The 288,358-nt window shown below is 43.8% G+C and overlaps 1 protein-coding gene across 6 annotated transcripts; it reads right to left on the bottom strand.

Moving 5' to 3' along the window:
• Positions 1-9,063: 9,063 nt before the first annotated feature.
• NCAM1 (neural cell adhesion molecule 1) lies at positions 9,064-228,845 on the bottom strand. 6 transcript variants are annotated; one of them, XM_060268501.2, is made up of 20 exons: positions 228,439-228,785; positions 86,357-86,431; positions 85,087-85,299; positions 83,670-83,813; positions 83,091-83,228; positions 81,134-81,251; positions 80,695-80,864; positions 78,242-78,384; positions 71,218-71,247; positions 66,756-66,906; positions 65,774-65,958; positions 64,609-64,705; positions 63,947-64,117; positions 61,976-62,107; positions 36,419-36,543; positions 33,341-33,521; positions 16,133-16,340; positions 15,768-15,884; positions 13,889-14,659; positions 9,064-12,126 (listed from the first exon to the last, which is right to left on the bottom strand). In XM_060268501.2, exons 1-20 carry the CDS (start codon positions 228,524-228,526, stop codon positions 12,003-12,005), a joined length of 3,381 nt encoding a protein of 1,126 aa, XP_060124484.1. In that variant the 5' UTR covers positions 228,527-228,785; the 3' UTR covers positions 9,064-12,002. The 6 variants fall into 6 exon arrangements, with proteins under 6 accessions (XP_060124484.1, XP_088513979.1, XP_060124480.1 ...); XM_088657853.1 differs by lacking the exon at positions 71,218-71,247 and having other exon boundaries at positions 228,439-228,845; XM_060268497.2 differs by lacking the exon at positions 13,889-14,659 and having other exon boundaries at positions 9,067-12,126.
• Positions 228,846-288,358: the final 59,513 nt, after the last annotated feature.

Below are 288,358 nucleotides of genomic sequence, written 5' to 3' on the forward strand. Positions count from 1 at the left end.
ACATGGGTGGTGCTGTGGTCCAAGCCACCGAGCCTCTTGAGCTTGCTGATCATAAGGTTGGCAGTTCAAATCTGTGTGAAGGGGTGAGCTCCCATTGCTCTGTCCCAGCTCCTGCCAACCTAGGAGTTCAAAAGCATGCCAATGCAAGTAGATAAATAGGCACCACTGCGACCGGAAGGTAAACAGCATTTCCCTGTGCTCTGACTTCTGCCACATCTTTAACTTAGTAACAACAGCAAAGTTGATCATTGCAAAGAACTGAGGGTGGTGGTGGGGACGCCAAAAATATATGTAGAAAATGAATAAACAAGGTTTGGCAATTAGAATGATTGTTAAAAATCAGTGAGACATTAAAATTAAAAGACAGTCGCAGAATCCTAAATTTGTAAGAGCGGGGTGCTTTTATTGATTATTGAAGGACAAATTATAATGTGGAAATTAATGCATATCTCTGCTTCATTATCTCATAATTAATAGTCCAATCAGGTTGGACAATGATTTTGTATAATTTTCTAAGTGTGTAGTAGATGAAGTAACATTACAGGTTTTTGCACTTTGTGGACATTTTATTTTAGATAGTGTATTCCTATATATCAGTGATGTAAACTGCTTTGTCATGTGGCTCAGCCCCTTTTGAGGAAAATGCACATTCTAGTCACCCAGAAAGAAGGCATCAGTAGGGGATCAGGTCCTAGTCCTTGGCTTAGTCTCAGGATTTCACGAATGTCTCCTAGCACCTGGACTCCAGAAAGCTCCATATTGCTTGGGAAAGTGTTGGCTATGCATTCCAATGTGAGATCTCCAGCCCATGCAAATGCCTCTGTCTCTCTCTTCCTGACATCTTCCTTAATTATGTCATCTGCAGCACATCCTGATTTGATGCAGTTAGAGCCCCGGCAGAGGAAAGCAAAATGCATGAGGCTGTGGCACCACAGCTAGACAGACTCATAGTCGTAGCTGCCAGGTTCTCCCTTTTTCTAAGGGTAATTCCCTTATGCTGAAGAGGCTTCCTTGCGAGAAAAGGGAAAACTTGACAGCTATGCTCATAGTCATTAGCACTCATTAGCATTACTTGAGGTTAGATCCCTCTAGCAGGTATATGTGCATGTGGAACTGTTTGCAGATTCTTTTGTATTTACCACCCGGGGTTGGAGATTTAGATCCAAGGCTCAGCAGCTTAGAACTCCCACCAGTACTCTAGTGCTTTCTCTCGCTGTGCTCAAGGCAACTGCCTCCCCTCGGGTGTCCATATGGCCTCTAAGCTCCAGGATTCAGCCCTTGTGCTTCCTTTCCATTTGTCTCCGGGTGCCTCCAATTGTAGTCAGCTTGGTTCGCCTTCCTAACCCACATTGCTCCTTGTCGTTGTTTACCCACTGGAGAGCTAAGGGAACACATAGCCTCGTGTTTCTCCTCCAGAGCCTCTGTCTTAGGAAGCCTCCAATCAACAGAGGTTTCAAGGTCCTCTCCTTGGTCCTCTCCACTTCCCATCACAAACTGCCAAAGCACAATTCACAAACATTTCCCTGTGAAAAAGTGTCTCTCTCCCACTACTTTACAGTAGGAGAGGCAATACCTCAACCCAGGTTTTTATTTTTACTCTTTCTATCCTTCTGTCTCCCTAGACCTCCCTCAAGCAACTTAGCTACACTGCTCCTTGCTTGTATTGCTTTCCCCCCCCCCCAACATTCTTCTCTCATCTGACGTAGCCTCATGCATGTCAGTCTAGCACCTACCGCTTCCCCCTGCCGTATTTGGAATGAGGACCTTCCTACTTCTACACCTCTTATATTTAACTCCAAGGTTATGTTTTGTTGTTATTGTTGTTGTTATCCATAATGTCTCAAGAGACAATGGAGTGCACCTCCAGGAGTAAAGTCAAACCACTGTTTTGCCAGCACCGAAGTGACCTCCCTGGGGCACAGTCCCAGGCAGTGTGTATGGAGGTCCTGGGATGCCCAGACATCAATTACCCCCTCTTGGCCTTGCTGATGTGGCCCAAAGGAAAGCAGAACAATATTTTTGGCACCAGCTTTGCTGCAGGAGTTGGCAGAAGAGGCACAAAGGGCCAATGCCTATATTATAAACCTTTTTATTTTGTAACAACCTGCTTATTAAATAAAATTGTCTCTATTTTTGTCAAAAATCTTCGGATTCCAAGCTCTGGGCTATTGCCTGATTGCCAAGTGTCTTATATGTGTTTAATTCTCCCGGAGGTGTGCTGCAACTCTGAGCTGAAAATTCATGTCTCAGCTGGATAGGGACATGGGCACCCATAGGCAAGGGCACAGGAAGAGATGCCTGGGTACTTTATGGAGAGCAGCTGCAAGGCAGAGGGGGCCTTCTGTAGGTGTGGGCAAGCATGAGTTCTCCCCAAGTCAAAAGCTGCACTTTGGTGCTACCCAATGATGCTCAAATGCACATCTCTTAGCCAGGGCAGCACTTTAAACTTTCTTTCAATTCTCTGTTGAGTGACAGGCTTTGGACATTCAGAGGGTGAGTGCTGCCACTTAAGAATTCAAACTGGTCTCTGATCCTTGCTGAAGCAGCCACCTTGGGGTCTCTCCCTGATCCTGCAAATTCTGATGCTGTCACCTGTACCCACTTCTTTGTTGGCCAGCTCCTGCTGGAAGTCAGCTCCCTCCGAAGTTTTGATCACCATTGCAGACTTGCAACTGGAACAGGGCAGCCTTAGGCTTGCTGGGCTGCCTGCAACCCTCTCTATCAAAGATGGTTTAAGCGGGGGTCCCAGGGGGCCGGATGTGGCCCAATCGCCTTCTCAATCTGGCCCGCGGACGGTCCGGGAATCAGCATGTTTTTACATGAGTAGAATGTGTCCTTTTATTTAAAATGCATCTCTGGGTTATTTGTGGGGCGTAGGAATTCGTTCATATTTTCCCCCAAAATATAGTCCGGCCCCCCAAAAGGTCTGAGGGACAGTGGACCGGCCCCCTCCTGAAAACGTTTGCTGACCCCTGGTTTAAGGAAATGGCAGAATCTCAAAACTTATCATTCTCCTCTGCAGTCCTTAAAAACAGAGAGCGCCTCTTTCTCATCCGTCCAGCCCATCACCTGCCATTTCAACAGGCCTCGCAATTTCTGGCTACAATCACAACTTTTTGTTTTTAATTAGGGCTGCCAATCACCTCTGAAACTTATTAAGAGCTCATCCAGCTGTGGAAGATAAGAGCCTGACAGGTTGCTGGATGAGTTGTGGAGCCCAGGGTAGCGCTGAGCAACTGATCTCATCTCAATTTCTAATCGCAGAGCAGGCTCCCATCCACAACCACCAGGGAAAGAGCAGATTAAACATGGGAGAAGCAGTCAGGGAAACTAATCCAGAGCTTTTGCTTGTGTACAGAAGTCTTAGCACACATTTTAAAAGAGCAAATTTTCAAGGGCCACAGCAGTAGGGTTCTCACTATCAGCAGACACTGAATTTCTAGGGCCCTCACATCCCACCACTTTCAGGAGCTTGCCACCATGCCATACCCTGCTGCCATCACCTACAGAAGTTTGTTTGCTTGTTTGCCGAATGTGTCTTTGGTGGAAAACATTGAGCAGAGCACGCAAGTCGATTCCAGCAGCGTACCAGTTATCTACCTACATACTCTCCTAGCAATTCTGCAACCATAAAGAGAATTTCTTGGCACTGAGTGATGACTTTAGAAGCCTGAACATCCGAAAAGGGAACTGCAGATTGATGAGTATCTAAAGAAAAACACTCAAATCCAATATGGTGTTTTTCAGCCTGTTTTGTCACAGAGATCAGCCCAGCTCTAGAGATGCCAAACCTATGTCGGTACACTGGAGTTTGATCTACAACGCCATAAATTTAGGTCAACATCTTCCAGGCGCTTGCATTAATCTTTAGGAGGAGGCGGGAGTCACTCTCACAGTTCATTTTGATGCTCACTGAAGAGCAGCAGGTTGGGTGCAGTTGCCTAGAACAACACGGGATGTTAGAGGAGTGCATAGGAAAGATTATTTATGGTGCTTGTGTGGCTTTGTTAAAATTATTTCTGTGCTGCCTTCTGTAAAGAAATTGACAGTTCTCTGGAGAGCTTCTGCAGCCTTCCTACTGGAGGACAGCAAAAACCACACAACTCTCTAGAAGTGCCAAGGAGCCACCCTTGAGATAAGGGCCAACCCAGAACAAAAGCCTCTCTTTTTGAGACTGCATTTTAAAAAAAGTCTGAGGATGTACTAACTGGGGATTGGGGGGAGGGAAATATGGAGCACTGTTGCATACTTGTTTGAAAACATGCCCACCAGAGGGTGCAGGCAATACAGATAGCTGCTGCTTTAGATGTTCTTGCACAAAGATGTGTACAACTGCAAACCACTATGTACAAAAGGACATTGGAAAGACCTGCTAGGCATTTCAGAGGCTACACGTGTACACAGCCAAGGGGACTGTGTGAAATCTAGCAAATATAAACACCCAATAATCATATCTTGCCACATCTGGGTGGAGCTGGGAAGTCCTGAGAGGCAGCAACTTCTACGTATCAATTGGTTTGCCTCAAATGTAGTTAATAGTCAACTTGAGAGATCCTGAAGTTTTGCCCACTCTTGACATCTTTTGCTTTGCCTGGACTGAAGAGGGAGAGCATGTTATGTATGGAGTAGAACATAACAGAAAAACTACAGCTATAGTTAAAAAGTTATCTAGGCTGGAGGAGGAGGCAGTGGTCCATGGGCCAGCTTTTTAGAATTCATCAGTCATGATGGCTTATTGCTTAATTAGACTAGCAGTTTATAGGAAGCCTTCTAGACGTATGCATGTATAATCTGGGACAGCCCAAAAGTTAGTTCTTCAGTGAAAAGTTGGCGAGACCACCCTCCTCTCCTTATAATTCGGTTGCCAGTGCTTACCAATGACCTCTGCAATTTAGACTGGCTCCACTTCATGGGTCTATTTGTTCCAAAACGGAACTGCCAGATTCATAGATCTGAATCCAAGGGACAAATAAATAGGCCATGTTTACAAGATTCATCTCCAAAGCAGGAGCCATGTCAGAATGTCTGACTCACCATGGCTATTATTGCAGTTCTGAAGAGTTGGTAGCATAGGACACATGCCATTTCTGCAGGCCTATACAATACATACTGCTGTAAACGTTTTTTTCAGAGCTGCTAGGTTACACCTCAGTAATGGACTATCAAGAGCTGGTGTAAGTACAGCTGTCGGTGGTGACACCTGATGAACCAAAGGTACCCTTTGTCAATTTTGAAGCATTCAATTTGCTTTCTGGTAGGTTGTCTTCACCTCCCCTCTGAAGAGTTGAAAAGGAACAGCAGCTGGGAGAGTCTCTCACCTCCAGGATTTGCTTATGGAAAGTGCGCCATAATTGAGCTTGTCAAAAAGGGCTTTGATTAATGTGCTCGATGAAGCCAACTTAGATTAGAAACTTAATATCCCCAGAGAGTGTGTGTCTTTCCATGTGATGATGCTAAGTTCTGATTAAAAACAAACAAGCCTTGCAATGCTACAGACCCAAGATCTGATTCCACTCAGCTTAGGCTTAAACGCAAGGAATTCACATTGATGTGAATGTTTTGCTTCAGGAAAGTTCGACGCTGCCCCTCCCCAATGATTCCTGTCCAGCCAAACAGACTGTGAACGGCCTATCCCATGAGTGCTGAGATGTAGCTGGAAGTGATCCTGCAAACACAAGATAAACCATTGTTCGGTTTTGCCTTAAAACTAATGGGCAACATAACTTTTGTTGGAGAAAAGGAGGGCTCTCACTGTCTTTGCATGCAGAAAGCCCCTCTGGCATCTCCCATTAAAAGGATTCAGATAGCAGGCCTCTCAATGGGCTGAGTCTATAAGGCAACTTCATGAGGATTCTTCTTCCTATAGCTTTCACAATCTAAGTGATGGTTTCCCTCACAGACTTTCTGTGTTAGCAAACAATCACCAGCAACAGGACTTCCTTACCCCTGTCCAAACATAATTCCCCCCCCCAAAAAAACATTGTTGGTTTCCAACGTTCAGCTGTAATTATTAAGTGATATGAGGAAGATGGCTGTGTGAATCACCGGCGCTTTTCCTTCCCATCTCAGCCTATATGCCTAGACCATCAAAAACCACTGTCAAGAAAGTAAAAAATTACTCTCTTAATAAGGAAAATGAGCCTGTCAGAAAAGAAAACCTGCTTCCACGCCACCTGGGCCATCAGTTGGAAAACATACTTTGGAAAACATCAAAGGGCCAAGGAACCTATACTAGCAATCTGGAAGGATTGGAGGTGTAATCCAGCAAAATCTGAACTCTATTCTGGCTTTGGGAGGCGGGTGGAGAGATTGCTAGGGATTGAACTTGAGACTTTCTGCATACCTACAATATATCCAGCCATCATTTGCGGGTAAAATGCAAAAATCCTGCTTATGAGCTTCACAAAGCTGTCGCCGATATAAACACAAGAGGGCTAGACAATGTAAAAACTTTTTTTTTTGGTAATTTTTATTTGAACACAAGTATTCTGACAGAATGCAAAGTCAAAATTCTCCGTTAGTATCAGTATTTACATTGGTGAGAATGGAAATAAAGGTGGTATTCCATGTTTCACTCGGTAAAAAGTTTTTTGTCTTTTGTTTTGTTTTTTATAACAAGAGAGAAGGCCCCTAAAACAGGGAATGCTGGGTAGGGATGTGAATGGAGGACTGAGAACCACTATCACCATTGCCTAAGTGAACCCCCAGGGGTCTGAAGACATCCACAGAAAAAAGGGGGAGAAATAAAATAAAATCCACAGTTGTTGTTGTTTTTTAAAAGAAGACTCCATGGTAAAACTCAAGCAAGAAAATGTGCTATTTTTTCCTAATACATTGCATGAAATACATGTTTACTGTACTACGAGAAGCTAGGTGGTTATACAGATATATATGTATGACGCATACATATATAAATATGCACATCGTAAACAGTGTATTGTTGGTCCCTATTCAAAGGTCTGTGTCTGCTTGAAAAATAAAATAAACAGGTATAAAAATAAAATTAATGTGAAGACACCTTTAAAAATTCATAAGAGAGAATGTTGCTTCTAAATTCAAAACAAAACTCTTTCGCTGCCAAAGGAGGAACGAACAACATATTGGCAAGAGTGAATAGGCAGAGAGATACTGAACGCCATTCCCCTCACCAAGAAATAAAAGTCTGCTTCACAGAGAGCTCTGGGACAGGAAGGAGGGCTGCCGATGCAAAGTGGAAATGCTCCCCTGCCAAAGAGCTCTTAATGAAGCAGCCGCGGCCTCCTGCCGCCATGGCAACCATGCTGAGAAATGCCTGCCTGGTGAGGGGAAAGAGGGCAAAAATGGCGGCCATCTTGGTTGGCTCGTGAGGGAATTTGTGAGGCTCTGCTCTTGTTCAGAAAGGCTCAGCTGACATCAAAGCCCTTTGAAAGCCACAGGAATCTTTCCAGGGATGTCGGCCGGGCTTCAGTTCAGGCCTCAAGATGACAGCCAGGCTTGAAAAATGCTCGCCCACAGCAAGGCTACCCCAGCCAAGCTTTGAAAGGTTAATGTTCCCACAGGAGACTCACGGCACACTTTGCCTGTGTGGGCCCCACTGGGAGAGGCTATTGGCAGATTATGGCAGCATAAGCCTCCCGTTAGCTACTCATCTCTTAGTGGGAAATATAACATATGAGGTATGAGGCAAGAGTTGACATAATGGTTGGTGACAGTATTTTGCAAGCCCTCACAATGGCCGACCTTCTGGGGACCAAGGAACGCCATTCTTGCTATCTTCCAAACAAAAAAGCCCTGCCCATTCATTTCCCTCTGGGGAGGAAAAAAAGTCTATGTGAGAAGATTAGGGGGGGGGGTTATATTTACACCCTTTAACAAAATAAATTCCTTGAAGGGCTAGAGCAGGGGTCCCCAGACTACGGCCCGGGGGCCGGATGCGGCCCAATTGGCCTGCCAATCCGGCCCGCGACGACCACCGCCGCCCACCGCTCTTACGGCGCGCAGTGCGGCAGCGCTCTTCCGGGTCGGGAAAAAAGCGCCGAAAATCCTTTGTGCGCATGCGTATGGGCCTCTCCCGACCTGGAAGAGGTCATTTCTGGTGCACTTGCGGGTTGGGGGAGGCCCATACGCATGTGCACAACGGATTTTCGGCGCTTTTTCCACCCTGGAAGCGCGCCGGCGCGCCAGTAAGTGCCCGTGCGCATGCGCACGGGCACGCACTCCCCCGCCCGCCGGCCCGCACAGGCGCGCGCTCCCCTGTCCTCCGGCCCGCCGCACGATCGGCGCGGTGGGAACCGGCCCAAACGCCGGTAAGTCTGGGGACCCCTGGGCTAGAGTTCCCCTCCTCACTTTACACCTTCATAAACAAGTCCCCCACCCAGGCACATAATAGAGGGTCGGACACCACCTGCTCCTCACAGGTGCTGGGTGCGAGCGCATCAATACAAAGGCAGCCTCCATTTCCACCCCCATGAGCTGAAGAGAAAAAAACAAAAAAAAACAACAAGAAAGCAGCCCCCACCCTGCCCCCCACATTTAGCAAAATGACAAAGACTCTTGGTTTTTCACAGTTGGGAATGATAACTGAGAGATGCCACATTGACGGACTGCGCACATGAGATTATTATATCGAAAGGCGTGGCTTCATTTTGCTTAGGCCGGACTGCAGTCTCCCCCCACTGCCACCTCCTCCCTCCCTTCCTTTGCCCCCCCCCCAATTGACATTAGCGCAAAGGGATGCTATAGATCACATTCAATTTTGCAGGTTTTTATATATAGATATATATATATGTATGTATTTAAAGCAACCTTTCCAAGCCTGGTGGCCTCCGGAAGTTTAGAGCTCATTATTCCCATCAGCCCCCGACAAGGATGATGGGAGTTGTAGCCCAAAAATATCTGGAGCGAAGCAAGTCGTAGAAATCTTGATTTCAAGGCTACTTTTTTTCAGTCCAGAACAGTTGTATTCTCTTCGTTTTATGTATCCTGAAATTGGGGTTTCATCATTTGGAATTTTTCTCGATCACCCCGAACTATTCCCGCTACACCTTCCAGACCCAAACGATGTGGAAGGTTTTTTCTTTCTTTCCAATTTTAAATTTTTTTGATACTATGACAAAAAACACATTTCACACTAAGATATTCACGCACCCACAGTGCACAAGCTTGCAGATCTAATGAAATTCTTTTTTTAAAAAAATGGGGGGGGAAAAGATAGTTCTATACAAAGGGCTGGTCTCCTTCACCTCTACATCCTTTTACCCACATCCCTGTTTGTACATTTATTTATTTTAAAAAGCAGCGAAGTCACAACTTTAAGCACAAGACCACTGCATGAACTCTGTAGATTCTGGGTGTGATCCTGAATAGAACAGGGGGAACCCAAGTTTCATACCGTGGTATGTAAGCTATGGGGCAATAATGTTTAACATGAATACTCGGGTAAGAAAAGTTAAGAAGATCATTAAGTGCTTGAGAAATCAACTTAAATATCAGATCAAACCTCCCAGATCAGATTATTTGATGCATTTTATCTCTCTCTCTTAAAAACAACAACAAACCCCCCTGGATATTTCCTAACAACTGTGTAGAATCAGCAACTGGAGGATTTGGGGGGGGGGGGTTTCCTACTTTTCCAGCAGACCATTTTTGACTTTTGTGTAAAATGGATAAAAGTCTGCCCCCAACCATATATTTTGTTGCATGTGCAGAGACCAGGATCCATAGTGGCTATCCTGCTCATTTCATTATCTTTGAAAGCTCTTGAGAGCACACCCTCTACTGCATTGAGCTGAACTGAAAGGGATACCCGCCTCTTTTATGGCGTTTTTTGAGTGCATCAGAGCCATATGAAGTTTTGGATCAGGGTGTGATTATGGAAACTGAATTCCTTTCAATGGGCTTTCTGAATCAGGATTGCACAGCAATGGTTCTTAGTAGATTACCTCCACCTTGCCTCCTCTCCGAAATTATGCCGAACTCCCATAAGTGGTGAGCTTCACTACATTTTAAACATTGTGTAGGCTGGAAGGAAGCCATATCTGCAGCAATATATCTTAAATAAGGAGGGAGAGTGGGTAATTTTTAAAACTTACCTTCTTAGACCCGCCCTTAACTATACAACCTCCCCTTTGGCTTAACTAACCTTGGGGGGGGGGATTCCTGGAGAGGAAAGGGGAGATAATGCCTTAGAATAAGAAAAATAACTTACTTCCTGTATTCAGTTTTGACCCTGACTCCGCACCACCACTGAGCAACTGCTTAAGTTCAAGCCAGTGACTTTTCTCTCAAAGGGGTAACATGTTCAAAAGCGAACAGCTTTGCGCATAATAGATCCTCCAATCTTGCACTACACATTTAAGCCTTTGGATCACAGGTGTAATGCTTTGAAGCTTTGGACATTAAAAGGCCTCATATTCCATGGTCAGGAATTGGGGTGGGACCTGTCAAATCCTCAGCCAATCAAAGCAAAGGGGGAACCATTCTGACCTTGAGATTTGATCCTAGTGAGAGGTTTGGAACTGCCTGGAGCTGAACCATCGTGGCCCAGCATCCTGGTCCTAAAAAACACCCTGGAAATATGATTTCCATCAAAAGCAAATCCTCACCTATTCGTTTGAGAGGAAGCATTTTTCGAGACTCAGGTTTGCAGCACAAGATATTCATTCTTTAAGATGGACTGACTTACACTTCTTACGCCCCAACCAGCTATACAAAGCCACCTTTCCCAGTGTCCTAAATTGCAGATACTGCGCTGGTGCTTTTCAGAACTTCACTCCTTTGTTCACATGCTTAAAGTTAAACTCATGCTCATCAGTAGGGCCCTGAAGCAGGACACTGATTGGACTTTACGTGGCCCGTCTGAGAAAAGGGTAAGGGTTTGCTTATTTTTATTACTCCAGTAAGAAATAAAAAATGATAATAATTAAAAAAAGAAAGAAAAGACAAAAGGGGAAACACCTACTGTAAACATCCATTATTTCAAAATGTCTCCCTTTGCAAAGCAAGCATGCTGATCAACCTACTATCTATATAGCCTGTTTTTACTTTCTCTCTCTCTCAGTCTCTCTCTCTCTCTCTCGCAATCTCTCTTTAAAAAAAGGCAGCTATTTTACATAGACATTTAAACACAACAAAAGTTTTAAAAAACGTTTTGTCGACTGTAAACACTGGAAGAAAATAAAGTTGGCAAAACCAAATTAAAAAAACAAAACAAGGAATACTGCACTTTGAAATATAAACTCCAAAACTGCCCAAAGGCATTCTTCCTAAAACGAAACATGTTGGAATTATCACCTGTACCAAAAAGGGCCGCAATCGGCCCAAAACGTCTTCCACGCAAGCCCCATTTAAATGAACATCCACAGGTACCCTGCACACTTCCCGTTCATTCCAGGGGGCTCTGCGCAACAGACGCTGATGGGGGATTGCCCCTTTAGAAAGGAGAACAGAATTCAGTCTGGAAGGGCAAACACACTTTGCGTACAGGACGAATTCAAAGTGAACAAAATAAAAAAATAAAACGGGGAGGAGATAACTTACTTCAAAGAGTTTACAGGTTTTTCTCAACTCGGCTGAAAAGTATAAAAATAAACGATCTGCGACTGGCCATCCCAGTCTGCTCAGCCTGGCAGAGCCAAGCCTGGCTTCCTAATTTTGTTCTGAATCTCCTAAACATGCTGCAGTTGGGTTTTTTGTTTCGTTAACTCTGCATGGATATTTCGCAAGGGCCCTGGTATCCTAGTGGGGTTATGGGCTTATCCTTGTTGAAGACGAAGAAGTAAAACATTTTGTTTCTTAAAAGCAAGTGCACATAAAATAAAATTCTTCCTACAAACCTAAAAAAAAAAAACCCCACCACATTTCCCCCATTGTATGCATTTTTTTTGTCTGTTTTCTTTTTAAAAAAGGCAAAGACATTAGAGGGATGAGATGTGTGTTGTGTGTTTTAAATGCTCAGGTGAAGTTGTTTGTTCTGTCAATTTTTTTAAAATTTTTGTTTTGTTTTGTTTCGGCTCAGTTGCCCATCATGCTTTGCTCTCATTTTCATTTGTTTGTGTGGCTTCATTGGGTACCGTCTTGACTTCTGCTGCGGGGGCTGTCTTGGCTTCTGTGGCTTGAATTGCAGCCTTTTCATCTACGGGGGTTTTCCTGTTGGGAAAGTCACCAAATATTGTGGATTAAACGAAGGCTGGTAGCTGCCCTTTCAACAAAACTTGGTGCCTGAGAAAGGAGAATCCCTCCACGCTAGAGTTTATGCTTCTCAAGACTGGGACAAAAAAGCAGGAAGCAAGCCTTCTCACCTCCCCCACAATTTCTTTTCCTCAGCCAGTTGACTGCAAAGCACAACCACCTAGTGAGTCTTGGGATGCAGGAGAAACATCCTTTGGTTTGCATTTTTAAGCTAACTATATATACTAATATATGTGTTGACAAAAAGAATATTCTCAACCATTTAGGAAATGTATAAATGTCCAACAATACTAAAACATAGCTGTCAAGTTTTCCCTTTTCTCGCAAGGAAGCCTATTCAGCATAAGGGAATTTCCCCTTAAAAAAAGGGAGAACTTGACAGCTATGTACTAAAATATTATTAACAATAGAATTAGAATGTTCTCAACACAATCCCCAACAGCAGAGATACCTTCAGAGACACATGGCAAGTCCTTGAAAGACTCCTACTAATGGCCTGGGTTTTGTCCTAAAAATGGTTTCTTGATAGAAATAAGGCTGCCATTTCAGTTTCTGAAATTTTGGGAACTGTGCTTCTCATGGTTAATTGAATATGTGATTTAAGGTTTCCTAAGGCCTCGAAATGAAACGGGAAGGGTTCTGAAGCCCAGTTCATCCTTACCCACCACTGGTCCTTTTTCACTCCTCCATGTGAACCATGTTTTACCCCTCTGCTGCAACTAGAACCAAGTGATGAATTCAGCCATGTTGGCATGTTGTACAGGAAAACCACTTCCGCATCCCCGATGGAGGTGGTGTTGTGGGCGGGACCCTTCTGCACTCTCGCGATGGGGCAGGGAGCCCAGCCCCTCGCGTGTAGCGAGTTCCCGCCGACGTCACGCCTGGGCCGACCAATAGGGTCGGCTGCAGGGCAGGGCCTCCCCCCCCTTTTAAAACGGAGCTGAGGTGGGAACTCGGCCTCTTTCCGCGCTTCCCCCTCAGCTATTTAGTTGTACAGGAACTTCACCTTAAAACCAGGGCCCAAGCAATCCTCTCCATTATCGGTATTATCCTCTAGCATTGCCTGGTTCAATCATGCTGGCTACTTTGCTCCAGGGAAAAGGCGGAAGAAAGCTTAACACATACCTGGTTGACAGAGATGTAGGAACCCATGGCTCTCCAGATTTTGTTAGGGTACAGCTCCATTAGGTGCAGCTGATGGGAGTTAAAGAGTCCAACAACATCTGGAGGGCCACAGGTTACACAGCCCTGTGAAAGAATCTCACACTTAGAGGAAAGTCATCTCTTCTAAATATCCAAATGTTAAGGCCTTCCAGCTGTAACCTTGCAAAAAAAGACTACCCTCATGTCCATCCCTTATTTGTAGATGCCATTTGGCAACAGAATTATTATCCCGTGACAAGTTGTAGCAAACAACTTGCTTCTTAGAAGCTAAAGGTGACTCCATCCTAGGAGATGAGGAAGGGAGCTTATAACAACAGAATCTGGAGACTACTGCTTGATCCCAGGCACAAAGACATCTGGATTCTAAACTTTCTGTAATGGTTGGTTGGTTGGTTAAATAAATAAATAAATAAATAAATAAATAAAGGTTAGCTTGCTTAGAGAAAAAGCCAGGTTAATTCATAACACACAGAGAGAAGTGGAGCAACAAGCACGGCACAGCACGGACAAGAGACACAGCACACGAACAAGCAGGGTTTAAAGCGGGGAGGCATACTCTGTCTTTGCAGGTGCTGCCGATGCAGAACTCTCCGGGCCGGAGGAAGCTGCTTGGCCTGCAGGTGCAGTGGCAGGAGCCGCCGTGCCCAAGGCGGCAAAAACATCCTTGGCAAGATCAATGTCTGGGGTCTTGAAGTTCCCTTCGTCCATTTTGAAGTCCTCATTCTGAGTAGCATTTGTGGTGCCCCCCGTGGCAGCCTCGCCTTTCTGATTCACTGCATTCTTGGCCACCTCTGTTGGAGTCTTCGCCGCGCTGGGCTGCGTGGCTTCCTTTTCTGGACTTTTGGCGCCGGAGGCCTCCTGCTTTGGCTCTGAAGAGGCTGGAGAGCTAGCGGGGTTTGGGGGCTGTGGGGCAGGGGATTTGCTGGCAGCAGCAGGGCCTTTGGGAGCCTCGGGTGCCTTTGTGGTAGAGCTAGGGCTCAGCACTGCCCCTTGGTTGGTTAGGACGCCGGACGACAAGTTGCCAGTGGCCGGGGTGGAAGTAGGCGTGTCACTGAGGTCAACCAGGGGAGCCACTTTAGGTGTGGAGGTGGGTGGGGGCGAAGATGCCGAGGCCGCTTTCGAAGGCGTCCCCTGACTGGGAGCCACGGAATTGGAGTCGGGCATGGGCGTGGCCGGCAGAGTGATGCTGGAGGTGAGGGTGGTAGTCTCACTGGTGGGGCTATTCTGAGCGGTGGCAAAGGTTTCAGTGATAGTGTCAGAGTTAGTGGTGCCTGTGGTGACAGACGGCATCATATCCTCGGTGGCTGCCGTGGTGTCGGCAGGGTGCCTGTGGGGATGAAAGGAAGTAAAAGGCGGGGGGGGAGGGGAAAGAAAAGAGAGAAACAGACAATGAAAGCCATGAAAGCAGCAGGCGGCTGGGTGAGTCAGTGCAACTGCAGAAACAACATGCGGTTATTTAACACACAAAGAGAAGGAAGAAGGAAGACATGGAGGCAAGGAAAGCATCAAGCCTTTGGACGTTAGGGAGACCCTGAAAAATAAGGGGGCACATCCATGGTATCAGAGGAGGCTGTTTGAAGAGTACATGCCTTGACCCCGGGGCTTAGAAAAAGAGGTGGTGGAACTTGCTGAGCAAGTTAGGGGAGCACCCACCTTCTCTTCTTCACCCCAGCTGCCACTTTTGGCGACACTGCTGCTGACCTCCACCTCCGGCACGCGGCCACAATCGCTGCGCCCACACCATCGCTAAAGCAACCCGATGGTCACGACACACAGCCCCAGGTGCCATGCCACCTGCACAGTCCCAACCTAAAGAGGTGCCAGAATGTACCTAAGAGGTGCCAGAACTCAGTTCTGGTGAGTTCCAGCTGAAAAAAAAGGCCTTGCTTGACCCTTTCTGGGTCACAATGAGATTTGCAGCACACCCTCCAAAGATGCAAATCTGCCCAAGCAAACTTTTGGACTCCTCCTTTGGGAATGGTCAGCAGCTGTACTTCATGCATTTCATTGCCATTTAATCCCAGCTTCCACATTCCATTGCATTCCTCCTCCACCACCACAGCCCAATATAACACTGCCAACTGAGAATAGTGCTTCAGAAATTCGATGGAGTGGACTCTAGTCCACAAAAGCTTTGCCACAATAAAGTTTTTTTATGGTGCCATGAGAGCTTTTCTTCTTTTTGGAAACATATTATTATTACTCCTAAAATACCCGTCACTTCCTCAGGATTGCTCAGCCTTCCTTCCCCCTAGTTCACACTCCATGTGAATGATATCTCTCTCTCTCTCTCTCTCTCTCTCTCTCTCTCTCTCTCTCTCTCTCTCAGCACAGAGTTGTCTTTCACACAATGGAGCCTAAAGAGGGGCTCTGCTCCCCTCCCCTCTTCAAGGACACACCCGGGGGGAGGGGGGGCTTCTACATTCACAACATACTCTGGCTCTGTTAGTGGCGTGGTTTCATTAGGTTCTGTGTGTTTCCCTCCATCGTGGTTCGGGGTCCGTTCCTCCTCTGTTCGCACTTCCACAATGGGCTCTTTTGATTCATCTTTACTGTAAGGGAGGAAAGGAAGCAGGGTTAGTTCAATTCCCAGCACCTCCCAGTTAAAGAAAATATCAGCTAGCAGGACTGCGAAAGATCCCCTGCAGCTTTTACCATTTTACTTTGGGAGGGGTAGATGGGAGAAAGGATGGGCTTTTTCATCGTGCAGACAATTTTTCCTTCCATTTCTTTCTTGCAGCAATGTGCAATGTAAATACAACTATATATATGTATGTATAGTGAAAACAAAATTACTCACGAGAAGGCTGCCTTGCCCTCTTCCATGTCCTTGCCTTTTGCCCCAGGACCGGACTTGCCACAGAGGTTGACTGCGATGCACATCAGGAGGCCACACTTGTTCAAGAAGTAGCAGGTGATGTCCACAGCCACCAGCAGGAGGACAAAGACCACAATGAGGATGCCCACAATGGCAGCAGTGCCCAGTCCTGCAGTAGGGCTTGTGCTCGCTTTAGAGGCCAAGAGAGAAAAGGGAGAAAACATAGAAGTTTGCAAGTCGGGATGGACATTTTTCTTTTAGCACAGACACTCTTCTACAGTGGTGCCTCACTTAACGAATGCCCTGCTTAACGAAATTTTCGCTTAACGAAAGGTTTTTTCTAGCGGAGGTTGCCTCGCTAGACGAATGCGTTTTCGTCTAGCGAATCACGGTTTCCCATAGGAATGCATTGAAATTCAATTAATGCGTTCCTATGGGCAAATTTTTTTTTAAAAAAAATTCAATGCATTCCTATGGGATTCACTAGACGAATTTATTCGTTATAAGAAAAGACCCATGGAACGAATTAAATTCGTCTAGCGGGGCACCACTGTATCTAGTTTCCTGTTTGAGCAGGTGAAGCATCGCTGGTTTAAGGAATACTTCATCTCCTTCCAGAGCACCCCTTTTCACCAACAGAGAAATGTCGTCACTAGAAAGCAAAACAGTTGCCCTCCTCACCTCCATTAATAAATCCAATGTGTGTTTGTGTGTGAGAAAGATGCTGTTTGTAGATATCCCCCCCCCCCGCGCAAACAGATTCTACTTATCTAAAAGAAATGGCACTTCACTCAATTTCACACTTTGGACATAGCCTAAAACATGGACCAGCAACACAGAAGCTAAGAATCCCGTAATACTCTTATCAAGTTGCATTCAGAACAATTAAGAGGCCAACAGTGGCTATTAGCCAATGCAGTCCGAAACCTATCCTCCATTTTCAAATGCAACGTTGGAAGCTGGCAACTTACTCCTATCATGCATCTCACAGGGGGAGTGAATTATAGGAGTTTAGCTGGACTCTGGTTCTCAATATAAGGTTTTCTCTTGACCAGGTGTGGGGAACCTTTGGCCTTCCAAATGTTGCTGAGCTACAACTCCCATCAGCACCACTGAGCATGACCAATGGACAAGGAACATGGGAGTTGTATTTCAACATCATCTGGAAGACAACAGGTTCCTCACTGCTCTTCTTGACATAGAATGCAACCAAACACATTCTAGAAATAGCCTATCCTGGGCATACAGTTGTCAATCTGCAAAGTGGTGTCCTTAGTTAGTCCAGGCATCCTTTACCTTGTGCAAGGAGGACGCAAGAAACGCCCTATAACAAAGAACAGGGTCGCAGAGCCTGTGGGGACCCTTCCAAAATTGTTGGATAACAACTCCCATCAGCCCCAGTTAGTATGCTCAAATTCAGTGTCTAGCAGGCCCTAAGTTTATCATCCCTTGCTAAGAACAATTTTATATGTTTCAAGATTGTAGATAACCCTGCTCAAGAGAACTTAGGTGGCTGTTGGAAACATTTTTATTTCAACTAGCTGCCTTTTGACCAGTGGCGTAGGTAGTCGCTTGGGTGCCCGGTGCAGCATGCATCTCACAGCTGGGGGTGGGAAACGAGCCGTCCAAAGGGGTGGGGTACGCTGCGTGGAGCCTCTCCGCAGCCTCCCCCTCAGCTGTAGGGCGGTTGAGGGAGAGGCAGTGGGCAGATGCAAGCTCCACGCTGCCTTTTCAGGCAGCGCTGAGCCTGCAGATGCGCAAGCCACCACATCACTCCCAGGAGAGATGCGTGGCTCAGGCATGCTGCAGGCCCCATGGTAAGTGCTGGCCCCCGTGGTATGGCACCCAGTGCCAGCCACGTTTTGTTGCGTTTGTTGACTGAACGAAAAAGTTTCGTGAGCCCATTTTCTTTTTTTAAAAACCAACTCATATTTTCTGTCATTTTCTCTCCCCCCCCCCCCCGTGATAAAACCTGGGGCGGCCTGCACCTACCACACACCCCTTCCTCCGCCACTGCTTTTGACATGTGGTGACATTAGGGTCTGCTGCTTTAAATTATTGTTACATTATTCTTTTCAAAATTGGTATTTTAGTGGTGCCTTTTAATTTCTTGCTGCTTTGCATTTACTAATGCTTTCTCCTTGATTGCTGTTCCATTATGTATGCAGCTTGGTAGTTTTCAAACAAGTGGGGGGGGGAATACTAAATAACAACAGGACATTGCAACACAGCAACCCACCTTTTAAGTTTCTGAACATTGGACAGGGAAAGTGCGGAGACCACCTACGTATTGGTGAAAGTTTTAATGCCAGACGGCCTTTCTCTTCACTTTGCTATGTTGCAACAGGGCAGGAATTGACCAGAAGAAAAAATAATTAAAAAGGGCTAAACTAAAGGTTGACCTGGTCAAATTTCTCAGCAGGTAAATCCAATTAACCCCTCAGGAAGTGGGATTTCCTCTTGCCAAAGATGGAATTGCCTACAATGCAATCAAACCCCTCCTTGGGAAAATAAGAATACCTTCGTTTTCCAGAAACATCCTAATCCTGGGAAACCAGACCTAAGCATCAAAAAGCACCATGCATGAGGCATAATTTTAGTAATCTTAACCCCAAAACTTGTAACTGACCAGGGAGGGGTAAGCTTTTAAGAGTCATGTGTGTAGTACATAAACACCACGAGCCCCCAAACATGTAACAGAATTGTTGAACAAACTGGCACAGGACTAGCCCTCTGAATTATTAAATTAAATATGCATCTGAATAGTAACTAATGCTAACACATGCAATCCATACTAACATAATGATCCAAGTGAAGAATTGTAGTCAACTAAGTTCTGCTCAGGGTAGACACTGAAATTAATGAACCTAAGTTAGTCATGTCCATTAACTTCAATGGGTCTGAATATGTTCATGCAGATTGGCTCCTAATCTGCAAAGGAAACTATACAGTTGTACCTTGGAAGTCGAACGGAATCCGTTCTGGAAGTCCATTCGACTTCCAAAATGTTCAGAAACCGAATCGCAGCTTCTGATTGGCTGCAGGAAGCTCCTGCAGCCAATCGGAAACTGCAGAAGCCCCGCCGGATGTTCGGCTTCCAAAAATAGTTCGCAAAACTGAACAGTCACTTCTGGGTTTGTGGCGTTCGGGAGCCAAAACGTTCAAGAACTAAGCTGTTCGAAAACCAAGGTACAATTTTATTTGGAATCTCTCTTTTTGGTTCTTTGCTCCATGCTGTCTCCAGAATGGATAGTTGACAAGCAAGTGACCATTTTGCTATGTGTGCAGCAAGTCACCTTAGCAGTCTACCCCTTGGTCAGGCAGATCACATGTCTCTCCAAAATCGTACACTGCCAAATGCTGGGATCTACCAATTTGGAGAGCGGGTGCCAGGAGCCATCATTCCTTGCTTGTGATGTTATCTGTGGCACTCAGGGGACCACTGCTGGGGAACACGGTATCAACCTAAGATAGACTGCTGGTCTAACCCACCATAGCAATACATACATTTTTATGACCCAAGGCTGGAATGAAGGCCTAGGGAATTGTGAAGTACAAACTCTCTCCCTTGGCCCAGGGCTAAAAGGCCTCAGCATGTCACCTTGGAAAGCTCTGATGTAGGCAAAGTTTCCACAGGTGATAACATCTTTCACTGCACACCAGCCAAACAGGACAAAGTCTCTTTGCGGTAAGATTGCTGTTGCTTTTATTGGCCTTTGTCAGCCCTTATTAATGTAAGGTCACCAGACGTCCCCGTTTCCCAGGGACAGTCCCCAGATTTACAAATCAGTCCACATACAAAATCCATTATTGAAGTTGAAAAATGTTCCTGGATTCATTGAAAAAATAATAATCTGGTAACCTTATATTGTGTCTTGTAATTATTATCATGTTTTACAGATGAGGTTCAAGAGGAGACAACCAAAGCCCTACAAATCTACCCACTTTCCTAACCCCGTGGTTCTGTTCTTTTTTCCTGTTTTTATTCTGAAATACATCTCACTGCTTGGAGATTCTAAAATTAATTTTGGGCCTGAAACATGTGCAGTTTGCCGCAATATCCCACTCATCCATCCATCCATCCATCTCTCTCTCTCTCTCTCTCTCTCTCTCTCTCTCTCTCTCTCTCTCTCTCTCTCTCTCTCTCTCTCTCTCTCTCTCTCTCTCTCTGGCCTTCTATGTTATCAAGGTATACACATGCACTGATGAAGCAGTGCAAAAAAGCCAAATTGGATGTGATTGTCTGACGGCATCTCAGTTCTTTCTCACAGTAAGAATTATGCTAGAATCATATGCACAAGCATACTGTCTGCTTTATATATATATATAAAAACCATTGTACAGAGCTCTGATCACCCCACCTTAGCCCGAGCCTCTGCTCCCCTGTCAATATGAAGTTCCATTAAGAAGTCCCATATTAACCACAATCTCTCGTTTCTCTCCCCAGCAAAGCCAAAGCACTGTGCTTCTCTTTTTTTGCTTTGGCTGGTGAAGTCTGACGTTTGCATCAGAAGTCCATTAAGCGCTTTGCAGAATGCCTGCGCCAGCCAGATCAGCTCTCTGCCAAGATACATAATTAAACAAATTCATCACCCTTGGTTCTTGCAAGGAGAGGGAGGGGGCGCCATACGCATTCCCTCTTGTAATGTATTCTAAATTCACGCATGGATTATTCAGCCTTCTCTCTCTTGCCAGCTATTGGAGGAGAAACTTTAGCAGAGACGTCAAATCTTCCCTTCTCCTCATCTCAAATTCCCATCTGGGAAATCCAAAAGAAGCAATTCTGAATGCCTGTGGTACACATTCACTCTTATACGGCACTTTTAATTCTGGCCTAGGGACGGGGACAGAAGAGGCATTTAGTGAATGCCAGAGGGGTCCCTGCCTTGGGGGAAGATCTCTGAAACAAGTAACATCCTGCTAGTTGGAACTGTGAAGGATACATTTAGGAAAGGCTATTAACCATGAATGCTAAACTAAACCTCAATGTTCAGTAGTATATATATCTTTTGCATACCCAATTCTTCTTGTATTCTTCCGTCAGCCAACGAAGCTGAACATTGGGAGATTGAAAGCAGACAAAAGGAAGTGCTTTTTCACACCGCACATAGTTAAACTATGGGATTTGCACCCACAAGCTGTAGTGATGGCCCCCAACTTGGGTGAATTTAAAAGAGATTTAGACAGATTCGTGGAGGATAACGCTGTCAATAGCTACTAGCCACAGTGGCCATGTTCTGCCTCCGTTGTTGGGGATGTTATGCCGCTGAATAATGCTAGGGCCTGGGAAACAGGAGCAGGATAGGGTTATTGTAGACTTCCCATAATGGGGCATGTGGGTGGCCACTGGGAGAAAGGATGCTGGACTAGATGGCGCTTTGGCTTGATCCAGCACCCAGGCTGTACTTATGGTGGTGGGAGTGAAGCAACAGGGATTGACTAAGCATTATTATACTCTGCTGGTCAGATTCTTGGAGATATCTGGCTCTATCCTGGCAACACAATCCCAGACTATACAGACTGCGAGCCAGATCCAGCAAACACAGTTATTCTGTGCTGTGACTAAATGGTGTGGGGCATTAATTCAGAGCTTCAGAGAATGCTTGACCTATTATCATTTTGTATTTTGGTAGGGTCTCTCTCCCTGTCCCACTTTGTGCCTCATGTTCCTTTCCGGCTCCCTTGGGTTGAGGAACCACAGAAGCACATCTGGAGTTGGACATGAAGGTGAAAGCTGGACAGGGGCATCATTGGTTCAGCATCCACCTTTGAGATGAGACAATTGTGCAGCTCTCTCCACCTCAAATATGTAGGACGTTCTAACCAGCAACTGGAGCAAATGAAGAAATCTGCAACAGGGTGGAAGGGACAAGCATGGGGAAAGAGGACAGGAGGCAGGATCAGCAGGCTGCTAGCAAGTGTCTTGGATTAGAGTGGACCCCACCATGCTAGAAGATTTAGATAGGCTTCTGACTAGTTGGAAGGCTGGGAGCCAAGACCTGGAAACCCCCCAAAGAAATAGGGGAATATGTACAATTTCTCAAATCTTCTTAGTTGGCTGAGATTTCTGAACATAGGCCCTGTTCCTACAAGGGTGTAGTAATTATGGGCCACACGAAACCATGTTCAAGGCAAAATGTTGAATGTACTCTCCTCTGTGCAAGATTATAGAGACATTCAATGTTAAGTGTCTTTCTCCTCTGTAGTGCAAAAGACTGAAGTACTGATCTGACAACAGCAGAAGCTCTGCCAGGAGACCACCAAGAGTTCCAGCAGGAAGTGTCTGAGAGGGCTGGGAAAGACCCGTTTTCTGAAACCATAGAGAGCCACACTCAGTCAATGTAGACAATACAGAGCTAGATGGGCCAATCTTCTTACTCGGCATAAGGCAGCTATCTAAATGTTTCCAGAATGACTTGCACCTCAACCTGAAGTGGTTTCTTTCAAATCGCAACCATTGCAAGCAGTTCTGCAAGCACCCAGTCCTTTAACAGGTTACTAGGATGTCCTTTCCAAGGACAGCCACTTCCTTATGATTCCTTTGCAAGTAACTCTGAGTGCTGTAACACAATGCCACACAACTTCCAAATGTCCAAACGGTTACTTTTTAAGATCAGCAAAACAACCACAATGAAATACAGAAGGTTGAAATTTGAGATTGGATTATGTATGCAAAGTTTGAAACGAACACATTTCACCATCGAATGGCCAATATCAGGAGTGAATAGATGCACATAATGAGCAGTGGACCCACCACAGAAGCACACTGGTTGCATTTTGCACATATATACTATCTTCACTTCAGCTCAAGGGAAATTGTGTTTGTCCCTTTGGAAGGAGGAGCCGGCTCTAGACAGCACTAATTTGCCTGCTGAAACCTCCAGGTTTGGTCTCTGACATCTCCAGAGATGGACTGGAAAGTCCTGAACCCCAGAGATCTGCTGCCAAGGACAACACTGAGCTGGGCAGGCCAATGATGTGACTTGACATAAGGCAGAATCCAGATAAATGACTACTGCATTAAAAAATAGTCAGAAAGCTTGCCTGAATCATGGTGATAGAGGGACAAATTACATACATAATCCGCCTTTGAATCATCATTAAGTATGTCTGTCATTGCAAAGTCAGGAGAAGCTGGGCTTGCTCAATGATCAGTGGGTGGGGGCAAAAATAGATGGCCCATCTCCTTTTTAAATATGCCTGTATATGCCATGCAGTAATTCTATAGGAGTGGGGAACCTGTGCCCAGGTGCCAAATGCAGCCCTCCAAACACCTCTATATACAGCCTTCAAGACACTGTCTAGGCTGTGCCTCCTCCACAGGCCCTGCCCTACACCCTCTTTGACTGCTTATGCCTGGAAGAACTGTGCTCTTGAAATGTTAAAATACCTGATGTTTGCCTGGATGGCAGATGGAAAGGTGTAGGGTGTTTGTGGGTATGTAGAAACCATTGGCTTCTGCATGGCTGGAATGTATTCTACTGGACAAAGAGCCACATCCACTGCTCTACCACACTTCGGCTCTGGCCCATTCCCCACTGACATGTGGGTCTAATAGATCACAGGGCACAGTCCACCACAAATCTTTCTGGCAGAGCCCAACTGCCATTCATTTTCCTGTTCAGTGTAGCTGTGGCCAATCATGTGGCCTCCCATCATGTTGGGAGGTGAGAAGATTTACTTATCATTGAATTGTAGAATTGAAAGGGACTCTGAGGGTCATCTAGTTCAGGGGTGGCCAACTCCCAAGAGACTGCGATCTACTCACAAAGTTAAAAACTGGCAGTGATCTACCCCTTTTTTGGGTAAGTTGTTAAGCTTTTTTTAGGGAGGAGGAAAGCCCTGTTTTTTTAGGAGGGCAGGGCAAAGTTGTTGAGCTTTTTTAGGGAAGCCAAAGTTGTTGAGCTTCTTTGGGGCGAGCAGTGATCTACCACAGATGTCCAGTGATCTACCGGTAGATCTACCTGTTGGACATGCCTGAATTCTAGTTCAACTCCCTGCAATGCAGGAATCTCAACTAAAGCATTGACAGATGGCCATCCAACCTCTGCTTAAAAATCTCCAGTTAAGGAGAGTTCACCCCATATCAAGGGAGTCCATTCCATTCCATTGTTCAAGAGCTCTTGAAAAGGTCTATGTGATACTTTTTTAAAGGCCCATTCTGCCCATGCTTGAATCTGCAAAAGGAAGGCTGAAGTATTTATCCAACACTTCTCTCTGACTTTATATCCATCAATATGAAATGAGACACAGAATCTCACTACTTCCCTTATGTGGCAAGTGTTCTATGGTCCGCCCTCAAAAGATTGATGTATGCCAAATCTGTGGGTACAGGAGGGTTCCCCACCTCCACAAGCCTTTTTGGACCCATCAGTCATAGTGAGCTGATAGTACTAAGCTACCTTTGAACCATGAAGGCAAGTCAACCACAGCGTGTAATATGGAGCTGAGGCTGTAAGAATGGGGAAATATTCCAATTTAGCTTTCTCCCAGTTTCTCATTTTCCCAGCATTCTCAGTTTACCAAATGCCCACATCCGTTTGGAATTTTCCCCCACAGGAGCGACACATGAAAATTCAGATGCATTTCTTGTGAGCATTTCTTCTAACATACGCATTTTTGTACACAATTTCCCCTAATATACAGATTTTTGCAAGCAATTTTCCCCAACAGGATGTAGCTTTGTATGTTATTTTCATTAACATTTGCATGTTTGTGCACACCTTTTGGTTAGAAAACTGCATCGCAACATTTGGAGAAGTGTCTCTGTGTTTCAGTTCATTCACTGGACTGAGAAGTATGGACTAGGTATTTGCCTTAAAATGCAAAATGAATGGACAAGGTATCCCACATCCCTAATAGTGTGTCAAAACCGGGTGAGGCAGGTAATGGCTGTGAGTTCACGATCCCTGGAGTGCCATGGTGGTGATGCAGAGGGAGGTAATGTTGTTGTGACAACACTATGGCTTCCGCAGCACCCAAGATGGAATAATATGCTGCCGTACCACACCTGTCCTCAAATAGATTGTGTGCGGGGGGCGGGGAGGTGTAGTGGGTGTAAAACACCAATGACACTGCAGGTCACATGCACTTTGTAGCTGCACATCTGTGCATGCAGAAATTCAGAAAGTGATAAGGAACCTTTCCTCTTCGGCGTCCCATCCCCCCACCCTCTCCAAGAAATATAGGTATGAGAAGAGAAGTCACGCAAATTGTTGCAGTGAAGACAACAACATAGTTTGTTTTCTTGGGGGTGGAAGTGGAGTGCAGAAAAAGAAATCCCTTTGCAAAAAAACCACCTTCCTGAATAAATCCAGCAGCTCTTTTTCGTCCATTTGGCTTGAGGGGCTTGAAATGTCCACTAAAATGCTAACAGACACACATGTATGCAGAGAACAAAATAAAATGTGTAAACATTTAAAACGATTTCCTTTGCTTAAGCACCATTGCTGTGTTACGAGTGGATACATATGTTGACAGCTATGAGTATATGGAATGGAGCAGCCTGCCTAGCCCCACTATGGAAAAGTGGCTTCTTGTTCACACACACAACCTTTGCTCAGGAATGCAGGCCAGGGTACTGTGCTGTCAGGAAAGCTCATCAGCTCAATGCAGTGCCAGGGATATCCTGGCATCCTTTGCCAGGGGTCATTCAGAAGGGATCACGGCCTGGAACCTGTATTGAGCAACATTGACTGAGATGATTTCACAACATTCTACTGTGCTGGCAGCTTGAAAGTTCTCTCCTCTCCTCTCCATTAGCAAGTAGAGACTGTATTGCCTGTGAATCCAGAATCAACACTCCACTACCTGTAACTGCGAATTATTCTGACTTGTGAGGGAGTGCTTTTCACAAAATGTTTAAGGAAAAGCTAATTCCCAATGCTGATTTCCATTGCACAAATTCAACCGCAAACTCCATCTCTACTGACTCGCTATGGATTCTGAATCTCTGAATTTCGCACTCTATAATTTTGCTCAAAATATGACACAGACCTCACACTATCAGTACCTCAACTCTTAGCTGGGCACTGAACATTCATAGTTCATCTTTTCGCTTGAAGATTTCAAGCAGCATTTTGCAATCACCAAGCACAGCAGGTGCAAATAAAAGGTGTGTTTCATGTATGGCTTTGCAAGGTCATGGGTATCAGAATAATCTTGTGTATCATCTAAATTAAACCCTTGCTCTCAGACAGAATTATCTTATACCAAAAGCATTCCTGAACAGGAATGGTAAGAAGCTCCACCTTTATTAGAATTTATTTATTTTATCAGAATTTGAGCTGGATTCTTGGGTCCTCATTGGAATGGACCAATTTCTAGATCAAATCTGGAGGGAAGAGATGTCCCCAGGCTGAAGTAGGCCTCTCTCCACAACTTGAACAATCTCCAAGGCTGTGCTAAGACTTGGATATTATTTCCAATTCCAATCCAGACCTCTTGGCAAACTTCTAAAACAAACCAGAGTGGAACGACAGGGTTTCTCTCTCTCTCTCTCTTTCCCCAAAAGGTGAGCCTTCCTAACCTTCTGTTAATTAATTCCACTGACTAGGAGTGATGGAATTTCCACATAATGCTGTGTGGAAAAATCTGGTGGGCATGCATCCATTTTGTTTTGTACTGACATATGAGAGAAGCTTTTGAAAGGTTATAATAAAGCACAACTAGCAATGAGCTGAAGTCTAAGTGGGAGGTGTGCTATATGTGCCATATTATCTCCTATTAGTTAGCACTCATATGGTGAAGAATGTGGTGACAAAGGAAAAAAATAATATCAGTTTGACAGGTTATGTATTTCCAGCTAACGTTTAACTGTTGAAAGGGCAGAGAGCAGCTTCTTATGAACTTCTCAGCACAGCAGTGGAAACCTAGACCAAAATGGCCATACAAACTTGCTGAACCAGCTGGTACTCAAATAACTTTGCCTGCCTGCCATTTGATGCTAAGGGACCCAACTCATGGCAAGCATGTTGGTAAGCACTGGGGGTGGGCATGAGCTTAAGCTTGCTGTTATCAAAAGATAAGTATCAATTCCTTTGGAGTAAGGCCATAGTAAATAAGATGCTAAGTATAGGCCTTCATCCAGCCAGCCTGATGTCACGTGACCTTGACTCAGCAAAGATCATTGTTAAACAGATATAGAAAGGCAGAAGGATCTGAGTAAAGTACCTCACTTTCTTATTCAGGAGGAAAGGAGATACTTATCTCGCCCAGTTACGTACCTATCCCATCTGGAAATACCCTCTCATCAAAGAGCTTTCACTTTAGCCCCAAATCGCATAATGCCCTCAGCAGTTCTTCAAGGGAAGTACAAACGGATCCCATTGTGCGAGAGATATTGCCCGTGTGGATTCTGGGGAAGTGGAAACTATTGGCCACATCCTCCTGCGATGCAGCTACTACGAGGAGGTGCGAGGCGAGCTCATCCACACGGCGCTGGCTGAGCTTCCTGGACGCTCGGACAGTTTCTATATAGAGTGGCTTCTTTCAGATGCTAACTCTATTGTGACAGCAAAAGTAGCCAAGTTCTGTGCTAGAGTCATAAAAATCCGAGCCGACCTAGTTAGTAGTGCCCAAAAATTTCAGGACAGAGCCAAAGATGATCCATTACTACCATTTGCTGTACCCTCTTTTATCTACCTTCTTTTTGATACCTTTATGATCTTCTTTATGATACCTTATTTTATCTAATAATTTTTATAATGGTTAAAGTGGTTTATATTTATTGCTTATTTTTTAGATTGTATTTTGGATTGTTTTATGTATATATATATGTATGCTGGTCGAGAACCGTAACAATAACTAACTAACTAACTAACTAACTAACTAACTAACTAACTAACTTCATTTTAAAAAAGAATGGAGACTAATGACACCCCATACTTCCAGACATGTAAAACTCCTAACAGTTCTGAACAAATGGCTGTGGCATCACAGTGAACGTCCTAAGGTCCTAATACAGAGATATATTCCTTCTGTACTGAATGGCACTCAGGGCAAACTGGTTGTCTGAATACCTTACCTGAGGCTGTCATTCTGTACGGCACCATGATCTTTCTGAAATCGTGTGTGTGTGAATAAGTGTGGTAGAGCCTTGATAGTAGCAGAGTGGCCTGTGCCACTTCAGATTGCAAGATAGAGAAGCCATGTTTTGAATGCCCCCTCCTCATTTTTTAAAAACTGTTCTGCAAGTTAAAAACCAGCTCAGACCTCTTATCAACTCACATGGCTGCATAGGTAGATTTGTTATTACCACTGCAATATACTCGGAATGCTATGGACAAGAGTTTGCAGGGCTCAGCTGAAATGCTCCACGAACCCACAGGCAACAGCTTACTGAACCAACTAGATTTCCGCAGGTTTTCCAATGAATGTAAGCTGCAGTGTACCATCCTGAGTTAGACATGTTTGGGCAAACTAGTCCCTAGGAACCCTTTTAACACATGACAAAAGTCTCATGGACAATCTACCCCAAGTAACTCCAGTCACATCAAGATGGGAAATGTTCAACGATAAATTTTGGGTGTTGCTTCTCGTTATTTTATTCTTATTCTTCTTAGTTTGTTAAAAAAGATTCTGTTGAACTATTGGCAAGGATGAACAAACAGTGATGTGTGAAAATGGCAACAAAGACCAGTATCAGAAACACCCTTCATTCTTTCCCCCCTTGTCATTTGAAAAGTTGTTTTTACATCCAGTGGTTGAAAACGGGAGAGGGAGGGAATCATGGTATAGGATGCACACACAAAACAGTAAAAATGCCTGATTTGAAACTTGTATCTCCCTCCCTCATTACAAAATAGCACATCTCTCCCCAAAAATAATGGATCTCTTGTGTTCTGCATTTTATTTCCCAACCCTCAGAAGCAATCCTTGCAAATAAGGAATTTTATCTTGCTTTCAGGCCTCAGCGAGAAAACCAGGGTCTTCAAAAGCAAATATCTGTTTGATGCTGTTGTTGTTTGCAAAAGTTTCTAACAGAGCAGAAGCAGAGCTGCTGCAGAGATGAGCCACAAGACAAAGGGGGACGAGGCCGCTGGACATCCCAGGGTTGCTGCTGATTCCCAAGATGGGGTCAGAAAATGGTTGGGTGTTGTTGTTTTTTAAAATCATCATCACCATCATAAAAACAAAAGATTGGGTGTATGTGAAGTGGATGTTTTCCATTGGGGTCCAAAGTGACATGTATGATGACAGACACAGGAAAGGAACAAGGGCGGGGAAGGGATACAGGGGGGAAAGAAAGAGAGAAAGAGAGAAAAATAGATAAAAGAAAAAAAACATCATAAATATAGAAAAAACAATAAGAATTTAAAAGGCTTATTTAACTTAGTATAATTTTTAAAAAAATGTCCAAAAGGTTAGAAAAACAGAGCAGCAGCGGCAGCAGCAATGGTAGTGGTAAAGGTTTATATGGAAGCTGGCAGCGAGAAGAGGAATTTGGAGAGGATGGAGGGTTAGCGAGCAAATGAGACGGAAATCAACACTGTGACAGAGGATGCTTGGAGGACAAGGGAATGAGTTTGCAGTTATTTGGCAAAGGAACACTTTCCAATGGGGATTTTCAAAGCAAGAATAAACAAACCCACTTCTACCTAATGCCCAGCCTGCCCAAGAAAGTCGCCTCAACTTTGGTAATTGCCTCTGCCTTCCTAATAGTCCTTGGGTAGAACTCCATGAGCTGCTGCCCCAGGGAATCTTCGCTGACAATAAAAACACCCACAACATCCAGAAATACTGGGGAAGAGATTGCAGCTTGTCTCCTAATAACCACTTGGGTCTCCCAAGAGAGGAACGTCTCAGACCTTACCTGGACTACAAACTTCTAACAAGTCAGCTGCTCTCATTTAAGAATACAGAATGTGGCCGACAGTACGTGCTGTAGGCATAGAGATTGGGACCTAGGGGTTACCAAGCTGGAGCAAGGGCACCACTGAACAAGGAGGGAGTTGAATCAAAGCAGCCTTTGCCAATTTGGTGCCCTCCAGGAGGTTTAGAGTACAACTCCCATTAGTCCCAGCCAGAATTGCCATGCTGTTCCCCACCCCTCACCTCACTGCCAGTCCTGGACTTCCTCCCCCATGTGCCAATTGTGTTGGCATAATGTTGACTACAAATCCTCTGCAGAGAGAATGGTCTTGCCACATTCTGTATAGCACCTTCTACACCACACCAGAGCTAAATAAACCATGCAACGGCAGCAGTGCCTCAAACTCCATTAAATGGAAGAAGAGTCCAGTCTTCTCTGGTCCCTCCCAGCTGATAATTTCTTGTGCACCTCTGCTAACCCTAAGCATACCTCCCAAGTTGCTGTCAGAGAAATAAGGGACCGGGCGGAAATAGCAGACCGGAAGTAGCGCTGCCACCATTTTGGAACTGGGCAGAGCATGCTCAGAAGTGACTTTTGATGCTGCTTTGCCCAGTTCCAAAATGGCCGCCGCGCCAGAATAAACCAGGAAAAAACAAAAAAAATCCGTTTTTTTCAGCTAGGAAGAGCTGGAAAAACGGGGATTTCCCAGGGAAAACGGGAGACTTGGCAGCTCTGAACCCTAAGGGCTACCAACTGCTTTTCACCCCTATTTTGTAAACTGTCACACTTTCCATTTGAACTTAAAACAGGTTATAAAATGGAGCTGAAATGGATTCTTATTTATTCATTTATTTTGCAAATTTTTGAAAGAATTTTCCAGCCAGAAAGCCAAATGCTTAAATTTCAGACTTGAACTTTTGAAATTTGGCTGCCAGTTCTGTGACTCAATTTTATGGCGTGAATGCCAAATCTCAACCAGCCAATTCAATTCCCTTTTAAATACCTTTTTTCTTTTTTAGTGATCTGGATCCAACAATAATTTGGAACGTTTTGGGGGCTGGGGTGGGAAAGGGGAAGTCAAACCAGGAAGATATAAATTCAAATTCTTGCAAACAAATTTGAATTGGAAAACGCGCTTGAGAACCAAACACCACCACTGCCCTACCCCAGAATTTGTTACAGCTCTGGCCATGAAATTTGTCCTTCAAAGAGTTGATGGTGTGGAACATTAGAGATGCTGGCGTGGCAAATGAGAAGATCAGTCAGTTTAGTATGTTACTGAGTGTCCCTGCTTAGTTAGGCGTAATCTTTAGCTGGCAAATGACATTAGGTGTCCACCTCAACCCTTCCGAAAGTAAGAGGAGAAAAGGCAAAATGCAGAGATTACCGCAAATCCCAAGTAAAGCCTTCTTCTCCAAGGTGTCTCCATTACCCTTACCCAAAACTGGAGCTATATGCATGGAGGCAGGAATATTGCCCAGGGCTTGCCATGAACAGGGGGGTCTTTAGCCTTCTCTCTAGATTGTTGCTCATCAACTTGATGAGTAAAATACACCACAAAAATGCGGGAAACACCACTGATAGGCAAAAAAGAGTAAATATAGATGTATTCCAGGCACAATGGGATTTTTTTGTGGGTGGGGAATCCTCCTTGGGGACATGCTTCTAGCAACAGTATTTTAATTCAAGGGATACTGCAGTGATTCTAGCATCCCTTGCACTTGCCTGCTGCAGACATGAGCCCCTCCAGAAGGATTTTGCCCCCCCCCCCAAAAAAAATATGTCAGGCCCAGTATAAATCTATTTCTAGCTCCTAAAATGTTTTCCTCTTTTGCCCGTTACCTTCATGAGCCAACACAAAATGGATTAAGCAAACAAAGCCAAATATAAACATGGTCTTAATTTGCGTCATGAGGTTCAGTTCTTCTTGGCACAATGTGTGACTAAGCTGCCTTGGCAAGAAATTTTGAATTTTAATTTCCCCCCCCTTATTACCAAGTATAGAAAGCTTAGGCTAAGAGGTGTGTGGCAAGTGAATGAGTGATTTTCCTCCTTCCGCTCTGAGTCCACGGCTCACTACATCACTTTCCAAATAACAGCAGCATGTTGCAACATGATTTCATAGCCCAACATTCAGGCAGCTGCTCTGCCCGTGGACTCGGCGTTCTGCATTTCCTGTGCAATCAATATCTCAATGTGCCAAAACAGTTATTTTTGGGACACTATTTGTTCAAGGTCTAAAATAGCAAGAGTTCTGTAGAGGTGAGCAATTTCAGGGTCACAATGGTACTTAATATCAAGTGTCGCCAGAGTTTTTGCTAATCCCTAAGGTTGGTTTTGCCTGTGGTTGACATTTTAAGCCGGGGTTGTTAACCCGTGACTCTAGAAATGTTAAGATTCCATCAGCCTCAACTAGCATGGCCAATAGGAAAGGATAGGAGTTATAATCCAGTAACATCTGGGGGAGGGGGCACAGGTTAACCACCCCTCCAAAGCTCCAAACTTTTCCTCCAGGCATTACTGGCTTGATATATGGTTATGCTTTTGATTTTTAATAATACCATGAAGTGCCTTATTTGCTACAGATCTTCTGTGGTTTCTCATTTGTGATACCTCTGTGCGGTAAAAATCAAGCTAGAACACTTTCTTTGAATTTTAAGCTTGATATATCTTGGGATATAGCCAATAGGAAATAAAGCAAAAAAATCGCATGTGAGAACTAAGGAGAAAAGCTCACACTTCTTGAGCATCTCATCTGCTTAAGCTTCAATGCCACAGAGATGCTCCTGTGGTTATGAAGGGGTGAAAAATCCACAGGTACATTTGAACGACAGTCAATGCTCCCTGCTGCTGATGTTGGTCCTCCCCATTTAGCTGCAACTCCAGCTTCCATCAGACTTAGCCAGCATGGCTAGTGGGCATGGATCATGGGTGTTGTAGCCCAGAAACATCTGAAGGTTTACAAGTCCCCCAGCCCTGCTTCACAGCACTGGCCATTGGAGGAAAGGAGAAGTACATCGCCAGAAACAATGGCACAGGACCTGGATTTTGCCCTTTGCCTTGATTATGGGTTTGAAGATTCCCACCTGAGTGCCATGAGTTAAAAAGAACAACCACTTCATGGACTGGGCAGGCAGGGTAAAGGGTTAATCCAGTTGGACTGTACTATGGATCGACCTATTGTGTTTGGTATGTCCAGGGCTGAGTAATAAAGCTTTAGATGGGTAACCGGTTATGAGAATGGCTGTAAGCAAGCAAGTTGCTGAGGATTTTTGGTGTGTTTTGGTTTTTTAAAAACTCAAGCACATTAAAGGATGTGGCGCTGTTGCATTAATTCCAAGCAGAAAACAATGGCGGGAAGCTGGTTGCTGCCATACCTGGGATGATGGTCGGCTGCGCTGAAGTCCTGAAGGCATAATGCGCAGGCTTGGATTTCCCTTGCTGGTTCTCCGCAATCACGAAGACCTCGTATTCAGCGTTCCAGTCCAGAGCCTTGAGTATGACATGGTCGCTGCTTGAAGGAAGACGCATCTCAGGTTTCCATTCAGCGGAATGCTTCTGCAGAAATGCAGCGTGGGTTGGGGGAATGGATAGAAAAGGCAGGGAGAGCAGTTTAGCAGTGAGTTGCTGTTTAGACAAGGCTATGATTTCTGAACATGCAAGGACATCTAGACAGTGGTGGAATTTCATGCTCCGGCATCGGGGGGCGGAGAGAAGGCGGAGGTGGGGCTAGTGCGCGTCCCAGGGGCGTGGTGCGCATCCTGGGGGCGGGGCACGCCACCTGCAGGGGTGTGGTGCCCAGTGTGGGCGAGGGAGCAGCCATGATGGGATCACGCTGCCGGGGGCGGTGTGCTCCCCCCGCACTCCTCTTCCTCCACCAGTGCATCTAGATCCAGACAAATGGTTTCTCTCCTCATCTCCTCTCTGCCCTTAAGTAATGCCTTTGGCACACAAGTGGTAGGAATTAAAGGAGCCTAGGAGCCTCTCTGCCTTATAGCTTCTGACTGGCTGAAAAACGATTCTGTCTTTTTTAGCAGGGAGAGGGTCTTTTTACTACTTTCCATCAAATAACGAGAAAAGAAATTATGTCTAAAGGTCACAAAAGGGGAAATAAAATTGTGCTGAAATTTTCGCAGAGGAGTTTTGTGGGTCCCCATTCCTTCAGTGTATAAGTCACTGCTCTGGGGGGGGGGGGTCCTGCATTCTACAGCCCCCTCGGGTAGCTATAATTTCTGAAAACCCACAATGTTCTTGGCAGGGTTCTCCTGTAAGCACAGGAAAATGGGGAGACATCTCCCCATCCCACGTATCATGAACCACTGGCAGTCAAGGAGGCTACAGAGGGGTGTGGCATGCATTCTGGGGGCTGGGTGCACATTTTGGGGCGGGCGCCCACGACGGCCCGCCTTGCAGCCCGCAGCTCGGGACGCCCCCCCTCCGCCCCTATCTTCCTACGCCCCTGTCGCTGCACTCACTGAAGTGCAACGGTGGCATGCTTGCCAGCAGAAAGATCCAAAATGATCCCAAGCTGGGGAGGAGGTGGGGTTGAGCCTGGCTGAGGTTCTGCTGGATCCAAAGCCAGTCTCACTGCTGGCAGGCGACTGTATCAGGCTTGACCTGGACCCGATTGCTTTGTTATACTGCAGCTGGTGCAGGGATCAGGCCTGGTCATCCTGCCTCTTCCCCACCACATAGAAAAATACATTTGACTGTAAACAGAGTTGTACAACACATACCAACAACCTGTTTATGTCGTGGGCTGGTTGGACATAGAGGTATAATGGGAGGAACCAGCTGGGGAACCACCAAGGGAAGAAGGCTCAGAGCCTGGGGTGAGACAACAATGAGTGGTCAGAGGGAGAAGACTGGGAACAGGTAACAGGGCATAGTGAGCTGAGAGCTGGTGGCAGAGAGAAGTCCAGAATCAGAGGCAGAAACTGAAGCAGGAGGGTGGTAGGAGAGAGCCTAAGACAGGCATAGGCAAACTTGGCCCTCCAGATGTTTTGAGACTACAATTTCCATCACCCCTGACCACTGGTCCTGTTAGCTAGGGATGATGGGAGTTGTAGTCCCAAAACATCTGGAGGGCCAAGTTTGCCTGTGCCTGGGCTAAGAGATAGAGACGAGTAAGGGCTGGTGCAGAGCTCCCTTCCCTGTTTATCTCCCAGAACTAGAAGAGGCATGAAAAGGGTGGAGGAGAGGTTGGCTGCACGCAGGTTCAGTGTCTGAGTGCTTGGTGAAAGCCCTGCAGAGGAAGTGACAGACAGCTGTGAGGAGGTGCAGACGTTCAGTTTTGGCAACTGAGTTTCACAGAGTAAGACCACCGGGAATAAGCTGCTGTGTTCATTAGATATTAACACTCAACCAAGTCTTCAGAGATCGTGTTTCTGCTAATAAAGAGTTAACCCCAGCTTCGAGCTGTGTGATTACTGTCACTCCTGTGATGCCATGACAGCAACAGAAAGCTTTGGCTACTTCCTCTTATAAAACACCTAATAAACAACCCTCTAAAATATAAAATAACATAAAATTATGAATAACATACAGAGATAATTAGCAAAATGTTAAAAACAAGCGTGTGTAACTGAATTATATGCCTGGGTAGGCATGTTGAAATGAAACAGTTTTTAGCAGGCATATGCAATAGTATAGTGAGGGTGCCTGCTTAAAGTTAATAAGCAGGGAATTCCAAAGCATAGGTGCTGCTACACTGAAAGGTCAACTCCCCAAAGAATCCAAATGGACATTATATGGTCCTTGTAGAAGTGCAAGTAGTTCCCCAGATCAAAGCAGTCGATTAGGCACATTTGGGGTAACGCAGGCATCCAAAAACTTCAGCCCTCCAGATGTTTTAGACTACAATTCCCATCATCCCTGACTACTGGTCTTGTTAACTAGGGATCATGGGAGTTCTATGCCAAAACATCTGGAGGGCCACAGTTTGGGGATGCCTGGGGTAAAGCAACCCTTCAAATAACATGGCCCCAAGCTGTTAGAGGTAGCCAAATTGGTGCCCGGGCCCCCAAAATGGAGAGAGCTATAGCTCCAATCATCCCAGAAGACTGGCCACATTTGCTGAGGCTGATGGGATTTGTAGTCCACAACATCTGGAAGACACCATGTTGGCTAGGCCTTGGGTCTGAAGAACCAAGGAACCAAGGAAATAACTTTTAATTGAATAAAGATGGATTAGCTTAGAAGCAAGATTTTTGTTCTAAAACAATGCTGTTTTTAACACAAGTATTTCTAAAGACTGCAGGTAGCAAGTGCCTGCTAAGACATATGTGTGTGTCATCTAAAAGCAAAAGGCTGCTTCAGAATGATATGCAAACTTATACAAATTTAGATTGACTGAAGTCATAGTGAATGAAAAATGTTTTTAATCACTTGACAGCCCAGGAAACAATTCATAAAACACTACGCAGGGCTTGCCCAGATGCCAGTGTCTTACTTACAACTCTGTATTTGATGAGATAGTGCCGAATGGGGGAGCCTCCATCATCTTGCTTGATGAGATTCACTTTAAAGGAGTTTCCATCTTCTCCCATCTGGCCTTCCAGCTTGGGTGCGCTGGGCTCACCTGCAAAAAATGGTACATTTCACATTTAACATCCTGTCAAGGATAAATGATTGGCTCAACTAACTACTGAAAGCATAAATGAAATCCCACAAGCATGAGATTCAAAATGGTTGCAGCTTTACAGCACACATTTATTGTGTTCCTTCTGGGAGGAATTGCAGATTCAGAATGCATAATGCCAAACTACTAAGTACTAACATGCTTAAATTCTTTCAAGGAGGATTCTATATAGATTTAGAACCTATGGGGAACTTATCCCAGATTCTTTGACTCCTTTGGAAGGCAGTCGCAAGCAGTTAGGTAGCTGCAGAACAGTCCTTTTTATCTAGCCGCCATGGTGGGCAGATCATTTAGCACTCCAATTGGCCTACTCAACCATCAACAACAACAAAGGCCTCATGAAAGTTCAACAGCATTTTAGTGCAAATTTCTAATATACACATTTTATGCAATTTTGCTGAATATACATTTTACAACAGTTCCCCCTAATATAATGCATTATAAATGCTATGTTCACTAATATATGCATTATTACGCACCCTTTACCCTAGTATATACATTTTGTACACATTACTTGGCTGGAGAAGTGCATTGCAAAATTTGAAGATGTGAAAATTTTGAAGGATGCCTGTGCATTGCTTTTCATGTTGTTTTGGGAAGGTCATATTAGGTAGGTTGGCTTTTAAATGCGAATGAACCAAAGTCTCCCCATTCCTACTGCAAATTCTCTCTCCTCGACTGACTCTCCTGGATTGCTTCTTGCCCACAGCTGCTTACTCATTAGAACTAACAAGAAGGAACAGAGCTATCTGATCCAACCAAGACTTGTTATCTGCCATGTTCTTAACAGTCATGCTCTCCCTCCCTCTCATCTGAGGAAGTGTTGTATCTGAAGAAGTGTGCATGCACACCAAAGCTTATACCATAGCTGCCAAGTTTTCCCTTTTCTCGCGAGGAAGCCTATTCAGCATAAGGGAAAATCCCTGTAAAAAAGGGATAACTTGGCAGCTATGGCTTATACCCAGAACAAACTTAGTTGGTCTCTAAGGTGCTACTGGACAATTTTTTAATTTGTTTCTACTGAGTCAGACCAACACGGCTACCTACCTGAATCCCTTTCACCCCACAATTTATTCTGTTTGGTCTGTGACTTCTAGGCACAGGTTCGAGAGGGGTGGTTTTTTTTTTGACCTGGCACTTTCCCCGGGAAAACTTACTATTTACCGCTAAATCAGAGCAAACACCAATCCACAGAAAAGCTGATTGATGTTTGCTCCAATTCAGCTGTGAACAGCCTGCTTTCCCAGGGAAAGTGATGGGACAAAAGAAAAAAACCTCTTGGATCCATGCCTAGAAGCCATGGGACTCTGGATGAGCCTTTACAAACACACACACACACACACACACACACACACACACACACACACACACAGCCTTCAGCCTGTTGTCTTCTTTTGGCATTACAATATGGGCTCCTCTACACAACCAACAAGTAATAAAACTAGACTTGATTATAACATGTGGGGAAAATGATACATCCCATAAGTTTGATTATATGAAGGCTACAAAAGTGAGCACACAGGCAATGAAATTCTGACAACTCCAAATATTTGTTGGGCTACATGGATCTTCGGCCTGATTCAGCAGAGTTGTTCTCAGATTAATATAAGAAGGCAAAACACAGTAAATTATCAAAAGGTAGCTTCAATCTGGTTATAGTTTTGGAGGGGCATTTCAATTAAGCATTAAGAGAAAGGTCTCCATGATACAAAAACATTTCCCTTACATCATGGGTGTGGCCAAGTCAAAGAATGAAGGAGACTATGGAGCTCTCTATTCTAGAGTTGCTGCTAAATGCCTTCCTCAACTTAAGGTGTATTAGGGGATGTCAGAAGATTGTCAAGGCAACAGGGTTTTGATTAAAGCCTGGGAATTTCCTGAGTGCTCAGCGCATCCCTAACGTACCTAAGTCAAGGTTTGGGATGAATCATGGAACCCCACTGCCTCTGAAAACAAACAAGCAGATGGCTGGGGGCCTCAAAGTACCATGTACAAGGTTCAAAGTGGAAGGTGGTCATTTCTCTCCTGGTACCAAACAAACGTGATGCCAGTATTTGCAGCTTTTGCAAAGAAGGAAGCCAATAACAAGGCATGCATTGCCTTATATCATCTTTTTGCCTTTAAAATGTCCTTGCTCTTCCTTCCTTCCTAACTCAAATATCCATGTTCTGGGGAGCACGGGCACTACAGCAGCAACAAATCAATCATGCTTCCATTAAGAGGCAAACGGCCTGAGAAAATGACAGGCACCCCCCCCCCTGGTTACTTCCAGTGCCCTTTCTCCCTCATTTCCCCTTAGTGCCATTCTTGCCACCTGTCATGCTGACTGTGCCACGGGGGGGGGGGGGGGGGAGGAAGGTGAAATCCATAAATGACTAAGAGGCTCCCGCAATCCATCTTTTCCGTGGGAACTGATTTGTGCTCCCCCCTTCTTTGGAAGGCAACTTGCTCTGACATGGATTTTGTGACAGCCACTGAGTGAGCAAATGACAGTAACAGAAGGGTGAGTGAATAGGCTGCTTTCTTTTGGGTAGTGGTTATTGATCTGCTTCCCAGGAGGCGGTGAACAATTAATCCTTTACCTGCTTAACAGGACCAAAGGCTTTGCCCTCAATAACCTTTGTTGGGATCTCAGAATTCACCGAGAGACTCTTTATAGATTAGGGTCCAGAGACTAGTTAACAAACTGGTACAGTACTAGGGTGTAAATCCAGGCCGGTTTGAAGTTACTTTTGACATGGCTCACACATAAAAACCTTTAAGGTGGATCATGTCTTTTGTCAACTGCAGGACGCCTTGCCAAGCATCTGGCCCCAATGGCCAATATCCTACTGTTAGTTCCAAGATTCTCATATTTAAGTCAATGCCACAATAAGGTCCAACCGCTGAGAACAGATACATCCTCCACTAATTTGAATAGTCCTTCTTTGAAAGCTTAGGACAAATTCATGAAGGATAATCCCGTAGAGACCAGTTTGGCATGGTAGTTGAATACAGCCTCCATATTCAAAGGGAGAAGACCAAGACTTCCCAGAACTTCCTTTTCTACTCTCAGTGGTAGGGAGTGGTAGGGAAAAGAAGCGTTTTGATTCTATTCAGAATGTGGGAACAGAACTTCCCTCGCCCTCAATCTGAAGAAAATTCTACTGGCTGGGTAAGAAGGGGCCTGACTGGTGTAATTATAACAAAGCTGTTGCTCAGTTTTTGCTCAAGTGCAATGCAGAAAGCATAAGGCTCCTTGGATAGAGAGACTGCTTCATTTTCAGATGCAGGTTTGCTGATGGCAGAAAAAGTAAACAAGGGCACTCGGGAAATTCTGGGGAACCGTCAACAATGAGAAGTACTTCATTTCTACTACACTGCAGAACCAAGAGAAATATAGAAAGGAGAAGTAGCCCAATAAATGTTTCTCTCTAACCGCCCCCCCCCCCCACCAGCATACTAGCACTCAGCCAACGAAGCTGTCAGTACGTGGAAGAACTTAATCTACAAGACTATAATCTACCTATGAAACTCATTGAGACAGAATGCTGTGGTGGCCAATAGTGCAGGCTCTTAAAAAAGGATTAAGAGAAATTCACAAGGTGAGGGCCCAGCAACGTATTTAGGGGTAGATACTAGGGACCAAGATGAGACTGGTGAGTACTGGAGAAGACTGAAGTTTGGTCTGATCCAGCAGGTCCATTAATGGGCTTTCACCTGACAAAGAAATTTGACAAATCAGTTTCACAGCAGCCCTGATGCTGCTTGTTTAGGGCAAGTGTGGAGCCGAGGTGTCTTTTTCTTCTTCTTTTTTAATAAACACAAAATGCCTTAGGACTATCTATAGCAGAGAGGTGGGACACTTTTGCTGGTTATAACTGCACAATTATTATTATTATTATTATTATTATTATTATTATTATTATTATTATTATTATATGTCATGTTTAATTTCTCACTAGCCAAACACCAAATCAGTCCTAACTCTGTAGTGACAGCTTAAGTCTTCAGAGAGAGAGAGAGAGAGAGAGAGAGAGAGAGAGAGAGAGAGAAAGAAAGATAAATTTCCTCCAGCATTAATGCATTCTGGAGCATAACCTAACAAAAATGGTTTGATTAGGAAGTGTCCTAATTCATCCCTCAGGGTGCATGTGTGCATTCTTCAAAAAAAGAAAGGTGAAAAAAACAACACCCTGCTCTCCCCACCCCTCATTCCGATAATGATTGACGAGCAGGAGCAGCAGTGAGGTCTTGTATGATTAAAGCTCTGGTGCTTTTAGTGAAGTGTGCCTTGTATATATTTCCAATTCCATTAGGATGCCTTATCAGGAATAATGGGAAATAAATTACCGCTGTCAAAATAAATGAACAAAAAAAAATATTACTATGTGATGCATTTTCCCTAGTTCCTCTTATTATTCATGGCCCCAAGTGTAATTTGTACTGGGTCACTTCAAAACTCATAGGTTGGGCTTTCTCGGCACAGATGTTGCCATGCCAGTCTTTGGGGACAATCTGACTGGAGAGCCCTTCACTTCAAAGGAGGCTGCGCAGGAAGGCTTCGAGGTCCCCATTGGCATTTTTTACACAGGCCATGCCTACAGACAGCTTGCCAAAATATCTAGCCCACTTCTTGAACTCACTGCCACAAGATAAGACTGGTAGCCACTAGCTTAAGGACTTTACATGTGGGCGGAACCATATCTGCCAGCTTGTGTTTCTGCCCTGCAGGATCTATTGACACAAAGAGGCTCTTTCAGAAATTACATTACATGTGTGGAAGAAGGCCGAATCCATGGCCATGAGGCATTGATATTTAATGTGGGTGGGTGGTACATAAATACTTCCATAAAATTAAAATAGAGCTCACGATACATTAGTGCACCATCTAGAAACCTCTTGTTGCATTGGAACATTAAGAAGAGCTATGGTAGACTTCATAGAAAGATTTCACCTAGATTTCATCCTGTTTCAAGCAGTGGCCTGATGACATGCCTACCTTGCTCAAGTTGTGAGTGCTAATCGTACTTCACGGAGGTTTCCTAATACACAGTGTATGTCTAGTATTCTAACTATCATCAGGTGGAGCAGTTGTTTTCTGAAATCTGTCGATCAAGAACTGGGGTTTTCTGGCCCTTGAAGTGTCCTTAGATTTCTGCCTCAAAAAATAATTTTCTAACTGAAAGGAACAAAGTGTGTTGACTGCCTTGCTGGCCACCAACCCCATAGTCAATTAGGCCAGACACTATTCTGACTACTACTGCTGCTGCTGCTGCTAATGAAGGCTGTAGGTTTTGCAAATCCCATTACAGCACAAAGCAATTCAGCAGTTACAGTGCTTGAAGACGAAGTTAAACTGCAGCGCAAATTAAATGGGGACAAATGAGTTCTGACAGGCCTGGGGGGAGGCAGTGTACCAGGTTACCTCTCCTGGGTGTCGTCAAAGCATTGAGATGATAGTGAAATAATTACCTTTCCCCCACAGCCCTTGCCGATTATGACTCTCCTGTCCCCTAAAGGCCATAAACAAGGAGGGATTTCCTGTTGCGGAGCTGGGTAAATACGGCACTTGCCCGTATTATGAATATGGCACAGGCTAGTGCCAAACTGGTTTTGTGCACAGCTGACCTGTGGCAGCTGCTGTGAAACCATCTGGGCACTGATGCAAGCTCAGTACGTAGTAGCATTGCTTGCCCACCACTTGGAAGTGAGGCCAAACTTGCATCACTCGTCATGTGCTCCTGTCGTCTCCAAACGATGCTCATGAGTTCTGGGATTCAGAGCTCTTTGCTCTATAGCACCACTGCTAGCAGCAGCAGCAACACATCTTTGTGAGGTTTGTACTACAAAATAAGAGCTCAAGCATATCTGCTCAACCCAGTTTCTCCTTTATGCCATCACACAGCACATTTGCCAGAATGTAACTTGCCTTGTGGTGACATTTCCCTGTAGCCTATTTATTGCAAAAAGGTTTTATGAGAAAGTCTACGAGAGAGATCTCAAAAGCCTGGATACACTCTCAGTGGTTTTGGCTATGAAATTATCTTCTAAAAGATCGTGTGTTCTTTGCAGCTGTTTTAATTCCAGAAGGGCTCTGTACAACATATCACAAGCCCCTTCTTTCTGGAAAACTGCTCAAAGCTTATTAGCAGATGAAGCTGCCTTAGAATGAGTTGGAACATTAGTCCATCCATTCCAGGGACAGAACCTGGACCCTTCTCTGCATGCAAAACATATGGGCCCTTCTCCCAGGCAGACCTTGTGCCGCCAAAGGAGTTTTAAATGAACTGAAATTAGCATCACTCGAACTCAGAATCATCATAATGCAAAAGAAACACAATGCAGGCCTCTCCCATTCTCTATAGAATTGTGTTTCGCAAACCACAGTGGGCTGCTCAAAGCCTAAAATTGTGCATTTGGGGTTAGAAACACGAAGCTTAACCTGGACCTGGCTATGCTTGGAGCAGACCCATTGAAATCTGGAACTGATGTGTGTATTAACCATCTTCTTCAAACAATAGCACTCAAGCATTCAGTAAACATGTGAGCGAGGTTGCGCCAGCTAGTTGCACGCCCAATACCCATGCTCTGAACAAGGGATGCAGACACAGCTACAATCTACAGCAGAGATGGGGAACCTGTGGGTCGTTCTGGCTTATTCTTTATTTACTGCCTTTCTGCCACGGAACCCAAAGTGGTTCACAATTTTAAAATACTAAAATGAATAAATGGCATCAATATAGAGCAGCAGAGATCCTCTCTCAGGCTGACTGAGGGCACCCTAGGCTTGATGGGCTCCCTTGCCTCTGCCTTAAGACACAGGGGTCTCAAGTGGCCCCTGACTCAACAGCTCTCTCACGCTATAGCTGGTTCTGCTGGGGGTAGTGGGTAGTGCTTGCTGGCTTGGACACCTCACATTCTTCAGACACACCTGTTGCACTAGCACATCCCTCTGGTTGCAGCCTCCCAGAAGTTATAGTTCAGATGTTGTAGAACTGCAACTCCCATCATACCTTACTACTGGGCATGTTGGGTAGGGCTGATGAGAATGGAAGTCCAAGAACATGGTGTGTGGGTGGATAGGTTCCCCATCCATGTCCTAGAGCTCAGTGGAACTTACTTCTGCATAAATGCATGAAATGAGTTTGGATAATTCCATTTTACATTGTGAGTGAGAACATGTTTTTTGTTAGTCATATATGCATGCCCATTTGTTACCCTGAAGGGACCTTACGGTCCCCAGCTGGAACATGCTCTCAATATAGCTAGCACTTATAAGTGAATAGTGTGAAAAAACTGAGCTGCACTCATTTCAGAGTAGGAATAAATGTGAGTGAGGGTGGATTCATGGCAGGAAATGTTTAGGCATCAATATATCCATGCCATGCTTGTTTTTAACCCAAAGCACACAATTTGGCCAGAATTTTTGGCTTAATCACATCACCAAGCTGTAAAAAGGGGGGAAAAGGTAATTATCCAGGCATAAACACTCATGTAGATTAGTACTATGATGCTCAGCAAAAACAAATAACAGTTCACATGTTTAGTACATTAGTAAAGGGGCTTGGCCAAAAAGGCTGCCCCCACCCCCACACAATTTAGGCCAAGCTTTAATTAGTTCAAAAGTTTGGCTGAGCTTTAGTAAGAATATTCTGTCCGAACCAACCGACAATCTTAGCATAACTCTCAAGTGCCACTAGCTGAAGAGAAAAAGAAGTCTGGTTATTAAAAAGATCATACAAAAGGTCATGCTCAGAACATGCGCATGAAACTGAAAAGAGAAAGGAGGTGGGAAGCCAAGATGACAGCTGGGAGAGTAAAGGGAAGCCCATTTACACAGTGCCTTCAGAGTTTATTCTGTTGGCTGTTAACTTCTAGGAACACAAATGGGTCCTGCAGTAGACTTTTAAGGTGTGAGGTACTTCTGTTCATAGTTTCAGACAGGCTGGGGAACTCTAACCCAAAGAGATTTGGTTGGCCTCTTCCTCCAACTTTAGGTGAGCTGTCAAGATTTTGAAAGTTATTTTTCCCACCTAGCTTTTAGGTTTGAAGCTTTTATTTCCACCCCCCCCCCCAAACGAATCAAACTGTGGTTGTTCTATACTGCTCTTGGATTTAATATTTTAAAAACTGGTAGTATTATATTTCAGTTTTTTTGCTGTAAATTGCTTTGGGGACCCTCTTCTGGGAACCAAAAAGTGGTATATAGACAATCTTATAAATAAACAAATTGCTGTGGGTCTCCTATGCTTTAGGATAATAAAATTAAGTGAATATTCAGGGTTGAAGTGAAAAGGCTTCTTCTTGTGCAATGGCATGCAGTCAGCTAGGTACATTAGGACAGGTGATTAATCATTTGCTTTTATCTGAAACTGGATAGGAGACCATTTGTAGCTGTGACCTCAACAAATACATTTGTAGCTGTGACCTCAATGAATACAGCAGCTGCTGCATAAAATGTGGCACAGCTGATCCAGATTTCCTCCGCCTACATGGCTGCCTTGTCAAAACTGCCAGAGGTGGATACTGGCTTTAAACTTCAAAGGAAATCCTAAAAGACTGCAGGAAAAGACAAACCATTTTTTAGAGCAAGGACTTGGGGAAACTAAGTGGTGTAGTGATTAGAGTGTTGGACTTAAATCAGGGGGATCTCTGGGTTCCAGTGCCCTCTTTGGGCCAGTCACTACTTCTAAGTCCAATCTAATTCACATGGTTGTTATGAGAATAAAAAGGGGGGAAGAATGGACTCTGCACTCCAACCTAAGATCTTTGGAGGGAGAGTGGTAAAAACAGATGATCAGAATCATTAAATTTGGGACTTTGAACCTTGGCGAGTCCAACCTCAAAGCTCAAGGCAGGATCAGCAAGACTGGACGCAACTTAAAAGTGCTCATGAGAAGTGGTCATCCAGCCTGTGCTTAATTGAGTATCTCCAGCAAACCTCCAGAGGCAGTTTGTCATTGTCAAGTAGGAACTTCCTTATAACACATAGCTGAAATCTGTCTCCTTGCAATCTCCACACACTCATTCTAGTCATGTCTTCTGGAGCAACAGAAAATAAGTCTGCTTCAACTTCCATGCCTTCTTTAACCTTCTCTTCTTCAGACAAAAACATACCCCCAAAAGGGTGGTGGTGGTGGGATTTTGGCAGTAAAATCAATTGCCTCCTTACTTCAGTTAAGTAAAAGTGGAAGGACTCCTCCATAAAATCAGCCTTCTCCAACCTGGTAGATAGTTCATGCAGCCTTGGCCATCTCCACTGAACAGGAACATCCTTCCCCCTCCTCATCTCTTGCCACCCAACTTCACCAATTCTTTCCCTTGGCCACTGTGTAAAATGGGTGAAAAATTGTGACAAAAATGTTTGCCACAGTTTCTAACCATTACTGGTGCCCATCACAAGTGGAGAGATACATGAGGTGGGAAAAGAAAAAGAAAGGGGGAGTGGGTTAAAGTTAAGTCACAAATAAATGACACAGGTGTGTGGGGGGGTGAAAGGTTGTGCAAAATCAAGATGGCTAGATGTTAGTTCCATGTGGATGTCGCCCAAACATCTGTGGAAGGAGAGGGAGAAAGGGCCAGTGACTTGTCTCCATGCATGCAACATCTGATAGGTTACTGGGGTTAGTTTTCCTGGCTTACCCCTGCCTAAATGCTTCCCACAGTAAAGGGGAGGGAAAATCCAAAACATGAGAGTCAAACAAGGTGGAATGCTCAACTCTTTGGTGGGTTTTCCAAATGATCTATCTCTTGGGAAGCAAAAATGCAGGGGTTGTTCCTCTCTCCTTGAATGGTGCACATGGAGTGTTAAAAGTGAGGTTGCAAGAATCGCTCTAGGAAATCCATTCCTTTGTTGCTGCCATCGGCTCTTACAGTGGACGGAAAGTAAACATATTTCCTTATGTCGCAAGGGCCAAATCATCTGCTTCCAGATTATGAAGGAAACCTCTAGGTGTATCTTCAATATGGCTTTAGTACTGGTGTGAAAGTGCCTCCCTGACTTGCAAAATATGCTCAATTAGTAGAGAAGCAAGTGGAGCCCATAAGATGCGTAGCGTTATTCCTACTGCATGGATTATTACATGCCAGGCAAAAAGCTTGCTGCTTGGTTTTGCCTATATGCATGTGTGTGTATGTGCACACAGATAAACAATACACACACATACACGATCATCCTCTGAATTATTTCCACAATGGGAATGAATTTCTAAGTAGTTTCCCCCCCCTCTGTCTTCTTATTTATGCTAATTGAGTAAGGTGCTCTTAGGAGGAAAATTATGAACAACTGAATCCTATGGTCACATCCAAGACCCTTGGATGTGTGGCCAGCACTAGAGATGATGCTTACTCAACACAGGGAAGCTGACCGCCCTGTCAGACATGTCGGTCTGCAGCAGGGGTCCCCAAACTACGGCCCCCGGGCCGGATGCGGCCCAATCGGCCTTCCAATCCGGCCCGCGACGACTCCCGCCGCCCGCTGCCGCCGCCCGCTCTCACAGCGCGCGGCGCAGCGACGATCTAAAAAATCGGCAAAAAATCGCCGAAAATCCTTTGTGCGCATGCGTATGGGCCTCTCCCGACCCGGAAGAGGTCATTTCTGGTGCACTTCCGGGTCGGGGGAGGCCCATACGCATGCGCACAAGCGATTTTTGGCGATTTTTTCCCGCCCGTGTGCGTGTGCGCATGCGCACGGGCGCGCACTCCCCCGCCCTCCGGCCTGCTGCGCGCGCACTCCCCTGCCCTCCGGCCCACCGCGCGGTCGGCGCGGCGGGCACCGGCCCGCCGCGCAGAAAGTCTGGGGACCCCTGGTCTGCAGTCTCCCTTCTCTCCATATTATGTCATGCTCTGCTTAAGCATAATGAGGGAAGAAGGTAAAAATGACCCGGGTTGCAGTTTTGAAGCACAATGCCTAGATCTACTCTGTGGAACTGACTGGAGGCTTTGAATCAATGCAGCAACTCAGGGGAGTGTAACTGCGTGCCCAAGGTCTCCCACACGAGAGGGAGATTTATGTGGTAGCGGCAATTATGCAAAGTGGCAGCCTTAAGTACAATCCTATCTACATCAAAGCTATGTTCCTTGGTATCCCAGTAGAGGCACCAGGCAAAAACATTCCTCTTTACTCAGGCCTTTGGCCATTATGACCTGTTAAATGCGGGTTGGGTGGTGGGTAGACTGTTATTATGATTATTCTATTCTTATGCTGTATTTTGTGTATTCTGCTTTTTTAAAATTTTGTGTGTAAATTATGTTCGTAATGTTGTGCACTACTCTGGGATCTTAGAATAAAGGGCAGTATATAAATTGAATTAATAAAATAAAGCTTAGCAGTGCACTAAAAAGGTCACATGCAAAATAGGCTCTTTGCATCAATGGAAGCAAATGATTCAGCCCAGCTTTCTGACTGCTGTGCTATCTTGCCAGCTCAGTAAAAGGACGGCATGATGGACTTTAGTTGCATGCAGATAGAAGGTGTTGAACAAAGCTGTAAAAATAATAAAAGGTTATAGAAGAAAATTTCTGAGTAATGGAAATTTAGAAGTTCCTGAGCGGGTAGTGTATTTTTGGATATACATAAATATATATATATGTATATATATTGTCCTGTGCAGAACTTGTCAACCAATCAGAACAAAGCTGTGTTTTGTTGTTGTTTTAATTTTTACCTTCTGTTCACCAGCGTGGACGACATCAGCAGCACCATGCAAGCCACATGACAAAGTCACATGATACGCACGCACATGATTTGGTTGAAAGGAAAGTGGAGGAGGTCACATGAAAAATACAAAAAAATTTTAAAAAATGATGTAAACAATGGGCAAAAAGAATCAACAACATTCATAGATTAAATTAAAGTCTAAACAAAATTAAATTAGCCACTCCACTGAAACACTGGGGAAGACAGTAAAACAAAAAACAAAACAAAAAACCCCACCAACCTGCAAACACAAGATTATTATTAAACAGGAGAAAACACTGAGTTACTACAGCAAGAGATTTGGTTTGTTAGGCAACACTGGGGGTTGCATATTAATTAATACTCAAGCCAAGAAGGGAAACAAAATACAGTGGTGCCTCGCTACACGAAATTAATTCGTTCCACGGGTCTTTTCTTATAGCGAAAAATTCGTCTAGCGAATCCCATAGGAATGCATTGAATTTTTTTTGATTTTTTTTTTGCCATAGGAACGCATTAATTGAATTTCAATGCATTCTTATGGGAAACCGCAATTCGCTAGACGAATTTTTCATAAAACGCATTCGCCTAGCGAGGCAAGCTCCACTCAAAAAATCCTTTCGTTAAGCGGAAATTTCGTTAAGCAGGGCATTCGTTAAGCGAGGCACCACTGTATATATATTTTGAGACAAGAGAAACCTTTCTCATAGAAATCAAACTGGCATCCTTAACACCACTAAGGAGGAATGCAAAACAGAAAGGAGGGAAAAGTAAGTGTTATTTAGAAACAGCTCGCCCACATGAAGGAAGACTGTGGAAAGAAAAGTTAGCTTCTTGGATTTATTGCAAATGGAACTTGCTGTCTCCTTTCGATGAAATCTCCTCCCTGTAGGGACAGAAAAGCAAAACAAGCAAACAAACAAACCCAGCTACACATCTTTTGGTGAGGAGAGAGAGAAAACACAATTAAATTAGTCTTTGTCTGAGGAGTGCTGCCGTGGATACAGCCAGGTAGGAAGAGTAAGATGAATACAGGTTGCTTAGAAACACCACATGCTCAGATGAGGTCCATGTCTGCAGCACAAGCTGGCCGAGGACCAGCTGAAACACCCAAATTAACACAGGAAGTGTCTGAGGGGGTTGAACAAAACCCTGAAGGGTGTGTGTGTGTGTGTGTGTGTGTGTGTGTGTGTGTGTGTCACATTACCATTTCACCCCATGAGCAAGCTCACTAGTCAGTTCAGATCACATGGCAACCAAAAGATCTGGAGTGCATTTGTTGTGCAAGCTGAATATCCTGGCTGATTTGCAAGCCAGCTGTGTAGTGAAACAGCTGCCTGAGTTCTTGGGCACTGTGATGAATTTGGCTTATATTTCCTCTCTCCATGGGCATAGCCGGGGTTGGGGGGTCAGGGAGAGGCAGCTGCTGCCTCCCCCATCAAGTAAAATAATAGAAATACTCAACTAACTGACCTATCATGTTGGTTCTTATCCCCCTAACAAAAGTCCTACACCCCCCAAACAAAAATCCTGGCTACGCCCATGCCCCCCTCTCTATCATGTTAATGCTTATTGTTTCAGATGTATAGCATGACTCTGAATTGGGGCAAGCAACAGAAAGTTATACACTGAATTGCTTTCTCCCATAGCCACACACTGGAACATGAGAGGAACAGAGGAAGCTGTGAGATCATAGGTCCACCTAGGTCAGTATTGTCACTCGACACTGACTAGCAGAAGCTCTCCAAGGTGCTCACTAATGGTTCCTTGTGACGTGTGGGGAGCCATGGGGTTCTGTCCTGGGCCCGTTGTAGTTCAACATCTTGATAAACAACTTGGATGAAGAAATTGAGGGATTCTCATTCAAATTGCAGATGACACCAAACTGGGAGGGGTAGCTGATTCCACAGAAGACAGAATTGGGATTCAATATGACCTTAACTGATTGGAGAACTGGGGACAAGCTAACAAAAAGGATTTCAACAGGGACAAATATAAGATTCGACACTTAGGCAGCAATAACCAGCTGCATAAATATAAGGTGTGGGACACCTGGCTTACCAGCAGAACATGTGAAAAGGATCTAGGGGTCTTAGTAGACCACAGGCATAACGTGAGTCAACAGTGTGGTGCAGCAGCAAAAAAGTTAATGCTATTCTAAGCTGCATCAACAGAAGTGTAGTGTGCAGGTCAAAGGAAATAATAGTACTGCTCTATTCTGCCTTGATCAGACCACACCTGGAGTACTGTGTCCAGTTCCGGACACAATTTAAGAAGGATATTGAGAAGCTGGAACATGTGCAAAAGAAGGACAGCCAAGATGATCAGGGATCTGGAAACCAAGCATTATGAAGAATGGATGCAGGAACTAGTTTGTTTAGCCTGGATAAGGGGAGAATGAGAGGAGACATGATAGCCATCTTCAAATATCTAAAGGGCTGTCAAAAAGGTGATGTTAATAGGGCAGATGTTTAAAAACAAACACCAATCCTACTTGTGCTCCATTTTAATGGAGCTTTTGTAACACAAGCACTGTGTTTAAACAGGTTTGATGGAAATGGAAATGTAGAAAACAGAGAAGCTGTTTGATGTCTTCTCACTCAACAGGGCATTACACAATGCTACTCAAGATGAGAAGCCGTGTGCCTTCATAGAGATTTGGTATTATCTATAATCCATCACTTCTTTGCTTTTTGTTCTCTGTGAAATAGTAAAGGTAAAAAGGCAAAGGCAAAGGACCCCTGGATGGTTAAGTCCAGTCAAAGGTGACTATGGGGTTGTGGTGCTCATCTCGCTCTCAGGCCAAGAGAGCCGATGTTTGTCCACAGACAGCTCTCCAGGTCATGTGGCCAGCATGACTAAACCGCTTCTGGCACATGGAGGACCGTGACGAGTGCCAGAGCGCAGGGAAACGCTGTTTACCTTCCCGCTGCAGCAGTACCTATTTATCTACTTGCACTGGTATTCTTTCGAACTGCTAGGTTGGCAGAAGCTGGGACAGAGCAATGAACTGCTAAAGGGAAAAAAAAGTCACACAAGTTCAAGCAAATTGTAGAAGGCCCACAAGGATTACCTTGAAAAAGGCCCTCACCCTTTCCTTTCTTTCTCTCTCTCTTTCATCTAGCAATACTTTTTGAACTGGTCAAGGCTGCTTCTACTGCAAGGGGTGGCCCCTTCAGCTAGCAGCTCATGGGATCCTTATATTTCAAGGGGCTTCAACTCCTCAGGCTTTAGACACCAGAGTTTTAAATCTGAGGTGCCAAAATATCTTGGGCTAGTATTGAAAATTGCACTCAGCAGAATGGCGAGTATCCAATGTGCTTTGATTACATCTCAGACGGAGGTCAAATGGGAATTTCTATATGGGTTCAGGCCACTCTGCTGGATGACCTTTACCAGGACAGAGACTTCTCTGTGGTTTTCAATATCATTGACCATGGTATCTGGCTGGACTGGCTCTGTGGGATGGGCACCGGGGACACTGTGCTACAGTAATTCCATTCTTACTTGCAGGATCACAACCAGGGATCATTACGAGATCACAACCAGGGATCTTCAGGCTCATGGCAAGTATGTTATGGGATCCTGCAGGGCGCTATTAGTGCTACTCAACATCTATAACAAGCCATCTTGAATGGTCATTGGGAGTTCTGGGGCAAGCTACCTTCAGTGATCCAATGTCTGGATGTGGACCAATGAACCTCACCAGAATCCTAGGAGGACAGAGGCTTTGTGGGTTGATCATTCCTTGATCTGGAAGATGAACAAGCTGCTTGCCCTGAATAGCACTCAACTTTCTTTGAAGGAGCAGGTACGTAGTTTGGATTGACTCCTGAAACCCTCTTCAACTTGAGGCACAGGTGGTTTGGATAAGGACAAGCTGACCACAGTAGTCCATGCACTGGTAATGTCAGGACTGGATTACTGCAATGCCCTCTATTTGGGGCTGCCCCTTGGTCTAGACAGGAAGGCTCAGCTGGTGCAGAATGCTGTGGCTAGACTGGTGATGGGAATGGACTACCATCAACACATGACACCAGCATGGAAAGACCGTTCCACAATCCCAGCCTGATAATGTCAAGAATGTTGAGATTTTAACCCAGGCAGATCAGGCGATCTGGGGAGCCAGTAGGGAGCTTGCTGATATAATTCTCAAGTTTCAACCGGCCAGCATATAGGGTGACAGTTGAGATGAGACACCCTTTAACAAAAGAAGTTTACTAAATTATTGTTTTATTTTTAAATTCTTTATACCTCAGCCACTCAAGCACAGAACCTCTGCAGTGGCTTTATAAGGTAAAAAGGTGCTTTATACTGGTAAACACAAGCACTTCATTCATCCATTACAATGCCCCAGCAATAAATGAATCAATTTCCTCCCCCCCCTTCCTTTTAGGGATCTGCATTCTTTCCTTCCTGCCCAAACTTTGTTAAATCTGCAATTTATTATCACAATAATGACATAAATTGCAGATACCTACATATAATAAATATATATGACACTTAATATTTCACCACATAAAAAACTATTGTATTACTCCATAATTAAGTTAAATTTATACTACAAAAATTCAATAAGCAGGTATTTTTCTTTCTTCTCTGGCTTCTTTTACTCTAATCAATTCCAGAAGTCTATACATGGTGGTTACCCTTCCACGTTTTTGTTAACCATTCTTTAACTGTTGGTGGTAACTTTCCCCCCCAAAATTTGTTCAACAAGCATGCAAGCAGTTACTAATAGATTCCATTAACTTTTTTTAAAGTTTATTTGTGGATCTAAATACCCTTTTTCATACCTTTGGGCTCACACAGTGGTAAACGTGAAGAGATAAGATCACTGACTGAACAAAGATTAAGGGCTCTTCCGCACTTCCTCCTGTCCCTAGAAAGCCTGGGTCTGGGGGTCTGCTTGCTCTGTGCTTTCCAGGCATGAGTCCAAGCAGTTTTTTGTTTGTCCCACCACTTTCACCAGGAAAACCTGCTGTTTATCACTGAATTGGAACAAGCGTCATTGGGCAGAAAAACTTATTTACATTTTACTAGTTATAGGTAGGTAGCCGTGTTGGTCTGATGCAGTCAAAATAAAAATAAAAAATCCTTCCGGTAGCACCTTAGAGACCAACCAAGTTTGTCATAGGTATGAGCTTTCGTGTGCATGCACGAACCATGTGTGCTTAAAACCATGGAGACACCTGGTATGAACAGAGACATAGGATTCTTATCTCATTATACATGATCAATCTTTCTTTAGCACCTCAGCCTTTGCTTTTTCCTGCAGGACCAATTGCAGTCGTTAACAGTCATCAACAGTCATCAACAGGTCTACCACTGGTATCTGAAGAAGTGTGCATGCACACGAAAGCTCATACCTATGACAAACTTGGTTGGTCTCTAAGGTGCTACTGGAAGGATTTTTTAATTTTTATTTACATTTGTTCTGATTCAGCAGTAAACATTAGCAGGTCAAGCAGAGGTGTGGAAAGCCTTGAGTTTGAGGACTTATTTCCCCTCTCCACTCCACTCCAAATAAAGAAATCATTCCTGGAAGAATATCGTCTTTGTCTTTAGTCCAACACCATTTTGTTGGGACAGGAATGGCAAAAAGTGCCTAAAAAAAATTCTGAAGTTGAAAATTGTCCTAAGTCCCTTTTGAAATGAGGGCAGTAAGAAAATGAAGTCTTGTGAATACATGTTTGTCCAGTGGTGCCTAATGAAATATATCAGAGTAGTAATGAGGGAGTAACTCAGTTTCATGTACATTTAATGGATACCTGTACCCAATTCACACACACACACCCCAAACTATATGCAAACAGAAATGTAGCTATCCTGCAAAATTTACCCTTCTCTGATTTTTGGGGTGCAGTTATCAATCCCAAAATGTGTCAAGGGGAAAGTGCACATAAAAATGTGTATGCTGGTGAAAATAATGCGCAGAAATGCATATGAGAAGAAATTGCTTGCAAAAATATGTATATTGGTAGGAATATGCACTAAAATGCTGGTGAATTTTCATTGGGATTTATAACTAATTAACCAACCAACCAACCAACCAACCAACCAACCAAAGTGGTACTTAAGACTAGAAAAATCAGAACCTGAGGGGAAATGAAATCAACAGATCTTAAACCAGGGTTGGGGGACATATGGCCCTCCAGATATTGATGGACTCCTGCTCACATCAGTCCAGCCAGCATGGCTGCTGGTCAAGAATGTTGGAACCTGGAGTTCAATGATGTCTGAGCAACAGGTTCTGTATCCCTGTGACTACATACTGAAATAGTTTTTAAAAAGGTATGTCAATTTTAGTTCAGAAAAGCTTTAAGATGGTGCTCATTTGTGAATAGGCAGACTTGTCCTGATCCAAACCCCAAATCAGTGCATTTTAAAGATTGGTGTGACATGCCAAGCGGCCTCCCTCCCACCTCTTCTTTCCTAATATGTAAAGACCACCTCCTTACAGATGCAGAACTGGAACTTCCCCTGCTTCCCACTGGGGAGGACAAACCTATATTCACAAGACTCAAGTATTTAAGCTGTGCTGGGAAAAATACAAAGCAAAAAAACTCTATAGAAGGCCAAGGCTTCTTTACAATATGAAGCCCCACCTGCTTTGAAGGCAGTGGGGCAAGTGGGGTTCTATGCATGGTTCACTGGAAGAGTAGACTATTACTACCTCTGTTCTGTGGGAGATGGCAAGATATTCCACACAGTAATATGACACCATGACGTAAAACTCTGGTGACATCAAATATGCCCCACCCCCTCTTCAAGCCATGAAAAAAACAAACTGTGCCGTTTTTAGACATTCTAATTTTGGAACACGTAGATAAACTGTAAGCAAACTGCAAAGACACCGAGCGGCAAATTCTGTGTTAACTGGAACCCAAATCAAGCTCAGAATTATTATGCAGTTAGTCATGCTCACCTCAAAGATGTCACAAGGCAGAGGTTTTTAACAGGTGTACATTTTATCTTATCAAATGCAACCACTTCATCCCTTTGAGTCCATAGGATGTATTTGACGTAGATGTTTAAATAATTTAGAGGAACCACATTTCATGCCACGTCCTCAAGTTTCCCCGCAACTCCCTCTGAGGAATGCTAATTTACAAACCATGGAATGCAACTTCCAGCAAGAAACTGGAATTTAATTTGAATCTCCTTCAGTGGCCATTTTCATATATTGCTCATGATGCGTATTGAGGCTTAATAGGATCTGAGAAGGGCAAATTCCAAGAAAAGAACTTGCTATTTCCAAGCAACTATTAAGAAGTTATCCTATATTAATAAAGAATAGATAATAGCCAGGCTAGATCCAATGTCAATACTCGATGCTCTTTCACTGGGACCTGCCAGTAGACTGGGATAGTTTTTAATCGAGGGTTCCATGTCATCAAATAGAGAGAGAATTTTTGGATAATCACACACAAGATCACAGCTGTAGGCTTCAGGGGCTCGGGAAGCATCAGATCTTGTTGGGCATTTTATTTCCTTTTTGAAGGCTTCTCAAATTGAACCTGCTCCGTTTTAATTAAGCCTAATCTAGTTTTTCACCTCTAAAACGAGGGAGCAAGATCAACAGGATGTTTATAAAGAGGGAGTTAAAGGGGAAGCCAGGCTAAATATTCAGATGAAATAGGCGTTAATTCCAGACAATGTTAAAAACATAGATGGCAAAACACCAGAAGAGTATCTCCACTCTGCAACTGTGCAGGAATGAGGGCGCCACGTCTTTTCTTACTCACATCCATTCATGCTGTAGTGTGCCCATCACATAGTGGGGCGTGGCATGTTAATAGCTCCTGGCCGTGCACTCTATCACACACCATACTGTTTTGTAAACGTGTCTGATGGGGTGTGGGCGAGAGAAGGGAAAGAGGGGAGGAAAGCCTTTCTGCTACTCACGGGCTGGCTCTGTGTTTTCAGATTCAGTAGGATGCTGGGTTGCTATGGAAACACGAAGGATAGATCGGACATGTAAAGGTGAAGCCTGGTGTGAAGATAAATTATGAAGGGAAATAAAAAGGCGGGGAAGGGGGGGAGAGCACCTGATGACAAAAAGGCAAGGGCTGAAGAACATTTACACCAAGGATTTATAAAATAAAGAGAACCATAGTGGTTAAAGGATTGGGCTGAGGAGATCCCAGAAGTTCCCTGGGTGATCTTGGGGCAGTTCCTCTCCTTTAGACAAACCTATCTCAGGGTCAAACTAGACATTACTTTAATTGCATAGTTCAGAAGTATGTCTAGAGTTCCCTCAGCTGATAGCTGTGAGGATAAAATGGGAAAGGAAAGTTGGGGCAGACTTGAACAAGGTCCTGAACTCCATGAAAAGAAAAGAAAATGTAATAAATAAACAGAATATTGGAAAAATGTTGATTGAATATTCCAATAGTTTTGCACTCTTCAGAGGTGGGATTTCCTTGTCTTCCCCTTCGGAAAAGCAGGAGTTACATCAGCTCCATTCCAGAGGTTGGAGGGAACTCCTTAGGCCAACCCAAATTTGGCTGTAGTATGAAGCCTTCAGAAAACAAACATGCAAAGACTGCTGCAAGTCTACAGAAATTTAGGGTGTGTATGTCTGCAACAAAATGCTGTGGTGTAGAGAGGAAAGCTCCATTTTGGATTTCCAGTAACTCCATTTCATCTCCCTGCTGCCCCACCCTAACAGTCAGGTCAGTATTTTGTGCCCATAAAGTATACTCAGTTGCCTCTGTGTTTTGTATGGAGTGGGTGGTTTCCTGAGGGTTTTGCCCTCAATATTCTTTTTTACGTGTGTGTGTGTGTGTGTGTGTGTGTGTGTGTGTGTGTGTTGTCCATTTTGGCCATTCCCCAATACTCTCTTCCAAACACAACACCTGCTCATTTCACTGCATAACATCACTGCAGGTCAAGAAACCCATAAAGTACTTTTTAATGCCTCACTTATTGAGAACATTTATAGAACTGAAGAGAGCTGTGGGGTGGTCAAAAAAAGAGGCTCTCATTCCATGGAAATCAGTCACCTCTATAATATCAGAACTACCTGATTGTGTAGATTTTCCCATTGCAGAGCTTTGTCTCATTCCAGGGTTGCTCTTTCCTCTGACAAACAGAGGAGCACCAGGCAAGCTGAAGAGCAAGAACTGTGAGAAACTCTTGTGTGGGTTTTTGTTACAGCTGGACTTCCCGACAGGGGAGAAATGGGTGAGCAGAGTGGTTATGAGACTGAATTGGAAGGCTCCTGATACAAGGCTCATCTGACTCAGCAAAGTTGTCATTGGCAAATGCACATTGCCTGCCAGTAGTATGCAGTGGCAATGCCAGTCTCACAGGACGGGTGTAAGGTGTGCTAATATATGCAAAAGGGGTGCATCTCAAGGTGCTCCTAAACCTACCACAAGTCCCACCCCCCTCCCCATTTAATTTTTGAAAGAGTGGGCATGGGTAACATCTGGCTCACAGGCCAATATTATCCCACCAAGGGATCCAATTTGGCCCACAAGGCTATTTCCTACAAACCCCACCCACCTGCCCATCAACTGAAGTTACTGATTACGTCAGCTGATGCGTAGGGCAGGGTTTAATTGGTTGGGTGATCCAGTTCCCAGGCAGAATGATTTAACCGCCATTCATCAGCTAAACAGAGATTAAAGCCCAGTGCAGAAGCACCCTTTGAAGCAGCTTGTGCATGTGTGCTACTTCAAAAAGGTTAAGATAGCTCCTGCACCCCTGTTTGAGCCTCTGGATGCTCAAATGGGAATAAAGGTCGGTCCAAGATAGGGGACTTAAAGAGGGAAGAAGGAAACGCACAAAGCCTTTTGCAAACTCCTCCCTCTCCCTTTAAGTCCCCAATCTCAAAGGCTTAAAAGTGTGCGCAAGTGATTTTGGCAGGTGGGGCAGCCCCTCCTCCTGTCAAATCTGGCCCGTGAGGCACAACTTCTGTGGGTATGGCCCAAGCAGACAAAAGGGTTCTCCAGTCCTGGAGTGGAACAGTTCATCATTCACACTGATGTAGCGTGTTGCTATCTGGGGACCTTGCAGTGATGGAACGTATTTTCTTTCTCACTCTATCTTAATAAAATCCTCAGCAACATTTAAGAAATAACATTCCTGCAATTAAATCCAAAAGGTTATCAGCTCAATCACAATTTAGTAAAAAAAAAATGTCCATGCCATCATCTCTCCACCATTCCTTATGCTCTTTCTCAAATGCAATCAGCAGCTCTGTAATGAAGCAGACTGCTTCACAGTTTCCACCTGGAATTGTTTTGACAGCAAGCTTCCCCCCTCCCCTTTTAAGCCCAGGTAGGTGTGTGTGTGTGTGTGTGTGTAATTAATATTGAAGCCAAAATGGTTGCAATTGCAGCCTTGTGATTCTGTGAGCCAGCCACAAAACACTCTCATTTTCTCACAACCGCACCCCTTGACATCACAACTTGCACAAATGCCCCGGAGCCTCCATGAAATACTGCCCTCCAGTCCCAGCTCTTGTGCTAATCCTGACTTCCAATTATTGGTTGTAACTTCTTCGCAATGCTCAGTCAGCTGCAAGGGAGTTGCTATCGATCCATTATTTTCGGACATGGCTGCACTGGACAGCAACTTTATTGCTCACCACCAGCCTGAGAGCAAAGTGCCTTTAACACTCCCCCCCCCCCTTTAACCCTCAGTTATTTATCTGATCACCCTTGGGAGGGATACAGCTTGAACCCCACATGAATTGGATGTCCATAAACCAGCCACATAAGATTGGCCGCCACCAGAGGTACAATATGTGGCTATTATCCATGAAAGCTAAATGGAACTTCCATATATATAAGGGCAATGTACTGAACACACAATGGAAAAAGGATGTTGCCCAATTCTGGCTGGTCCGTTTGGGAAAGTGAACTGGCCCCAATGTATGGGAGTTTCTGTTTCTTCGGATTTTGATGGGGGAGAGGGTGAATTATTTTGGCACTAAACCTAACAGAGGAGTGACAGCAACAGTACAGTTTCATTTTAGGGCAGCTTGGCGCGATTTGGTGCCCTCTAGATATTTTGGACTGATCAGAATCCAAGCCAGGGCTGTTTGGTCTTTTCCAATTTTCGCTTCCACAAATCTAAACTAACATGAAAGGAAAAATTAAGGAGAGTCTGCCTCTGCCCACCTTCCCTGTTTGCTCATGAACTACTTCTGCTCTTCTTTCTCCTTCTTCTGGACTCTAAAGCCCCTTTAATGATAAAACAGAGGCTGGTAAAGTGCAAGATCCGTCACCCCCTAACTGTACTGTGTAGGCTAAGGATTTTTTAAAAAGCTTTTCCTTTGGAATATTGACCTCCTACAAGTGAGTTTGTCACCTGGTATCAGAGCAAGCAAACCATTGGAGACAGCCTGGAAACGTCAACATTGCCTACCCCAGGTGTGTGTGTGTGAAACAACAACATCGCAAGTGAACTAGGCATACATGCAGATACGAACAACACTGCATGCTTTGGAGACGGGAAAGAAGGAGGCATCAACCTCTTGACCAACTTCTACAAACGGCAGTGGTTAACTGGAAAAATACAACAGCTACTCTAGCATCAGTGTTATTAGGAGATGCAAGAGTTTTATATGCTACTTTATTTCTAAGCACAAGAAGGAAGGTTAAAAAAAAACTAGAAAAGAAAAGAAGAGAAGAGAGAAATGCTAAGTTAAAAAGGGCTAGATCTACATCCAATGTTAGGGTAAGAGCACTCCAGGAGAAGGAATTCAGAAGCACTTACGTGGCGGTGGAGTGCCTGCGGTTTCCCCATGGTTGGAACACAGATGAAAAGAAAAGACAGACACAGACCCCAAAAAAAGAAAAGATGTAACAGAGATGAAAATAAAGGAGGCGATAGAACAAGGCACTGGAAATTTAAAACAAGCGAGTGTTCCTTGCATTAGGGTCACATTTTCCAGGGAGGCAGGTTAAGATTACCAGAGAAGAGTAAAAACTGGGCAGCTACAGAAGCACAAGAGGGTAATTGTGCTCATTTATCTGTGCACTAGATAGTTTGTGGGGACAAGGAGCACAACTAGCTTCCAAGGTAGAGAGGGAGCAACTGGCGGAGTGGGAGAGTCGCTGTAACCTCTGGTCTTTGCTGCAAGGCCCTGGACGTAGCAGGAGGAGCACTGAGCTGAACAGGCATAGGAAAGGAGGTGTGGGTTTGTTGCTGATCATTTCCAGGCACACGCGAAGAACATTGGTTGGAGAAAATTGGGAAAGGGATATGAGGAAGCCCATCCAAACATGAGCAAGCTGGCTACGTAGAGGCTTGAGTGAAACTGGGAGCAGAAAAGGGCTTAGATCTGGGGCAACCATGTATGTGTATGTATGTATGTATATGTGTGTGTGTGTATGTATGTATGTATGTGTATATATATATATATATATATATATATATATATATATATATCCCATTTTGCTCCATGTCATGTTACATTTAATCATGGTTTAATTTTTATTACAAGTCTGAAAACAGCTCAGCTTCCTCCACTTGCCCCTCCAAAGAAGGAAGGAACTGGAAAACGTGACAACTCAGTATGACAGACGTACAGGTCCATCCTCACATAGAGGAGTGCCAAAATCCACAGCAATAACTTGCAGTTAGCTCTCGCTTGTTCACTCTGAATCCTGCCCACATCCTACAAAGCATATGGTGCACAAATGATGTGGAATTGTAAAGTAGGAGCCACAGCAGAACATGCATGCTCCCAAGCACGTACACAGCTCTGTGGCATCCTGATTCTTGCGCTTAACTCTTCTTCCAGTTAGATGGAAGTTTTAAGGTGTTCCAGCAAAATTTCTCCGTCTCTGACAATTCAATGAGGCAGAGTATATAATAAGAGTCAAGACAGGCCAAAAGATACAGTTGTTCATAGAGCACAGGGTTAATTTACAGATCATGCTGCCACAAGCAGCAGTGATGCCTGCTCTATTGGTTGGCTTCAAAATGGAATTAAGACAAATCCAAGAAAGTTGATAAGTCTTTTAACGGTTACTAGCCATGATGCTAACACCAGGGTTGGAGACAGTGTGCCTCTCGGTAGCAGCTGCCAATGGACAACAGAAGCAGGCTACTGCTATCCTTCTAGCCCTGTTTGCTGGCTTCTCATTGGGGCATTTGTTTGTCCACTGAAATGGATTGAGGCATGTGTGGGTGGGTGATGACGGCAACTTGTTGGCCCAGGCAAAGTAAAAGGATTGTCAGTTTGGCTCAAAACTCAACCAACGCTTCATAACAGAGGAAGTTCGGATATTAAAAAATCACCTTTCTACCCTTTCCCCACCTTTCTACCAGCTGTGCCAGAAAAAAGCTGGATCATTTCTCTGTCGCTTACCCACAAGATTGTTATGACATGTGCCAAGTTACAATAAAGGAGTGAGGGCTAGTTAAAAAAGAAAAGAAAAGCCATACCACCACCCCCAAACAATCAAACCCCTTATTTCCATAACCAGTCGCTGGGCTCGCAGCTTGGTGGGAGGAAAAACAAAAACAGAAAAGACCATTGGAAGACAGAAAATAACAGAAGTGGGTCGATGTTACAACCTGGTGAAATCAGAGAAATCTGGACAAATGTTTTGGGAAAGATCAGAATGAGACCTGCAAGAGGAACAGGAGCCATCCATGCATGGAAGGGAGGCTGCAAAGAGGCAGGGAGAGAAAATGAAGGACGTTTGCAAAAAGCAAGGAAGAACAGAAAAGCAGGGGGTTACTTACGAACTGGCTGTGTCTTGAACTCGGAGGGAGAACTGATTTCGCCTGCGCCTTTGCCATTGATGGCAGTCAGACGGATGGCATACCTTGTTTCTGGCTTCAAGCCCATCACAGTGAACACACCCTCCGTGTTGGCTATTCCAGAAAAGAGATGAAACAAGCAGAGGAACGTTTTAATCTATAACAGAAAACGGTTCATTGCACAATCAACAACACTATTTCCTTGGGTGTGCAGGACCTGGAGAGAAAGGAGCATGGGAGGAATGGTGGACAGAGAGGAGACCTGCCATCCTCACCTCAACAAAAGCTTTTTTTCATGATACAATTAATATGCAAGCTTTATACTAACAAAGATCTCTCTGATCACCCATGGAAAGGTTGCTAATTTTTCACCCCTGAACAGGGCTTCTTAATAAAGTCACAATTCAGAAGTTGGAAAACTCAAGTTGTTACCTGATGTTAAGCTCCTCTATACAAAAACACACAGAGATGAAATTCTACTCTATCAAAGATAGATCCTCTTGTGGTCCCGCTATTTCTCCGTGTCATGCTCCCACAGAGTCCAAAACTAACAGTTTCTTCATGGTTAGTCAATAGATAAAGGGCTGATCCACGCTTGATGGCAAAATCCCAACTTTCATGTTCAGTGGGTCCACTGTGCACTTCCTATTTTTGCCCTGGAACCCTTTCCCAAAACCTCATGTTTATTTGTCCACTTTTGGGTTGCACCTAGTCTGATTTTTTTCTGAGTTTATCCGCCTTGCTCTGCCCACTGTGCTTATCAGGACTCAGAGCAGCAGGACACACTAGGTTTTTGGGACTCAATGCTCCCTCCTCCTTCCCTGTTGTTAAGAGGGGTTGCTAAGGGTGCTTCGTGCTTCCGGACGCATTGCTCCTTCTTTGTCCCTCTTTATTTGTCCCTTTTATATTTAGCGGACAGGTTTTCGCAGTTATGACATGATAGAATCAGAACAGAAGTATGAGTGTGGTGTTTTTTGGTTGGTTTTTTGTTTTTTCATAACAGGGTCATTCGGAAAATGAGGTGGAAATCCTGGGTCCCAGTCAGGCAATAACCAGAAGCATGCAGTTCAACAGGGAAAAACTCCTAATGAAAAACTGAACAGTTTTTGGGGGAGGGGGCATAGAAAGGAAGGGAGGAGGTGAAAGAAGGCTTTCTCTGCCTGCAAATCTGTGGAAATTTTGAAGACAGTTATTCATGAGCCCTTGCAAAATCAGTTTTTCAAGTGGGCCAAATCTCCCTTCAGAATTTTCGCGCAACAGTTAAGATAAGATTTTTGCGAGAAACCTATGGCACAGCTGCAGAACAGCATTAAAAGTTCTTGGGCATGGGGAAATTAATCTGTGCACAAGTCGATTAAAACATGGGTCAAGCAAATGTATTGCTATGAGGTAGTGGGGTGCAAGACACTCTACATTCCTGGGTCAAATAAAAGTTGGACTTAATCAATGTTTGCGAGTTAGATTGCGACAAACACTGAACACCTGGATTGTTTTAACATGTCAGGCCAGCCTGGTGACTGCTAGCTGAACGTGGGTTGTTAAGGGGACAAAGACCAGTGATGACCCATCAAGAAAGCCACCAGGAGGGTGAAGACTGTGCCCATCCTCCAGCTGTCTGTCAGTGGGCAGAGACAAAAAAAAATGGGTTTAGGATTTCTGTTTGGATGCTGTAGGCTGGAAGGGACTAGTTTCACCAGGTTAGCGGTGATAAGGAAGAAGGAAGGCGAAGAATACTATGTGGGCTCACTGGAACAGGCTGTAACAAAGAGAAAGAGAACATGGCTGATGTTTTCTGTTCTTAAACCCAAGCCTGCTGCATCCGTGGGAGAAGCAAGAGACCCTCTTGGAATGTGAATGCTCTCCATCTAAACTCAGGTTGTACATATGTGTAAATAAACCATATATCACAAAGACATCACAGTCTCTGCTGGTTGGCAGTACTCAACACCCTACCTTCCTTAGCATCGTACATCCTGGAGTGCCAGTCTTCCTCTCCCCGCGCTCTCCACTCTGCCTTGTACCGGAGGATGGGAACTCCGCCGGTAGCCTCAGGTTCATCAAATTCCACTTGGGCTGTGCTTGAGTAGGGTTCCACTCTCTCAATGGAAGGTGCAGATGGTGTATCTGAGACAGGGAGGGAGGTGGAACAGACTAATGAGGCCAGACAGGGCAGGCTCAGGGCAAACTTGCACACATAAAAAACTTTACAGTATATGCACAGTATATTTTTGTGTGGTGGTGACCCCACCCCCTCCACTCAAAATGCCTCTTTGAACTGAGCATTATTGGGAAAAGAAAATAGTAGCAAGTTTCACCCCTTGAACACTGTTTTGCGCCTTACTCATCTCTGACACCTCTTACCCCCAAGTTTGGGCTGAACCTCCAAATGTTTTGTGCAGTCCTAGAAGAAACTCTACATGGGAATCACTGTAGTAGCCATAGTTTAGGGGCTAAGGTCTTTCAAACTGGGTGCTCTACCAAGAAATTTGTGAGTGGTCAATAGGAAACCACTGAGCAAGCTTATAAGGCAGCACAGTTTCATTCAGAAAAAAAATGGGGGAGAGCAAAGTTTATAGATCTCATGTGTACCTCTGAGGGGCACTTGGATGACTCACCTGCTTGTACAAGGATGAACTCTGAGGACTCCTGACCAATCCGGTTGACTGCTGTGCAGTTGTAGTTCCCAAAATCATTTTCTGAGTCTGGTGTCACCTGCAAAGGGGAAATTGATCAGGAGGGTTAGAGCACCTTCCCTACTCAAAAAGAATAAAGAATTTGGAGTTTTTTATTTCTTTAAAAAAAAGACTGTTACAAATTACAATTACAAATTAATGAGGGAGGATTTGGTATTCAGAATCCAGAGCTATATCATCCTGCTTACTTATTGTCAAGCATTAAATACTGGAAGCCAACAACTGATGTTAATTTTCTGATAATTTTCTGATACTAGAACAATTGGTTAAATCTTTTAAAATAAAAAATCGTGATGACTTTTTATAGATATTTGTTATCAATAAATCAGTTTGATATGCAGATGTTAAGAAATGAAGAGAATATAGAATTGGAGGATCCTGTATTGCCGAGACAATAGGAGAGTGTTTTAACCTCTATAACAAACCTGTCAGTGGACCTTAAATTATGACATACAACAGAAAATAATATTTAGAATTTGTTGGACTCCACTATGTTTGCACAGAAAAGGACTGTCTAAGACAGCATTTTGTTGGAGATGTAATAAGGGTAATACTTCTTTAAAGCACATGATTTTATAACGGCCTAAACTTACTAAGTTTTGGGAGAAAGTAGTGGATTATATAAATATGTGCGGGGGGGGGGGGGGAGCTAATTTTTTCAGAGGATAATAGTCTTTTGAACTACATGCCTACTATATGGAATTTGACAACAGGGCAACATAAATCAATTCACTGTGCCCTTACTATGTGTTGCCAAAAGACTGATATTGCTGCATTTGAAATATAAATGTATGGCTTGAAGACCAGGACTAAAGACCTGCATGGACAAGTATGATGAAATTTGGAAAATATAGTAGATTAAAAAGTGTCTTAGAAATAACCTGACCACTGGGCCATGCTGGGTGGGAGAGGAGCTGCAGCCACAGACCCCGACCCACTGGCTGTATGCTGAACTCCTTTCACCCTTAAGGAGAAACAGGTGTGGTCAAACCAAACACCCACCCTCTGTGATGAAGAAGAGATTCTACATCCCCACGAATATGTATGTGCCCCAGGTTCCTTCTTACCAGGGAACTGTATGTCTCACCTCCAGGTAACTGGCAGTTGGAGTGTTGTAGATCCTAATGTTGCTATAGTTGGAGCTTGGCAGCAGCTGCCCATCCCGGAACCAGGAGATGACAGCGCTTGGGTAGGCAAACACCTCACACGTGATGTTCACCTGGTTGCCTTCCCAAGTGTAAACGGCAACAGGGCCCTGTAGCTTCGGGGCATCTGAAACAAGGAGAAAGCAGTATTTGGAAAAGTCATGAGCAAGAGAGAGTAAAGAGCCCCTCTCTAGATGTGCTGCAACATTTCCTTCTCATACCTTCCCAAGTGCTAACAGCTACCCTTCTGCTCAACACCATGGAAAGATAACCAGTTTACAATTCTAGCTTCAATAGTCTGCTCCTTGTGATGCCTTGGGACAGATTTGGTGCAGCCACCTCGCCTTGGAAAGGGGCTGCAGGCATGGCAGATAATATAAACTTTGTGGCCCTAACTATGGGTGGCTGCAGGCAACTGAGTCTTTGTCCAGCAAGTGTTGCTTTCTGGCTGCTGGCTGTCGAGGGGAATCAGATGGGTTTAGAAATCCTAAAGAGATCTAAGTAGCCAGAAGTCCTTTGCTGCTAAAGACTGATAACATAAGAGCAGAGGCCCTTCTGGCCTAGAATTCTGTGTCCAATGTTAGCCAGCTAGAAGCTTCTTAAAACTCAGAGGAGTTAATGAAGGCAACAGCCCCACTTTACTGTTTGTGACCTATCGTGTTATTCAGAGCTATACTGAATGTGAAGTTCTCATGCAGCTACAGCAACTTCTCACTCCACCACTGTGCCCCTTCCATCATCACGACCCCCTGCTTGTTACACCCAGAAAGCCATGCCCACCACTACCTCCCTAAAATTCTTCCCTCCTTCCCTCCACACATAAACATTCTGTGGGTTTGGCCCCCTGGGGAGAAGAGAGGGCAGTGGAAAAAGGCAGAACCTGTACAACGGGAGTGGGAGTGGTGGTGAAATGTGCCCACTTACATTGGACTTCCAGGTGCATGGCTTGGGAATCTTGCCCTATGGTGTTGCTGGCTATGCAGATGTACTCCCCAGCATCCGTGTACTGAATGTCTTTCAGCGTCAGAGAAGATACCCGCGCATGGCTGCGCACCACAATGCGCCCATCCAGGGTCTGGCAGGAAAAGAGAGAAGAGTTCAGAAGATATGGAAGATATGAGCAGATGAAGGTGCATTCAGAGAGCAGGGAATGCTTGGAAATCAGGCTGGGATTTGCTGGGCATCATTTACCCTATGTCCATCATTCAGACCTGGAATGGAGGAAGCAGTGGCCCTCAAAAGGTTGATGGACTCCAACTCACACTATCCTTGACCACTGGTCATGTTGGCTTGGGCTGATGGGAGATATAGCCCCCAAACATCTTGAGAACCACATGTTCTTCACTCCTGGCTGAGACACTAAGAGGCTGCCAAATGCATTCTGCTTTCCGGAGGTCATGATGCTTTCCTTGCTGTCTGACCTAAGAAGTTGAACTGAGCCAACAAAAACCTGCTTAACAACACTGCTTTGTTTTCAGGGTGCAAAGTTGCACTCCTGCCATACGAAGGTAGGAGCAAAATAGACCCACTGTGCTGACATCCTGGTCCAATTTAATTTCTAATTAATTTCTCCAACAGCTGTTCACAGGCAGGATGGATACCACTATCTTGTCTTTCTAGCACTGAGCTGAAGGAGAGTGCGGGAAGACATGGAAATGCTCCTGTGTTGCACAGGCAAATGTCTGGAAAATGGCAGCACTCATCATACAGTAGCTGCAACCAACAGACTCACGCTCCAACAAGAAAAAATAGCTGTAAACTTGGCTTTCAGACAACCCTAGAAATGTCATGATGCTTTGGGTTCAGTCTTAGCAATGACAAAAATATTAGCAATGCAGGGGAATGAGGTCATTTTGGAGAGCAACTGGACTGGACTCTGTGCTATGCAGCCAGCAACATAGTATGTATCTGGCTTCCAGACTTTCACACTGTCCTGGTTGCTGCAGCTGAGCCTGGCTTAACTGCAGCTCCAGACAGGTCTTGAAATTCCAGTGGTGACACGTCAGATTCCTCTCCCAATGAGGCTGATGCCATTTTGAAGGAGCTCCTTCCTGGATCCAATTCTCTAGGCTAGAATCTTGTTTCTGGCATCAGCCTGCTAGAGGTCCCTGGGGAGGACATGAAAGAAACAGGCGAAGACTGTGGCTTGACGTTGCAATCGGTTCACAGAGGTGGACTGCCCCGAACGTGGAGGCTAAATACAAATATCATAGATAATGGAACTGATAATATTTGTCCTCAAAACTGTTTTGATGCAGTTGCTCTCCCCCCCCCCCCTACATGTGGGAAAGGCGGCTATTGCATCGTGGCTGGTGAAGCTTGGATAAAGAGAGGGATTTCCCCCCATCCCTCCCCACCCATTCCCCTTAATGCACAAAAAGAAATAAAACAAGCACACAACCCACACCCCAACCCCCCCCCAAATTTTACTCCCAAGAGAAAAATTCCTGTAGATTAACAAAGAAATAGCAAGATGTTTATACAAAAGAAAAACAAAGGTGGCGTCTACTAGAAAGCTGCCTATCAATGAAAAAGTGATTCTTCCAAATTGGGGCAGTGAGATTATTAATATACTCCATTCAGGTTGAAAATGCATCAAGAGGCTGTCAGCTGGTCCCTGTTCTTTCATCTGCAGCCGAATCAACATTCCATAATATGCACATCAAAAGTGGCACTTGTGGCCTGATTAGGCTCCAGCCAGCTACAAAGGGAACACACACTCAACTGAATGCCCAGTTTTATCATCAGTTGTCATGGCAACAGATGCACAAGGAAGATGATCCAGGAATTTGGGTATATATATATACAAATTTGGGTATATGTTCCTATGCCCTTGCAGCAGTGAACAATTTTACATCCCATGAAAATCAGCCATCATTGTTAAAGGGTGTCACATCAAAGAACCACTTTGGTTAACAAAACATATTAGTGTCCAGGAGGGGCAGATCTAACAGGGTTACTTCACACGTGACTATTTATCACATATATAGAAAATCTGCACATTTCTGTCCAATGCACATGTACTGGAATTTTTCATTTGACAATAGTTTTCCATATGCATACATGGCGAAGAAGAAATTATTGCATTTTGCAGACACTTCCCCCCTCATTTCAGTGTTTTACCCACTCCCAACTGCCACCCTCTTTGCTTCTGACATACTGCCTCCCTTCCCTTGAAAACAAAATTCTGGATTGGATCCAACCCCCCCAAAACACAAAACAGGTCTTGGGTTGGGGAAAGGAATGCATTTTCAAGGTATTTCATCTCTCTCCCTAAAAAGAGATTTTTCTATGCCTTCAATTCTTTTGACAAACAAATAAAGATTGTATCCTAACAGATAGAATTATGCTAGGAAGTATGGGGCTAAATGACTTTTAAAGGTTACAAGCAATAGCACCCCCCATACAAATACACAATGGCAGTTTTACCAGCTCAATTTCCCCCCACAAAATACTCTGAGGAAAAACAAGCTGGATTCACCTTGTGGAATAAGCAAGTGAATACATTCTTGGAGAACTGGAGTTTACGAGCACCACCTCTCAGTAGTAAAACAGCACATGCAGCATGGAGGGTATTAAATTATATACAAATGGATGTAGAAAGATGGCGGGCTGACTTGAGTTCTTACTATCTTTTTTCTGTTTACTAGGAACCCTGCAATCCACCAACATGTTTCACATTTTATAAAAGCAAATCTGTCTAGACTCCGTTTCTCATAAGGTTTAAGGCTTGTGGCCAAATTGGGCATGAATACATCTTATTTTCCAAAAGGAAGTCACTGCATGGGGCTATGGTGCTTTGCCGTCATGCAAATTTCTTCTTCCTATGGCTAACCATGCACTGGGGAAATGGTTAAAGCCTCTCCGTTCAGCTCAAATTCATATCAGGCTCCCCCAAGAATTCTTCTGGCAAAACAGAAAGACATTGAATATGCCCTCATGCATTTCCAGGATCACACCTAGCTCAAGCCCTCGACAATCTGTGATCATCCTAATGCATTCTTACTTAAAAGAGGTTCTTATCAGGCTGAGATTCCACCTAATTCAGTATTCTTTCCAACAGACCCAGCACCTGGCAAGTGGTTCATCTAGAAATTGGTCTAGCAGCAAAGGAAGATCTATCTTCTGCCTGGGTTCAGAAGCAGATCACAGAAATGACCAAGAAATGACAGAAGCTCATCCTACAGAGTTCCCATCAGAGTAAGAATAACCCTTCTCATCTCCTGCCATAGATGCATACATAATGAAGAAATGGAAGAGAGGATGATTCAGCTAGGATCTCCGGCATGATGTTGTGTTTTGGCTCTTAAGAGTTTGGAACTCTAAGCAGCTCTAAAGAAATTATGAGAACCACAGTAGAACCCACAGTTTCTTGCACCAGACTTCTCAGACTGATTTTGCTATAAGCCGGGTCATGTTTACTAGTACACGGTTCTGACGCATTTCAAGAAGTCTACCCTATCCAATTTATGCAATACACGTTTCATTTACTTGGTACACAATCCCTGTTGATCAAAATCATCTCTGCTAAAGTAGGGTTACTATTTAAATTATCCCCTTCCCTTCCTGCTCCCAATTTCCCAATCACAAAATTGAGCATGAAGTCCAAACTTGATGAATGTGGGATGAATGCACACGATCAATCCCTCTCTGTTGCATTGTGGCTGAAGTTGGTGATCCATACAATACAGATAGGAGCTCCAGTTCAACATCTAGGTCAGCCAATTACCCATCTCTAAATGTAGTCTATAAGACCGTCTTCTGGAGAACACATAGACTTTGAGGTAGGTAACTGCATTGCTTCAGAGATGGAATGTGATGCAAACATTTTAAAGTAAAGCAGAATGTGCCTAACTGAAGGAGAATGAGCAAACAAGTGAATTTGAGCTGGGCTAAGTGGGCTGTGAGCACAAATCCTGAGATGAGGGGAATTACCAACTCACCCTCACCTAACTCTATGAGCCCATGGATGTCATGGATGAACAATGCTTTGAAGAACTTTGCTTTGGGAATTTGGGACCTTCTAGGTCCAAAATGGAGAATATTGTTCATTGTTACTGAACATCACAGGTCCACTTTAATCCCACCAAAGTCCCAAGGTGGAGGTCCTTGGTGACATTTGTCCCATTCCAAAGACACTGTGCTTGCTCATCCAAAGATGCAGTAGGACAGAAAGAGGTTTCTAGAGCTACCGGCAGATAGCTTGAACTTATTATAGTAGATATATAGATAATCAACACCAATGCAGTTACATTATTAATACTAGATTTAGTTGGCTTGCTTACTGCTACAAGAAATTTGTTAATCCACAACATTTAAATGCATATTTATACACATATATACACAAAGCTAGAGAAGATTGGCTATTTGTCTGGTAATCTTATACCTCTTGTTTCTCGGGCCGGGTCCATGAAGCCTGGAGAGAACAGATAGATAAAACACAACACACACAAAAAAAGAGCAATAAATGTTTACAAATGTTGTTGCTTCCCCCGCTTCAGTTAATACGTTGTATGCATCACACTGCATTCCGTGCACATGCGAAACCAAATTTAAGAAGGGAGGTGAGGTGGGTGGGACAATGAAGGGCGAGGGGGATTAAGGTGGGACCTCCATTCCCTGGTATTCGTTCCAAATCAGTAATTAAAGCAACAACAACAACAACCCCAAGTTTGATTGATCAAGGGCTAAATTATCATTTGCAGACTCTGCTTCTGCTCAGCAGCAAGGCAACTTAATCTGCACATTTGGCTCTGTCACACCATTTTGCCACAAGCAGCCCCCAATGGCAGCAATCCCAGCGACATCCCCACCCCTCCCTGCCCCACTGCAGCAGCTTTGCAATGCAAATATATGGACAGAAATGCTTTCCTGGCACTGCATAAACATATTACTCTGTGTCCACAAGCAGAGAACAGCTATTAAAGCGACACATTTTAAATGCTTTCTCATGCATGCATACAAGCATATTTTTTCTTTATGTTATATCATATCATATTATTATGATGCATGCTTTAAAGAGGCAAGAATGCTCATATCAGGAAAAAGAAGCACAATTTGAAATCTATTGAAAACAAGAAAAGTTAGAATCCAATTTAAACCTCCAGGTCAATTTCTCTTCTACCTGAGACCCAAGGACATTTTCCACCTATGCCCATTTTCCTGCTTTAATCTGCTGCAGTAAAAGGAGTCCATAATCACCTGGTAATAGAATCACATGGCCAGGAAGATGCAAGGCTTCGGGTGCAGTGAACACTGCGGATGTCTGGATGGCAGCAACAGACACAAAGGCCAATGGACACCAAACACAAATGGCATGTTCAGGGAGTGAGGATGGGCAATGAGGCACCTGTTTCCCAAATCATTCCCAGCAAGGTCAGTGCCACCAGCTCTAACAATGACCACAGTCTCTGACATACTGCATGCACACAAACCCTGCCTCAACAATTTATGTCTCTGCTCTGACTCAGGAAGTGCTTAGAGCCTTCACCAACCTGGTGCCCTCCAGATGTTCTGGACAACAACTCACATCAGCTCCAGCCACCACAATTGGCACAGAGATGTAGGAGATCCCACAGCTGCCCTGAGGATTCTTCCCTCTGTAGAAACGTCCCCATTCAATACAGTGGGGGGACGTAATCTGCAACTTCAGGTGACAGCTACTCACATAAGAGACTTGCATGCAAATACGAGTGCTTGTACACGTGTGGGACTACATTACAAACAAGCCTAGTTACCCATCATACACAGGAGCAAATCTTTAGCAATATTGCCTTGACTCCTCCTAAGCAGCAACCTGAAATCATTGACACTGGTGACATTAATCTAAAGGAACTTTGGCTTGTCTGAGCCCCACTGGATGTTCTTCCCAAACACAATCGGGAGAACCAAAACAGAAGGGGTAAGGACATTTCCTTCTTGCAACAAACATATGCACTACAAATCCATAAGCCCCAAGTTCAATAAACTCCCTATAAGGATTTAGTTAAGTCAACTCTCAGACTCAGTTTACCCCATCTGCAACATGGGCAGAAATAATACTGACCCCAACTTACAAGGCATTTTTAAGGAATGCTAAAATAATAGGTAAGAAGTACTTTTAGTTATTTTAAACACAATATAAATGCTAATTATTATTGGTCATTATCATCATTAAAGCTGCTTTGAAGTGGGCAAAACTCCAGGCATTTCTAACAAAATTAATCCTTTTGAAGATCATGTTCAAAAGTATGTACAGTACAGTACATTTATTTTGGTGGAGGCACTACTGAAGCTAGGGAATTTGGCACAAAAAGAGACGAATGACTGATTGTCTTGACAATGATTTATATAGTATTACAACTAACCTTGACAAACTTGAATTAGGAATCATGAGCTAAGAGGCAGTCAGGTGGGGAAAACTGACTGGAGGTTTTCTGGAGAAGAAAAAAGATTCTTCCCTGTACACCAATTCCCGTCCTTACTTTATGGCACGGATGACCAACCTGATTGGGCTCTAACTCAATTTCTCTAGCTATTGGCCATGCTGGCTGGGGCTGAAGGGTCTTAAGAGTCTAAGAGCAGCACTCCTAAGTGTATGGGTTCTCCTTTTACTATGACACCAGCCTCACAAAGCTGAAACCTATCACAATGATAGGGAGGAGCCAGAGGCATAGAATTTAGTTGTGGCTAATTCTCCCATAAGCAGGACCCTTATAAACCCTTCGCCAAGTGTGTTGGCAAGGCAGCTAATAGTAAAAATGGGATCAATGTGTCTTTTCCATCTATTTAGTTTTTACTGTAATTTTATTTATTAAATTTGTATACCGCCCTATACCTGTAGATCTCAGGGTGGTTCACAACATATAACAACAGAAAATACATAATAAAAACAAGGACAAAGACAACCCAATAACCGCCCACCCTTCCACAATACATTTAAAAAGGGCATTGGGTGTCTATCAGTCAAAGGCCTAGCTAAAGAGGAATGCTTTTGCCTGGTGTTAATCACACATATATAGTATAGGAGTTAGGTCTGACAACTTAGGGCAAGAGGCTGGGGCAACTCTGCTTAGAGCTGACTGTGACTAGTTGGTATACAACTTGTTAAAATACTCATTTTATTTTTTAAAGGCTGCTGGGCCAACCCTCCTTGAGGAGTTCCAGGTCCTCGGCCTAAGTTGCCAAAACAGAGGCAAATAAGCTTATGTGCATGGGGTGAAGGTAGATAGGAGTGGAACCACTGGGTGGCAGTCTACTTTGTGGGAGTCAGGGGGAGAGGGTTATTTGGCTACCTCCACTGCCTTAAACCAGGTGTAACTCTAACATTGCATCTGTGCACCGAGCTGGAGGCTTTGCACAATGCATACTAAGCTCTATCAGTTTTGACTGCTGTTTGTGTATTTCTTCTGTTCCACTGAGAGAAGCTGCATAACTGATAGCAGACATGGTGTTGCACATGAAGATCCCTACCACCACAAAAGGCACCATTCCTGGCAGCAAAATTGATCCATAGACAGCACTGTTCCCGTATCTAGATAACACCCTGGCTTGACTGCAACTAGATTCTACTGTTTGCACAGTCAATGGGCACCTCTATGCTTTTGCACAAATCCCATTCATTCACAATGGGGCTTGTTCAAGAAACTTTCATGGAGGAGGATGCTTCTTGAAAACACAGCAAGTTCTACATTAAAAAAAGAACACAAAGTCATCTCATCAGTTAGCCTATTCTCAGGAGGCGCATCCTAATGCATAATCAACAGTTTTGAATAACAAACATCTGATCATCCCTCTGACAACCTGGTAAACCTCACAAGGATCTAGTCCAGTTTAATTCTCATGCAAGAGAAACTGGACTAACTCCAGGCTTCACTGGTTTGGACAACTGGCACTATGTCCTGCCATCTGCTGATTAATACAAATGCATACCATGCATTGGTATTTAGCTGGGACAGTTGAGTTACTGTGATAAGAACTAAGCTGCCATGTGGGATCAGTTCAAAAGACCCATTTAACTCAGCTTCCTGTGGCCAACAGGAACCTGAGAGGTGCTTCATGGAAATTCTTGAGCCAGGAAAGGAAGTGATAATTCATCCTTACTGTTCAGTCCCTGTCATCTGTTAGTCAGAAATGTACCACTGCTGAAGATGGGGATTACAATTTTGGCTGCTGAACTAAACTACTAGGCTTCCCCAACTGGTGCCCTTCAGATGTTGTTGGACTCCAACTCTCATCAACTCCAGCCAGCATTCTGAATGCTCAGAAATGAAGATAAAATCTGTAATTGCAAACATCTGGAGGGTACCCAGTTGGGGAAGGATCTGCTAAAATCAACTCCACTCCTCCTTTTATTATGTTGTGCTAACCATATTGAGCACTGGGAGGCCCATTTGTTGCCATTTTGCTTCACCCCACACTTGCTTAGTCTGCTCCCATAACACAGATCTCTTGTTTGAACTAATGACAAAACCAAAGCATAAATACCTGAAACTTAACTGGAATGTAATGGCGATATACAAAGAACAAGGAAACTCGTCAGCAAGGCATCCAGCCCACGCACCAGACAAAGCAGCAGCAGCAGCAACAACAACAGCAGCAGCAACAAAAACAACAACAACAGCAGCTCTAAATTCTTCACGTTTTTCCTCCCCCTGCCCATTCCGGTCTACATTAGAAACTATCCAAAGGAAGATGAACCTTTATACTTCCTTAGTATAGAGTGTTCGACGGCAGAAGTGAACGTTTCAAAAATATTTAGCAGTTTTACTCTGAGCTTCTTGAAGGGCAAAAATAACTCAGCCACCTCTCCCAGCTTTGTGCATTGTTTGGCTGATTTACAATGAATTCTCATGCTATATTTGAACACAGAAAATGCTGCCATTAGTAGCTGAACATAGGGAACTATAGATGGGCGGATCAGTCTATTTCTGGTTTGTGTCTGTTTTCCATGTGTTCGTTCATAAGCTTATTCTGTCTCATTTCCACATGAATCTACTTTCCCATTTTTTTTAACTAATCCAGATGATAATTCACATTAATAAACATGCCTTCCCAAGTGGCTCAAACAATCTATAGTATGGCTTCTTGTGTCATTTGAACCTGGACTGTGATTTGTTTGCCTTAACCAAACCTGAAACAGCAAGCCAAAAATGAACCGAGAAGTCAGATAGGAACTTGCATGGCAGGAGAGAAGCATGTTCACAATGAAAACATGGCTCAACAAACTGTAGCTTACCATGACATACAAAGCAGTCCAATGCCTCCAAACCATTCTGCTCTCTATGTACAGTATGTGTTTGGTTCTGAATTCCCTATTTTTCTACACTGTCATAACTAATGAAAAAGGTTCAACATTTTTCTTTGTCCTTAAATGCAATTAACTAATAAGCACTGCTTGGATTTGTAGCTGCATGAGAACTGAGCAATGCTCTCCCTTTATTCACTTGCCGTTCACATGGGACTATTATGACGAGCGGCCAGCCCTGTGCAGCTTCTGGCCGCATCTAATCCGAAGACATCATCTTTATTTCAAAACTGCTAATTATTTTTGCCATCAGGAACAAAAAAATGGTTTCGATATGTGGTCGACGACAGTTAACAAGCGAGCACAAAGGCAGCCAGGGCTTTTGTGCCTGGAGTTACGTGCAGCGTGAAAGTAAAAGTGCAGGATATCAAGAGAAAAAAGAATGAACAGGCTCATTTGGGTCCACAGAATGTTTTTAGGCTACATATGCATCTCTCCCTTCCCTCACCCCCCAATTTCTCCCAAGCAACTTCTGCTTTTGGTAGTTGCTGTAATGGCTGTTGCACACTGGAATCGCAGCACCAATACCCGGCCCATCATCCAAGAGCAAAAGGATGGGTACAACTTTCCTTGCATGTTTGGCAATCAGAAAGAAACAAAAACATGCACCTCCCAAGAGGCTACAGATCCAGCAAGCTCCTGGGAAGCAATGGAATTGATTATTTAGGTCTGCAAATAAATAATCATTTTATTGGGTGTGCTTAAGAAATCGCCTCTGGGCAACCATGCAAGGAGAAGTAGATAAGATAATTGGTTCTGTTGCCTGGGGCTAGAATCAATAACACACAGGTCCTCCATGTTACCATTGACAGTGGAAGGTCACCAGATACTAGAATGACTCTACCCACCCAGGCTGGTTTTTGGTTGTAGTCGACACAAAGGGCTATAAAACCTCCCTATTAGTGCTAGGACCTTGCCTTAGAAATCAAAGCCTTTCCTGGCTCTAGACCTGGTCCCTAGCATGTACCCTTTAACTCAAGGCTCTCTCTTGATGGCTTAGCTCAGGCAAGTTCCATTCTTATGTGAAGCCATTGCAGGGTTGCAAATTACTAAGGCAGGTTTTTGTTTTTGCTAAGCTGACATAAATATGAATCCTACCTTAACATACAACAAGGCCAATGAAATTGTATGAGGCTAGTGTCACCCTGTTTTGCTACCTCTCAACAGGCCAATATATGTATTGCACACAGGAGACTGCTGAACCCAGTCCCAATCTATCAATCATGTGTTTGTTTGTTTTTTTGTAATGTATCATATCATTTGGATTCTTACAATCACACCAAAAGTCTCCAGGTCAATGGCAGATATTCTGATCTATGCTAATTGGACATGGGGGACCCAGAGGTAGGGGCTACAGCGAGATCCATTGGCTTACTACAGTGGAATCAGGTTAGTTGTCACCAGCTGTTTATCCTACAAGGGATTTGTATGACACTTTGGGAACATGCCTTGGATCCTCCATTAGCAGTGTGGGAAAGGGAAGGGGGAAATCTGTCAATTTTGGATTTCATTAGTTTCCCATTTCTCCAGTTTTAAGTTCAGCTCGCGACATATCAGCATCAGTGTGCAATTCTGTTTGAAAAAGTCTCATGACTTCAATTTTTATTGCCAATTTTTCCTACTATATACATGTTAGGATACAATTTTACCTAATGTACACATTTTTGCAAGCAATTGTCTCTAGCATAATGCATTTAAAGGCATATTTTCTCCTTATATACACATTTTTTTGGCAGGGGAACTGCATTGCAAAATATATGAATTTCAAAAGATAGGTGTGTTTTGGTTCACATATTGCCTCAAAAATGCAAAGTTGGGTAAGTCCTTATTAAAATGAAAACCAAACCACATCCCCACTCCCGTCCCTAGTGTGGGGAATCTAATCTTGGTGAACCCTAGAGGGCTGTTGCATGGGTTACTGAGATAATGTATGCAAGGTACTTTGGACATTGTATAAATATTAAATATTACTATCTGCACGTGAACCAAGCTTAGAGGAACAGCGGTTCCAGTGTGCAACATTATATTGCGCGTTGAGAGGGAGTAGAGGAAGCTCCTGGGCCATCTACTTCCCTTGATTTTATTGGCCTGGTGCAGGAGGAGTGGACCTAAGGTGAAGCAATACCTTCTCTTCATTACTGATGTTCCGTGTAGAGGTCCTCCACGTGATGGAAGGGATGGGGTCCCCAGAAGCTTCACAGGTCAGAGTGATCTGGTCTTCCAGTTCCATAGCAGTTTTGTTCTCCACGTAGGTGATTTTGGGTTTTGCTAAAGAAAGGGTACAAAAGCACACAAAAGAAGGTTTATTGGGTTGTTGGTTTATGTTGTCTGAAAACACAGGGCACCGTCCTCTGAGGAGTCACAACTGTGCAAGGCTCATCAAAATAAATTCCATTCCCATTTATTTCATTGGGAATTGCCAAGAGTCTGACCATTACTAGTTGTAGGCGTAAGGGAACCAAAACCTATCAGGGCTTTGCAACTGTATACATGAATCTTAATAATCAATTTATTATTCTTAAGAACAATAATGCTAGATAGTAATATAAGGCCACAATCCAACCAAATATTGGCTGCACTCCAATAACAACCTAGGAATAAGACCAATATAAGTGTCCTTCTGAGGAGGCATACATAGGATTGTGCTCAAATTCTCTCACTGAAATCCATACGATTGAAATGTAATTAACGTCTTTGTTTCTTTATTTTTAAGGCATTTGTGTTATTCATAAACATTTATTCCAGGGTACTTAACTAAACAATACAAATCAAACACAGTCAGGGAAAAAAATACAATATAACATTAGCTTTTGATGGATCATATTAAAGTACACTATAATCCCATAATGAAAGTTAATTTGCATAATAAGCTTGTTCATTTTGCATATTTTTGCTCTTGCACACTGCAGAAAGAGATTTTAAGGAGCAGCTGAATATTCACTAGGCATTGTTTTTTACCCAGGGCATCTCAGGGGCCATAGAGTCGATTGGTTCTCACTATCTAATGGCAGAGGGAAAGGTCCAACCTCGTGAGACGTTTAACATAGGATGCTTCCTTCAGGAGGCTGGGGAAAGGTCTGCAGCTACCGTAGTTCCTCTCAGATATCCCCAACATCACACACAAGAGGAAGCACCCCAAGTGTGTGCATGTGGGTCAGGATCCTGATGGGAAGGGCACCCTGATAAGCTCCTGGGACATGAGAAAAACCATGTGAGTGCAGGAGCTTTATTTCCCACAACCAAAGTCAATGGGCGGGGAAATTTCTCTCAAAATGTGTATTTTAGTGGTTGCGTTTGTTATGATTGGTTTTAATGTTTACCATACTTTCGTTAGTCACTTTGGGTCACTTTTGTGAGGAAAGCAACTAGTAGGTAGCAGCAATAGCAGCAATAATAATAATAATAATAATAATAATAATAATAATAATAATAATAATAATAATAATGGTAGACAAACCCAGAACATAAGAAGAGAAAGTGTATCCCACACAGACCCATAGCTAGGTGATTTTGCGCCCCGGCAGAACCGACTAGATTGCGACCCCTAGCCACAGACAAATTAGCTCTTCTTTCTGCCTCTTCTCCAACCCCACCCCCACGCCCTTCAATTCACCCTCTATTTAAAACCATTTCCTCTGAGGCAATAATATTTATATTTATGGACATTTTTAAAGCCGGTTTTGCGCCCCCTTCATCGCCTGCGCCCCTGGCGGGGGCCCACCTCACCACCTCCTAGCTACAGCCCTGATCCCACACACCTACCTTCCACTCTGTTGTTGAGTCCAGCAGAGAAGGGCGGTTTGATTATCTCTCCATACCCTTTTGGATTGCTCTCTCCAGAATTAGAAACTTGTCAAATACTACATGAAATCTGGGAAGCTAAACTGGGGACTAGCAAACTCATTTTTATCCATGTACCAGGTATAGACATATTTATTCGTGTGCTGTTGTTGTTGTTATATATATGCACACGCACACACATGGAACTACTTAAACTTTTTGTTTAAAAATTACTTCAAGATGCCTAAGGGAAAGCAATTCAAATGAAAAACTAAAGTAAACAAATGAAACAAAATAAATAATTTACTTCCGAGCATTTGATAGGATGGTTACTTTTACAACTTTTTTAGTTCATTATTCCTGAGGCTCTGTCTACTGCGGTGGTGTGGTTATGAGGGTGGAATTTGACATAGCGCTAAGGAGATTGTTCAATTTCCATTTCCGCCTGTCTGAAGGAACAATCTCCCATTTCCTCTCCATGCACCAGGGGGAAGAGGAGGTGAAGCTCTGTTGAGGTAGCGGGAGTCCTTGCACTGGATTGGACTGGATGGCCCTTGTGGTCTCTTCCAACTCTATGATTCTATGACTTCCACTAGTGGAACAGGTTAGTTAAAGGTTAGGCCCTATATATGTATATATTGTTTTAGTTTTCATATGTTTTAACTTCTTTAAGATCCCATGAGTCTTTTTTAGAAACAGGTGTTTAAGAAATTTAACTAAACCTTCCAACAGATACCTAAGACCAACTTTTGTCTGCTTATTTTTGGATCAGAGAAAAGTAATAAAAGCCCAACTTACCGAAGACTTTGAGGTGTATGGTGGCATCATGCTCACCAGCTTTATTCTCAGCGATGCAGAGATACTCTGCCTCGTCGTTCTTCTCCACCTTGCGAATAGTCAGCTCTGAGCCATCGTAACTGAAGCCGTACTTTTCATCATCCTCACCTCTTTCTATTGATTCCCCATCCCTGAAGGATGCAAAGCACATGGACAGATGTGGTTATTTCAACTGTGGGGTTTATCAGTTGGGGCTGGCTTTCAAAAGCAAAGTGACTGGAACTGAAGGAGATTAAAAGGAAAGCAACCCATGCTCTTGGAGAGAGTTAATTTGGGTCAAAGCAAGACAACAACACTAAGCATTTTGGGGCACCCCGGTGTTCCATAGCAACAGTGCCTCTCAACTAAAACCTGCTAGCACACTGCTAATGAACATGACCCGAGATGCTGCACATCTTACTTGGTCCAACTGATGGTTGGCTCTGGAAAGCCGTCTGCATCACACACTAGTTTGACTGACTGGCTGAGATTTGCCGTGGCATTCACAGTGCTCTGCTTGGATCGAACAGTAGGAGGCACTGAAAGAAAGAGAAACAAAGAGCAATAGATACACTTTTGATGAGCAGCAGATAGAGAGGCAGAGCAGTTAAAGAGGCCAAGACCATTGCCAAATGGACTCTAGGCAAGAGTCCTGTTCTTGTGCGTCCTCCCCACTCTTTGCCTCTCCACTATTTGGTGTTTGATTTAGTTGCACAATTACTAAAAAGAAGTCTTCTTGCAATATGCTAACAGAGTTTATGGGCAAGGACTCTTAATGGTCTCCAAAGCCCCAAATTCTCAACTGATCAAAACTCTGCAACATGGCAAATAAAAACAAACATAGATGCAGAAACATGTCCAGAAAGTGACATATTGGTACTGTTTATTTAGCACCTACAAGCCATTTCACTGCTCAAATGCAGCCAACCTGTGACTCTGGGGAACTTCAAATACTGTTCCATTCAGTTAATGCAATGTGCAATGTTAGAAACAAAACTTTTACCCTTCAACTTATACTCCCTGAAAAGGTTGGCTGTTTAGTTTGAATTGTTCATGTTAGCAGTCCCAGTCCAAAGGAAAACCTCCATGTGCCACCACTTGTGATTTCTGCATGAGAAGTTTGGCTATGAAATGCCTCTGAATTCCTTGGTTGTGAGAAGTGTCAGCTTGGGAGAAGGTTATTGCACTTCTTCCTTCCCCCACCCATGCCAGCAAAGCCTCTCTTCTAAGGCTCTTTAGGAGCAAGGGAGATGGCTAAATAGCAGAGCACATGTTTAAAATGGACAAGGTCCCAGGTTCACTCTGTAGTTAAAAGGATCAAGCAACAGGAAAGAAGCTTCTCTACATGAGACCCTGTAGAGTCCTTACCTTACAGAACAAACAATATTGGACCAAATGTCTGACTCAGTGGAAGACAGCTTCCAATATAGATAGTATCTTTGGGGAGGGCTATAGCTCAATGGTCAGGTGGCGCTGTGGTTAAACCACTGAGCCTAGGGCTTGCTGATCAGAAGGTCAGCGGTTCGAATCCCTGTGACGGGGTGAGCTCCTGTTGCTTGGTCCCAGCTCCTGCCAACCTAGCAGTTCGAAAGCACGTCAAAATGCAAGTAGATAAATAGGATCCGCTACAGCGGGAAGGTAAACGGCGTTTCCATGTGCTGCTCTGGTTTGCCAGAAGCGGCTTTGTCATGCTGGCCACATGACCTGGAAGCTATACGCCGGCTCCCTCGGCCAATAATGCGAGATGAGCGCGCAACCCCAGATACCCCAGAGTCGGTCACGACTGGACCTAATGGTCAGGGGTCCCTTTACCTTTTATAGCTCAATGGTAAATGCTTTGTATGCAAAAGGTCCCACATCCAATCCCCCATCTTTCCAGATAGGGCACCTTATTTTGTCTCAACCCCCCCCCCCCCCACACACACATTAATACGGCCCCCCAAAAGCCACTGCCAAGTCAATGAGAGCATCTTGAGTGAAAACCTTGGGTCAGTCCAAGAACCTATTCCTTCATGGGTGACCTTCTGGAGGTCGTGTACCAATGTTGGAAGGGGCCAGAGGCAAAGTAGACAGAACAACTGATATAACTCTTGCCTTTGGGCTACATTCCAGCAGCCACACAGAAGTCAGAGATTTCTACATACCCAAAGCTGGGAAGGAAGAGGCACGATCATAGTTCAATGAGACATTGTAGCCAGGTGAAAGTGATCAACCCTTAGAGTGTGGCCTGGGAAGAGCCCTGGGGGTCAGAAGGAGAGGCTTGGAGACTCCCATTGGGGCCCCGAGGCTCCCCTCTCCTGTTGTAGAGAATACTGGGAAAGGTGGGCAGGTAGCTTGGCGCAGTATAAGGCAGGCAGCTTCCTACGTTCCGAACTCACCATTGACAATGACATGAATGTCTCTGAAATCAACCTCTCCACGAGCCAGGATCCTTCCTTCACACCGGTACATCCCCTCATCTGTTTTCTTTATCCCTCTGATCTGTAGGTAGTTGTTGGGCAGCACAACAAACCGCACTGCAAGAAAAAAATGGAACAGAAAGCTTGATGGTGGCCACCTAAGAGTCTTTTGTACAGCTATCCCTGATAGGTTCATCTTGGACAATAACAGCATTTCTCTCTCTCTCCCTCTCTCCTAGTTTCCATAATCAAGCTCACCAGGGCCTGGAAGAAGTTGAGTCCAATCAAACCAGGAATAAGAGCTGATGAACACAGGAAGCCCAATTGCAGCAGCAAGGAGGTTTAGTAGGTGACATACAAATGTATTCTAAATCTAGTCCTGGGCTCTCAAGTTTCCCACCTCTTATGCACCTGCACTAAGCCCCACAGGGTCTGTTTGACAGCCTCAGTGCTTCATTCTGCTTGCTGATGCCAGGTGCTCCCCTTCACATTTCACAACAACTAGGTTCTGGCACTGCGATAAAGATGTTCAGAGTTCTTTCCTCACCACCACCTTACCATCTTTTTTAAGAACAACATCTCTGCCCGTGTGCTTCCATGTGACTGCGGGAGGCAGCGAGGAGACAACATCACACACAATGACCGCATCCTCTCCTTCTTTGAACTCTTGTGGACTGGGAGCATTCCTGAAAGTCAGCTTCTCTGGAAAGCAAGCAGGGAGAGTTAACCACGTCTGGCCTTATACACCCAAGTGACACATACTAAGTACAGAAGCACAGAGTTGGAGGGGTCCTTGTAAGGCCATCCAGCCCAGCCCCTGCTCCGTGCAGGAAAGCCAAAGCTGGAGTATCCACCCAACAGTCTGCCTGAAGTCCCAACAGAGGCACAGTGTCCCACTGCATTTATCGGCCTAGGCAATCCAAAAAAACAAGGTCAGCAGCAAAAGTTAAAATGTAAAGAACAGCAAAGCGAAGGCAAAGGCTGCTGCTCAGGTCACCATCTTGGCTCTTTTGAGTTTGCTAAAGCCACTAGCGTTGCAAGCAGAGGCATGCCTAGGGTCCCTTGCGCCCTTGGCAAGGAGCTGTTTCAGCACCCACAGCAAGGAGCAGTACTGGCACCCCCCCTCCTGAAAAAAAAAATCACTTTACTGCAGTAGCCACATTAGAAATTACTACATTTTATGCAACCCAAGTACTCAGTGTCTGGAGCGAGAGTGAGTCGAGGAGGAAGGACGAAAAAGTTCACATGCCTTTGTGTCACGGTGTGAGGACAGGAAGTTTCTCCTTCGCTCTCACCACGACAGCAGCAGTGTGTCTCCTCACACATATACCTCATACACTCAATAGATTCTTGCAGGGGGCTGCACCCCGGAGGGGGCTGGTTTCGCCAACCCCTATGTATACCTCTGACTACAAGAGGATCTTACAGTGCAAATGCCTCTAGGAAACTCAAGCGAGACAAGGGAAAACAAAACCACACAGGGATCATTTGCTTGTTTTGCAGGGTTCAATAGGCTCTGATCACCAGATTGCAGTGAGTTCATCGGTTGGCTGGAAATATTTATATCCTCCCTTTACCCACAAAGTGACTAGTCACGAGGAAAATACAAAGTGCTTAACAGAACTACCATAAAACATGAGCCAAAAATATTTAGAACGCAAAGAAACCTAAGAAAAGAACAGCATTTGGGGTCCCTATGGCATAGAACCCAGTGAGGCCCACTTCTTAACCTATAGGAGCTGGGACAATAAAGGTTTTGGGGTGGGGCACCATTACTGGGGTGTCCTCAGTAGAAAGCCCTGTTAGCTGGAATGACACCTAGTCTGAAGGGCTGAAACTCATCAACATTCTTCCAAAAACTGGAAGACATTGGGATGTACAAATGTAAGCATACAATGTTCTTGACAGACATTGTAAAATTGCCCTCCCACCTAGCTCTCCCACCCTTTGAAAGGAAATAGGTCAGGTATCTTACGGAAAATCTTCACGTTGAGAGTGGCCTCTACATCGCCTTCCTCACTGGAGACAACGCATTTGTAAATGCCAGCATCGTCTATGTTGACATTGTAGATGGTGAGAGTAGATGAATCCTCTGTCCGCACCACTGAGATGTGCTGTTGGTTTGTTGTCAGCTTCTCACCGTTGGGGGCAAACCAGGAGATTTCTTTGGATTTGGCATCTCCAGTCACTAAATCAAAAAGGATAAAAGTCATTGGAGGTTCCCTCTTCCTTAGGAATCATTCAGACAACCCCTTAGAATCTGGGCAGGTGTGGGGCAGCCTCTTAGAATCACTGCTCTTGGGGCCCACCATACAGGTGATAAAGCTTTACTGAACACCAAGGAATAAAGTCATGGGTGGGTGAAGGTTCAAATTTGTGATGTATTAACGCCCTGGTGTTCATGGGAGCCCTTGCACTGCAGATGATAGGTACTGTGATTCTAAGGATTTGCTGTGCATTCATTTGATTTTACACACTGACCACTTGCAGCTCAGGTCCCAGGGAAAATTAGAAAAGCATTCACAAGGCTTAAAGTGGCGGTGGGGCGAGTTAGCTTTCTCACAGCAGTTCTAGAATTCCCCAAGAAAGGGCTTGAAATATATTAAAAAGAGGACACCGAAGATGTTTTCTAAAACCTTTGGGTCTCTGTCACTCGCAATATAGAAGGTGCCAGGTTCTTTACAGTTAGTTTCAATTTATAACCAAAGGTCTAGACACAGATTACAATATATTGGAATCCAAGCACACACACAAAATAAACTCTAGAATCTAGACAAGCAACAGAAGCTTTCTGAACATGCCCCACCAAAACAGAAGTCTCTGCGTACTCTCAGTACGCTTTTACACCCAGTGGCCAAAATCATGTCTCAAGACAACTTCCTGAAGAATCTCCTTCTTCTATCCCGATTCTATGCATGCTTAAAGGAAACAGCCCCCACTGTATTCAGTGGGACTTGGATATGCATGGAATTGCTGGCTTATGCTAGAGGAAAGGGTGGTTTCACCATGCTGTGGTAAATGCTTACAACATCTTTGGATAAGTAATCTTTGTGTAAAGCTGGGAGAATGAGAGCACATGCAAGGTGGTCTCCAAAGCTTGTTGGTGGAACAGTGTAAAGGAACCTTGTCATGTAATGGGATCTTAAGACAAGGGATTCTGCCTTCCCACAAGCGATATGTTGACTAACCAATAATGTTTCACCCCAAGCAGCTATGAACAGCCAAAGAGGGAAGTCATTACTCACCTTGACACAAGAAGAATTTGGACTCTCCAACAGGCACCTCCACTTTATTTGGAGCAATGTTCACCTGGAGAGAGACTACAAAAAAACAAAAAGAAGCAGATCAGAGAGAAACGCTATGATGTGACAGCATTTGTACTTAACAAAATACAAATCTGTTGTAGATTGGAAGAGCCTTCTCAAACTAGTTGTACCACTTTTGTCATGTAAAACTGTAGGATGTTTGCTTATGCTAAGAACGCACCACAGTGAAGCCTAGCTGTTCATGCCTATAACTGTGCTTTAATGGGCCATTAATATGGATTTACTGAGAAACTATTTTTGTCACCAGTAGACCTATAGTTGAGAGGAAGGTTAGAACACATCCTGCCACATAAATTAAGGAGCAACTGTCCTTCTGCAGGGATGCCACTACTTTGTAAAATTAGTTACTGCAGTTACTGAAATCTAATGCTCACCATTTTTGGCCAAATTACAGTGCAACAATTAAGATGCACATTAGATTAGATGGCACATTTACATTCGCCAGCAAGTACTTTTTTTGGTTTCAAGGTTCTGAAAATTGAGGTGCACATTAGATTCAATAGTGCATTAGACTCAAGTTAATATAGTATGGGACGCGGGTGGCGCTGTGGGTTAAACCACAGAGCCTAGGGCTTGCCGATCAGAAGGTCAGTGGTTCGAATCCCCGTGACGGGGTGAGCTCCCGTTGTTCGGTCCCAGCTCCTGCCAACCTAGCAGTTTGAAAGCACATCAAAGTGCCAGTAGATAAACAGGTACCACTACAGTGGGAAGGTAAACGGCATTTCCGTGTGCTGCTCTGGTTTGCCAGAAGTGGCTTTGTCATGCTGGCCACATGACCTGGAAGCTGTATGCCGGCTCCCTCGGCCAATAACGCGAGATGAGCGCCGCAACCCCAGAGTCGCTCACGACTGGACCTAATGGTCAGGGGTCCCTTTACCTTTACCTACATTATAACCAGCTTATAACTTGGTTTGGAGCAACAGGAACAGTCTGATAGCATCTGGGGCTTGTTAGCAGCCCCATGTGTAGGGGTCGGTCTCTGTCTCTGTCTCTCTGTGTGTGTCTGTCTGTCTGTCTGTCTGTCTGTCTGTCTCTCTCTCTCTCTCTCTCTGTGTGTGTCTGTCTGTCTGTCTGTCTGTCTATGAGAAAATAATCGAGAGTCATGCCAACTACTGTATTCTGAATTGGGCTCTACATAGGCAAGGAGAATTACATTGGATGCTCAGTTAGTCCCTTAACATTAGTCCATGAGCACGCTGCCTTTTGAACTGCCCTCTCTCCAGTACACTTCCCCCTTGAAAGTCTTTGTACGCTCTTGTGACGGCACTGGAGGTGACTATCTCTCTTTTCCAATATGCTGGTTGCCCTTTTCCTCTACTTTATTTCTAGGTAATCTAATTTTGCTCATCCATATTACTTTAACATAATTCACTCCCAGACAGAATGGAAGAGCCAAACGCAGTAATAGAATGTGAAACGTTTATTAGATTCAGTGTGGTGAGACCTAAATAGCCCAGGACCAAAGAGATGTGGTGCCTTCCTTCAATTTATTGCCCTGGCACCCACTCTTGTACACTGGGCAGTGCCCATCACCAAGGCTGGGGTTTCAGCTATGGGGCTCAAGAGCCCAGGCACACACGAGCAATTTGAATGCACAAAGCTGTAGTCTCAGAAGTGGTCATCCCAAAAGAAAACATGTATCTAGAAGGAAAATCCACTTCAAGAGGTTTTGCTCACAGGTCTCTGTTACACTGTAGGGCTTTTGATTCCTCTGTATCCAACTACGTTATAATCACAATGGACCACTGAAATGGACCCACAATGGACCTACTGAGTTAGAGCTCATTCCCACTTCTGTTTGCCCATTGCTTCCCCCCGAGAAAACCCAGAGTTTAGTGCTGAATCGGAACAAACAGCCATCTGGATTTCAGCAGATCAGTTTGGTCTGATTTAGCGCTAAAGGGCAGGCTTTTTCTGGGGAGGGAGGGAAGCAGTGGGCCAAAGGCAAAACCACTCAGACCTGTGCCTACGTGCAGGATAAGCAGAAGTGTGGGCAAGCCCAAGTCATGTCTATTAACTTTGAAGGGTCTACTCAGGCTTACATTGATTGAGCTTCTAGGCCAGCCTTCTCAAACATGCTTCCTTCTAGATGCTGTGTGGCTCCAACTCTCATCAGCCACAACAGCTGTCAAGGCCAATGGTCAGGGATGATGTGATTTGGAGTGCAACCAGGATGGGGAGGGCTGTTTCAGGGGTCTATCTTCCGACCCAATTCTTGCCTTCCATTGTATGGGAGTTCCCTGGCCCTCAAACCACTTGTGAGTGAAATTTAAAGCTGAAGGATCCCAGCAGAACAACTGGAGAAGACATCAGTTGGTTCTTTGCCAAACTCAAGTTGGCCCTCAGATTTGTCTCAGACGTCTGCCCTGCAATGCTGGGATACATCAGAGCACACCTTCTTCCTCTGTGCCTTGCTAGCTGGGGATCTTTTTGTTCCATACAGTACCATAAATGCCTCTCCATCACAACTACACATTCTCTCTTGGACTCCAGAATCTGTGAGCATTGTGGTCTTTCGTGATAAGTAATGAGCCATTAGGGAAGGCATAATTGGATCCTGGCTCACTTCCACGGACAAACTTGTCGGAGCTTCCTAGCCTAACAAGTCCAGGTCAGAGAAGGATTTCAAGAGGTTTGACCTAATGTGTGCGATTTCCAAATTGCAGCCATTAGTTGGAGAGAAAACAATCACCATAATAGAACAACTGCTCAGCCCAGCATAGCCAAAACTTTCCTCCATCCCTCTACTTCCTGCAAATGCTTAATTTGTTAAAACTCTTTAGTGGTCCAGCACTACAAAACTGGCTTCGTTTCAGGGGTGGCTGGACCACAAAGCTGTTTGATACATGTGCCTATCTGCCCCCCACATAGAGAATTTTAAAACCACAATGATCCTGTGGAAAGGAATCAGTCTCCTTAAGACAGCAGCAGCAGTATTCTTCCTTAGCAGCACACAAGGACAGTGGAGAAACTCAGGACTTGTTCACACTTCCTGTTGTCCCACTGTTGTCTCCCCACCCAAACCCAAGAAAACTGTCAGAGCCCAATCAGAGCAAAAAGCCATTTAGATTTTCCCAAGATTGACATTTGCTCTGATTTAGCATTCAAGAGTGGGAAAGGAGCAGGGCAAGAGAAAGAACATGCCAACCTGTGCTTTCCAGGCACTGGACAATCAGAAGTGTGGATGAACCCTCAGTTACTTCTTATTTTAATGTGAGCCCACCTAATTTGCATTTCCCAAGCCCAGGTCAGAGAACGTGTGAGCTGAAATGCAGCTGCCATGTGAAACTCACTCTTCCCTGCACGTCTCCAGTCAAAAAGTGCACATGTCAAAGAAAAGTGGGGACCGAAATGTGGATATTTGAAGTGGGGGGGGGGAAGAATGCACAAAAATGCTTTATATTAGGCAAAATTGCATACAAAAATATGTCAATTAGAACAAATGTGTGCAAAAATGCATACATGGGCATTTAAAAAACTGGACACCTGCTTGAATTTTGCCTGTTGTCTATGTGATGGTTCTTTCAGCACTAAGTGAAGACTTCTACTTCCTTTCCTCAGGCTTTTCAGGCTTTTCTTTTCAATGATCTTTTGTACTGTCACTGGTTCTCATTTTATTCCACTATTGCTTTTATTTTGTTCTACATTTTATATTTTACAACTTCATGGCATTAAATTTTTACTTCAGTCTCGTACTGAAGTCCTAGGCCTTGTAGCCACAGGCAAGAAGGAACTGAGTGCAGGCAAGGGAGTGGGCTGGTGGATAAAGGCCAGAGTGCCTTCCACACACACACCCCATCCATTGTACCCAGTGTAGGAATGTAGCAGGCTGCTATAGGAAAAAACAGGACTTTTCTGCCTCCTGCTTCTTCTAGCCCCAGCAGGTTACTGCGGGGCGAGGCAGATTAGTAACTTTTGTTAGCTTAAAGGCACTTTTATTTGTGTCCAGAGAACTTGCAATTGTGAGATATATAAATATTCCAAACCAGCAAACAACCAGAGCCCCACTGACAGAGGTCACATAGAGGTTAAGGTGTGCAAACCGCATCCGGAACATTAACCTTGCAAAAAGGGCCATACCTTGCCTGCTTTTTTTATAATGCATAAAATTTAAGACTTTGCCTTCCTGCTTTCTTTTTAGGCTGATGAATTTTTGATGTGTCTTATTGATTGTCAGCTTATGTTTTCTAAGCTTTTAGGCTGCAAGCCACCATGGCATCCCTTCCAAAAATAACTGAAAAGTCCCAGGTTCAATTCCTGGCATCTCTACTTAAAGAAGGTCTCCAGTAGCTTGGTTCTCTCCAAAACCAACATTGCACCAGGGCTGAAGCCTGTCTCGTTCAGAGATGTAATTGCTGCTTCAACATCCAGTGTTGTTGCAGGGCCTGGTATTCACTGCACATTATGCCACTTGATTTTGAAAGGTACGTATCAGCTCAATGGTCCCTCTAGATCACGGGTGTCAAACACAAGGCCCGGGGGCCAAATCCAGCCCGCCAGACCTCGTCATGTGGCCCGCCAAGCGCCCCAGCCAGCGGGACCTAGCAGCGGGACCTTGCTGCTGAAGCGTCGTGCCGACAAAGTGCCGACAAACAGCTGGGGCCGGGGGGGTAGAAAGGCAGCCGGAGCAGCGCCGCACGGAGAGTCCCGAGCCTCTGCGACGCAGCAGTGCTCTGTAGCACTTTGAATCCTCCTCCTGCCACGGCTCGGCACCTGGAAACGGCTGCTGCTGCTGAAGGACAGACAAAGCACCCAGCAGCGCCGCGTGGAGGAGGAGGAGGAGGATTCAAAGTGCTACAGAGCGCTGCTGTGTCCCAGAAGCTCGGGACTCTCCGCACGGCGCTGCCGGGCACCGACCTGGCAAGCTGCCACCTCCTCCTCTTGCCTCACCTCCTCCTCCTCCTGCCGCGGCTCAGCCTCAAGAACGTGCAACTCTGAGGCTTTACGCACTTCTCCTAAAACGGACACCCGCTGCCTCACGCTGCACGGGAAATGCTTTTTGCCCCTGGGACCCTTCGCACTCTTTTCTGGCACTGAATCAAGGCGGCGACCCCCCCCTTCCCTTTCTTTCTTCCTCTCTCTCGTTCTTATTCTTTCTTTCCCTCTCCTTCCTTCCTTCTTTATCTCTGTCTTCTCTCCCTCTTTCTTTTTCGTTCCTTCTTTATTCCTTCTTTCCTACTCTTCTTTCACCTCTTTCCTTCCTCTCTCCCTCCTGCTCCCTCCCTCCTTCCTTCCTTCCTTCCTTCCTTCCTTCCTTCCTTCCTTCCTTCCTTCCTTCCTTCCTTCCTTCTGTCCTTCCCATCTTTCTTCCTCTCCCTCATTCTTATTCTTTCTTTCCCTCTACTTCCTTCCTTATTTCTCCCTTTCCATCTTCTCTCCCTCTTTCTTTTTCTTTCCTTCTTTATTCCCTTCCTTATTTCCTACTCTTCTTTCTCTCCCCTCTTTCCTTCCTTCCTCTCTCCCTCCCACTCCCTCTTTTCTTCCTCCCTCCCTCCCCTCCCCTCCCCTCCCTCTCCTCAGAAACATAGGATGCTGCTTTATACTTCTGGCCCTTAAACCCTGGAACCAGGAGAGCAGCTCCAGTGAGTCAACCTCAGCCAGTCCCTTTGGTGAAGGGTGGTGGCTCACTGGCAGAACATCTGTCCTGCATGCAGAAGGACCCCAGCATCTCCAGGTACTAGTAGCTCTACAAAGGTCCTGCATGAAACCCTAGCGAGCCTTCACCACCCAGTGCAGTTTCCAAAAATCATTTTTCAATAAATTGTACAATAATTGTACATTTGAATATCTACTTGCCATTATTCTGACTATGTTTCTGCTTTCAGAGCTAGTTATTACTTACATTATTACAAAAAACAGTAATAATTGAATGCAGTGACAATAATTTATGATAATAAAGAGTGGACACATAGTCCTACAGATACAACCGGCCCTTTGAGGGTGACCAAACTGCTGATGCGGCCCCCGATGAATTTGAGTTTGACACCCCTGCTCTAGATCAACCTTCTCCAAACTGTTACCTGCAAGTTGTTGTTGGACTACTACTCCAAATATGCCCGACAACTGGCCATAGATTGTAGCCTACCTTCCCAGAGGCCACCCAGATGCTTCCAAGCAAGATATGAGAACAGCACCTGTTCCTTACCCCAAGTCTCTGAATCTGGAGGTTCTATTCACCTGTTGATAGCCCAGCTATCCTCCACAAATTTGTCTAATATTTTCTCAAAACCATGTAAGTTATTGTGGCAAGGAGTTCCATAGGGTAACTATAGCCTATGTAAAGAGCTACTTTCTTCTGCCTTTCCTAGTCCTTTTTGGGTTCCTTCTGCTGAAGAAAAAAGGGAGGTGTGGGGATGCGCCACCTAAAATTCAAATGGTTTTTCTTCAAAGTGCTGACAAGAAGAAACCTGTTTCCTTTACGCTCGATTTACTTTCTCCCACATCAAGACGGACATTGTTTGCTCCTATAAATAAGCCTCTGCTGACAGTCACTGATCCAGCCTTTACAAATTTCAACGTCTTGTTTGAAAGATGCTGCTAAAGGACAACAGGTTGACAATGGGACTGATTGCACAGCTGGATCAACTGGGGGGAGGAAGAGAACAAGGGGGAATGATTTGGTGGGGCTTTGGCCCATGTTTCCGGAGAGAAAAGTAGTGAGACTTGGATACCAGCAGGATGGGAAAATGCTGTATATCAGCTGTTCAGATGGGCAAATTCTGAGCTTTCAAATTTTGAGGCCTCCAAAATACTGGAATTTAGTTGTTACAAGAACTGTCAACTGATTTAATATAGGTTAATAATAATAATAATAATAATAATAATAATAATAATAATAATAATAATAATAATCTACTAACAAAAGGAGATAGTCTTTTTTGAAGTGTGGCATCCTAGACGGCTTCATAATCAAAAGCTACCACCAACAGGGATAAATATTGAAGTAAATGTAATTTGCCACAAACAGCTGCCACACATACAGTTTTTCCCTTGTGTGTTAATACTGGCTAGAACATTCTCGTGTTCTGTTTTGTTCTGGTGGCAGCAGCGAGTGGAATGAATACTGAATATTATGGGAAGTCAAGTACTATGGAAGGAGGAGGTAGACACGCCTTAGCTGTTTTTGACAGAAGCCATGAGCTTATCATAATCTCCAGTTAGAAGGAAAGGGCATATTAAATATCTTCAATGATGAAGCCATTTAGGGGGTGAAGGAAGGCAAGTCTAAACAAACTGGGCCTAAGGAGTGAGAATATAAAGGTAGCTTATCCATACTTCCCCTTGTCCTGCTGCTTGCCTCCACCCTGAAGGGGAAACCAGTCTTTAGTGCTCAATCAGAGCAAGCAGCAAGGGGTTTTCCGTGGGTTGCTGTTTGTTCCAGTTTAAAGCTAAAGAGTGGGTGTTCCCTGGGAAAGGAGCGGGGAGACCACACAGACCCTCTGTTTTCTAGGCAAGGACAAGCGGAAGTGTGGATGAGGTCCAAGTCAGTCCACTGGTCTATGTAGTCCATTTCTGTATATTCTGACTGGTCCCAACTCTTCAGGGTTCTAAACAGGGGTCTTTCCCAAGGATAGCTGTATAATCCTTTTAACAGGAGATACTGCAGACTGAAATTGAGAACATGTGTGTATAGTCTACTTATTTTATTTCCTTAATTAGAACCTTTGCATGCTAACCCTCACACCATTTAGGGTTATAGGGCAGCGAACAACCAAATTCTATGGCAGTCACCCCAACAGGTATTTCTTGCTCATACACTTGCCAAGACCCATTTTGAAGGTGTCAGTGGCAAGATGATGCCAGGATAGTTCAAAACCTAGGGAGTCGGGAATTTAAATCCTGACAAAAAGAGCCAGCACTCTCAGGAAATGTTATTTATTTTTCTCCCCAACCCCAACAAAATTGTACTATCCTCCTTACTGCTCCTAATAAAATAATAATAATAATAAATTTATTTATACCTGGAATGGTGCTGATTGCTTCCTCACAAGTAAAGCGCTCCAAACGCTGTAGCTGGTTTTTACAGAGTTTTATTATGTACATATGTACAATGCAGAGGATCAAAATGCACGACTGCTCTATTCCGAATCAGAATCCGGAAGTGCCGCCCGTCGCGACTTCCGCCAACAGAACACCCTTGGCGTCCTGAATCTCCTCCTCTCTTCGCGCCTCTTCCCCCCCCCCCTGCTGGTGGAGAATCCTCCCCACCAGAACTACCCAGCTGGGGAGCCGGTGCTGTCCCTTCTGGCACCTCCCCCTCTTGAGCACTCTGGTCCGACCCTCCAAACCTTCCCTCTGGGAACCTTGCCCGCTCAGCATCCTCAAGGCTCTGCACCGCTTCCTGAGCGTCAGCACCACCTTACGTGGACAGCTCCAAAGCGCTGACATCCCGGGCTCCGTCTGCATCGGAGAACCCGTCCCGACTCCCTGGACTCTCTGCTGACCCCTGGTGGTCCCCTGACAATACCCCACCCTCCCCAGCCAAGACCGGATATAAAACAATTGATTAAAATAGCAGTTATGCAGGAGACACTGTAGATGCTAAGCTTACAGCAGTCTTTCCTAACCTAATGCCCCCTATGGGGGCTGGTGGTAGGCTGACGCGAGTTGTAGTCCAAAGCAGCTGGCGGGCACTATGTCAGGCATGGCTGGCTTACAGAATACAAAAGCTGGTCTTTCAGCCTCAGTTCCAGGTCTGGGGGGAATGGGCAATATACGTGGATAGGAAGGATTCTCCAACTGGGAGCAGCATGCACAGCACATAAGAAACAACAGCCTGGAAGCAAGCCCCGTCTGATCTGTCCACTGAACCCATCCATTTGCGATAAACTCCCTGTCATTTAAGGCATTAAGCTCCCATAAGGCCACTTGGCAGGCCTTCCCCATTCTTCTTCCAATCACATTTGTCCAAGCTTTGCTACCCATATTAATTCATTAGAGATTCAATTTCCCAATTCATAAAATCAGCCTTACATTTGGAAAGCGTCTCCTGGGGAAATGGATGGCTTTTGCTATCTGAAGTGACTCAGCTGTGGCGTGCCACGGAAAGGCCCTGCGCCGTCTCCTGACAGCGTAGCAGCAGTCAGAGGCAATCCATTGCTCAAATTCATTGCCTGGCCCAATCTCACAGCCTACACTGCGAGGCAATAAATAAATAAATAAATAAATAAATAAATAAATAAATAAATAAATAAATAACATGGATGGGAACCGGAGGCAAGGACTCTTGCAGCAGCCAAATACCACAGAGGGCAATTCAGAGGGCAAGAAAATTCATCAGCACTGGTACAAGGCTACTGGTGTGGCAAGTAACATCACCTGGTCACAGGCTGCTGGCTTCAAACCAGGAATCTCCCCCCCTCCCCCATTTACCGTATTGGCCTGAATATAAGCCGCACTTGAATATAAGCCGCACCTTTAAAATTGGGGGGGGGAACGCCCAAATATAAGTCACTCCATTCCTCGCTGCTCCTGGTTGCATACTTTGGGGGGGGCATTCTGCGTTGCTGGCAGGTGTTCCCCTTCCTCACTCTCTCCCTTTCCAGCCTTGGGGGAGAGGATGGGGGACTATGCATGGGGCGGGTGCCGCTTTGCCATGCTCCTGGCACTGTTTGCCCCGCGCTCCTGGCTGCATACCGTAAGATCGTTAATATAAGCCACACTTTAACTTTTCACGGTTGGAATTTTGGGAGAAAGTGAGGGTTATATTCAGGCCAATACGGTACTTTTAAAATCTGCAGGTGAATTAGTAGAAGCGGCACCCAGGACTTCTCTTGTTTGAGTTCCCCATAGCCCTTCAAATCAGCTGCTTTTACCATCTGCAGAGTGGCACACTAGGAGTCCTACTTGGAGAGGCAGAGGGGGGCAGGCAGAGGAGACAAATGGAGCCATTCTTTCCCACAAGGCTTGCACGTGAGAATTTACCCACTGAATTGCACCCTGCATTAATCAGCCTGTGTCAACTGGACTTTCTGCCTCAAGCACCAAAATACTTTTGAGTCAGCAAGTATGTTTGCAGTCCCCAAGCATTCACTGTCACAAACTAAGCAGAATTTCCCAGCACCGTTTGAGTAGCTGTGAAACCATTATTCATTTCCAAATGACCTGCCTTCTTTCCTTCTTTTAATGTTTTCTCCTGCTGTTTGACTGAACTGTGCTGCATCCAGTAACATCTCCCATTGCGACAACCTGGTGGGTACATTTCACTCTCATGATGGTCACTACATCACATGGATGGATAGAAAGGAAGTTTCCTCCCCAGTCCCTTTTCAGGTGAGATTGGCTAATGAGAATCAGGACCCTCTTGTGTGCACTTGGATCAATTCCCTGGAGCTCCTCCTCTGCAGATGCTCAAGTTCAGCGACAAAACACATGCTTTGCATGCAGAAGGTTCAAGTTTCAGTCCTTGCCATCTTTAATTAAAACGATCTCAAAAGAGAGGTGGTTGGGAAAGACTACTGACAGAAAAGCAAGTAGATGAAACTGTGGGCTGTCTCATCTCTCAGCAGCAAATTTAAAGCTAAAGAGGAGCCTCTGGGCTGCAATCTAGGAATCCAACTGTCATGTAGGTAGTTGCCTGCACAGAAGAGGTGGCAGTGCAGGAGCTGCACGCCATCCAACTTTTTCAAGCCCTAAACCAGGATGCGTGTCTTCTGGGACACACTCCTGGTTGAGTCATGTGACTTGCGCCTCACTCTTGCTCCCTCCAATGTGCTTTGGGTGCTGTGCAAGATCATGGTCCCTCCCCCAAAGCACCTTTTCAGGGTGACAGCACGCAAAAGTGCAGCACCCAAAATGGCTGCCGAGATCTCGCCAAAACCACAAGGTGTCCCATTTTTTCCAGGGCACTTGGAAGGTTATGGAGTGGTTCTTAATATCCATGGGACACAGACTGAGTGCTTCTTCTATAAGGAAATGGAAGAAGCAGTCACATTGCAACAAACAACAACATGCATCCCGACCATGGTCGTCTACTGCACCTGCTGGCCTGCGACAAAATTAACTATTGTCAAGACAAAAACATTTCAGGAAATGGGAAAGGTAACTAAATATTTGCAAAAACTGCCTGGTGTCCACCATAAGTTCCAGCATGCAGAATGAAGACTCCTCTCGATGCAGAATCCTGAACCAGAAATTCCAGAAACCCTGCTCTCTGCAGAATGCCACCCGCTCCCATCCCTGCTTGTTTAAATAGCAACCATTAATCTCTTGCTCAAAGCTAATTCGGTGTCTCATCCTCTTCCCAGGGGAGAACGGCTAAGTGCAGTTCTTCTGTTTCCTTTTAAATATTTGCTAATGCAGCCTCTTAGCACACCCGTACATGGGGAAGAAAAGATCGCCCACAGAAGTCAAAGCATAAGGAAACAAAGTATTGCCTTTGAAACAAAAGTGCAGAAGCTTGTGACAGATTCTGTGAATCTTGAAGATGACATTGGTTCATCGGTATGGAAAGAAGCACACCCACTGGTTCATTCCAGTTGAATAACTGCATTTGCAGGGACCATTGGTTGGAATTCAAAATGGCTGCTTCCTGCATCAGAAATCACATTTACTATATTTGCCAGTTAAACTGTAACAACTTTTTTAAAAAAAACCCCACCATGCTTTACACAGGAAAATGTTACTGGATGCTTTTAGCTGAAACTTTGTTGTTACTTTCCTCAGCTTCTCTGCAGATAACCTCCAAATTTTGTTATGTTTCTGATCTTTAATTTGCAGGGGGAGAATCTATTTTCAATCCGATTTTGATACAGACTTGCAAGTTCCAGGAAGAAAGATATTCTGGAAATGATCCACCAGGATTCCCACCCCCACCCCCCATCGTCACATATTTCCAACACCTCAGACTGGCAATCACATACATGTAAATCAACAAGGACTGGTCTATAGCAAGTAACAAAACTATTTTTAGGACAAGCCAGATTTATGCACCTTGCTGGAGCTGCTAAACCATTTTTGATACAACCTTGACCATCAGGAGTTATTGGCATATATTTGTTCCTATTAAAACAAGTGCTATAGCAGTCCTATAAAAGTCGCAGAGAAGGGAAGCTAGGTGAGGTAGAGGGTAAAGCATTGCTCATGGATGGCTATATCTGCAATACTTGCATACTTGCCCCACTGGAAGTGAATGATTTCCGTTTTCAAACGCGCCTTGGAAGTCGAACAGCTTTGGTGCCTCGGTTGTCAAACATTTCGGAAGTTGAACAGTCTTCCGGAACGGATTACGTTCGACAACCGAGGTTCCACTGTATAAGAAGACACAAAGGCCATCAAATTTCCCATAGTGGCCAACCAGATTCCTATACAGTGGTACCTTGGTTCTTGAATGACTTGGCTCCCAAACAAATTGGCTCCCGAATGCCGCAAACCCGGAAGTAAGTGTTCCAGTTTGTGAACATTTTCCGGAAGCCGAACATCTGGTGTGGCTTCCGCTTGAGTGCAGGAAGCTCCTGCAGCCAATCGGAAGCCGTGCCTTGGTTTTCAAACGGTTTTGGGAGTCAAACGGACTTCTGGAATGGATTAAGTTCAAGAACCAAGGTACCACTGTAGGAAGCTTACAAGGAGTGTTTGCTCTCTTCCAATGACTCGTATTCAGAGTCATTAATAAATAGATTGTAAACAGCCCTGGAAATATTTGACACTAGGACATGGGGAAAGCCTTTTCTGTAACTGTGCCTATCTTGCAGAATTCCTTACATCTCAGGAGATTGTTAGGCCCACTTTTAAATGGTCTTTATCTGCTTCAATTAGCTCTGCTTTAACTGTTGTCATTGTTTCTGTCCTATTATTTTAATTGCATGGGGGGAATGTAAAAACATCTTAAAATAATTGTAAAAACCATTGTTTCTAATACAATGAAACTATGAAATTTAAACTGCTGTGGGCCACTCTCAGTGTGGTGGTTAAGGACAGGAGAAAGTGTGGATAAGCCCTTAGACTAAGCCAAACATGGGGAATGTGGCTGATATGTGCCATATAGATGAGGATCAGGGTATTCCCGTTTGCTTTTCCAAACTCTTGAATATACAGTGGTACCTCGGGTTACAAACGCTTCAGGTTACAAACTCCGCTAACCCAGAAATAGTACCTCAGGTTAAGAACTTTGCTTCAGAATGAGAACAGAAATCGTGCTCTGGCGGCGCATTGGCAGCAGGAGGCCCCATTAGCTAAAGTGGTGCTTCAGGTTAAGAACAGTTTCAGGTTAAGAATGGACCTCTGGAACAAATGAAGAACATAACCAGCGGTACCACTGTAGATGGAAAGATTAGATTAAGTGGCCTAGATTAAGTGGCTATAGAGTAGGGGTCAGCAAACTTTTTCAGCAGGGGGCCAGTCCACTGTCCCTCAGACCTTGTGGGGGGGCCGAACTATATTTTGGGAAAAAATATTCCTATGCCACACAAATAACCCAGATTTGAATTTTAAATAAAAGCACAAATTCTACTTACATAAAAACACCAGGCAGGCCCCACAAATAACCCAGAGATGCATTTTAATTAAAAGGACACATTCTACTCATGTAAAAACATGCTGGTTCCCAGACCGTCCATGGGCCAGATTTAGAAGGCGACTGGGCCACATCCGGCCCCCAGGCCTTAGTTTGCTATAGAGGCACTCATCTTCACTTTAGAGAGGTAAAAGTCACAGGTATTTCCTGGAACCCTCTCCAGAATTTGTCAGTGGGAAATGGTCAACTGAAGAAAAAGAAGCAGGCATAAGCCAGCTTACATTTCTAGGGTAAACATATCCTCCAAATTACAAGCCATGAAAGTGGACTGCCAACTGAAGAACAGCATAATTTGCAATCAAACAAAACCAGGAGAAAAATCGCCCACAACCAGCATTGTGCCATCAGCTCAGCGTTTACTGTGGCCCCTTCCACACAACACAAAAACAAGATCCCAAAAAAGTCAAAGTCATTATGTTGAGGGGGCAGTTTTGACATGGCTAAAACTCTTGATCATCTCTAGGCAATTATTAGACCGGAACACTGGGCTGGGCACTCGCCATCTGCTTGACTGTTTTCTGCACAAAGCCAGAGACAGTAATCAGTGGGCAAAATGTTATCCCCCGCTGGTGGACACAATCGCAGCAAGAGCAGCCCTTTCCTCGTCTAGGAAAACAGCAAGCCAAACGAAGCAGAGGCAATTTTCAAGGAGCTCTCCTTGTCCAGGGACACACAATTGCCTTTGTCACAAAGAGACGCAATTCGGCTCTCGGTATGACAGCTACCTTAGCTGACCCTGTATGCTGCGGCAGTCTAGTGTCTAGACAAATGCAAGGGTGTGTGTCCTTATTTAACAACTGGAGATTGTTAAGTGATGCAGATCTTCCTGCATCCCTTATCTTGGGTCCCAGAGAGCGATTTAATCATGCAGTGTCCCAGATATGTAAAGAAGGATAAAAGAATACTTCTATCTCCCCTGCGTAAGAATCGGAAGAAAGCATTTTGCATATTAAATAACCTCCTCTGCCCAAGCTTCCTAATCCATCTAATCCCCACCCCCATCCCGGACGTGAAAGGGCAAGGAGGACGAATTAATGGGTTTGTATCAAAACAAAATCGGAGCCCAACCAGGGAACCACGGAGCCTTGTTCATTTCCATTTCCTCATTAACAGCATCAGGTCTTTGGGCTTAGCTGGGCCAGGCTGCCTCCATACAAGAGGCTTAAACTCTCAAGCCATTTAAAAAATGATCACTCCAAAAGGTAATCCTTTGACTAAATGCAACAGGGCACTGGAGATGCTGCCAAGTGACCCAGTGACCCAGCTAAAGACAGGAGCCACCCCAATAGCCTTCAACCTACTGTAGTTCTTGTCAAGGTGAGTCAACCTGTTTCTGGGCTGTACCATGTCAGGCTGCAGGGGGAAAACATCTGATGAACACAAAGACAACTAGATATCAAAGAAAAGGATTTTGCCTTAGCCCTTTCATTGACATACCAGCTTTCTCGGAGCAGGGAAACTTAGCTATGTATGTAGTGGTGCAAACCAGATCTCAGTGAGAACCAAGCCTCATTTACTGGGGTCCACATTCAGACCCATTTCAAAAGCTCAAGTGACTTTTTCAGCATGAAGTTGAATTCTACAAGCAGATCTCGAATAATATCCTATTCCAGGACTCAGTGATTCTGAAGGGTTGTGTGCAGGGTTTGTTTTTTTTTGGGGGGGGGGGGTTAAAGCTATGGAGTAGTGAAACAGGTGGTTGACACAATCGTTCTTGGTAGTCCTCTCTATCGTTTTGGAACCCAATTTGGTATTCTGAGGAGCTCCGGGGTATGAAACAGGCCAGGCAAAGTGTGGCACTGCGGGCTGCAAAAGGACTCATTTTGCAGCTCACATTGTGTCCTCTAATAGCCGGCCAGCAGAGTTATTCCGGATAGTCCAGAGGTTAAAGTAAAGGTAAAGGGACCCCTGACCATTAGGTCCAGTCGCGGACGATTCTGGGGTTGCAGCGCTCATCTCGCTTTATTGGCCGAGGGAGCCAGCGTACAGCTTCCAGGTCATGTGGCCAGCATGACTAAGCCGCTTCTGGCGAAGCAGAGCAGCGCACAGAAAAGCCGTTTACCTTCCTGCCAGACCGGTACCTATTTATCTACTGGCACTTTAACGTGCTTTCAAACAGCTAGGTTGACAGGAGCTGGGACCGAACAACGGGAGCTCACCCCATCACAGGGATTCGAACCACCGACCTTCTGATCAGCAAGCCCTAGGCTCTGTGCTAGGCTCTGTCCTAGGTTACGGACTCCTAATGTGAGAGAAGGAACTTCTGGAGCACTCGAATATCTGCTGCGACCAACTGGCTACATACACTGTGGGAATGAAGTTGCATGACTTTGGTGTAATCTGGATTCTGCTTTTTTTTTTTTTTTTTTGCAGCTCTAGCTGAAGGACTCGGTGTCATTATTTAAGATGTTTTGTGGGATTTTGATTTACCTTATATAATCAGCACCCCCAATCTGTCCCTCCTGGTTATTAAATCTAACAGAGGAGGGCTGAATGTTTGGGTCCAGAGTGTAGCTAACCCTTCACTGCTGCATTGAAAGAGGCAGTGGTGAGACCACTCCCAGATAAACCATCTCTGGACCCTTTGGATTGAAACAACTACCCTGTTTCTCATATTTTAAGACATACCCATAAAATAAGCCATAGCAGGATTTTTAAGCATTCAAGGAATATAAGCCATACCCCAAAAATAAGACATAGTGATAGGCGCACCAGCAATGCCGGCCGCGGCAGGAGGAGGAGGAAAAAATAAGACATCCCTTGAAAATAAGCCATAGTGTGTTTTTTTGAGGAAAAAATAAATATAAGACATGTCTTATAATATGAGAAACACGGTATCAGCCATTTGCCCATACACCCTTTGGGGGAAAGGTGGTAGAGAGGGCCATAGTGGGGCAGCAGCAACATTATTCCCCATCCCTTGTTTACCATACCCTACCAAAGCCCAAGAACTTCCAACTCAAATAGAGGCATATTATTTTACTGACTGCACCTGCCTCCATCTCCCTCCTCTTCTTGTGTTGTCTTTATCCATTACAAGCTCCTTGGGGTAGCAACTGATCCTCTTATACTTAGTGAAACACAGTGTACATTTAAGGTGTTATATAACAGACGAAAAGATCTAAAGTAAAATCTATACTTCCATTTTACTCACGGCAGATCCCAGGTTCAATTCCCAGCATCTCCAGGTAAAAGCATCTCAGAAAGCTAGGCTAGGAAACAGAGATGACTGAGGAATTTGAACTTTGTGAATTCTTACGCAAACTGACCCATCCTGGACCTAGTAAATTATAGATCAAAACTTAGTCATCTACTGGTTTTCTCCTTTTCTCAAATGTTTCAATACGTTTTAAAGTAGAAAAATAAATTTAGAAATGCTTACTTTGATAGAAAACATGCTTAGAGAAGCTACTTTAATTGTGAATTTTCTTCCAATTGCAGATTTATGCAGAAATGAAGAACAACCTTTTGGGTGAACACAGGCAAAAATGATATTGACTGGAAGTAGACTGATTCTGTTATCAGTTCTATGAACTATGACCCACCGGAGGAGGAGGAGGAGGAGGAGGAGGAGGAGGAGGAGGAGGAGTTTGGAATTGATATCCCACTTAATCACTACCCTAAGAAGTCTCAAAGCGGCTAACAATCTCCTTTCCCTTCTTCCCCCACAACAAACACCCTGTGAGCTGGGTGAGGTTGAGAGACTTCAGAGAAGTGTGACCAGCCCAAGGTCACCCAGCAGCTGCATGTGGAGGAGTGGAAACGCGAACCCGGTTCCCCAGATTACAAGTCTACCGCTCTTAACCACTACACCACACTGGCTCTAGAAACCAAGACAGATAACACCTGCACTGCATACGTGAATGGGGGGCTCTCTAGCCTCTTTCAAGTTTGAAGTTCTGCCAAGCTATGCGACTGAACAACAAATCCCTAAGCAAACCTTTGTTCACAATGGTCCAAGCTCAACAAATCAAAAGGGTTAACTCAGTAAGCCCATTTCTTACTAAGAAAGAGCTTCATGTTATCTTTTTTTCCCCTCCAGAAATAATACCTGCTCAGCTTTGCTAAATCTACCTTCATTGTGCTGGAAGTCAAATATGAAACACCAAATGACACCAGCTGGTCAATATCCTGTACCTGATGACCAGCAAAGAAAATAACTGTTGGAAAGTAAGGGGAAAGTGGAAATGTCCTTTGAAGACCCTACTGTCCGTTTCAAAAAGTCACATTAATTCTTACTCAGAAAAATCAGCCTGCTACCATTTCAACACAATAACCTTTCCCAAACAGCAAATGTCATAATTTATTTCTCCTTTTGATTCATACTTCCACTGTCAAGGGACTCACTTTTATATTGCATAGTGCAGTGGTCCATGAATTCTAACATTAAAGCACTCTGAACATTTTCTCTCCCATACGTGTGTCTCCCTCTCCATTATTACGGTACTTTTTTGGAGAGGAATATATATTTCCATGACATAGTCTTCTCTGTTTTGCTGAGAAAACTTTTGATTTTTCCATAAAAGGTTAGTAACAGGAATGGATTAGTACTATAGTATTATGTCACGGCCGTGATCCTTTGAGCAAGCTGTATTTCATTATGCTTTTATAATGGGGAAGGGTCAGTAGTCAGTGTAGGAGAGAAAGATGTGAGGATGGCTCACGCTACATTTGGCATAAAAAGAATACAAACTGGTTTATTTTGAACGAGTGAAATATTTGACAAGACATGGGATACGCACTGTGTGCTTTTCTTCCATAGGGTTGCAACTCATGAGCTGGGGTGGCTTTTCCACATTCCAAGTACCCAACCCAACTGGTAACCAATACCACCCACACAGAAAAATGATAGAGTTGGAAGGGGCTTTCACTTGTGTCCCAGGTTCAATCCCCAGCATCTTCAGGCAGGGCTGGGAATGCCCCATGCCTGAAACCATGGCAAGGAGGTGCTGCTTTCACCACCAGTATGTTGGGGGGGGGGGGGAGATGCATGTTTGTTTGTGTTTTGGGGGCCCATTGTTGGCACAGTGCCAATTCCCACCCCACAAGTCTTATGTTGGTCCTGCAGAGACCCAGGAGTGGTCAGTGTCGTAATGCATAAAGTCAACAACATCTAACAGTTTCACAAAATCCCACAGTTCTGGAGCACAAACGTATACTCCCATCTTGTGACATCACAGACTCAAGCAATAATTCAGTGTGGATTCATTCTCTCTCTTACAACGTGAAAACATTTCTGCAACTATACAGTGGTGCCTCGCTAGACGAATTTAATTCGTTCCACAGGTCTTTTCTTATAACGAAAAATTCATCTAGCGAATCCCATAGGAATGCATTGAATTTTTTTTTGAATTTTTTTTTGCCCATAGGAACGCATTAATTGAATTTCAATGCATTCCTATGGGAAACTGTGATTCGCTAGACGAATTTTTCGTAAAACGCATTCGTCTAGCGAGGCAACCTCCGCTAGAAAAAACCTTTCGTTAAGCGGAAATTTCGTTAAGCAGGGCATTCGTTAACCGAGGCACCACTGTACATTTTTGCTGTACATACAAGGGTGGGAAGACATTCAGCCCACAGCCACTCCTGGCCCATTCAACCCTCAATCCACTAGAAATGACCATCCCATTGAAAAAGCATGTGTTGTTAGATGTTCACATCACACACACACACACACAATGCTCTCATTTTTCATTTGTAGTAAGCTTCCACCTGAAAGGAACCCCCTTGCAACCTCCCCCACTCTAAAAGCTGAGCCCCTCTACAGCATGTGCCATGGAAATAGCAACTAACAAGCCAAACCTGGGTGGGGAAAGTCAGCCATTCATTGCAAGGCAGCCGCTTTACCTTGAATTATTAATGCTAACCTACGCCAGCAATTTTCCACCAGAGAGAGCTCAGCCTTAATTGTTATACCAATACAGTAAAGCCAGGTTGAAACGGTCTACCGGTACGGTGTCCTGGGTAAACAGGTTTGCCTGGGAGGCACTTGGCGGTCTATAAACAATCTTCCCCCACTGCTGAAATGCTCATTAAACACCCCTACCGTGGATTTCAATCACCAGCTAATTATTATCAATTTCCCCCTCCCTATCTGTATGTTTTTCAAGAGAGGCCCTATCTCTTGCTTCAGCGAGGAAAGCTTCCATGTCCACATGATGCAAAAGCACCTTTTAGCAACAAATGACAACAGTTTAGAAAGGCTATTTCTTCACTGCACACAAATGCTCCTTTCCTATGCAAGCCCAACAGGATTTGCACAAGAGTATCCTGGGAGAGCTCCCATTAATTTCAATGTGGGGTTGTGGTTTCTTTTTTTAAGGGGGGAGAATGCAACAGATTGGACACAGCATTATGCTTGTTCCAACTTCAGTATCCCCTTACCTAAGGAAGGACACAATAAAGGTTTCTAAAATTATCCGTGGTGTGGAGAAAATGGAGAGTTTTCTTTCTTTCTCATAATACTAGAAACCTACTGGGGTTCCCTGGTTGGCTGGATATTGAGAAAAGGCCAAAGGAAGGAAGGGCTCTTCACAAAGCAAACAATAAACTGGTGGAACTCTCTGCCACGAGTTCTGGAGATGGATCTTAGAGGACTTTAAAGGGGGATTAGGCCTCCGTCTCCATGGACTTGTTTATTAATTGCTCCTGGTTGTGATGGCTATATGCACCCTCCAAGGTTAGGTTCAAAGTCATTGGGAAGCAACAACAGGAAAAGGCTATTGAATTTACGAGCTGTTCTAGGCTTCTGTTGGAAGCAGATTTTTGGATCTGAGCCAGCAGGGTTATTCCAAAGTGATGTTCTTCTTTTGAACTAAAGCACCTCCCTGGACAATTCCCACCAATTCAGAAGACAAAAAATGAAGAGTGCTTCCAATCTAGCCTTTCCTGACCGGTGGTTAAAACATATTTAGGTTAGCATCGCAACCACTCCACCCACAAATGGTACTCTGTGATTTGGGGAATGTTTATTCTCCCTCCCCTGCTAAGACAGGCTCTACAATGCTTGGTTAGTAACAGCCAACAGCAAACCAGAAGAAAAGTATGTTAAAAACAGGCTGAATAGCAGATGTGGCACACAGGAATACTGAATGCAAACACAGTGTGATGGAGAAAGAGGGAAACCTTGGCTGTGAGCACTAATACCCAAAATGGGGTGACACGAAAAAATTGCAGGGGTGGCGCTGTGGGTTAAACCACAGAGCCTAGGGCTTGCCAATCAGAAGGTTGGCGGTTCGAATCCCTGCGACGGGGTGAGCTCCCGTTGTTCGGTCCCTGCTCCTGCCCACCTAGCAGTTCAAAAGCACGCAGAGCAAGTAGATAAATAGGTAAGGTAAGGTAGTACAGGAAGGTAAACGGTGTTTCCGTGTGCTGCTCTGGTTCGCCAGAAGTGGCTTAGTCATGCTGGCCACATGACCTGGAAGCTGTATGCCGGCTTCCTCAGCCAGTAAAATGAGATGAGCGCCGCAACCCCAGAGTCATCCGCGACTGGACCTAATAGTCAGGGGTCCCTTTACCCTTTACCTTTACACCATTATTTGGAATGAAAGCTGAGTCATGTCAATCCCGGGTAAGACACTAGGGGGCGCATAAAGACCAGGGCATGGCATCATTTGCCCATGCGGCTTGAAAGGGCTGTGGGTGCATGGGTGGGCCCCTTTGGACAAACCAACCAAAGCAACAGCTCAACAAATGATTCAGTCATGATTTCTAAGCATGCAAACGGAAATTCAAGGGCAGGAGGCTCAGATGTTATCCCCTCTAGGCTTGTAAAGGCTGATATACTTCCTTGAGATCTGTGGTGCACTCACCTACTTTCCTATTCAGCATCAACCAATTACTTCTTGTCCTAATTAGGCTGGACAAATGTTCTCTCTCTTCCATATTATATTACATGGAACGAGGCTGTTACCATGTTACCACTTCATCACCACCCTTCGCAAATAGAAGATGCACCTCTCGACTGCTTGCTTTTATTTATTTAAAATGAGAAGGCCAAAAGCAGACATGTGATGCGTTATTATCTATCAGAGCTGACCTTGTCACCACTAGAACAGGCTGTTCAGATAGCAGCAGGCTTCTCCCCTCCTTGTGCTGGCACAGTAGACCAGAGCTGCTTGCTGTGCGGTATGTGCTAGTTCCAAGGTTGTGGCAGCCTGTGAAAAGTTTAAGCTGCCTTCACAAAGATCAGTGATGAGGAAGGGCTATACAAGGAAGCTGAGGGTAAAGATTGGGGGCTGGCAGGGGACGGGGATATAACTATTGCAGCCTTAATAAAGGTATCTGAAGAAGTGTGCATGCACACAAAAGCTCATACCAATGACAAACTTAGCTGGTCTCTAAGGTGCTACTGGAAGGAATTTTTTGTTTTGTTTCGAGCCTTAATAAAAAGAGAGTGCATGTTTTTAGTTTTTTGCTAACCTCCCAACAGGCTTACAGCCTCCTCAGGGCATCATATACAATACAAGCAAGATCCCAGGTCCCCCATCTTTTTGTCACACTGCAGCATGACCAAGAAAGGCACCCAGGATACGGCTTTATATAAAGGTTCTCTGCAACTCCTGCTCAGATCTCACTGAAGTCTTTGGATCAATAGGAAACAAAACTTTGAATTCCCAAACCAGTCTAAGCTGCTTATGTTCCCCACCTTTGCATCATTTCATGCTGCCTGGCATCACGATAGAAGGCAATGCAAGTCCGTCAGCTAGGAATTAAAAGTTCAAATTGGCAAATGTCTCACGTATTGTCATAGGAAGGAACATTTTCTCCTACATTCCAGATGCCTTGAAAATTGAGGATTTACGACTATAACACAGGTTTGCTTTATGGCTGAGTTGGGGACCAGATGGCCCTCCAAATGATGCTAGACTACAACTCCCATCATCTCTGGCCATGAGCCCTGCTGGCTGGAGATAATGGAATCTAAAGTCTAAAAAAAACCTGGAATATCAGGTTCCTCAACCCTGTGCTTTACGGCATTTTAAATATGGAGCAAAGGTGGGGAGGAGCCTTTATTTCTGGCCCCATAAAAAGCAACTAAAGCATAATGGAGAAAACACTAAAAGCCAACTTCTACTATTACCCATTTATATTAGACTTGATATCCCTGACACCTCTACCTGCCTGCCCAGAAAGAATGGTTTTGGAGAGGTCTGCCAGATGGTCTCCAGTGAATACCAAAAGTAGTGCCGCATGGCTGAGGAAGGGAGAAGCCATACTACAGTCCTCCGGGCTTAATGCACATTGGGTATACATACAGCTCAGTGGCAGTTTGCATGCTTCATGTACTAAGGTTAGTGTATCTGTGGAGTCCCTCTTCAGATCCCCACTAAACCATGAACCTCCCTGTTGACCATGGGGCCAAGCACTACCTCTCAGCCTTTCCTCATCACAGGGTTGTCACGAGGAGAAAAGTCGATGGGATGAGGCCCTTGTACACTGTGTTGAACTTGGTGGAGAAAAGACAGGACGTGCATAAAACTGAGTTAAATAAAAAACACAGCCTCCAATTTGACCCCTAGCAGCATCTCCAATCAAAGGGATGCTTTGGAACCTTGGAGAGCTGCTGCCAGTTGAAGCCATTCTGACCAAACCAGCCATCTTTCATCCTTCCAGGTGTTGTTGAGCTCTATCTCCTATCAACCCAATTGCCAGGGGTGGCAGGAGCTGTGGTCAAACAATATTGGTTAGGCAGGATGGGACAAGGTAAAGAGTATGAGCTGGTCTAATGATGACAACTCAGTACAGGGGGAAGCAGTGCCAGCCACTCATAAACCTCAATCTGTTTTCTCTCCAAAATAAAAAAAATCCTTCAGTAGCACCTTAAAGACCAACTAAGTTTTTATTTTGGTATGAGCTTTCGTGTACATGCACACTTCTTCAGATACACTTGAAACAGAAGCGTCAGACCCTTATGTATATACAGAGGGTGGGTGGGGGGGTGGGAATGGGTGATGGGCTGATGGGAGTAGTAAACCTGTAGATGGCTGTTAACGACTGCTGATGACTGCAATTGGTCCTGTGGGGGAAAAGCAAGGGCTGAGGCGCTAAAGAAAGCTTGATCATGCATAATGAGATAAGAATCCAATGTCTTTGTTCATCCCAGGTGGCTCCATGGTTTTAAGCTTGGTAATGAGTTCCAATTCAGAAACTTCTCTTTCCAGTCTGTTCCTGAAATTTTTCTGTAATAAAACAGCTGCTTTGAGATCTTGTATAGAATGTCCTGGGAGATTGAAGTGTTCTCCTACTGGTTTCTCTGTCTTGTGGTTCCTGATGTCAGATTTATGTCCATTTATCCTTTGGCGTAGGGTATGTATGGCCTGTTTTCTCTCCAGTTAGCCTCCCCTCTCAGAGAAGAAAATCCCAGGATACGAAAGATACAGAAGTCTCTGTTTCTTGGGTTTGACTCCAGTTCTCATAAGCTACTCTGAGGTCTAATGAGGGAGATGCCTTTCCTACGCATTAAACACAGACATTGGTTATTCTCTTTTTTCAAGCTGTGCAAGTATCACTGTACTTGGTGCAAGATGACATCAGCATCACGACTCCACCCAAAGTGCTGGGTATGCTGGCACAATCCATTTATTTATATGAATGACATGGAAGAAATGCTCCAGTGCATTCCTGATGCACAAGAGCAACTGGCCTCGGAGAAAAATAGCAAATTTCTGCTATGGAAGCATCATTTATCCCACAGCGACATCCTGCTGATGACAACGGCCCAATTACCCCTGGGCACGCTGCCCTCTTAAGAACAGATTCTTTAATAAGAAAGCTAATTTAGTCCCATCTCAAGAGAATGTGGCATCCACTTTTCTTCTCGAGGTTTGCTGACTCCAGAAATACATTTTTAGCCAGGCACGGAATGAAAGACAGCAAAGCACCCTATCGGGTCATTTCCAACCCATTAAAATTCCAGTGGTCTACCACTGACAGTGCCAGCTAATCCTACGTACAGAAGTTTGGGATTAGTTTTCAGAAGCCTCACAGCACACTGACACAATGCTAGGCCTGATCCACCGGGAATTTGCACTGAATTTGCTCGTATGCAATTAACACAAGCTGCACGTTTCCATGTGCAGCACACAACTATTTCAAACGGGATTTCAATAAGGGAAAGTGCTCAGTGAATCCTGCCCACTGTTTCTCCTTCTTCTAGCCTGGGGCTAGTAGGGAAGAGAGAAAGCTATCATTTCCCTCGTCTGTCATTTAATGTGTTCGCCACAGCTCTCCAAACAAGGCAGACGCAGCACATTTTATAGAAAGAACAATACATCACAGCAAGGCGCCACCGCCGCCACCATAACAAGGCAGTCAACCAAAGTAGCTTTAGGCTGGGAATCAGCCCTAAAGAGTTTTTATTTGGGGTAGGTATCCTACTATGAGTAGTGGATTTCGTAGAGTAGCACGTTGCTCTTCAATCAACAGAGAGTATCTAAGGCTTGTAAAAAGAAGAAGAGGAACACCAGCCTCCATCTCTTTGGCAAACCATCATTCCTCCACCCCAGAAGGAAATGAGTTAGCAAGGGAACTGGATCCAGCACCAAAGAACTCTCCACACATTCCCTACAGCACCTAAGCAGGTTAAGTAGCCTGCATAACTGCCTGAGGAGCTGCTCAGAGCCCTGGAATTTTTACAGTTTCCTTCAGAGAGACAAGGAGGACAGATTGCAGCTCACTCGCTCTCTGCATTGTTCTTGGCTTTCTCTTTTCTTGAAAGACAAAGAGCAGCTCTAAGGGAAAGCTTGTGAATATTCATGAGATGCCTCTTTCTTAGCCACATTCTCCCCGAAAGAGAGAACCGCCTGCCAGGTGACGACTTTCATGTTACACCTCTGCAGCCCCAGCAATCAAAATTCACTCCACGCCGTAATTCTCCTCCTAGTCTCACAGAATCCCCACGCTGCAAAATTAGCTCTGAGCTAGGAGAAGCCACGGTTTCTTATGATTACTAAGGTTGCCATCGTAACCTAAATATAGAGATGTGACACCCACGAAAAAGCAGGCAGATTTAGGCACTATCCTTGCCTTTCAGTGGGTAGAGCCCATGCAAGGTGGCTGCTCATTCATGTACAAGTGTCTAATTACATCTACAAAGTTTTGCTCTTGTCACAGTGAAGCCTCTGACACTGGTTGATTGAGCTGGCGCCATGGCATGGAATGTCCACAAACATTCCACCTGCTCAGGAAATAGAGCTGTCAGCCAAGAGCTTAACAACTTACAAATGCTCTGTGGAAGGAGAAGCTTAATGAGAGAGGAGCAAAAGAAGAAGACTCAAAAGCTCGAGTTTGATTTTCCTTTAGAAAAAGAAAAAGAAAAGAAAATGAGATGTGTGGCTGGTTCATAACTCCAGGCTCAGATTAAGACACCCAGGGGTTTTTTTAGGGGGAGCGGACAAAGTTGTTGAGCTCCATTGTACAGCAACAATCGCCACGCCAACGCAATTGCCGCCCAACGTAAAGGGACCCCTGACCGTTAGGTCCAGTCACGGATGACTCTGGGGTTGCGGTGCTCATCTCGCTTTACTGGCTGAGGAAGCCGGCGTATAGCTTCCGGGTCATGTGGCCAGCATGACTAAGCCGCTTTTGGCGTACCAGAGCAGCGCACGGATACACCGTTTACCTTCCCGCCAGAGCAGTACCTATTTATCTACTTGCACTTTGACGTGCTTTTGAACTGCTAGGTTGGCAGGAGCTGGGACCGAACAACGGGAGCTCACCCTGTTGCGGGGATTCAAACTGCCAACCTTCTGATCGGCAAGCCCTAGGTCTGTGGTTTAACCCACGACACCACCCGTGTCCCTTTACCTTTATGTAAATACGTACATCCTTTTGTCTGCCATGAATCTCCTACCAGCCAGTTCGCTGGATGACTCTGGGCTCTAGTTTCATGAGAGGGGTCTAAGCACTTTCTCCACAGCTTGTATAATTGCAAACAGCTCTATCTTTTCTCCATTACTGACCTTTCCTCTGAACTGAAAAGCTCCAAATATTACAGCTTTTCCGCATAGGAAGTAACCACAACACCACACAGTTTTCCAAGAGTGGTTGTATCACAGATGTGTATAAAAGCATTATGATATAAGCTGCATTATTTTCAATGCCCTTCCTAATGACTCCAACATGGCTTCAAAGGATCCTGCCTGGTCCTTCTAGTAGGAACCCTATCAGGAATGTCCTCTAGCAGCATCTGGCAAACTGGGCATGCTGAACTGGTCTTGTCATATATCATATATACTCAGTCATAGATCAAGAACTCTAATCACCATAATGTTTATTATGATGGCAATGCTTGTGAAAGCATTTGCAAGACAGTGACCCATAATGGCTCTTCTCCCAGGTGATTTCCTAAGCATGGAAAAACTGGCTTGGACCATATTTTGGCACTGCTGACTTCATGTCTGCCAGCTTCAAGCAAATGTGCAGGAAAATGTCACCACAAAGTGAGATATCAGTGTTAATTCTGCACTGATACTTGCTCCCATAAAAACACCCCTTTCTATCATAGCTGCCAAGTTTTCCCTTTTCTCGCGAGAAAGCCTATTCAGCATAATGGAAAATCCATTTAAAAAAGGGATAACTTGGCAGCTATGCTTTCTATAACCTACATGGTAAAGCAAAGATGCAACCACCAGAAAAAATTACAATGGTCGTGATCCCATTCCAAAGCTGCTATGTCTCTCATCGTGTGTGGACATGTTGATAAGGAAATGGTGGAGAATTACACAGAATTTACAGTATTTGTTCTCAGAAAAACAACTTGCCCCCATAGTAAGTGTGAGATCTAAAAAGCTTTAAAATATAACAAGTGGCTAATTATGGGTTTGGGTTATATTGAAAAGCATTTGCAAATGAGATGAATCATACAGGAAGAAGCTTGATCACACCCTTGCCCCTTTTCCTTTTCCTTTTCTTTTAAAAAAAGGGATGACTGTTTCTGGGGGAAAGGAAAAAGGAATTGATCTCAGCTAGTCTGCAGAGCCAGTTGCCATGGCAACCTATCTGGGAATTCCCCGGGGTGGATTGGAAAGAAGGAGGAGTGTGCTTTGATGGCTCTGGAGATAACAGAGGAAGAAGATGCAAGGAAGGTAAATGTGGTGTCCATTCTGAAAGAAGGAAGAGGCTGGGGAAACTAAGAAGAGGCACACTCACCAGGTCCTAAAATTGGGTCTTTCAGTATTTGGAAACAGAAGCTGCTGTGTGACCCGGACAGCATTTTTAATAGGTTGGAGATTGAACAGGTGCCCCAAGCAAGTGGCTGTTGCAAGAGTGGTGGAGAGTTCTGGGTTCAAGTCTCCACTGTGCTCAGTAACAAACACAGGACCAAATATCGCAATAGAAAAGGGGTGAAAATGAGAAATTGTGTCCTCCCTCAAAGAGGGCACGTGTTGTGGTGAGACCTGGAGACTGACCTCCCGGTTGTGGGTGGGTCTATTGGATAGCCACAACACCCGATTGGTAGGTCCCTCGTTGCTGGGTGTAATCTGGCCAATGGGTGCAGTCTAAATGGATCGAGGGACCTATATATATATCTATACACATGACCCAGAGCTTCCTCTTTCGGCTTGTGCATTGGAACACCCGCCCACCTCTCCCTACTTTTAGGGCATTTTGCAATTGACCTTGCTATGCTGTCGTGTGTTGTCTGTCATTGGGACAGGGGCACGGCAGGAATTTCCCCACTTGGCTGATTGGCTGTCACCATTTGGGTTTCGCCTGCCGCGTAGCAAATCGTCAGAACTTGTAAGGTTGTGGTTAGGCACTGGTTCAGGTGACAGGGATGGGGGAACGCTCTCGTCATCCCTATGTGAAGGGTATTCCGCTAAAGGAATCCAGGGACTCAACTTGGTTTGGTTAACCCTCGAGAGGGAGTTGTGCCCGTGCCTGAGTCCAGGGGAGCATCTGGGGAGTGAACAGAGTCTGTTCCCGGGCTTTTCACCTACCTCAGGTGTTCATCCTTGGCTGACCTATGATGGAGCTCTGGGTCAGAGCTACCTGCAAGGGTGCAGGGAACCAGTCGAACCAGAGCCTATGTAACCACTCACTTTTCTGTAATCAATAAAATTGTGGCCTAAATTGTGCCAAAAACCAAAACTAAAATTTGAGTCAAATGTGTGTATGTTTTTTTTTTGGGGGGGGGGTCCTCTGGGTCTGAACACGCAAATAGAGAGAATAGCATATGAAAAACAGAAAGAGCTAAAAAGAAAAAGCAGAGGCCTGGTAGCCTGGCTTAAGAAACAAGAGAACATTCTTGTTAATGCTGCCAATGTGGTGGCCAAAATAGAACTCAGCAAGAAGGCATGAAGTCCACTCTTCTAAACAATAACATTGGCAATGGTTGGCAAGGGCTGGCACTTTCCCCTATGTCTCCTAAACATTTTTGTAAATTCACTTTTATACTTAGTTCAGCTGAAATAACAACACCACTGATTTTTTAAAAAAGATGCAATTCCATAATCTGTAAGTAACCAGTGACCAGGTCCCACTGAATTCAATGGGGCTACACTGGAGTATAAACATAAGCATGGCCTGCACTACTAATAAGAATGAAGGTTGTCTCCTTGTGGCTAGAAAGCCAACAGAATCATTGCAACAACCGTAGTTAAAATGTTGTGGAAAGGTATCAATAAATTTGCAAGAGACACAGTTTTATGGCTGTCCTGATTATGTTCTTGATAGAAGCTCTTTAAAGCTTGGAGGTGGAGTGTGGGGGATCATAAAACTAATAGCCTTGCTATTTTTCATAGCAAATATTTTTTCATTCACCCACAGTGGACTAAGCCAAGACACTTTATGAAGCCATTAAAATCAGAGCGTAGGCAAAATTAATTAAAAACTTTTTTAAAAAAGAAAGAAAGAAAGCTACATTTCCCGACGAAGAGGAGAGATGTATGGGTGGGGAGGTCCATGTGGCTGGTGGAAGCTGGTGAAAAGGCAAATGTTGTTAAAGAAATATGAAACGCCTACTCTGAAACACTCACCTAAAGATCACTCTTCATTTTCTGCAACTGACCACAAGCATCCACAATGTCAGAATCTTCCAAGACAGTTAGGAACTGCCAACATGCACCCACAGGCACATGGATTTTAGTTCATTTTCTTCAATCCATATGCCATTCTGTCAAACCTGTGACAGCTTATAATGAGGGACGAGCCCTAGTTCAGCTCCATGATTCGTTCACCATTGAAATACCCCTTGGATTCCACTTCATTTGCCTTCAAGACATAATCAAAGATTTTGCATGTACTCCTCTTACATATAAGACAACAATACTCAAAAAAGTAAAAATCTCTAGTTTCCCGGGGGGGGGGGGGAGATAATAAAATTGTGAAAATATTGAAGTCTGTTATATAAGGGCACAAGTGCACTTCCTTGCAGGGAGATGTTTTTAACACACTCTCTTAGTTTTTGCCATTTTAAAAAAGGAAGAAATATTTAATATTGATGGTGATGATAAATATCCCAGATGCCTTTAATGAAGGGTTGTTGTTTTTAAAGGCATGGTATTTAATTTTTTAAAAAAAGAAAACCAAAAGTTCACAACTGCATAACTACATAATCAAGAGTTGAAAGGGAACTCGTGTCGTTAGGTACAGTCTCCTGCCGATAAACGAAACTCCAGATTTCTGGGAAGATTTTATGTTGATACAGATATCCTATTCAAGTTCCCCCAGTTTTCATTTTTCATTCTTTGTTCACCTATATTAAGATTGTAAGAAGAGCCAGGTGTAGCAAATCAAATCAGGCCAGTGACCCATTTAGTCCAGCTCTTGTTTACATGGTGGCCAAGCAGATGTCTATATATAAACAGGACAAAAGCAGCTTCTCACTTGTGTTTCTCAGCAACTGGCATTCTTGGCATATACCTTCTGATAATGGAAGAACAGTAGTACACAGCCATTGTGAATAGTAGCCATTGATAACCTGATCCTCATCCATGAATTTGTCTAATCACCATCCAGAATGGCTGGGACGACCCAGTCAGATGGGAGGAATACTGTTGTTGTTGTTGTTGTTGTTGTTGTTGTTGTTGTTGTTCCTCATTTATAGCCATGTACGTCAGCAGCCATCACTATAGTTATCCTGTGTGACTGAGACTGCTCCTCTCCTGAAGTACACTGCTGAAGGTATCTGGATAGCCATGAATGGACAGAGAATGCTGAACTTGATATACTTTTCATCTGATCCAGTGAGACAATTCTTATCTTGTTCACTAACTCCATCTACAAAAAATAACCCAACAGCTGCCTTTCCCCATATGCTCTGACATTTGATCAGCTTCTGGGAGAATGAGGTTCTCTGCATGACAAAAACATGTGTGACTTGTTTGCCCTCAATTTAGAGGCAAGGGCCAAGGCATCTTGCAGAGCTGACCAGACATGATTGCGTTCAGTTCATTTTGATCAGCAGTCATCTGTTTGTTAAGGTGTTGTTGTTGTTTTAATGTTATTTGCTACTAATATTCCCTCCTCTCAACAACCCACACAGCTGCTTTACAAGACCAAAAGGTACCTCTGGAAGCGACACTTCCTCAAGTAGCACTTCAGCCTTGACACCCACCCCTCTTCTGCTCCCATTTTTTTGCCCATTTAGTTCCTATTTTCCTGGTCCCTGCTCCTGTTAAATCACTCACGCTTGAAGGATGCCTGTTGAAATTTTGTCAGTGTGAGGAGCAGCCCCTTTAAGGGTATCAAAATGGCAATGCAGATCCATAATCAGCCTGTTGTTATCCTTCATGGCTATTGAGAGCTCAACAATGATTATAGGGGAGAGTGGTTTTTCCTAGAACAAATGCTGTAAATTCTGTGTAATTCTTCACCATTCAGTTAACAGCCTGTCCACACATGACAAAAGAGATATATATCTTTTGAATGGGAGTTATTGTTCTTCATAGTTCAGCTCCTTCCTCTCGAAGTTAAACCTCTGAGCAGGGGGCAGGTGTGTTGGATGTTGGGTCATCCAATGAAGCTGAATTATCTTTGGAGGAAGGGTGATGAAATCTTATGAGCCCACAAAGAGGAGATACCCCAGGGTCAAGCACAAATCTCTCAGCACTGCCTTCTGGAAACACCCTACAGGTAAGAGTAGAACCACTACAAGACAGGCCTACCCATACCCAACTCAGACATGCTCTCCAGAAGTATACCCTGGCTATTAGGCCTGAGCAATATACCCATATATCGCCCAGGACATGTATTAGAGGCGGACCGTGAAGACAGCTTTATTCAGCGGTATACCGCTGGTGAAAGCACCACCTTCTGACCAGCGCCCAGCACGCTGATGGAGAAACAAGCTGCAGTCGGGCACTGGAGGCAGAGGGACTTGGGAGCCACTGGGCAGTTTCACCAGCGATCTACCGCTGAGTGAAGTCGCCATTGCGGTTTGTCCTCATACCGCTGCAGAGGGAGAAACAGCCTGTCTACACCTCTCACCTACCAAGGTGCAATACAGCTTGTTCCTCCCTCTGTTTCAACAAGCCCTGTGTCCCTCCGGCTTGAGCACGCTGGAGGGACATGGAGCTTGCACAGCTGAAGGGGGGCTGAAAAGAAACACTCTCTGATGGAGAGGCAGTCCACCCACGCCTCTTGCCTGTCCCAAGGAGGTGGAGGAAGCTGCTGTTGCTGCCTCAGCTGTCTCCGACGCTTTGGGACAGGTGGGCGGGAGGAGCCAATGGCCTGCTTCTTCATCTACGGAGGGAGAGGTAGCCTGCTCACTCCTCCACCCTGCCCATGCCAAGGCAGTGGGTGAAGCAGCATACAAACAGTGTTAGCACACCTGCCTCATCCGCCACTGCTTTGACAGGGACTCCTTTCCGACATTGTGATATACCGCAGTATTGAGGTGGCAGTACCGGTATATTATGGTGTTGGAAAATAGTTATCGCCTAGTCCTACTGGCTATTGATATTGAAAACCATTGAGACGTGAAAGAGAGTTGATAGAATTGCGCTCTGTCGTTCTTCTGACAGAGCTTATTTCACAGGGCAACCGATGCTGTTTCAGTGCCAGAACTGGACCTACATCCCAAATGAAATGGACTCAGAAAAATCAGCCTCATCCAAGGAAGTCTACTGGGTGCAAATACATTTCTCCAGACCAAATAATCAATCCTCTGAAACTGAGAGCCAAAACAGTCCTATCTCAAACTGACATTCCAAGTCCCTGGCAACTGGCTTTGTTATCCTTCTTGTGAAAGGGCTGTTCCATTAAACAGCCACCATTAACATTTTTTTTTAAAAAAAATGCCCACCAATAACATTTCCTCCTTCACTTGTTTCTTTCTTTATGGATGATATGCAACTCCTTTTTATAGGCATCCTTAATTAACAGGATGTGTGGTGGGGCATGCAAAACAAAAAACAACAACAACCCATGCAGCATATTAGAAGCCTGACTCTGACAGAACAACCCAGCCTGCTGCATTTAACTATGCATAGGAATCAATTACTTACTTAGCAGCAACCGCCCTCCCAGATCATTGATCATATTTCATATCACTTCAATTTCTGCACTCTTCCAAAACACTTTATTGTTGGTCTTTAGAAGCATTTTCTGCACCTCCGGTGTCAAGAGGAGTTAGGTATTTTGTGGCTATTCCAACACCTCCCACATGCTGAGATTCGCAGTGCACTCATTTGCACTGAGTTTTATAGCTTTTAATAGACTCACTTCGTAACCAGGGCTGCTTCCTGCCAACAGCAAAAGGGCCCAATAATCAATATTTTATTTAAGTTTCAAATTAATCTTTCATGTTTAGTGGCATATAAGCCTACATATGACAGCAGCAGCAGCAACAGGAGTGATTAAAACTCAATGTGCATTAAGAAGAAAAAACTTCAGCAAGAATTTCAAAATATCTCATTCAAATGGGATGCCTTTAGAATCATAGAATCATAGAGTTGGAAGAGACCACAAGGGCCATCTAGTCCAACCCCCTGCCAAGCAGGAAACACCATCAAAGCATTCCTGACATATGCCTGTCAAGCCTCCGCTTAAAGACCTCCAAAGAAGGAGACTCCACCATACTCCTTGGTAGCAAATTCCACTGCCGAGTTAGGACCTACAATGAAATGTTGCAATGTACCACCTCTAGCAGAACTGTCACTGTTCAGGGTTCCTGTAATCCAGTCATGACCTCCCCCAGGATTCTATAAACTTTTACAGGCTCAAGAAGTATTTTGTGATATGTGTCTGCATGCGCGCACACACATAGGTTTTCCATTGCCTATTATTCAGCTGGCGCATGCTCACACATACATTGGCTGTTTGGAGAGCATTTCCCCTTAGAGATTCTCACCCATCCCATACTGGTTGGGGCTGAGTTGTAGGCCAAACTATCTGGAAAGCACCAGGTTGGAAAAGGTTACCTTAATATCTACCGTGTTTCTCATATTTTAAGTCATCCCTACAAAATAAGCCATGGCAGGATTTTCCTGAGTTGAGGAAATATAAGACATACCCCAAAAATAAGCCGTAGTGGTGGGAGCAGGTCTGGATGGCGCCATGGAAGAGGAAGATGCCTGTCAGCGCCCGGAACCGGCTGCTGCTGCCCCTCCAAAATGTCCAGCAGCATGCACCGCGCCAAGCGCTGACCCGGCGGCGGGACTGGCAAGAGCAGCAGTGCGTGCTGCTCCCAGCCCCGACCCAGCGGCGGGACGCAGCAAGAGCCGCAGCGTGCGCTGCTCCGAGCCCCGACCCGGCGGCGAGACCCGGCAAGAGCCTCAGCGCACGCCGCGTGGAGCCCCGACCCGGCAGGACCCAGCAGCGTGCCCTGCTGAAGCGCCGACAACGCGCGCAGCAGCAGCCAGTTCCGGGCGCCGAGCCGCGACAGGAAGAGGAGGGACGCAGCGGGACGCAGCTACAACGACAAAAAACACCCGGCCGAGCCTTCATTGGCCGCCGCGGCTGCCACTCGCTGGTCCCTCCTCTTCCTGTCGCGCGCGCTGCAGGTCCCGCCGGTACCGCCGCTGCGTTGGTGCTTGGCGCTGGCGCTGCTCCAAGCCGCAACCCAGCGGCGGGACGCAGCAAGAGCCGCAGCGCGCGCTGCTCCGAGCCGGGATCCGGCAAGAGCCTCAGCGCGCGCCACGTGAAGCCCCGACCCGGCGGGACCCAGCAGCGTGCCCTGCTGAAGTGCCGACAACGCGCCCAGCAGCGCAGCAGCAGCCAGTTCCGGGCGCCGGACAGGGGAGGTACCATACTGTAATTTTTTAAATAAATAATAAGACACACCCCGAAAATAAGCCATAGGCTTATTTTCTTGAGAAAAAAAGATTATAAGACATGACTTATAATATGAGAAACACGGTATATGAAACAAACAGGGAAATGATTAGCATGATGTGGGCAGCCATTTCTGCTATTCACAAGTCTGCTCCATTCGTATACAAAGCAGGGGAATTTGCAAGGTCCAGTTTTCACTACAAATGGTGCTTAGTGGTCCCTTCTCCCTATTGTTCCAGACACTTATACAAGCTCAGCTCATTTTTCCAGCCAATTCCAGGATGGAGGGGAACATGAGTTAGAGTGTGATAGGAGGATAAGGTGGGTAACGGAGGGCTTAACACCTCCTATTCACACACCCAGAACTCAATAACAGAGAACATGCTTTGCATGCAGAGGGTCCCAGATTTAATCCCTGGCATCTCCATCTGAGCTGAGATTTGGAAGACCCTTGCCTGAAACCCTGAAAGCTCAGTAGACAATTAAGTGGTCTGACTTAATACATGTAGATGGGGCTGCCTCCATCACTTCTAGTTTGAATCGTGATGCAAATCCATAAATCACAAACCATCCGCAAAAAGGGTGATTTGCTTGCTTATGCCATCAGTAATCATGAATGAATTATTTGGCTTCCTTCAACTCTGGGCCTCAACCAGAGAGATAGCTTGCTTGCTTCTCTGCTTTGTTCATGCTAACAGCAAGGAACAGAGCCCCTGCATAACAGGGGGCTGTTTAAACTCTGGGCTTACTATTCTATTCTGCCCCCCCCCAATAAATGGTTCTGTAAATATACTCTTTCAGCTAATGAGTACAATAGGTGTGGGGAACCCTCTACTGCTGTTTCACCTCACTTTCTCTTATAACATCTGCAAAATGCACGAATGACACAATTCACAAACAGCTTGGCTCTAGTCCATTAATTTGATTATATTTATTTTTCAAGTGTAAAACCAACTTTCATCTGAAGAGCTTTTCAGATGAAGGAATCATTTTGTTCTAGTTTGTTTAAAAATAGTTATTTAATCTCCCTACTGTGATTAGTTTTGAAGTTCTCATTACAGAGAATAAAATGTGTCTACTGGAGTGGTTCATGGAGAGCAAAGACGATGTCCTGTCGCATGAACAAGGACCCTCTCAACTGATCATTTAATCATTGGTTCTAGATTGTGGCACTTGTCTCTCTCCTCAAGGCATCAAGTTGTAATTCTGGTATTTGGCACTTGTCGCAAGCAAAATGTCAGGGCCAGCCACTGTCACAGTACACAAGCCATGCAACTTTGCTTTTATGAAGAAACAAGAATTTGATAAAGTAAGTTTTTTAAAATAAAAATAAAAATCCAGCTTTTAATTGTTAATTTAAAGAAAAAAGGCAAGCCAGCATTAGCTTTGTGCTTCATTTAGGGCTTGGAAATGGGGGTGAGGTGGGGTGGGGTTGAAGGAAGAAGCATGCATATTATCAGTAGTGGCTCTAAATGTTTTGGGAAGGCTCCTTGGGTAGCACAGTGGCACCCATTAGCTAGTGGGTTAATGAAGTGTAAGTACATTTTGCCATAATCAGCTCAACAGGGTGTGGTTCCTACTCATCATAGGTGAGCAGGTCAAATATCGAATTATTACTCATATTAGACTACATGTACCCAGGGATCACTCATAATGTTTTATTACATGGAAAGAAGACCATAGAGTTATAAGGGAGGGACCCAGGTGGTGCTGTGGTTAAACCACTGAGCCTAGGGCTTGCTGATCAGAAGGTCAGCGGTTCGAATCCCTGTGACGGGGTGAGTTCCCGTTGCTTGGTCCCAGCTCCTGCCAACCTAGCAGTTCGAAAGCACGTCAAAATGCAAGTAGATAAATAGGGACCGCTACAGCGGGAAGGTAAACAGCGTTTCCATGTGCTGCTCTGGTTTGCCAGAGGCGGCTTTGTCATGCTGGCCACATGACGTGGAAGCTGTGCACCGGCTCCCTCGGCCAATAATGTGAGATGAGCGTGCAACCCCAGAGTCGGTCACGACTGGACCTAATGGTCAGGGGTCCCTTTACCTTTATCCTTTGCATAATTAAGGGGGGTGGTTCTGGGATATCAGTTAGGCCTGACTTCAGTCTATGGCTTTGCAAAGGCATACTACGAAAGAAAGAAAGAAAGAAAGAAAGAAAGAAAGAAAGAAAGAAAGAAAGAAAGAAAGAAAGAAAGAAAGAAAGAAAGAGGTGTACGGCAGTGCAACCATTTCCAAACCAAAACTGACACCCATCCCTGCAGTTCAGAAGAGCAATACATGTTACTGTTACAAAAAATCTATATTGTCCAAACCTTTTGCAGGTCTGTTTGGATAACAGAGTAGCCTGTCAAGGGCGATGGCATTGCTACCCAAGTATTAAAATGAATCTTGCTCAAGCATCAGTGTCAAGTCTGTACTAGGAGAGTGGTGCCCCTTCACAGCACAATACAGTGGTACCTCTACTTACGAATAACTCTACTTATGAATGTTTCTACTTACGAACGAAGCTCCGTCCGCCATCTTGGATGCGGTTTAGATAGGATTTTTTCTACTTACGAATTTTTAGATAGGGTTGCTTCGACTTACGAATTTTTTCTCCCAATGCATTCCTATGGGATTCGACTTACAAATTTTTTCGACTTACAAATGTGCGTTTGGAACGCATTAAATTCATAAGTAGAGATACCACTGTACAGACGTGAACTGGGCCTATAGAGTGGGAGAGGTCTTCCCATTTTAAGTAACATCTGTAACATCCTTATTGAGGTGTACTATCTCTGGATGAGCTGTATCAAACAGAGATGGGATTAGATGGCCTACAAAGACCCCTCCAGCTCTAAGATTCTGATTCAACCATTTATTATCTAGAGGAACATTATTTATTGCCACAGCTTTAATTCACCAAGATTCAGCACTATAATAACAACAAACCACAAGTCTTAGCTTGAAGAAAAGGCAAGGCAATGATATAATGGGAAGAGAGGGAGGTTAGCCTGAATAAAATAATATGCTAATGTGGTGGCCTCTTTACTTAACAACACTGGGACTGCAGAGAGAACCAAGGCAGAAATAAAATGTTTGTTTACCGCTTCCTTCACCCTTGTGCATCCTCCCTGCACTATCCTTGCCTGTTGCAGCAGGATGTCATGGGGGGGGGGGGATATTGCTAAATCTACGCCAATAAGTGGCTGCTTTCTCCTAGCTCAGACTATGGAGGCTACAGAGATTTCAAAAGAAGGGTCAGTGCAAGATGAATCATTTTGAGAAGCTGCTTTCTGTCTCAACAGCTCCAAAATGGGTCCCCAGGAGAGAGTGAGAGAGAACGAAAAGACAAATTCCATTTAAACCATCTAAACGAGACTTCGGCACAGCTGCAGTTGACAAGATATTTCTGAGAGCAAAACCACCAATGCAGTTGAAGCTGCAATAAATCTATTTCTGTCTACAGAAACACCATGGAACGCCACCATTCTTTATCAAAAAATATTATAAGGTTGGGGGGATGTGGTATAGATTGGCTGAAGAGCTGCTGCATTGGAGGTCAAATTATGCAGGTGCAAATGCATAGAGGGAAGGGGCAGGAGTCTGTTCTCGCCATGTTCAATCCTCTACACTTTTAGAATACAGTGGAACCTCGGTTTACGAACACCTCGGTTTACGAATTTTCGGTTTACGAACGCCGCGGACCCATCTGGAACGGATTAATTCACTTTCCATTACTTTCAATGGGAAAGTTCACTTCAGTTTATGAACGCTTCAGTTTATGAACAGACTTCCGGAACCAATTTTGTTCATAAACCAAGGTACCACTGTAATGAACTAATAATACTGATGCCTCTGAATCTGTGAGCAAGACCAGGCCTTCAAAGCAACTGCTTCAAACAAAACTAATTTATAGAAGTCTGATGTAGAAAGAAGGCAATCAGTTAATTTCTTCTTGGTTGAGAACACTTTGGAATTTTCCCCATGGGAAACAATGGAAATCATTGTCTTGCAATGCAAATACTCACTTTACAAACCATTTCTCAGAAACGGATTAAGTTCACATAGCGGGACCTACATGTACTTCGCTGAAATCAAATCCAGGCGACTCTCTGCCCAGCAAAGAAATGAATGGCAAACCTCTTCTGTCAGTTGAATGTGGAAATGACAAACATAGTGGAGTCCAAATAGATTATAAATATTATTTGCTGTTGTATAAGTCTTAGTTTAAGATCCATCAATACCTTTGATACGGTGTAAGTCTGTAAAAATTAATTGATACTGCAGCCTTGTTCGTCTGCACTGGCAAGCCCAGGGGAAATAGGAGGTCTGAAAAATCTCTGCCTCTGCCAGAACTCTTGGAAGAATGAAAGGACTGAGCTGAGTGATAGGGGGTAGAAAGGTCTCCTAAAAGTGCATGCCTTCTCTTTGTTTTTCAGCATAGCTTTCTTCTTTCTTCAACATAGCTTTCTTCTTGTCATTAGACTCTACAAGGACATCCTTCAAGGTGGCATCTCCAAAAAGCTTACTGCCAACTAATGGTTCCATAGCCAAACTGAACCTGTAGAGCACAATGCTTCAACCATAGAGACCATCATACAAATACACTAGTCACCAAGGAATGAGTCTAGAACGGAACCATATCGAGGGAAGCATCCACTAAAGAGGAAGCCGCATGGGAGACCTTCAGTAGTGGCTGCCAAAGAAGAGTTGGATTCTGGGAAGTATTACCCAAGAGTTCTTGCAGGGCCACCACTTTGTGGACCCATTCCTAGTTAAGCGAGGGGGGGAGGCAAAGGGAAGGGGCGGAATTAGGTAGGAAAACTGGAGTTAACACAAAATGGCAGGCATCTGAAATACTGATTCACAAGACAAAACAAGACAACATACTATAATAAAGAAGAAAGGAACTAAGAAGCGTGAACCATGAGTCTCTAACCTCAACCAATTAAGCACACCATTTGGGTGAAGGAAAATCACTGAAAACTGAGTTCTATCAGGTAACCCGCTAATGTTTTATTTGGAGCAGCAGTTTTGCTTTTCACCACTAGACGGAGCTCTACCCATCTGAGGACAAGTCTACAGTCATCAATGACACAACAAATGCTAGCTTACCCCCACAAGCAGTGCCAATGGGGCATTAAATGGAGCCTGAAAGGTCACCCATTTAATTAACGTATTTGATTACAGCATGATTTGCTTCATGTTTTTACTCTGTTTTAGAGTCAAGACTATTTACTTTTTACCGTTAACCCGAATAAAGAAGGTGTATCATTTCAAATGTGCTGGATGGGTTTTCAAGCATTGTCAAATTCAGATTTTCTTCTATATTTTTATGTATTTACTGTAATTTGTATCCCGCCCTTCCTCCTAAAGGAGGCTGGGACATTCTAATCTTTTATTACATGTACAATCGTATTCCAGCTTTTAAAGCTTTGTGTCTTCCTTTGGCAAAATAAACTAAGATTGGTTCCCCTTCTGCCCCAACTTAGTGGACTTCCAGGACAACAACTAATGATCTTTTCCAATGCTATCAACAATCCACAATACACAAGCATGAAGAAAAAAACCTCTTTATTGAAAATCAAGCACAAAATGGCATGCATGGGAAGACGGCATGTTTAATTAATGCCACATCTATGCATGGCTCATAGGCAAAGATAATCCTCTGCTTGAAATGCTGCAAAAGAGGATGCTGGAAATCAAAACAGGAATGAGATGGTACAAGGCTATAAGCTACATCAACCCCCAAAATGTAACCAAACTGAAAGAATGAGAGACTTTCAAAATAGCCTTTTTTTAGCTGGTAAAGCCATAACAGCCATTCAGAAGACTCAAACACCCTTGAACCAGGAGCCTCACGGAAAAGCTGAGACTTTGCTCAGTGATACGATATGATGGGATCCTCCTTGGTCACAAGTCTGGGGTTGTGTGTGAGGGTGTGTGTATTACATTGGGCCCTGTAATAAGTGGGTAGTGGGAGGCTACAAGACTGGCTAACCTTAGGATGAATGTGGGGGTGGGGAGGGTGCCTCAAAGTCCACCCCTTTGTTTCCTGAATGTATAGAGCATTTGTGAGCTTGCAGAATCAAAAAGTGATCAGTGATACCCACCATATCCCCATTTACTAGCTAACCAATACAGTCATACCTCGGTTTAAGTATGCTTCAGTTTGAGTACTTTTAGTTTAAGTACTCCGCGGACCTGTCTGGAATGGATTAATCCACTTTCCATTACTTTCAATGGGAAAGTTCGCTTCAGATTAAGTACGCTTTAGGTTAAGTACAGACTTCCAGAACCAATTGTGTACTTAAACCGAGGTACCACTGTATGTTGAAATTAAATTTTCAAGGCAGTGGCTGCTGGGGGGGGGAGGGGGGGCTAATACCGTCCTTCTTCCTTTGCCAATTTTATGAAGCAACGAAAACCATCTCCCTGCTTCTTTCCTTCTGCCTCATCGCTAAACATTTTATCACCAAAATTGTGAAAGTATATTAAATATTACACAACTGCTCCAAAAGACATTTCACAGGCTGAAACTAGGAGATGTGGTCTGGGGAGCCATAAATCTTAGAATATATATATATATATATATATATATATATATCTCCCCCGTCTAATGTATTAGGATAGTATTTTACAGGAAACTTGCCATGTGGCACGGAGTGAGGAAGATGTTATGTTGAACCCATTGACATTTTAGGGAGGAGAGCTTTTTAATAGAATGGAAACTTGGCTCGGTAAGGAGAATGTGAAGAAAATGCCAAGTTTGATGAGTCTCCAGCAATGGATCTATTCTAATTTATATGATATTAAATATTTCACCTCCAACCCAGGTTCCCTGGTATTTGTCCTAATATGGCTTCATACTCATTTTCAGAATACAGCTCAGGCAGAAAAACCATCCATATGCATTGATGGCACAGAAGCAATTCACATGCCACAGTAAGCCACAGCTGAAGCTTTCCCATGAATATGCCTATCTAGGTCATTGGTTTCCTCTCCACCAGTGTTACATGCGAACCAAGGTCATGACTTGTTTCACTTGACTGCAGCACAATCAGTTAGCCAAAAACAAACCTTAGCTACAGACTGTGGTATGTTGGTAGGGAAACAAACAACTGGGTTGAGCAGATGAATGGAAAGGGCTGAACTGGTTTCTGCACAGTAGGCCATGGTTAATGAGTTACCAAGACATGTGACCATGACCACTATCTGAATTGCTGAGGTGGGCCAAGAGAAATAGAACTACAAATAATAAGTGTATACACAGTCTATGTGAAAGGCTTCCATATCCATAGCCTTGGCATGTGTGCACAATAATGACCGCTCCACACATCAATGGGGGGGGCGACTTTTGCATGGTCGCGCGCAGCCCCCCTGGTCCCAGAGGAGACTCCTTGGTAGTTCGGGGCTGGCATCGCCTTCCCAGGTAGGATGCCAGGGGTCTCCACCTACCCAAGCCCAGCGTCCAATCCTGCCTGGGGAGGTGTTGCCAGGGGATGGCCAGGTAAGGGGAGGGACTGTCCGGCTCACACAAAGAGAATTTGAATCTTACCTACCTCCAAGCACCAGTTGGTTCCAGAGCTTCTCCTACCCTCCACACCCTCATTCAAGTTCTTTTGCAGGTTAACCTTTTCTCTACAGGTTCACGGGCGCTGCTACGTCAAGGCCGCTGTTGAAGGGTCGGAAATGAATTTTCCTGCATTGGCAGGTTTCGCCTTTCCCGTAGCAATACGTCACAAATTTGGCGGTGTCAGGCCTTGGGCGGAATTCTTTAGCGATTTTTCTAGAGGGAGGGGCGTGAGGTGGAGACCTCACCCCCTTTGCGGCAAGAAGATCGGGGTATTGGGGGAAGCCTTGACCAGGCCAATAGGCGTCATCACTTCCCCCTTCCAGTGGCGGCGAACAGGGGGCGGGCTCTCTCTGCTTGAACATATGTTCTCCAGAGCCAGCCCCAACCCCCATACATGTGGATAACCCCGAAGCCTCCCAGAACCCCAGCTGGGGACTGGGAAGGATAATACCCAATGCCTGAGCCAAGGGCTCCCTACATCTGAATCTTAATAAAGTTGTGGCCAATTTGAATCCCATAGCATGTTGTTATGCATCTTTATTCCGCTCAGCGGGTCACTGGGGGATTTGGGGGACTCCATCTGTCCATGCAAAGGGAGCTCAGGTTGGTTGGGTTATGCCATGTTATGCATCCCAACCTATGTTTGGAAGAAACTTCCATCCATTATCCCTTACAGCCCTACGTTATGCCCTGTTAATAGGAAGAAAGACTGGGTTACTCATAAGAACTATGGTGTGGTTCAACTATAGAATCCTCCAGGTCATAAGACAGAACAATTTGTAAAAAAGAAAACATTGGATTTTACTTCAATGATAAAAGAAAAGAAAGAATGATAAAAGTTTGAACAGAAACATCCTCTGAGAATGGAAGAACAGTGAAGCAGTATTCAAGTTGAAAAATGCACATATATATGACATGATAATCAATGCCTAATATGATAGTCACTGTATTATTTTACCACCACAATTGAAAAACACAGCACATAATGTACCACTAAAAAGCCTTTTAGATTCCCTGTTATTGTTATTAATCACTCTTTACTCTAAACACTCCCTGAGGGATGCTGCGATGAGTACATGCAACAAGCTCAGATTCCTCTTCCACAATTTCTTGCTTTTCAGCTCCAGCTCACCAATGAACCAATATTTGCTTCTTCTTTTGGTTAGAGGAAGGGTTCCTTCTCTAGCACACCATCTCCCCTTGCTGCCTGGATCCACAGCTATGCAAATAATTCATCCAGAGATTAATCACGGGTTGACACTAGTCAATCTTACTAAATCCAATATTTGCATTCTCTTCAGATGAAGGAAGGCTGAGAGGCAGAGGCAGAGACAGGCAGACAAAGAGAGAGCACTCGGTGGGCATGGGGAATGAGAGACACAAAACTATTGGCTGCAATGCATTCGTTATACTGTGAGAAAACTACATGATGGATAACCAATTTGTCCAGGTGGGTCAATATTGTCCCTGTTCCAGCAACAAGAAAGAGGGTAGCAGCTGCTTCTAGAGGGTCCTACCTTTATACATTACAGAAGTGCCACAGAAGCCATTTTTCTGTAAATTTTGCACATGGCACTCGTTAAAGTTCCATAACTACGTAAGTAGGCCAATTGCACACGGCTTTGTCAGAAATAAGGTGGTGGCCCAAAGCAAAGCTGTCAAGTTTTCCCTTTTTAAAAGGGAAATTCCCTTATGCTGAATAGGCTTCCTCGCAAGAAAAGGGAAAACTTGACAGCTATGGTCCAAAGCAGGCAGAGGCCGAGTTCCATGGGAGTAAACATGAATACAAGCAGACTCACAACCAAAGGAAACTTTCCAGAGGCAAATAATCAAGTATTGGTGGAGGTGATACATCCATCAGTTTAGCTGACTGCCCCTGCTTAACCCAACATTTCCATGAGTAATTCCTAAGCTTGTCCGTTAACATGGAAACACATTTCAGACTAAACAGTAGCTGCTGAGTACTGAAAATGTACATCTTCGGAAATAAGAAATAAAGGAAAATGCAAGGTGCAACGCTGAAATAAAGAGGATACATGAGATGGCAACGAAGCATTTCCCAGGAGGGTTAGTAGATACAACAAGACCAAATCCACTGACTAGTCTCTGTTCTGCAGGGATTTTAAACTATTCATCAATCAGATCCTGTAAAATGGAAAGGTACCGGCACAATTCCTTTGTGAAATTCAGAAGCTTTTTTTCAACCAGACAATAACTCAGAGAACACAAGCTGATTCCAATAACTCATTCCCAAAAGAACAGTTATTCTGGAACTGGACCTCATCACACATCCTCAAAGATCTGCTTCTGCCTTTACTGTATTTTACAAAGAAAATCAATGCGAGAGTTGCTGAGGAGCTGATCTTCTTTTGTGGCAAGCAGCGAGACAACAGGAAAAAATGTCAATCCTCACCCACTCTTCCCCCAATTTACTGCCACAAACATTTAACCAATGCTTACGGAACTGGTGTCAGATTTAGAGTTGGCCAACGTTTTGGAAAATGAGACAGAAAATCTAAAAGGTTCCTCCCCTTAACTGGCATGGGGCACAATCCGCCAGGAAGTCCCCCTGGGCAAGTTTCATTTCAACAGGCATTTAGGAGGCGTAGCATGTAGCTCAGTGCCAACGCACACATTTTGCAAGTGGAAAGGCACAAATTTAATCTCCAACATCTCCAGGTAGGGCTGGAAAACCCCCTCCCCATCTGAAACATTGGAGAACCCACTGCTAGTTCTTGTAGACAACACTGAGCTAGTTGGGGCTATGGTTTTACATAGATTGTGCATATTGGAATAAGGCAGTTCCCTACGGTTCTCTATTCTAGCACAGCTCCTATTCATTTAAATGAGGCATGTGCAGGAGAACTAATGGCTCATCCACATCTGCATTTTGCCCCATGCTTTCTAGGCACAGGCCCCAATGCTTTCCCTGAGAAAACCCGCTCTTTACCGCTGAATCAGAACAAATGGCAATTCAGGTTTTCTGCAGTCTGCCATTTGCTCTGATTTAGTGGTAAAGAGCCGGTCATCGCAAGGAAAGGAACTGGACAAAAGGGGGGGGGGCTCGGACATGGCACTTTAAAGTAAGGACCTGTTTCTAGAAACGTGGCAGGAAATGAAGTCTGGGTGAGCTCTCTCAGTGTGGATGCATTGCATGAAACAGATCTGTCCATCTCCTGCTCTAATGCCCTTAATGGCACCTGCAAACCCACCAACCAAGGCAGCAGCATAGCCTTGCTCCATGTGCAGGCTGTCTCCCAGCACCAAGACATAGCAGCTGATACTTGTGCCTTGTGGACGTATCATCATTACTGTTAAATTTATCATCCACCTTTCCGGATCAAACTCTGGCTCCAGGAAAACATAGCGAGGGAGAAAACACAAATAGCAACCCACAAAACCCTAAGGGGCTCAGTTTCCATTCACACAGCAAAGGAAAGAGATGACATAAACAGCAAATGTTTCTCTTGCCTCCTAAATACCTGTGAGGATAACCTTGGACAGATATTCCTCAAGGGCAGGTGAGTGAATGTGACTTAGTGCCACGGAGTACCACTGCTTGCTTATTTTCAGATTCCGCGTGGCCATTTTCCTACAGAGGATCCATCTGTTGCACGCAATCATTTGCTGTGTTCTCCCAGCTAATAGGAGTTGGACAAGACTTCCCTGGATTGTGTTCTGGTAAAAGATGCCATGCACATACGCTGTGTACGGGAGTGTACAGAACAAGCCTGTGATGGAGCATTTTAAAGTGTTACAGAAGCGACAGCACAAGTCCCATCAGATGGAATTGCAATCTGTTTGGCAGGGCACTTTGAGAATATAATACGCTAACTGCAACAATTAGCTATCTTGGGGGTTTTTTTGCGGGGGGAATGAAAATGGGCAGCAAAACACTCATAACATATAATCATATATGCTAACGCTCATATTTGTGAGTGATGTGGGCTTATTAACTGCCTGCTGTGCTTTGATCTCCATTCTGCAATCTTGGGCATCTAATCTGTTCATCACCGCTGCTCAGCTTAGCTACAAGAAACAAGTATCAGCATTCTACTGTTCAATGGCGCAGAGATGGAAATAATCCACAGAGCAAGGACTTACAATTCTGACTTCTCAAGGATAGAACTGTCACTACAAAGGGGGGCAGAGGGAGAGAAAGGGGCTTAGGTTCACTTCGGTGCTAACTTTCAGCAAAAAAAAAAAAGGCCCCATATGTAATTTTTGAAAAAAGACAATTTATAAAAGTTGTATGAATAGTACTAAGTCATCTTTTGCAAAGGGTTCAAATACTTATTTCACTCATTATAATGCACATCAATCTCAGATTTTTGTCTTCTGGGTTTTTGGGGTTTTCCTGTTGTTATTCTGTCTCTCACAGCTACAATAAACCTACCATTAAAATTATGGACTGGTCATTTCTTTGCCAGAGGGCAAACGGGCAAATTTAGCAGGGGATCAAATACGGTACTTCCCCCCGCCCCTCACTGTAGGGCTGCCTGAGATTCAAGCTTCTTCACCATGTTTAATTTAGCTAATGATGAAAAAAAATTCCTTCCAGTAGCACCTTAGAGACCAACTAAGTTTGTCATTGGTATGAGCTTTCGTGTGCATGCACACTTCTTCAGATACCACACCAATGACAAACTTAGTTGGTCTCTAAGGTGCTACTGGAAGGAATTTTTGTTTGTTTGTTTCGACTACGTCAGACCAACACGGCTACCTACCTGTAACTTAGCTAATGATGGTTCAGTCCTCAGCTTCCTTGGCCAAGGAAATAAGCTGAAAGTCCATTTCATTTCCTAAATGGGTAGAATTCTGCATGCAGATGTAACATGACCATCTTACAAGAATCAACTAGACAGGGATGACTCCTGGCAGCCTGCTAGGAGATGCACTGGGCAGAATATCATTTCCAGATGATTGATTAGGAAATTTCAAAGAGAACTCTCTGGACCCTTTGTTGGCTTCGAGGGTTCACTGTGATTACTGCTAGTGGATTGTTTTTCTCCCAGAGTGTACCAGTGCTCTCTGCCCCTTATATCTCAAGAAGCATATAAACAGACAGAGAGAGAGGAGTCTCGGGCCCCAATTTTATGCTTTCCCTTCCGAGGTAGAAAGGAGAAAATGGTTAAGTGCAAAGCCCTCAAGTCAGGCAAACAAGTTGTGACGCTGATTTAGGAGCTCTGAAAAGTGCTGAAGAAAGTCGCACTGAAGTCAGAACTGTGCAAGGCTTTGCACCACTCAAATGCAGATAGAAGTTGGGGGGAGGGCATAGTAGGGGCAAAGTGGAGGCATGTCAGCCCCAAGTGCCATACTCTTCACCTCAGCAAGGGTGTACAGCTATAATGTTGCAAGCACAAAACCAAAAAACATGAAGTACTGTACAGTGGAACCTCCTGTTACAAACCTAATTCATTCGTTCTTAAGGTCCGTTCTTAAGCCGAAACTGTTCTTAACACGAGGCATGCTTTCACTAATGGGGCCTCCCGCAACTTCCGCTCGCATCCCGGGGTAAAGTTCAAAACAAGGAGCATCTACTTCCGGGTTAACAGAGCTCGTTACCCGAAGCATTCGTAAGGAGGACGGTACGTAACACAAGGTTCCGCTGTACCAATTATCAGCTCGTCACATGAGCCAAACAGATGACAGGTTGCTGGCCTAGCAATAGGATGTTGTACTGTAATAGATCTATGAATGCAACAATAGGATTAGGCAGTGGGCAACTATCCTAAATGACCAGCCAGATGTCACATGCCCCATTAAAGATATAAGGGGAAAATGTGTGCCTCCTTCTACCATTTCTACCTGCAAAGAAATGTTTCTCACCAGCAAACTCAGCAATGCATTTTGCTAATTCCATCTTCCACTGTGACTATATGAAGCGGGAGAGCAGGGTGGGACCCTGCACCTTGACCTCTGCACATAAACTGGCTCCACCAACCAAAGGTCTGAAAGGAGCTTCTATGTACAGAGCAGTCTCTTTCAGGTGCCGTGCACTGAGGCTGGGGGACTGGAGGCAGTGTGTGCAATCCCATGCTTTCACTGAATGTGTGAAGGGCACTGGTAGAGGAAGGGGGTGCGGTAGGTGCGGCTCGCCCCAGGGATCATCCATGGGGGGGTGACATTGCCGCCTCGCCCCCCTGGGATGCTCGCCGCTCCCAAGTGCACAGCATGTGCGCCGCTCCGTGTGCTGGAGCAGCTAGCTCCGCCTCTGGTGAAGTGAAAGTGTGAAAAAGACTAACATTATCAGTTTTACTTGGAGACAATCGAATGTGACAGGAATTCAGCAAAAAAATATTGGGGTTAAAAAAAGGAAACTCCAGCAGCACCAAAAATTTCCAACTATCCATTAAGTCTCTGCCACTGGAAGCAGTCAAAAATGAAGAAATGTGAACATTACACCACAAAAGTGTAGACAACATGAGCTGGGCAGGCATGATGGGATCTCAACATGCTACTCCCCTACATCCTGAGATGGGGATGTGCTTAGGGTGAGAGTGATAAAGTGGAGAAGAGCTATGTGTGAGAGAGAATGGGGGGAGAAGGCTCTGTGTGTCAGAGGAGAGAGGGCAGGAAGAGAATGCGCATAGGTTCTCTGCCACTGCCAGCATTTGGTCCACAGGGGCAAAAATGTTGCCCACCACAGCTAGCTTAAGGAGAGCAGAGAGGCATAAAGCAAACTAGAAGAGAGAATTTCCCCATAGCAAAGTATTTGTCTGCTTCTTTTGTGCCTCTGCATTAATGAAGCACCACTTCCTTTTCACATACAATTCCTCATTGCCTAGGAGAATAGGAAAATGTTTCTGGACAATCTCAGACAATCTTGTCTATGGCTCGGAGACCTCAGTTCCTTATTGTACCCTCTGGTTAAATGAGACCTTTAAATGTGAATAGTTGCGCTGTCTTTGAAGATAGATTGTATTACACATTAGCTGTGTACAAGAGCTGCTATGCAGGCTGCATTTGCAAGTTGCTGTCAACCTAGATGGCAACACTGATGTCAAGGAGTCTCATCTCATCTCCCTTGGTGGAACACACAGGAAAATTAGAGATCCCAATAGACCCACTTCCCAACAGCTTTTTCCCTGCATACCCTACTTTATTTGAATTTACAAGGCTACCACCACTGCCGACGAATTACAGAGAAGAGCCTCATGACCCAACACATCCTCTTCATTAACACAACTTGACAAACCACAATGCACCAGAGCACTGTCTGCCATGCATAGTCAGCTCCCAGCTTATCATAAAGGGAACAATAGTGGGGATAGAAACCCAGGCTTAAAGCTCATGCACATTTCTACTTGTCCTTTGCCTAGAAAGCACAGGTCTAGGCAGTTTTTCACTTGTACAGCTCCTTTCCCAATGAAATCTTGCTCTTTAGCTCTAAATCGGAGCAAACATCAACCCAGAGAAAACCCAAATTGCCGTCTGATCTGATTGAGCACTAAAGAGAGGTTTTCCCCAGAGGGAAGTTGGACAAGGCCTTTTTGAGATAGATGCTTCTCATATTAATGGGGTGGGGGGTCATTATACTTAAGGCCATCTTTACTATACACTTTAAAAAAGTTCCTTGTTATGGCACTAAGTGAGAAAAAGAAAGGCCTCAAATTTTGTTCTTGCAGATTAAAATGGTCTCCTGGTCAATTCATCAAGTGAAGCTATATAGTTGACTAATCAGCTGATTAAATCAGCAAGTCAAGTGCAACTCTCATTATTGTGTCGAAAAACCAAATTATTTAAAACATTTCTGGGAAAGGGTCTTACCTTTAAGATGCAAAGCAAAGGCAGTATAACCATCAAGAGATAAGGGGAGAGCCAATTATGGAAGGCAGCCACATTTTGGAAATTGGTAACCAGATGAGTCGTAGCAGGAGGAAAGGCAAGGGGAAGAAAAAAATACAGGTTCCATTAGTCCCTAATGATTTGAGGATGCTGATTGATATAGCACCATTAACACTAAATTGCCAGCTGTGAATTACCGTGTTTCTCATATTATAAGACATGTCTTATATTTATTTTTTCCTCAAAAAAACACACTATGGCTTATTTTCAAGGGATGTCTTATTTTTTTCCTCCTCCTCCTGCCGCGTCTGGCATTGCTGCTGCGCCTATCACTATGTCTTATTTTCGGGGTATGGCTTATATTCCTTGAATGCTTAAAAATCCTGCTATGGCTTATTTTATGGGCATGTCTTAAAATATGAGAAACAGGGTAAGCAGAGACTATCAGCATAGTTGAACCAAGCCAGAGATGCTTAACATAATGATTCGAGACAAGGAGGTCAGCAGCGTCTTCCATTTCCCAGCCACCACACTGCAGATTTTTGCAGGTGTTACTGCACAAAAAAAACACCATTTTTCGGTACATTTCACTTCCCTATATTCCTTTTCCAATTTATATCCTGCTGGCTTTCCAGTTTCTAAAGAGAGGGCAAAGCATGAAGGGGGGGGGGGTACTGGACGTCAAGGCGTGGAAGGCTTCAGTCTGGTCCCAGAAGTTGTCAGAGCGTGTTGCTGACTAGGAGCTCTCTGAGCCCCACGGGTTCCATCTCAGGAGCAGATCTGGGCAATACGCTGTCAATCACCCACCATGCCACTATGACAGTTGGGGATAAGCTACCATCTGGAAGCATAGCTACCCAAGGCAGATGAGCTAAGAAATCCGAGTGGAAGCAAAGAAAGGGACGAATGGAACAAAAGGCTATGTTAAAGCATAACTTATAACTCTTGCAAGTTTCCACTTCTCCTCCCACTTTGTAAAGGCAAAACCAAAGGCAAGAGCCCACCCAAAGTATCTAGTGCAGGCACCCCCAAACTGCCGCCCTCCAGATGTTTTGGCCTACAACTCCCATGATCCCTAGCTAACAGGACCAGTGGTCAGGGATGATGGGAATTGTAGTCCAAAACATCTGGAGAGCTGAAGTTTGGGGATGCCTGATCTAGTGCAGTGCTCTTCCACCGCCTCCCAGTTAACTGACAGGACTCAAAACAGAAATGCTGGCAAACATCACATCACTTCAAATATGCACAGGTGTATCTACGCAACTCCTGTGAAAACACATTGATCATAAGAGTCATCTAAGTTCGGCAGATGGGTCCTAACATACCACAAACACCTGTGGTGTTGTGCTGCCACAATTGTGATCCAAAGGTCACAGTGTTCATGCCAAATAAAGTTTTAACTCCATAGCAGCAGCAACACCATGGCAATCAGTGCACACAATGGCAAGATAACTCATTACCACTGATTACTTTTTTTAAAAAAAAAGTCAAGAAACAGGCATTCAAACAGCCCCTTCTGCCTTGCAGTGGTGCATTTTGATTCATAGCCATGCCCTGCAGAACAATAACAAAAAAACAAATCAATCCTCTATTTCATATGTGTGCAATTAACATAAAGCACTTTTATGACTGAAGGAGTTGCCTTTCTGAGTGGCAGAAATGAGAACAATTCCCAAAATATATAAGAGAAAGAGAAAAAACTTTCACAAGTTGCTTTTAGTTTTAAAGCAAATTATTTGTTTTTCTTTTGGCATACAGTGAAGGCTGTGTCAACTCCAGTCCCAATCTGGGAAGCTTCCTAATGGGGCTTAATTTGCAAGCAGGTCATTGAGGTATCACAAACAGGGCAGTGGTTTTTATATGTAGCAGATTTTACGGAGAAAGAGAAAACCCAGATTGAAAGGAGCAAAGGACATTTTTATGTGAACAGCTTTGTGCTAATGCTGAAAAAAAAAAGTTGCATATGTGAGGAATCCCAATCCCAAAATAACCATCTCTCTGGAAGCATCCTGAGATTATTTATTATTTAGAAACGGTAAAATTATTATTATTATTATTATTATTATTATTATGTTTGAATTTTTATTCTGTTTTAGTGTTCTGTTGGGAGCCGCCCAGAGTGGCTGGGGAAACCCAGTCAGATAGGTGGGGTATAAATTATAAAATTATTATTATTATTCTATTATTGTTATTATTAGATCAGAATGCATGTTACACTACTTGCAAGACTGTAAAAAAATAAGGCTGATCTGAAATCCACCACATGCACACAAATACCGTGTTTCTCATATTATAAGACATGTCTTATATTTATTTTTTCCTCAAAAAAACACACTATGGCTTATTTTCAAGGGATGTCTTATTTTTTTCCTTCTCCTCCTGCCGCGGCTGGCATTGCTGCTGCGCCTATCACTATGTCTTATTTTCGGGGTATGTCTTATATTCCTTGAATGCTTAGAAATCCTGCTATGGCTTATTTTATGGGTATGTCTTAAAATATGAGAAACAGGGTATTTGCAAGTATTGAAACTGGGAAGGGCCATTGCAGGGGGGAATACAGTGGTAGTAAAAAGAATACCGATCTTTCTAGCAGCCATCAACTGGCATCTTCCCCCCATACACATATAGAAACCCACTTGGAACACCATCACACAGTGTTGTTCCATGGTGAATTCAAGGGAGGAGCACTTAAGCAACAAAACAGATGGCAGTAGTGAAAAAAAGAAGTGTGGGGGAAGGGATCGTCTCTCCATCCCACATGTAAAATGCTATGGCGGAAATCTTATGGTGTTACCTTCCCTGGAGAGATTTGCAAAATCTGCCTCTCTTCTGAATTTCTGCAGTACTTTCTCATTTGAAAGACATTTTAATGGCCTTTTCTTGTTTTAGCAACTTTCCATTTTACAAATAAGTTTTAAAAACTTTCCTCTGCTAGACTGTCAGCTAGAATCAGAACTACAGTGGTACCTCGGTTTACAAACACAATTGATTCCAGAAGTCTGTACTTAACCTGAAGCGAACTTTCCCATTGAAAGTAATGGAAAGTGGATTAATCCGTTCCAGATGGTCCGTGGAGTACTTAAACTGAAGCGTACTTAACCTGAAGCGAACTTTCCCATTGAAAGTAATGGAAAGTGGATTAATCTGTTCCAGATGGCTCCGCGGAGTACTGGAGCTGAAGCGTACTTAACCCGAGGTATGAGTGTAATTGGTTCTGGAAGTCCGTACTTAACCTGAAGCGTACTTAACCTGAAGCGAACTTTCCCACTGAAATTATGGAAAGTGGATTAATCCATTCCAGACAGGTCCGCGGAGTACTTAAACTGAAAACACTCAAACCGAGGCGTACTTAAACCGAGGTATGACTGTACTCTGATTTTTAAACAGCGAACGTCAAGAGAAGCCAAGTTACTAATTCAGAGGTTTTCAACCCTTTTGAGTCCACGGCTCCCTTGACCAACTGAATTCTTTCTGCAGCACCCCTCTGGGGCTCAGGAGCCCAGTTATGTCACCTCTTGCTTGCAGAGCTGGCAGCCTCTCACCCTTTTTCGAACACCCTCCTCTCTCCTTGTGAGTCCTCCGGGCAGCTGCTGTTGCCACCCCTGGTCTCTGAGCTGCCCAACCCCCACCCCAAAGAGAGGTGCCTCCTCACACTGAAAACTGAAACACTTCAATTACTGACAAAGAAATCCCCTTCCTGACTCCCTCTTCTCATGCACTCCATCGGCCACCTTGCTGACCCAACTGAACTTCTTCCCCCATCCGTCATGTAGACACAGTGGCATGTTAGCAGAAAGGAGAGCACGCCCTGATAAGGGGCGAGGGGAAGGCAGCGCCAACCAGGGCCATGGTAGTAAATCAGTCTTCGGTTTCTTCTGAAAGGAGAGCCCGCCAAAGCAGGGCAGGCCTCAAAGGGTTTTTTGTTATTGTTGCCGGGGTGGGGAGAGAGGCCAGCACATAAATAAGTTGGAAAGGAACCGTGAAAAGACACTGGAGACTGTAAAAAAATCCCTGGCGCATTGACGCCACTTGGGTAAGCAGGGAAGCTGCTGATCATTGCAAGGAGCTATTCTCAAAACAAGAACGACATTGAGTGAAATTAACGGATGGAATTCCCTGCCGCAAATGTGCTGATGGGTACAGGCTTATGTGACTTTAAAAGAGGATTAGACAAATTCACAGTTCATGGGTCCGTTAATACTGTTTGGCCAGGACAAGCAGGGCTGGAAACAAGATGCTGGCCATGTTTGGAGGGTGGGTGGGGGGTGCTCCCTGCTCAGAAGATCAGCCACTCTACTTCAGTCCCCCTCCTCCCTCCAATCTTCAGCTTTTCTTCCCGCCCAGAGAAGGTCACCTTTCAATGTTCACTGTATACACTCAGTCCTTGGTGGGCTGTTTTGTGTGGTTCCCCCTTTGAAGACTCCCCGCTCCCGCAAAAAAAAACAACCAACCCTTGTTGTACTTCTGCACAGCAGCCTGCCGAAGCCACCCTCTTGTCTCTGGGCAATGGCATTTTGACTACACAAGCAACAGCACTCACAGCTTGAATGTCAGAAACAGAGGAACTAACAGCTGGATGGGAACTCCATTTTCGGAGGTATTTTGACCAGATGCTGAGGATAAACAACCTGAGAGGAACATTCCCAGAATTTCCTGCCTGGCAGCTTTGAGAAACAGGATTCTGGTCTTGTTAGTCTAATCCAGCATGTTCTTCTAATGTTCTTGATCTGCATGAGACTGGTTGAGGAACATTGTTTAGGATGCTACAGCACAGCACAATAACGGAGAATTCTACATGACTAATATCCCTTTTTAAAGTTTAAAGTTTATTGAAACAGTTGTTGTATTTGTTGTTGTTAATGATGATGTTACAATACCAAGTAAATAAGCTTACAGAAGTCTATATCTTCCTTCCTCTGTATTCCTCCGCTCTGAAAATGCACACACACACACACACACACACACACACACACACACACACACAAACACGGAAGCTAAGGCAGTCTCACTGCCCTCTGAACCCCATAAAAGAGGCAGATTCTGTACCATACAAAGTAGCCCCAGCAACAGAGTCACACACCCCCTTAAAGAAAAGAAGGGGAACCTGGCCTCCCAATGGTGGGGGGATACAACTCTCAGGACCTATGACTGTGGGCTGTGAGATAAGAGCCCAAGTACATCTAGGGTCACAGGCCACAGCTGCATTAGAAGAAGCCCACCATGAAAAGGCCCCCAAGTTAGTCTTTGTCACCAACTTCATAAACAACAGACAACACTGCTTTTTCACAGCTGGGATCTCTATTACTGTTAAGAATCAGTTCTCAATAACTCTCCTTTAACTATTATTACTTATGTTGCAGTTTTATAAACACTGTCGCAGATAGAATCTACCCAAGGGACGTTGAATAAGATGGGCAGCCCTCTGTGGTCTGCACCAAAAATAATTTTTGGTTGTCGACAGCGTTTTTGTATAACCCTTAGATGTTCAGCAGCAACGTAATCCAGATCCCAAACTGGGTTCAGTACAGATTGGGGGCCCTCTTCCCTCAGGAGTCCTCCACACCCTTTGCACACCCTTTACACTTTCCCAAGCTTACCTAGATATGGCAGCAGGGGACATTCATGGCAGTGCTTCCATTGGCTCCTAGCCACTACTATGAGAACACACCATAATGTTGAAGTGGGGCACTGGGAGACAAGGGTACTACATTTCCCATTGTTCTGGGTGTCCTAGATGTTGGTACACACACTCACAACAGCATCAGGGGCCTAACTGCGGCCCCGATACACCTGCTATGAACCCTTCCTTCCTCCAGCACACCCAATTAGATTTGGGGAAGATTACACAGTGGCAGAGAGCCAGGCAAAAATAAAACCCAGAATCTGATTCTAAAGTCCAACAGGCAGAACCCTCTCTCATTTCTGGGCTTCATTCCTTGATCCAGCTGTGAAAACTCTATAGTATACCAATGAGACAGTAGAGGTTCCTTGCACCAGACAAGAGTAAACCAATAAAATGTTTCTCCTGCCAGACCACATTGCCTTACATTATTGGCCCAGAATGCATAGCTGCTCCTCTGGAGAAGATGTATTGCTCCCCATTCCATTATTATGGGTCAGTAATAGCATAAGTAATAATCTATGCACTGCAAAGTCACTGGGAATGTTAACTCTAACTTACTGCCAATAACCAACATCATATATCTTCAATTCCCGGGCACTCAGTTTCATAAAGTAATAGTCCGTATGCAATCTATAATGTTAATGGGTCAGAGAAAGAGGTTCAACATTATTTTGATAGAATAATTATGGGTTGGATTTTTTAAAAAAAATATTAAAGAAATTGATGATTAAGTGACCTACGAGGACTGATAAAACACCAGATTCCAATTCAGTCAATGAAAAATGTCTCTAGTCTTGTGGGACTCTTAAGAACTCTAACATCTTCTTAGTTTTATATTTTCTCACATCAAGTGCAGGAGTGTTATCAGGCAAATGTCCATGATTTGGTAATTGAATTGTTATACTTATTATTCACTTAATTGAGTTAGAAGTTTTCTTATGCACCCTTCACCATAAACAGATTACGACAATAAGATATACAATTATAAAAACAAATAAAACCTATTAGAAAAAAATCAGAAAGTGTTTTTTTTTTAATTCCCCACACCTCTGAGGGTGGTGAAATTACCAAGAGGGTCTCCTCTGCTGATCTTAACACTCATGAACGTCTATAGGAAAGGAAGCAGTCTCTCACATATTTGGGACCTAAGTTGCTTAGGGCTTAAAACACTGATGTAGAAATAAAACATGGCAATCAGTACAGCTATTATAGAACAGGGTTTGTTTCAGTTGCAAATGGCACTTCAGCTAGGAATCAGGCTGCATTATCTTGAACCAGTTGAAGTTTCTGAGTCGTCTTCAAGGGCAGCCCCACCTTTTATACGTTGTGTGCAACTTTGGACACAATTTTTTTTGGAAAAGTGGCAGGTGCTGATGATTTCAGTGTGTTTAACGACTACAAGGCTGCATCAAAGAAGAAAAATGCATGCAACAAATGTGATGCATTGACTTATTAGAATCATAGAATTGTAGAGTTGGAGGGGACCATGAGGGTCATTTAGTCCAACCCCCTGCAATGCAGGATTCTTCTTGCCCAACACGGGGCTCGAACCCACGACCCTGAGATTAAGAGTCTCACGCTCTACTGGCTAAGTTATTACGTATAGACGTGCATACATTCACATACCATAGCCCAAATGCACAGTGCTTTCACACTTCCGAGGATCCTCAAGAATAGTACAATACAACATGCCCATCAGTGCTGAGCTCTCTTGAGTCACTCTGAAATAAAGAGCCTCACTCACAGGTTACAAGTCCTAAGGTTAGCTGTTAGACCTGCTTAATTTACAGGTAATGCCACACATTCCCATCAGTCCCGCATCAATACATTTCCTTCATCCATTTCACCAAAATATCTTAGATATGGATGCAAAATGTTGATGTACCGGTACTTCTGAGATCTTAATGCCATTACTGGACCACTGGGTAGTATCAAAGCAGAATTAGCTTAATTCTTCAACTAGGCAAGAAGGGCATTTAAATACTTTTCTTTAAAAAAACAAGCTATTAATTACAATAGCAAATTGGTATTATTATTGCAAGGGAAATGGCATAATAGCACAAGGGGGTGCAGTGGAGACGGGTGGAAGAAATTCTTCTCGCTATCACTACATGAGCTGTTTATCCAAAATTCAAAGCTTAAGAATCAAGTACCAAAGGAAAGGAAAAGAGAGAGGGGGAAGAAAATGTTTAAGCTTTTCTGTATCTCAAAAACTACCAAGGAAGAGCCCACTTATGGATTATTAAAATCAAGAGGGAACTGCTCTTTCAGCAGAGAGGCTACAAAATGGAGAGTGGTTTGAGGAAATTGCTTGGCACAGAATTTTAAACAGACATTAAAAAGGTCCCAGCATCTCAAGACTACACCATTTTTATGGTAAAAGAATGGGAAGATGAGAATTGGAAAAACTTTTTTTTCTTTCTAAGAGGCAACAACCGGCTCTGTTTAGAAGCAGTCTGCTGCTGCTTCTATCCCCCTGAGTCACAAAGCAAAGACTTCAGTGAGGGCCAACAGCTCACTGGATAAAGCACATGTTCTGAATGTAGAAACTGAATCCTCAGCCTCTCCTTCCAGCTGAAGAGACCTCAAGTACTAACATGACTAGGGATGGAAGAAAATTTCATTAGACTACGTTTTAAGGCACAGCATTTTAATTTGCAGTTTCCAGATTTATACACAGATGTAAACGTATTTAGCAAACTGAACTTCCCACTTCTGTGGATTTTGTGATGCACTTTTGATTCAAAAATGCATACAAAAATGAGAATTTTACACAAAAATGCAAATTTTGTGGGGACGATGTCTATAAATGAGTACCGTTTAAATGTGATTTTCACTCCTCCAAACTTAAAAATAAATCTGCAGAGAATGGGACAGAAGGGACTTATGATTGAGCATATGTAAAATTACCAAGGAATGGAAATAATCTGATCTGTCCTTTCCTACTCATGACCCATACTCTGAGATATCGGAAATAAGCCCTTCTGGGGAGATATAGAATAGAGATATGCTGGAGTAGGGGGTTATGTTTCAGATAATCTGATCAGAAAAAAAATTAGAGGGAAACACCTGCTTAATGGGCGAGTGTGGCATATGCATGAATGAAGAAAAATGGTTCTGACAAAGCTACTTAGACTCCCTCTTGGAATTTCACTTAAATGTGCTGGAGCAGGTTGGACCAAAAGGAAGGTTCTGTAACCCTTATCAACTGCAATACCCACAATCCTACTGGGGCCTGGCAACATCTATGCAAAAATTCAAACTCGTACTGCATCTTCTTCATCATCATCATCAATCTACCTGGCTCGCATCAGCCGTATGGCCCTGTGGCAGGAGAGAAGGTGGAATGCCAGGGATCCAGGAGGGATTAATCTCAAACAGAGACAACATGTCTTCTCTTCTCTAAGCTGCACTTGTATGATGATGACCTTGCAAACATCTCTTTAGCTCTCTGTGGTTTCACCAAACATGTTGATGAAGCTTGCAACTTTAATAACTTCAGCCTCAGCGCAGGTAAGAGTCAGGCCTTTTTAGTCTGTCAGCAGCTGGCAATGACTTCACTCTGACACAGAAAGTGAAAGCGCATAGAGGTATTGAGTACTTTAAGTAGGAACTGTCCAGTAAAGGATCCCCTGCAAGCTAGCCCCCAAGTCTGATGCCTCAATGGACTGAAGACCATCTAGAAACAGGAAGGACAATGGCGTTTCAAGCCTCTCCCCATTTTGAGTCTTGCAAGCTGCGTATAGGAGACAGGGGTGCTTTCTACAGGACCGCTGAGCAGAACAGCAGCTCCCCCAACAGCAGAATACATTGAAACTATTTTTACTTGACCTTGGCAATGTACATTCCAGAGAACATGATCTCACTTTGTTCAATGTTTATTTCAACAATGTGCTATTTTCCACCCATGACACCCTCACGTAATATCACTACTTCACTCCCCCAAAATGGTTTATTTAAATGCTTTTATATAAAAATGTTCTCTTTCAAAGCATTCTCTGGCTCGGAACCAGATCAATTGGCAACCTTGCCTCCCGCTGATGAAAAATACCAAGCTGATAGCAGGTTACAAGTAGCCAATCCATAAAAGATGACAGATGAATTCCACTTCAACTGATTATTATTCTTAGGTGGAGGTGATGTGGGGGGTGGAGAACAGCCAACAAGTTTGAGACTCCAACCCTCCCTCCCTCCAAACCGGGAAAAGGGGTACCAGCCCCCTTAAGGCTCCACCATTTTCAGCCTAATGCCCCTCCCACGTGTAGATTTCCTGACCTGGCATCCAGCAGCACAAGTTGCAATGAAGGCCACATCCTACCCTTCCAACTGAAAAAAAAACATGACTTGGGATAGTTTCACTGTCTTTAGTTGGAGTAAAATCAAGAAATACTTAAGCTGGCATTACACCAATGAACCAAGAATGTTAACAATATGATAGGAAATCTTATTGGTCTGCCTAAATTAACTGGATCTCATAATCATCAATATTCTTTCATTATGCATTTTGTAGGTTTTGGCTTATCATCCACATAAGCCCTATCCCTTTGGACTGAAAATCTGTTACATAAAGGGTTTTTCATTTTTCGAAGTATTTTCTTCTGAGCCTTAATTGCTCAAAACGTCACAATCGAAATACGGTAGTAACTGTTGATCAAATAGTTTATTGTCCAAAATATAATTGTCCAAAAATAATTGTCCAAAAACTTTCAGACATCAAGCAAGTTGTTTGTATGATAGGTGGGGGGGGGGTTCAGCCTGGTGGCTGCATTATCTCATAAAAAGCTTTCTGGGGGCTGCTGGTGTGTAGGACCAAAGGAAAAAGAGAGTATAGCAACAGATGTGGCTCTTATCTTTGTACAGAAGACTGAATTCCAGCCACGGAAAAGTGAGTGGTTTTTACATTGACATACCTCCATCCAGGCATGCAGGAGACATTTTCCCAGTTTGAGGCTGCACTGTATCCAGACAGAAGAACTTGAGGATAGTGCCAAAGTGGGGGTACAGGCTATAGTTTGGGAAGTGCATGTGAATAGAGGCCTGGAATTTGGCCCCCAGGCCTAAAATTGCTCCCCTCCCTGGCTTATATGGTGGTCCATTATATATTCCATATGCAGAATGTGATCCACCTCCTCAGGTTACTTGCCAGGAACACCCTTGCAGGTGTACAAGGCACAAAGTGATCACTGTGTTGTGTGCCTGACACTGAAGATGACCCCTCCTGCCTGTTTTTCGTCTTTCACTACCTTGCAGCACAGGGTTAGGGTTCATCTCAATATGGCACAATCACAGCTGTAGAGAAAATAGCAGAGGCTAGTTAGGATTCCTGCTAGGGCCAAGCTGGAGCTATGGGCATGTGTTGAAAGGGACGCGGGTGGCGCTGTGGCCTAAACCACTAAGCCTTTTGGGCTTTGTGATCAGAAGGTTGGAGGTTTGAATCCCCGTGACAGGGTGAGCTCCTGTTGCTCTGTCCCAACTCCTGCCAACCTAGCAATTCGAAACCACACCAGTGCGAGTAGATAAATAGGTACTGCTGTGGTGGGAAGGTAAACAGCGTTTCTGTGCATTCCGGTTTCCGTCACAGTGTTCCATTGCACCAGAAGTGGTTTAGTCATGCTGGCCACATGATCCGGAAAGCTGTCTGTGGACAAACACCGGCTCCCTCGGCCTGAAAGCGAGAGGAGTGCTGCAACCCCATAGTCGCCTTTGACTGGACTTAACTGTCCAGGGGTCCTTTACCTTTAACTTTTATGGGCACGTGTGTCTTAGTTCAGAAGGACCTGTGCTTATCCTGCCTCAGAAATGTAGGAGGGATCGTGCTGGATCAGATCAAAGGTTCATCTAATCCAGTATCCCAGTTCCCAGTGTCCAGACACATGCTTCCAGGAAGCCCCAAAGAAAGACATATAGGCAACAGCCAATTCTAACCTCCACCCAACACAACATCTGTAATTTTGCCATGCTGTCTCTGAAGTATAACCATCAGAGATTTATTCTCCATGAAGGTGTAAATGTCCAGAACCACGCACAGCAATAAGGGGTACTCTGAAAAGCCAACATTTAGAGGAAGCAGGACTGCAACTTTCCAATTGCATGCAGCTCCTTTTCATAAATTTGGCTCAATACATTGAGATTGGGGCAGAGCCAGCATGAACACTGCCTGTCCCAGCTTCTCCATGCATTCAGTGTAAACATGGAGAAAGTCTGAATGGGGCTATAGATCAGTTCTCCTGAATGACGTGGACATTTTACACACTAGCACCTGCCAACTTCCAGCTGGAAGATGTCAAGCACTTAAGAATATGATTATTCTATTGTTTAGACTTCAGAATGGTCTGGCTACGAAGATCTAGCTCAGAGGTGGCCGTCCAGATGCTGCTAGACTGCAGTTCGCACCAGCATCTGCCATAGTGGCCAATGGTCAGAGTTGATGGGTGGGAATTGTAGTCCAACAACATCTGGAGGGCCACATCCTTAAGTGGTTGGAAAGTATGTGCTACTTCCTCAAGTGGGGAACAGCAACAAAAAACTATTCCTATTCATTACAAATATCCACTGTACACCTTAAGGGTTTCAGCAAGATGGATTGCAAATCTCTAACTCCCTAACTGCCCGGTGCTGAAATTGAAACAGGAAAACCAGGCTTGCGGCAGAGGTTGGAATCCAGGATAATAATAATTATTATTTGTATCTTTTATTTTTATTTATACTCTGCCCATCTGCCAATCCAGGAGACTCTGCTGTGTTAACCAAGGAAGGCCAGAAGACCGGACATCCTTAGCATCTCTCTATCAAGCCTAGGGTCTCATACACTCTGACAATCATGGGGGCCAATATCACACACACCATCCTTTTCCCTTCTCCATCTGAAGAGGGTTCCAAGGTCTCAGCCACACACATTCCCATGCCAACCACCAGAGTGATTGGTGATTCCTACAGGTAGATTTCAGAAACGCAATGAATTTCAACAACTATCTAGTCGGGAATGGCCGGGAAAGAATACTTTTCTGGTGCTACTCTCAATATATACAAAAGCAAGTTAATGGCCTCATTTTTCAAAGAGGAAGGAGGAAAAGTTGATGATGAGAATAGTTCCTCTCTCTGATTGCTCTGCAAAGCATTTATTAGGGTTAATAACTGTGATTAAATTGCTTTCTGATCCTGCTGAGGAAGGCACAAAGTGTCAGAAGCTAAAAATAAACGGTGCTTAGTTTAGAAGATTTTTAAAAAACACAAGAAAACTTGTTTTACAATCCATATCTTGATGTCTTCCTATTCATCTTCTACAACTTGTGGCACACTTCGTCAATAGTTTCTTATGGCTAAAATCAAAAGGACACAACTGACACCCCCTAAAAAGAAGAAGTGAGCACCAATTTTCCCCAGTGACGCAATCATCCTAAAACCACGGTGTTACATTAACCCCAATGTAATTTTGTTCTAGGATAAAAACAAGAAAGGTCTTGCAGACCCTAAAAAATTGTGCAGAAATTAAAGAAATCATAGCTGCCAAGTTCTCCCTTTTTTTAAGGGAAATTCCCTTATGCTGAATAGGCTTCCTCGCGAGAAAAGGGAAAATTTGACAGCTATGAAAGAAATTGCCTGGCCAAATGGCAAAAAAGCCACAATGGAATAATTTCTCATGTTAGATTTACTCAAATAAGCATAGCTGCCAAGTTCTCCCTTTTTTTAAGGGAAATTCCCTTATGCTGAATAGGCTTCCTCGCGAGAAAAGGGAAAACTTGGCAGCTATGCAAATAAGGAATCCCCGCACTGCTGAATCTAATCTACTGCATGATTTGATGGGCTGTGTGGTAGCTCTCTCTCCCTACTCCTCACCACACCCCAATAAGCAAACTGTAGGGGTGATTCTGAGCACCTCTTCCCAGGGCACTGCATTAGCATTAAATGAATTCTTTTGGTCAGACAGCTGACCAGCAAATCAGTTGCCAGGATGAGAATCTGGAAGGCTGGAAAGTTTTTCTAAGCTCCTGCCCATAGCTGCCAAGTTTTCCCTTTTCTCGCGAGGAAGCCTATTCAGCATAAGGGAAAATCCCTTTAAAAAAGGGATAACTTGGCAGCTATGCTCCTGCCATGTTCTGTGCTATTGTCAGAGGTTCTTTCAGAGCCCCAAGCATTCTTCCTGGAGCCTGAAGATTCAAAATTATAACCAATCTTCTGCAGGCAAACATCTGGCTGTGTAATTTGAATTACAAGATGAGGCCTTTTCTAAGATGGCTCTCTGTTTGTGAAATGTTCTCCCCAGGTGGGCCTTCATTATATCTTTAGGCACCAGGCAAAAACATTTCTTTATAACCAGGCATTTGGCTGATTAACATTCTACAGTCATACCTCCATTTATGACCACAATTGGTTCCGGGGAGCTGGTCGCTCCCCGAGTTCGTCGCTCCCCGAGGCATGCTTCTCCGCGTGCGCGAAGCGCCGATAGAACACTTCTGCGCGTGCACACACTGCACAGATCGCTTCTGCGCATGCGCAAGCTGCACGAATCGCTTCTGCGCATCCGAGCGCCACAGAACCCGGATGTAAACACTTCCGTGTCCGCGGTGGTCGGAAACCAAAGCGGTCGCAAACAGAGGCAGTTGCAAACCGAGGTTTGACTGTACAGCCTTTTAAATGTGTGTGGGGTGTGTGTGATTGGTTTGTTCTGGTTTTTGTTTTATTATGTGTTTTGCCTTCTTATTTTGCACTTTTATGCTGTGAACCGCTTGAAGGGCAGCTTACAAATCTAATAAATAATAATAATAAACATTGGACATTCAGGGCATCCACTGCTACCCAGACCTTGTATATCTTGCTATCTCATTGACTCCTTAGCCAACAACTCCCTAACTCCTAAAATAGTTCTGCCCTGTTTCCCTGACAGCAGCACAATCATCCTCCTGTCCTAGTATGAGGCTTTGATCAAAGTGATCACTCATTTCCCTAACAGAAGCAGCACTGTTGACTGCAGCTGCCCACTAAACAGCTAGAATACTGAGAGACATTTCACAACGTAAGAGTATCAGCCCATGGGTATACGAAGGCTCATATACAAGTAGGCAACTGCCAGTTTTCAGCCTGTATTGAAAAAAACACTAGTCCATGTGAAAAAAAAAACCCTAGGTGAGTTGGAGAATCCCTCTTTGCCCCAAGAACAAATGAACAGCTCTCGTTTCAGGTCAAAGGTCCATCTACCTTGGCATCCTATTTCCAGGAAGCCCACAAGCTGAGCATGAAGACACCAATCCTCTTCAACTGTTTTGTCCAAAAATGGCATTGTAACTGACTCTGAATACAGTGGTACCCCGCAAGACAAACGCCTCGTGCAACGAAAAAATTGCAACACGAAAGCGTTTTGTCATTTTTTGGACGACTCACAAAATGAAGCAGCCTCGCAAGGGGAAGGGAAGCCGCCACCGCTTACCTTTAGGACTCCGCCGGTGACGTCCACGGCCGTCATTTCTGCCTCCTGCAGCAGCGTGGCGCTCATGGCGGCCTCCACAGCTCCGGCCTTGCCCTCCTCGGCGGCCTCCGCAGCTCCAGCAAGAGCAGCAGCGGGGCTCGCCAGGCGGCCCTTGGTGGGAATAACGGCAACACCTGAAGGAGCGGAGGCTGCGGTGGGAGGAGACCCCGCGGCTCCAGCCTTGCTTTCTCCCATCTCTGTAAATGGCTTCCGGACTCCTTCCAGACCCCTGGCCCTCCTCCTGCTTCCCCCTCCCCAGAGCCTTGAAGACTTCTGGCCATGGCGGATGAGTTGGCACCTTTTCTTTTTTGCACTTCTTTTTTCCCATAGGAACGCATTAATTAAATTTCAAAGCATTCCTAAGGGAAACCGTGCTTCGCAAGACGAAATTATCGCAACACGAAACGACTCGTGGAACGAATTAATTTTGTCTTGCGAGGTACCACTGTATATAGGTCCCATTAGCCATCACATCTCATGAATCTGTCCAATTGCCTGGCAGGCAATGCTAGTGGGCCTAATTACATATTGTGGCAGTGACTCTGCAGAGGATTGGGAGCCCTCCCCATCCCCGGCAGAGCCACGTCAAAGATTCCCCCGGCCTCCCCGCTCGTCCGTACTAACAAGCTGCCTTGTCCCAGCCTGCTAGGCGCTGGGGGGAAACCTGCGCTGAAAACTGCAGCAATTTCAACTGGTGCCTCGCAGGCTGAGGCCAATGCAGCTTGTTTTTTCAACATCACAGTATATCACCAGACTGTGATATTTGGCTGGTGATAGTGTTGAAAAGCTGGTATTGCCCAGCCCTACTGCAGATGAAGGGGGAGGTGGGTGGCACTGTGGGTTAAACCACAGAGCCTAGGGCTTGCCGATTGGAAGGTTGGCAGTTTGAATCCCCACGACGGGGTGAGCTCCCGTTGTTTGGTTCCAGCTCCTGCCAACCTGCAAGTAAATAGGTACCACTACGACGGGAAGGTAAACAACGTTTCCGTGTGCTGCTCTGGTTCGCCACAAGCGGCTTGGTCATGTTGGCCACATGTCTGTGGACAAATGCCGGCTCCCTCGGCCTATAGAGCGAGATGAGCTTGCAACCCAAGAGTTGTCCACAACTGGACCTAACGGTCAGGGGTACCTTTACCTTTACCGCAGATGAAAGTGATGCACATTGTTTTGTTTATTTACAAAAGGACTTGTGTAGAGCAGTGAATCAAAATCATTATGCTAATTCTGTTAGGAAGATAAAACGCCTCTGACAGAGAGAAATAAATTAATTACGGGTGTCTTCCAATCTGTCTTGAGTCTCCCTTTTCATCAGATAAGTCGAGAGAGCTAAAGTGAGATGCCCCCATTGCAGAATCCATCAGCAGCATGCACGTTCAGCGCTCTTATCTGCATAATTAGGTGGCTGTCCTCCGGATGTGAAAAAGGACACCATGCACCATCTCGTTCTTTCCGGGCTCTTTAATTTATACATGTTGTTAACAAACATACCAGCTCAGTAATTTCATATCTTTCATTGTCCCAATTTTTGATGTGTTAGGAGAGCGTATTTCACTGATGAAAGTCTAAAGCATACTGAGATGTCCTTTTCATCCCTGAGTAACGACCGGCATTTCATTCTTTAGCTTTCTTATGATAAGCTTAAGTACCAAATTAATCAAAGCAAGGGAGCATGAAGTGCAATAAATAGTATGAATCATGAGATAGGTGTGGAATTAAGAACAGGTGAATTTTGCAGTAGAACCGCAAATAAGAGCTTCATTATTGGATTAGCCATGCAGAGCAGAATCAAAGAGTCATCCTGTTGGTAAAGGGGGGGATTAATTTGGGGACATCAACAGAATGTCACATCAGCAGCATGATGTATTCCAGTATTGGGGCAGTAAATTGTCCATCCAAGATATCCCGTCACCTTCCACAAGAAGAGCACAACACAATTTCCCAAACGGACATGAATTACAAACTCCAGGAAAACCTGTCAGAAGTCCGCTGGCCTAAAATAAACAGATATGAGAAGTAAGAATGCACACACACCCGGGGGGGGGGCATGACCATCAACTTCTCTAATTCTTGGCATTTATATGACATATATAATTTAGGTTAATTTTCACATACATTTTCTCACGAGCCAAAACAGAACTTGCATGGCAGATGCATCACTGGCATGCATATATTTACCCTTATGTACATTGAATTTCATTTTCCATTTGCCCACATATTCCCTAAGTTTGGAGATATCCTTTTGGAGATCTCCACAATCCTTTTTTCATTTTAAACACCCCAAAGAAGTCAGAACCATCAATCAACTTGGCGACCTCACTGCTCACCCCTCGTTCATGACCTTCTTGGTAGTGGCTCCCAGCTATGACCTAGAAGATTTGCCTGACTTCCTCTTCTCTTTGTAATAATATTAGGTGTCAGGTAACAACATACTGTTAAGTCATGCACTGTAGCTCTTTTCTAGCTTGATGTTTGGTTGATTTCTTAATGCTGTTGCTGCTCTGTTTCAGTCTTGCTTTTTTCCACTGTTCATAGATTTCTAATTAGAGTTTCAATATGCTGGCCTGATGTGGGATATCAATTTTATATATATATATATATATATATATATATATGTGTGTGTGTGTGTGTGTGTGTGTGTGTGTGTGTGTAAACTGGGCATGTGGGCGTGTTTCCACTTTTCACCAAAACCGCTTGACCGACTGAGGTAAAATTTTGACACAACATCACATGTGAATGTCCGAAGGCTATAGGGAAGTTTGCTAAGACAGATGTGTCACCTACACCAGGTAAAATCCCAAAAACCCAGTGTTTCAGAACTCACAAATCATACGAAAGTGCATGCTGGGAGCACAGGAGAGGTTGGAAACCAGCGCCCCATTGCGACGACTACACGGTACTGCACCTAGGAAAGCTTTCCTCTCCAAAACATCTCGGCTTGGCTTTGCAGACTAGGCCGCTTTCCAGACTAGGCCGAGTGGAGGTGGGGGCTTGCCTGGGTGGAGGAGGGGGCGGGATAGGTTATGGGTCGGGACAGGGTGGGCCCAATCACAGGGATGAGCCGGGGGGGAGGAGGGGGCGGGATAGGTAATGGGTCGGAACAGGGTGGGGGGAATCACAGGGATGTGCCTGTGTAAACATAACATGCGTAAAACAGGGGGACTCTGAAGGTGAGGGGAGTCTGAGGGGGGACTCTGAGGCTCCATTTAACAGACTGAGCCAGAGCAATGCGTGGCAGGGCCAGCTAGTATATAATAAAGAAACAAACCAGAAAGTGAGGAGGGGAGGGCTGCCATGTGTCCTGATTTTCCAGCTCAATAGTTTCAGTAGTTCCTCCCTCCCCCCCCCCAAAAAAACCCACCAGGGTATCCTTTTTTTTACTTATTGAAATATTGCAACTCACAATTTACACATTATCAGTCCTACCCAAACCGCACTCATTCAGCTCTCTTTATTACTCATTCGTTTTCCCGGGTAACTGGCAACAGTTGACAATGTAATACTATTAGTGCCTTGGGCAAGGAAAGTTGTTGCAGCTAAGTGACTTTAAGTGCATAAATAGTGAGGCAAGCACAGGCACTCTTGAGAGAGATACTTCCACTGAAAGCTTGCCTTTGTAACAATGGAATACATTAACGAAAGAGAACCAGCAAATAAAGATGAACAGATCCATCTATTTTGGGCCCATATCACTATCACATATGTGTATTTATAAATCATTTCTGTCCTTCTTCCACTTTAATCTGCAGGTTATTGTTTAAAAAATAATGTACTAAAATTCTTATTTAAATACAAAGTTAATTATTTATTTTATCCCAACGTGCACATTTCTGAATGTACTTCATTCTAAAATAGACTTTTCTGCACATTTTGGTATGTTTCTTGAGCCAAAAACATGTGGAGCATTGCCAGATATGAAGGTTAATTATGTTCCAATCCGTATAATTAACCCAGGAGCTGCAAATTAGGGCAGTCCGTGTAAAAATACAGAACAAATCAAATTCTCCTCCATCCCTGCTAGTAACACACACCAATGCCCACCCGCCCGCCCTTTACACACACATTTTCTATTCACCAACAGAGAAAAGGAGTCAGGAGGATATGTCAATGGAATCAGTACAGATGGAGAGAGGACGATGCGGAGGGAGAGTGGCGGTGAACACAGCGACAGAGCAATATATTCCATGAACAAAGGCAGAGATTATTCTGATGGGCAAGCATGCACTTCATTGCACACTTTAATGGGTAGGATGCCAAAGCGCAGAACATATGCTTGGCACACACAGCTGGATAGCAAGTCAGACTATTTGTTGACTAATTCAACTGGAGGAGGAGAGGACAGAGGGTGAAGAAAGAGCCGCGAGTGGAGGGGGGGAGCTTTCCCCACCTCTTGACCCCCTGGGAAACTCGACAAACCTGCTGCACCTGGAACTGAGTATGAAGAGTGTGGCTGAATGGGACACAGCTGTGGGCAGCCTAAGGACGTCCCATCCACCTTGGGGCTGCCCATGAAAAGCAAGTCTAGAGTGAGAGGCTAGGGTGATTGATGTCCACTGTTCCCAGGATCTCTTCTTGCTGTGAGACTTTTGTACGGGAGCTGAGAGTTTGCTTGGGCGCTAAGTGAGATCCCAGAGGCTGAGAGGGAGGGTGTGTCAGAAGGAAAATGAAATGATATTGATTTCTATATATATTAGTAACTTTGTATTAATGTAACGTTTTTATATGTAATTGTGTATTTTTGCAATATTTTGTTAAAGTTGTATGTTGTTGCTTCAGTTTTGTGTACACTGCTTGGATATATTTTTAATATATGAACTGGTATAGAAATTAAAAAGTCGTCATCTTAACACTGTCTGCACTGACTAGCAGGGGCTTTCCAGGATCTCAGTAAAGGGGTTTTCCTTATCCTACCTGGAGATAATGAGGATTGAATTTACAACCTTCTACATACAGCTACATGGAAGAAGCTGGGTTTTATTTTTAGGGGGTGGGACAAATGGACCAGCAGAAATGGCCAAGCAAACAGACCCATATCAGAGGTGGAACAAAGCATTCTCTAAACCAGGCATCCCCAAACTTCGGCCCTCCAGATGTTTTGGACTACAATTCCCATCATCCCTGACCACTGGGCCTGTTAGCTAGGGATCATGGGAGTTGTAGGCCAAAACATCTGGAGGGCCGCAGTTTGGGGATGCCTGCTCTAAACTTTAAAGTAAAGGACAGAACTTAATGCCAGATATCTAGCACAGAGACTTCAACAGGGAAGACTCCACAGCAATGGCAAAGAAACACAATATTTCGCATTATAATTCCACAATGACTGGAAGAAGAGAGCCAGCAGAAGGAAAGGTTACAAGAAGGATGCAACTGTTTTAATCCTTAGCTTTAGAAAGTCTTTGCTATGTCATTTGATACTGGTTTAGGAAGACAGCAAAATTCTTTGGGGCAATGGCAGAGAGGAGAAAGAGAACAGCCGGCCTCTGAAGGAACGCAGCCTGCCTGGAGATTTCTGCACTCGCCATGCTAATAGGGCCCCTCTCCGGCTGGCTGCTGCTTGCCTCGTGTCAGCAAAGAGCCTCCACTGACGCGAGCCTGACGGGCTGTCAATAAAAATCAAATGTGCCTGTATTAAAGTCACACGGCGTTTATGAACATGTGGAACCAGCTGCTCAGTGAGCTGCATTCTGGCAGGGAAGAGAAATCCACCCAGATGCAAAAATAGATTTTGCCACACAGTGCTTGCAGATGGCTACCAATTAAAAGGCATGGAAATGCACGTTACATAATAAAGAAATTGAGAGCGCCGCAACTTAGAAAGCAGAGAGAGGACTTTTTTTGGGGGGGGGGGGATGCAGCAAGTTCTACATGACAACTATTAGAATGAGAGAAAAAATGGAACCTCCCAGTTCAGAGGCAGTATACCTCCAGGGAATGACAAAAGGAACAGCTATATTTTAAACCTGCAACATAGAAAAAACTAACAATATGATTAAAACAAAAATACAATATAAAACCAGTAAAACAATATTATAAAAGCAGATAAAAATTGAAATTCAGTAAACTAAAACAAACAGAAAACAAGGTTTGATTTATATGAGTCAGGTAGGCCTGGGCAGAAAGATGTGTCTTTAAAAGACATACGAAGCAACTGATAGTTGCTGCTTCACATATCTTCAGATCTACTGAGAACTGCTAGAAAAAGTATAAGAAGCTTTATGAAACTATCTTATACAGAGTCAGACCATTATGGCATTCATGGCAGTGCTGCCAACAAACACGGGCACCAGCTCCAAGCTCTCTCCCTTTCTACCTGAACTGTATGTTTGTTTTTAAACTGAGAATGGAAGGGATTGAACCTGAGACCTTCTGTGCTGTCAAAATGTTATGCATGTGTATGAATAATGAAGTGAATGTAGTCACCCTGGATACGTTAAGAGGGACCAGAACACATTGATGTCCTCATCTGTTGCGCTACAGATTTCTGCACTACAGCAGGAAAAAAAAAGAGATTGTAGCATCTGTCAGGCAAAGCAGCTGTAGGAGAGCAGGCTTAAAACTTACAGCTATCTGCATGAAGGCTTGCGTGCACTCTGGGACCCCCCCATATGTATGCACACCATGGGACGGGGCTAGCTGTGGCATGTGGCACCAGGATGGGGTTGGTCAGCATAGCCCTGCCCTCCCTCCTTCACACAATCCTCCAATGCGTAAGAGAAACATGTGGCTTATCCTAGGACAGTGGTTCCCAATTGGTGGTCCATGAAACCCAGGTGGTCCACAGCACATACCCGTCAACAGTCAGGACATCCCGTTTTTTGGTACCGTGTGTAGGGGCACAGCCCAGAAAACATGCATCCTGCTTTTGCGCTGAAACATGTTGGAGGGTATGGTGGCACCGTTCCCAAAACAGAAAGTACCACAGAGATAGCAACATTTTCAAAAGTAGGGGGCCCATGGCTTGACTTTGAAAAATGGGGGTGTTATGTACTGAGCGGAATCCTAGAACAATAGGATTCAGAATCAGCGGGAGCTACCCAATCCAACTCCAGGTGGAAGTGAATCCGCAACCTGATTGGCCTGCTGGAGCAGCCAATCAGGCGGCTGGCAGAAGTGAATCTGCTACCTGATTGGCCTGTAGGAGCAGCCAATCAGGCTGCAGGCAGAAGTCAATCCACAATATAATTGGCCCACAGGTGTAGCCCTGAAGTAGCCAATCACGCAAGGCCCATTGTGTAAATAATGTATATAAGCAGATGGTTTTGGGAAAAGAGCCATTCGTCTTCTCTTCTTCTCCTTGATGAATATGAGCTGAATAAAGAGCATGAAATTCACTCTCGACTCCGAGTATATTTCACTGGCGACGAGGATGGGATCCTGCTGAGCTGACCGCCACCACGCACTGCACCGCAGCACCGCCACCTGCTGCACCGCTGCATCGCACCGTGCATCCAGGCTTCAGCTCCAGGACCCAAGGAACCCAGAATGGCAACCGACAGCAGCTTCTTGCCATTCAAACCAGCATCAGGAGACTGGGAAGGGTACGCCGCCCGTTTCAACTTCCTCCTGCAAGCGAAAGAAGTCACCAACGATGCCATGAAGAGGGCGACATTCTTCAGCGTCTGTGGAGAGGAGACGTTTGAAATCGCCCGGGCTCTCCTTGCACCTAGAGATGTCGCTACCGTCTCTTACAAAACAATAATGGAACGGCTGAAGGAGCACTTTTCACCACAGCCCTCGGAGGTAGCTTGCCGAAATGCCTTCTACGCAAAGCGGCAAGCCCCGGGGGAAACCATAACAGGGGGGGGGGAGTCCGCGGTACTCAGCTAATTGGGAACCACTGCCCTGGGATATATTTGTCTGCCGTGGGGTTTAAGAATACAGGAATAGTCTTGCTGGTCAGACCAAGGTCCATCCTTTCTTCTTCAGCTTTCCATTTCGGTTAGCTGAAATCTTGCGCAGGATTTATTTTGAGATTCGCTTTGGGTTTAGTTTGCGTCTGAACTACTGAAAATCAAAAATCATTGCACACTTTAAATTCCAAGTACTTTAAAGGTTTACAAATTGAGATAAGGGGAAGAAGATTATGGATGCCACACTATTTGATGTTTTAAAAATGCACTGTAATGTTGAAGCACCAGAAGGGATTAAGGCTACTATCGCCTGTGCTGGCAGAGATAGGAAACATGAGGTAATACAATCCAGATGTCTGCTAGGACACATTTGCACAATTCACCTTACAAATGCTGGCAGAGTGTGGCATATCAGTTTAAAAAGTACCACACTACACACTAAGAGGAAGAAGCAATGAAGAAACCTTCACCAACCTGGTGCCCTCCAGATGTTTTGGACTATTAGTTGTGGTCCAAATGATCCAGAGGGCACCATACTGGTGAATTTTGGGCTTGACAAATCTTCATTCTTTCTAGCAGTATTCTTTGAAAATGTATTTCTTCTATCATCTGATACTAAGCTAGATGCTCCAGTGGTATGACTCAGTGAAAGGCGGCTTTCTGTGCTAATAAGGTTGCATTTCATGGCTTCTTGGTTTAGGAGTTGAATTTTTAAAACCACAAAATAACAAGGAGAAGGCAGCATCACAAGAACCAAATAGCCAGCACCTTAACCATGTTAATGATAATAAATGTCAAACAAGAGAATAACCTTTTGACTGGAGATTCATTCTGTGAAAAGAGATTAAGGAATTCAGTGTCCTGATTTACAGCCTGCCTAACAAGGGGAAATCAATATTGCATCATATTCTGACCAAAATAAGACTTGATTTTCTATTATTCCGACAAGGACACACAATACACTGCAGGGGAGCAGGGGAAACAAGAGTCTAGCTGCCAGATGACAAAACCTCATTTCATCTTGCAAGCTGAGACACCACCATACCACACACACACACACACACACACACACACCAAAACCACCTCCAGGGAAAGACAGTAAGGTAAAGAAAAGCAGCTAGGATCTAGGGGGCTATCCAGTCCCAAAGGCTTCCCATCTGCCCCAAATAGCCCCTAAAGAAAGCCACACACACATGTATACGTTACTACCACAACCTTAGCTGAGACACAGACAAAGGCCTTCTCTCTCACAGTGTTAAGTAAAATGCATAAGTACAGCAATAGTCTCTGCCCTACTATCCAACTCAGCCACCTTTTCCTAGGCTGTGACATGGGTGCTCTGCTGCCCCATCATTGTGCACTCTTTGCTATAAAAGGCCTTCTCAGGGAAAAGGTAACAAGGGCTTCAGTGTGGTTCACTTTGGGGCAGAAAGAGTTAAGAGCTGGACCAGATATAATGACATTGGCCATTTGCTCAGCTGAAAATATATCCTTTGTTAAAAAATCTTTTGCTAAAATTTAGAGGCAACCAGAAAAATAGGCCCCAATTATGCAATATTTGGGCCAGGTCTCTAAATGTAGCAGAATGAGGTTATAGAGCGGAATGCACCATCTGGTCATTATAAGAACTGTAACTTTACAAAACTTTACAAACTAGTGCCTGGATTTCCCTTTTTTCTCCACCCTTCTCATCCCTTTATATTGAGCACATCTTCCCTGTTTAGGGAAGTTTTTAATGACTGATGCTTTAATGTATTTTTAATGTTTTGTTGGAAGCTGCCCAGAGTGGCTGGGGAAACCCAGCCAGATGGGTGGGGTATAAATACATTATTATTATTATTATTATTATTATTATTATTATTATTATTATTATATTGGTCCCTTGATCGGTTTGGCTAGCGTCCCATTGGCCTGATTCAACCCAGCAACAAGGAACCTACCAATAGGGTGCTGTGGCTATCCAATCGAACCCACCCACAACAGAGTTCAGTTGCCAGGTCGCACTGCAGTATGTGCCCTCTTTGAGGGAGGACAGGATTTTCTCCACTTTCCAGACACAGGTCCATGCTTTAAAGCTCTGAGCCTGAGCGCTCTTCTTTCACCCCAGAGCTTCCCCCATGAAAACTTGCTCTTTAAAGCCAAAATGCAACAAACAGCAATCCAGGTTTCCTATGGATTGCCATTAGCTCCAAATCACCAGTAAAGAGCAGGCTGTTGCAGGGAGGGAAAGCTCAAAAGGGGGTGGGGGAGTGATCGGACTGTGCCTGGAAAGCATGGAGGAAAGTTAAGTGTGGATAAGCCCCAAGCTACACCAGAAAGAAAACTGTTTCACAAAACTTAAATGCAAGTATCAAAAAGAAAGCCCAGAGGGGAGGAACAAGCCAGCAACTAGCTTCTGCCACCGGGGGGGGGGGTATTTTTTTCTGACATTTCCATTCTTCAGAAATAGATGGATTTAAAAGAAAGAAAATTAATTGAGTGCTATAAATAATGCAAGGCAGAGTTTTCAAAACTGCTAATGAATGTATTAAAGACTTCTAGCAATGATGCTTTATACTGAAATGTGTGTTACATTATCCCAATGAGTTCCTTACCTGCAGAAAATATTATCTGAAATTTGTGCAAACTGGAAAATCCAAATGTTGTTTCTCTCCCACCAGGTGGAGACAAATAATACAGCATACAAAGTCTTCCATGTAGCAAAAAGTTCATTCCCAAGAGTCAGAACGACAAGCAATGCAGCTTGCAGGCAGCGCCTTTCCTCATTAAAGCCAACAGCAAACTCCCATATGCAGACAAGAAACGTATCTTGCTCAGAGCAGCACCTCAAAACTAACATTGCCAGCCAAAAGCAAAGAATTAAACTGATTGTCCCTGGGCAGACCCATATTTAAAGAACGGCTGTTTCAGAGTGGAAGATGAGGCAGAGCTGGTGAGAACAATGCTAGTTGGCCAACTCCTTCTGCCTTCTGCTATCATATCTCTTCATCTGAAGCTTTTAGAGAACCAGAGTTCTGGCAAAAACAATTATTCCCTCCTCACAACCCCCACAAAATTCAAGATTTGCCTGATTGCAGGGGCAGGGGGAAATGCACCCATAATGGGAGCCCCACACTGAAAAAAATAGTAACAACAGCCTCTGTAAAGTCAAACAATATTGACTCTCTCTGAGAGCAGCCTCTGATTTGTGTTCATTCCTGCTCTACAAGACAAGAAGATATTTAACGTCACTTGACATGCTGGGTATTGATCCAGGGACATTAGGCATGGCGAGCTTGTACTCCTCGTATGACTGACCTCTGGTCACTCTTCCCAAATATGAGAGAACATTTGCATGAGATAAACCCACTTGCCAGAGGGGCTAGTGGTCAGCTTGAGATTCAAAATGGAGTTAGCCTATTTGAGCAAGCTCCTTCCTTCTAACGTTCACTCCATGTCTACTTTGAAATTGGAGCTTTTATAATCCAGACCCTACGTGACGCAGAGCTGTCGCTCTGGCAGAGTGGGGGGTGGGAGTGGGAATATTTATGTTATACCACCTATCCAACTTTGCCTTTCACAGCATGTTAACCCCACCCGCACACACACACAAAATCACAGAATACCACCCAAAAAGCCCAAAGTGAATCAATAAAATCCCAATAATACATAGCACTTAAACTAGCTACGAGGGACCCAGGTGGCGCTGTGGTTAAACCACTGAGCCTAGGGCTTGCTGATCAGAAGGTCGGCGGTTCGAATCCCTGTGGCGGGGTGAACTCCCGTTGCTTGGTCCCAGCTCCTGCCAACCTAGCAGTTCGAAAGCATGTCAAAATGCAAGTAGATAAATAGGAACCGCTACAGCGGGAAGGTAAACAGCGTTTCCATGTGCTGCTCTGGTTTGCCAGAAGCGGCTTTGTCATGCTGGCCACATGACCTAGAAGCTATACGCCGGCTCCCTCGGCCAATAATGCGAGATGAGTGCTGCAACCCCAGAGTCGGTCGCGACTGGGCCTAATGGTCAGGGGTCCCTTTACCTTTAAACTAGCTATGGAACAACAGCTAAGCTTTTTTCAGCAGCACAAAGGCCACAGAAGCAACTTTAACACAAGATCCAAAATGAAATCCAGAAATAGCTGGGAGGAGAAGGGAAGTGAGTATTGACTTGGCACCTAAAAGGTATCCATGTAGGTGCCAGGAAAACCTCTCTGGGGAAGAGTGATCCCAGTCATGAAGAGGAGACTGGATTTAATCTGAAGAGTAGTAGCAGGGGCAGCTAACTGGGATGGGGAAGAAGTACAGTGGAACCTTGATTGTCGAATGTAATCCGTTCCGGAAGACCGATCGACTTCTGAAACGTTCGACAACCGAGGCGCAATTTCCATTGAAAAAAAATGGAGAAATGCACCTCAGAAGCCATTCGACTTCCAAGGCACATTCGAAAACGAAAGCATTCACTTCCGGGTTGTCGGCGTTCAAAAGCCGAAACATTCGACAACTGAGGTTCCACTGTATGGCAGGGGTTAGTGAAAAAAGGTACCTATAGCAGAGAAAGTGATACATTTCAAGACATTTAAACCTTGACACAGCAAGAAGAACAAATAATAAATTTATGGATTTTTAGATGTCAGTTCACATTCATCTAGTCTCTTTGATTAGGAGGTCTAGGAAGGCAATTAAGCCAGTTTACGTAGATTTATATTGATTCCAAAGACACACAATTATTTTCATTTCAAGCAGTGCACAATAGCCATGGATTCCCTGCTTACAGAATGCACTGTAGGGCTGCATCTCATTTGCAGCGGTTTCTGGAAAGAGATTGAAGAGTGGCTTTTGGAATGCTGGCTCTTCATCCCAGAAAGCCATCCTACAAACATATTCACTTAAACACAGATGTTTGGGTGCACATGAACACACACACACACACACACACACACACACACACACACACACACACAAAATAAAATAAAATACCCCATAACATCTCAAGAATAGCTTTACTAAATCAAGCTTTACCTCAAGTAAGCCAGCATTTATGCCAGCCACTGAGCACTCTAAGTCCTCATTGGGCTATCCCCCCCCCCAAAAAAAATTTGTACTTCTGCAAACCTCTGACATTGTTAATAAACCCCCATTTTGCTACGTAAAGTTCTACACAAGCAAAATGGTGATTCCATGTTTTCCTAAAGCAAATGTAGCCTGCCTTGAATGCATTCTCTGGCCACAATCCAAGAGTTTTAAAACACGCTTAAGCCTACTAAAATCAGTGGGTTTAGACCCACTGTTTGTTATTTTACACACACACAATGTGCATAAAGAATTAACGACTCTATGCAACAGAATGATAGATTACTGTTCTGTTTTCCCTCTTACAATTTATTTTTTTCATTACTCTTATGCCCAATGTATATTGCCTTTCTTATCAGCAGCCAAAATATAATACATATTTTAACACTAGCTTGTATGGTACTTTAAATGAATATATGCATTTGCACACTCACATACATACAAACAAACATGATGTAGCTTGTAGCAAAGCTTCTATCGTTTTAAGGTAACAGCCAGCCTGGCCAGATGTTTTATGTTCACAAGTACACCAGCAATATTCAAAAAATTGAATTTACAAGGAAGAAGAAGAAATAAGACACTTCTTACCTGATGAAACAGAAAAATCATGCAATGAAATGTCATTGTGGAAACCATCCCAAGATACATTGTTTTGTCCACCAAAGATTGCAGCAGGAAAAGTAAGGGCAGGGAGGGGAGAGAAAACAGAAATCTGATTAGTCTTTTGTTAACTTTGCTATATTGTTCATTTTACTGTCAAAGGTATGGAGCAACATAACAACCGTCAAACCAGCGAATTCAGTGGTATTTAGTTACCATTTTACAGAAATGCCCACAGGCACTTCATAAATAATTTTGGAAAAATATTGCTGCATTGGGTTTTCTTTTTTTTAAGGAAATGTAGCAGCGTGCCATATGCTTCTTAATTTTGTATTCATTTACATCAGCGAACAACAACAAGCTACCATAATAAGCACCTGCATGGCACAGAAACAGGAAAATAAGATGCAATAATCTTGAAAGGAAGGCGAGATTGAGAGCTCTGCAGCACCTTTAAAAAGAAAGTATTTGCACATTGAAATCCATCCCAATTTTGATGCTTCAAATGCTTCAAATTTCCTACAATGTTCAGGAACATATCCAAGATGGGACATAAGAAGCTGTCTTATACTGAGCTAAATGATCCATCTAGCTCAGTATTGACTACACGGAGTGGCCACAGCTCTCCAGGGTTTCAGGCAGGAGTCATTTGCGGCCCAATCTAGAGATGCCAGGAGATGGAACCAGAGGTGCATCACAGATGCTCCACCACAGAGCCAAAACCCTTCCTCAGGTGAAGGTCAAGGCTCCCCGGAATTCTTTATTCTGAAACTAACAGAATAACATTACATAAGGCATCTCTCCTCTCCAAAACACAAGGAACACAGACAGTTAATGGGTTTATCAGCTTCACTTGCTGTCATGTCCCTTACACCAGGGTTCCCATGCCATTCCAAGGACTCAGATTAAGTAGACTCACGTATCACCTCACTCACTGAGGTGGGAGTCTTTAGTACCCTGTTCTATACCATTACAGCTGAGGACATCGCTCTCCGATCAAACAGACTTGGGGGATTATTCCCCTGTATGTTTTCCTTCTCAACCTGCAAACTGTGGGATCATCTAAGGAACCCTTTCAGGACTATGGACAGCAACTGGGAGGGAGAGGAGAACCTGAGGAGGACTCTGGTCTTTGAATGAGACAAGATATTCCATAGCTCAACTTGCAGGGCCAAGTTTGATCTATAAGAGGGTCTGGTAATCACTACGGTACCACTTTTCCTGTAAGTACCAGCAGAACAGGAGACCTGCATGAATTTAGGGATGAATAAACCAGTCAAATCCCTGTCCATGTCACACAAATCCATTCCATCCCATTTCCACATTCATCTGTGATTCTAAATATTTTTAATCTGTTCAAAAATTCACACTAACCTAAGTATTTAAATTTCTAAACATCTTTTGATAAGTTTTTCTGAGCTGAGAACTTGTGCTGGAATATTCAGGAACTATGTTACTGAATCCACACATAAGCATGGGAGATATAGGGTCAAGTCAGTTCATAACAGAATTTGTCATGATCAAATTCCTCAAGCATTCCATCATGAGCTAGGTATTATTTTGATTTATTTAATACTTTCATAACCTGGTTTTCCGCCCACTTCTACACTTGCAAGGCAGCTAACAGCCATGAAATATAATAAACAATCACATTGAAATAACAAGACAGTTAAAGTAATACGACACTCTAAAACAAAGCAGGCTCTTTAGGATTGTGTGTGTGTGTGTGTGTGTGTGTGTGTGTGTGTGTTTTTAAACAAAAAAAAACACCCTCACAACTATGTGTTGAAGGCTTAAAAGAACTTTTCCACGTGTTTTCTGGATCTTAAAAGGATGCCAACGGTGCAATTCTCAAAAGAAAAAAAGCATTTACTAGTGAGGTGCCAATGCTGAAAAGGCTTTGCCCATGTGCTGAGGCAAGAGGAGCATCTACGGAGCCCCGTGATGCCCCATTCAATGCCCAAGGAGATTTGTTTCATTTGGAATGGAGAAATGGAGGCAGTGAGAGATTTTACTTTCTTGGGCTCCTTGATCACTGCAGATGGTGACAGCAGTCACGAAATTAAAAGACGCCTGCTTCTTGGGAGAAAAGCAATGACAAACCTAGACAGCATCTTAAAAAGCAGAGACATCACCTTGCCGACAAAGGTCCGTATAGTTAAAGCTATGGTTTTCCCAGTAGTGATGTATGGAAGTGAGAGCTGGACCATAAAGAAGGCTGATCGCCGAAGAATTGATGCTTTTGAATTCTGGTGCTGGAGGAGACTCTTGAGAGTCCCATGGACTGCTAGAAGATCAAACCTATCCATTCTTAAGGAAATCAGCCCTGAGTGCTCCCTGGAAGGACAGATCGTGAAGCTGAGGCTCCAATACTTTGGCCACCTCATGAGAAGAGAAGAATCCTTGGAAAAGACCCTGATGTTGGGAAAGATTGAGGGCACTAGGAGAAGGGGACGACAGAGGACAAGATGGTTGGACACTGTTCTCGAAGCTACGAACATGAGTTTGACCAAACTACGGGAGGCAGTGCAAGACAGGAGTGCCTGGCGTGCTATGGTCCATGGGGTCACGAAGAGTCGGACACGACTAAACGACTAAACAACAACAACATGTAGTTTGCAAGATCAGTGACCACTGCCTCCTGTAATGAAACAGGGGAACTCTCCTCTCACAATGAGGCTCTCTTCCTCCTTATTCATAAGCAGTTTCTGATGGCAGAGACTGGCTGCAGCCTTCCTTCAAGCACATTATCAGCTTCCTTGTGGGCCTAACCATACAACAACAAGCTCGGAATTATGCTGTTTTATTTCTCTGAGCAGTAGGAAGTCCAAGGCAAACTTCTTTGCTTGGATCCTCAACAGAAAGGCATATGCAGCACATCAGACCCACCTAGTATGGGAACTGAATAATGCCTACAATGAATTTTCAACAGAAATCCAGGGCTTTGGGCTTGGGGGAAACATAAAGAAAAAAAGAATAAAATATACAATGATGCATCAGCGGAATACAAAGAGAAGCTTGGGTGAAAGTAGTTACACTACTCAAGGGAGGGTTCAAAAAGTAATTCATTCAGTCCACTTTTTGCCCCAAACCAAACCAAACCACTGCTCCCAATTTTGTTTGTGGACCAGAATGCAGCTCCTCGTCAGCTCACACACTTCTCTAGATTTTGTAATGCATGTTTTAGTGGATGAAACTTTCACACACAAATACGTATTTCATGTAAAAAGCTGCATTAAAAAATTGTGCAACTTATATAAAAACTGTACAAAATCTGCAAAATTTAAATGCAGAATTTTCACATGTTCTTTCAAAAACTCTGCACAAAATACAGTAGGACAGGACAGATATATGTCTGAGCATTGGCAACAACTGAAACAGCCATTTTTATTTAACCTATGAAGGTCAAACAAACTGTGCATTAGAATTTGAACAAATGGAAATTCTTAATGTTAAAAATTCACTCTGGGAATAGGAACTTGGAATCACACCAGGTAATGTTTTTTTTCCATCTGGCCAAGTATTTACCGGGGGGGGGGGGGGCATGAAGGAGACAAGATATAAGCTGGTGTTGATGCAAAGATACTGTAAATGGAATAAACGGTCACAATAATTCAACCATATCAGCACATCCAGCATGATACACATTTCCACAGGATGAAAGCGTTGAACAAAGTTTGCCATTCATCGTCAGTTAAATTTTGCCACTTCAAAATAAACATCCTCTGTAACTTGCAGTAACAATGCAAAAGAAAATGGGTTATCTTAAGCAGCATTCCATTTTTAGCTCTTTAAATTGTTTCAAACTAATCTACCAGAGGCACTTGTTGGAAGCAGAAGAAAAATTTCCCATGAGAGTCCTCAAAACGCAGCAACCTCTTTCTAGAAAATCACCAGAAGGAGAACCTAACGTTACTTTGAGTAAGAACATGTTATGTTCACAGGTGAAATACGCAGCCCAATACTTTTTGAGGCAATTATTCCAATTTCTTACCATTAGCAGACACGTTATTATTAAATAGCAGGCTGGGGAAACCCAGTCAGATGGGTGGGATCTAAATATTGTCATTGTCATTGTTATGGTTATGGTTACAATGGAAGAAGCACAAGTCACTTGTTTTTAATCATACCATTCACTACTCTCAATGTGAGCCCTCTCAACACCACTTTACTGTTAAAAAAGCGGGGAGGGGGGACCTTCAAAATCCACAACTAGGCAATACCCTGATTGGGACCAACCAAAATGTCACAAAAGGGCAACACACTTCTGTGTTCTCCAGAACTCATCATTATTTATTTGCTTTGTTAGTCCCTTAACACAAGACAGTCTCTAGGAACTGATTGTGGGACACACATAAATGCTGCACAATGACTGATGAGGACTTGGCTCCCTTCCACATTTATAATCCATTCGACACCCTTTCCATACTTTCTACTACCCCAGCTAACCCTTCCTTTCATGCACATAATGCTACCATAACAAATGAGACCATTGCTCCACCTAGGCCAGGCATCCCCAAACTGCGGCCCTCCAGATGTTTTGGCCTACAACTCCCATGATCCCTACCTAACAGGACCAGTGGTCAGGGATGATGGGAATTGTAGTCCAAAACATCTGGAGGGCCGAAGTTTGGGGATGCCTGATCTAGGCCAATGTTGCCTACTCTACCTACTAGCAGCTCTCCAAATCTGAGAGCATGAAGAAGTCTACTTAGAATCATAGAATTGTAGAGTTGGAAGAGACCACAAGGGCCATCCAGTCCAACCCCCTGCCGAGCAGGAAACACCATCAAAGCATTCTTGACATACTTGCTGCTACTGTACATTTGACCAGGGATGCTGGAATGGAAGCAAAGGGAATAAAGACTTACTAAAGTGCATTTGCTTTGCACTGGACAATAGTAACTCTTATTTCATGTTGTAATCACTCTAGGATCTGACTAATTTTATTTGCCCCTTAGCACACTGCTGTTTTACATAACCTGTAGTAGCAGAAGCAAACATCTATGAAATCAAACACAGGCTGCTATCATTCCTGTAATTTTCAATCACAGAGAAAAGAGGATTCTGTTATGACAATATATGGAACGAGATGCACATATTTATTTTTAAAAAGCAGAAAGTTGCTATCTTATTCCCCAAAGTTCAAGAAACACCAGGCGAATCTTTGATGTAGATTATTGCTATTTTTAAAAACTATAGAGTGCGGGTTTTTTTTTAACTGAATACATTAGATTCAATTTCTATGAAAAACAAAACAAAAGCAAATAAACTACTCAGGTACCAGGAGAAACAACAAAGAAAAGTGATAGAGCATCAGCTGTTCTTTTTTTTAAAAAAAAGCGAGGAGAGCCATAGCAAGACAGAGAGCTTAAAAGCTCTCTACAAGCTGGGCAACCCAAGCACATAAAGAGATTTGAAGCTTGCTGTACGTATTTTAAATGCACATTTTCTTTGTTGAAATACACCTTTCAAATATTCCTCATTTCTGGATCCCAACTCTACTCCCCCCCTGTGCAAGTTAATGAGCAATGGTGGTTTCAATTCACTTTCATTAACTGCAGAATTGTATGAAAAAAGAGAAACAATTACTTAAGATTTTTATTCTATTCCAGTGGCATGTAGCATGGATTGGCGTTATAAGCAAGGGATGTGTACGTACAGTGAGTGGAAATTGTTGTGTGCTATACCAGTACATCAATGTCTCGCAAACTAAAGAGGCCCCCAAAGAAGGAAAAACAGCTCTCTAGCCACAGCTGAGTGGGAAAGCCAGAGTTGATGCTTTGCATACTGAAGCTCCCAGATTTAACCTTCACCATCCCCAGGAAAAGCTGAAAAAGACTCTGGTCTGAAATCCTGGAGAGACAAATCCAGTCTGATGATGAAAATGCTGAGATAGATGAATCAATGGTTTGACTCTGTATAAGACAGCTTCCTAGGTACATTTCAGGATCATTCTTGTAACACCAAAACAGGATTTGCTGTTCAATCTGGGTGCACCCTGGAAGCCAAACCACGGAAAGCAGATTTTCAGTTTAGCATGATGAACTTTTTAAAACTTAAAAAGGGCAAAGAAGAAGATGCTCTGATTTTCATTCCTTCTTCTATTAAAGAAGTGAAATAATTAGCAAACAATGGCTGATTTCCTAAAGTCGGGTAAGACATATTCCTTAATGGAGGTCTCTTACTGCTTTATGCCTCTAACCTATGACCCTTCCCCAAACCCTTCATGGTCAAAAGAGCCTATATCTGTCAGACAATTTTCACAGCGGTGCTCCAGCTGATGTCAAACAATTTGATATTCAACAGACAGCCCTAGACACCCTGCAACTGTCACAAGCTCCCTGCCACTTATGCTGAATATAAAACACACAAATCAAGCCACAGAGGCCTGAATGATCTCAACAATGCCAGACAAAGGGCTTGTTTCCCCTGCAGTACAAGGCTGCTATTCACCAACCCATGGCACCCACAAGCCACACTGTGGGGGGTTTTTTTTGGGGGGGGAGTGGTTGTGGCAGGAGTTAAAGCCCCAGTAGGTGCTGCAGGGCATGGATGCTGTGAGATGCAGGGCTTGGCACTGTGAGAAGATTCCCAGTAGATAAAACAAGGAAGGTGCTCACTTGAGACTCCTGGTGTTTTATGGTTGAGGACAGAGGCCTTAGATGGCAACTTCCACACCATGTAAGAAGGCATAAACATATTTTTCTCTGAACACAAATATTAACCTACCGGTGTCCCCAAGTCATTGTCAGAGGCTCTTCCCCAAGCTTCCCACCTCTGAAGAGGCAGATCATGACCCATGAAGGCGTTTTCAGCTGTGGTGCCTCATCCCTAGATGAGGCAGGAAGGCTTGAGTGGCTTCCACAGAGAACAGAATATAGATGCAGCCATGTAAATAAGGCCACCAAAGTTACTACTGTCCCTCTTCTGCCAGCGCACTCATACACCTACATGTACATCCCTCTCACCAATGACTACTAGGTTGGGAGCCTAAATACAAGGATGTAGTGAACAGTGGCGTGTATTTTTTTTTAAAAAAAAGTAAATAAGTAAATATAACGTTGTTGTTGTTTAGTCGTTTAGTCGTGTCCGACTCTTCGTGACCCCATGGACCAGAGCACGCCAGGCACTCCTGTCTTGCACTGCCTCCCGCAGTTTGGTCAAACTCATGTTCGTAGCTTCGAGAACACTGTCCAACCATCTCGTCCTCTGTCGTCCCCTTCTCCTAGTGCCCTCAATCTTTCCCAACATCAGGGTCTTTTCCAAGGATTCTTCTCTTCTCATGAGGTGGCCAAAGTATTGGAGCCTCAGCTTCACGATCTGTCCTTCCAGTGAGCACTCAGGGCTGATTTCCTTAAGAATGGATAGGTTTGATCTTCTTGCAGTCAAGAGTCTCCTCCAGCACCATAATTCAAAAGCATCATTTCTTCGGCAATCAGCCTTCTTTATGGTCCAGCTCTCACTTCCATACATCACTACTGGGAAAACCATAGCTTTAACTATACGGACCTTTGTAGGCAAGGTGATGTCTCTGCCTTATGTCAATTCAGACCACTGGTACACATGGTCTCATGTGGTCTTTTCTGGCTGCTGGTGGCATCCTAGAGCCTTTCTCTGCCCTATTGCCTGAAATCCTGGGGATTGAACTTGGAACGTTTTGCTGCTGGATTCTACCAGCTATGGCTCCCTCTCCATGGATGCAACTTCTTCAGAAGGTCTTACCATCACATGGGCCTAAATCTATCGACCACTGCACTGCTCTTTCACCTTCCCCCACCACTGCCACATACATATACGTTATCTGCTGTTTTAAGTAGTCAATGACACCCTAACCTCCATGTTTCCTTCTTCCGCTGGTTTGCTGGTATGGCAGAATACTTGCAAGGAGAGTGGGCTAACCAGGGAATCCCCAGTTCAAATTTTACCATGGTCACAAAGACTTCTGAGCTCCTGGAGAGCTGTTGCCAGTCAAAACAAGCTATATTGGGCTAGATAGACAACAGAACTATATACTTTTTTAGGTTTGAGTAGCCAACATAGCTGCCAAGTTATCCCTTTTTTAAGGGATTTTCCCTTATGCCGAATAGGCTTCCTCGCGAGAAAAGGGAAAACTTGGCAGCTATGGTAGCCAATAGGGTTCTCTCTAGACTCGAACTTCCATCATCTCTGTTCATTGGCCATGCTGACTGGGGCTGATGGGAGATTTAGTCCAAAACATCTGGCATTATGTTGTCGTAAGTAGTCATAAGTGAGTTTTCTCAGCCTTTCTCCATACCAGTTCTCTTTCAGTCTACAATGTGGTAGTGATAATAACACTGTCAAGCCTTCTGTTATAAAGATCACTGAGATAATGTAAATATGCTACTTATCATTACTAAATTGCACATGTGCAGAAATGCAACAGCTGGGAATGAGCTGCTTGCATCACTAGACTGTACGTCTGGAATGCTCAAAAGCAGGCTTCCCCCAACTAAGGCCCGTGGGCCGAATGCGGCCCATGAGGCTCATTTATGCGGCCCCCAGCAACCCCTGCCGCCCACTGCCGCCACCAGCTCTCACCAGCACAGCGAGGCTGCCCACTTCCGGGTCGCTGGAGCGTCGGAAATAGCTTGCGCGCATGTGCAAGCACCATTTCCGGTGCACTTCCTGGCCAGAGGAGGCCCATGCACATGCGCACAAGCTATTTCCAGTGTTCCAGTGACCCAGAAGTGCGCAGGAAATCGCGTGTGCGCACGCGTTTGGGCGCACGCTCCCAGGCGCTCCAGCCCACAGCATGATCAGCGCTGGCGGCACTGGCCCTCGGCGAGGTAAGTTTGGGGACCCCTGCTCAAAAGAATACAGCTCTGAGGTAGTAGGAGAGGAGGTGGAGCTAGAGCAATCAGCAATTCATATATATTTAAGTCCTGCACATTATATTTTAGCATGTATGATGCAGCTATGAATGATACCAAAATATAACATGCTGCTTTCTTTTTCCAGTAATTCCTTTTCCAGTAATTCCTTTTCCAGTAATTCCTTTTCCAGTAATTCCTAACACTGAGCTATGGAGCCCCCTATGCCTCATAATCAGTGCAACCCCCCCCCCCAAGTGTCTATGTTGCTTGATTCTATATCTATATTGAGCGTCTCATTATCAGTTCCATAGCAAATTCCTCTACAGGAAGAACAACTTCCCACTGAAACCTGGTTAGGTCAAACAAGGGCCTCACCTATGTTAGGGATGTAGACCTCTGCTTGTTACCAATGTGAATATCATGATTTTACATCTCACTGAATCTATATGCATCCCAGAACATGACCCAGAAAATGTGGACCTTTGCTTTCTGTGTCACCAGAAGAAAAAAGGGGGGTGGAACAAAATTGAGCCTGCAATGTTCCAAGGCCGTGATATCAGTATGTCTCTCTCCTCCATATTTTGCCTCCGTAATTAATGTTTGGGTGAAAAGAATGGGCCTCTTGTGTGTCCGGTACATCACGAAGCACAAGCTGTAAGCCAAGTCCTCCACAAAGCTAAGGAAACTGACATTGAGGACAGAAACAATGGCCCAAACAAGGCCTGCCTTTGTGCTCCACAGCCCCCTCTGCCACAATCAGCATTTAACAGCACTGTCCTTAATTGCAAGTTTATGAACTCCATCAAAAGAAAAATCAAGGATTCCTTCTGTTCAGGGTCGATATGCAAAGGAGAGTTCAGGCAAAAAATGTTGACGGGAGGAGGGTGGAGAAACAAGTCCCTCTATACACCAGCCTCGCACTGCTGTTTGTCACAAAGTTTCATATGATGTTCTTGGAGCTCTCCAAGTGGTGGCTGTTGTCTAAAGCGTATACTGTACTGTACTGCAATCTCCACTCCTACACAGAACAACCCAGCATGCTGAGACACGCCAGACTGTGTAAGGGTACATTTTTAAAACAAAGAAAACAAGCAGTCATTTTGCTGGCCCAAAACGGACATGCAAAAACCCGGCAGGATTTCAGATTGCACAACATATGACAGGAATATCTAAATGTCTTTTCTCAGAAAGGGATGGGGGAGCTGGTCCCTTATTTCAGACCTGGTTTTATCTGTGTCCATTTATTGTTTTGTATTTGTTCCGAGAAAATCCAGGGTGGTTGATGTGGGACTCCCAGTGATCTTCCCTCTAGTCACAAAGTCCGTATCTGGTTAGCTGTAAAAAAATTCAACGGTCTCAAGTGTTTCCAGATGATTCAGCGGGCCAAATTTTATTGTAGCAATACACAAGATAGTGAGTTGCACTGGCTTTGTTAGACAAGGGACCAACATGGGATGTAGCTGTAGGCACATGAGGACTAAGAAGTCAAATGTGTGAGAATGTAAAGGCCCACAGGTAGGACATGAAGACCCACAGGTAGGACATGAAGACAACTGTCTTCACTAGCTGTTGTTCCCTAGTGCATAGTATCCAGAAAGCCCACTTACTTGAATTTGGGGGAGCAGGCAGATAGGTCTCCCTCCTGCGGCATGTGCCAGTAGCAGGGCAGGGAGGAGATTCCCTTCCTCCGCCACTGGTTATGCTGATTGCTGGGGACTCTCCCACATGTGGGGCAGCCAACTGTGGTGGAATCCAGAGGTATGGCTTGGGGAGTGGGCTAGAGAGGAAACTTTGACTCGTGGTCTTCTCTCTCATCTGCTCCCTATAGATAAAAGCCAGCTGTGCGCGAGCCATAGCCTCAGTTCTCCCCTGGATTCCTACCCCTCCCTCCCTTTTATTTCATGTCTGGCAGCTGCCCATGTGCAAGAGGGTTAGCTTCTGTGTGTGCCTTGCTATCAAGGTGCTTCAGTCACAGTTTTGGGGGGGGGGGTCAGTGAGGAATTTTCCTTTCAGGCCATTTGGTCGGCCTGGAGGCTTTTGCCTGCCCCATAACAAAAGTCACAACTTAATGGTGGATAAGGCATTGTGGTGGCTCCTTAGTTCTAAGTGGGGTGGGTGCAGTAGCAAGGTATCCCCTTAAAGGGAGCCTGGTGGGGGAGGAGCTTGGGGTTGAAGGACCATAGCCTTCCTGAATGGTGATCATGGGGGTTGCCCAGAACTGATGCACATCATAGGGCGACCCTTAACCGTGGTCAATCCTGCCAATCATCAACCAGCAGGTGGGCTGCTTGGTTTCATGACACATGCCCAGTGCCTACACCATAACCGCTGACATCTGTAATCAATACAATTGTGGCCTGTAATCCCATACTACTACATCTTTGGGCTCATCCATACTTACCTTTTCTCCCGCCCTCTCTAGACACAGGTCCACACTTTTGCATCTGCGCTTTTTGTTTTACCATGCCACTTTCCCAGGAATACCCAATCTTTACCACTGAACTGGAACAAAGGGCAATTCAGGTTTTCCATGGATTGCTGTTTGCTTTGATTCAGAGTTAAAATGTGAGTTTTTGTGCAGGAAGTGCCGGGGTCGGGTGGAACCCTCTCAGACACAGACCTGGAAATCCCAGACCTGTATCTAGAAATGTGAAGGTAAGTGTGGATAAGCCCTTATCATTACCATATGTATTCTGCCCTCTTCCACCCTGGGTTTCACTGCATCTCTAGACCCAGTCTAGCATACAGGTTTTGAACATGGGCACTCCACTTAGGGCTCTTCCACACTTCCATTTGCCCCTCTGCTTTCCCCCAGGAAAACACTAGTGCTGAATTGAAACACATGGCAATCAAGTGGATTGTTGTTTGTTCCGATTTAGTGCTAAAGACCAGGTTTTCTGGGGAAAGCAGTGGGGCAAAGGCAAAACCGCTCAGACGTGCCTAGGAAACACAGGACAAGTCCAAAACACCTCAGACCCATGTTTTCTAGGCATGGGAGAAGTGGAAATGTGGAAGAGCCCTTAGTATCAACAATTGCTAATAGATATTGATATTCCTCTTCCATGGATTTCTCCAGTCCACTTTTAAAATCTTCTGACCCGGTGGCCTTCACTGCTCTGTGTGGCAACAAACTCTATTAATTTATTACTAATAAGTACCAGTTGTAGATCTTTTCCCCTTTGGAAACAATCAGGTGGGTGGGTGGTAAGAGGTTGGTTTTAACAAAACCACCGCTGCTAAAAGTAAGGCATTTTCCTTTCCATTTTGGTTTAGAGTTACAGTTATTGGAGACAGTGTAATATGCTGCCTAATGTTGGGCTTTATCAGTAGAACTTGGCTTCAATTTCCACTCAAGACAAGAAACTCAATAGGTAGACTTGGGCAAGTCCTCTCTCTCACCCTAACTACATTTGGGTAATATGAGCAAATGGCACATCACACAAAATAACAGATGATGTGGTTCTAGCTTTATGTAGTTAGTTCGTGGTTCTTGCCTTCATGGTAAGGATTAACAAATCAGACCATTTCTAGTAAACATGAGGGTAGAAATTCACAAATTAGTGTGTTGATTTGATTTCATGTGATTTCATATTTCTGCATTCTTTTCTGTCTCATTTCCACATTACTCCGCCAATCATTTTTTAATCCACACAAAATGTGCATTTGAATACACACATATATATAAGTAAATACACATACACACATTTTAATACATTTTTGGGCTGAGACTTACATCAAAATATTTGGGAAGTATAAAACCCAGTGGATCACTAAGTTCCAGGCTGCACAATGGGGGTGGGGGGGTGTTAGATAAATTGGGGAAAATGTTCCCGGGGGACTCAGGATTTGCAAAGATCCAATTTCCCTAAGTTTCCCTATCTTATGGCATCTTTAAAAGAAAGGAAGTCCTAGTCACAGAATTGAAAAAAGCACCAGTCCAGCAGGAACATATTTTAGAACATTTCCAAGCCTGTTAAAAGCAGTCAACTTCACCTTCACCATATGCCAACCTAAATACAAAAAGCAGTTTTCCTTCTTTCACAAAAACATGGAATTGACAGAATAGAAATATCACGTGGTTCAAAAAGCCTCACAGTGTGTGTGGGGGGGGAATTGTATATAGCAGTAAAGAGTTCCTTTAAAATAAATCATCAACAACAACAACTGAGGCTCCTAGCTCATAGAGACTTGCTTGTCATTCAGCATAGCTGCCAAGTTCTCCCTTTTTTTAAGGGAAATTCCCTTATGCTGAATAGACTTCCTCGTGAGAAAAGGGAAAACTTGGCAGTCATTCAGATGTACACATCTCAGAATCACTCAGAATTGCCCCCATTCCCAAACCCCACCTTTTGTCCCAAAATGGATACTAGAGACAGGGATGGAACTAACTACAGTGGCATAAAGTGGAAGCATAAGAATGTGCATTGAGCCTCCATTAATGCTACCAATGACGGGCAACTCAGTAAGAAACTGTGTTAACAAACAGGTAAATTGCTTCTCCAGCTATTTAACTCCCAAACTCATAGACAATACGTAGTGCAGCCACTGTGCCAGCAAGCAGTGTGGTCTACACTCACACCCAAAGGCCAAAAACTCTTCCTTTCTTCCAGGAGGAGCTGTGCACTCAAGACACTGGCCCATCTCCACATCCCAAGTACAAAAAAATGTGCTGCTTATTTCACAGCTCTTCTTTTTAATGTGACTTAACAATGTAGGTTATTATCGCAAGTGATCGTTCTATGATTGACAGGGCCTTAAATGGGCTTCCTTGTCCGAAGAGGATATTTTCAGCTGGAGATGGTCACTGAAAATGATTTTAAAGAAAAATGTAAAAAAGGCAAACAATGTTTGCCAAGTAAGGAACTGGCTCCAAATTTCTCTGGAAGCACTTTGTGGGCAGACAGCTGAATAGAGCACTATGCAACCAGCAGCCCTGGCATTTAATTATTTCCGGATTTTTTTTCTCCTTCCCTTCTATTCTTTGGCTGTGTATTACAGTTCTCCTGGCACACACCAAAAAAAAAAAAGTTCAATAAAAGGAACAGTTTGGCTTTTATTCTTTTATCTCATCCACTTAAATGTGTATCTATGACTCTCCATTTCATAAAACATCCAAACTTGTTACCGGGGGTGGGGTGGGGATGTAAAAAATGGAAGGTGGCAAGAAAGGTTCCCAAGGTCATCTTGCAAGAGCTTGGGGAAATAAGGGCTGAAAATAGCTTTGAGCCACGCCAAACCAGGATGTGTTTCCAAGTCTGTCCCAAGTAGTAAATGCAAAAAATATCTGAAGAAAACAGAATTACAAGCAGACTAAAGAAACGCTTACGTTTTTGTATGCTATTTTTCACTAATATATGCATTTCTATACATATTTCACCCTAGTATATACATTTTTGTACATATTACTTAGCTGGGAAACCGCACTACAAAATTTGGAGAATGCAAATTTTGAAAGACGCCTGTGTTTCAGTTTGCATATTATTTGGGAAAGTGCAAATTTGGCAGATTTGCCTTTCAATGTATACTTAAGTCTACAAACCAGAAATTTAAGGAAGGAATAAGAAACTGGAGGAAGAGGTGTGCTAGAATCTGAAGTTCCAACTTAACAGCCGTACTTTGGTTTGGGCATTCAGTCCAAAGTGGCTCACCCATTTCCCAAAGTGCTTCCATGGAGCTTTTGGCTACATACAAAAGGCTTTTCAAACCCTGCTGATCAAATTCCAGTTCACCGTAAAGATGACAGAAACTATACACCATTACAGAGGTTATAAACATTGTCTTGCCAACATGGATCAGTCTTATCTGTTTGGCTGACAAGACCAGGAAAACTTGGAAATGGTGCAAAGATGACTCGGGAAAAGGATGAGACCCTCATTTGTCATGAATGTCTAACAACAGCAGGAATGGTCTAGTAGAATAACAGGCTTTACATCGAAACTGGTTACAGAACACAACAAAGAACCTGCACAACCGATGCTGACAAACCCCCCCCCCAACACACTTTAAGTAAACTAGAAACATTGTCACACTACCCCCACCCCCTCCCCTTATCTACCGCTCTCCCCCTTTTCCTCCCCAATGTCTCAACAATTGAAACTGATCTGTAAAAATGCTATGAGAGACACTGCCCATGTCTTTGTAACCTGAGAAAACCTTTAATAAAAATAAATTTAAAAAAAAGAAAGAAACTGGTTACAGAACACAACAGCCCAGTCCTAGTAGACATGATTCCAATGTCACTGGTGGTTTTAAGCTTGTACCACAACAACTCCAGTTTGTATAAAAAGAAACTGCCATCTTCTGTCAAAAAACTGAAGAACTGACTCTGGGATGTTCTTTTGCTTACACTGAGTGATCTAGTGGGTGAAGTGTAATCTGAAAGGAAAAGAATAAAGGTGACAATAATTCATCTCCCCAACCTTGGTCAGACACACGACTTGAGGCTCAGACAAGTGCTTAGCGATTTAGAGGGTTTCTTGGTTTTTAAGGTCACAGGCACAAATAATTTATCATCTGAAGAAGGTGAGATTTGTGGGATAGAGAGGCAATCGCTTTTATCTGAGCAAAAGCATTAACTGGAGCTTCTTTCATAGATGCAACTTCGGCCACCACATTTTTAAATCAAATCAGGAGGCTAAGATAGCCAACTCAAGGGAATAACTGAGATCAAAGCAATAGTGGGCTCTGAGCTCAACCACCCTCTTCATCAACATTCTTTCCAATTTCAGTGGGTCACATCTACTTGACGTGAAATGGGCAATAGTATAATATGTGAAACAAGCAATAATATATTTGTATTTTGTTCTTTTTAATTTCTGTAGTGAGTTGTCTTGAATATATTAGTGAAAGGGCGGGCTAGGTATTGATTTTTTTTTAATTACAGTACTATTCTAGTCCATACATCACACCTCAGTGTTCCAAGATTATGAGTACCCGTTGTACCCCTCTTGCTGGTGAAGGACCCATCATCTGCTATGTCCTCTTTCCCTCCGTTCATCACTGTCAGCCCCAGTTGTAGGGAACACATAACATCTCTGTGGCAGATTGCTGTCAAATACAGCTAGCAAACATTGTGCTAGTTAGTTCATGAAGTGGTTAAGAAAGTAGATGTGTGCTTCCGAGACTCAGCTAGGTCACGTCCCCTCTTCTCCAATGAGGGAGGCAGTGAAGCCCGATTTATCTTTTGCAGGCTGAGCTAGCTCCAGTAGGAGCAAGATGATTTATTTCTGTATATTCTCTCAGCTCAAAGTGATGCTTCCTTGTCTTTCAAAACTGTGTCAGCTAAGGCACACACACAAATATTCTGAGGAATAAATGTACTCTGAAAGGTTTCGAGTAATGACACCAAAGGCAAGGAGCTTCAGGCATAGAAACACAACGGTGTCCTGGATTCACCCTTGTCTGTGTTCTTCTAGCTCATGCTATTCTCTTTGCAGCTCACAATTCATCAACTAAGCTCTTTTTGCCCCCCAATGTAGGGTAGACATCCTCTCAGCCAGGGAAGACAATCACCAGAAGATTGGCAGCAGACCAGAACTGCAAGTTCCTGGGAGCAGGATGCACAGCCTTGAATCCCTCAGCACATTGCACCAGCATTTTATAAAGCAAGCCACATTTGTTTTGCTATAGCTTCAGAAAAGAGAGATGCGAAGTGAGTTGGCTCATGCATTTTAGGAACAAATGTAGGGCTCCATTCATGCAAGTGGGGCTGAGATTAAGAAATTTACCTGTGATGGGATTTCTACTCAAACGGACAATCTTATATCCAGCTGGGAATTCAAAAACTCTTATCTCTTTTTCCGGAGGGGTAGCCATGCTAGTGTGTGGTAGCAAAAATGATGAGTCCCATGGCACCTTAAAGACTAATATGTTTATTGTGGCAGAGGCTTTCATGGACAACAGTCCATCTGATGCAATAAGTGTTATCCTGAGAGACACACAACCGAGGAAGGAAGGCATTGTAAAGAGTGAGATCAGAAGGAAAGAAAATACAGAAAAGTTGTGCTGATAACACAGACATACTGACACTGGTAAGACAATTAATACACGTAGCATGATAAAAATTCATTGTGTGGATTCAATACGTAAGTGATAGCATTGATGAATTTTCATTCAGCGGTTTCACATTGCAGTCTCCCTTTGAACTTCCTTTATCTGAAGATGGCCACCTTATATTCGGCTACAGAGTGTCCTGCGAGGTTGAATGTTTCTTTCTCTCTCCCTCTCTCTATATATACAGTGGTACCTTGGGTTACAAACGCTTCAGGTTACAGACTCCCCTAACCCAGAAATAGTACCTCGGGTTAAGAACTTTGCTTCAGGATGAGAACAGAAACTGTGCTCCGGCGGTGCGGCGGCAGCAGGAGGCCCCATTAGCTAAAGTGGTGCTTCAGGTTAAGAACAGACTTAGGTTAAGAACGGACCCCCGGAACAAATTAAGTTCTTAACCAGAGGTACCACTGTATATATCCATTATCAGCATCAGATTTATGTCCACTTATTCTTTTGCACAAGAGACTATCTGTTTGTCCTACGCAGAATGACAGAATATTATGATTCTGCTTTGCAAGGACAAACCAAGAATAGTCTACCGGGGTGTCGAATGAAAACTGAACACCAATTGGTTGGATTCTCTATTCAGTTTAACTTCCTGATATATTCACAATGCAACCAGAACTCAGATTTGTTCATCAAACTTTCAGTTTGCTATGAAACCACATCTATCATTGTAGACTTTCTTAAGACAGAATAATTTAAGAAAGATACATCTCATTTTACAACAGCTCAGTCAATAAAAAGCACTGAAACTTTGGGAATTGGTGTTAGGAGCTCCCTCCCCCCCCCCTTTTCCCATTGAGTAGTAAATCAGGTACAATCTCCAAGTGCCTTTAAAATCGTTTGGAGATATTTTGCCTTAAAAACAATGGGTGGTTGGAGTTGTTTATCATCTATGATATGAAACCTTTGAGAGCTTTATAGACAAAAGCAGATGTGCGTTTTATGGCAACTTTAAAAACAGCAGAACAATATAAAAACAGCAGAACAACTCTGCATAAACAGGAGAGGGGAAAGCGAGTCACCAATGAATACAAAAACAAAAACCTTCAGTTCAAATGGAGTCTTCATTTACACCCCATGGTAAATATCAGCTCTTGTCATATTGGCTTGGTCAAAAGAAATGCTTCCCATGCAAACACATTGTGAAATAATAATAATAATAATAATAATAATAATAATAATAATAATAATAATTTATTATTTATACCCCGCCCATCTGGCTGGGTTTCCCCAGCCACTCTGGGCGGCTTACAACAGAAAAATGAAATAAAACAATTAAACATTAAAAGCCTCCCTAAACAGGGCTGCCTTCAGATGTCTTCTAAAAATCTGGTAGCTGTTTTTGACATCTGATGGGAGGGCGTTCCACAGGGTGGGCGCCACCACTGAGAAGGCCCTCTGCCTGGTTCCCTGCAACTTGGCTTCTCCACCGTCAGAAGGCCCTCGGTACTGGACCTCAGTGTCCGGGCAGTAAAATGGGGTCAGACACTGAAGAAAGAGGTTTAATAGATGGGCACTGCTTTAACATGGGAAACAAGGCCCAATTGTGACCGTGGAGTCCAAGCAGGCTGTGTGCGACTCTTCATGGACTGTACCAGGAAGTACATTTCAGGCTAGGTGTGATCATCTGTTCAAATGTTCTTACCTACAAAAAAAAACCCAACCCTCTCCGTGCCAGGAGCAACTCCAGAAAAACAGAGTGAGGAAGCAAAGGGAGGCAAAGACTATTATGGAAACAGTGGTTTTGCCATACATATTAAATGCAAGTATACTGTAACCAAAAAATTGCTAGGAAATGCTATTGGGGAGCACCCACTACCCCTTGGAGCCATCGTTTCTTCCTCTGCATAGAAAACTAGACATAATGGAGATTCTAATGTAGCTTCTATGTTCATTCTCTATGTGCAAGACTCCCACCCCCCGCTCCTTGCAGGTCACACATTTAACCATGCAACTTGTACTGAATGTCTAGTGGAAAGGGCCCCAAGACAAAAAAGATTTTTGTGTCTCTGTGTTTCATATGTATGTCTTGCAAATCCAAAAATTATAGCTCAAAGAGATTTGCAAAAACAAGATGGCGAGGAGTATAACCATGGAAACAGAATGAACATGTTTCAGAGACAGAGAGGGAGAGCTCCATTTCAGATATTACAGAGCTCTTGAATTTATGGCTTTTCATATACAAGCATCTGAGTTCTGCCAGCCTACTTGTCGCGGAAGCAAGCCCCTGAATGAAGGCATGGATGCCGTCTGGCAGAGCTGCCTTTCGACTCCAGCTCTGCCCTCAAAACTAAATCCCTTGTTCCCACAAGGCACAATATGAAACATGAGCCAATTCTCATGGCAGTAGATTATTCTCTCTCGCCTGAATGGCCCCGGCCCTAGCCAATCAACTCCCTCTCCCCAGTGACTTGCTATTCCACTCCAGACGCATACAAACCAGGAGCACCTCCAGTGGCTCTTAGCATGACTGAGACTGTGGGAAGATTCTAAAAGGTAATCACCCCAAGAAAGTTGTTACACCTTGATATGATGAACGATGCACATCTCTGCACCTGATGCAGCATCTTTACAGGATTTAAGCAGTACCTAGATGGCACATCATCTGGGAACTCAATAGACACCACCTTGAATTAACGCAAGAAAGGCAGGGGATGAAATAAATTCATATGTAAATGTACAGTGGCTTGCAGTCCCAATGCAAAAGCAATATTCAATGTGCTGCAGAGGGACAAGTTTATCTCGCCATCCTGTCTGTCATCTACTCAAGTATACTGTATTACATTACTTATCCTCAGATGTTACACAAACTGGTTTCACCAATGCAATTCATCCTGTGTGGGAGACAAAATGTCTAGATTTATTCCCAGCAACTTGTAGTGAGAGGCATGGTGTTTTTATCTGGAGTTAGCACATACCCATTATGCCAAATGGCCCGTGCTTTTTTTCTTTTTAAAAAATGTTTAGGGCTACTCTCATTTTCCTACTCATATTGAAATACTGCCCCTCAATGAGGCCAAACTTAGATTCACAAAATGTTTAGGGGTATGCGTACCACTGCGTCCCCCCAGGGTAAAAAAAAGCACTGCAAGTAGCCATTAAAAACTACTAAAAAGATGAACAGAAATTGACACGATAGCTTAACCCCAACCAGGGCCAGAGTTTGCACTTGGCATCCTCATGCTTGCACACATGCCTTGCACCATCTTTTATGGTACAAACTGAAATGCACTGTGCATGAGGTGATGTGCTACAGTGGTATATCTGCAATGACCCATCCACACACTTTCTTCAATCTACCATACAATTTTATTCAGATTTAAGATGTACCCTTAACATATTAACAACCTGCAATAACTTCAATTTGCTTTTTTACTCCTGGAGGGGATATGTTTTCGACTTCATTTTGATTTAATTTCATTCCCAACAGCACTATTTATTTATACATTAGCTTTAAGTTCAATGTACTCCATGATACAAAAGCTGGTCTCTTAGTTGGTCTCAGGCAGCAAATTGGGGGCATACATAACTGTACCTTTCATCTTCAGTCCCAAGCGAGCATCATTAAAATTCGAATAATTTAGCTAGTGCCCTTCCCCCATTTTTCACTCTTCCTTCTCTACATTAAAAATAAATAACAGCCAAAGGACAAAAGAAACTGAAAATGAAGATTTTGCCAAGATGAAAAAAGGGGTGACTTCTCTAAGATGATACAACCCAGCAATTATGTTGCTTTAAGAACAGTAGTTTGCTCAACCAGAGAGATACAGAGATAGATGATAGATAGATGAGAGAGAGAGAGAGAGAGAGAGAGAGAGAGAGAGAGAGTATGGCTTACGTAAGTTCATTAAATAGGATAGACCCAGGAGAGAAGCCAGAGACTTCAAAATAACATGTGGGTGATTTTTGTTATCAGCCACCATCTCCTGGGACAATCTTAAACCTTTACCTCATCAGCATGGAGATAATGAACTGCAATTAGGACAATAAATCTTTTTTTTCCCCTACAATTTTTTTTAACTCCTCTCTAATGGCAGAATAACACTCAATAATATACTATCAGTGGGCTTTGAATATTAAGTCTATTTGTTTAATCATCAGATAACTGAATAAACAAATGACAACAGAACTATTAAAATATCCTAGAAATGAACCCTGGCTGTAGGCAAGAGACTAACAAAGGCCAGCTGCCTGTCATGCTTAAGGAGATGAAGAAGATGATGATTGGGAGGGAGGAGCCCAGTGGAGAAAAGAGTACAAGCCAGGGAGGTATCAAATAAGGATGGTTGTTGAAGGAAAGACAGTGTGTTTATATATCACTTTCCACAGCAAAAATGGGATATGTACTAAAATTAAAACCAGACTGATAATAAAACAACACATTTCAAAAATAGGGAAGTATAAATCCACAGAGAGCAAACCAAAAAATCACACACACCCACTCCCCAAAATAGCAGTAGCATTCCTAACATAGAGATGATGGGCAACTAAATGATACTTACAGATCACCAGCAGAAATATAGCCAAATGTACCATGGATAGAGATCCACAGGTCTCAAGGATACTCTGCTTCTTGCAGAGACCAACCTGACTCCTCAACGCAATGATATCTGCAGCAGGGTCTTCTTCGCTCATATCAGGGCATAGATGGGGAACTTGTTGCCCTACAGCTGCTACTGGAATCTAATTCTCATGCAGAATGCACATTCCCCAACCAGCATGCAGTGGGTGATGGGAGCTGTGGTCCAACAACATCTGGAGCTCTGCAGGTTCCTCATCCCTGTTTTAAGCTGTGAGGAGGCTCATTGTGGAGTAAATGCTTCCTGGCAGTTAGCGAAATGGAGGAGGCCTTTAGAGGAATATTATCATCAAGCACCTTCTTCATTTTTGCTGCCCCTGTATCATAGTGCAAATATTTGGGGGTAGAATTTCAGCAAATATATTTTCAGAGGCTGCAAAAAGAAGTGAAGGCAGGGGCAAACTTACTGCCAGTGGCAATGGCACTTGAATCTTCATGAAGTCAATCTGAGTAAAAGGTGAGACTTCCTACCTCACATTAAGGAATCCTAGGAAAGGGGAAGCACGGTGAATATTCACTGTAGAGACCCCAATTGTTGCAATCACCGTCAGGGCTAAAAAAAACCAAGTGGCAGCAACAAACAAATGTAAGCTGGGGAGCCAATTTTGGGGAACCTTCTCCCTTCTCTCCCTGCAGCCACCTCCCCAACTCTCCGAGAAGTCCAAGTAAGAATACTCAGCTCAGCTTTAGAAGTATTTAAGAAAATATATTGTGCCCTTCTGGTGTGGATTCATCACTGAGGGTAACCAACAACAATAAAAATAAAAAACTTGCAGTGGATTGAAGACAAAAGTCCTACAGTAACACACCATAAGAGACCAAGCACAATTTAGACACAGCCACATAGAAGGTCCTTTCCCTAGACTCCATAAGCCAAGCCGCCTCCATGTGTGGGACACAAAGAAAGGGCTCTTCCGCAGATCTTAGGATGCTGCATGGCTAATATGAGAGAAGATAGGCCCTAATGCAGTGGTTTCCAACCAGGGTGACGTGTCGCCCTGGGGTGCCCTGAAGGATGGTCAGGGCTGCTGCTGCGTGCAACAGCGGCCTCTGTTCCTCTTCCCTTCCCTCCCGCCTGAGGCTCTCTCACTTCTCTGCTTGCACAAGTGTTGGTTGCTTGCACAAAGGCTTGCACAAGTGTTAGTTGCAGCAGTTCTGGCTACAAGCTCTGCAGGCAAATGGTGCCTCTGGAGTTGGCCAGGAGCTGAGGTGGCCTCAGAGTAAGCAAGCAAGTGGGCAAGGGAGCCCAGCCAATCAGACCGCCAGCACTTGTTGTTGGGAATGGACAAACAAGTGGGAGGCCAGGCAGGCAGGCAGGCAGGTGCTGCGCTGGCCTTTCTTGTGCTTGCTGTGTGCAAGGCCTGCTTGGGAGCAGAGTGCCCGGTGATGAAGAGGAGCCTTTCCGCCATGCTGGCCTGGCAGCGCCGGCTGCTGCCACTGCTGTCTCCCAAGGTAAGGACTCACCTTTGGTGAGTCTCAGTTGGGCCACTAAGGCTGGGGGCATCCTCTTCCCAGGTGCTTGTGGGACAGTGTGGGAAAGCACCTCTCTTTGGGGCAGGGGGTGCAGCTCAGAGACCAGGGGCAGCAGCAGCGGCTGCCCAAGAGACTTCCAAGGAGAGGGGAGAGGAGCGGAGGCTGAGGGAGCACTCCACAAGGGAGGGTGTTCAAATAAGGGTGAGAGGCTGCCTGCTCTGCAGGCAAAGGCTGACATAACTGTGCTCCCGAGCCCCACAGGGGCCAAAGGAGCCGTGGACTCAGAAAGGTTGAAAACCTCTGCCCTAATGTTTCCTGGATCTAAGTGTTAGAGGCAGTCAAAGGCCAAGAAAAAGAAGGGGGCAAAGGAAATGAACTGTAATTTGAGCCTTGTAAGACAAAACTAAGGCCAAAAGACAGAGAGGTGATTTAGTCACTGAGGTCCATTCAGCATTTGGAGCCATAGAAGGCAATAAATCAGGACCATGAGATTGCTTAATGTCCTTGAGGGAGGGGAACTAAAGATGCAAATATTTTACTTAAACAGCAGCTCCACAAAAGAGTTTGCAGGAGGGAGTATCAAATTCCTACATGAAGCCAGAAAATTTTTCAAATACTGAAGTGACAGGTTAACATTTTTCAGAGCCTTGCCTGAATAAGACTTAGAAGAGTGGACTTGGGAGTACTTGGGATTTTGTCCTGCTTGACAAGCAAAAAACACTGTCTACTGCCGGTACACAAGGTTTTTTTCTCTCTCAGATTTCAAGAAGTATAGACTGGGATGCCATCTTAGAAAGGGCCAAGCAGCCAAAATAACTGGGGCAATTATAGCAGCAAAATAATAGTTATTGGGCTTTTTGTAATTAATTGTATTTGTATACTCTTTTACCACCCAAGAGCTCCAAGTGAATATGTCTGTCCTCTCCACTTTAGCCTCACAACAACCCTGTGAGGAAGGTCAGGCTGAGTGACACTAGTCCAAGGTGATCCAATGACATACATGGATGGGTGGTGGATTTCACCAAAACAGCCACAAGTGAAAGGAAAGCATCAGAAGACTTGGGGAAGCCCTGAAGTGTGCAGATGTACAATAAATCCTTATGGACCTCCCCCCGCCCACCCCCCACCCCCCAAAAAAAACCTCAAAGGGGAGGGGAGATCCCAAGACAACTCAATGATGAAAGAGAATGCTTGACGGGCACAGGACATTGACTGTTGGAAACAACACTAGCCACTGCAGCACTCTGAAAACACAACTAGCATCTGCCATAGTGCTGTGATGAATTTGCTCTGCTAGAGAAGCATAGACCAACACAGGCTGCAGGGGGGGGGGGGGAGCAAGAAAGAGCAAACAAGCTTATACTGGCAGGAGTCGCAATACTCAGCTGTGGAAACAGCGCAACAATAGCAGTGATGTTTAATAATGTTGTCTCTCCTCCCCTTAATTAGCAAGGGATGGGGAGGAAAATAAGCCATGCAAACAGTACAGAAAAAAGGACCCCTGTCCATGCAAACCGTTTTAAAAGATAAGGTAGCCAGTTAAAAAAATTTATCTTCTATTTTCTGCCTTTTGGAAACACAATAAGCCAACCCTTTCAGTTCCATACTGAAAAACAAGTCAGCCATTCCAACATTTTTTCAGGGAATTAGGCATACAGAGCTACTTTAAATCAGACAACCCAATGTTTTTATTACATCAACCAGCAACGCTCTATTTCTACAGGGAGAGCTCAACATTATTAGTCATGCTGTTTGCCATCTTCTCTCCACCAAGCTTAAACCTGCCATCTTGTTTCCTCTACATTGCATCACCTTAATTTGAATAATAAATTCACTGGAGACATCCATTTTATCTTATTTTATTTTTAAATCATACAATTTGTGAAACACAGAGCGGAAGCATGCTGTACTAAAGGAACAAATAGATCATTGTCGTCCAGAGAAAGAGAATACTTTGTAAAATATTTTTCATGTTTTCAAGGTAACAAATACTCTACAAAGAAAGAGAGAGATCTTTTATAATCTGCATGTTTATTGCAAAGGATATCTTACAACTGGCCATCTCAATAGACCCATTTTCTATTCTGTTTCCTCTTTTTCTTTAATTGTACATCAGAGATGCAATTCAGAACTCCAACAAATTCTACACCACCCTACTGGTACATTCTGAATTATATTGTTAGGGTTTCCCCCTTTTTTCTGTCAAGGGGGGTCTGTTCTAGCACATAACAAAATACCCCCTTTAAAGCACCATCTCCTATCAGGTTGAACCAGCCATTCTTTCTTTAAGAGGAATACACTTTGTTCTTTTCCTTAATTCCCTTTATCTTTTGGGGGTGGGTTGATGTGGTTAATATTCCATTGCAAGAGACATGGTACCCCCTGTGGTGAATCTCTGACAAGTGAGGACCACCTTTAAGGGATTTACACCTTCAAAGCATTGTGCCTTCTGCTTCCTCTCAAGTTACAAGGTTTTTAAAATTATTGTTATTAGTTCCTCTTCTTTTTCTGTTGCCCTTCTGTGAAAAACAAGGCAGGCTGCAAGGGAGACCTTTCTTCAGGTTACAAGGCTAACTGCACCTCCCTTTCAGGCCTGGATGCAGAAGACACAGCTGCTTGCAATGGATCAGCTCTCACGGGAATTTGAAAGCTCTTTGCCTGAATTTGATTAGCTCGAAATGACATCATGATTTATAACACAGTTTTCTAATTCTAAAGCAGTAATCTATAATGAATTAGACAAGGCTCATACAAGACCTGCTTAGCTTTGAACTGGAAATAACTGCATTATCTTGTTGGGTCTCCCCCCCCCCCCGCTTCTTTACTCCTCTTCATTTTTTTTTGTTGAACGAAAACAAGAAAACAAAAGGAAGACATAAGAAAGAGAAGGGGGGGTGAAGAAGAATGTGATTTCTCCATCCCACAGTAAAATGAGAAAAGTAAATCATAATGGTGGAAATTAAAAATTAATAGCTATCAGACAAGGAAAAATATGTAATAAAGAACGATGAAGAATAAGTGGCTTAGCCAACTCCCTTCACACAATATGGATGTGTGCGTGCACAGCAGGTATTTATTCATGGGCGTACCCAGGATCAAAACTAGGGGGGGCAAGGGGAGGGGCCAAGGCATGGAAGGGGAGGGGCCACAAAGTGGGCGGGAACAGTGAACTCGCGCTCCGCCGGGCTGTGCCCCTCCCTAGAAGCAGGGCTGGTGGGCGGAGGCGGAGCCCAGCCCAGCGGAGCGCGAGTTCATCGTTCCCGCCCGCCGCGCCGCGCTCCCTGGTTCCCCGCCGCGCTTGGCCTTGCCTGAGGGCGCGCCGGGGAGCTGGAGGGAGGGTGCGGCGCGGTGCGGCGGGAATGGCGAACTCGCGCTCCGCCGGGCTGTGCTCCGCCTCTGCCCACCAGCCCTGCTTCTAGAGTAGGGCAGCTGCCCTAACTTGCCGAATGGTGGGTACGCCCTTGTATTTATTATAAACAGGAAAGTACAGGAATATTTCCCTTTAGTCTATTGTTAACATGTAGATTCTGCACTTTTCATGCAAATTAGAATAACACCAAAAGCCAAATAATAATTAATAATAATGCCAAAAGGACTGAAAATGGAAGACTACAATCTCTGCACTTTGATCTTCCACCGCTGGTGAGGTGAAAGGGAGGATAGAGACAGAACAGTATATACTATTTGGATATTATACCAGACTTTGTCACAGATTTGTTGGCTGACCTTGGTCAAATCCCTTGTCTCCCGCTCTACTTCATTTTCTAATCTGTTGACTCAATTTTTTAAATGAGAACTTCTGCAGAAAGTTTATGCAGCAATTCTCAATTATCAAATTCTAACTTTAGCTAACATCAACACACCTTAAAGGTAAAGGTAAAGGGACCCCTGACCATCAGGTCCAGTCGCGAATGACTCTGGGCTTGCGGCATTCATCTTGCTTTACTGGCCAAAGGAGCCGGCGTACAGCTTCCGGGTCATGTGGCCAGCATGACTAAGCCGCTTCTGGTGAACCAGAGTAGCACACGGAAACACCATTTACCTTACCGCTGTAGCGGTACCTATTTATCTACTTGCACTTTGATGTGCTTTCGAACTGCTAGGTTGGCAGGAGCAGGGACCGAACAACGGAAGCTCACCCCGTCGCGGGTATTCGAACCGCCGACCTTCTGATCAGCAAGCCCTAGGCTCTGTGGTTTAACCCACAGCGCCACCCGCGTCCCTTATCAACGCACCTTACTAGCCATGAATTCAGCAAAAGGTAGGAAGCCTAAAGGAAATAGCATAGATATATTGTACTGTTATCCTCTTAACACCCAACAAATGCTGATAAGCTCCAAACCTGTAACTTGCCTCTCATTTCACCACCATGCTCAGCTTCCTGGGGAAAGGCTTCAATTGGGGAAGCCTGGGAAATATTCATCTATGCCCCCTCATCTTTCAGACTTGGAAATGTGGAGCAACCAACTTCCTCAACTGGAGGAAAAGGACCAATTCAACAGACCAGGAATGAATGACAAGCTGGTGATGGGACTCTAAACAAAATATTTTTGTAATACCCAAATATGAACAGTCCCTTGTAATGGAAGGCAAGCAACAACTCTGAATCTGGTCCTTATTTGAGTTTCCAGTTGCTGGTTGAACACATTTTTGGGGAGAGTGGAGCCCTAACCCACACAATAGGATAACCACTCCTAGAAAACTGGAGCCCCTGTGCCAACTTTAAAAGAATTGAAACAGGGTTAGGAGGCCAGTTGTAATATGCACAGAATAAAGGAAATCAGAGCACTTTTTATTCTACCCAGGAAACACAGACTGTTGATATACAGTGGTACCTCTACTTACGAATTTAATGCGTTCCGAACGCACATTTGTAAGTAAAAAAAAAATGTAAGTCGAATCCCATAGGAATGCATTGGGAGAAAAAAATCGTAAGTCGAAGCAACCCTATCTAAAAATTCGTAAGTAGAAAAAATCCTATCTAAACTGCATCCAAGATGGCGGACGGAGCTCCGTTCGTAAGTAGAAACATTCGTAAGTAGAGTTATTTGTAAGTAGAGGTACCACTGAAGAATAAAAACCAATGGCATCTATCATTCACATACTTCTCTGTAGTCTCTCTGTTACTTTTAGTAAACTGTGTGTAAATATTATTCTACTGTGAAGCACCATTAGACTTCCAAGGTGGTGTGAAGGGGGGCTTAGCGGCATTTAGCTAAGTATTATGCAGTACTTAATAAATAAAATACATTAATGGAATATGTAAACAGGAGATTACCCCAACCGAGCATGGTTTAGTCAAGTTGAATATGGCACCCTGGGAAATACAAGCACAAGGACCATACAAATCTCCACATATAAATCTTTTAATTCATAACTAAACTTCTTTTAAAAAAAACAATCACACCCAACAACCCCCTCCCTCTGAAGACATAACACATCAAGTTGGAATGCTGTGCACAAATCTCTCTTTATTGTAAATGGCTGCATGCATTAAACAATTAATGGTGGTTCCTACTGAGTCAGACGCCATTAACTCTAATGTTCATTTCAGCTGGCAATGATGGGGATTTTTTTTTTTAACCTATGCATTCTGTACTCTCACTCTGTTTTTGTCTTCAATTCGGCACATGCAGCTGTTTCAGATGCCGCTAAAATGTTTTTAAAGCCAGGCTTGAAACAAGTTTTAAGAACAGAACATTTTTGTTTTGTTTTAAAATTAGAAATGTGGGGCGGGGAAGGGAAGGGAGAGCGGGGCATGGAGAGGGAGAAAGAAAGAAAGTTCAGGTTTTAGATAAAAGTATTCAAGAAGAAAGGGATTTCCATCTGGTTCATCTACCCATCCTCTCCCCCCCCCCATCTACCTTCTAGAAAACAAGCCATCCATTTGCCCCCAGCATGTCTCCGCCTACTGGAGCCATCAATCCTGATTGATGATCTCAATACAACAAACCAAATAGACCCAGATACGCTCCACTAAATTTTTCCTCTTGAGACCCATTTACATTTGGGTGTGTGAGAGGCCCAGAAATTTAAAGCAGTAGTCATTTGGTCTCCAAACATCCCCAGAGTATTATGCTATTCTGAAACCGCAGTAGCAATTGAAGATGGGCCAAACATCTAGCCCAAATGTGTCGAGGCACTGGACTTTTTGTTAAAGAGTGTATCACTGAGAAAAAGAGCTGCCAAAACAAAAAGGATTGTGCAAACTTAATAGGAATGCAAGCTTTAGGAAACATAAGGCTCTCTCCAGATATATACTGGAATATTTACACATCCCCTTAGAATCTGTTTCTTGGGAGCACACAGTTCAGCCAGGTTCAGGAGATGCAGATTACATCACTAACGCAGGCGTTTTCTGTTCACCAAACATTTTCCTATTTCTCACTTATTACACCACTGTAGAACAACATTGGGTTTGTGATTGTTATTTTTAAGAGGAAGAAAACAACATGCACACTGCAGGCAATTCCTGTAGCGTTTTTCTAGCAACCGTGATAATTCAAGGCAATGATACTGGCAATTGTCAGTCCTTTAAATAATCACATTCTTCAAGAACTTATATAAAAAAATTAACAGCATTAAAGATCAAAACAAAAGAGAGACAACAGACTTGGCTGTGCTTCCTGGAGGGACTTCATGTTGTTCCGGGTAGCTAGAGGAGAAATTGCATTTGCACACAGAGGCAGAGGAACTAGAGGAACTACTGTGAACCTGATGAAATGTGCTGTTTCAAGACCCCTAAAACAACAAAAAAGTATCAATAGATACACTGAATGTACTTAATGGAGAACTGCCATATGAATGAAGCAAATGCTTGTTGTCAACCATGGCTCCAAGGGCACTGCTTTGGGACCTGTCTTCAAGCATAAAGCATAAAGACATGGAAAATAAGCAAAAGGCTTCAAGAACACGGGATGACTGTTCACTATTTGTGTGGAAATGAGAAGGGTGATGATAACCCTTTTCATAAAGCAATTCTGGGTAGCAGGTAATCTCATTATTGAATACAGTGGTACTTTGCAAGACGAATGCCCTGCAAGACGAATTTTTCGCAAGATGAATGCGTCTTGCGATCTGATAGTGACTCGCAAGATGAATTCGTTTTGCGAAAAATCTGTCTCGCGAATCGCGGCTTCCCATAGGAATGCATTGAAATTTAATTAATGCGTTCCTATGGGCAAAAAAAGAAATTTCAATGCATTCCTATGGGAAACCACGATTCACAAGACGGATTTTTCGCAAAACGAATTGACTCGCGGAACAAATTAAATTTGTCTTGTGAGGCACCCCTGTATGCTAGTGCAATGTATGTGACTTCTATGACAGAGTTCCCAGCACAGCCTACCCAGAAATTCAAAAAATTCCCCTTTCCTCTCCTGGCTCCTTACAGGCAAGCCCCACCCAGACTTCTCCAAACAGGGAACTACTCCTTAGTTACAAGTGTCCCAGATGTGCTCAAAGCAGCAGCAGCAGCAGCAGCAGCAACTTAGATGCTTCTCCCTACTCATTGCAAGCCACTCAAGACTCGTAAAGGTAAAGGAAGACCACACATGCAAGTACAGGAGAATTCTGAATTGTGATCAATCTCGCCAATGCAAGATCTCCCTACAGGTACAGAAGAAGCTACCCTCTACTGGTGTAGCCCTGGGTGCACATCTGAAAATCCAAGTAACCGTCATGAGCGCCACAAAATACAAATTTCACATAAGAAAAACTGGTGGTGTCCCCTGCAATGGCAAAACACCCAGACATGCCTGAAAACAAATGAGACAGAAAGCAACCCCTGACCCCCGTCCCAAAACTAGACAAACCTTTACAAAAAAAAAAAGCCTCCCAAAATGCTGACATCTAAATAGCATTAGGAGGAGCCTTGGCAGGCACCAAGAAAGATGTCTGTGGGTTTTTCAGTACTCATGGGTACCATGCTGAGGACTCCAGATGTAGAATACAGTATAAGCTGTTGCAAGCATGAAAGCTCCATGTGAGTAGGAGCCCTCATGCCCACAGACAAAACACATTGCCTGCTACCATCAAATTTCTGATCTGTTGATAAGCAACTGCTTGTGACAAGTATGCCTAAGAATGGGTTTGGTTGATGAGTTTGGAATTTCCATCATTAAGGTACTTCCAGTCTCCCAGCTCTGGAAAGAAAAGGACTGCATCCCCAAATATAAGACTCAAATGGACAAAAACCCATTTTCAAGAAGTTCAGGAAAGGTAAACTTGACATCTTTCCCGTGGAGGCGAGAAGACAGTGGAGGATAGCAAGCAGCAAATATAACAACGGGGGAGTTTCAGTTTAAAAATAAACCGAAATCAGAGGAAGTGTTCCTGCAGAAGACTTTGGAAATGCCCAAGAATTGTGGGTGTCAGAAACAACGGAACTGTCACAAAAGATGCGTCATTTCCAAAATCCGCCCCCCCCTTTCTAAAAATTTAGAAAATTTCACATTCCTTTGAAGCACAAGGAAATCAAAAGCTATTTTGCAGTTCAGCAGCTGACTTCACAGAGCCTGTGCTCAGGAACATACCCTCCCAGCCTAGATTCAAATATGGCCATCCACAACCCAGAATAGACTTGACAGCATAGCTTAGTTCAATGTGCTTGCAAAAAAAAAAAAACACCCTCACTAGATAGTACCTGAAAACTTCCATGAAAGGTTTGTGTCTCAAGGTCACAATGTAGACAATACCTATTCTCTGATGAGAAACACTTAAGAATCCAGGAAGTAGTAAAGGCTGCCTTTGCCTCTTCCCCTTGGTGGGTTAACATGATCCCACCTTATTAACGGAAGCATCAGATGGGCTAGAACAGGCATCCCCAAACTGCGGCCCTCCAGATGTTTTGGCCTACAACTACCATGATCCCTAGCTAACAGGACCAGTTGTCAGGGGCGATGGGAATTGTAGTCCAAAACATCTGGGGGACCGAAGTTTGGGGATGCCTGAGCTAGAACTAAGAACCCATAGCCATAATTTGCCATCAAACACACACACAAGAACATTCTCTGGCAGCGAAGGGTTCATAAGCTTCTAAGTGACTCCATGCACCAGGTAGAACTATGAAGGCTTCCTGTTGAGGCTGGGAAACTGGCTTTAACTTGTCTCCCCCTGGCTCATGATTTCCAGTTTCTGATTCAGTGACTTGAGTGGTGACCTACCGTATCTCCCAGTTCAGCAACATTCTTGCACTGCTGCTATTATCAGATGCATTTTCACCTCCCTAGCAATCCATGAATATTTATGTATATATTTATGATATAGCATCTTAAATGTTATGAGAGGGAAACACAGCAGAAAATCCTTTCAAACAATTTCCCCACAGAAACCGTATCCAATAAATCCCTATTGGTCAACATGTAGCACTTCTTACAGAATCCAATGGACTACAAGTATAGGCTCTTAGCACTTCAAAGTTATTTGCTAAGAAGGACTCAACTGCAATGAGAACTAAACTAAATATTTGCTCTTTGTAAGAAGTGAGGTTTTGGATCTGTTCCTGACTATAAAAGACATGATATAGAAAGAGATGGTCTTTTCCCATGTCTTATAAAAGCAAACCATATTTTAACAGGGCCTGAGGTGCTGGTTAATATCCTACGCTTGAAGATTCAAGAAGGAAATATCACTACATGGGGCAATTTCTCCTGCATTCAGAGGAGGTCTTTAAAAATACAAAAGTATTTGGGGAACTGGAATACAGGAAGTTTAGATATCAATCTGTGGTTCATCTCAGTGCACACCAGGATATACAGTAAAGGTAAACCCTGAATTCCTTCTATAGATACTTATCTTTAGTTTGGACACCATTCTTAGAATCAATATATGATATTCAGAACCCTTTCTTCTACTAAAAAAATAAATATTTTACTTTGATAGCTACAGGTTACACTGTAAGAAAGAGAGGTTTTTGACCCTATTTTATTTCCATTCCACCATTTGAAGTGGCAGTGAGCCCATTCCGACAAGAAATGAACGGGAGACAAGATCTTTTCCACTACAAGGGCAAAAAAGCTTCATAGTATTAACTGGAACTTGTGAAACAGGCAGCTGAACAGACCCATTGTGGTCTCTGAAGACTAGTGATCCTTAACGAGGAAAGGTAATGCAAGAGAGTGATGAGGCCGGCAGAAAAGTAATTGGATGTAAGGAAACGTCTCTGTAAAGAGTTCCAATGCAATATATCAATCACTGAACAGAAGGGGGAGAAAATCACTGGGTTCTTTCCAACAAGGCTTTGAAGACTGTCTGATGTTTCTGAAATCTAATACCTAGCTCTGATTAAGGCAAAACATTAGAGAAGCTACCTGAAAATAATGGATGAAGGCTGTTACAAACCCAAGTTGTAAAGGTAAAAGTGACTAACTAACTAGTCACGCATTCCTTTTGTCATGGGACCATGAGCTTCATTAGGATCTGGCATGGCTTGGCAGCCCCAAGGAGGAGGAAGAGGAGATGGGGATTAAAGGAGGGCACCCTGGGATTGAGGCCAACAGAAAGCCACACACTAGTCACACTCCCCTTGCGATCCTAGATGTCACAGAGCAGGAAACAGATCTGCCAGCTCTCTCTCCCATCACTCCTACAGAGAACAGGTTCAGGAAAGACTTCAACCAGCCAGATGGTTAGGTTGAACAGGAGGAGGTGGCAGCAGAGAGGCAGTCCACAGTCTTGTCACAGAGAACCAGGTACCAGCTTCATAGATGTGATCAGATGCACCCGCCCAGAAGGAACTTGCATGTACACACGCAGCAGAACTATTGGGAGAGAAAGTCTTGTAAGCTCACTCCACCTCATCTTTTAAAGCTTGGTGGGAGAGGAGTGTCAATTGTTTGGAATATCTTCGCAGCTTCCATTGATTTATGAACCCCCTGCCTTGCTCAAGTACTGTACCTTGGCATCTGGACTTCTGGGCATTGTGGTTGCTGCTGTGCCTGTGCCACTATAAGCCTGAGTAAAGTTCGCTTCCTCATTTTCAAGGGTCTCTGTCGTGTTTTCCACAGGGAGCCTGACATCTAGATGTCTGCATGTTTTAAAATGCCAGAAGATCCAAGTAATCTTTCAAGCACATATTTCCACAATGTATGGCCCAAACACTATTACATATTTCAACTGAGGGCTCATTCACACTTCTGTTTGTCCCAAGCCTAGAAAGGATGAGCCTGAGAGGTTTGCCACTTGTCGTGTACTTTTTAAACTTTTAAACATGAGTCCAAGCCGTTTTTTTGTTGAGAGCCAGTGTGGTGTAGTGTAAGAGTGGTAGACTCGTAATCTGGGGAACAGGTTTGAGTCTCCGCTCCTCCACATGCAGCTGCTGGGTGACCTTGGGCTAGTCACACTTCTCTGAAGTCTCTCAGCTTCACTCACCTCACAGAGTGTTTGTTGTGGGGGAGGAAGGGAAAAGGAGATTGTTAGCCGCTTTGAGACTCCTTCGGGTAGTGATAAAGCGGAATATCAAATCCAAACTCTTCTTCTTCTTCTTCTTCTTCTTCTTCTTCTTCTTCTTCTTCTTCTTCTTCTTCTTCTTCTTCTTCTTCCCACTTTCTCCAGGAAACCACTCTGTTTAGTTCTAAATCAGAACAAACATTAATCCACAGAAAAACCAATTGACACTTGTTTCAATTCAGCTACAAGCAGTGGGTTTTCCCAGGGGAAAGCAGTGGGGAAAGCAGAAGTGTAGATGAGCCCTCAGTTTGGTGACCATAGTAATAAAAAAGGGCTCCAGATCTTTATCAAATTCCAATACTACAAATTAGGGTTGCCAGACTCAGTAGAGGACAGGACTTCTGTGCCTTTAATTGCCCTGCTCTCTTTTGAGTCTGGAAACCTTAAAGAGAAACCAGCAGACCCTTTGTTCAATTTCCAAGCAAAGGGTCTGCTGGTTTCTCTTTAAGGTTTCCAGACTCAAAAGAGAGCAGGGCAATTAAAGGCACAGAAGTCCTGTCCACTATTGAGTCTGGCAACCCTAATAAAAAAGGGCTCCAGATCTTTATCAGATTCCAAAATTCAAAATGGAGGAAACAGGTGAGGCCCGCAAATTTAGCAAACATTTTAAAATCCAATATAGAAGAACAATCCACCATACCCAAACCAATAAAAGAACAGAAATTAATAGGATCTTATCCTTTGACTCCATCAAGCTTTACACCAGGGCTCTGACACTTCCACTTTAAGTTTTAAAATGCCAAAGCATAACCTGTTATCCTCCTTGTATTAGCTATTATACTTAAATCAACAGGAATTAAAAATGCTTAATCATGGCTGGATTTTACCCTTTATTTAGTCAATACCTATGCAAACTATGTCCTAAATGGCTGCTAGCATATTTATAGCAGCCAAAAACCAGATATGGAACACCTGTCTTGAGCAGATTTGAATTCCTAGAGCAGGCACCAAAACTTTAGACACATGAGATTTTTTTCAGTCCTCCTTCCCGACTTGAACCCCTTCAAAATTCTCAATTATATAAATTCCTATGACAAGCTCATATAAGAACTCTATTTTATTTTTATTTAACAGAATTTGTGTACCCCTTAACTGCAAAAACCACTAGGTGATTTACATTTTTTAAAAAAAATGTCAATACAAGTCAGAAGTTAAAAGCAAGTTTACCTTTTTAAAAAAATCTATTATGCTATTTTATACCTTTAAAAATCCAATCATACTGTTAATATATTGCTATTATATGCACACACAAAACAACACCAGCAATTTCAAATGTTCCCTGATGTCAGGCAATGCCAGGCGAGAGGTATTTTTAGTCCTAATCCATTTAAAGTGCTAAATTCCCAGGGAATCAACTGTGATGCTTCACTCATCACTCCAGCAGTATCCGTATGGCCCCTGCCCTCAACTCCAAGCTTGAACAGTCAGAGGATAAGATAAAACTTCTTCTTTTTTTCATATAAGGAAGCCGCCTTCTTCCAGTATGTTTACTCTTCCCATATCCCACCACCCCAATTGTTTCTCCTTATATACACAATAAATCACTACAACGTTTGCACAGTGTGGGCATCACAAATACAGTATTGCATTATGCAAACACACAGCATGTCTGCTTGCGATGAGATATGCCACTTTAATCTCAAGACTTGTTTCCATTTACTAATTTGATTGTGGCCCCTGGAAACAACTGCCATGCATCCACATAGGTTGCTATGGGTGACATTAATCATACTGTGTGTCTGATCAAGTAATGGCTCTGAAGCGCTTGCTGTCGCTGGCCACTTAGAAATGGCCACTTAGAAATGAACTTTCCTATAATACTAGTTTCCCAACCAACTGGCTTACAGTTCAGTCTAGTTGTTCAACTTCATTAATGTGTTCCTAATTTTACTCCTACTTTCCACATAAATGAGTGCTATCAACCTTTCATAAAAGTTCCTAATTTTTGTTTTTAAATGCATTTATTAAAGATTTTTTCAAACAACAAAAACATAAAAAGAAAATACAAAATACAAAAAGAAAATACAAAACACAAAAAATACAAAATACAAAAATACAAAAACAAAAATTCTAACTTATAACCCTTATTTCTAATCTATTGACTTCCTCATTCCACCTCCTTCTGTGATTCTTTACATATCATCCTTAATAAACTCTAAATCTTATATAAACTCTAATTATTACTTTAATATTACCTTATTTCTCTATCTTTTACATCTTATCCTTTTACAATCTATCTATATCTTACTTCTTAATAAAATTATCATTATCTTCTAACAATACTTATTTCACACCATTGTATTATCTACAACCTCTTTGTATCTCCCTCACTTCCACTGATTCTAATCTATTATATGCTTATTCTTTAAATAAATCTTAAATTTCTTCCAATCTTCTTCCACTGCTGCTTCACTCCGATCCCGGAGTCTCCCAGTCAACTCAGACAGTTCCATAAATTCTATCAGCTTCTTCTGCCATTCGTCCACTGTTGGTAGTTCTTAAAAGTTCCCAATTTTTGTTCCATGTTTTCCCTCTATTTGCTGTAGCGAATTCCACACTACCTGTTATGTGAAGAAGTATTTCCGTTTGCCTGTCTTGATTCTTGACTCAATAGCCCCATTCTGTTCCAGATTTATCAGAAAGGTAGAAAAATTTTCTTCTATCCACTTTATTCATACCATGCATAATTCATTTGAACCACAAGTAATTCCAAGTAACAGAAAGGTAACTTCCACTGGGAATCTTATAATGCTTGCAGGTCAAACGACAGGCTTTGACATTATCATTTTAATGCGTTAAGTACACTAGGATAATCAGCGCATTCCTGCCAAACTTAAAAAATGACTTTTGCTACTCACATTGGATCTGGAGGCCATAGCAGACTGCATGTAGTCTACTCTCTACAACATTTGAGGCCAATCACTGCACAACAAGCACAAGAAGAACTTCATGTAGATAATTTTTGCCACTGGTCAGTCTAAATTCAGCAACAAGCTCTGCTCACATGGGGTAATGTGATGTCACAACATGGCTCGGGTAGAATTGACAAATACCATACCATTTGTGGACGAAAGAGTATAGAAGATGTTTTAAACCTCTCAGAAGCACTATTAATGATTTCCAAGGGTGGCTCTAACTATACTGACATGTACCTACCGTGTTTCTCATATTATAAGACATGTCTTATATTTATTTTTTCCTCAAAGAAACACACTATGGCTTATTTTCAAGGGATGTCTTATTTTTTTCCTCTTCCTCCTGCCGCGGCTGGCATTGCTGCTGCTCCTATCACTATGTCTTATTTTCGGGGTATGGCTTATATTCCTTGAATGCTTAAAAATCCTGCTATGGCTTATTTTATGGGTATGTCTTAAAATATGAGAAACAGGGTATCTAATCCAGACAGATGCTTGTACCAACTAGTAATGAACTGGCATTTCCAACAGAGGAGAAAAATGATGGCAGGTAAAGACACAATCATGCACTTTGTTGGTCTGCTCCACCACAACTAGGCAAGCATTAAAGATCAACTTCCCTTTGAGAGAACTAAAAGAAGAAGGTGAAGACACCCTTTACACCTGCTCCTGAATCAGTTTCTTCTGCTGCTTCCCTTGCCCACGTTCAAAGGATTTAAAAAATATATATATATTTGCAAATTTGTGGCACAGTGTTTTGCTTTTGACTTCAGTGTATTAAAAATCACTTTTTAAAACCTGATTTCCTCTTTCCTCCACCACCCACTTTCAAAATGCCTTTCCTGGTGAATCTATTTCTTCCATGGCAATAAAAAAAAATTACGTGTAGGATTTTTAAATGGAACTGTTGTGTTCTATGAATGTCATGAGCCAGTTTGGAGACCCCTGTCAAAAAGCAGGCTACAGACAGACAGAAAGCAAGGCAATTTTCTTTTACCTTCCATGACCGATAATGGAAAAATGACAGGCTACTCATTTCTGGAAGAAAATGATAAATAGTATTCCATGCACATTTACATAGAAAAGTGCATTCAGCTGGATTTCCAAAATGCACTTACTCCTCTGCAAAGACCTATCCAAGCTGGAAAAATTCCAACAGCCCCATGCCCATTGGCTGCAATGTTACCTGCTGCACTGCCAGACCCCACTGAAGCCTTTGCTGCTGTTGAGAGGTGCATCACCCACAATAACATCACCACAACACGTATCCATAGTGATGCAGGGATGCAGTGAACTTGCACCGCTTACAGATTGATTCTGCTCATTTACATGGATGTCGGAGCTGGCAAGCAGGGAGTCCTGAGAGCAGGCCCAAACAGAGACCTATCCAATGGCAAGGGGGAAGGCCAAACTGGCACCTGCTGGAAGGTATCTGACCAACCACAGATGGTGAAAAATGACCACCCCCATGCCGTGTCAACAGTGCCATGTGCAAAAGCTTCATGCCAGCCTGATAACAAGTTATGTTTAGCAACAGAGCAGTCTATGGTATATGTGCCTCTTCAAAAAGTCCAGCTAAAAGCAGGTGTCCTTTACTGACCAGTTTTCTACCAACATAAGCATTTGCTCAAAGGAGACTTACTCCCCTATTACACCATGAGGGCACCTCAGGATAAAGACTAACCACATGGGACTCACTCTCCAGTCACATGCTCATGGTTCAAGCCTGCTATTTAAGATAGCTTTATAGAACGCCACATTTCTTATTTGTTTGGTAATCTGAACTATTATCTGGATTAAATATCTTCAAAGTACCAGCTGCATTGAGAAATGAATGTTTTCTTTCATTTGCTAATTAATTGATGCATCTACTCAGTACAACGCAGTTAATGACGAAAATCCTTTTGCAATATGGACAGCTCTAAGTAATTCTTGTTATAGCTCCACTCCAAATTATAAGAACAACAATATAATGGGCATGATAATCATTTTAATGAATGCTGACAGTGAAGTGAAAAAGCACTGTCAACTATCATAAAGCAGGCTTCCCATCCATCCCCCCCATTTGCCCCCATTCTATTGATATCACTATTTCCTGCAATCTTCCTTTGGGAGGTGAGATCTAGTTACAATTCACAGGTAAGGTTATCCATGAGCAACAAAGCCTGTGGACTGTGTGCAGATTTATGTGCCCCTTTGCTCTCCTTTACAGTTTTTCTTCACATATCATAGTAAATTGGTTGACAAGGAGGCAGGTGGGTGTGACTCTGAGAATGAAAAAAGGGAAGCTTCCCACAATAACAACAAGGAAGGTTAGGATCTTTATGTGCTTTCCCTGCACTACGAAAGCCAACATTAATAACTGAAGAAAGACATAGTGCAGGAAAGAAGTGGAAGGGTGGATTGACAGATTGTCATTATAACAGTAAGCAGCAGTACATCTCAGACTTGTGCATCCCCTCCTCCTGCTCTGTAAACATTTTCAGATCCAAACTGCAGCAAACCGTCCTTTGCCATTTTTTTCAAATGCAACAAACAATGTCCCCTGCTTTAAGGTGAAACAGCAGAGGATGGCTAGCTGCTAAGTAGCAATAAAAGCTGCTAATCTCCTCCCACTGTGTGCATAGCGGAAAGAAGAGCTAGAGTCTGAGGGTGAAGTTCACTGCAGCCCATTCTTGGAATGCTGAACCATAGTTCGAACAAAGGTATGAGCAAGTGGACATCTCCTTAAATGCCCACAGGACATACCTAGTCCATAAAGTTTCTTGCTTTATCCCCTCCTCTCCAATTCATCCATTTAACCCACTCTTTTTTCCGCAGCTTGCCATGGCTGCTGATATATTGGTCCTGTCCACCATCTTTAACTTACAAACTGCACATGTGTGCACGAATACACACAGACACACACTATCAACTGAAAACACAGTAGTCGAGACAGTTATACCACCAGAAACAATTAGACACTTCCAAAAAACCGCTGATTATTCACTGCTGCAACTCCATCCCAGTGGCTCACGCACATGGGTGAATGATGCCCCAAAGCACTGAAGGGTTCACTTAAGCAGATGTACCAGGGACCTGAACAGAAGAATCAAAGCAAAGTAACACAGAATCACCTCAAATGGACTAAATAATTGTCTGTTCTATTGTCAAGCTTAAAAGCTTTTAGCTATGTAGAAGTTTAAAAGTACCATCATTCTCATATACCTACTGTATCTTCCCCATTTCAGACTCCCACATCCTAAAAGTATATTGAATAACAATAAAAACCATTCTTTCAAATTCCCAGAATCCAGATTCACATTTAAAGATGCAACAAAAGATTTTTAAACACAACGCCAGCATATGACTGGAAAGATGGCTTCTTGAACATATTCAATATAGTGGTACCTCGGGTTACGAACTTAATTTGTTCCGGAGGTCCGTTCTTAACCTCAAACTGTTCTTAACCTGAGGTACCACTTTAGCTAATGGAGCCTCCCGCTGCCCCATTTCTCCCGGCATGCAATTTCTGTTCTCATCCTGAGGTAAAGTTCTTAACCCGAGGTACTACTTCCAGGTTAGCGAAGTTTGTAACCTGAAGGTGTTTGTAACCAAAAGTACCACTGTATAGCTCTCCCATCTAAGCCTAAAACCCTTTCTAGTTCCTAGGTATCTTCCTTTAGCTATGGATGAAGAACGGTATACAAATTTAAGAAATAAAATTACTTCTTCCAAAGGACTGAATGGCAACCAATCCCTGGTGATAAACCTAGAGGTTGCACTCAAATGTTCATTTGTCACTTCCTTGTTTTAATGATGTTTTATGCAGCAGAATCACTAAAATTTGTTTTATGCAGCAGAATCACAAAAGATGATCATGATAATGGTGGTCCATGGTTCTTGAGGAGCTGCAGGAGTTGCATGCAGGAAGCATCTCAACAAATAAAAAATGGAGAAGCCACAAGCTTAACGTGAGTTGACAGTGTGATGCAGCAGCAAAAAAATGCTAATGCTATTCTAGGCTGCATCAACAGAAGTATAGTTTCCCAATCAAAGGAAGAGTACTACTCTATTCTGCCTTGGTCAGACCACACTTGGAATATTGTGTCCAGTTCTGTCCAACACAATTTAAGGATGTTGACGAGCTGGAATGTGTGCAGAGGAGGGCGACCAAGATGATAAAAGGTCTGGAAACCAATGATTATGAGGAATTGGGTATGTATTGCCTGGTAAAAAGGCAATAGGATAGCCATCTTCAAATATCAAAAGGGCTGTCACATGGAGGAAGCAGCAAGCTTGTTTTCTCCTGCTTTGGAGGTGAGAACATGAACCAATAGATTCTAGTTTCAGGAAAGGAGATTCCAACTAAACATCAGCAAGAACTTCCTGACAGTAAGAGCTGTTCAACAGTGAAACAGTCTCCCACAAGGTGGTGGACTCTCCTTTCTTGTAGGTTTTTAAGCAGAGGATGGGTGGTCATTTGTCTTGTATAACCTAGCTAAGATTCCTGTGTTGCAGGAGGTTGAACTAGATAACCCCTGGGGTCCCTTCCAACTCTACAATTCTATTATTCTATCAAAAGTGGATCTAGGTGAATGCGACCAGTTCGATTGCACCGCGGGCACAGAGTTTCTGGGCCACCCCAGCAGGCACCACAACTATGACATCCAATGGAAGACAAGAGTGGGAGGGGAATGGATTTTGGCATTGCACAGGGCACCACTGAAATTTGAGGCACCAAGATCCACCACTATGACCTCGGGATCTGAGGTGAGAGGCAGATTTAGCTCTCTCTCAGCAGTGTCCCAGACTGCAATCAGTTGAATTTCTTCCACTGAACTAAATAGCAGACAGTGAAAATCAAGATTGTTCCTATTTGCATAGCAACCTTCATCTGCATAGCTATTTTGTGGGTTGCTTTGGGTCACTGTAGAATGCAAATGAATTCTGCAAACTGGCTTTCTCTTTCCTTTCCTTTGCACATACAATGATATGAAAACAGCCGCCACTAATTCATCATCCTATTTGCGGAATTGGGGGCAACTACTTCTGGGTTTGAGGGTGTTGGTTTATTGTTTCTCTCCAACCCCATTTTTATTATCATCCACAAAAGAAATCTCAGGAGCACAACAGAGGTCAGCTCACTGACACTGTCGTTCTTCCTTTCCAAACTACCTCTGGAAAGGACTACACTTTCAGAAGCCGATTTAGGGGAGTGCGACCAGTTGGCTCATACTGGGTGCCAAGCCAGGAGGGCACCGCAGGGGGCAGCACAACAGTGACTTAGAATGGAAGATGAAAGGCAGGTGAGTGGGTGACAAATTTTGGTATTTACAGGGTGCTGCTGAAATTCGAAAGTCTGAAGTCCACCATGGACAGTGTCCTTCCTGAGGTGCCCTGGGAAGGAAAACTTGCAGCAGAGCTCTACTGCTATTCCTATGCTACTGAAGCCACTGCAAAGCCAGTACAAAACCCCTTCTCTGGTTAAGAACTTAATTCGATCTGGAGGTCCGTTCTTAACCTGAGTCTGTTCTTAACCTGAAGCACCACTTTAGCTAATGGGGCCTCCTGCTGCCGCTGTGCTGCCAGAGCACGATTTCTGTTCTCATCCTGAAGCAAAATTCTTAACCTGAGGTACTATTTCTGGGTTAGCGGAGTTTGTAACCTGAAGTGTTTGTAACCTGAGGTACCACTGTAGCTTTAAAAACTATAATGGTGGGGGTAGGGGTAGTAGATCTCCCTCCCCCCAAAAAAAAATCATTTTGCTCACTCTCAGTTTGTTTTAAGGTTCACCCAAATTGCTGAAGAAGGTGAGACCAGTCGCATTCATGACTGAACCCTAGTTCACCAGTGCTATGCCGCAACGAATTATAGATCTTTGCCCCCCAAATAATAATTGCTTTTATACAAGGTGTATTAAACCTCACTTGCAGCATACTTCGAAATATATTTCATCAGACAAATCCAAACAGAGAACAAGCCCACCTTGGGAAGATACATTAGTTCATTCAAGAAGCCGCAAGAATAGTGTAGCACTACACAGTATCAAGCACAGAAATAGAAAGTCAATAAAGTAAGTGGTGTTTTTTTCTTTCCTTTTCTTAGAGACCAACGGCAATGTTAAAATGAGATCCCCAGCACTCATAGTAACAGCTCTGCTGAAAAGCCAAATGTACCAGCCTCATAATCAAAGACAACAAAAGCATCAGTGGTTCAGTTCCTTTGACTAATTTCTGCAAAGATTTTTCAAGAGTTCAAGCAGCTTCACCCAAAATCAGAATATCAAAGCTCTCTCTTTTTTCCTCTCTGCAGTCTATAATTATTCAAAAACAGATAATTACTTTTTAAAAAACTCTAACATCTTTACATTATTTCATCTGCAACCTTGCAAAATCCACACAAGTCAGAGCTGTTTAATAACTTGGAGCTTGGCCAAACCAATTAAGTTTTACTAAAAGGAAAAATGTTAAAATGTGTACTGAGCATTGAAATCCATGGTGCACTGCTTTTGAAACAGAGGGAACTCTCAGTAATAGTTTGCTGGGAGGTGGAGGGGGGAAGGTGATCCATAAATTTGGGGTGGCCTTGGTAGCCAAGCCAAAAATTCTGATCTCCAGAACCCCATTCCCTCCCCCTTGTTGCATAGCTACAAAGCAACCAAAGAAACCCCCCCCCCGTGCTACCCTTTTCTACAAAAATGGGAGGTGTGGGCATCACTGGTTTGGCCACTGCACAGCCAAGGTACTCCAGGCACCTTGGCCACACAGTAGCCAGAGATCCCCAAAACAGGAAAGGGTAGCAAGAAGTAACTTGCCAATTTGGCCCTGAAGAGCCAAGGTGCTGCATCTAACCTTCTTCTCATTTTGGAGCCATTTTTTGCAACTGCTACGATGATTCCCTCCTATTTCTCTACAGCTCTAATGTTGAGAGGGAGAGGTTGGAGCTTGTCACACTCATCAAAGGGCAGCAATGCATTCATCAGTGCAAGTAAAAATGGGGTAGGGGCTGGACTGTGAAAACATTCTATTGAACTTGATCAACATTTTGAACATTCAAAAAATCTATGTTAGCAGCCTCCAGGCGCACCATATAAATCAATACCAAGTCCAAGTGAGGCCACTGGAACAAGGATCACTGACAGTAGGTTGCAACTCTTCCCTACCAATCACACTACCATGGTAAGGGGCAGACCTGTACTGGCCCCAAGCTGCTACAGGAAGATTACATATCGTGACCAAAATATATACCATATTTTCCCCTGTATTGGACGAGCTTTTTTGACTCAAAAACCACATCAAAAAACTGGGATCGACCAATACATGGATAGTGGCATGGGGGGGAAGCAGTGTGCCGCCAGCCAACTCATTGGCGGGAGCGCAACTTCCCCCAATGCCGCTGCATGCAGTGGGAGCTCCCTGGATTGTTTCCCGCACGCGGCAGCATCAGAGCGCAATGGCTGGTGGGGGCGTAAATTCCCCCGATGCCGATGTGCGCAGGAAACGATCTAGGAAGTGTTTCCTGCCCCCAGCTGTGGGGGGGGGGGGAGAGGCTCAACAACTTTGGGCCATCTCCCCTCATTTTCCTAAAATTGAGTCCCCTAAAATGGGGGGGGGTCTTATACACGGGGGCATCCTATAGACAGAAAAATATGGTGAGTGTACATATACACACATATATACCCAGGACACTGGGTAGTTTTATTGTTGTCTTAATGGAGGAGTGGAGAACCTTTGGATAAGAACACCCATCACCATTGACCAGTGGCCATGCTGGTTGACGCTGATGGTAGTCCAACCACAAATGCAGGGCCAAAGCCTCATGTGTTCCCCTCCCTCATTTTAATGTGTCATAACCTACTTGAGGATCATCTGATCAAAATTCAAGGTACGCATCTTACAAATAAATGAAAGAGTGACTGAAGGCTGGTGCTGGGAACCACCACCATATGTTTAACATGTAATGTAGACAGATTACAGTATTTATTTGTTTAATAAAATTTATACACCTCTTGATTGTTTAAAAAAAACACTTTTGAAGCCTTACAAAATGATAAAAAATAAGATCAAGAGAATTTCACAACCATACTTTAAAACATACAAAAGTTAAATATTAAAACTGATTCTCCATTTTATATCTAAAGATTTGTATGGCCAACATCTTTCAATTTACAATCTTGCTGCAGGTCTTCACTTTGAACATTTCTGTGCCAGAGAAGAAGTGCTAAGGTCCTGCTAGAGTATCCTTAGTGCTCTACATTACATCATTGCCACTCCCCTCTTAACCCTACACCCCCAGCATTCAGGGTGCATACAAGCTCCACGTAAAAAACACAGTGACCAATTGAGGGCTCTTCCATCCACAAAACACTGAAGCAATTCTCTCGCTTTCAGCTTTTTTCACTTGAATGAAATAAAAACCCTTTTCAGAAAACAATTACAATCCGCCCCCCTCCCTGTTCCCCACACCCTCTTTCGGCACACCATGGGATTTCTCCATGCATGCAAAAGCCTTTCAAGGGAGGATTAATATGCAAAGACAGACTGCTTTTTAGTAGCATGTGAAGAACCATCAACAAGCATTTCTTTTTTAAAAAAAAATCCAAGGTTTCATCAATTATTCCCACTCTTTCTTTTCAAGCAGAAGACCATTCAATAATGCCAAACATCTGAGACAATTTGCCAATATTTGTAAACAAATCCAAATTAGCTAATTATGTTTAAATTTAGTCTTTTTTTGCATCCTACAATGGAAATGGTGTCATAAATAATCCACCAAAATGCAATCCGTAATATTTGCGAACTGGAAGAAAACACATTTAAAAAACAAAATGTTAATGGGGGGTTGTTCATTAAAAAAGTCTGATGTTTTCCTCAAAGTGTTTTGTGGTTGCAAAAAGCAGGACAATAGGAGTGATTTTAATACCACACACCACACAAGTGATGGAATTTCAGAAAATGATTGTTTAGAATGATAGCGTAGGCTTTCAACAACAGATGTGAAAGATGAGAAAACCGATTCAGAATCAAGGGCTTTTTTATTATGTCATGAATAAATTTCCATTTCTCTCTTCTTGGTTTTTTCTCTTGTTACCTTCCCACGATAGTATCGTCTTCGCATACAGGCCCAGCTTCTTAATGCCATGAACTTTGTATTTCAGGAACGCAAACTTTGCCCATGGCAACCCTATAATGGAGTCTGAATCTGTTCATTGCCTTCCGATTGTAAACCCTTCTGAAAATCTGTAGCCATTTTCTAAAATGTACCACTTTTAGAGGTGAGAACTCAAAGCTGTATGTCAATCACCTAATCCCAGATGTCAAAGGATTCATGTGAAATTTTCAGTGGCATTTTAAGGATGGACAATGCAACATCCAACACTCCTGACAATTTCAGAAGCAACTTAAGTTTCAGGCAAATAATAACTACTTAAATTGCTCAAACTCTGAAAGATTGGGGGGGGGGGAATCCAGGTACCTGTATGCATCAGAATTTTATCTTTACCTGAAAAGCAAAAGCCAGTGAATATGAAACTGGTTGTGTGCCACCTACAAAAAGCAAACAGTATTCCAGTGACATAGTAAACATATGAGAACTATAATCCAAGATCAACCCAAGACCCATGAAGATCATGAAGACCTGAAAAACTGTAAAGGAACCTGAATGATACACTTTACAAGTGTTTATGGTCTGCAAAAAGCAGGGGTTTGATCACCTTATGCCAGTTCATTTGGATAGGGGGCATACTTCACCTTGTCATGTATCTCCCACTGGCCTGTGTTACACTGGTTCACACTACAGTGGTACCTTGGTTCTCAAACTTAATCCATTCCAGGAGTCCGTTCGACTCCCAAAACAGTTTGAAAACCGAGGCACGGCTTCCGATTGGCTGCAGAAACTTCCTGCACTCAATCAGAAGCCGCAGAGGCCGCGTTGGACATTTGGCTTCCGAAAAATGTTCACAAACCGGAACACTCACTTCCGGGTTTGTGGAGTTCGGGAGCAAAGCCATTTGGCTACCAAGGAACCACTGTGCTGTCCCTTGCCATGAAAAACTTTGATCATCTCTTAAGTGGAGGTTTTTAGCCTCACCATTATCACTAAAAATTGCAAAGAAACCTGTTGTCTGTGAAATTAGCAAAAGGATATAAAAAAGAAGTACTGTATGAACATCCACTAGCCATGGAGAGCCTCTCCAGATCGAGGAAGTAATTGTTCACATCTCTTTAAATTCAAGACAGAAGTACACAAAAGGTTCAGCTTGCAACAAAGACTCTCATGCCTTTTGAGGGGATAGGGTGTGTTTGTGTGTGATATAGATAGATACAGTGATGCCTCGCAGGACGAATTTAATTCGTTCTGTGAGTCAATTCGCTTTGCGAAAAATTCGTCTTGCGAATCCCATAGGAATGCATTGATTTTATTTTATTTTTTGCCCATAGGAACGCATTAATTGAATTTCAATGCATTCCTATGGGAAACCGCAATTCGCTAGACGAATTTTTCACAAAACGAATTTGTCTTGCGAGGCAACCTCCGATCGCAAAACCCATTCGTCTAGTGAAAAATTCGTCTAGCAGGGCATTCGTCTAGCGAGGTACCACTGTAGATAGATACCACATGTATGAATTTATACTGTATGTAACTTTTCAAAAAGTTCCCATGGCTGCCTACAGTATATAAAACAATTCAAAACCATATAAAATGTCAAGCAATAATAGCAGAACATTTCACATCTTCTACTCCAGTTCTAGCAGCCACTTATCTCAATAAAAATAAAATCCCTTTAGCTCTTCTACACCCTCACTAAAAGCAATCATGAATAAAAACGTTTTTAGAGCACACCTAAATAACAGCAAGATGGGGGTTGGTTGTATTTATTGGTAAAGGGATTTACCCAACCATGGTGCAGCCACAGAAATGGCTGGCTCTATCCCTCTTGCCCACCAGTCTAACTTCCCTGTCCAGGGAATATACAAGTAGGTTCAAATGTACCAGATCAAAAGGCTTCAACAGAGGGGGGTGACTCCACTGATCACCAGCACTGAAAATCAACATTAAAAGATTTGGCTCTCTGCCTCCCAGCCAATGAAGATACATTATAGGAAGATTTCAAGGGATGTTCTTCAGTCTCTCTTGGCAACTGTTAAGGACCCTCACCACAGTTTGAGAGCACCATTTTCTACATATATGTAATGCTTTTGTTCTGTTTATCTTATCCAAAGGGATGTAAATTGCTCGTGTGCTAATAAAACTCACTGCCCTGTCAATTTTCATTTTTCCTCATGCCAGCAAAATAAAAATGCAAAAATATACACAAAACCTTTAACATCAGCACATTTTAGCAAAACAATATAAAACAAACACATTGTATTCACCCAGATTAATAGCAGTGAAATCCCAATGAGACTTTTCTTGGCTCATTCTTTTATGAAGAATTAAAACCCACAACTGCAAGATGTAATTCTTTTCTCTCCTTTTCCTTAAGCACTATGTAAAAATATTTTATCCAATCCTTTTCAATAGAACACCACTACAGAAGACACTATCTATTTTCAAACCACCACTTAATAAGAGAATCACTGCTTGCCAGTTGCTCTGTCTTCCAAATATTTTATTTCAATTGTGTTTTGAAGGCTCATGTGTCAGCAAACTGGCTCTCATCCCAAAGGCCTTTAAAAATCAAACAGCCCTGTGGAATGAGTAGCGGAGGAGCAATTGGCCTTTCACATAGTTCATTCAGTGATCTATGAAAATAACTACATGCAGAATTTGGGGAGGGGCTACTCCTATGGACTGCTGCTCAGACTGCTCAAGCTGGTGACTAACAGCCAGGATACCACCACCACCACCACCCCCATACACTTCTTCTCACATTACATTTTTACAGATTTCTCCAGCTGCTTCATTTCTTCATGAGATCCAGAGTGGAACCAGCAGGAAACCCAAGCTCTGCCAGGTGCTCCATTACAAAAGTCTCTTTTTGTATCAGTTTATTACACCATCCTCCAGATCTTCACTGCAGGTGTAAACAATGGGATGGATCAATTTTTTAAAAATGATTCTTTATTATTTCTTTATTATTATTATTATTATTATTATTATTATTATTATTTAACTGGAACTATATTCTACTGAAGTTTAATACAGTGGTACCTTGGGTTACAAACGCTTCGGGTTACAAACTCTGCTAACCTAGAAGTAGTACCTTGGGTTGAGAACTTTGCCCCCAGGATGAGAACGAAAATTGTACGCCAGTGGGAGGCCCCATTAGCAAAAGCGCGCCTCAGGTTAAGAACAGTTTCAGGTTAAGAATGGACCTCCAGAACGAATTAAGTTCGTAACCCGAGGTACCACTGTATTTAAAATCTGAATCAAGCTGATTCATTCCAAACTATGAGTTTGGAATGATTTCATTGTATATCATTGATACTCTGTTACTGAAAACCCAGAGCATGGGTAAAGCACAACAGCTAAACCTCTGACTGGAGCTGAAAAATAAAAGCCAGTTGGATTGCTCTTTCAAGCTAGCACTTTTTTTAGGCTTCTGGCTAGGCTGGAATTCTTGCGGTTCTACGGGGTGAGGTCCCGTTGTTCGGTCCCAGCTCCTGCCCACCTAGCAGTTCAAAAGCACACCAGTCAGTAGATAAATAGGTACCACTGTGGCGGGAAGGTAAACGGCGTTTTCGTGCACTGCTCTGGTTCGCCAGAAGCGGCTTAGCCATGCTGGCCACATGACCCGGAAAAACTGTCTGCGGACAAACGCCGGCTCCCTCGGCCTATAAAGCGAGATGAGCGCCGCAACCCCAGAGTCGTCCGCGACTGGAGCTAACAGTCAGGGGTACCTTTACCTTTACCATGGAAGCCAGTCACACTGCCCCAGATCTATCCCCAAAAGCATTAGGAGGTTGGCCTATGGTTTTTAAACTCCATCTTAACATACAGTTTAAACAGGGTTTTTAAAGTTTGAGGAGTACGCCAGCAAAGTGCAGGATCTAGAAAATCTGGTCCTACATGATGCTACTTGCTGCTTCTTTGTGAGCCATTTCCCTGCACGTAAGAGAAGCAAGCAATTTGCAAAGGAGCATTGACTGCACTGTGCAGGATCAGATCCTCCCATTTAACAGCTGTTAAGCAGGAGGATCCAATTCCCCATATCGTACTGGACTGATGCCTCCTGTAGAGCACTGATCCTGTAGAGTGTCAGGCAGGAAAGTGAACTGTGGCATGGGGCCTACCTTCTCCTGGGAAGATGCAGCCACCGGTCAGGTAGGTCTCAGCCTTTTCAGTTTTCCTACCCTTCCTGACTAATGCCCTACTCTGTGCCAATCCAGTTTAACTTGCTGTGATCTGTGGCTGCATATGTACCTGACTCATCCAAGACCGGAGGCCCTCCAAATATGCCCAATTCGGCTTGGGTACAGGAGTGCCTGGCGTGCTCTGGTCCACGGGGTCACAAAGAGTCGGACACGACTAAACGTCTAAACAACAACAATTGGCCAAATCTGATGTACAGCCCTAATCGTTAGCACTGTTATGCAAGACAGTAAACAGATAAAGGCCGAAGCCATAATTAATTAGCAAATTTAACTGCAGGGTAGACATAGCTCTATGAGCTATCTCTTAGATTGCACCAGCAGTGAAGTAAAAAACAATATCTAAAAGAAGGAAGCTGATCAATTACCGTAAATGGTTTCTAGTTTGCAGTTTCCTGTTAATATGAACAATCTGAAAGCAGAAAACACTTGTACCTGTAATTTTTTTAGTTCCCTAAGACAGGTTTAAGAAACACACAAGCATAGCAACTCCTAGAAAATGCCATCAAGAATAGCTTAACTAACTTAAAATAGAAGAGAAGGGGTTTTTTACTGGGGAGGGGGGAGTCAGGCAGAATATGGCGTAGTGCCATCATGGATATAATCCCCATCCACTCTGCCATGTTGTCATGCCCTTACTTACTTACTTTTTTTATTTATTTTACTCAATAAATGCACAGTCACCTTTCAGGATGGAACTGTGAAAGACTTGCAGAATGGTTTGCTATGTTTTGCTATATTTCTTTGTTTCGGGGTTAATTGGTGTTCCTAATATAAAATTTGTTTAATGACCTTGCTATTTTATACAGTATTGTTTTCATTGTATTTATTGAACTTTTACTGCATATATTTAAATATGTTGTTCCTTGTTTGGGGTTCACATGAAAGGGCCATACAAGTGTTACAGGCCACCCCAATCTCTGGAAAGCAGTAGCAAGATTCCAGGAGTCCTGACACTTAACTAAGGTTTGTGTTCCTTTGGAATGAGGCACAGCAGAGACTAGTGTCTTTATGAAACATGGTTTATTCACACATATTTACACTTGAGTTTTATGGAGAGAGTTCACAGCTTTGCATCTCAAGAGGGGCTTGTCCTTCCCAGCAGCGCAGCATTGGATTCAGACGCATCCTAAGCACCATCCCCATATCTCTGTAACAGCCTCAACCAGCCAGCCAATATGGCTGCTGCCTTTGAGTCCCTCCATAGAATTCTGCCCACTTCCTCCTTCTGCTTCCCACCAGCACTTGCAGAAAACCACTTCTCCACTTCTGCTTCCAGCTTCCCCCACTGCACCCCAGTGACCCTGGCAACCTCTGTTTCTCAAGCCCAAATCAGTTCACAATCCCAAGAGCAAAAGCCTCCACCCGTTGCAGTAGTCCATCGGGGTAATCACATAGCTCCTGGGGTCATCACAGAGCTCCAGTAGCTTACACGGCTACACAAGATTCCTGGTTCGCAGCAATTTCAGAGTATTAGCTACTGGGATTTTGCCTTTTGCACAGTTCTCACTTCCAGGACATCAAACAATCACTCTGTGGCTCAAAACCACAGGCTGAGTGTTTCTGGGGCTCTCTTATTCCATCTTTGTCTTCCCTCTGGTTGTGAACCTCCAAACCAACCCCCCAGCCCCAAAACAGCTTCTGCAGCCATTCCAGGACACAATTTCAGGATTCCAGCTGCTCCCTCTCTGGCACACGGGGAATATCCTCCACTTCTCTTCCTTGTACTACCCTCCAGCAAATAAATAAATAAATAATAACAATAATAATAATAACAACAACAATAATAATAATAATAACAATAATAATAATAATAATTTATTATTTATACCCGGCCATCTGGCTGGGTTTCCCCAGCCACTCTGGGCAGCTTCCAACAGAAAAATGAAATAAAATAATCTATTAAACATTAAAAGCCTCCCTAAACAGGGTTGCCTTCAGATGTCTTCTAAAAATCTGGTAGCTGGGTATAAAAATCTGGGCGGGGTATAAATAATAAATTATTATTATTATTATTATTATTATTATTATTATTATTATTATTATTATTTTCACTGACATGTGCCAGTGTGGGTGGGAATATGAGAAGGGCTAGCAACAAGGGCTGACCTGGCTGGATGCATCCCTGCCTTTTCCTTTTTGGTCTCAGCACTCAAACAACCAGCAGCAAAACTCACTCAAGAAAAGCAGTTTTTTTCAGTTGCTGGTTAAGAGAGGGAAATGGAACTCAGCAGACAGGATGGAATGGCACTGAAGACCACCGAGGTAAAGCTGTGTCATTCTCAATAGTATTCTGTGTGAGTCCAATCTTCTCAAGCCACTATTAACTTGATAACTCTTCACAGACATCACCTCCATTTCACAGAATAAATCCAGCACCATGATGAAAGACCATCAACAAGACCATCTTTTAAATTTATAGATGTAGCAGTAGATCTCCAAAATTCCTCATGGGAAACCTGATCCCTTCTCTGTGTCTGTAATATATTCAGGAATAAAAAGGAATTTTTAGTATGACAAATTCAACACGGAGTGAGAGTTAGGTTTATATGTGACTAGCTTATCAGCCATGTGCTGGGTGTCATGCTAGTAGGTAAGTTAAAAGGGAATACTTGGATAGCTATTCCTTTAGTAATCTCCTTTTTCTTTTCTTTTAATCAGCTCTAGCCCAGAGGCATTCCACAAGTGGAATTTAAAATTAAAAACCCAAAAGCAGAGGCTTCTCTTGTTGAGGAGACCTTTCCCTTCTGAAAGTAGAATCAGGGGTTAAGGGTACATTAAGGGTGCAGGAAAGTGTACAGCAGGTCTCTCTAACCTAGTACCCTCCAAATGTTTTAGATGACAACTCCCGTCATCCCAACCATTGGCCATGCTAACTGAGGCTGATGGGATTCCTAATCCAAACACTGCTTCCCTCTTGTCTAGAGGGTACCAGGTTGGGAAAGGCTAGCCTATAGCTTAGTCTGTATCATGGTGCACCCATTATAACTCTTCCAGTACTGTTGCAAAATGTAAATACATGTAAATACATCATGGAATAGCAGAGCATGCTGACAAAAATAGGTGGGGTATTGGAAGCAGGTACAGTCCTGCCAACTCTTGGTTATTGCTATACAGTATTTCTATCTTTTCAATTTTCTACTACTTCCTAAGTTATTTGGGGGAGTGGGGGAGAGCCTGACTGCAACCATAACACAAGAATCATTAGCTTTGACCCCAACCTTAATCTTCTCCCTTCTAATCTTCGAATTGCTACACTCACAGTCTGAGCCATAAAACCAAAAGCATTATTTCATTCTGAAATATCATCCTCTGGTTTCTTATATATATTTTTATTTGGGTGCACAATCTGGTCGCTGTACTGTAAACTGAAAAACAAATACTTACAGATCAGCTTCCCCCAAAGTGATGCCCTCCAGATGTTTTGAACTACAACTTCTACCAGCTAACATAGTTGGTGTGAGTTATAATCCAGAACACCTGGAATACACCAAGTTGAGGAAGGCTGTAACAGATAGATATTCCAGCACTTAGCAGTGGTTCTGTAAGACAGTTATAAATACAGTGTATTAAAAGCGTTTGAAAACCTGCCATTTGGCATTCAGGGTAACATCAAAAGGCAAAGCTACTAATGAGCAGCTGCAAGAGAGAAGCAGTGTTTCAACACTACAAACAGGAAAGGGCATAATAACAGCACCACCAACCCCAACTCATTTACATCACTTTGCATCAGCAATAGCTTTAAGGTTTGGCACTGTGCTTTTCCAAACAAAGGGACCACAAACAGTGCAAATCTGACCTTCAAAATCTACTGCTATGAATTTAATGCCTAACAAAAGATATTGTTACCAGCTACCCCAATCTCTGCCAAGTGGTGCACAAGATTCCAGGGGTCTTGGCACCGGGTTTTGTTTTCTTTGGAATGAGGCATGGCAGAGTCAGCAGTGTCTTTAAGAAATATGGTTTATTTACACATATTTACGCAGGTGGTGCTGTGGGTTAAACCACAGAGCCTAGGGCTTGCTGATGCGGTCTGTACCTTTGTGCTTTGATCAGCAGTTCGAATCCCTGCAACGGGGTGAGATAGGTCCCTGCTCCTGCCAACCTAGCAGTTCGAAAGCACGTCAAAGTGCAAGTAGATAAATAGGTACCGCTTCAAGCAGAAAGGTAGACAGCGTTTCCGTGCGCTGCTCTGGTTTGCCAGAAGCAGCTTTGTCATGCTGGCCACATGACCTGGAAGCTGTACGCCGGCTCCCTCGGCCAATAACGCGATATGAGCGCCGCAACCCCAGAGTCAGTCACGATTGGACCTAATGATCACTTTTCCTTGGAGGGGTGGGAATGATTCCAGATACCCACTTTATTCTCTCCTCCAAAAAACAGTAAGTGCTACCAAAAAAAATGCCAGTATCATTGCACTCAGAAGAGACCCCCTCATTGTGGCAAACTTTGACAACTCTTGGTATTGCATGCAAAGCTATATGGCACCATTAATTCTCCCTGGTAATAGATGGTATGTGTAGTATACTGTACATACCAAAAGCTGCTCTCCCAAAAATGTGCTGTACAAGATTGGGAAAGTATTTTGAATTCTTAGGAGCCAGTACTGAATTTTTAGGCAAGAACATTTTTTTAATGTTAAAAAAAAAGTGCTGAGGTGAACAAACACCTGGGGTTCCTTGGGCTCTGACTTCATGTATGTGTACATCCCAGTCATCCTGTAACATCTGTCCCAAAGGAGCACAAGGTAGACCAGAAATTTGCTGCTCACATTTGAACTCCCTATAAAAATGTTATAATACTTCAAAAACTGCACACACACTAATAAAACCAGGGGGCAGGAAACCTGCATATACCTCAAACTCCTTCAGGGATCAGTAAAATGAGGGGTGGTGTTCTTTTCACATCAAGAAACATAAAGTGTGTTTTTTATCTCATTTGGCTGCTGTTTGTTGTTCCCTCCAGACTTGATGGTAGCAGGTGCATTTTCTCCTCCTCCCCCCCACATCAATTGTTTCTGGTCTCGTGCCACCTGACTCATTGTAGTCTATATCTTCTTTTAAGAGTAAGGTGCCAATTTTTATTTTCTCCTTATGGCAAAATACATGATATCTGTAAAATATAAATCTGGAGCTCAGCCAGGAAAACATCAAGGCACTTTGCAGCCTGGAACACAGCCATAATCCTTGAAAGAACTAAAATATTGAAATTCATTAAATTAAAATTAACTGTCCCTTTAAAAAAAATCAACTGGTCAAGACCAAGATCCTCAAGTCTGCATGTCAATATGTGGAAGGATTATATATAGAAAGCTCTCTATTATTTAAGAAATCGTATAGTACTCAGCATGAGCATACAAGATGAGGAGCCATCTGCTGTATCTATAAATGAAGCCCTGCGTTATAAAAGGAATATTTTTTTAATCTGAAAAGTAAATTAGGGTGTCGCTATCCCTGGACCACAGAAAATGTAAACAAAAGGGAAGGTGATTTTGAAAGATGTGTTAGGGTGGGCACAAAATAAGCCTTTATTCCTACCCCACTGGGTGATCACAGCTGAGTTTATTGAAGGCTTCTTCACTACACCCCTGCAGCTATCTCCTTTTCTCTGCTTTCATTTAAGCTACTGTAAATAGGAGACCGTTTTGTTTTTAATTGGTATAATATGGTTGATGGAACCCTCTAGTCACCATTTTGTCTGTCTTTTGTTTGCAGCCATGTTTCCCCCAAGAGGAAAGGCTTAGTACATTAAAACAGTTCCGTTGTTCTATGAAAGGAAAATGTTACTCGTGACACCAAAATTTGGATTTCGCTTTTTCCTATTTGTAATTGGCTTCTCCATTTTATGTATGTTGAAATGATGCCTTCATGCAGCTCCTCAAGAACCCTGGACCGTTATTATAATCTTTTGTAACACTACTGCATAAAACATCCTTTAAAACAAAGAAGTGACAAATGGACATATGGGTGCTCACTTCTGGGAAATATAAATTGCCTCCCTCATTTCAGGGATGGGGAGCATAGCTGCCAAGTTTTCCCTTTTCTCGCGAGGAAGCCTATTCAGCATAAGGGAAAATCCCTTTAAAAAAGGGATAACTTGGCAGCTATGATGGGGAGCCTCAAGCCCAGGGGCTAAATGCAGTCTCCAGGTTCTATATGGCCCTCAAGACTGGCAATGCCCCTCAGTAGCCCTTCTTCATGCCATTTTAAAGTTTGTTTGTTTTTAAGAAAATGTCCTTGAACTCTGCCAATGCTTCTTGCTTGCCTGGATGGAGTGGTAAAGGATCTAGCCTACCACACGGAAGTAAAATTCATATTTGTTGTTTTGTGCACTTTTGCCTCTGGACCAGCCCACAATTAGCAATTTGCCCCCAGAAGCTTGTCTAGAAGGGAATGCAGCCCTCAAGTTGAAAATGGTTCCCCAACCCTACCCTATTTCCTTGTCACCTGAAGTACAATTCATAGCATGGATCCAAAAAACAAGGCCGGTATTTGGTGATAGCAGTGTATTGTGGTAGGACAATGAAGTCACTTTCAATAGTAGATGGTATGTTAGTATGCATATGACAGCTGGGAAAATGCGTGAGATGAAATGCATAAACAGTTGATTAACTGGAGGATGAGCAGAAAGGGCAAGGACAGAGCAAGAATAGGTGAAAACCACACACTTCACACGGAAGGCTAGTTTAGCGGTTTTCATAATTTGCTAACTACAGTCATGTAAGAGGCAACAACACCCTATTGTGGTTTGTTGAGAGAAATCTTAAGAACAAGGAACAGTTAAAAGGAGGTTGTATCCATCATTCCTACACAACAGGTGTTGTGTGGTTGGAATGTATGTTCTAGGACAAGACACATTCCCACAGAAATAAAGTTGGTTGGGATGTGATCTTACTTGGAAGACTTGGGGGGGGGGGGGAATCCCTAACAGCATTGGACCAAAGAGTTTTAAACGTTTTGTCCAGTGCAGATGAGGACCAAACAGTAACTATGCTAATGGTGGCGGGTGACAATCTATGCATTAGTTTCTCCAGGATCAATGGCCAATGTACCATGAATGCTACTCCAATACTCTTGTTTTCTGATGTTTTGATATAAATTTAAATTGTGTACATTACTGTATATGTTTGTTTGTTTTTTGTAAGCCATTTTGAAAGACACGTGAAAAGCTGTGTACTGTATACATTTTAAAAACAAATAATAGCTTTGAAAGTACAGTGGGTGTAGAAGAACTAATTTTATATGAGGTGTTGTGGGTTTCCCATCAGATTTCTGTGAGAATACCAAGTGGTGTAGTTTGCCAAGACTCATCTGAATTCCCCAGCACCACCTCTAGTCAGGAAGAGGGGGCAAGCAAGGTTGTGTGTCAAAAATAACAACAGGCTGCAGTTTGAATTTGAGAGACACATAGAGAGCTGGGGTTTGGCTCTGTATGCATCTTAGGGTGCTGGACTTCTCCCAGAGAGCTGATGACAGCAGCTGACTTTGTCCTATGGAGTCTTTAACCTGTGCCACTACTCATATGTTCATAAATAAAGGCAAATATTACACAAAATACCAATAAGCTTTCATTTGCCTCATTCCAACGGAAACCAAACCCGGCCCTTATTACTCTGCTCAGAGAAGTGGTATAGACTTCTTTCTTTTCATTGGTGATCACTCGTAGCCGAGTAAGATTGTCTTCCATGAATACAGTCTTAGCATTGGGTTCGGTCCGTAAGTGACTGTGGAGGCCAATTCTGGATCAATTTTATTAAAATTAGTGGTATAGGCCAGGCATCCCCAAACTTCAACCCTCCAGGTGTTTTGGACTACAATTCCCATCATCCCTGACCACTGGTCCTGTTAGCTAGGGATCATGGGAGTTGTAGGCCAAAACATCTGGAGGGCTGCACTTTTGGGGTGCCTGGTATAGGCTGTTAACAGTGAGAAGAGAAGATGGAGATAAATAGGTAGCCTATAAAGAATATGTATGCAAAATAATCTCTTGCAATAGATCAGGGAGGGGCAACCTGTGGCACTGGACTACAATTCCCAGCATTCCTGATCATTGGGCATGTTGGCTGGGGCTGATGGGAGTGGAACATCTGGAGGACAACAGGTTTCTCTAGGATTCTATGATCTGTAACAAATACTGTAACTTCTACATCTTTCTTCCACTCAAATACAAAATATAGAGGTACAATTTTACACAATTAGTTTATTTATTGTTAATTAAATAATTTAATAATTTAATTATTAATTTATTTACATGTATTGTTAATTAAACAATGAAAGTGTTCAAAGTCCCACTTTCAACCACAATGGTGCTATGCAATGCATGCTAGTTAAAGTATGCCAATAGATAATAATCTGTATTAAATGGTTTTGAGCATGCATTAAGAATGTGAGTGTCTGGAATTTTCATGGAAAGCTCCTGGTATTGCCTGCATGAGTCCACTACATAGAGGTGAGGAATAGAACTGTATGAGGTGTGTTGTGTTGTAGCAAAAATGAGGGGGGGGAGGAGTAATCCAGTTGAGGTTTCAGTTGCATATGTATACAGTAATGGTAATTTGTTTGAGTTACGTTTGCAATTTTTGTCATGGCAATGGTGAAATATCAAGTGTATGAGTGATCACTGGGCTTTGACGTGTCAGTATCTTGAGAAGATGCATGGAATCCCAACAGTGGTTGTTTGCAGACTATGTGACCAGTGGCAGACTTTGAGCTTTCACAAGAAAATTCTGCAAAGCCAAAATTTGCCCCACCACCACCACTCCAATCTTCCATTGCTTGTCATTGTTGCAACACCCCCTGCAGCGTCCTCTCTTGGCTTGGTGCCCAATGTGGGAGAACCAGTTGCACTTCCCTAAATCCACCTCTGATGTGACAGCAACTGTTATTTGCACTGATCGGATGTGTTATCTCAGCAATACTGGGCAAGGTAGCAGTAAACCTCAGCAAAGAGCTGTTGCAGGTTGGAAAAGAAGCAATGGATTCAACTTGCAAGCAATAATATTTATTGTTTACAGTATTCCTTTTGTAAAACGCTTTGGGTTGTTTTTGTTTCACAAACAAGCAGTATATTAATTTTATGAAATAAATAAATAAAGAGTAGATTGTCCAAACAAACTACAGACTCACCTTTCCTGGAGCTTCACACGTTCACTACATACTTATGGGTGAACTGGGTATTTTTAACCCATTTAAATGCATACATAACTAGAGGTGGTAACTTATGCAAGACCTATTCACGCAGAACATAAAGAGTAAATAATTTGGTGTACATGGCATAGGATTCTAACGCAGGCTGAGCTATTGCAACGATGGGTACAAACCTGTGAGGCCTCTTACTGAAATCAGGTGAGGGAATACTATCTTTTTAGAGTGAAGTGAGGAACCTTTTCAGTCTGAGGGCCACATTCCCTTCTAGACAACCTTCCAAGGGCCATATATCAGTGATGGGTGGGGTTAGAGACAAAATGGGGAGGAGCAACAAATGCAATTTTTTTAAATCTTTGTACAGCAAGCAAGTTTCTACACACACATTGCCTCCATCCAGGCAAGCAATAAGCATTATCAGAGTTCAAGGACACATTCCAGCCAGGCAAAAGCATTCATGGAGGGTGTGAAGAAAGGCCAGCGAAGGGTGTGGCCTGGGGAAAGTCCCAAGGGCCAGACAGAGAAGCTGGAGGGCAACACCTGGCCCCTGACATTCCCTATCCTGGTGCAGAGTTTCAAAAGCACGGAGCATCATTCACGAAGGAGGGAATCACAGCAAAGTCTCCAACCTTAAGGCCAACAAGGGTACTGAAAGGGGTGCTTACCATGACAGTGGCTGTAGTACTACAGGACTTGATAACAGACTTAGGAACTCCCCATTTTCTATGAGGAAGGCTGACCCTTTGCCTTGATGGGACAAGGGATTTTGTGACGTTTTCGTAATGATGGAGACCAGTGACAGAAGGTGCTTCCAGGCATCGGATGCTTACTTGGAATGGGTGCTCTTCATGCACGCAAGATTTTTTTCGCACCAACCAAATAACGTCACTGCAAGCAAAATGCCAGCCTGCATTCCCGCCCATTTAATATTTACGGTACTGGGGGAGAAGCGGATCTGATAAATTGAAAATATCCTGTTGCCAACAGCTCCTTTCCAACGACCCCCGTTTCTCAGCATTAAGCCCAGAATGCGAGGGTGGCATTTGTGAGGGATCTAGCTGGCCCCAGGAGAATAAAACAAGCTACTAGCAGCCATGAAAGTGGGAAGCTTCTTCAGGTGAGGCTGCGTTTCCACGGGGGTGGCACGGCTGAGGTATTTTTATCATTTGTCGCAGTTCTGTGGGGATTTCCATCAACAACAAGCGAGAGACGCCTGGCACCAGGCAAGCGCAGTGCCAGGTGGGGCTGAGGGATTCTAGTCTGCCTCCTCTTCAGCTGTATCTTCATGTGGGGTGGGGGTGGGGGGCAATTTCACAGTGTGTACTGAGACGAGGAGTAAACCTCTGAGAAACAACTATCACTGTGTGAAGTCCACAAATGTCGCATTCTTGGTACATGTGGAAGAGGTTTTCAGTGTAATAAAATAATTGGTGAGGAGGTGGTATAGGAATCTGCTTTATAATATGCCTAACAGTCAGAAGCTGTGAAGCGTCGTGGATTTTATTTTATATTTGCGGGGAGAGAAGGGACATTTGGCTGCATTGGCGGGCTGCCCCTCTGAGGTAATGATGCCCGTTAGGAACTGGAGGGGAGGGGGCGCTCCCGAGGGGCGGGGTTGCTCCGAACGTTGGGCTAGCAAAAAGAGGGAGAGAGAGAGACCCTAACGGCATTTCCCGCTCGGCCTCTGCTAGGTTCTGATTGGCCGACGACTCAATCAACAATCCCCCCCCCCACGCACGCGCGCGCACACACACATACACCTCAGCCCTGGCAGTGTGGCTCGCGCTCGCCCGCCGCTTCCATCGCAAGCAGAAGCAGCAGCAGCGTGCGCGCACTCCATCTATTGCAATGCGCGCGCGCACACACACACGGCGCGTACAAGCCGCTGGGGATGGAAAGCGGGGGGGGGACGGGTTTGCACTGTGGGGAGCTTCCTCCCCCCCGTACCCAGATTTGATTTGATTTTTAAAAATTTAAAAAAGCAGTTCCCCCATTTGCGCTGCCATAAATTCACAGGAGTCACACGCAGCCCCACCTGGCCCCTTTGCAACAACGACGTCGCCTCCCTTATCCGTTTGTTTATCTATCTTATCTATTGAGCGAGCGAGCGAGCAATCCTGTGGTTCCCCCCCCCCCCCGCGCCACTCCCGGCCAAAAGCAGGGATGTATTTGCAAAATGCAAAGCGTCGATTTCCCTCCACCACCACTCCCGGCTGCAAATAATAATGATAAGAATAATGGTAAGAATTGCCTGTGGGGAATTTGCAGCAGCCTTTCGCTGGTGTTCTGAAGAAATAAACAGCCCCAATCGCCGCCTCGCTCCCCCCCCCTCCCCACGCGCTTCAGCTGCTCACACGGCGGCACCATTAACACATCGCACGCAGCATCCTCACCCCCCCCCACTTCTCTCCTCCCTCCATTGTCTGCAATTGGCAATAGACACAAGCCTGAGTATCACACAAGGGGGGGAGAGAGAGAGAGACAGGAGGGCTGATCTCGCCACTATTTGCATCTCCCTCCAATCTCCCCCCCCAAAAAAAAAAATAGAGTCATCAAACGTGCCCGAGCCCTCCCCCCCCCCGCATGCCCTTGGTTCACGCCCTCTCCATCCACCCCCCGCTTTCTATTCTGCTTTTCCACTTTCTGCTGTCAAACCGCTCGGTCTCTGGACCATCTTCCCTTCTCTGTCTGCCTCTTGCCAACCCCCCCCCCGCGCCTCGCCCGCCCCTGGTTCCAGCCAATCCCTCAATTCTGTATGCTCTTTTGAATGAGAACAATGTTGCTCGTGAAGCAAAGACACCATGCACTCAGCCCGGGGGGGGGGGGGGGGCGAGCAAGGACTCCGAATAAATTCCAAAAGCGAGACGCTCTCTCTCTCGCCCCCCCCCCCGCCAGCTCCACAGGGTTTCTTAACTCCCTCTCTCCCTCCACCCCAACCCCGCCGCAACCCCCGGACCAATTCCACTCCCGGATTTTCTTTCCCTCGTGCCCCCTCTAGATCTCAAATTTGCAAACCGTTAACAAAATAGAGCAGTCTTGACAATCCTCCGAGGCAGGCAACGGCAGAAGGGGGTCCCTGCCATTTTTAATTTTTTAAAAAGAAATAAAAATTGAGAGGACCCCCCCACGCCTGGTTTATTCTGAAGATGCTAGAGTTAGATCTTGGGGTGGGGAATAGGAGGGGGGGCTCATGTTTAGCATTCCGAGTGGTTGGAGCAGCACCTCCCATATAAACCAAACGTCTCCTAGCACCATCAAGTCACCAAAAAATGTTTCCTTCAAAAAAAATGTAGGCATGCAACAAGGATGGAGAATTTGGGAGGGGGGGAGCAAAAGCAACGGTCACAAAAAAATAAGAAAAACCTCACGCGTACAAATTCCACGCGACAAATATTTGGCGGAAGAAGCCAGCCGAGAAGGCAATTGCAAAGCCCCCCGGTCTGCCATCCAAGCAAACAAACCGGATTCCATCCCTTGCTGCAAACTGAAGCCGGGGGCGCGGGGTGGGGAGTGTAAGGCACCAGCATCCAATCCAGAGGAAATTACATGCAAATAATCATCACTTTAAGGTTTTCTTTTTTTAAAAAATGCAAAAAGGTGTACCTGCAGTCCCGATGAATAGCAAAGTCCAGATGAGAGCCTTGCTTTGAAGCATTGTCATCTGCTGAATGGAGACGAAGTTTTCTTGCATATATATTTTCCTCTTTCAATAGGAACCTAGGCCGGTTAAGACGAGAGATTCAGGTGCAAAGCGAAGAAGGGTGGGGGGAGACGTGGGAAAAAATCCCCCCAGAACGGTGTAATATTTTAATATATATATATATATTATTTTGTCCAGCTGCTATCTAGCTGCTTTCATGAGCTGATCAGAGAATGAGTGACAGTCCCAGCCTCAGCACACAGGCACAACAAGAGATCCCTGCGCCGTCCTGGATTTGCTTTGGTGGGATTGTTGGGAAGGGAGGAGGGGCGTGGCACCTCACCGTGTTCTTCCACCCAGACTGGCCACCGAAATAGTACAGTGCAATAAGCATCAAGGAGTACTGGAGAGAAGCAGATGCAACCGCCTAGAAAAGATGGACTGGCTCTTGGGGGATCTGGATTCCTTTCCAAGAAGGACTAGTGGCATTTTTGCCTCTTCTTCTCTCTCTCTAAAATTCCCACTTGCAAAAGAACGTGACGGCAATTCAGACGTGTGGTTTTACATTGCTTAGGGCAACACTAGAATTAATTCTTTAAATAATAGGGGGAGTCCTTCAGTGAGTTCTTCCTGCAAAAACTCGGGGTGCTTTTTTCTCTCTGATCTGACAGATTAGTCTCCAATATCTCCTGGAGGCTAGCCATGAAATCGATCCTTTATATTTGTTTAAACTTATTACAACCATGAAGCCAAAGCAGAAATCAAATAAATCAGCCCACTAACATAATAAATAAACGCAATAATAAACAAAAGGTTTCCTACCTAAACCAAGGCACAGCTTCAGTTGTGTCTCGAAAATCAAGTGTTTTTCCAACTTTATTTTTTTTTAAGTGCTACTATGTTTTGAAAAACAGGGAGGGACAATTGTGCCAGAATCCAGCTTTCAGCTCTCAGCAGAGGTCTCCCAGGAACTCTGGTGAAATGTAATCCTGAATATGACATGGTATGACATGGGAAGTGAAACTGGGTCTGCTTTTACTTTTACGGTACTTTTTTTTTTACAGTCAGGTGGTATATAAAATTTATGAAATAAATAAGCCAATTATACGCCAAAATGTCTTCTAAGCTGTTTACAACTATGAAATCAATACGTAAATAAAATATTCAATAACAATTCCATAGGAAACTAAAACATTAAAGTATACAGTATAAAAAAGCAATTAAAAGAATAACAAGAGCTTTTTCATAAACAGAACAATAAAATTCTGCTCAGAGGAAGGATTGCCTAAATAGGTGTGTCTTCAAGAGTCGGCAGAATGCCAGTATTGATGGGGTCTCTCATATCTAAGCACTAGTGCCACCATTTAAAAAGCCTGTCTCTGAGTTACCACAAGTCAATCATCTTCAGGCTGTGGCAAAACTAACAGGGTTCCATTAGCTGACCCTAGTGCCCTTAATGGACAGTGGAGGGGAAGACAGTTTTTCAGCTTGGTCCAGGGCATTTAGGGCAGAACCTTAAGAGTGGCTCAGTGGCTAATAGGCAGTCAGTGCAGACCCCCCTCCCCCAAGCACTGGCATGATATGTGCCCAGGAAGGAGCACCACTCATCACCCAAGCTGGGGTGTTCTGCACTAGACTAACTGCAAAGGAAGCCCCACATACAGTAGTCCAGCCCTGAGGTTACCAATGCCACAGGGACCAAGATATCCCTGTCCAGGTGCACCAGCAATCCAGTTGGTACACCACCTGAAGCTGATGATAGGCACTCTTCATCACAGGCCACTTGGTCCTCCATGAACAAAGATGGTTCAAAGAGCACCCCTGAACTCCCTAACCTCTTCTTTCAGAGGGAGTGCAACTCCATCTAGAACAGGTAGAATCCCTAATTCTTGGTCCTGGGAACCACTTACTGTTGATCTATTGCAGTCTCTTGCATTCATTAAACACTCAGAAGAAGGAATACCCCGACTAACTAAGGCCTTATCTGCACATTTCAAAGCACCTCCATGTGTCAGAGAAAAAACTGCACACTCAGGTTTGAGTGTGTGCGGTGGTGCAGCTACCGGTAGGTGATTTTAGACTCCAGGCTTAATGTTCTTAGGGGGAGGAACACCTCTTTAGATGGTAATGTGTATTACTTCAAAATGTAACGAAGGCAGCTGTGCTAAGTTTTGGGCACTCTCTTGCCCAAATGAGGCTCTGCAAGTTCCGGGTGCAAATCCTTAGTCATCATGAGACAAGAGACTCTCTGTTCCCCCTGGATCAGGAAGCAGTGGCGTTGTTAGTGCCTGGGCAGGGCACAGTTTGGGGGGCCCACAGTCTGAGGAGACACCAAACAACATCACCCATCGGCAACACTTGCGTCCACCACATTTGCCTCTCAGAATGTTGTGCTTCTACACAACATGGTGTGAGAGCTAGAGTGTTGGACGGAGACCTGCAAGACAGTGATTTTAATCCCCACTCAGTCATGAAGCTCACTGGGTGACCTTGGGCCAGTCACTGTCTCTCAGCCTAACATATTTCACAGGGTTGTTGTGAAGATGAAACAGGGAGAGTGAGATATGCCAGCTTGAGCTACTTGGAGGACAAGGTGAGATACAGTAGTAATGAATGAATGAATGAATGAATGAATGAATGAATGAATGAATGAATGAATGAATATGAAACTCTAGAAATGAAGATGGCAGGCCCAACTGTATTGAGATTTGCTCCACAGCGTGTCCACCAATGTCACGCTACCTATTAAGGTGGTGAGGGCAGTGGGGAGACTAGCTAGGAGGTACAAGCGGGTGGCGCTGTGCTCTAAACCGCTGAGCCTCTTGGGCTTGCCGATCAGAAGGTTGGTGGTTCGAATCCCCGCGATGGGTTAGGCTCCCATTGCTCAGTCCGTGCTCCTGCCAACCTAGCAGTTCGAAAGCATGCCAAAAAGTGCAAGTAGATAAATAGGTACCACTCCGGCGGAAAGGTAAACGGCATTTTCGTGCGCTGCTTGGTTTCGGTGTTCCGTTGTGCCAGAAGCAGCTTAGTCATGCTGGCCACATGACCCGGAAAAGCTGACTGTGAACAAACGCTGGCTCCCTTGGCCTATAAAGCGAGATGAGCACCACAACCCCAGAGTCATCTGCGACTGGACTTAACTGTCAGGGGTCCTTTACCTTTACCTTTTTACAAGCATTGGAAGAAAGAAGTGAGTCCCTGTGACTTGCCTCAAAATTCCTCAAAATGCCCAGGTTGCTGGACATTCTGGAGTCCGACAACCTCCTACCTTTCCAAGGAGATCGCAAGTTCCAAGTCTGAGCAAGGCAGAAAACACAACCCCATTAATTTGTTCAGGTATATTCCTCAAGGTAGGAGCCAGGTAAATGCAAGAGAAATAGTCTTTGGATAAACAGGGGCTCTTTATCCACCATTTAACCTGTTATCTGACCAATGCGTGCAAGGCCTGTTCCAGTCTTTAGGAAAACATAACGATGGGAGGAAAACAATTAAGCGAGATGCAATGTCTCCCACACAAAATATGGGGAATAAAAGCAAAAGACTTCCAGTTAAGAGAGAGATGACTCAGTGATAGGAACTAAGCCTTGCTGATTTAGTAGAAATTATGTATGTTGGGAGATTAATAGAAGTGTGTTTGTTTGCCATTTGGCATATACTAGAGGGGACACAATGACATTAAAATAATTGTTTTGGTAATGGTGCTTTAGAAAACAGGGGTTTCCCGCCATATACAGTGCACAAATTGATATTTGGAACTCATGGTCACAGTAGGGTTGCAATGGCCAACAATAATGCTGAATTTTAAGGTAAAGATTAGCCGCATTCATCAGCGAAGGTAAGAATGCAAGAACATAAAATGAGCCTGCTGGATCAGGCCAATGGCCTATGTAGTCCAGCATCCTCTTCCCACCGTGGTCAAATGGATTCCTCTGACCACCCATGATCACCTCACAGCCATCATGGCTACTAGCCCTTGATAGCCTTGTCCTCCATTAATTTATCTAATCCCCTTTTAAAGCAATCCAAGTTGGTGGCCATCACTGCCTCCTGTGGCAGAGAGTTCCATAGTTTAACTATGCACCACATGGAGAGGTAGTCTTTTTTCTGTCCTGAATATCTTCCAAAATTCAGCTTCGTTGGATGTCATTGTGGGTATTATTCATTCATTCAATTTATGGGGCACCTAGTTATAAAATAGACTAGAAGCAACGTACTGTATAAAATACAATATAAAAATAAAATACAACATCATAAAACAAACACAAACAAAATGCAAATGTCATAATAAAAAAGTAATTCAATCTAAAAAAGCAGCAGTAAGATAAAATATCTGAGCACACGCACACACGTAGGCAACAAGAACTGCATTCTGCTTAAAACCTATGCATCCCATGGAAAACCACTCTGCCACTTTGCATCCATTCTAGGTTACCAATGACAAAGTTCCAGCCTGAAGAAGAAGCCACTTCCTGTTGAAGAGAGCCAATGGCTAGCCTGGCAGCACAGACCCAACCCAGTATCTAAGGCATGGAAATTATGAGTTAGCAAGATGCTTGTGTTCCAAAATGCCAGAAATAGAAACGGAACTGAAATATTTTAAAAAGTGGTCAATGCTGTTATACACTAGGAAATCCACCCTTCTTTTTTTAAAAGGGAGTCAATTGGAAGTTACGTAACTCCTTTTTCACTCCTTTTTCACTGGGCTGTACATGGTTGCAGCCGACAGTAATTTCCATGATGACATCAGTCTTCCAACAACAGAATAATGGGAAATCAGCACACCCTAGTTCCCACTTCTACACTTCACTCCCTGTGGCATATAATCCGGTCCTTTGAAAGCCAACTCCCACATGGTTCAACTAATCACATGGAAAATGTTTTTCAAAATGCTACAGCTTCTGTGTGAAGCAGCACCCAGAGAAGCAATTTCTGGTGTTTAGTAATGTTTGATGGTGTATTCTATTGGCCCAGGAAAGGTGTCCTTCGGGGTGAAGAATATGTAACAACAAAAGGAGAGTCTGCATGATCTACCATATTTATTCAAATCTAATGCTCACCTTTTTTGGCCAAATTACATTGCAAAAATGAAGGTGCACATTAGATTCAATGGCACGTTTACATTCGCCTGCAAATACTTTTTTTGGTTTCAAGGTTCTGAAAATTGATGTGTGCATTAGATTCGATGGCACATTAGACTCGGGTAAATACTGTATATTTGCAAGAGCAACAATATTTTACTTACAAATACTGCAGGAACCACTGCAGAAATCCTAGTCCTAAAAAGTCTCTCTCATCTGTTCTTGGAAATCTTTTCCTTATTTGGAGAGCCACCCAGAGAGAAGATCTGTGAGATTTGTTGTGGAAGCTTCTTCATAATAGGAAACTTTTTATATATAAAGAAGGAATGGAAAGGCATTTGAAGCTGAATTAATTGGAAGAAAACAAGCAATTGTTTTCCACAGGTAAATGCCTCACTCTAACCTCATTTTGTTTAAATTACTAGAAAGTACTTCAGATTAAAACACTCTTTGTTGCAACTTGCAACATAATTTGACTGAGATGATTAACTCTTCCTTCTGTTTAAAAGCAGACTTAAAAAGCAAGTAATTGTTTGCTCTCTGACTGTCAAAGGAATCACTGGAACTGCAATATGGCATGTGTGAGAAAGGGAACTAACAAGTGTAAACCAATTTACACATCCTATTAAATATTTTATAAAAAAAAATGGAAAGGGAATTGCATAGTTAGGGAGACCATAAGATTCTTGCATTTTGAATGAACATTTATCTTCTTTCCCTCTCCAGAAATATTTAAAGGGTGTGGGTGTGAATTCTGAATTTCAGAATCCTGCTCATTCTGTTCTAAAACACATTTGGAAAAGATCATGGAGTGAGATCCACAGGCAAGAGAGCAAAAAGCGAGCAAATATGTTTTAAAGTGAAGTGTTAAAGTCCACTCTGATTGGGCCATATTTGGACTACTGATTACAAGCTTCTCCTGCAAACTTTTTTTTGGGGGGGGGGGAGGAGGCACAAATTTTTATTACTACATTGGCTTATAATGCTTTGACACATGTGCATTCCTGCAGCGGCACAGGAGAATTGTGCATTATACCCCTCCCTATTAGTCAAGCATGCCACAAGGGCTGAAGCCTGGTGCTTGCTTAGTGGCTGGAACATAGAAGATGCAAATACATTAGCAGTGGCAGTCTTGCCACCCAGACAGCAGATGCCCTGTTGTTGTTGTTGTTGTTGTTGTTGTTTAGTCGTTTAGTCGTGTCCGACTCTTCATTACCCCATGGACCAGAGCACACCAGGCACTCCTGTCTTCCACTGCCTCCCGCAGTTTGGTCAAACTCATGTTTGTAGCTTCGAGAACACTGTCCAGCCATCTCGTCCTCTGTCGTCCCCTTCTCCTTATGCCCTCCATCTTTCCCAACATCAGGGTCTTTTCCAGGGTGTCTTCTCTTCTCATGAGGTGGCCAAAGTATTGGCGCCTCAGCTTCACGATCTGTCCTTCCAGTGAGCACTCGGGGCTGATTTCCTTCAGAATGGATAGGTTTGATCTTCTTGCAGTCCATGGGACTCTCAAGAGTCTCCTCCAGCACCATAATTCAAAAGCATCAATTCTTCGATGATCAGCCTTCTTTATAGTCCAGCTCTCACTTCCATACATCACTACTGGGGAAACCATAGCTTTAACTATACGGACCTTTGTAGGCAAGGTGATGTCTCTGCTTTTTAAGATGTTGTCTAGGTTTGTCATTGCTTTTCTCCCAAGAAGCAGGCGTCTTTTAATTTCGTGACTGCTGTCACCATCTGCAGTGATCAAGGAGCCCAGGAAAGTAAAATCCCTCACTGCCTCCATTTCTTCCCCTTCTATTTGCCAGGAGGTGATGGGACCAGTGGCCATGATCTTAGTTTTTTTTATGTTGAGCTTCAGACCATCTTTTGTGCTCTCCTCTTTCACCCTCATTAAAAGGTTCTTTAATTCCTCCTCACTTTCTGCCATCAAAGTTGTGTCATCTGCATATCTGAGGTTGTTGATATTTCTTCCGGCAATCTTAATTCCGGCTTGGGATTCATCTAGTCCAGCCTTTCGCATGATGAATTCTGCATATAAGTTAAATGAGCAGGGAGACAATATACAACCTTGTCATACTCCTTTCCCAATTTTGAACCAGTCAGTTGTTCCATATCCAGTTCTAACTGTAGCTTCTTGTCCCACATAGAGATTTCTCAGGAGACAAATGAGGTGATCAGGCACTCCCATTTCTTTAAGAACTTGCCATAGTTTGCTGTGGTCGACACAGTCAAAGGCTTTTGCATAGTCGATGAAGCAGAAATATATGTCTTTTTGGAACTCTCTAGCTTTCTCCATAATCCAGCGCATGTTTGCAATTTGGTCTCTGGTTCCTCTGCCCCTTCGAAATCCAGCTTGCACTTCTGGGAGTTCTCGGTCCACATACTGCCTAAACCTGCCTTGTAGAATTTTAAGTATAACCTGGCTAGCATGTGAAATGAGTGCAATTGTGCGGTAGTTGGAGCATTCTTTGGCGCTGCTCTTCTTTGGGCTTGGGATGTAGACTGATCTTCTCCAATCCTCTGGCCGTTGCTGAGTTTTCCAAACTTGCTGGCATATTGAGTGTAGCACCTTAACAGCATCATCTTTTAAAATTTTAAATAGTTCAGCTGGAATATCATCACTTCCACTGGCCTTGTTATTAGCATTAGATGCCCTGTAGGAAGCACTTTTTAAGTGGTGCACATCCTCTGCTCGCTCCCTTCTGCTGCATGTGAAAGGAGAGCCTAACACCGGTTTCTGGTTGTGCCTTTTGGACGATCCACTTATGCATGAGTTGATAGGTACATCACACCAAAAGAGGAGAGCCGTTGAATCAGACCCAATAGCCCATCAGATGCCTCTCTTGGGAAACCTAAAAGCAGGACTTGAACACAACAGCAATCACCCTGTTATGTCCTCCCAGGACCTTATACATAGAGGCATTCTGCTCTGATCCTAGAAGTAATAGTATCCTGGCCTAGGGACTAATATCCATTATATCCTTCGCAAATTTGTCTGATCCCCTTTTGGTAACCATGATTCCATCTTGTGCCAGCAAATGCCACAGTTTAAACTATGTGCTGTGTGGAAAATGTCCTTTCTTTGTTGTTGTTGTTTAGTCCTTTAGTCGTGTCCAACTCTTCATGATCCCATAGATCAGAGCACGCCAGGCACTCCTGTCTTCCACTGCCTCCTGCAGTTTGGTCAGACTCATGTTAGTTGCTTCGACCATCTCGTCCTCTGTCATCCCCGTCTCCTTGTGCCCTCCATCTTTCCCAACAACAGGGTCTTTTCCAGGGTCCTTTCTTTAGCCTGTCCTGAATCTGCCACCAGTCAGCTTCATTGGAATGACTCCATTAGGTTCCAGTATTATGAGAGAGGGAGAAAAACGTTTCTCTAACCACTTTATTCTCACCATGAAGAATTTTATACATCTCTATCAGGTCCCTGCTCCCTCAATACTGTATGCATTTTCTCCACACTAAAAAGCCCCTATAGGGGAGCTGCTCCACCCCCTTCATTATTTTGGATGTCATTTTCTGCACTGTTTCTAGCCTTACAATATCCTTTTTGAGGTGTAAAGGCCAGAACTGTAATGGTACTCCATGGTATTTGTATAATGGCATTGTGATAATGAGACTCATTTTCAATCCATTTCCTAATAATGCCTTGCATGGAATTCGCCTGCACACACATGCATGCCTCTTCACTTGGTTGAATTTGTGAACTGACTTTCTGAAAGACACTTCATGTCAGGAGATACGAGGCAAGATAAAAGTTCTGTCTGTGGTGTTTAGACCCATGATGGATCATTCACACATAGTTGTGTGAACCGGCCCTTTGCCATCTTGCAAGTGCCACTTCCCCAAACCTCTTTCCTTTTCCTATAGTGTACACAGACAAAAGTAAAGGACCAGCCTTTCCTTCTCCTCACTCATTCCCACCTACAATACACATCTCATTTTACATTTGCAAAGGTGAGGTGGAAAGAAAAACATTGATTCAGAGCCCATCTGCCCAGAATGAGTGAGCTAGGACATGAAGACACGAGCCATTTGGATTCACTTTGACTTTCTGGCAGGATTTGCTGAAGAGCTCACTATCCATCATAATCCTTCAGAACAGGATATCTCCAGATGCTTTTCACCTTCTTTCCTGCATCTTTCCAGCCACCAATTGACAAGTGAGAAAGGGAAAGGGAGAGTCTGAGCCATCTGCTTCTCCTTGATCTCCTCCAACCCTCAGAACATTTGCCTTGGGAAGAAAACTCAGAGCCTCCAACCGCCAGAGCTTGAATTCTTTGCTTTCACGTCATGTCTGGTTGCAGGGCAAGTAACTTCCATCCGATTGCACCTTCCTTTTTCAGTCTGCAGTTTAGTGAGGAAGCTTCTGCAGCACAAACCACATGTGATAAAGCAGGCACGTCCAACTCCCAAGAGGCTGCGATCTACTCACAGTATAAAAAGACTGGCTGTGATCTACCCATTGTCATTGCCAGGAGTTGTTGGGCTTTTTTGAGGGGAGGGAGAAACTCAGTCACATGGCTCTTGCCAGCCAGTCTTGTTTTTTCTAAACCAACCACTTTGTAACTAAACTAAGTTTTTCTGCCTGTGCAACTTTTTGGACAGATACATGGAAAAGCCAGCAGACTGTCTCACCAGAGTAGTGCATGCTCTGGTTATCTCCTGCTTGGACTACTGCAATGCGCTCTACGTGGGGCTACCTTTGAAGGTGACCCGGAAACTGCAATTAATCCAGAAAGCGGCAGCCAGATTGGTGACTGGGAGCGGCCGCCAGGACCACATAACACAGGTCCTGAGAGATCTACATTGGCTCCCAGTACGTTTCCGAGCACAATTCAAAGTGTTGGTGCTGACCTTTAAAACCCTAAATGGCCTCAGTCCTGTATACCTGAAGGAGCGTCTCCACCCTCATCGTTCAGCCCGGACACTGAGATCCAGCACTGAGGGCCTTCTGGCGGTTCCCTCACTGCGAGAAGCAAAGCTACAGGGAACCAGGCAGAGGGCCTTCTTGGTAGTGGCACCCGCCCTGTGGAACGTCCTCCCATCAGAGGTCAGAGAGATAAACAACTACCTGACATTTAGAAAATACCTAAAGGCAGCCCTGTTTAGGGAAGTTTTTAGTCTGTGATATTTTAATGTATTTTGATGTATGTTGGAAGCCGCCCAGAGTGGCGGGGGAGACCCGGCCAGATGGGCGGGGTATAAATAATAAATTATTATTATTATTATGAATCTGAACTTCGGAGAGTTTGTAAGTAAACCATTTTTTAAACTTTCTAAATGTGTGGTCTTTCCCTAAGCTGGGAGAAGGGGGTAAACTTTGGAATTCACTTGCAAGGACATATCTTTAGGTTTTACATATTTTGTGATTTTAAATCCCACCTGGGGTTCTCTCACCAAAGAGTGCTTGCCTCAAACTTGGATCTTGGCATCCAGAAATTCTCCTTTCTATATATATATACCGGTAGTTCTTATACCAAATAGTTCGTAAACAGGGTTGTTCTTAAACCGAGGTACCACTGTATATTTGCACCAACAGAAAGGATAAAGAAAACTGAAGATTCATTACTCATGGTAAACAAAACCATTATATGTATGTGGCCAAGAGGGAGCCAAGGAGTAAACACTAGCACATGCTAATTCATCCTGACTAAACTTGGAAAGAAGGTTCTCTTACTGTTTATTGCCCCTCACTGGTTCAGGTAGCTTATTGTAAGGATTGTTGCTTTACTCCCAACAGGATGCCTATGAGAAGGCCACAAGCAGCATGTGAGTGCCATAATGTGATCCCCACAACTTGTATTCACTTTGTAAGTGTTTGCAGGGGGGCATGTCTTTCTCAATCAGTCTCGGTAAACAGGTTTTGTTTGTTTTTGACCACTTCTCCAAAACATATTGGCTACAGATATGGATGAATGTTGGGAGACTTCAGACAACTTAATCCTCCCTGATTCAGCTCAATTTCCCCCCCAATTCAGTGACTGCAGATGTCTCTCAATCCAGCTCTCTTTGGGTATAATCAGCAGCAGAAGCAGGCAAAATATTTTCATTTCATAGTTTATTTTATAGGCACTAGGTATTAAGACATTTAAAGCAAAGCACAATCCCAGAAAGCTTTTTTTTTCTGAACTAGATAGCCTCACAACCTAAGTTTACAATTATCTTTTGCAATTCAGCAGTTTGGAGACTTGCCATTGCTCAGTGGTAGAGTGTATGCTTTGCATTACATGATGGGTATCCCTAAGATCACTTCCTAGAATCTCCAGTTAAGACTGGAAAATACTCCAGTCTGAAAAACCCAGAGAGCCCAGAACTGCTACCAATCAATGCAAACAATAATGAGCTAGATAGACCAAGAGTTTGACTCAATGAAAGCCAGTTGTATAATTTCCTAGGAGATACAGAGAAGAAGACTCTTGGTTTTTGTACCACATGTTTTAAGGATGGCTGTCCAGTAATGGGAAATCTTTGCAAGTTACACTGCAGTTTCTGTTTCTAAGAATGGCATTAGAGAGTGAGGAAAGGCCACAAGGGGATCAGTTGTCAAAAACCAGGAAGAGATGAAAAGGACAGATGGCATAACTTTTTCCTCCATGGTTGGGAAGAGAACTTCATATTCATATCAAACTGATATGAAAGCTACCTGATCCCATCACAGCAAACATGATGCAAAAGGACAGAAATAAGACTTGGTGGTTGACAGGAGTGATATACATCTGATCAGCACGAAAGAGAAGCAGAAATCATATCCCATTTGTCAAGCTACCTTCTTACCTTGAGGGACTATATTAAGAGCTGAGGCAGGCCTGGTTTTCTGACTGCCTTAATTCAACTAACATCCCTAGCAAGATTGTCCCTTGTTGATGACATCTTCCATTTCTACTTCCACAAAGGACCCTATGACACCCCCTTCTCTGGAAGGATTCAAACCCAGAACAGTGTTCAGATTTATCATTAGTTTGGCTTTCTCTCTTAGAATTGGCTCTTTTACAAATCTAATTTCTTTGTAAGAACTGAAGGATGTCCTAATTAATGTAGTATAATAAGCACCATTGGGTGTGTCCCCCAATTATCTTTTATCAGATTATCTTGCCAACAAAATTAATTTACAATTGCATCTTTGGCATCAAGTCAGCTGCAATCTGGTACAGAATCACGAGCAAGTCTGCTGGTCTCTACCCATCCTCCAAAGAGGTTCACTGTACTGTATGTCAAAATGAGTGGACATAACACCTGTTCTTCTTCTCCATTACTTAGATGAAAGTTGAGTTTGGACTGCTGATGGTATGTTGAAAACCAAAGTCAGTGGCAAAGGGTTTAAAACAGTGCAAGAGAATTGTGGCCTCTTACCTGTTTTCAAAATAAAGGTATGCCATGTTCTTCAAACGTGCTCTTTTAAATACTGCAATCCTTTCTGCAGCAGTGTTGTGCAACTTTGCTGTTTCCATGTAAGTACATAAGAAGTACTGTGAGATCAGAGTAAAAGTAAATCTAATTTGCATGCTTTAAAAGGAACAAGCCAGAGTGCCTCAGAAGGCAGCTATTAAGTCTCCTGGAAGTCTTATTTAATACAACACAATGCTGCAAGAAAGTTAGGTGCCAACCATCAACCCTCCCCCACTATCTTTTAAAAAAGAAGTAATCAGGAACAGGCACTTGTGATCTGCTAAGGGGAAAAATAGTAGTAATGGTGTACTGATGAGGTCATAAACCACAGGGGTAAAGATGAAATCACCAGACTTCCAGCGATCAAATCACAAATCCATACATCTAAAAAATGTGCCTGCTTTCAATTTTAAATAGATATAGAGTGGCTTGCCTTTGGATTTTGAAATCTTGGGTCTGCTCTGCTTAGATAACTAGTCAACACATTGTAGTATTGGCTGGTGCTGCTCGATGGATAATGCATATACAATGAAAACATCTAGTAACTGTTTGAATGTAAGATTTGGCTTTGCTGAATCAGTCCAGAACCTCTGAGCTGGCTGCTTTAGTGGCCTGTCAGGTTCTCCAAAGATGCTTCCAAGCAGTGCATGCTGAAGACAGCTATTCTTTGTTGTTTGCCCCCAGTATCTGGTGTACTGTTTCTGAATCTGGATTGCTACTGTTCCCTGAGATACTCATCCACCATAAACCACCCAACCCCCTTTTAAAGACCTTATTACTTGTGATCATATTGCCATCCCCACAACCTGGATGGTGGAACATGAACCTGGAACGTGAAGCAGCACATCCTTTCATTTGTCAGCTAATGTGAGGTGTAGTGTGGTTAAGAGCAGTAGTCTCATCATCTGGCGTCTCCGCTCCTCCACATGCAGCTGCTGGGTGACCTTGGGCTAGTCACACTCAGCCTCACTCACCTCGCAGAGTGAGGAAGGGAAAAGGAGATTGTTAGCCACTTTGAGACTCCTTAGGGTAGTGATAAAGCGGGATATCAAATCCAAACTCTTCTTCTTCTTCTTCTTCTTCTTCTTCTTCTTCTTCTTCTTCTTCTTCTTCTTCTTCTTCTTCTTCTTCTTCTTCTTCTTCTTCTTCTTCTTCTTATCTAAATGGATGACCTCCTTGTTTTCATGTTTTGAAGCCAAGAAGCAATTGCTGTTTACTCACACAGTCTTCATGGTATTGTAGATTAAGCAAAGCATGCAGAAGAAGAAGCAGACTTGAAATATAGGGGGATGTAAAGGGTAAAGGTAAAGGGACCCCTGACCGTTAGGTCCAGTCGCGGACGACTATGGAGTTGCGGCACTCATCTCGCTTTACTGGCCGAGGGAGCCGGTGTACAGCTTCTGGGTCATGTGGCCAGCATGACTAAGCCGTTTCTGGCGAACCAGAGTAGCGCATGGAAATGCCGTTTACCTTCCCGCCAGAGTGGTATCTATTTATCTACTTGCACTTTGACATGCTTTCGAATTGCTAGGTTGGCAGGAGCTGGGACCTAGCAATGGGAGCTCACCCCGTCACAGGGATTCGAACCACCAACCTTTCAATCAGCAAGCCTTAGGTTCTGTGTTTTAGACCACAACGCCACCCGCGTCCCAGATACGGGGATGTAGCATTGCCCTAAACACTAGCTCAAATCTAATATTCAGATGCACAGCTAAATAAAAGCCACCTTTCATTTGCTAAAAGCCAACAGTGAAATGCTAGAAGGAGAGCTGCTCGAAATTTCTCAGATGGCACACCAGAGTGGGGACAGGGTTATCTTCATCCAATGTGCATTACCTGTTTGGTTTTGCCACATCTGTCCCCCACCCCCAGACTCCTATTTGTGGAGCTGTCAACTGAGCATGTGCAACATCTGTCTCAAATGTGCCCACCTCACCTTAACTCTTTAGCTTATGTTTTCAAACTGGAAGGGAGCTGGTTTGACAGAAAACTCATCAAACAGCAGTATTTCCCAAGAAACTACAGGATCGATATGGATTGTGGTTGATGGTTCTGTATACACATGGCATTGGATGTGAACCAGCCAATGGCCTGGTTAAAGAGGAATGTTTTTCCATGTATAAGATGAGGGTTTTTTAAATTAAAGAATCATTTGAAAAATTGGGGGCTGTCTTATACATGGATAGTGCATACTGGGGACATGTGATTGGTTGCTGCCGCGAGCTGGAGATTGTCAGCTGCTATAGGGCTTGTTATTGGTGGCTGCGGCAAGGGCTGGTGTTGATTTGCTCAACAACCATGGCCAATCTCCTCCCATTTTCTTAATTTTGAGTCCCCAAAAATAGGGGGCATCTTGATATATTTTATATGAAATAGTGGTATATAAATATTTCTTATAAATAAATAAATAAATACATAAATAAATAAATAGAGCCATGCTGGGATTTTTGTTTAAATGAAAGGCAGCTTTAAGTGAAACAAACAATCTCATAAATAAAATAATCTGCTTGCTAAAGTGACATTCAGTTGGGACATTATTTTGCACTAGTCCATTTGGGCCATTTTGCTGCAGCACATCCACACACACAAACATCCCAATCACTTCTGTGGGGGCTTGCAAGCAGAACTTCCTGATGGAAGTTTGTGACTAAAACTAACCCCTGGTCACATTGTTTACAAGTGCCTACTGAATACACATTTTACATTCATATAGGCGGCCTGTCTGGAAGCAGCTGTTCCCAAACCTATCCAGGGAAAAAATAACTTTGCATATTTGAACTAACGCTAAAGGTTGCAAAAGAGCTAACATAATAAAACCACAAATGTTAAAGATCTAACAACCCCAAGATCCAAGCAAGAACCCCCCTTTAAAGTTTGAGAGAGATGCTTCTTTTATCACTAATGAGCCCTAGAAAGGAGAATCAAACCTTTTAAAGTTAAGTCAGATAAAGGAACATTTTGATGTTCAGCTGCTCAATACTTGAATAACCTCTGATGGTGTGTGTGTGTGTGGTGGTTGTCAAAAGGGGAATGTCTATGTCAATGCTTGCTGCTATTCTCACTGAGGGCACCTTCTGATTTAATCTTTCTTGATCTGCACGCCTTCATTGTATTTTATGAGACTTTTGTTCTAAGGCCAACAAAAGGATGTCTTGTACTGTAGGCAGTCATAGCAGGGACCAGCTCTGGAACACATTCCTGAAGTCTTTTAAAAATTACAGTTCCCATGGTCCATTTCCTAACTTTGGCACACAATTTGTATGAATGATTTGTCATTGTCACATAAGAGAATAAATTTGCATGGGTGGATCTGGCTACAATCACTCACATGCACTCTGTTAACTGGACGTTGCAAATTTCCCTTTTAACAGAGAGATAGAAAGAGAGAGAGAGAATATTGATGCAAAGCTGGCAATGAAGGTCAATATTGCCGGGTTTAAAAGTGCAGACAAATTATTTATAATATTTGCTCCCGTCGTTAAATGGATGTTGTCTCCAGTGTTGGTTCAACGTAGAGTTGACCCATTGACATGAATGGACATTTCTAAGTTAGACCCATTAATTTCAATGTGTCTGCTCCAAGATAGACTTAGTTGGATATAACCCTAGATATTTGAATTGCAGGTCAGGCACAACCAAGCTTGGCACCCATTTCCAAACCCAGAGCCGTAGGCAGCTAAATGGAATGCCCCATCCCAAAATCCAGTCCTGGCTCTTTGTATACCCACTTGCACAAATATCCTTGAAAAGGGTTTGCATTGGGCTGGAGAAATCTGTGTGCTGGACATGTTTGTTTTGCACAGGCCATTCAATAATGAAGGTGGGCACATCGGCAGTGACCAACAGTATACGTCACCAGAGGTTGAAACAGTGTACAGTGGGAGGAGATTACAGAAGGGTGATGCATTGTCAAAAAAGAGAGCACAAATTTGCATTTGGTAATTTATATGCATAGGTGCAAATTTAGAAATAATGACTAGAATTTAAATGGAAATACATCTCTCCATAGTGGGGAAGACACCAGATGACTTGTGTCTCTGCTCAATCAGACCAGATGCTTCTAAATGTTGATGGGCATCTTCAGAGCTCCTGCTTTTCCTTTTCATGGTCCCTTATCTTTAAACCAGACTTTGACTGGAGAGCCTTCAAACAGAAGACATCTTCAAACAGAGAACTGTGCTCTGCAAAGCAGGGCACCTGGTCACTCTGGAGTCCAGGCCTCTTAGAGCTGACAGGCCCAACTCGGAAATTGGTATGAGGTCAATTAAAGGAGTCTCTCAGCAGCCAGTTGACATGGAAGTTGACTGATGTAGCAGGAGAGAAATTGGCTTAGAAAACTCTTTGTTCAGTGCTACATTCCTCAGTTCAGAGTCTTCAGCTCTTGAAAATACCCTTTGTATAAAAAAGCATTGCCATTTCTCCCATAGTGGGAACATCTCAAGTTTGTTGAGATGGAAAAATGTGCCCTAGATGCAAAAGACAGCCACTTGTTTCCACTCTCATCAGCTGCTCTGCTACTCAGCCAGATTCTCAAAACTGTTTTCAGGACCCAACCAACCCTAAATGCACTTGTCTTCCATTTTCTCGGCATGACAGGGAACCATTTGAGAGCCTCTTGACTGTGGGTTGTATGAAGGCAGTAGGTAGAAAGTGGTGACTCGAAACAGCTGCTACTCAAAAGAAAAAACAAGCAACAGGAAGGGTCATCTGCAGAAGAAACATTTCTTTCTGGATTATATATAGATGCATGATAAACAATCCTAGATGGCCACATTAGCTGCATCTAAGCAAGTGTTCATGCTATGGCGACTACCTAACTTCCTAAAGATACAGTGCATTGGGGGGGGGGCTTTCTCAGCCAGAGAGCCATATTTATTTGTTGGCAAGCTTCCAGGAGGGGTGGTGTAATGTTCTGGTCAAAAGGTGGGTCCCACAGAGAAGGAGGCAATGCTGGTTGAATGTTGCCAGACCATAGACAGCTCTAGAGAGCAACTTGCCTCAACATAGGTCAAGAGCAGACTGAGGCCTTTTAAGCCTTTCTCTCCAGACTCTTTCCTCCAGGCTCCACCCCATTAGAAGGAACCTCAGAGCCATGAAGGACCAATCTTCTGTACTGAAGATAGGCACTTCTCCCTTTTATAGCCTCTCTCCTGATGTGTTCCTAGTACTGCCAGACTCCTTGTACTGTGTGGTATCTGGTATTTCAGGCTCCTATGGGGAAGGCACCTATGAAGGTCATATAGGCTCTGGTGGCCTGGGAGCTTCCTTTGGGAGCTCCTGTCCAACAGCCTCAGGCACAATGATCTCCCTATGCTCTGCAGTTCAATCTGAGCCCTGAACCTGACCCAGCTCCCAATCTGGTGCCCCTGCAGACTCCAACTCCAGGTATAGATCATTGCTAGATTCAAGGCATTGAAGGCAAAAAGTGGACAGAGCAACAAATGTCATTCTTGCCTTTGGGCAGTGGATTACAATCCAGCCACTCAAATGTCAGAGGTTTCTACACCCCGGAACAAACACCTGTCCATCTGGGCAAGGAAAGAGGCATTATCACAGTTTCAGGACATATTCCAGCCAGGCAAAAACACTGAAGGAGAGAGAAGAGCAGTACCTATGAGAAGTGTGTGGCAGAGAATCCTGGGGAGCTATATTCAGCTCCTATATTCAGCACCATAAAATTGTGGGACACACAGAGCAGTGCATTTCTGCCAATCACCAACTGGAGACTTTACCAGAGGGTTGAGAGAACTAGGCCTCATGGCAGTCCTCAGGATCCCAACTGCTGCTGCTGCTGCTGCTGCTGCTACCTAATGCCTTTCCAGAACCAAGCAAGCAATTCGGAAAGGACAGTTTTGATGAACAGGGATTTGGGATTGTGTTGTCACAGGGGTTATTGCTCTGACTTGTTGAACAAGAGCTCGGGGTGTGCCACAGAGCCCTTGCAAAATGATAGAGGACCTCAGAGCATGTACCCCAGATTCATAAAGCAACTCAAGTCAGAGTGCTGAAAAACACCGGTGCCCTACACAATCACTCCAATTCAGCTCAGGTGAGCCGCCATTCCCAAAAAAAAAAAAAAACTGCAACAATAGCAAAACAGGAGTAGAGAAGGCCTGTGAAGTGCTCAGTGGCTAAAGCAAACTTTCAGGCCTCCCAAGGAGTTTGCAGTGCTTGTGGAAGAAAGCAGGTGACCCTTATCACCAATTCCAGGAGTCTTCCAATTAGACTCCCACACGCAGACCTCTAAGCCCTCAACTAGATAACAGGGTCTTGCATCTTTTCTGCCTGCTGAAGGTGGCAAAGGTCAACCATCATATTATTTACATTGGATAAAAAAAAACCCTGTCCAGATGCTCTGCAGGGGGGGAGGAACAGCCCAAAGTAAAAAGGAGGACAATACAAGAGTGGAAGCAGAAGCTAGCTAATAAAGATCTGGAGGGGGAGGATGAATCTACCTTTGTAATGTAAGTACAGGGGGGGAAAGGAAAGCGAAAGTCTCGGGACTACTAGATAGGAGCAAATTGCTTAGCTCTGAAGGTCGTTCTTACCTTGCTAAAGGACTAGCTCAGAGTTCTGAACTTAGAAGAGTCCCTCCCCCAACCATCTTGTGTGTTACCTGAAACGCACACACACACACACACACACACACCGCTTAGAGGGGATTTTCCCTTCAAAGACTTATCTTGGCTAAGAAGCTTCGCTTCTGTGAGCTGGACAGTGGGCCAAGGTGAGACTCTGCTTCCATCTCCGTCCAACAGCTAATCCCCCTCTCTTCTGTTTGCAGTGCCCCATGGATGCCTCCCGAGACCCTTGGGAATCCAAGGAACTTGTTATTGACAGTGGAGGAACACACAAGATGGATTTCACACTCCTCCAGAGCCCTCAGAGATGCACACCCTCCAAAGAGTCGAGAGCAGGAAAGATAAACAGACACATCTGTGTTGTGTTAAGTGAACAAATTCCAGAAAAGGTAGATTTGTGAGTTAGTATATTGTAAGAAAGAAAGAAAGAAAGAAAGAAAGAAAGAAAGAAAGAAAGAAAGAAAGTGCTGTGGGGAGGGGGAATTGGTACATTTAGGTTTTTTCTCCGCTTCACATTTTCCCTGTCTTCAGTTCAGTTTACCACATTTTAAAACTAGTTTGCTATTTCTTTAAAAAGTCCTCAGAATAATTCACCAGCACTTTTCTCTCAATATGGAAATTTTGATGCAATTTGTCACACACATATTATATATATATATATATATATATATATATATATATATACGCAAAAAATTCCCTGATGCATTTTATATTTTATTTTCATTAATATGTACCTTAAATGCATATTCTCCTCCCCCCAAATATACTGATCTTCGTACATATGATTTGGTCAGAGGGCTTCACTGCAAAATTCAGAGACATGTGGATGCCAAAGAATAGCTGCATTTCAGTTCTCATATTCTTTCAGGGACTAAACATTTTTGCATTCAATTGTGAAGTGAATGGAAACTCTCCCTCACCCCTAGCTAAGGGAATAATGAACAGAGTGCGGCAGAAGCCAAGGTGGGTTTGTGAACTGAACAATGAGAAGGAAAATGACTCAACCATTTCTGTGCAGGTCTGACAGCGTATCTTAGTTTACCACCACTGAATTTTTGAAAGCATTGACTTTAAATACATATACAGCCTCACTGGGGGCTTGAAAGTTGCAAAGGTCAGAGGCAAGAATACGGCTCAGGTGCCTTTCCCTACCCTAGGACAGATTGCTTCCACATTAGAGCCTTCTAGCGCTGCTGAGTTATTAGTGTTCTGCTGTGGATCTCCAAGGAACTAGTGCCCAGGGTGAGTAAAACAGAGATAATACCACGTACACTGTCAGACCATAACTCTATATTCATGAAATTGAAAAACAAAGACCAAAAGTCCTTCAGGTGGAGAATGAACGAAGATTTATTTGATGATAAAGAGGTGGTCTCGAAAGCTAAAAAGACCCTGAAAGATTATTTTCATTGGAATTTATACAAGGATACCGGACTGGATATGGTATGGGATGCAAGTAAAGCAGTGATGAGAGGCTTTCTAATACAGCAAAACAGTTTTCTGAAACGAAAGAAAGAAAGGAAGAAAGAAGAAATTTTGAAATGTCTCATGGAAAATGAGAAGAACCTGATTGATAAACCCGAGAATCAGCAAATAAAGAATAATATAAAGATGTTACAGACACAATTCTCCATGTTGATCAATCAGGAGATTGAGTGGAAAATAAAACAAATGAGACAAAGAAATTTCGAATCGGCGAATAAAACAGGAAAACTGTTGGCTTGGCAGTTAAGGAAACGTCAAAATCAGAACATAATAACTAAGATTAAAACAGAGGGAGGAATGACGGAAGATTCAAAGGAGATTAAGAAAACCTTTCAAAAATTCTATAAGGATTTGTATTGCAAAAAGAAAGAAGATGAGAAGAAGATCAGTGAGTATCTAGGAAAATATGGATTGAAACCAATTCCAGAAGAAGAGAGGAAAAAGCTAAATAACAGGATAACGACACAAGAATTACAACAAGCAATAGGGAGAATGAAACAAGGTAAAGCCCCAGGACCAGATGGTTTAACGGCGAAATATTATAAAGTACTGAATGAACTGTTGGTTCCAGTTTTAGAGGAAATGATGAATGATATTCTGTTGGGGGGAAAGATCCCAAATACATGGAAAGAGGCATACATAACATTGATCCCAAAGCCGGATACGGATGGCTTAGAAGTCAAAAATTATAGACCAATCTCATTATTGAATAATGATTACAAACTCTTTGCAGATATAATGTCCAAGAGATTGAAAGAAGTTTTAAATCAAATAATACATAAGGATCAGGCTGGTTTTCTTCCTGGTAGACAGCTAAAGGATAATGTAAGACACATAATAGATGTAATAGAATATCTGGAGACCAAGATAGATAAACCAGCTGTCTTGATGTTTGTAGATGCTGAGAAAGCTTTTGACAATATATCTTGGCAATTCATGAAGAGGAATTTGGAATCAATGGTTGGGAAGAATACATTCGTGAATGGGATCGAGGCGATCTATTCAGAGCAAAAGGCAAGATTGATAATTAATAACACCCTAACAGAATATTTTGAAATCACAAAAGGAACTAGACAGGGTTGCCCTTTATCACCGTTATTGTTCATCATGGTCCTGGAAATATTATTGATCAGATTAAGAGACCTATCTACAATTAGAGGTATTAAGGTAGGTGCAAAGCAATTTAAAGTGAAAGCCTTCGCAGATGATTTAGTTTTAACATTGGAAAATCCAAAGGAAAGTGTTGCAGAAGCTATAGAAGTAATGGAGAAATTTGGTCAATTGGCAGGATTCAAATTAAATAGACAAAAAACCAAGGTTATGGCAATGAATATGACGAAAGAAGAAAAACAGGAATTACAGTTAAAACATGGACTCGACGTGGCTAAAAAGGTAAAATATTTGGGAATATGGATGACAGCAAAGAATATTAATCTTTATAGTGATAATTACGAACAAGTATGGAAGGAAATAAAGAAAGACCTGGAAAGATGGACTAATATGAAAATGTCATTCTTAGGAAGAATTGCAACAATAAAGATGAATGTATTACCTAAGATGTTATTCCTATTTCAAACTATACCTGTGGTTAAAGGTACGAGGCAATTCCAAGAGTGGCAAAAGATTTTATCAAGATTTGTCTGGCAGGGGAGAAAACCTAGAATAAAACATAAGATTTTGGTAGATAAGAAAGAAAGAGGTGGATTCGCCCTGCCAGACTTGAGACTTTATTATGAAGCGTCCTGTATCTGTTGGCTAAAAGAATGGATAACTCTAGAGAATATGGACTTGTTAGATTTGGAAGGTTTTAACAATAGATTTGGATGGCATGCATATTTATGTTATGACAAAAAGAAATCACATACCGGGTTTACGAATCATGTGATAAGAAGATCTCTGTACGAGGTGTGGGAAAGAAATAAAAGGCTGTTAGAGACTAAAACACCCTGGTGGGTTTCACCAGCAGAGGTATTAACAGTTAAGAAAGTAAATATGGAAAAGAGGCGGGCCACGTATGAGGAAATCTTGACGAAAACTGAAAAAGGATGGAGTTTAAAACCTTTTGAGGACATTAAAGGAGTGTTAACAGGATGGATAGAATACCATCAAATAAATGATGTGCTTAAAGAAGATAGAAAAATAGGTTTTGAGGATAAAAGATCCAAATTTCAAATAGAAGTGCTAGAAGGCAAAACAAAGCTTTTGGCAAAGATGTATGATCTGTTGTTGGAGTGGTATACAAAAGATGAGTTGACAAAAGAAGTGATGATTAAATGGGCAAAAGATTTGGGGCATAATATTGAATATGATGCGTGGTTGAAACTATGGAATCAAACTTTAAGATTTACAGCATGTACTGCCTTGAAAGAAAATGTATATAAGATGATGTACAGATGGTATTTAACTCCAGTTAAGTTAGCTAAAATGTATAGAATGAGTGATAAAAGTTGCTGGAAATGTAAAGAGAAAGATGGTGAATTTTATCATATGTGGTGGACATGCGAAAAAGTTAAAAGATTTTGGGAAAGTTTATATAATGAATTGAAAAAGATGTTTAGATATACCTTTCCAAAAAAACCAGAAGCATTTTTGTTAGGAATAATAGGAGGAGAGATTAGAAAAGAAGATCAAACACTGTTTATGTATGCAACAACCGCGGCTAGGACTTTGTTAGCCCAAAAATGGAAATTACAGGAATTACCTACAATTGTGGAGTGGCAGATAAAAATGATGGACTATGCTGAACTTGCTAGATTGACATGCAAGATTCGTGACCAGGGGGAGACAAGGTTTCAAAAGGACTGGAGTAAATATGTGGACTATATGGAGAAAAACTGTAGATCATTAAAAACTCTCGCAGGATTAAAATAAACCTTACGAATTGACCAATATGTTAAAAAAGGAACTGCAAAAAAAGGAATTAACAAGAAACCCGCATGAAGGGAGGGGGGGAAGTCATAGCTCGGCGGAGCAAGGTAAAAGATGTGAATATAAGATTTTGTATAAAAGATTGGTTTTGTTAATTTGTTGAATTTGGAAAATTGGAATAAAATGTATTTAAAAAAAAAAGAGTTATTAGTGTTCTGCAATTAGCTGGACGCGGAATTAAAATTATCACGGGGAGGAGGAGAAGACCAACCTGGTCACATCTTGCTTTTAGCTCCCTTCCACTTTCCCTTTCCTTTTATATCATGTTTGATAGATTGGGACCTGGGGTGGGTGGGGAGGGACTGCTGTAGCTTTTAAGAAACATACAGTGCTTACAAAATCTTAGGCAGTTTAGGAATCTGGTGGTTGTTGTTACTAAATTAAAAATTAAATACCAGAGACACTCAACAAAGAATATTATTGTTACTATTATTATTATGTGCCCAGGTGCAGACCCTCCTCCCCGGGAGCCAGGCCCAGATAATTAAGACACAACACAACATATGTATGGGATTAAACAGGCCACAACTTTATTAATTTCAGATGTAGGAAAACCTTGGCTTAGTCATTGGGCGAGTTTCCTCTCAGCCCCCAATTGGGGTCTGACGATAAGCAAGGGTCATACAGGAATATGGGGGACACTGGAAAAAATGTGTTTATGCAGCAGGCCCCCTTTGGCATTGATGCGAAACAGGGGCTAGCAATAGAAACATCAAGATTTGAAAGGAATTTAATTATGGTAAAAAAGAAAAACATCTCTTTAATGTATTACTATCTAATGGAGTAGGAGACGAAGGAAGAACAGACAAAGGCAGTCATGATAAAATGGGCTCAAGATTTTGGCTATAACATCCAGATGCAGCAATGGGAGAGGCTATGGGCAGAGGACATAAAATTTACAGCGTATTATAATCTACGAGGAAACAAAATAAAAATGATTTATCATTGGCACCTCACACCCAAAAAATTAGCAAAAATGTATTTGGGGGGGGGGGTAAGCCCTAGATGCTGGAGGTGTAAGAACGAAGAGGGGACATATTATCATATGTGGTGGACCTGTCCAAAAATTATAGAGTACTGGAATAACATCTACGAGGAGTTAAAAAAATTATTTAAATTAACGTTTTAAAAAAAGGCCGGAAATGTTTCTATTAAGTATTTTACTACCTGAGATAAAAAAGAAAGAAAGAAGAACTCTACTAATGTACGGATTGATGGCCGCTAGAATTTTAGTGGCAAGAAACTGGAAAAATGAAAACCTGCCAACAACATCAGATTGGCAAATACTAATGTTGGAGTATTTACAACTAGTAAAATTGACTGACTCAGTAAGAGGTTTATCAACACAAAAGGTATCAAGAGATTGGGTTATATACAAAAACTTCCTTTAAATTATACTATCCAAATAACTCTCTGCTTGCAGAAATTGAATGATGTTTGCGAAAGATAAGCTCGATTAGAATAAAAAATAGAAGAAAAGAAAAGAAAAGAAAAGACAATACAAAATAAAAAACCGTGGAACAAAAGAAGCAAAACATTGCATAATGGGAAGGATGGGAAGTACTTAAGTAAAGAAGAGAAATATGTACTCGCTATGTTCTATTCACATTGTGATTGTCTGTTTTTGTGTTTGTTTGTTTGTGTTTGTTAAATTGTAATTTTGTAATTTTAAAATAATAAATAATTATTCTTTAAAACAAACAAACAAACAAAAAACCCAAAGTTGTGGCAATTGCTACAGAGAAGGCAAAACCTGCAGAGCAGGGGAATTCCTTCTCGGCTCTGGAAAACAGCAACCATCGTGCGACCGTAGCAACGCCCGCGAACCTGAAAGGAAATTGTTAGCCTGCAACAACATTAACAATTAGAGGGAGGGTTGGGTGGGTGATGCTCTGAGCTGACTGAATGGCCGGCATAGGTAGGAGTCTCCTTACCTGGCTTTACCCAGGCTTCCGCAGATTGGCTGATTAAAACCAGGGCCAGGTGGGAGCCCTGCAGCCTCGGCGGCTTGCCCAGGGGACAGAGCAATGGCCAGGCAGCTATGGCGTGACTACGGAGGCTGGGGAGCCTGTGCCTAGGGTTGCCAGACTCAATAGAGGACAGGACTTCTGTGCCTTTAATTGCCCTGCTCTCTTTTGAGTCTGGAAACCTTAAAGAGAAACCAGCAGACCCTTTGTTTAATTTCCAAGCAAAGGGTCTGCTGGTTTCTCTTTAAGGTTTCCAGACTCAAAAGAGAGCAGGGCAATTAAAGGCACAGAAGTCCTGTCCTCTATTGAGTCTGGCTACCCTACCTGTGCCGGGTCGCAAAAGTGAGTGGTCATTGCTTACACACACACACACACACCTCTCAAGGCAACAAACAAAATTCAATAAAAGAATCTAAACAATACAAAAAAACAACATGTGATAAATTTAAAAGCCATACAAATTAGACACCCTTGGCAGTGACATATTCATCCAGGTGGGAGAGCTTGTCAGAACAGAAAGATCTTTAATTGTTTTGGGAAAGTGCAGAGAGTGGGCGCTTGTTGAAGCCATGCTCTGATTTACCACGGAGCAGGCCTCTGATATAGTGCTATATTATCCTTCCGCTGCCTCCATAGTCAAGATCCTCTAACATCTACTCGCAATCAACTTCTATTCAGAAAATTCCCTTTCCAATTTTAATTTCCTGTTTGTTGGTTCTGTCCATTTTATTGTTCCTTGCTCAGCATGGCTGCAGGATTAATGATTACTGCCCCGTATTTAGTCAGCTTTTGTTACAGATGCGTGTGCATGTGTGCTTTGACTTGTTTTCTTTTCACTATTTTTCTGTTTTGATTAACAAAAAAGATAAAAAAGGAAAACTGAAAGAAACTAATAATTTAATGCATGCACACACATACACACCTCTGCGGGGAACGAAAGCTGGCTAAATATGCTTTTATACATTGAGATGGATATTGTTTTATCTGGCTTTGCTCGCTGCTACCATTTTATTCTATTTCATGTGTTTTTTATGTTGGATTGTAGTGCTTTTGTTTTTATTTGTGAGTTGCTCAGTGAGCAATTGTGTGCTGAAGATGTGTGAAATAAATAAATAACTGGGCAGTTAGCCGTTAATCCCACCACAACACTGAGCAGGAAGTCTTAGAATAGACTGAACCTACAAACAGGAAGCTTTCAGTTAAAGGTGCAGTGGCCCTGACAAGCCTCAATAATGTTTTGCCCATCCACAAAGGATACTACACTGCTGCTATGATGGCATCCAAGGGTATGATCCCCTGCCAACCCCCCCCCCCTGACCTCCCCAAACTCATAACAAGACATTAAGGGAAGGCTAGTTTTTGAGGGAGAAAATGAATGAAATGAATCTTCAGTTTGGTCCTTTGAAGAGTAATTAAGAGGGTGGCTATGGAGGTGGGAGATAATTAAGGGACCTGACATTCTTGGTCTGGAAACCAAGCTTTACGAGGAAGGGGGTTGTGTATGTTTAGCCTGGAGAAGGCTGAGCGCCATCTTCAAATATCTGAAGGGCAGTCAACAGGGAAGATGGAGCAAGCTTGTTTCCTGCTGCTCCATATGGTAGGACCCAAACCAATGGATTGAAATTGCAAGAAAGGAGATTCCAAGTAAGCATGTAAACTTAGAATCATAGAATCGTAGAGTTGGAAGGGACCACAAGGGCCATCTAGTCCAATGCTGGAATCTTCTTGCCCAACGTGAGACTCGAACCCATGACCCTGAGATTAAGAGTCTCATGCTCGACCAACTGAGCTAAGAACTTTCTGACGGTATAACCTGTTCTACAGTGAAACGGACTACCTCAGAAGATGGTAGGCTGAAGTTTTTAAAGCAGAGGTTAGCTGGCCTTCTGTCAGGAATTCTTTAGCTGTGATTCATGCATCATGGGGGTTGGACTAGATGACCCTTAGGCTCCTGTTCAACTCTACAATTCTATGATTTGAAGATTCTATGAATAAAGATGGACCTCTTGGCGTGGCATCTACCCTTCATCCTATTTTTGCTGTTCCTCTTGGCTTCCTCTCTTGACTTCCAAAAAGGAGGATTCATCTTCAGCTTAATGCGTTCTGAACTACCCTTCTGTAGATTAAAAAGCATTATTTGCTCTTAATTTAAGTAGTGTATTGAATTACCATTTGCAGTGAACATGATTTGCGACTTTGGCGCTTCTTCTTGAACTGCATCGCAAAGCCTCTCCAAGACCATAATCGGTGAGGCTGCCTTCAGCTGGCCTGTATTTGCTCCTCACGTTGAATGAACACACACACACACACACACACACACACACACACACGACAACATGGTTGATGGTTTCATTTGCTGAGCCATTAATGAAACATAAAACAGATGTGTGAAACACAGTGTGAGTAATAGGAACTATATTACAAATTATTTATCTGCAGAAATCAAGGACTTAAGCGTGCAACAAGCACAAAATGTAGTTTCCCTTTTGACAGTACTAGGTCAAACTCTATTAAAAACTACTAAATAGAAGGCTTCATTGTGGAGTTAAACTATAAAGCAGCATTTGTTATTGCAACCCTGAGTGGTAGTGGGTGGTTTTTTGTTTTTTTGTTTTTGTAGAAAAGCTTTGCATTGCAGTATCTCATTGTGTGTGTGTGTGTGTGTGTGTGTGTGTGTGTGAAGAAGAAGAAGAAGAAGAAGAAGAAGAAGAAGAAGAAGAAGAAGAAGAAGAAGAAGAAGAAGAACTGTCTTTGCAGAGGTGAGCAAAAATTGGACTTTTGTATCAGCTTGGGAGGTGAGATTTATTTACCGTGTAAGACATATGCTATGCCCAGAATGTAACAGTAGAAAATAATGAATAGCATAATCATCTGTACAGCTAGGAACTGCAGTGTCTGACGTTGGCATCCAGCCTCATAAACCGCAAGGGATCTTGTGTAAGAGAAGCCCTCAGCACCCTCTTTTGGAGCTGAAGGGAACAAGGTCGTGCAATATCAGACCCTGCAATTGGCCGACAATATGAAGCTCCAGGAATGGTCAGCCCCAATTTACATAGGCCTGATCATCTACCATGGCATGTGGGAAAGGGCCATAGCTTAGTGGCAGAGCATCTGGTCTGCATGCAGAAGATCCCAGGTTCAATCCTTGGCACCTCCAGTTTGGGGCTGGGAATGTCCTCTGTTGAAACCCCAGAGAGCCACTGCAGTTCAGTGTAGACAATACTAAGCTAGGTGGACCATTGATTTGTAAGGCACCTTCCTACATGCCTATCAACAGAACAGTAAGAGGGGAGTGCAAGATCACCCACTGTGACTGGCTGGTGACGTGATCCCTCTGGATTGGCCAGTTTCTGTTGGCCACTATGAAAACAGGATGCTGGATAAGATGGGCCCATTTTCTTAAGTTCCTGATTTTGCCAGCCCATCAGAACAGAGGAGCATCTGCCCACTGTACTTCAAGGAATTCAAAATTGGGCTTGAACGTAAACTCAATCTCTGGGTTACCAATACCAGGGTGTGGGTCCAGCGTTGGAAGACCCTCACTTCGGCATGTCTGCATTTGAATATGGTTTTCAATGACCCCCAGGCACTTTCCTCAAACGCATACACCAAACGGTGTTATGGGCAGGGACTTCACTTTTTTTAAATGGAAGAAAAGCAAATCAGTTTGCCTTTGGGAAGCCTGAAAGCCGGACTGAACATAACAGCACTCTCTTCTCTTGTGTTCCCCAGCAAGTGGCATTCAGAGACATATTGCCCTCCAGAAGTGGAAGTGGAAGATAATGGTGGGATCATTGGCCAGATGTCAAAAAGAAAAATAACTACCAAACTTTTAGAGGACATCTGAAGGCAGCCCTGTTTAGGGAGGCTTTTAATGTTTAATCGATTATTTTATTTTATTTTTCTGTTGGAAGCAGCCCAGAGTGGCTGGGGAAACTGGGTATAAATAAATAAATAAATAAATAATAATAATAATAATCTCACCATCAGCATTACTGCCATGGAGCTCGTACTCATAAGCAGGTCAGTCACAGACAGCAGAGAGGGTGGCAATATCACACATAATTCCCCAATGCAAGCCGATATGTAACGTTTATAATGTGATCAAACATGTGAAACTGTTACTGTGGATCAATCTGTCTTTTCACCTCCAGCAATCTGCTGATGAAGGAAAGGGATGCAATAGCATTTGTGGAATAATTCTTACTTTGTAAGATGCACAAATACTAGTTAAGTTCCTCTCCCTCCACCTTCTCTCTTTTTTGTTAAGTTGATGCATGTAGCAACCTTAAACCCATTGCACAAATAACCATACTTAATGGCCTGATTGCATGGACATTTCTGACTCTTCATAATTCTGCAAAAAGAAAAACACACCAAAGGTATTGATTAGACACTTAATTTTCCAGGGAGATAAGGATGGCAGAGTACTGGCGGCAGGCAAAAGGATGGAGGCTGAAGACAAGGCAAGAGAAGATGCTCTTAATTGTTTCAGTAATGCCTTGAGTATGCAGATGGTTTGCCATTCATCCTTCACCCTCTCCCCATGTGTTGGGCTACTTGGGTGGCTAGAATTCCAGAGAGGGTGCTCTTGTCATGAATCCTGACCCTTTTCTCCAGGCAGAGAATGGCTTGGGAGGGTGTCTCCTAACACATAGGGTTTGCTGCCCCAGGGCATTTGACTGCCTGAAGTAGAGCCAGAATGGTGCCCCAGCAACTAGGGTCAACACCTTAAAAGACGTCTAGCTGTACCATGGAGATACCGCTGGGTATCTAGTGCCAGCTTGTGAGGGTGATGTGGGCACTGACATCTCACGTGGCATCACACACTGTCAAGATGCCAACAACGGCTCCTGGCTGGCTGCCAAGGAAAGTATAAAGACAAGGAGAAGTTTCTTACAGTCCTTTTTATTTATAGAACCCAGCCTCTTGGGTAATGGCGTTGTCCTGAGTCAATCTCCACCCCCTTCTCTCCCACTTCCTCATTCGTCATCATCATTACCACCTCTGAGGGTGCTGCTATGTCTTCTCTGTCTTTGAGCTCTCTGCTCTCCTACTTTTAAGGCTCGCTGTGTTCTGGGAGATGGAGGGTCTGGAATGCTTTCTCATGACAATGTGTCAGCCAGCTGCTGCTCTGGCTCTGCCTGTTCCTCCTATCCCATGATTTCCCAACTTTCCCCCTCATCTACCTCCCGCAAACCACTGTTGTGAATCTGTACTGTCTTCCTCTTTCTTCTCCCTGGAAGGGTCAGGATGGGGAGGTGGTCTCCACCATTCCTCCTCCTCTGCCCAGCCCCTGACATACGTGCCTGACACCAGGACATTGGGAGGAACTGGAGGGGGAGCCAAACCTGATGGCAGCACTGCTTCAGTGGCTAGTAGCTCTTCCTCCTCCTGCCGCTGCCGCCATCTCTGGGGAACTGATTTGATGCTCCTTCTCCTCCATTGCAGAAGGAGGAGGAGCCAGCCACTGAAGCCAGCTCTGCCCTCAGCTTCCTCCGCCCCCAACCTTTTTGGACATTGGGGAGGCCCCTGCCCTTCCCAAAGATATTGGGGGGGGGAGAGGGCTTGGCCCCCATGAGTTGGCCCCCCTGCCCAGGAGGACACCATGGTCAATGCCTATTAAATGGTGAGCATTTATACAGGGCACACCTTATCTTTTAATGTATCTGTAGCTCTCAATTTTTCTGGCACTTTGTAAGTGTTAAGAATTACAAAATCCAGAAATGATTGAAACTGAAGAGGAGTGACGCTCTTTCATACTTTGGACCTGACTCACAGTACGCTTGCCAGAAAGCTTGGCCACCGCTCAATTAAGAGAGATTGATACTTGCTCAAGGCTACCCTGTGACCTTCCTAGTTGAGTAAGGAAGGAGTCGAGAAAATAAGAGCCTCACGTTCCCATTTAATGCTCACTCCAAAAGGGCAACACACAGAGTATTATGTATACTCAGCAAAAGCTTTCCCCTGCATTTACCAGTAAGAGCAGAAGTGTAGCCTTGCAGTTGAATCAAGCCCATCTAGTGTAGTATCCTGTTCTCGCAGTGGGCAAACAGATGCCCCCATAGGAACGCTAGTTCAACAGGGCTCTTTCCACTTACGCTTCTGAGCATGCTACCTCTCAGAGTATTTTTGTTTGTTTTTCTTTGGAGTATTACTATTTACTGTCTCCACCATTTACCCTTGGATAAAAAAACCTTTGTTTTCCCAACTAGGGATGAGTGAATCTGACAGGTTTCTCAGTTTCTCTTAAATTCAGTTTTCCTTGTTTCCCCATAGGTTTGTGATTTTTTTTTTTTAAGTTCTCATGGAAATCCATCAGCATTTCAACATGAATTTCTCCTAAAATACATGCTTGCATGCAATTTTGTCTAATCTGCACTTTTTTTGCAAAGCATTTTCACCTAACAGAATGTATTTTGCACGGTATTTTTTACTAGGAGATGCATTTTTGTGCAGACTTTGCTTGACTGGAGAACTGTAAAGCAAAATTCAAAGAAGGGGAGACTTTAAAGGATGGCTGTGTTCTGGTGTGAATATTGTTTCAGAAAGGGCAAATTAGGTGGGTTCACCTTTAACTGTGAACTGAAACTATGTACACGCCCACATTTACTCTGCCCCAGTGTGTTCCCACTGCTGGTTTGGGAAGCGGTGAACATAGGACCATTAGCCGCAACCCATACTTGACTTATATCTATGCTGCTGTTTCTTGTCCTGTGTTTTGAGGCTTTTTCCTGCAAACCAGCCATGATCTGAATTGAGAAAAAGAATGATGTAGCTGCGTTTTAAGCCAGCAATGTGCACACAGTCTGAATCTAATTTCTCTCCCATTTCTAGTAAGCACTGTTGTTTTCTACCACACACACCCCCAACCTCCCATTGACCACACAGAGTTGTTTAAAAGTACTTTTGAATATTCTGTTGGGATACATTAGAAATGTTGATAAGACAGGAAAATAAATAATTGGTGACTTATCTGTTAATTAGGGGACCCAGGTGGCGCTGTGGTTAAACCACTGAGCCTAGGGCTTGCTGATCAGAAGGTCGGTGGTTCGAATCCCTGCGACAGGGTGAGCTCCCGTTGCTTGGTCCCAGCTCCTGCCAACCTAGCAGTTCGAAAGCACATCAAAGTGCAAGTAGATAAATAGGAACCGCTACAGCGGGAAGGTAAACGGCGTTTCCATGTGCTGCTCTGGTTTGCCAGAAGCGGCTTTGTCATGATGGCCACATGACTTGGAAGCTATACGCCGGCTCCCTCGGCCAATAATGCGAGATGAGCGCGCAACCCCAGAGTCGGTCACGACTGGACCTAATGGTCAGGGGTCCCTTTACCTTTAATCTGTTAATTATAACAAGAACTGAAAATTACTTCCTGGTGGAAAACTGAAACTATATATAGTCAAGTGTTGTTAAGGCAAACATGGAATGCATAACTAAAGGTGACGTTCATTCAATATGATTTAAGGCAGGGAAATAAGGAAGGTTGCTTAAGTGAATAATTGGAACGCACCTGTATCTTTCTGGAGTGGTCAACACATACTAACGTAGGACATGCTCCTCTGCTGACGTCTTTCAAAGTATCCTGTTGATATTTTGGAAATAAGGCAGTGTTACTTAGGCATGGCGTATTATCTGTGCCCTGCATTTCTGATTCAACTTGCATTGTAAAGCTATCATCAGTAGTCAATACTGCTCTGTTTGCTTTAATGTCTATCATCTATTTAATGGAGTTGGGATGATGATTCCCACCCCCCACTCACAAGTCCTTCAAAGAATGGAGACAGCCCATGCTTCAGAAAAAAGGCACAACAACCCGTAATTAAAACCACAGTCAAAAAGCAGTCAGACGCTGTACAGTGCTACAGTTGCCAGTTCTAATGAATTCAGAAAAGCTGTTCCAGGAAAGGAATGCCTTGTGCCATCTTCTGAAGGCTTGTTGAACAGGAATGGAGAAAGCTGTGGCTCTTGCTGGACTCCAGCTCCCATCATGCCTGACTATTGGCCATGCTGGCTGGATATGATAGGAGATGGTCCAGACCCAGGAGATGGGTCTGATAGGAGAGGGCCACGTCATCTCCATCCCCGGTGACATATTCTCTCTCTCTCTTCTTATGCGCAGAGTTCACATGGTCCTGGACTGAAGTGGCTACCCTACTAGTTATCCATCTAGCCTGACACACGCCAAGATCCCAGACAAACAAACCTCTGATCCTTTCAATCTGTTAACAGGAGAAACTGGGCATAGAGCCAGTGATTGTTCCTTTGTGGCTGTGTCCTTAACTGCCCCACATGAGGTCATGCCGCAACCCTGACATCACATACATGTGGTGAGGAGTGGTGTGGCTGGGCGTGGCTTGGGGGAAAACATCTGCATGGGCTAAACCAGAACCACTGTTGGGTCTAATCACATGGACTGGAGGGCTCCCCATCTTTGAGGTAGGTTTGGTCAAGGGATTCCATGTTTGTGGAGGGATCTCATTCCAGATAGCCCCTGGCCGAATGCTAAGACCAGTACATCATGCTGCATTTTGTTTTCAATGACGTGTAGCACATTTGACTAGGGTGGCTTGCTAACTGCTACGAAACGTATCTGCAAAACAGTTTGAAGAAGCATCAAGGCAGGTGAAAATGACAAAGGAACAGCTGCCCTATCGACTCTGGGAGCCTGTGCATCTGTCAAGGCACGAGAGTCCTTCAATGCTACTTAACAGAGTTTCATATTCTCAGAAAAAGAGAAGCCAAGACTGGGAGAGGAAGTGGAGAAAAAAAACCCACGGCATCTCTTAACAACCACCAACTTCATTGACAACAAAAGATTGTGATCCATCCATTGTCCAAAAATAACTTTTTTAAAAATAGAGGGCACATTAACTTTGAAGGCAGCGAGTTCTTATCTTCCACAAATTAGTATTTATTGAGGTTTTAATAAACATTCATCTTGTGCACTGTGAAAGGAATCACTCACAGGTGGCAAGGAAGAGAGAGCGAGAGAGAGCTTATCTCAAAGCAAAAGTCCCTCTTATCATTCAGCGCTCATCCTTGGGAGATTTGCAGCTCAGGCAGCCAAGGGAGAACTTCTACGCTATCGGCTTCCGTTTTACCGGACTGGTTTATCCAGCCTCCAAGTGAACGTTGCTTTGTGGTGTGAATACAGTGGGGCAAAGGGGCATCTGAAGAGAGAGTCAGTCCTGCAAGAAGCCTGGGAAGGGAACTACTCCTGTAGCAGCAGCAGCAGCAGCAGCAGCAGCAGCAGCAGCAGCAGCAGCAGCAGCAGCAGCAGCAGCAGCAGGAGACAGAAGAGATCGGCTTGCATACAGAGAAACTCAGTTGCTAAGCAAACTGAGTGATCCTTGTGATGCTTACTTGAATAAAGAGCTGTGACCTGGAAACAAGACTCTTCAGTCGCATCTTCAAGGATGATTGCATGATTTTGTGGCAACTTATTTGTTCTGTGGAGTGTTATGTTGCAACGCTCACCCTGACCCTTGCAATAAGACTGCATCCGTCACGATACTGGCACGGCTTATACTTTGCACGGTTCGTGCCAACAGATGGCAAATGTTTCTTCCAACAAAGCTGACGGCAAGAATTAAGGCTTCTTCACACATGATCTTTTCAAAGGCTTCATTCCCACAAACAGCAGAGGAGGCAGTCAGCCTGTGTTTTGACTGCACCACTTCAGTTTGCGTGGGGTGGGCGGAGAGAGAGACTCACACGATTGAACGTTCCTCTGTACAGATACCTCGCAGAGAGAAATTTCATATAATATTAGGGAGAATGCAAAATTATAACATTACTCCATAAAGCACTGCTTTTCTCTGTGCAGGTATATGGAAGAACATTCAGACATGCAATGCTATCCCTCCTTTGAAGTGGGAAAGTTGGGACGCAGGTTGGTAGCTTCATCTGCTGTTTGTGAGGGGCAAATTTAAAGTTGCAAAAGAGGTGCGTATAATAGATTCTCAACTTTTAAAACCCTGTAGGGGTTACACATACATATTCCACTCTGTGAGTGGGAAACACAGACACAGGGGTAGATTTTGAGTAGCCATTACAGGTATTAGCAAGGCACTTAATGCGGAGGGAGTCCAGAGAAAAAGTCCTGATAACACTTTACTGAACAAAATGAACAAAAATTGTATAATTTGCGAAGAAAGGAACAGAGAGGTTTTCTCATTCTTAGTCCAGGCCTGGTATATAGCAGGGGTACATTCAACCAAACGTACAGAGGAAAACTCCCTCAGAACAACACAGCCAATCAGGCCAAGTAACACTTCACCAAAGATCACACCACTTTGCCTGGTTGCTAAGAAACAGCTCCCATCCCCTCTCTTCTTAGGTAGCTGGCTAACATTGAGAACTAGGGATGGAGGTGAAATTCTATGGAAGTGAGAGCTGGACCATAAAGAAGGTTGATCGCTGAATAATTGATGCTTTTGAATTATGGTGCTGGAGGCAACTCTTGAGAGTCCCATGGACTGCAAGAAGATCAAACTTATCCATTCTGAAGAAAATCAGCCCCGAGTGCTCACTAGAAGGACAGATCCTGAAGCTGAGGCTACAATACTTTGGCCAACTCATGAGAAGAGAAGACTCCCTGGAAAAGACCCTGATGTTGGGAAAGAGGAGAAGGGGACGACAGAGGATGAGATAGTTGGACAGTGTTCTTGAAGCTACGAACAAGATTTTCACCAAACTGCGGGAGGCAGTGGAAGACAGGAGTGCCTGGCCTGCTCTGGTCCATGGGGTCACGAAGAATCGGACACGACTAAACGACTAAACAACAACAACAACAACAACAACATGCACTGAAAGCCAAATCTATCAAATCTTCATGTTCCAAATCCATATGGAAACTGAAACACAGCTATCCTTCAAAATTCTCACTTGTCTGAATTTTGCAATGCAGCTATCCAACCAAGTAATGTTGACAGAAATGCCTATATTAGGGGAAAGTGTACATAAAAATGAAGATATTCATGAAGTGAAAGTACAAAAATGCATTATATTAGGCAGAACTGCTTGCAGAAATGAGTACATGATTCAATACTGCATGTAAAATTTTGTTTGTTAGGAGACATCTGTGCTAAAATGCTGATGGATTTCCATGAGGTTTTTTAAAAAACAAAATACCCCCCCCCCCACAAATCGCTGCAAACTGGAGAACTCAGAAGTGGAGAGGATCAAAACTGACATATCCTTTGATCCCTATTGAGAATAGAATTAACCCTTAAGTTACACCCTGAATGAGCGAGAAGGTGGCCAGAAGGGAAAAGCTTAAGAAGCACATTCTGCTCAGTTTGTCTGCTGTCTGCTCAGACTTGTACCTCCCCTAGATGACCATCGTTTTTATTTTTAAAAAACTGTGGGAGACTGTGAGTGAACAATGCATTTGACCTTCAACATACCTGCCATTTCATTACTTTTTTAAATGCATATATACCTCAAATTGTAAATTTAATTAAACGTGTGGATCATACAATAGGTATAACTCTTCAGAGAGCTGCAGTTGGATATGGCTTCTTGCAGAGGGGAAACATTTGGGAGAGATGCTGTGAAATGTATGAAACAGACTTTGGCAGCGTCTGCTGACCTGAGCAACCAACTCCCATTGGGCTGGCTGGAGATGGCGGGAGTTGTCACCCAAAACATATGGCGGGCAAAGGCAGGGCTGCGATGTACAGTGCACACCCCAAGAAAAGCACCCCCAACCACAGAGATATACTGGTATGGCACTGCAATGACACATGTTTAAAAGTTTGTCGAGGATCTAACTATCAATTACCGGTACCATGAGGGCGAAATGTAGCCTCCATGTTCGGAGACAGTATTTCTCTGAAGGCCAACTGCTATGGACAAACAAACGTGGAAGGCAATTGCCTCCATTGCCTTCCTCATCACTTGGCTACTAGTGAATGTTGTGGGGAAGGATTTTGGGTTTAGCGTCTGATCTCATCCTGTTCCAGCTGGCGCATTTCTAAATTTAAGGAACAAACGCACCTCCACAAAGTGATGTTTGTCTGCACAATTCCATCCTGGCTTTTGTTTCCAGCTGTCCCTTTCCGTTGCCAGGGTGTGGTGGCTTGTTTGTCCTAAAATGCCAAATGCTCTTTTCCTCCCCCCACCACGGGCAGCATCCTATGATGTCACATGTGAGCCAAAGGCCAGGTTCATTTCATGAGACTCTCCCCGCCCCTGCTTGACATAGTCGAATGTGCAGAACGCAATAAATGAAATATCCATGGCTTTTCTGCTAAATATTCTGATTTTTTTTTGTACCAGCTCTTATGCTCATAGGGCTGGTGTTGCTAAGCAACATCATGTATGAAGGCAGAATGCTATCCCTGTTCCGTGTTTCTAGTTCAGCTAGAGATGGGCAGGGAAACCTCGGGTGCTTTTGTCCGCAGACGTCTCAAGGTTCGTTCTTTTGCAGGGTTTGTTCATATTCAAGTCTGTAAGAGGAAAAGTATAATGGGTGGGGCAATGCAGGCCACTGGACAAAACTTTGGCAGCCTGCTGTGCACTGCTCTGAATGTAGTCCATCAGCCATGTTTGGAAAATGTAATATCAGATGTAGGGGCTGCAGCAAAATGTTGCAGTGTGCCTCTGTTCAGGGCTCCAGGGAGCCGGCTAGCCATGCCTTCTTCAGTGTTTCTCTGCTTCTATTCTCTCTCCCAATAGGGCTGGGGGGAGAAGTTCAATTCAGTTTGCATTTAAAGGTGGACTGACTTACTTTGCCCTTTCCAAAATAATGCTTGAACCAAAACACAGCCACCCTTCTCCAAATTTTAGCAATGCAGTTGTTCAGCCAGGTATCATGTACTACATATACTGGGCTAAAGTGTACATAAAATTGCACATAAGTGAAAATAACAACCATGAATGTATCTTGGTAGTGGCACCCGCCCTGTGGAATGCCCTCCCATCAGATGTCAAAGAGAAAAACAGCTACCAGATTTTTAGAAGACATCTGAAGGCAGCCCTGTTTAGGGACGCTTTAAATCTTTAATCGATTATTTTATTCTTCTGTTGTAAGCCGCCCAGAGTGGCTGGGGAAACCCAGCCAAATGGGCAGGGTATAAATAATAAATTATTTATTATTATTATTATTATTATTATTATTATTATACAGGGGTCAGCAAACTTTTTCAGCAGGGGACCGGTCCACTGTCCCTCAGCCTTGTGGAGGGCTGGACTATATATTAAATGAATGAATTCCTATGGTCCACAAATAACCCAGAGATGCATTTTAAATAAAAGGACACATTCTACTCATGTAAAAACATGCTGATTCCCAGACTGCCTGCGGCGATTGGGCTGGATCTGGCCCCTGGGCCTTAGTTTGCCTACCCATGTATTAGGCAAAATGTTCTTGCAAAAGTGTGTGTCTTAGGCAGTATTGTACACAAACATTTGTATATTAGGGGGGAAAATTGCACCAAAGTGCAGATGAATTTTCATGAGGATTTTTTTTGGGGGGGTTATATAGTAATAATAATTAATAATAATTTTATTATTTGTACCCCACCCATCTGACTGGGTTGCCCCAGCCACTCTGGACAGCTTATATAAAAACATAACAAAACATTACACATTAAAAGGCTTCCCTATACAGGGCTGCCGTCATACATACGCCTTCTGAAGATATAGTTACTCATCTCCTTGACATCAGATGGGAAGGCGTTCCACAGTGTGGGTGCCACTAATGATGTGGAAATGTGGAAAACTGAATTTAAGGTTGGGGAAATGAAAAAGTGAAATAGACAGACTCTTCTGTCCCTTTCCCCCACCCACTCAGTTTTCTGTTTTCTCCCAGGATAGTCAGACAGAATTCCATGCTCACACCTCATTCAGCTGTTGTGTGGTGGGTTCCATCTTCATGTGTCTTGTTCTAAAAGGGTTTTTTTGGGGGGTGCATCTGCAAACACTGAAATCCGCCTGAACCTACTGCTCCCTCCCTTTGTGTGAATGGTATCAGAATTGGCACTCAGAAAATAAGCTCACAATTCACCAATAATACCTAGGGCAAGAAGAGTCCTGCTGGATGAGGCCAGCGTTGCATTTAGTCCAACAGAGGCCAGCCAATTGCCTTGCTGAAGCCCACAAGCTAGGCTTGCATGCACAACTTCCTCCTAACTGGGTCCAGTGGGGCTTAGGTGGGGAAATGTTTTTTAAAAGCAAATATTTAAGGCGAATAATTTTCTTTAGTAGGAACCATAATTATACAAAACGATACAGTAATTGCCCACAGAGACCTTAAATGCAGAGGCAATTTTGTTTAACGCACAAACAATGAAATAGTCCCTCGGAGTCCAAAGAGAAGATTAGGCCATTCTTGCCAGCAAGCTTTGCAGTCAGCTGGTCCTAAGGTGCCTCTAATCCACCAATATGCTGGACACTTCTTTGCAAACAGCTTTAGCCCCAAAGCAACAGGATGACCACAGCATTTGGCAAACTTAGCAGCTTGAAGGACATAACCATGCAATCACAACTGAAATAGAGGAAATAATAAACCAGAAATATTGTTCCTCTCCCCCGTAGAACAAGCTTCAACTTGTTATTTCTAGCCAGTGGATCTTGCTGGCTGGGTGGGGATTTGAAACCAGTTGAAGTTCAACATTCTAGTGACCACCAGATGATATTGGATTCTTTAGAGAGAAACTTCCCTTCCTTTCCCCATATCCTTCATAGACTGCATGCTAAGCATCCCAGAGGCCACAGAGAGGCCACAGTGGCGAGTGAAAACATTTTATTTGGGTTGTTTATTATCAAAGACTTGCCCTAGGCCAACCTTGTTAATGGACTGGCTTCTTATTTCTTTTTCATGACAGATCAATTAAAGAACGATATATTTGGGTTTTTTATATGCTGCTCAATAATAAACTTACACACACACACACACACACACACACACCCCATATGTTTATCATGCCTCTTTTCTAAGGAACTGAAGGCAGCATGCCTAGTCTTCCCCTCTCACACTTTATTCTCACAACAACACTGTGAGGTAGGTTTGGCTTAAAGGTTGTAAGTGGCCCATAGTCACCCAGAGAGTTTCATGGCTGGGTTGGAGGGGGGGGGGAGGTTGATCCCTCAAGTCCTTATCTGGCCCACAGACAAGGGAGCTCCCCTGCCCCACTCTCCTGGCGCTGATTGCAGTATCTGTGTGAACCTTTCTGTTGTGTCTTTAACAACAAGCAGAAATCCATCAAGTGTAACCCTTTTGCAGAGCTACATCTCTGGACCAGGAACGATGTCAGCTCCTCCCTTTGCTGGTCTTTCAGTCGACAGCACTAAACCCAACCTGTGATGGGTCCATAACCGCAGTCTAAAGTTGTAAGAAAGTAGGGTAGCAATAATTGGAAGCTGCCTCAGGAAACATAGGGATCTGCCCTGTATAATAAATAAATAAATTATATATACAGTGGTACCTCTGGTTAAGAACTTAATTCGTTCTGGAGGTCCGTTCTTAACCTGAAACTGTTCTTAACCTGAAGCACCACTTTAGCTAATGGGGCCTCCGTGCTGCCGGAGCATGATTTCTGTTCTCATCCTAAAGCAAAGTTTTTAACCTGAGGTACTATTTCTGGGTTAGCGGAGTTTGTAACCTGAAGCATTTGTAACCTGAAGTGTTTGTAACCCGAGGTACCTCTGTCTGTCTGTCTGTCTGTCTGTGTGTATATATATATATATATATATATATATATATATATATATAGTCATACCTCGGTTTAAGTACGCTTTGGTTTGAGTACTTTCAGTTTAAGTACTCCGCGGACCCGTCTGGAATGGATTAATCCACTTTCCATTACTTTCAGTGGGAAAGTATGCTTCAGGTTAAGTACGCTTCAGGTTAAGTACGGACTTCTGGAACCAATTACACTCAGCTTGAGTACTCCGCGGACCAATTATGCTTCAGCTTAAGTACTCTGCGGACCCGTCTGGAATGGATTAATCCACTTTCCATTACTTTCAATGGGACAGTTCGCTTCGGTTTGAGTACTTTCAGTTTAAGTACTCCACAGACCCGTCTGGAACGGATTAATCCACTTTCCATTACTTTCAATGGGAAAGTTCGCTTCGGTTTGAGTACTTTCAGTTTAAGTACTCCACAGACCCGTCTGGAACGGATTAATCCACTTTCCATTACTTTCAGTGGTAAAGTTCACTTCAGGTTAAGTACGCTTCAGGTTAAGTACAGACTACTGGAACCAATTGTGTACTTAAACCGAGGTACCACTGTGTATGTATGTATGTATGTATGTATGTATGTATGTATGTATGTATGTATGTTGGTCCATCTAGCTCAGTGTTGTTTACACCCGTACTTCCCAAACTTGGACTACAATTCCCACCATCCCTGACTACCTAGGGATGATGGGAGATGTGGTTCACAAACAGCTGGAGACCCAAGTTTGGGAAAAACTGGTCTACACTGACTGGCAATGACTCTCCAGGTTGTCATACAGGGATCTTCCCATCCCTACCTGAAGATGCTGGGGGTTGAACTTGGGACCTTTGGCATGGAAAGTGGAAGCTCGGTGACTGAGCTACTGCCCTTCCCTGAGGCCACCTCATCAGTCTGTGCAGCTGCATTGTCTTACAGTGTCTGTTAGTGCAGGGGTTGTCCCTGGGGCGGCAGGAAAAGCTGACTTTCCCTCTGATATTACAGCCCTTGCCCCTAATCATAACTCAAGAGACCCTTTTTGCACTGGTGGTTGCTGTCCTGGAGCCAGGAGATGCCATCATTGGGCTGGGCGGTAAAACAAGATGTTTGAAATCCAAAATATTTCAGTACATGCAGCAGGAAGGAAGCCAAAACGCTGAGAACCACCAAGTCTAAGATTAAACAGAAGTAATAAGAGGCGTAAACCCTCATCTGGCTCTAACCCTTAGTTTCTAATCATCTCTTGGGTTAGCGCCACCCATGGCATTATAACAGCTAATCCCTTTTTTGCACTCTGAGATTGTGGGGGAGATTACATCTTGTTTGCCTGAAGAAAGACACATGGCAGCCTGCTGTCAGTGGGTCCCTTGCAAGAGCATTCCTGCAAGCTGAGCAGAGAGACAGCAGCACCACAGACCCCACTTGTGGGGTGCAGCTGACTTTGAACTGTGTCCCGACCATTGCTTACTCTAGTTAATCTGCCTGGGGCTTTTCTTTTGTCCTCTCCACCAGAAGATTTGTTTTAACCCCTCGTGGGCAGAAGCTGATCATCAGCCAACAGGGTTCTCTGCAGTGACAGAAGCAGAGTTCAGGACACACAGAAGCTTTGTGTTCCACTTTTATTTATTATTGCATTTATATTCCAACTTCCTTCAGGGAGCTCAATATAAGGTATATGGTTCCCACCTACCCATTTTATAATCACCAAGGTTGCAGGTTCGATCCGCATAAGGGAAAGCTGCCCATTCCTACATTGCGGGGGGCTGGACTAGATCGGTGTTTCCCAAAGTGCACACTGTATCAACACTAAGCTCACCTTGTGTCCTGGGGGAAAATTGCCTGCATGACACTGGACTTGGAGTGCACCAATTCACTTGCTGTAACCGAAAGGCCATGCCACCTTTAAAGACTAGGTAGCACAATGTGCCAGAGATGCTGGCAGGCAGACCAAATGACTTGCCTGTTGTCCACAGCACACTGATGCTATATGTGTGAGTGGCCAGAAGGAGGTGCTGCAATTCTTAGACTCAGTGGCTGTCATGTGAGTCCAATGAGGTCTCAACTGGCCTCACAGAGCAGGGGAGTGGGACTTGTGGCCCTCCAGATGTTATTGAACCACAGCTCCCATTGTCTCTGTCCATTGGCCATGCTGGTTGGGGCTGATGGGAAGCAATATCTAGAGAACTCCGACTTCTGCTCCAAGGAAACCCCAGCCCTGTGCAAAGCATAGTTCTACAACCTTGTGCCAGATCTATGGAACGGATGTTGTGCCTTCCTAGTTCAGTGTTCTTCCCAAGGGAGCTTTAGGCTTGGATTTCCCAAATGGCTGCCTTCCCCAAGGGTGGCATTAAATTAAGGTGAATTTCAAAATACAGCATGCACTGTGGCAGGGATTGGAAAAATGTGGGCTGTGGATTAGATGCAGCTCTTCAAGTCTTCCCATCTGGATTTTGGGGCCTCTCCTCCTCAGTTCTCTCATCTCCTTTCCAATTCCTGGCTTATCTGTTTCCTTAGCACGCACGCACACACGCACGCACACAAACCCTCCAGCAAATTTCAGACCAGGGGAGACTGGTCCAAATCTGGACCTTTTCATGGGTGTGGGTAGGTGTTTAACTATGGCCACCCACTGCAGTCCCAATCCAGACTGGAGCTTCTAAGTGTACAATAAACAAATGGATTCCTTTTTCAGCAGTGCAATATTTAGGTGCAGAGGCCCCAATCCAGTTCAGGTGAAGCCACAGTTTGGGGAGGGGGGTGTTAAAGGTTTTTTAAACAAACAAACAAACAAACAAACAAACAAAAACAAACAAACAAACAAACCACCCTGACTTTTTACTCCAGAGTCCTGATCTGGATTAGTCCCCCCAGTCTGTGAGTTCCCTATTTGCATTCGGAAGAAATTTCCCATTGGGATGAATGGAGGAAAGGGAGGTTTGTCCCCAATAAAAATCGAAACTGAGGCTTGTGAGTGGTGTGATGCGTGTGAGAAAGAGAATTAATGGATGGCGGATGAATGGGGTGTTCTGGGTGTGAGCAAATGGATAGAGATTGCTGGTGTGTGTGTGTGTGTGTGTGTGTGTGTGTGTGTGTGTGTGCATACTTGAAAGAGAGTGCTGCATGCTGACTTTTAGGGCCGGTGGTCAGGAACACTGTTATCTCCAGCCACACCCACCATTGACATGTGACCTTAGACATATCCTAAAACCCACCCCCCCAGAAATGTGGCCCTCAGTGGGGGGAAGGTTCTCCCAATCCCTGTATTGTGGCACGAAGTGAGTGGATGAATGTGTGTCCTTTGAAAGAGGAAAAAAAAAAAAGATTTTTCAAAAAATTGGTCACAAGGGTAGAAGCCCTTTGGGTGTGTTTCTTTGGAGGGAAGCTTATAATAACAAAGTATGTTTGCAATATCTCCTGCTTTGCATATCTTATCTTACTGTTTTTGCTAGTTTGCAACCCGATAGCACAAACCTCTGGCTGCATTGTGTTCACCCATCAGAGGTTGGGCTGGCTTGACCAGCCAGGTGGTGTTTTAAACGCAGGTAGTGGGGGGACGGGGGATGGGGTGGGATGGTTACCACCGACCTGTGAAGCATTTGAGCTGTGCTGTTTCTCTGATTTACAGCTGAGCTCCAAAGATTAGATTTATCCTCCTTTTGCCTGGTCTGCTGGCAAGGGAAAGCATGATGCATGCAACCTATCCAGATGCACATCTAGGATGTTGCCGTCACCATCTTTTGCAAAAAATAGTAAGAAAAATTACTCGCTGGACTTGCAGCAGAAGGGAGAAGATGCATCCCCATCCAGCAGGGATGCCTTCCTGAGTCAGACCCAGTGCTCCATCTAGCTCAGTAATGTCGACATCAGTGTTTCCCCAACTGGGGACTACAAGTCCCATCATCCCTGACCACTGGTCTTGCTAGCTAGGGATGATGGGAGTTGTAGTCCATAAACAGCTGGAGACCCAAGTTTGGGAAACAGTGGTCTACAATGACTGGCTGCGGCTCTCCCAGGGTTTCAGGCAGGGGACATTCCCAGGATTGCCTGGAGATGCTGAGGATTGAACCTGGGACCTTGGGCAGAATGAGAAACTGAAATTGACGGCTCAGTCAATTCCCTGCTTGCCTCCTGTGTGTCTCTGCTTAAGCTGCTCTGGAACTTGACCTCTGCCTGGCTTTGGTGAGATACCTCTTCTAGCCCCTCTTGGATTAACAGTCCCAAATCCCAGCTGCCTGGATCCTGACACTGGCCAAGGCCTGGCAAGCAGATGCTGAATGGGGGTGGTTATTGAACAACTGTCTCTCTCCAAGGGAAACGAGTTGTCCTATTGGAAAGAAATTCTCTCTGCAGTTTTGGCTCTCAGGCTGTGACATTGCCTTGCACACATTACATCCCTGGGTCTACTAGGGATGTAAAGTGCTGTGTGCTGCTGGCTGAAGCATTGCATGCCTTATACTGAGTCAGATCCATGAAGGTCAGTATTGTCTTCTCTGACTGGCAATAGCTTGCCTGGCTCCCAGGCCGAGAAAGGTGTTTCCTATCATCTGCTGCCTTTTAACTGGAGAGCCTGGGGATTCAACCTGGACCTTCTACGTACAGCATATAAGCTGTACTGCTAAGTTCGGGTCCCTCCTTCACCTCACCCTGGTTTCAGCCAAGCAGGCGAGAAAAGGGGGCATTGTTCGTATTCTCCATCATTCCAGTGCTCAGGAGCATGAGCCCCACACTAAGACATCCCCCGTTGATTGTTCTTTTCAGAGAGGTACATTCGACATCACAATGCAGCATAAGACAGAGGCACAAAGCAGCTACACAAAAGCTCTTTTCTCCTTCTTGTAAGAGATGAATGAGAAGTTCTGATTTTTATCTCTGAAGCAATAACATGTTGGAACCTCTTCTCTTTTCTTGCTTAAAAGCAATTTATTTTTTAAAATATATATTTTTAAAAATGATATCACTTAAACTTTTCCATTTGGAAAGCCCCCTCTGACATAAAGCTTCTATTTCTCTCTCCAATGAGAGAAGTCACTTTCTTTATTTCTTTGGACCAGTATTAAGAGGTGAGCTGACAGTTGTTTATCTCTGTTCTCCTCACAGAGCTACAATTCCCTGTTAAACCACCCTGGGAACTATAGCTCTGTGGAGGGAATAAAGGTCTCCCAACAACTCTCATCACCCGTAACAAACTACCCAGGAGTCTTTGGGGGGAATCCATGGCTTTTAATGTGGTGTGTTAGTGTTTTAAATGTATTGTGTAGATGGGGCCCAGGTCCAGCCACCATTCTTAGAGGCAGCACTGAATATCAGAAGAGCCCTGATCAATCAGGACAAAGTGGGTCCACCTAGCCAGCCCAGCATCCTTTTTCTCGCACTGGTCACCCTTGTGCTTCTGGGAAAAGGTTAAGCAAAGCATGAAGACAACAGGCCTCCCAGCAACTGGAATATTGTGTTAAATTTCCTCTGAACCACCAGCTGGTTCAAGCCAAAGAGCCCACAATCCTGTTCTCACAGTGGCCAACTGTCAAGGAGCTGTCAGGAAAGGGCAGGTCATCCACAGGGCAGGAAGAATGTGAGGCATGCAATCAGATTGGGACTGCTGAAACTGACCACTGGCCCTGCCCTTCCCCACTAGCCTCTCCCAAGCAGATGAAGGCTGAGTCAAGGGAGTGGGTTCTACCTCTGGGCCTGTCTGGCGCATTGCTTAGCAAATGGTGCTCCAAAGCGTGGTGCTTCCAACAGAGGAAGTAGAACACCCTTTGGTCTCTCCCCAGGCCACCATCCTTCAATGGTTACACTCTGTGCCTTCTTTAAGTGCCTTTGTTTGGTTAGAACAGGGTTTCCCAAACTTGGGTCTCCAACTGTTTTTGGACTACAATTCCCATCATCCATGAGTCATGGATTTACGTATAAGCCAAACAAGCTATAGCTTGGCCCTCCCCCCAAAAAAAAAATTAAAGAAAAAAACCTGGATGTACATTTCCAAAATATAAGATAATAAACAAATAAAGTAAAATCTACATACAGCAACAATGGCAAATGGCTTTAGATACCTATTAGGTCCATAAATTACCATATAGCATATATTCAACACAAGCAACAGTGACAATTTGTTGTTGACAAGGGACAGCTGGACATATAAAGGGGCCCCATTACCTTCAGTAACTTAGGGCCTCATCAAACCTAAATCTGGCCCTGTCCATGACCACTGGTTCTGCTAGCTAGGGATGATGGGAGTTCTAGACCAACAACAGCTGGATACCTACATTTGGGAAACCCTGGGTTAGAAGGTGCCCTCAAACTGCCTCTTTCTTGGCTGGCTGGAGAAATGTGTGTTGGGGTGGAGGTTCATAAAAAAAGATGGTGTTGATGAAATGTAGCCTACGATATAAAGGTATGTGGGACACGTGTTTCTCCACCCCCTTTTGCATCTGGCTCCACCCTTGGACTGAACAAGGTTCCCTTCCTCTCCCTGGTATAAAGTGTGGCAACGTTTTTCTTTTTCTCCTCCTTTTACAATTGTTATTTGAGAGCTTCCTTCCTGGGAACGCAGTAGACAAAGTGCTAGGCTGTCATGAAATGCAAACCCGGAAAAGATACCCACTCACTGGCTAACAAGTGACCCACGCAACAAAAAAATAAGAGGCCATTATCTTCGGTAGGGACAGCAGACCCGTTGTTTCAAGCGAGGGTTGGTTTTCCACTCTGCAGACTATAAAAGGAATCCATCACTAGCGAAGTGCTAAATGACTCGATGTACCATTCATGTTACTTATTAAACACTTTGGCTAATGAGGAGAAGGGAAATAGCAAGGAGGCCCCTTTCAGCAGAGGCCAAGAAGAGAGATCCACAAGTTGCACTGCAATAAAGCAGAGGAGGCAGTGGATTCTTGGTGGAATCCTGCTGTTTTTGCTGCTTTGGGAAATGATATATTTTTTTTGGAGCACCCAGAGAGCTTTGGTAATCTGCAGACATCGCCATCCTACCCCATGGCTTGACAGCTCACATTCTTTGATATTGTAGCGGCCCCAACCTGGGCAGCAATCCCATGGTTCAGCTGCTGCATGGGGTGGTCATACGCCTTTCTGCAACCTTACTAGAGTTGGGTCATTTTTCAGCCAGGGAATATATTTCCCACATTACAGACAGGCAAACCCAGTTTGGCCAACGAGCTCACACCCTACAACCGGCTGCAGCCAATCACGGGCACTCCCCCCCCCGCTAAGCATACATGCATAAGCAAACAGGCAAGTTTCATAATTGCACTTCACACTTTCGAGCATAAACTTAAGACATCACTTGAGGGGGGCGGGTAATGTGTGGAGGGTCCTGCAGAGTTGTTCAGAAGGCTCCATTAAGGTTATTAAGATAAGAAGGAACGATCCAGTTGACTCTTGATGCTAATTACCAAGAACTACAAGCTTAGCTCTCAATGCTTTGTTTGCCAGAAACTTCACTGAAACCGAGTTGCGCTGTGATGATAAGGCGTGTTGGCTCTTTTATCTGCGCCTGTGAGCATTTGGGTTACCCGTTCTCCTGATCAGTTTGTTTGCCTTTGTGTGTGTTCTACAAGGTGGAGGGAAAGAGCCCGTCATTGGAAACAGGATAAATAATTCCATATGGCCTTTCATCAGAGATGGCTGTTTATATTAATAACTCAACATTTTTCTGGCAAATCACAGGCTGAACTCCCCTCCGCACCCCCTGCAGTTCGACTCCAGTTAGTTGTCTACTTAAGAAATGTATCCTTTGCCTTTTGGCTGGCTTCTCCATGGCTGTGTGGAGTAAGGATGGGATACAACCCCTTTGATGGCATCTGGAGGGCACAATTAGGAGCCAGAGAGGGCCTTGACAGTACTGGAAACAATTAGGGTTTCATATAAGGACATCTGCTCCTGTGGTTTCCACCAACTGGCATTCAGAAGCATAGTGCCTCCATCGGTGGAGCAAGAACATAGCTATCCAGGTGAGTGGCAGCCTGATCCTCTTCCATGGATTTGGCCAACCCTCTTCTAAATCCCTCCAAGTTGGTGGGCAGCCCTGCCTACTGTTTAACTATGTAAGGTGTGAACAAGTCTACACTGGTCTACACTGAAATAGTGGCTCTCCATGCTTTCAGGTGGAGGTTATTTTACCAGCCCTACATGGAGCTGTCAGGGCTTGAACCTGAGAGCTTTTGCTTACAAAGGGAGATGCTCTACCATTGTATTATGGGGGTCTTTCCCAAGTGGTTCACAGCCTACCATTCCACAGTCTGCCAATTGCTACAGCTATTGAATTGTTGATAGTCCACTATGGACAATTACATTTCTGTAGCCTAAAGAACAAGTGTTCTCCAGGCTTCTAAATCATGTCTTCAATGATCCACTTGTTAGTTGGTTAGGTGATCCTCCCTGTCTGCTCCAGAAACTTTTTGCCTCTCCATTGCCATTGGAGACTCGACCTGGCCAACATTTGCGCGTTGGTACTGGGACACGGGTGGCACTGTGGGTTACCCCACTGAGCCTAGGGCTTGCTGATCGGAAGGTTGGTGGTTCGAATCCCTGTGACAGGATAAGCTCCCATTGTTCAGTCTCTGCTCCTGCCAACCTAGCAGTTCGAAAGCACCTCAAAGTGCAAGTAGATAAATAGGTACCGCTCTGGCAGGAAGGTAAACAGCGTTTCCGTGCGCTGCTCTGGTTCGCCAGAAGCGGCTTAGTCATGCTGACCACATGACCCGGAATCTGTACGCCGGCTCCCTCGGCCAGTAAAGCAAGATGAGCGCCGCAACCCCAGAGTCATCCGCGACAGGACCTAATGGTCAGGGGTCCCTTTACCTTTACCTTACTGGGAGGTTAAAGCAACATTTTGAGCAAATAATCAGGTGATGTCATTCACAGGACGATGTGCCATCTGCTTTGCAATGGAATACAACTCATACAACATTTGCTTGCTGAACAGGGGAGACTCAAGTAAACTGAGAGTAACTCTTGCTCTCTGTCTTAGTGAAGGGCAGCTGGGAAGTCTGGAATGATCTAAATTACAGCTCAGTTGGGGTAGCAACTTAATGGCATCCAAGACTTCACTTCTGTTAGTCTTGATTGGAGAACAGGGAGATGCCTAGAGGGAACCTTTGCCAATCTTGCTGCTGTGGAATTCGAACTCGGGGAAAGGATGGAGGGCACCTGTACTCCTTGATTGCTGTGTGTTTCTTATCCGTGAAAATAGCTTTTGACCCAAGGACAGCACAGCTTTCTTTCTGGCCAACCTGTTAAGCCAGCAAATCTTTATGTAACAAGAGACATTTGTAAGAGGAGATTGAAAATAGACCATGCAACAGCTTTCTGGAATTCCTCCCATTGTGGGGACAGTGCTGGGTGAACTGGAAGCATACTGTAAACCATAACAACTACTACTACTACTACTACTACTACTTTATTTATACCTCGCCCATCTGACTGGGTTGCCCCAGCCAGATTTTTTATTAAACATTAAAAAACTTCCCTATACAGTGGTACCTCGACTTACGAAGAGGATCTGTTCCGCAGCTGTCTTCGTAAGTCAAGGTTTTTGGTTCTCGAAGCGCCGCTTTGATGCATGCTTCCGGGGGTTGTCGACTTCGGAAGTTGAAACCTTCGGAAGTCGAAGTGTTCGGTTGTCGAGGTATGACTGTACAGGGCTACCTTCTGATGTCTTCTAAAGGTTGTACAGTTGCAGTGTTACCTCAGGTTACAGACGCTTCAGGTTACAGATGCTTCAGGTTACAGACTCCACTAACCCAGAAATAGTACCTTGGGTTAAGAACTTTGCTTCAGGATGAGAACAGAAATCGTGCGGCAGCAGGAGGTCCCATTAGCTAAAGTGGTACCTCAGGTTAAGAACAGTTTCAGGTTAAGAATGGACCTCCAGAACGAATTAAGTTCTTAACCCAAGGTACCACTGTACTTAACTCCTTGGCTCAGAGGTTGCATAACTCTATACCATAGCTGCCAAGTTCTCCCTTTTTTAAAGGGAAATTCCCTTATGCTGAATAGGCTTCCTCGCGAGAAAAGGGAAAACTTGGCAGCTATGCTCCATACCCTTCATCCTACCATACTCTCCAACATTTATCTAATGAAAATAGGAATGTCCTAAAGAAAAGCGGGACATTCCGAGATCAAATAAAAAACCAGGACAGCTTCTGTAAATCCGGGACTGTCCCTGGAAAATAGGGACACTTGGAGGCTCTGCAAATTGCAGTAACCCAGTCTAGAGGCTCAGGTTACCAGTGAATGGACTAAAGTGCTCAGGTTATGCAGAATCCAGAACTTAGCACTCTTATGTACTGCACACACACACATGACAGAGGCACATCTGTCTTCAACAACATTTTTTAAAAAGTATATTCAGAAATCCCAGCAATAAGTTCATGTTGTCTCATAATTTTTCTTTTTTTTGGGGGGGGGGGGTCAAGTAGAGGACAGCCAAGAGACCTTGCCTGACCTCAAGCTTGGATTAATATGAAGTAGAGATAGAAGGGGGAAATAACTCTGTCTCTCTCACACTCTGTATCTCTCTCCCCTCCGCCTTCCCTTAACGGCATTTAAAGTTGTCTTCACTTTGTCTGCCAAATTCCCCCTTGGCCTGTTCATGCTTTTTGTTTTTTTTAAGTATCTCTGCCTGCATCTAATATTCAAGTAGGGTTGTGCAAGGCAGAAGCTTCTTAGCCGAAGCAGGGATATCAAGGAAACTCAATAATAATGCACTTCAAATGGTACCATGGAGGAGATTTGTCTTGCAAAATCTTAACAAGGGAACGACAACAGCTACTCCGACACCATTTGAATCCATTATTCATGAAAGGGAATCTCAGAAGGGTCCACAGCCTCAAATCTACCAATTGTTGCTGTCTCGGGAAGATACAAAGCTAAGCTCATTTAAGGAAAGATGGGGAAATGCTGAGGATGCCAATTACTATAGGCTGTGCGAGGTAAACTGCGCCCACCTGCAAACTCCTATTGTGTTACGGTACAGGAGAACCATTATGAGATAGTGTATCATCAGTGTGGCCTGAAACATTATCGTCTGACATATTCAGATAGAAACAATAGATGCTGGAATTGTGCCCAGGAATGATTTCCTGCATGCCTGGTGGATTTGCTGAGACAAAATTATTGGGGGTTGAAGTAAACTTGCACATACATTTAGTGATGCCAAGGGATTATTCTGTTCCCCCGGGTCCATTCTTGATGTGCTCTACCTATTTCTTTGCAGGGTTTTCTTTGCAGCGGCACCTTGTACTGTGGAAAAGTCTCACTCGGAGATCTAGCAGGCCCCCTCAGTGATGTACTTCTGCCGGCAATTAGAAACATTTCTGCTCACCCAGACATTTGTGGGTTGCTGATTGCTGACTCATTTTTTGCTCTCTGCACACTGTGCTTATTTTATGTCGCTTTCTTTCCTGGTATATTTTGATTTGATTTGTTGTAACACAGTTCTAATGATGTTGGACGCCATGTGAAAAGCAGTACAGGAGTGTTTTTTTAAAAAAATAAATTCATAAATAAAATAAATATTTGGATACTGTGGGGCAAGGGGAAAAAACCTCAAGAACAAATTTGGAACTTCCAAATAGCCACCATGATTTTGCACTGCAATCCTAACCATTTCTGCTCGGAAGTAAGTTCTATTGAATTCAGTGGGGTTTACTCCCACGTAAGTGGGGTTAGGATTGCAGGCTTATTTATCCAATCATAGAGGGATCCATCAGTTCCTTTATTGAAAGAACGGTTGATGAAGACACAAGGACTGAATGAAATGTCAAAATTGGTAGAATACCTACCCCTGAGAGAAAGTGGCTAAGAACAATTAAAAATTAAACTAATCCCAACACCATCCCCTGCCCCAGTACAGCCCTTGAGAAGTTGCTGGGCTAGGAGTGTTGGTCAGAACCAGCAGGACCCGTCTTATGTTGCCATCTTGGAGTCTGATTGTTGAGCTGAGAAATTCCAGAACAGATTGAAGCAGCAGATGACACTGGCAGCTCAGCTAGGCAGGGCACGTTCTGTTCCCACTGCAATCTGATACATCCGCCGCAAAGGGCTGTTGGAGCAGTTGACACCAGCAACATGGGAGGTGTTGGGAGCAGCGTGGAAGCCAAGTCTGGACAGTCTTGTGCCATCTGGCTCCACAGGGCTGCTTGCTGTGGGAGGCATGGAGTTGAAAGCTGAGACAGACATGACAGTGGATGGAAGCCACATGGTTAGCTGTGGCATTTGACCTCTCTGGCCCAGAGCTTGTGATTTAGGAACTGAGCCATGCACCTGGCAGAAGCACATGTCCAAGACCTTCCTGCATTGCACCTATTAAAGGCTGCAGGTGGAGAAGGAATTGGATGGATGTTTCATCTCACCCATACAGCAATGGGTCAGGGGAAGAGGCTAGAGCTCAGTGTGTCTGCTTTGCATGCCCAAGGTCCCAGATTTGATCCCCGACATCACCAGGTAAAGTAGAGAAGCAGCAACCTAATAGGAAAGATGCTTTCAGCCACCCTACCTGTTTTGAAAGCTAGTGTGGTGTAGTGAGAGCCAGTGTGGTGTAGTGGTTAAGAGCAGTTGACTCGTAATCTGGTGAACTGGGTTTGATTCCCTGCACCACCACATGCAGCTGCTGGGTGACCTTGGGCTAGTCACACTTCTCTGAAGTCTCTCAGCCTCACTCACCTCACAGAGTGTTTGTTGTGGGGGAGGAAGGGAAAAGGAGATTGTTAGCCGTTTTGAGACTCCTTAGGGTAGTGATAAAGCGGGATATCAAATCCAAAACTCTTGCAAGTTGCTGCAGGAGAGGGACTGTAACCAGCATCAAAGGAGGGCTTTTTCTAGGACCCAAGTGAAACTGTTAAGCTCCCGGTTTATTTTTGCTACGGCCAAGAGCTGTAATATTGTTTTTTTTTTTTAAAAAAAAATGTTTTTGTTTTTCAGATTTTACAATTTTGCAATCAATTATCCAACAACCAACATAAAAACAAGATTCCCAAGAATCTCCTGTACTTCCCTCCTCCCCTTTTGTGGGTCATTTTGTTAACTATTTCCTCCTGCATCTTTTATAATAATCTCAGTCTTTTACATCTCCATGATATCCAAAATCCAACATTAAATTACAAGTGTTATTCCAATAATTGGTGTAATGTTGTTAATGTAATTTTGTTATACTGTATTTATAGCACTGAAAACTTTTTTTTGGTATGTTGTTATATTTGCTATTGTGTTGTTCTTTTGTTACATTCTTATGAAATTGTTTTTGTGTTCCATTTTCTTTTGCTTTGAGCATGTGTGTGTGTGGAAAAGCAGCATACAAATAAAATTATGAATGAATGAATGAATGAAATCCCAGACAGCTGTTGTGTGTATTTGAACCACTATATGAGCTGCAGTGTTCCATGAAAAGATTCCTCTCCTGTAAAATCCCTAGATCAGTTCCAGCACACTGAAAGTCAAGATGTGTGACATTTCACTCATTGACAGTCTGATCCTGTGGACATTTACTGAGGATGTTTACTGAGAAGTAAAGGTCCCCTGATTTCAATGGGACTTGCTCCTGGGTAAGTATGCAGAAGAATTTAAAACATAATCATTTAATAGCTGCATTTTACACCCAAAGGCAGGGGAAATTACTATACCAGAAAAATGATACAAATATACCCAGAGTGCCTGGAGGCAGTTGGAGGATGGATGGCGGCTAACAGATTGAGGTTGAATCCTGACAAGACAGAAGTACTGTTTGTGGGGGACAGGAGGCGGGCAGGGGTGGAGGACTCCCTGGTCCTGAATGGGGTAACTGTGCCCCTGAAGGACCAGGTGCTCAGCCTGGGAGTCATTCTGGACTCACAGCTGTCCATGGAGGCACAGGTCAATTCTGTGTCCAGGGCAGCTGTCTATCAGCTCCATCTGGTACACAGGCTGAGACCCTACCTGCCTGCAGATTGTCTCGCCAGAGTGATGCATGCTCTAGTTATCTCCCGCTTGGACTACTGCAATGCGCTCTATGTGGGGCTACTTCTGAAGGTGACCTGGAAACTACAACTAATGCAGAATGTGGCAGCTAGACTGGTGAGTGGGAGCGGCCGCCAGGACCACATAACAACCGTCTTGAAAGATCTACATTGGCTCCCAGTACACAGTTCAAAAGTGTTGGTGCTGACCTTTAAAGCCCTAAATGGCCTCGGTCCAGTATACCTGAAGGAGTGTCTCTACCCCCATCGTTCTGCCCGGACACTGAGGTCCAGTACTGAGGGCCTTCTGGCGCCCGCCCTGTGGAACGCCCTCCCATCAGATGTCAAAGAGAAAAACAGCTACTAGATTTTTAGAAGACATCTGAAGGCAGCCCTGTTTAGGGAAGCTTTTAATGTTTAATAGATTATTTTATTTCATTTTCTGTTGTCTTCCTATGTCTTCCTATGTTCCTGTGTTCAGTAGCTCTCAGTTTGTTCACAAGAACACAAGAAAAGCCTGCTGGATCAGGGCAATGGCCTATCTAGTCCAGCATCCTGTTTTCACAGCTGCTTGTGGGAAACCTACAGGCAGGACCCCCAAGCACAAGAGTCCTCTCCTCTCCTGTGGTCCCCAGCTATAGCAAATGGAAGAGCTTTTGCTCACAGCGCCCCCCCCCATTATTGTCAAGAACAAAACCTTGGACAGTATTTTTCCCTTTCCTCCTCTGCAATTGGTACTAGGCAGTCCTGCTCATCCATCTGCCCTCCAGCCCCAGTTCCAGCACACACAGAGAAACACACAGAAATGGCTGCTCATTCCTCTCTCTTCCTCGCCCCCTCCCCCTCCTGCCACGCCAAGATTTTGCCATTCAGGATGCTGAGCCGGAATATGCAAAGGCTTCCATCGACCTGCCTCCAAGCTTAGAGAAACACAATACCCTCAACCCCCAATACAGAGATGAATTGCCAAATAGGCAGAGTAGGCCCCATGTCTTTTAGGACCCTTGCAATAACAGATCAAAATAAATAGAGTTTGTTTTGTGTAATGTTGTTGTTTAGTCATTTAGTCATGTTCGACTCTTCATGACCCCATGGACCATAGCATGCCAGGCACTCCTGTCTTCCACTGCCTCCCGCAGTTTGGTCAAACTCATGTTCTTAGCTTCGAGAACACTGTCCAGCCATCTTGTCCTCTGTCGTCCCCTTCTCCTAGTGCCCTCCATCTTTCCCAACATCAAGGTCTTTTCCAAGGATTCTTCTCTTCTCATGAGGTGGCCAAAGTATTGGAGCCTCAGCTTCACGATCTGTCCTTCCAGTGAGCACTCAGGGCTGATTTCCTTAAGAATGGATAGGTTTGATCTTCTTGCAGTCCATGGGACTCTCAAGAGTCTCCTCCAGCACCATAATTCAAAAGCATCAATTCTTCGGCGATCAGCCTTCTTTATGGTCCAGCTCTCACTTCCATACATCACTACTGGGAAAACCATAGCTTTAACTATACGGACCTTTGTAGGCAAGGTGATGTCTCTGCTTTTTAAGATGCTGTCTAGGTTTGTCATTGCTTTTCTCCCAAGAAGCAGGCGTCTTTTAATTTCGTGACTGCTGTCACCATCTGCAGTGATCAAGGAGCCCAAGAAAGTAAAATCTCTCACTGCCTCCATTTCTTCCCCTTCTATTTGCCAGGAGGTGATGGGACCAGTGGCCATGATCTTGGTTTTTTTGATGTTGAGCTTCAGACCATATTTTGCGCTCTCCTTTTTCACCCTCATTAAAAGGTTCTTTAATTCCTCCTCACTTTCTGCCATCAAGGTTGTGTCATCTGCATATCTGAGGTTGTTGATATTTCTTCCGGCAATCTTAATTCTGGCTTGGGATTCATCTAGTCCAGCCTTTCGCATGATGAATCTGCATATAAGTTAAATAATCAGGGAGACCTTGTCGTACTCCTTTCCCAATTTTGAACCAATCAGTTGTTCCATATCCAGTTCTAACTGTAGCTTCTTGTCCCACATAGAGATTTCTCAGGAGACAAATGAGGTGATCAGGCACTCCCATTTCTTTAAGAACTTGCCATAGTTTGCTGTGGTCGACACAGTCAAAGGCTTTTGCATAGTCAATGAAGTAGAAGTAGACGTTTTTCTGGAACTCTCTAGCTTTCTCCATAATCCAGCGCATGTTTGCTATTTGGTCTCTGGTTCCTCTGCCCCTTCGAAATCCAGCTTGCACTTCTGGGAGTTCTCGGTCCACATACTGCCTAAGCCTGCCTTGTAGAATTTTAAGCATAACCTTGCTAGCGTGTGAAATGAGCGCAATTGTGTGGTAGTTGGAGCATTCTTTGGCACTGCCCTTCTTTGGAATTGGGATGTAGACTGATCTTCTCCAATCCTCTGGCCATTGCTGAGTTTTCCAAACTTGCTGGCATATTGGGTGTAGCACCTTAACAGCATCATCTTTTAAAATTTTAAATAGTTCAGCTGGAATATCATCACTTCCACTGGCCTTGTTATTAGCAATGCTTTCTAAGGCCCATTTGACTTCATTTTGTGTAATAAAATTGGTTTATTAAAATTGTTGATTGGTAAAATAAATAAAAAAACACGTAGATGATTTGCGAGGGTCCCCCCCCCTGAGATTTTGACTGCCTTGGAGCCTCCACAGGGTTTAATCCGGCACTGCAAAAAGAGCTGGCCTTTCCTACATAAAAGACTTCTCTCCTCATTGTCTGACCATTTATCCTCTCTTGAGTTTGAAGCACTATCTCTGCCTATTTTCCCCAATCTATATTCTCAATTGGGACATGGCTCTGCATGCAACAGTGGGGGTGGGGTTGGGTTGGGTGGGGGGCATTCTTACTGCATAAGGAAACTCATACAGTCATGCGTGCATATTTCTTTTCCACTCTGCCCTAAGTGTCAGGCAGATAACAACGTTTAGCACATGGAGAGATCACTGCCAGAGCCAGGGTGAATCATCAAATGCTTTCCATTCTTAAGCTGTGTGATGTCCAGAACATGGAGACCCAGCCCTATGATATGCCAGTGTCAACCTGTGCCGGCATTTAAAACCAGCTCCTTGAATTATGTCTAACAGCCAATGGAAGGAGCGCGTCTCAAATCAGCAGAATTCATGAGGCCACTGTCTTTGGCTTCTTGTTGAGTAGAAAGTAGGGCTGAATGCCTCAATGGCAAAGGAAGGAATTTCTCAAGACGCCCCAATGTTTGGTTGTCAAGTCTTTGCTGTGGGCATCACTTAGATTCCAAACACTGCTTGGCTGCCAAGTGACTGATGGCAGCTGCTTTGGCATAGCTACGATCTAAATATTCCTCAGTTAACCTATTAGTTTTAATTATATACCACAGCCTCTTATTTTGTAACCTTAGAAATGAGCATTCTATGTTCACGGGTGGAGTTGCATCTCTCTCTCTCTCTCTCTCTCTCTCTCTCTCTCTCTCTCGTCTCCTCTCCCCCCTGCAATCTTAATCACCGTTGCAACTCTGTTTAAAAAAAATAATTGTTGACAAGTGTAAAGTCTCGTCAACACAGCAGGAACAACTACTACGGCAAGAGCAAGAGCGAATGTCTGGTATGAGAGTCAAAAAATGGGGAAGGGTAACAAACCCTGACAGGCAGGCAATTAGAATAAAACTGTGAAGGATCATTATTATTCATTACCAGAAAACAAGGCATAAAGAAGGCCACGCAGCTGTTGAGGCAGATGCTAATTCCTGTCAGGTGTGGCTGGGCTCTTACAGGACCAGCCCAAGACATTATGGGGCCTGAGGCAGGGGAAGACCAAGATGGTGCCCCCCCCAATCCCACATACAGCAGCAGCTGAATCTCACTTCAACATCTCTCACCATATCTGAGGGCTGCAGATAGCTTAGGGGGCACAGACAGGTTTAAGGAATATGTGGAGGTATGTGGGTGGATGGCTACCACCTTCCCTGGAAACTTCTGTCTAATGTAGCTGCCAACCAGAGGTAGATCCTGGTTACTGGATCAGGCCCAAGTCCCATCATAGCACCATGTTCCCACAGTGGCTCTCTGAATATTTATTATTATTATTATTATTATTATTATTATTATTATTATTATTCGTTTATTTTATCTATTATTAAATTTATCTCCTGCCCTTCCAAAGAAACAAAACACAAAAACATCTAAAAACAATTCCAGTACAGATGGAGACTTAACATTCTTGCTCTGGCCAACCATGGTAGCCCTAGTCTGGGACCTTAGGTAGTGGTGTTTTCCAGGACTTTTCCTCTATACTTCTCACAACCCCAGGGACAGCATCACTGGTCTGGATTGGTCAGCTGAGACAGAAAAGCATGACATTGTCAAAATGGAATAGAGCAGGTTGGATCTCAAGAGCTTTCCTCCACGGCCTCCCTGAGTGGGAAGCAGTGGAGAGGCAGGTGAGACTCTCACCCTCTACTGCATTGAGTGCCTCTCCTTCCAAATCCCTTAGCACCTGTCCTCCCACTTTGACCAGACTCTGGAATTCAACATGGGTATGCCCGGCCTAAGCTACTTCCATGAACCCTGAAGGAATGTGAGTGGCTCAGTAGCATTGACTTTCAGCCTTGCAAATTGCCTCTGTATTTTGTGAGACCCTCGTCCCTGTCACGTGCCTTGGTCTGGCCACTGAGCCGCTGCTTGGATGCCCATAGAGTCTGACATAAGTATGGGAGAGACAACAATTCTCCTGGCTGCTCCCATGCCATCTGTTTTGAATCAAGCACTGGTTTTCTGAGGGTGTGCAGGGGTGGAAAACAAAGGTGGCTTCTTCCTGCTTTATAAGTGGCAGCAAAAGTTGTGGGAAAGACACTGGAG

This window comes from Zootoca vivipara, chromosome 14 (genome assembly GCF_965207765.1).
Source record: "Zootoca vivipara chromosome 14, rZooViv2.hap1.1, whole genome shotgun sequence".
Classification (NCBI taxonomy): Eukaryota; Metazoa; Chordata; class Lepidosauria; order Squamata; family Lacertidae; genus Zootoca; species Zootoca vivipara.

What these genes read in the sequence shown, in the direction of transcription:
- NCAM1 (XM_060268501.2), bottom strand. Translation starts at nt 228,526, where the DNA reads ATGCAAGAAAACTTCGTCTCCATTCAGCAGATGACAATGCTTCAAAGC. An exon ending in TGTTGTTCTTAAAAAAGATG is followed by an intron (nt 83,229 to 83,669) that starts GTAAGGTGGTGG and finishes TTTTTCTTGCAG; the next exon opens with TGCGGTTTGTTGTGCTGCCC. An exon ending in GATGTACGATGCTAAGGAAG is followed by an intron (nt 62,108 to 63,946) that starts GTAGGGTGTTGA and finishes TTTCTGGAATAG; the next exon opens with CCAACACGGAGGGTGTGTTC.